General features: G+C 39.9%; 1 protein-coding gene across 2 annotated transcripts; it reads left to right on the forward strand.

The window, feature by feature from the left end:
• The first annotated feature begins 89,498 nt into the window (after nucleotides 1-89,498).
• Nucleotides 89,499-203,682, forward strand: CDH2 (cadherin 2). Of its 2 annotated transcripts, XM_084213857.1 has the most exons (16): nucleotides 89,499-90,132; nucleotides 100,522-100,633; nucleotides 165,739-165,965; nucleotides 167,799-167,945; nucleotides 168,999-169,154; nucleotides 170,524-170,668; nucleotides 171,724-171,896; nucleotides 176,773-176,910; nucleotides 177,273-177,458; nucleotides 179,362-179,618; nucleotides 180,936-181,078; nucleotides 182,273-182,506; nucleotides 182,826-183,059; nucleotides 184,297-184,436; nucleotides 195,231-195,395; nucleotides 202,468-203,682. In XM_084213857.1, the coding sequence occupies exons 1-16, from the start codon at nucleotides 90,058-90,060 to the stop codon at nucleotides 202,672-202,674; spliced, it is 2,739 nt and encodes a 912-aa protein (XP_084069983.1). In that variant the 5' UTR covers nucleotides 89,499-90,057; the 3' UTR covers nucleotides 202,675-203,682. The 2 variants fall into 2 exon arrangements, with proteins under 2 accessions (XP_084069983.1, XP_084069984.1); XM_084213858.1 differs by lacking the exons at nucleotides 89,499-90,132; nucleotides 100,522-100,633 and adding an exon at nucleotides 150,084-150,126.
• The last annotated feature ends 84,676 nt before the right edge of the window (nucleotides 203,683-288,358 follow it).

The following is a 288,358-nucleotide window of genomic DNA, read 5'->3' on the forward strand; positions in this document are numbered from 1 at the left end:
TAATATTAATGTGGAAGTTGTATGTTCTTGTCTGGGACTGTATTTTTAGCTGGCAGAGACCCATCTGAAGGCATAGTTGGCTGTCTAGGGTTAGAACAAAATGTCAAACCATCCAACATCTAAAAATATTAATGTAATTGCATGCTGAAAAATGATAACTGAGTAAGTAAATACAAATGGATGTCAGCTTCAAATTGTGAAATATGCTATTCTATTTTTTCTTGCAATTGGCATCAATCACTTTAAATTTTTAACATTCAGTATCGAAATATTTTTTCATACAACAGTGAAATATTTTGGTTTAACTTTGAATACCTTATGCAATAATGCATTTGAATACTTAACAACAACAAATAAAACCAAACAAGCCAGCATCCTAACACATTGTAATATTTGTAAATATTTACATTTTTTTTAATGATAATTGTATCTAAAAATACTAAGTTCAAAATCTCATTAAAAACTCAGGTGCTAGCATGAGGATTTGACTTACCACTATAAACATTATTAGAACATTATAACTGCACATTCTGCTTCTGTGATTGTTTAATTCCACAGTTCCTTTTAATGATACTTATTCTCAAATGATTCCTGTACTTTGAAATTTTGGGGAACCTGAATTCAGTGGAGAGCTGTTGAGATCAGAATGACCAATGATGTATCAGAACAAAAATCTAGGATAGTAAAAGGGAGGGAAAACCAACAGCGATTAAAATAAATGAACAAAAAACAAAACTCATAGATATAAATTAAATCAAATACCTTTAGGCTCCTGTGAAGTCTGAAGCATATCATTACAGTCTAATTTCAGGGAGAAAAATCAGAGGAGGAATTCTGCAGTGATTCTAAATAAAGTATACTGCGAGCACAAGGATTAACCACAGTGCACTACATGAAATATTAATCTATTTTTGTCATCTGGATTCTGGGATTCCATATTTTTCAGTTCCACTGTAGGAGCATTTGTGATATTTTTTCTCCTCTTCACTACACATACATGATTTTTCACTGAGAATTCATTTCAATAACAGATCAGAAGCAACTCTTGCATGTGTACACACACAGGACCATATGACCAGGGAGGAGTATTTTCCCTTGCAAAATTCTAAATTCTGAAATCCTCCATTATTTCCTCACATGAAGTCCATGGCTCTTACTCTCTAAGTTATGCTATGGACAGAACTCAGTGCTGAGTGGCAAAAAGAGACTGAATCTCGAGTGAGGACCTGGGTCCCTTAGCATTTGAGGGTCTGGGCTGGATGCAGCTCTGCTAAAGAAGCTGGGAGAGCTCTGTAGTCCTCGACCTTGTTATGTTCCTTACCTGCAGGGGAACTCCAAACTGGGGAAGACCCAGACTGCTCTGCAACTTTCCTACTCCTGACTTCCTCAAAAAAGGAAAATATGGTTGTGACTGAGGTGGGAACTACTGAATGTTTCAGTTTGAGTGCAGAGGGGGAAATCAAACCAGAACCCAAAGGCAGAGCCTCTGTGACAGGGCGGACATTGAACCAAATAATTAGAATTGCTTTGGGCAGAAAAATCTAGCCCTTTCCCACCTTATTTTTAAAATCTGAAATCCTCTAAAAAAAAGATTATTAACCTAAAAAGGTTAATGTATTTATAATATTTCCATTATTTGGCCTTCTGCTACGACACTCTTATTTCAAATGCACAGCCAAATCCCAGCAGGGTGTGTGATCTTAGGGCTTCTCATCTCTAGCTTGTCATTTCACAGAACTGGGCAAACAGAGCAGCAATTAATAAAATATGGGATTTATGTTTGAAAGAAGAGAAATTATCAAGGCAGACTCAAAATGCACATTTTTGTTAAACAGCAGTTTACAAAACCCTGGGTCATACACAGAGCAATGAGCTTTACTGCCAAAGGTAAAGTTCTGGGTGCATTCATCAGTTCAGACTTCATTATTTCTGAGGTACTTTGTGGGACAGAAAAAAAGCCTGTCACCATTCTGTCTGAAGAAGGCCCCCTACAAGGGTGGAACTCACGCCCAGAAGACATCAGAAACCTTAGAACCTCAGTGCTTTCAGAAACCAGTGTGGAGCTTGTCTTTTGCACTCTGTCTTTCCTCAGAAACTCACACAGAGCAATCTCATTTTTCCCACCAGCATGGAGAAAGCAGATAGTCACAGAGATCCTTTCTGTCTGTGATGAACGGCTGCAGGTCCACAGATGTTGGGTTTCATTTGGTAGAGCTCACCATTGTATCCTCTGTGTTAAAAGGTGCTGAGCTGGGGTTTGATGTGCTGTTGTTAAGTGGCATGGCTCCATTTGCACTTCTTGGAGGTCTGGACCGGTTTCTCTGTCTGGGTTTGTCCTTTTGCTAGCTGAGCTCAGTGAACTTAGGTTCATACAGAGAGCACAGGCTTTGAAGTTATCTGAGGCAGGTGTCAATGTTATCATCAATAGCACTTCTGACACATGACTTCAGCTGGGATTTTAACTGCATTTTTGCCAATACACAATCCTTTAACTTCCTCTAACTTAGCATAATTGCATTACAGGAATTTCAAGGAGTTCTTTGAACCAAGGTACAATTAACATCCTTTCAAAGAACATTCCCACCCAGCATTTACCCTAGGTAAACTTCCTTTCTGAATAAACTCTCTGTTTAAGTGTAAATCAGCTTTTTCACTTGTGGAAACAGTTTCCAGTCTCTTCTCAAATTCACTTTCACACCAAAACCAGTCTGCAAGGCTTTGCATGTTATAAGGTACATTTTTTTTTAGCTAGAAAGCAGGTAAAGAAGTCAAAGATTATTAGAAAATGAGTCTCTGACTCTAGATCACTTGCCTATGAATTCAAGAGAGAAAAACTAGAGACAATGGATTCCTAGATAAAAAGATACCAGTGGTCTTCTACTTTTAATCTAATTTTCAAATTGTCCTGAGAAATCCTTACTGCAAGCTTTGGTTGACTGGAAAACAAACAGCAGCTGTACAAGACAGATGAAAACCAACCTGAATGAAGCAAAGACAGGATTATCCTGTCTTCTGTCCACTGCTGAGCAAAGAGGAGACTTCAGCCTCCAGAGCTGTCATTTTAACACCTCTATATAGCACCAAAATATAAGTTAAGAAAAATCCAAGTGTCTTAATCACTACATGGTGTCATTTAGGATATCATCTGACATTAGCTAATCATGCACATCCTCTTCCCTTCCCTAAGTCAGGTGCTGCTACTGAATGGGAGAAGATAAGAACCCCGTTTTAAAAAGATTTTTAAATGACAATGTTCAATTTCATCATTATTTTTAGGAAAGTAAAACCTTTATAAGCCTTTTAAATAACAATCCACAGCCCTGTGGTAACAGGCTGGCAAATGTAGGTGAGGGTACTGTGCTATAAGAAGCTTTGAAATGTCATAACAAATTCTTTCCTTTCCTTTACATCTAATCATGCTGTGCTCAAGCCATGTAATTTCTAGAGGCAGCCCATTCGTGTGCTGTGAACATTTATGAGTTTATACATCATATAGTATTTATTAGAATTTGGATAGAAACCCAAGAGTTTTAATGGTGGAGTTGTATCACATTTTGCTGAACACACACACAGAAAAGCTTGAACTACTGCCTCTATTTTTTTTCTCTTGGATTATCAAGGATTAACTTAATGATTTCTGTGGGGAAAAAAATCCTCATAAAAGGAAAGAGAGGAGAGTTTTCATCATATTTAAACAAAAGAAATCATTGCTAATAGCTAAGGAGATGTGATGAAAATATAATTTCCACAACTTAGAAGTTCAAGTTGTTTTTTTCCTGAGCCAAATGTTCAACCTTAGGATGTCTTTGCATTGGAGATCTAATAAGCCTCATCTCTTTTCAGAAATACCAACAAAGGTCTTTTAGTCAGGAAAACACTGCTCAGGGATAACAGATAACCACTTCTGGATCCCTCAAAATCCCACTTACCTGTCAAGCCAGGGTCACACATTTATTCCTGGTCTGCAAGGGAAGGTGGGTACAATTGGATAATCCATACCCAGAGTTCAGGGCCTGCAATAAGAAATCTTTATGATCATTAACTTCTGAGTTTAGTGGTTTACACTACATATTATGATATTTCTTGCTCGGGTCCAAAGCAATAAAAGTGCTTATGAAGTTCATCCTACATCTGGCAAATACACGGTAGAGGAGATCTAAATCTGTGTTCCGGAACTAATTCTGTCAAAATGGAGTCAAAGGAGGATTTAGTCAAGTAGAGTTAATAAATTCACCAAGCCCTTATGATCACTGTGGTCATGCTTTTAGAAAAGATCACAAATCTCAAAGACAGCTGCTCTCAAAAAAAACCAGAAAAAAAACCAAATAAAGCGGAACAAGCTTAAGCTCCCAGAAACTTGTTTCTTGCTGTGCTAGTCCAGATTGTGTCTGGGGTGAGAAGATAAAAAGCACTGGATTCACACAGCTCCAAAATTGAAGGAGAGCAGGGGTGAATCAGGCCATTAAATTTGTAATCAGATCTGCTGATTGTCTGTAGTGCTTTTAGTTCTGCTCTGTTTTAAAATAACTGGAATTTTATTTCAAAAGAGAGCATATACCTCAAACAGGCTAGCAGTCCTGTTAAGCTGCTTGAAAAAGCTAAATTCTCAGATTGTCAGATAATTTATTAAAAATTTCTATTCAAATTATTCCATTACAAAATCCATGTCCAAACACTCCTGCGAGAGGTTTCAACTAGTGAGCATTTCATTTCCATTGAGATCAATGTCTTCCAACCTGGTGCAATCAGGAGGGTTTTGGTTGGGTTTCTGTTTGGTTTGTTTGTTTTCCATTTGCACTGACAAATCACACCTGCTGGTGCTTCCTCCCGTCCTTCCAAGGCAAAAAAAAAAAAAAATACCCTAACCTTTCTCAGAATTTATCTAGCCAAAAGTTTCAAATTTTCCAATGAAATAGAATGATTTCATGCTAAAACAAATGTGCATTCACTTACCTTTGCTCATGCTTGTTTCCCCAGTCATTTCTTCGTCAGAAAGACATTAAAATAAAATTAATATTTTAAATTACTTATAAATATACATAGATGTGTTTACATATGCAGACACACATGAGTTCAGATATGAGGTTAAAAAGTTTTTCAATTGCAGACATGGGCAAAATTGCCCAAATAAGCACCAATAACAAAGTTAGCAAGTCCTTCCTGGGAATAACCTTAAACAGCACTACTTTAATCATTTGATGGTCAACCTTGGAGCGGAGACGGAGAGCATTATGTATTTCCCCCACAGCTATGGAGTCATTTGTCGTGTACATTATGAGTATATGGAAAGGACATTCTTTAAACAAAGGCAGCAGGAAATAAAGTCATCTTCAATCACTGTCGTGAATATTGTGCTTAATTGCCGATGGCTTTTTCACTGCACTGCAATACCCAGTCTGCTGTCTTGCAGCCAGGCATCGCCACAGATCAAAAGCTACAGTGGGCTCTTACCCTTCTCCAGAGGTCCAGAAACAAGAGCAGAACCTGCCAGTTCAGACCAATAACTGCTGCGAGGCAATGACGGTGCTGCAGGAGGAAACAGATTTCTCCCTGAGAAGGCACAAGGCAAACACCCTTCCCACTCACTCTCCCGTGATTGAAATGACACATTGCTACATCTTTCTCTTACACATGACTCTTACAATCACAGCTTATTATCCTTGACCTGTCCTTAATGCTGTAGTAAGAGCTGAATAGACTTTTTGACTGCCCTGTTCCCACAGAAAACTTCTGTTTTTCCTGTCAGAAGCCATATAGTTTTTTAAGTGCCTACCTTGACAATTCCAAGAGACCTTGGCTGTTTCAGCAAAGAGTTCTGCTCTTTTAAAAGAAGTATCCTCTAGCCTTGACAAGAAGCAAATATATCACCTAAGCTACCTCTGCTTTTCTCCTGTGTTTGACATCCAAAAGGAGATCCAGAGTGTGTGGCTGGCTGGCCATGGAAGAAATGGCAATTCTATCCTAATGAGGATAACAGGCAATTCTGGAGGGAATCCAGTCTACAGGGAGAAGGAATCAAATTCAAAGACCATGCTGTTGTTGGTTGCCACATGCTATGGTCTTCCCACTTCAGAAAATTCCACATTCCTTTGAAGCACTTACAGAAACATCTGTGGATTTGTGGGTTGATCCTTGTTAAATGTTAACTACTTTATGCCACAGAGCAAGATCTCTCAGCAGAGCCCGTCATCCATTTGAACAAAATGCTGCAAAAGAAGTGGGGTAAATTTTGAAAAGCTGTCTATCCAAAACTTAGTGAACATAAATAATATATTTCTTCCTGTCCTTGGTCTGCTTTAACACAGCAGCAAAATAGCAGCCTTGCCATTGCTGCTGAGTGCAGCTAATGGTCTTTTTTGTCTAAATTACAGTTGGTCCCTCTAAAAGTGTGTTTCCTGCCAAGTGTGGTTTCACAAAACGCTGAGTCAGAGGAGCTGGGGGAGGGACCAGCAGCAGCAACAGCAGCTGGACACGGGCCCATGGCATTAATGGCACTTCTAAAAGGAGATTAAGAAACAAGAATGTTCCTGGGCAAAAGGTGCAAAACTGGAAGGCAAATAAACTGTAAGGCAGGGTAAGTTAGAGTGTATTATTTCCCAGAAGGGAATGCCATACTATAGCTGCTTGATGACATATAGACTAATGCTTTAATATTTAGGAGTTGGTCCTTTAAAATATTCATGTGCTTCCTGTTGGACTAAGGACTCAGATGCAGGTCACCATGCATCAGCACAGTGGTCTGCCCCAGGAAATTTGAAGAAATTTGCCCTAGTTCAGGGTTCTACAAGAGGGACTTAAGTAAGGCAGCTCACTTTATTTTTGCTTGAGGACACACAAGTTTGCAGCTATTGTACTCCAGCTGATAAGCTGTGGGCTGTTAATTCACACACTGTTAGTATCCAGTGAGCACGAAGCCTTGTGAGGGTGTTGGCCAGCTTTCTGTCTTCCAGCTGGGGTAAGAAGCTGGACCTCATCGACACGGACTTGCCCTCAGCACTTCCACCCAGAACCACCTCTGAAAGACAGAAGACAACAGGGACACCCAGGCAGCAATGGCAATGATGAGACAAGATGAAATATCATTTTCTTTTTGCATTTCATGTCTGAAAATGAAAATAGGAAAAAGGTGAAGTGATGTGGTGTTAAAAGTAGTTTAAGCAACTCCCAACTTCTCTGGCCCCTTGTCCTTGTTTCCTGTCACCCTCAGCTGTTGTGACTGCAAAGCATAAGTGGGAGCACAGAAAGAACAACATAAGGGATTACATGCATTTGCAAATTAACCCCCACCAAAACTCCTTGTTTTCTACCCAGAAAAGTAATTTATCTCCATGTACAAACTCCAGGGTCAGTGTAACAAATAGGGCAAGAACAAGTGACTGCAGGGCTGTTTCAATGGAAACTGCAGTGCAACAATGGAAAAATGTCCATGTAACCACAACCACCTTCTTAACTTTCAATGTCTTTTCCTGCTCCAAGCTCTAATTCTGGCAACCCGTGACCTGATCTTGTTTCCACTTAAATAAACCGTAAATTTGCCATTAACCTTGATATGGGAAAGATTGATTCTTGATATGTAAAGGATATGATTTTCCACATTTCTTCAAGGGTAGCATCAAGGAGTACATTTGCATTACTGAGTCCAGTGCCCCTCGCTGGCTGCCCTGTAGCAGATACCTGGTCCCCAAGAAATCAGAGGCCAAACTCCACAAGCCCACCCATACCCCACAGAAGGGTTCCCAACACCACAGACTGCAGGTGATCCCACAGAAGGACACTTTACTCTTCTGCAATATGACCCTTTTATTAGGGCAGGTGTGTCCCATGCACAGGGTCGGTCCCACAGCGACTGCTGCCAAATGAGGGCTGTCCTGGCCAAACCCCACCACAAAAGAAGGGCCACAGGAAGGGGAAGGGAAAGACCTCATCAGCAATCACAGAGCGAGCCTTCATTTGCAGTGAAACCACATGTGTAGGCTACCAAGTTCAAAGCAAATAAATACAAACTTGCTTCCAGCTTTGCCACAGGCAGGAAGCCATGGCCAAGAGGACTGAGCCTGGCTTAGCCCTGCAACCTAACCCAACTGCTGAGCAAATTCTTTGCCCAAAGCGATGAAGAGGCACAAGTGCCCCACATTGGTCCCTTTTATCTCCATGAAGAAAGTAATCTCAGCAAGACTTCTTTTTTACCCTGATCCCTATTGCCTCCTGGCCTGTTTCTCAACTTTGAAAGGGGTTAGAGGTTTTAGAACAACCTGCTCTTTCTGTTTCTTTTTTTTTCTCTCCCTGCTAATACTTTAAATGGATTGTTGATGCAGATAAGCAATACAAAGGGGAAAGACACTCCTTATGATCTTTTATACATCTTATGCTCTTCTCAAACACCATTTGTGGAACAGAATCAGCAGCACTAACCTGGAGGGATGGTTTGAGCAGCCACTAATAGATTGATACAGCGAAGGTTCAGCTCTGATGTTGATGGGTCTCTTTTGGAGCCAATTATAAAATGAAATAATAATGAGAACAATTTCTATAACTGTTTTCTGTATCATACCTTTTCTTTCAGAGTTGTTAGGTTTTGGGTTTTTTTCAGGAGATATATTTGTTGCATTTAGCTGACTCTTGGCCCAGATTTTCACTTGTAAAGAATGTCACAATCTAACAGCCTAAATTTATTCATGCTTGGTTTATTTATTTTCTCTAAGGAAACATTTTGCATATCAATGGAAAATACGAGGGTGTTTCCCTCAAACCATTTATTAGAGTAACTGTTAAAGAACACTGTTCACAGTGCACTGAGGAAGCAAACGATACAGACCTTTTGGGCATTCAAATGTCAGGCTGGACATTTGTGTGCTGCAGGAGCAACCTGTGGGCTTTCTGCTGATGGCTTAGCTCTATTTTACATGTACTTTTTATCACTACATTTTATTGTTGTTCATAGTAGCTCACTTATACATTCCTTTTCATTCCTTAATATTTTTCCAGATGAAAATCTGCCTGAAGCATTTTATGTACTGATAGATGTTCTCCTTTAAGTTTTATTTCACTTTTTTGTAAGAAAACTAGACAAAACTGATAAGCTGGGGTATATAAGGACAACAGACATACTAACATCTAGAGAGAGAAATGGGACTATGGCTCAGGAAGGCAATTCAAGTTTGTACAAACACCAAGCAAAGCAGCCTCGGAGGGTCCCTCCAAGATGTAACTACTTTGTCTGCGGCTGGCTCCCTTATTTCTCTTTCCTGTGCATTTCTAAGTCTTCTTCCAGATGTCTCCCTTATTTTTCCCCATATCCTATCACGACAGAAAGGTAACAAGATGCAGGGTCTCCAAAGTGAACAGACACATTTGTGCTGCTTCACAGCTGTCAATTTTGTTTGGATTGTGTTTTCCTCTTCTGCCCAATTTTCAGCCCTAGCTGCTGAAACAGTTCAGAGGAGCTGACAACTGTGCACTACTCTGTTAACAGGGTGCAAGTGCTAAGAGGAAAACACCCATTTTTCTGCCTCCAAGACTGCAAGGCACATTGATAAACACACAGCCAGCACTGCTGCTCACAGAAACCAGTTATAAATGAACTTTAAATCTCTTTGCTGTCTCACTTTTTCTAGAAGTGTTAAAGAGGTAGCAATGTAAGGCCTGGATTATGCAGAGACACTTGGAAAAGTTATGGCCTCCTAATAGCCAATTTAACATGTTAAATGAGCATAAATAAATGTAGGATTGTGTGTTTCACAAGATTTAATTTTATGCTAGTTTCTGTACTCATCGATTTTCCCCTTTTCTCTCCTTGAAGAGCACCCATAAAGGGAAACCCTATAGGCTGAACTCCACATCCTCATAAGGATGCATAAGGACAGTTAGCTGCTTAAGCCCCTACATTTTCAGCTTTAATGGAAAGCAGGACTAGAATACCAATGTAAATGGACATTATTCAAAGCAGCTGCCTCTGGTCATAGAAACTCTGCCTCTCTGCAATGAGCTCCCTCATTAGCTGGCAGGTAGGAAGGGGTGAGGCTGGGAGGAGTGGGCTGACAGGGTGACTACTGACTGCGGGGGATGTCTCCCATGGGCTCTTTTGGGAGGCTGGTGGGGCTGCTGCTGCTTCAGGGGCACTTGAACCTGGAAGTGTTAGAGTTTTGTCTCATCGCCTCTGTGGACTGGTTGGCACGTCTGGTAATTTTTAGTTAGTAAGAGCAGATAATGGAAAGGACCACAAAATATTCATTTTGAAAAATAAATGTGGCATTTTAGTTAGAAGGAAGGATCTGAGTAATCATATACTTGTAGAATTTTGAGATGGGCTTGGTGCAGGGTCAGAGATCATACTCCCTGTGGCACCCCATGATGGTTCAATATTGGCAAAAAATTGTTTGGTTTGGTTTCTTTGCTTGTTTAGGTTTGTTTTTTGTTTTTTTCTAAATAACTCAAGATTTTCCCTGGAATAACAAATATATGGGTTTGGCTTATATCTCAGTAATGCAGATTAATGATTAGTGGTGCCAGCTAAATTCATTAAGTCTAATATATTTGAAATCTGATTTTCTTTCTGATGTTGTTAAGAGGTTAGTTAAATACCATGATGCCTTCTTAATATTAGACCTTACAGTGTTTCTGCTGAAATCATAAAATCATAGAATTGTTTAGTTTGTGTAATTATGTATTTATGGCCAACTCCTAGAATTCCAAAATCTTGTTTGGATAGTGCACAGAGTTTCTTAATAGCAAACAACATTTTTTATAGCTGGCCCTGCTCTGGAGCATTCCAAAGTCTGATATTTATGGGTAGAAGAGAGTTTGATGGTGTTCCAGTAACAACCAGGACAACCTCTAGACATAAACCTTATTTCACAGACTGAGCCACCTGCATGTTATATTTTTGTGTTAACTTTGAAACCAGTAGACAATATATTTTAGGTAATGTGTCATTAAATGTAGTACCTTTTCAGATTAATGGTATTATGCATTCCTCATTTTTATGTTAGGGTTGCCCCATTGATCTTGAGCATGAAGTTAAGGTACACTAGGGCCAAACTGACTCTTGACATTGCAAGATACTTAAAAAAGCCTTGTAACAGCAGCTGAGGATTTCCACACAAGTTCTTTCATGCACTGCTCTTGTATGGTAAGAATGAGGTAAATAGAGCAACTTCCTTCAGTTTTTCAAATGGGTGGTAACTGCTCCATGAGACCACTGCAAATTGGCAGAGCAAACCAGACTTGCTCCTCCACCATTGCCCACAGGGTCTGATTTCCCTTTTGCCTCCTAAAAATGGAGCATTTTTTTCTGTGGAAATGAGCTGGCCATAAAGTGCAGCAAGGAAATAAAAGGGTGACAGGATGCATTTTTTGATTGTTGGATAGCTGCATTCATTGCTGTGTTCCAGTGTGGCTCCAAGAAGTGTCAGTCAGAAGACTGGGGCTCCAGACGTGGCACTGCCAGCTGCATTCATCAGGACTCCAAAGAGGCAGAGAAAACTTCACAAGTATTAAACAACCTTCAGACCCAGTGCCTCACTAAAATTAATGAGCCAAAGTCATCAGCATGCTCTGGCTGTTCTGCACTGCCCCAGCTATAGAAAGAAGATATAAAACTAGTCTGATAGGTCAGACAAACACCATTTGAGATTGTTTCATATTTCTAAAGAAGCACAAGAGAAGCTGGAAGACCGGACCCAGGCTATTTCTAATTCCCTCTCAAAGTCATGATGGTACTTAATTGCTAATGTTGCCAAACATATTGCAAAATGTAGTAATATGGAAACCACACAAAATAGGAGATCTAGGTTGTTCTACCTTAGCCTGCTAATATGGATTATACTTTATAAAATATGGAATTATGTTTCTGAGCACAGCAGTAAAATACACTGACAAGTTTTCGAAATCATGCATTACAGTGACACGAATATTCTTGGTTTTTGAAGGAATTTGGCCATAAAATTACCTTTTTCTCAATAAAGAGATGAAAATATTACTTGCTAGATCCACAAAAGCATTTAGGAGCCATTGCTCAATAAAAATCAATGAGAAAAAGAGTTTAAATGGCTTTGTGGATTCAGCTGGTATGTAAATGACAGAAGTTTCTACTTCTTCTAGACTCCTTATTACAGGTGGAAGACAACATTGATTGCAGAATCTGTAAAACATCAAGAGGACAAGAGGAAAACCTTCCCATGCAGAGACTTCTGGTATCCATAGCACTAGGGTTATATCTCCTAAGTAATGTGGTTGGGGTTTTGAAACAATTTCTTCTGATTTTCAAAAAGGAATGTGTGCTTTCAGAAGCAAAGCCTTCATCATCTGATTCCTCAGTTTATTCAAGGGAGCATATGGAAAATACACACATCAATATGTCAGGCAGTGGTTTGAAGAAAAAGTAGATGTTACAATTGAAATAGATGGACAATTGAAATATTTTCTGAAGTTTTCACACTTTAGGAAGAATTGATCTTCTCTCCCTGAAGTAATTCCAACCTCTGTGGATTTCAAAATGGCTTTTAGATACATGACTCCATTGTCTTCATTCTCCACACATGTACACAACTTACCAACAATTTTATTAAAATGTTATTCACATTAAAAGGAAGGAAAAAAATCTCTTTTTGTCTGTTCACCTTTTATTTCATACATAGAAAGTAGAAAACGGTGCTTACTAGGTTAGGAAAGACCTCATTAAGTCAAGGCACTGAAGTATCTACAGTTTAACCTGTTATGGAAAAGGAGGACAAAATGCATTCACAAATAATATAATCATCACATCAAAAAGAAGTTGTCAGATAAACTGTCACAATAGCAGACAGTGAGCTCTAAGTTTGAGAAAAAACTCCTGACTAAAGGATCTGTTTCTTCCCTCCTAACAATACTATAAATAAAAATAATTCTGAAAGTTCATGGAATTCCACCAGTATGGGAAAAGAAAATATCAGATTAATAAAATGCACACTACATCAGCTCAAACAAGAGATTCCAGATGGATTAGGAATAAAAGCATTTTTCAGCAGACCTCACCCAGATTGCAGGCACATTCCTGCCACTGCATCTGTAACGTGCTCTGCTCTTTTCAGAAGCCCTCCAGTGCACCGCTCCTGTTCCAGATATGAGGGCAGCATCCAGCTTTTGGCTACAGCATCAGAGCAGAAGCCAGAGCAGCTTCCTGATGAGCAGACCTGAATAAAATTATCCAGAGGACTTTGGTAAAAATTAGTGATCTTCAGTAAAATTACACAACAGACCTTGGTAAAAATTAATTGCGCAGTCTAGCCTAGAGCACAATGGAAAACAGTACCAAATGAACAGCAGCAGAATTTGGCCCACATTGGAAAGATGTGATTTTAATGCTGGTCAAAAAATAAGAAGGATGGGGGGGGGGGAGCCTGAAATTTATTTTGTTACTGATTCCAGCAGGAAATGAAAGCAGTTCTTTCTTTTAAGGCTGTTTGTTGAGTCATACTCTTCTGAAATTTTCTTCTTTGTATTTCTGGGAATTATAAGCAGTGCCAGAGTACCTTCTTGTTTAAACAATGTTTTGGATTGCCAAAGTGGTGAGGAATGTGTGCCATGTCAAACGGTTTCTGTAATTCTGCATAAAGAAGTAGATGAGGCTGGTTTGACCTCTGTAGAAGCCTCAATTATATTGAAGGTTCCTTGTGTTTTGTAGCACTGTAATCAAAAGGTTCTGTATAATTCAACATCACTGGAATAATGGCTGATTTGAGAAAGTACAGGGATACAAGTAGGAAACTGAAGAAATTAAATTCAGCAAGACTCTGTAAGACTTTAGTGGGATTATGGAAAACACAAAACTATTCAGGCAGCAGGCTGGGTTGCCTAGAAATGGGGTAATTGTTTAAGGTAGTTAAAAAAAGAAGTCATTTACGCTCCTGGGGCCTTTATTGTTAACAGACTGGTTATCTCTTAATTTTCTACCTTTCTCTAGGTGCAGGTGATCTCCACATAGAATAACCAAGTCACATCACTCTGTAAAATAATATTGTTTTGTGCAGTAGATACCCACATTTCCATGGAAAGGGATTCATTTTTCAGAGAATTATAGCCTTTGGAGAGAGAAAAGACCTATTAGGTCATAAAATCTGTCCCTCTGCCAACACAGGATTTGTTGCATCGTCTATGTATATTCATTAGTGTTTTGTTCAAGCTGTTTCTCAAAGAAGCAAGGGGACTTCAGTGCTGAACCAGGGAAACAGAAATGTGGCTGAGTTCATCTCACCAGACAGTCACCCCTTATATGCTCTCTACTTTTAAAAGTTTTATTATTAAATACACATTTTTCACTTTTGGAAATGCCTCTGTACTAGCCAAATGTTTATTACAATTCTATCTTAGTTTAAATTAAAAATTCATTTTCTTTAAGACAGCTTTGTGTCTCATATTTAGGCAGAATTGAGGTTAATGAAATTTAGGAAAAGAAAATTATTCCTTTCTGAACTTTTCCATATTCTCTGAATATGGTAACCAGGATAGAGGAGTTGACAGGTGAAAACTTTGAAGAAAAAGCCATGTACGATATATCAGCAGGATGTAACATTTCACCTGTCTGTGTCTCATCTGAATGTCAGACAAATCTGCATTATAGAAATTTATCTTCACTTTTGAAGAGGCTTCAACTTATGCTCTAGAGCAAATGAGAAATTACATATTATTAAAGTCAAGCCCAAATAGGGGCTCAAGGTCAAGCATGTATTAAACTGTTATTAAACGTGCTAAAGGAACATGAGAGTTCAAGAAAAATAGAAAGATATGTACAATTTCTTGTTCTCATTCATAAGTGCTTTTCAATATAAAAACCTACTAATTTCCTCTAAATCCAAATTTCTTCCATGGAATTCAGCTCAACTGTGCACATATAGAAGGATTTATTAAGAAGCACATAATCATAAACCTCATCAAACAAAATCACATAGAATTTCACATAATTGCATAGTAGACACAAGTCTTACTTTCTGATAGTTGAACTCAATATTATTTTGGCTTTTTTGTAAATTAAAAACAGGGTTTGTATGAATTTCCAAAGTTGTTTTGGGGGTTATTTTTCCATTTTTCCTACACTTTTGGATGATGACAAAATTAATATGGCCTCACTGATCTAGTGATAACCAAAATCCCCATGTCCACACCAGCCACTCAAATTGTGTTAGAGATTACACGGGGATAAAATTGCTAAGATAATTTCCTTGGCTCCTTGTCCACAGAACTAATAGTTTTGTAAGCCAATTTGTTGTGTGATTTGGCCACTTTGTGTTGATCAGTCCTGGTATTTTAGCACCTTTCTAAGAAAAAAAATCCTGTGCATTAGGATTGAAGAGTGTTGGTTGTTTTTTTTTTCCTGGTGAAAGAAGACCAGAACCTGCTGCCATCTTTTGCCACTACACTTTGTCATTTGGCTTTGTGAAAATAAAGCAAACATTAGCAATCTCAACCTGACCTTGCTGAGTATAATACAAACATATTCAGCTATTGAAAAACCTTTTCAGTGGTGCTTGTCAGTGGCCATCTAGAATGACAAGCAGGAAAGAGACCTCCTGTGTGTGTGCTCATGTTCAGGAGCATACCATACCTCACAGGTCTGCATGAACTTTCAGCGTGCTATTAAAAAGGTTGCAAGGTTTATAAAGCAAAGGTGCTTCTAGATGGTATCATATTGGCCAGTCACACTGGTGCTGTAATCAACAAAATTGCTCAGCCTGGAGCTCTTTCAGTATAAACAGGAAGGTGGGACTGACAAGGTTTTCACAAAACCCTCTGCTAGGGAACACATATTCCTGGTTATTGAAAAATCAGATCTGTCAAACTTTTGGCTTCCTGCATGTCTGTATCCCCCTGGGCTTCCAGGGACAGGTTTCCAGCCAAGATGATGAAGATTGAAGGTGGTTGATTGTCTTCACAATAGCTGGTGGATAGACACTCTGCTGAGGCCTGCCTGTCACATTATTTTTATAGGTTCTGACAACAGCACAGTTGAGTTTATGAAACAGATGATTCATCCTATGTATAGCTTTTTCTGTGCCTGAGATATATATGCATATGCATTAAAAACATGGTGGGAACTGTTGTTGCAGAATACGCCTGCCTAAAGAGAGACAGTAATTCTTCTTGAAGGGGAAAACCCACAGAACAGAAGCGACACGCTGGCACTCTGAAACGCTGAAATGCCATTCTAATGAGATAAGCAGCATTTAAAATTTGTGCTCCGCTGTATTTTCAACTGCATTATTTTCTGCGCATCTAAAACTTTATTAGCGGCGTAAGGGTTTGTCTGGGAGTAACGTGTGTTTATTTGTACACTTTTTACAGAAAGAAACATGTTCAAAAGCCCCGGCAGTCTGTTCTTTGCTTGAATGATGGTCATGCGGGATTTACAATCGAATTGTAAGGACAGGAGGACAGGAAGAATACAAGTGACAAATACAAGAGTCTCTCTGCCAGCAGGGAAGAAGAGCTGTAATGAGCAAAACTCCCGACTTGATCTAATTTAAAGCCAAGCAGAGCTTCAAGAATGTGTGGGAATTAATCTTTTTATTTATCCAGAATGAAGGAGGAGAATTAAGGGTAAGCGGAATAGCACTGAAATGGACAGATTTGTATTCCCTCCTGAAAAACATTGCATCTAAGTGCCTGACAGCTAAAGTTCATAAGTGCAACAGCAGATTTTAAAGAAACTGTAAGAAACTGTTTGTTCTTTCCAGATGGGGGATGGGAAAGAGGGTCTGGATTTGACCAATAATGTGATCATTGTTGAAAATCTACAGCAGTACAAGAAATGAATGGATAATTTAGTCTTAAGAAAAAGGAAAATAGAAAAGTAAAAAAAGAAGAAAAGAGTAATGAGTTTTCCTGACTTAGGCCCCAGCTAAGCAAAATGTCTAATCAGAGAGCTAAGGATTTGCAGTTTTTGGCCTCTCAGCTTGAAAAGATGTGATCAGCATGCTAGCATGGTTGCGGTTTCTGCTCATCTGGGTTCCTACAGCTCCCAAACAGCCATATCAAAACTCCACTTGTCTGCTCAAGCAATTCAGTTTCAGCCTAAATAAAATTAAATGTATGAATGACTCATAGAAATAATTCCATGTTGGGAATCTCATAATGTCACTACTGTTCTTTGATATAATCCAGGTCACATAGCTGGACTTAGCTTGCACATAAACTTATTCCTATAGTTCCTGGCTTTTTGCACTCACATGCATTTTTATTCCCCCTTCTCCACAAGCTTCTTTCATCTTTCCTTTTGGCAGCTTGCCAGTATAGTAGCCAGATCCCCTATTATATGCCAATTAATCCCCTCTTGATGAATTTGAGTAATTTGTATTTTATTGTACACAGTACGGAAATACATCAGGGCAAAATGTAGGATAAATAGGGCACGGGTTAGTCAAGTATAAAGGTTTTTTTGTCCTCTACTAGATGTGTATTTATCATTTCAAATTAAAATAACCAACATCCTGCTACAGTAACCTTTTCCATTATGTTTGAAAAGCTTTTTAATATTTTTCCCCATCAAAATGCTAAGAGTGCAATTTGCCATGTTTTGGCTTAGAAACATAGAGATGAGACTTAGAGTTGCTACACTGTGCAGTTCTTACAACTGGAAGTAATTGTTTAGTAGTAGTATATAATAGTCTGCAATCAATTTAAAAAGGCAATTGTCTCCAAGGAGGTTTCTGCATACCTGTGGCCTCTGCCCAGAGAAGAGCAGGTGTGCTCCTATTAGCAACACACCCGGAGAGTTGGTATGCTCGCACCAAGGAAGGGGCATGTGTGTGAACAACAGCCAGAAAACATTTTAATTGGATGCCCACAATGGATTGTCAAATCTACCTCTGCTTAAAGCACATATTAAATCCAGCTGAATTTACTGACACTGCTTCTGTGAGGTAAACAGGGTGCTCAAGCAAAGCTGAGCTGAAGACTTTGGCCTCCTCAGAGCACAGTCCCACACTGGGACTGAAGTGACAAATGGTCCACAATGCCTGAAAGACAGATTTTTCCCTATCTTTTCTTTTTCTTCCTTCCATCTCTTCCCCTTCACTCTACTTCACTAGATATTTACCCTCTCCCCTCCATCTCATCAGTGATTGGCTGACCCCTAGGAAAATTCCTTCCGTTTGCTTTACAAACAGAAAAATTCCATATACACTTTTTCCCCAGATTATGTTCTGCCATTTTATTTTGTTGGTGCTGTGCTGAGCTCCATCACCAAAGCCAGTACAAAAGAGGTGGGTAACCAGGAGCAAGAGCAGAAGAGAACTTGGAGGAAAGGCAGGGTCTTCACCCTCATAGCAGCTGCCCTTCATATCAGGTTGCATTAGGTACTCTTTAAAAAAGTAATGTGACTTCTGAAATTGCAACATAGTGCCACTCTTTAAATGCATTTGTGTTCAAAAGAGCATTGGATGAACTGATCTTGTTAAGTTCAGTTCCAGTTATAAAACCCTGCAAAGGCATTTCCTTGCATAATATTATTATGATGCCTAGATGCTTTGCTCAAAAGTCAAAAGGAACTAAAGCTCTGTTACACAGCAAAACTGTGTACCCAATTAGAATACATAAATTGTTCAGACAGAAGTGCCTGTATGTTTAAGAATAAGAGGGATTTAACTTTTAACCAACCTTAGAACACATCCTTGTATGTATCCTTTACTTGTTAATCTGATTTTATTTAGTTCTAAAAAGGGGCTTTGCATGCTAATTCAGATTAATCAGGTCTGACTGCATGTAATTAAAAATTAGTAAAACAAAGGCAGACCCTAAATCAGTTCTTAAAGAACATCTTCCTTCAACTACAAAAGATTAGACTCTATGCATGAGTAGCTCTGAAAGGAAAAACTGTTATTATTGAAGAGTATGCTAACATTTTATCATTAAAAAATGAAGCACGTTTGCCTAACAAAATTAAATGATCCAGACAATAAAGCACATTTGCTGAGATCAAGAATGATAAAACCAACAGTAGAGTAAAATCCAATGCAAAAAATATTAAAGCCCATTACTGCAATGAGCTTTTGGCAAAGGACCTCTGTGCAATAGAGGTCATATAACATTTCAGTGTTTGCACTGGATATAACCCAGGGAATTAATTCCAAGCTTACAGTGGAAAAAGTCTTGGTATTTTTGTGTGCTTCATAAACAATGCAACCTGCACCTTAATTTGGATTAAAATTATGAAGTTTTCCTTAATTACCCAGTCTTCTTTTTGAATCCAATGAATTTAATTAATTAATTGAATTTTTTTAATCCATTTTGAATTTGAGAAACCTTTTTTACCCAGTTTAGTTTTTACTGCAGTTGGATACTAATATCACAGCAAAATATTAGAATTTCCAAAGCTTCTTTATAATTTTTGTAGATTTATTTTTACAAAAGAGAATATTTATAATTCTTAACAAAAGAAAAAAAAATTTGCAAATCTCTGTTAAGCAAAAAGCTTCATTACAGGGACAATAAAATTACCAGAGCAGACATGCAACAGTTTCTTTCACAGCTAAAGTCACGTCCTTGATTATTTTATGTAAAAGGAGAAAAGGAATGTTAAAATGCAACTGTCTCCACAAACAGGCCTTCTGCCCTTTGCAAGTCCCATTTGTGTTACTAAACATCTTTCAAAGGAGTCTTCAGCCTGCTCTTGTATGCAAACAAGAATTCCCCTGCTCCCCCTATCTCCGCACAAGTATCAGGGCCAGAAACATCAGCCCTGGCAGCTGCTCTTACAGCTACAGTGAGGTTAAGATCATATTGCCAAGGGAAGTGCTCCTCTGGGACCTGAATATAAACCACTGTGGATATTATGGCCCATCTAAGATACTCTCCAGGAGCGGAGAACCTGCATGGCTGGCTTGCAGGGCTGTCTCCTCAGCAAATGAAGAAGCTCTCTGGTGAAGGGTGGTGGAGCACTCGGCAGTCGACTCCAGCAGCTGGCATTTATTTGCCACAGCTGGGAAGGATGCTGCCCACCAACTCAGAGGGCAAATAGCTCCAGAGGTGCAAGTAAGGAAGAGAGGCAGTTACTAAATCATCCTTTGAGATCAGCCACAGAGTGTAGGCTTTTTCCCATAATAGGTATCTATCGATGCTAAAAGTCCCATGTTTTCACAAAAAGAATGGAATTCAATATATTGAAATCATCTCTTCATGAGACCATCCAGTCTGGAAAAGTATTATTTACTTTTTTGAGGTCAGTATTTTAAGATGAACACTGTCTTGTCCATGTTACTTTCCAATTATTAATGGCTGCTGCAAGCATTTGTCTAACAAGGGATTTCAGAATGCGACACAGTTACAGTTGCACATATGTTAAAATATAGAGCTTAAATTTATCTCAGGACACATAAGACATCCTCTGGGAAAGCTGCACAATGCAACCATGCATTCTATTTTTGGCAATAATTAAACTGTACTATGAAGAGTTATTAGACTAAATGACACTGTAAACCCCAAAAGCAAAATATCCAACATCACAATATGATGTTCTTAGTCCTGTCTCATACCTCATTCTTTTCAGCTCTACTGCAAATGAAAATTAGAGCCAATGGAAACTAAAAAGGTATTTTATGCATGGAATAACATATCAACTCAGTGAGAAAATAAATACTGTTTACCTTTTTCTGTTTAAAAATGTAAATTCTTCCTGCTGCACAAATTTGTAAAGTAAAATTGCTCAGTACTTATACATCTCTCATGCTTATCATCTAAATCAACTGTGATAAAACCAGAATTTTGAAAGTAATAGAGTATATAATGGGAAATTCCCTTTGTCACTTGCATTAACACAGTGCAATGAAGTCCAAAATATAAAAATATAAACTATGATTCTGACAATAGTTACTTGGAAGATGAACTTATCATGGATTATATATCTTCTTTTAAATAATGCATCACACATTTTTCTGAACCACTGCAGTTCCTTCTCAAGGTGTTGTAAAAGCTGAACAACCTGAAGCATATTTATACAGATTAAGTGGTTTCTAATACTCCAAAGAGCACTTAATCTGCATGAATGTGCTTCGTGTTGCTATGTGCTTCTAAAGCCTGAACAAGGAGCCTAAGTGATTCTGAAAGTCTGCAGCACATTCGTGTTTTGACAAGTCAAACAAAGGCAAAAATGGAAGAAATATGTTAATTGGCCCTGGCAAGAAAGACAAGCAATTGGCAATCTGAGGCTTTCCAGCCTGAGCTTCTTATTCTCCAGCCATGTCCTTAAAATGTCTCAAATTATACTAATAATGCAAGTTATTATGCTAATATAGACTCAAAAATGGGATAATGCTGGAAATGATGTATCCTTGATAAAAATGTTCCATAATCACCATGACTAATGTTTATTAAAATGCTGCCCTAGAAACTGAAGCAAAGGCCAGCTGGTTTACCTTAAGGGTTCTGCTGTGGCATTTTTCAAATATTCTGTGTTTATCGCTTTTTCTAGCAGACCATCTAAATGAGAAAACCGTGGTAAAACACTCGGCAAAAAAACCTTCAGATTCTGACACCTTCCTCTGGCAGAGCCATGAAATGGTTATTCAATAGACAGCTAACATATCTATAAGGAATGCTGAAAGTGAAACACACAGAAAGAGAATTTCAACATAAACCCAACTGATTCGTATACCAGTTCCACATTTTGCCCAGTGTTGACTAGAATAAGGGGAAGAAATTACAACAGCAGAATCAGTACAAAACTGATTGCTCTTCCTGACTAATGTGGGGGGACAGAGTCAGTGGTGTGTTTTGTTGCAGATGTCCTTCCTCTACCACTGTTTGAGTTAAGGACACAAGAAATGCCTTGTGGCGAGCAGAAGGAAGATATTCTCCTACTCTATTTGCTTGTGGGAGATGAAGAAACTTGGTGGTAGGTAGGTTCTGAAGGCACTGTAGCATACAGGAAAATTTTTAGTCATGGAATTCAGGCTGTTACAGAGGCTAACTTTGAAAGAGGTTCACTGTTCAAGTTTCATCCAAAATAAATGCAAAGGCATCAGCACTTTTTTTTGTTGTTGTTTTACTCTATGCAAAGTAATAGTGTGTGGGATCTTGTAGAACATGTAACAAATATTCAGTACAAACTACTTTTCCAGCAACTGGGTCCCAGAGCTGTATAAATATCTCCAGAAAGCAGTGCCCAAGGCTTTAAGAGTATGTGAAATGAAAAGGATACATCTGTCAGCTGGTGTGTAGCACAGGAGGCAAACTGCTGAGTGAATTGGCAAGGGAGAACAGAAGATGATAATGAAGACAGCACTAAAGTCACTGGAAGAGATGGAAGGTAACATTTGCTGGTCTTCAGTTCAGCGTGGTTCAGAGCGTTGTATCCTTTGGAACAGTTCATTGATTCCTAAGGCAAAAAGGTACTTTCTTCACAGAGTATTTGTCCCAGATATCTTCTACTGACACCTGTCCTGAGAGACAGAAACATTTTTCCAAGCTAATAAACAATTCACAAAGTGCTTGCCACAGTAGAGGAAGGAGTCTTTGGGGTTCATAAAGGACTAAAGTAATAGCTGTAGGTGAAAGAAAAAGGGAAGGAAAAATTATGTGTGGCTCAGAGTTGCCATTTCTTTTTCTTGTTTATGTTTTCTGTAAGCTTATTTACTATAATCCTAAAACAGCACAATAAGCTGACCCCAGACTCAGGGGGAAAGGGAGGTCTGCCATAATATCTTTGGAAGGGAAAGCTACAAGTCAAGAAAAATACAGGCAAATAAATGGATGCTTCAACCCAAACAGGCTACAATACTGAATAATTTACACAAATACATTTGTGTGGGATGTGCCCTAATCCCAACTGTTCAGAAACTGCCATATTGAACAAGTCCTTTGTATGCACAGGGACAGGATGTTTTCTACCCTGACACCTTAAAATGTTAGAGGTAATAAAATCAGCGCAATGTGCAAAGCATGACACATACCAAACTGCTTCTTCCTCGCATTTGTCACTTTAATGAAGCCATAAAACTTGGGCATGCAGTGAGGATGAAGGAATCAGTGGTGTTTGGGGTTTTTTTAAATACTTGGGTGGAATGTGGTATTTTGTCATGAGGCTGGATAGGTTTATAGGTGGAGCAGAACAGACAGATCTCCACCCTTTTAGGTTATTCAAGAGTTGGATGTTAGGATAAAATTCAGAGCTGTAAAAGAGTTTTCCCTGCAACCATTAGTACCCTCTTACTATTGTTGCTTGAAAGTTTTAGTATGTCCCAGAAATTTAAGCCTGCAGGACAGCCAATTCCTAGTAAAACCTTTGGCTTTTGAAAAAGCAAGCCTAAAAGGTCCAGTGCCATAGCACTGCATTTTATTTGCATGCTGTAGGACGGTTTCTTCTGCATTTCACCACACACTGGTTCCAAAATAAATTAGACCATATGGTGAGCAATTTGCCCATGTGTGCAGTTTACCAACTTTGCCCCTAACAGGTGTGGATATTGCAGCAGGAATGGACTAATGGGATTTTTGTCACTCAGCTGTTTGCCTGCTGTAAAAGGGCACCCTCCCTCACTCCCAGTCTCCATCCCTCCGTCCTCCAGACAGCTGAATGGCTAAGTGCAGCATGTTGCCTGATGCTTGCCCATCTCTTCTATGCCACTGCTAGGTTACTTTTTGACCTTGGTCTTTTCAGACAACTGTTTGCAGCTTCCCCATTATCCCTGTCATTCCTGCCTTCAAAACATAGCAGACACAACTTCTGCAGGACCATGTTTCAGCTCCATTAACACCTCCCATCTCCATAGGCTCTGGGCCTGCCACCCTGCTTTCCTGTGGTACAAACACCATGATTTTCCTTCCAGCGAATTCCTTGTCAGGGCCAAGGGGTCCTACCAGATCCCAGCACATTCTTGAACTTTATTTTTGGGTACTGAAGATCAGCAGTGGACACAGGGAGCAGAGGGTCCTTGTACAGCAGCGAAGGATCTCATTCTCACTTCTCCTTGTGTGCTCCTCTCTTAACCCTGGGAACAGATCAGAGCACAGAAGGTGTTCAAAGCAACAAGAGTGCTGAGTTCACCAGTATTTTCATAGCATAGTTTTGTAGGTACAAATTTTTCCAAAAATTCCCCTTTCTTCTCTTACCTTGCCTTTCTGGTTGAAGCTCTGCCAAGCTAATGAATCCAACAAATGCAGGAAAAGCAACATAATAATCCAACCGAGACAAAGTAGTTATAAATTATTACAGACAGCTCCAAATTCAGTCTGCTGTTGTCCTGGTGACTGACTGGGAAGCAACAATAATTTTTTTGTTTCTTCTCAGGCTGCAAGATGTCATCCACAATAGTCTGTCTTCCCTCTCCCCCTTCCTCAGCCTTCCTTTTCTAGCCCTTGATGTTTCTCCTTTCTCCCAACCTGTTTTCTAATGGTACAGCTTTGGAGTTAAGCAATCCTTTAACTTTCAGTGCTATCTGCTACTGTACCTTTTTCTTCACTGTTTCAATTTTTTTAAGGAAAGTTCAGAGGCACTGGACCCATAGTCCTCTGAAGAGTTCCCTGCTCCCTGCAGTTCCTGCGTTTCCTTTTTTAACACGCTGTCATGCAGCCCTGTGTGACACTAACTCAGTCCAGGAGCCAGTAGGCCACTTTGTCACCCTGCTGCTTTGTGCTCCTTTGACTCCTTTCTGCCAGGCACACCAGTATTTCTCCTGCCCATCTCTGACTCAGAGCAAAGGAATAATGAAGCTGACCTCATCTCAGAAAATAAAGTAGTCTTTTACCTGGACACATGGTAGCAAAGGGGCTCAGGACTCCATTTCACCTTGGCTTCTCTATTTCACTGCTTCTTTGCTCTCTTTTTCATTTTCATTCATTCTGCGCTAAGAAGTTTTCTAATATGTATTTTTTAGAATCCAAACATTATTTTTGTGACTTTTCTTCTCTGCTATTGAAGAATTTTTTTAAGTTTTCATGTTTCCTGTAGAACACATAGAAGTGAGGCAGTTTGTATGTTCTTCAGGTGTAACAGCAATGATGGACACTAATATATCACATATTTACTTAAACTATGCCAGTACTCTGTCCTCCATCAAGAGGGAGTATAGAAATTTGCCTAAACAAAGCATATATCAAGTATGAAAAACTGCAAATAGAGAATGTGTGCACATTTGATGCCCCAATATGTTAGAGTAAGGTGTTCATAAAAGCAAATAGAGATATGTAATTCTGGTCAACCTACTTAGCTGCCTTTGTTTCCTTCAAAAATTTCCCCTTTCAAAAGTGAAAGCACTATCCAAGAGTATTAAAGCACACTACATTTAGGAATTATCTGGAGTGGTGGTGTAACACTCCTGTAAGGCAACATTTCTAAAATTTGACACAAAGAAGGCACAAAGTTCTTTATAAAAGAGGGCTGGGCAGATGTTGGTTCAAATTGTCCATTGCAATAGGACCTCAGAGCCATGTGTTAAGACCAAAAAAAAAAAAAAAAACAACAACAACAACAACAAAAAAAAAAACAACAACAACAACAAAAAAAAAAAAAAACCAAAAAAAAAAACAAGAGCAAGGGTAAGTTTCTTGGAAGTTCACAGCTGGGATTTTAAAGTGTCTGATTTAAAAAATTATTTGCACAGTTTTAGGTGATTACTCATGTTAAACAAAGGGAAAATGGCTAGAATTCAATTCAGCAGAGTAAATACTTGTGATACAGCTATATATGGAATCATTTTTTCTTTTAAATTCTCCTGAAATATGTGTTTGCCTGGACACATATCAAATTTATATCTGAGATCAGAGAAAGACCCAAGAAAGTCATGCCAGTCATATTCCTGGCAGCCATCAACAGAGTAATGCTGTCAAATATGGTATAAATTTCTTATTAACACATTGTACATTCTGCTCCTCTTGCCTCACCCACGGCCACGCAAACAGGAGTGGGTGGAGGCTGGTGGCAGCTTGGTCCCCAGGCAGGGCCAGCAGGTGGCTCTTACACACCCAACAGCATTGAATGTGTCAGAGACCCCACAACAGAGGGCTAATCACCACCAGGAAGAAACAAATGCAGGAGAGGACTCCTTCAGCTAGTATAACACACCAAGGTGTCAGAGAACAGCAGGAAGAATCCCATGGCCTTGGTGACCATAGCATGAAACACATCTGTGAGCTGAGGATCCAAAAAGAGTCTGGCAAAATGACAAAGAAGGGAAAAAAGCCAAGGAGCTGCAGCCAAGAAAGGCAGCAAAAAACTAGGTGGGGAATCAAGAAGACATTTGCTTTCATGATGTGAACAATTAATGGCACACTCTGCTAATATTGCTCTGCTAATAGCTTTTTCCTCAGCATCAGTGAGGTTTAAAATGATTTTGAGAATTCCCATCTACCTTCCTTTCCTACTGCTATTTTTCCACACCACACCCTTACTTTTCCGGGCACTGTTGCTTCTTGAACCCTGAATAGAGGAGTTGCTCCCACTTGAAAACTTAACTAGCATAAATGAAAGTGAAAAGAAAGGCTGTTGTGGAAAGAAATAAATGAAGAGGTGACAATTGCTCAAGACAGCATTGTTGGAATATGAACTTTGCCATTCTGTCCCATGTGCCTTCACAGTTATATTTCTTTCCCCAATACTGCTCTGCTCAGATCCCTTGAAAAGCTGAAATAGAAGGATATAATCAAATTACTCACCCCTCCTGCCTGCTCAAGACCCCCATACCCTCAAATGAGGGCAGACTGGGCTCCTCAGGGAGCCCAGACAGAGAGACACCCACCATTCAGGCATCTGAGACCAGCTCTGCTGGTTGCTTCCCCTCAGTCAGAAACCTGATTCAAAAGGACAAGCTGGAAAAGTCGATGGAAAGCCAGACATTCCCCTCTGCACAGACACACGGCTTCAAAAGCAGAGCAGAAAGGCAGCCTCACCTTCCTGCTTCCCTCCCCAGGAGCACCTAACCAGGGGGTTGGTTGTTAATATATTCTTTGGGAAACTGGGGTCTTTAAAAATACACATTAAAAATGAAATGGCCTGATTCACATTTTGGAAAGTGCCCTCTGCAGCTGATACAGATTGGTGTGCACCAAGAGCACTTTCAAATAGAATGCTGTAGCTGTTCCTGGTTTTGGGATTGCAGGTGGGCCAGATGCCTTAACTGGATGCCTACAAAAACAGATGCTGGAAGCTGAAAAGCAAGCAAACTTGTTCAAGAGAAATAAATGTTGAGAAAGACCACAGAAGCCACAAAGTTCACCCCATCGCCCAGCACACCTCATGGTTTAACCCCAGCTGGCAGCTAAATACCACACAGCCACTCACTCACTCCTACCCCATTCCCTGGTGGAGAGAAGAACCAGAAAGAAAAGGTAAACTTTGTGGGTTGTGATAGGAACAGTTTAAAAATTGAAACAAAATAAAATACAAACAACAGCAATAATAATAATAATAATAATAATAATAATAATAATAATAATAATACACAAAACCTACTACTACTACTAATAGCTATTAAAAGGAGACAGAGGAACAAAACCCAAAAAAAGTGATGCACAATGAAATTGCTCACCGCCTGCTGAGAGATGTCCAGCCCATCCCTGAAAAGTGATCAGTCCATTCCAGCCAACTTCCCAAATTTATATACTACGCATGGTATTTCACGATTTCACAGTGTGGCATATCCTTGGGCCAGTTCAGGGCAGCAGTCCTGGCCATGCTCCCTCACAGCTTCTTGTGCACCTGCTTTCTGGCAGAATAAGGGAAATCAAAAAGTCTAGGATTTAGAGTAAGCTCTGCTTAGCCACAAGTAAAACATCAGCATGTAATCCACATTATTCTCATACAGAACCCAAAACATAGCACTGCACCAACTCCTAGAAAGAAAATGAACTCTATCCCACCTGAAATGAAAATAGGACAGCCCCAGCACAGCTCGACATGTGCTGTGTTACCCACTAGCAGTTCTACATTGCACAGTCCACCAGTCCCATCTTAAGCACCTTCATTCATTGTTGGCCCCCAAATCTCAGTTATATCTATATATGGCTTCAGGTTTTTCCAAAAATCCAAGCTGGATGCAGCCTTTCTGAGAGGTACTCAGACTTGTGTCCACTCTGTTTCACAGGAGCTGTCCTGGGCCCTGGCCTGGTGCATAGGACAGGTATAGGACAGGTATAGGACAGGCTGTCTGTGGGTCACGCTTCCAGACAGTCCTTCAGGCCAGGAGTAGGTGGTAACAGAGAAGGGAAATGCCATTTAACACACAAATTTTGTCCATGAATTTAACAGGAATAGATTTGCTATTTGTAATAAGTATTCCTGCAATGCATTGATTAGTTCAGATATGTGCACACATATGTATTTACGTGCACGTGTCTATGCAAATATACATTTATACCCATTTTATACTATAACAATTTCTTATGTATAATGTCTTTTCTAAACAGATGGTTGCACAGAAAGATGCTACGAGTTTGTGGATAAGTACTAGTACTAGACCTGTCAGTTGACACACAACAATATTTTTTATTATGCATTCATCTTATTTTGCTGTAGGTTTGAATCCCAAACAAAAGCTAACATGAACCTGTTTGAGCAGATCCTAAATGGGAATGATTTAAGGCTACTTAGGAGAAGGATCACTCACTTTTTGTTGTGCTCCCACCTTATTTGCAATTTAATGCACACAGCAGACCTTAGGCAGCCTTAATTTAGTTTGGTCTCTTAGCTCTCAAATCTCTCATCTGTACACTGCCATTCAGCACAGCAGGGGTGTCAGGTTCTCTGACCAGAACAACTCCAGTCCCTCTAATTATTGAGTGAACTTTGTCTTTGGCTTTCACTGAGGTAATGGAGCCCACAGGGAGCAATGATCAGGTCTGAAGTATAATGAAGGTCATTCTCATCAAGATATTTATTTCTTTAAATTAATAAGAATGCAAAAAAAGCACCTATCCTGAGCTGTAAAGACACTTGTGTTGTATAAGAGAACTACAGATAAAACTGTACCGCATGAAGAAACACTAAGAACTTCTGAAATGGAAAATAAAGAAATCTGCATCATCTGCACTGCAGGTTACCCATAAGACTCTCCAAAGTCTCATTTTACCACTAGTGTATCCCTGCTGAGGTGACTGACATTCAGCCTGTGGAGTGGGATAGCTCCTTAGGGTTTCCCAGGTTTCCCAGGTACAAGCATAGATAAGCAGACAGAGAAGTTTGAAAGACAAACATGGGATAAAAAGAAAATCTTTGTGAATCACATTCACTCTGGCTTAGTCAGCTGGGGAAGATAAATCAGCTGTACAAAACCTGGCTGCATTTGTTGTCTAGACAAAGTTAAGCTGGATGAAAAGGTAGATCCTTTCTTCTTTTAGAGAAGGGATGTGTTTGTGGAAGATACTGCTGAGATAACCCTGAGGGATGAAATCTCCCCTTTGCTCACAGTGCAGCGAGCACACATGGAGTAAGTGGAATTTTTGAGGCTCCCATGCTATGGAGGGACCTCTACAGTCATGAACTCAAGGCTGTGGAATGTTAATCACAAAATCCAACAGGAATATGAGTATAGGAAATAAGACCTTTTTTTTTTTTAGGACTTGGGGAGCAATGATCGAGAATGTTATATTTCAAATAGTTAGGGTCAAGAAGCAGGTGCATGGTTAGTGGTGTAAAGGACTGATTCAATTTTAACTTTCAAAAGTCTTCAAAACGCATCAGAACACAATGCCAGTTAGGGCTGCAAATCCAAGCACTGCTTTGGGGGCTATTGCAACTGATACCAAGGTGACTTTGTGTTAAGTCAATATGCTTTAGCAGACTCCTCTAATGAAAACAAACAAACAAGCCAACAAACCAGCCGCTAAAAATCACTGCAAGTAAAATGTCATTCCAAGAAAGTCGAAAGGGTCTTTGTGAATGAAGTTTTGTTTCACAATATTGAAGACATAACCTGACTCTAAGGTCTGAATGGGGCACATGGCAGTGAAGTTGATGCTGTTGTCTTTTGTTTTGGATTTTCAGAGCTCTACTTAATTATTCTTTCCTCTTTCACAGAATAAATGAGGACAAAAAAGACCTTTGTGTTTTCTAAGTAATTGTAAGATAGACAAGGAAAACATGGCATGTAATTTCTTTCAACTCTTAAAGGCTCCTAAATAAATTACATCTTCCACAGTGAAGGATTCACAGTACCACTGAAAAACCTCTTTGAAAGACCCAGCATTCTTCCAGAGAGGTTATATCATGGTATGTTTCCATTCCTGCACCTTTGATTCAATTCGATATTATTCAGAGCATGCTGAATCTCCAAATTTTACTGTAATATTTACATATCAAGCTACCAAATCTTACATTAACTTTTAAATTCTGCCTTTGTCTTTTTAAAATTTTTTTTCCTTTTTTTTTTTTTTCTGTTACACGGGGATTACACGGAGTTTTGGTTTTGGTGGTCTTATTAACTGCCTGCCTGCTTGATTCCTAACCACAATCCTCTAACATGACTTTTGGACAAGCTGACCTTCATGTCTGGATGATTTCATAATTGCATCCTATTCTGATCCTTCAGACAATGTATGCTGACTGCGTCATGCAAGCTGGGAATGTTTTCCTCTTGCGCATCTCCTAGCCCCCTCCTCACAATCAGAATCTTCTGCTCAACAGAAGTACATCCAAGATTTGCTTCAAAATAAAACACAGTTTCAAATTCATTTTTCTGCCTGGGATTTTGAGATAATTCATTTCCTCTGTTACTCAGAAAGTTCTGAAGACTCCTTGTTGTACAGATATAAATATAGGTGGATTTCTCTCTCTCTTTCTTTTCTTTTTTTTTTTTTTTTTTTGGTAAAGCTCTTCTATTTTGTTTCCTTCTAGTGTCTCTGTTAACTATTTAAGATATTCCTTTGTAGCCTTTTTGAAATGTGACAAGCATTGTTCTCTCTTCACAGTTCAGAACTGAAAGTAAAATTTCAGTACTCTATTTTGCCACACATCTGTCACTCATAGAATGTAAGGTAGCTGAGATGAAAATAAATGCAACTCTATTGGAAAACTCTGAACACCCTCCAGTCCCACTAATTCCAAGGGAACTGTAGCCTATTAACAGCTCTGAAGACTAGTCTTGTTCATGCAGTCCTTTGCTCCCCTGCAAAGCACATATTCAATGCCACCACAGTGGCACACACTGAGTGACATGTGCTTCAGTTAGAGTGGGTTTAAAACTGTCCCTTTGAATTTACTTAGCAAAATCCTGTTCATAATATATTTTTTGCCTAAATTTCAATTACTACTTCCTGAAGTCCCTACTGTGTTTAAAGAAGGGAGGACTTTCCTCAGATTAGTGAAATGGACATTGAACTATGATTTCTCCAGGTCCAAATTATTGTTTTGTAACCCTGACAAGGCTAAAAAACATCTTCAAATCAGTTTTGAAAACAAGCTATTCTATTGAATGTTGATACACTGAATATTTTTTAATATAATTTCATGTAGCTCTTGTTTCTATCGCATTTTAAGGTTCATAACTAAATCTTCAGATGGTTTAAACTCACATTTCTGTTAATTCTAAAGAGACTTCATTACATTGCACTAATTGAGAATCTGTTGAAATCTGTTGAAAATTGAAATTTAAATACATAGCATTAAAAAGGAAATACATATCTTTTATGTTCCTCTTTTCTGAACTATCAACACTTCCTCTTAAATAACCACATAGTCTTCTTTCTACTACAAAAGATGCACACATCAAAACCAACCAACTCAGTGAAGATTTTTATTTGCCACAGTATCTTTATGCATTCAATCAGAAAGGAACTTATTAATACAATATAATTCTACACTGGAAAAAATCAGACTTGATGGTATCTAGTTTTTCAGGAGTAATGGGAGTGTCAGAGTCAAGACAGCATAAGCAACTGTTATCCTTTGACCAAGCTTTGAACTAATGCCTGCTCTATGTTCTTCCACCTTGGCTATACCAGTGGAACAAGATAAAAGGATATATTTTCAAATAAAAATGAATGTTTGCAAAATGTACCATTGGATTCAAATACTTAGCAAAACTTTTGACCTTCAGTCCAGCTGAATTCAAAACACAAAGGCAGCTTTGAAATGCTGCAAATTGGGCCCAGCTGACATTTAAACATCAATTCTGGATGTGTCCACACCAAAATATCGATGCATCAGAACTGGGGCTATTGATTCTTTTCAACATGTTTCAGCCATCTGCTTTCCTTCACTTAGTTTCACTTCTGTCAGTTCTTACAATGAATAGACTTTGATTGGGGATTCACATGCAAAGAAACCTCTTGTTTGAAATAAAAATGGACCAAATAATAGTGTTTCCCTGAAATTGTTGCCTAGACCTTGTATGACCACACTGCTAGCTCTGCCCACCCAGCCCTGCTGACAGGAATGTTCTATAAAACAGCTGTTGCTTCTGAAACTCTTGCATGGAAAGCCCTTGCCCTGAAAAACAGCAAGAGTCCAACCCATAAATTGCCGGGATCCTGGGATTCCTGCTCTTGAGTTTTGGGGCTGTTTGGAGGAATACCAGTGCATTTTTAGCCTGGGCTTTTGTCTTCAGAACTTTTGGATAGACCATTCTTCTTTACTTCTCTGCCAAGTCAAGTACCTTAAAGCACCTTGGCTCATCTTCATCTGTGGTCATAAGGGAAAGGAAAACTCTCCTGGACAGAAACATCTACAAGTTTCATCAAAATGTCCTTTTTGCCCTTACTCAGCTGTTTGATCCCTCCCTTCTCTCTCTTTAGATCTTGGCCTCTCTGTCCCATGACAAAGGAGTTCAATGCTGAGGACAGAGGCTGCTAAAACCACTCAGGATTCACTCTGAATGACCTCTGAATTAGGCAAGAGCTCAGGACCAAGTCAAATCCAAATTCACAGGGCTGGTGATATTTTTCTACCATTCACACCTAGTGCAAAATTTTTCCAAGAGTTTTTAAGCATTCTGGGAGGGATCTCTGGAAGGAAAGCTGAAAAGCAGGAGAGCAGTAAGATAGGCACCTTATGTTGTAGGTCTGAAGAGGACAACAAAAGCAGGGACGTACTGGAGTAGTACTGCAGGTACTATTACTATTCTGCTAGTACCAGCAGGTGGGGTGCTGCAAGGGAATGTTTATTTGGCCAGGCATTTCTGAAATCCATTTTGATTATTAGTGCTAAATTAAGCCTTTAATTGCTGTTTGTTCTTGGGGCTTTTGGCTTTCTTGTTGTTTTTGTTAGGTTTGGCCTTTTTATAATTTAATCTGGCTTTTTTATCTCTGAATGCTGGCAACCTGTCTGGCCATATGGCATTGGAGAACAGTTCTGTTTGGCTCCCATTGTGTCCTGCCACTTTGCAATCAGATATACCCAGGTGTTCTGAAAAGATGGAGGCAGATCATTGTCCCCATTTTATGAATGAGGAAACTGAGAAAGAGGTCACAGGGTTTGCTTGGTCCTTCTTGGGACACAGCTCCTAGAACAGAGCAGCCACCCCTTGGCACGCTCCTCGCTGGAACAGCACTGTTGCCTGGGATGGCAGCATGAATGACACAGGTGTGGGGGAGCCAAAGGTAGGCACAAGCTGTTCAGTTTAGATTATCATCACGTTTTAAGTGCACCCTCCACTTTGCATTTGAAAAACTAACTGATTGTGCTATTATGTTTCTCCTCACTTCCAGATGCATCCAGCTGCATTTCTGCTCACAGCAGAGTAAGGAACACAATCTCCACAAATCCTAAGTGTTGGTACTTGCCACAGAAAGGAAAAATACACTGACTGATTTTTTTTTTCGTTTGTTTGTTTTTTGCTTAACTGCTTTAATTGAAACAGGTAAAGAAAAGGGGGAAAAAAAAAGAAAAGGTGGACAGAAAATTTCAGGTAAATTAAATTAGGTAGAAAAACAACAAAAAAGAAAAATGAAACCTACTTTTAAATCTTTGAGACCTGGGATGGAAAGAGATGTTTGAAGCCAATGGATAGCCTGATGAGTAGGTTTCACTACCTGATCTCCATCTCCGTTTGCAATCTATTGTCCTAAAACACTTCATCTGAAATATGATTCAAAGAATAAACACATTCCTAGCTTTTGCTGTTATGGCCCAGTATATTTAGTCAAAGAAATTGGGTCAGAGTACTTTTTATTTTCTTTCCATTCTACTAACTCAACAGGATGCTGGCCACATTCCAAGCATGCTGTGTCCCATTCCAGATTTCATAGACACTGAAAAAAATAATACCAATGAAAAAATGGACTGTGGATGGCTCAGCTGACACAGCCACAGGCAGGAAATGGCTGGTTGTTGCAGCATATTATCCACAAAGCAAGTCAGACTGTAGGTTTTGTTATTTTACATTTCATCCTGCCAACCATGTCTATTGGTTGTCGCAATCAGAGCTGCTGCTGCTGCTTCTGCTGCAGGGTACAAAGTAAAAAATAAAATAACAAAGATGGAACAGCAGAAGCTTCTGCTGGTGCTATGAATATACACAGTGGAGCAGTGTATGTATAAACTGTTATTGGCTTGATTAAGTCATTGGCCTCTGATACTTATATTATTGTACCTTTTTAGGTAATAGTAATTAAAACTGGTCAATTCAAGGGAAGAAAGCTTTGTGACATAAAGTAGCTTGTGAAAGGGACATTATGAAAGTCTTTTTTGTGCGCAGTAGAGAGGCAAAGGAGCTATAGCTATATGCATGTGTGTGTGCATATATATATATATATATGTATGAGAGAATATTTGTATGCATGGACATTATGCATGTATATTCATATATATATATGTGGGACTAAAAGCTCCTGAAATCTAAAAGCATTTTCCAAATATTATCTTCTCTCCTTAGTCACTTTAATATGATTATATAACTAAGCAATTTCACTATAGAGGAGGAAGCATTGAACACCTACTCTTGGCATAATGATAATATACAGGAGGGTGTTGGAAAAAAAATTATTAACTAATTAGCTTCACAATATCCCTCCTGAATAAAAACAAAGGTGTCTTTTCATTTCTAATCCCTTAGCACAATTTATGTGAAAGGAACAGCTATTTAAAATCTTCCCTTGTTTCTCAATTGTTGGGATTTTTTGGCAATTGTATTTTTGGTGCGTATTTTTGTCAGCCTGGACAAAGAAGACAGAGAAATTGACAGTTTAAAGAGTGTGTGTGAGTGTATGTTTGTATATTTACTCATGTAGGTGGGGTGGAGGGCTAGACGAAAACAATGGGAATATTTTAAACAGATTGGAAATTTAATTAGGAAAGATTCAAAGAAGTTCAGATGCTGCAGAGAGCCTCATAAGATTCAGTTGCTCAGATTGCCACAGCATCCTCCAAAGCTCCCATTTAAACCATGGAGACAACACCCAATAGAGCTGGGACAACAGTGATACTCAGTTTATGCACAAGATTACACACCAAGACACAGGCTGTAACCTTCTGTAGAATCACAGTGTCTCCAGCTATTGCTTGAATTAGTTGAATGACTGATCTGCCCTCAGTAAGTGCAGAGCAACTTCATGTTCAGTGAAGCAGCAAACAACCCGGGGTTTTTCCTGGCACTTTTATCAAAAGGTAAGTAACGCCATTATTCGGGTAAAACTGAGGCGCTGGGAAATCCCAAAGTAAATCACAGACACAACTGGGAATAAAAGCTGGACTCCCCGGTTCCCAGGCTTGTGCAATAACCAGTAGAAAACGCATCTCCTTTTAGTCAGTGGGGAAAACCAGCTGAATTCCCATGGGGGAGCTGGGAATTACTCAGTATAATCCTACAATTAAAAGCCAATACTTTTACTAAGATAAATCCTATTGCAATACACTCAATCTGCAAAAATGAAGCCACAATGAAATAAGGAAGCCAAAGCAACCTGGTCCATTGTTAATGAACTAAGGTTGTTAATGGTTTATTCACACTTACCGGGCTGGTGTCAGACAGCAGCCCTGTTCTGGGAAAGCTTGTTAGGGACAATCTCACAATCATTAACAGGGATACACCTCCAGCCTCCCACAAGAGAAGCACTGCCTTATCAGAGGTAAAATGGATTTTAAATAATTGTAAGCTATAGCCCGTGAATGCTGCCAGGAAATATATAAAATCATTTTGGGGTTCATTTTCTGATTCTTGTTTATTCTTTTCTTCTGGAGTAAACAAATATTCTGTATAACCAAACATGTATCCAGAATGCACTGCCTGAAGTCAGGATGTTTTTGGCAGAATTTGGAATACAACCCTAATCCCCGGTTCCCGGCACTCTTTCATCAGTGAAGAATTGCAATCAGGGCCTTGTAGCAGCAATCAAACAGAAGTGATTGTCATGAGAACAGAGCACATGGAAAAGTAGGAGAAAATTGGATGGGACTTAGGACAAGTAAGAGATAAAGAGGTGTTATTGAATAAAACCAGTAACAAGAATTCCTGACCTATTTATGACAATTTGATTAAGAAGGTGAGAGGTAACTATCAAAGTGGGGAGATGATAGCTAACAACTGATTATGGGAGGGTAAGCATTGACACTGTGTGACTCAGTAGTGGAGTACACTCGGTGGAACTTTTCTCTGTTTTAAAAAGCAGAAGCTTTTTTCCCAGGTTTGGGGTTTTGTGGTTTGAGGTTTTTTTTTGTTTGTTTGTTTGGTTTGGTTTGGTTTGGTTTTGTTAGGTTTTTTTGTGTGTTTTTTTGTTTTGTTTTGTTTTGTTTTTTTGTTCATTTGCTTGGGTTATTTTTTTTACTCTTTTTCCCGTTGGACCTGTCAAAAGAGTGATTCTGCTACCTTATAAAACCAGTGACATTTGGAAGCAAACCAGGCACTGAAAGGGACTCGGTGCTTTCAGCTCAGCACCCTCAGCATAAAGGTCACAGCCTGCAGCATCACCCATGTAGAGAAGGTGATACACAAGGTCCGGGGGACTCGGTCACCTGGCTCAGAGCTTGCATGCAGCTGAACTGTCATTCACCCCTTCCCAGTGCTCCCTCCACGAGCCCAGTGTCCAGGTCAATTAGAGGGCAGTGTCGGGAGTAACACTCACCAAGCCAAGGGCTGTGTGATGACTAACCCTGAAATTCATCAGGGTCTGAGGTTTTCCTGAGTTACCAGTCATTTTAGCCTGATGCAGACAGTAATTCTTAGGAAAGAAAAGAAGGAACTGGTTGGTCTGCCCAAGCCACCTAGTTTACAAGTAATTTCAATTGGGTTTTGCACCAGCATCATAAGAGAGCTTTCCCCACTCACTTGTATAGAAACCAAGTATCGTGCAACTGTATCCAGGAGAAACAAAGCTGCTTAAGTCAAGAAGCCATGAGTAAAAATTCACGTTGCGAATTATCTGAGTGCTTAATATTATATGCTGAAATCAGTTGTCTGTAAAGAAATCAGGGCAGTCCTTCACAAGTGTGACCTGAATTTTATTTCTTAGCTTCAATATGCCATAAACCACTTCCCTTCCAAATAGAGTACATACTTAAAAAATCACACTTAATTTTGCATTTTCACAAAATCAGAAAAGGAACTACTAATGTTCAACATATTCAAAAGAAGTAACTCTTCACAGTCTGTCAATTATAGCTATAACAAGAAACTTCCAAAAATAGTTATTTGGAGGTGACTATATTTCTGTGGTGAGAAAAGTGATTTCCATTGCAGCTTTTTATTTTGCAAGAAAGTAAAATATTCCCTGGAAACACAGATTTCTCCTTCTTTTTGGGTTTGATGGGTTTTTGTACAAACACATTTATCACAAAATGTTCCTGGGTCAAGAAAATTTCAGCACCTCAGTCACAATTTCTTTTCAGTCGCCAGTAGATCATGCAAATTACAGGACAGCTTTTTGGTGCATTTTTGAGTTACAGAATAGGTTGCAGGGAATCAGACACATAATTTAACATATGTTAGATCCTGCAGACAGATTTGAGCTTAGCAGTAAGCATGTGGCTAGTCTAATTTAGAGGAATTATAAAATTAGGCAGGACTATTTCTAGGATTGGGTAAGTCATTCATTTTTAGACTCACAGCATTTGAAGAATCTGATCTCTACTTTATTTCTGAAGGATAATTCCCTTCATTTTGTGGCATTAACTAGCTTACACCAATCGGTTCCTCTATGTGAAAGATAAGTGTCTGCTCAGGACAGCAGTCTGGGCTCCTTAATTCCTCAGAGTAATGAAATAGCAGCAGATGCATTGTCAGTAGTGAGACACAGGTATTTGTAAAGCATGGATCCACGTTTTACACTGTATCCCCTGATACATCTGGCCAGACACCTCACCTGGGTGCCACTGCCTCTGACAGAACACAACTCTGTTACGCTGCTATGGCAAATAGGAGTAGCTTCTGCATTAAGCCATTGACCCCTAATAAACATCTAAATAATCAAGGGGGTCTTGCTTATCCCTTGTAGCATCTTTACTGCCTAAGTGTTTTTTCTGGCAAACCTTCTGCTGGCTTCAAAGGGATTGGTATTTTTTTCTACATATTTAAAGTCACGTATTACATACGCACTGTGTTTATCTAAGAAGCCCAGGGAAGGGTGGCACAGCATAAATCTGCCACTGTTTCATGGATAACCTTGGATTAACCTTGGATGATATTCCAATTTACACAATTTTACAGGCTGAAATTGCCAAACATGATTTTAATAAAAACCGTTATTAAATGCTTTTTTTTCCTTTTTGTCCATAAAATATACATTGAAAATAGAATCAAACCACTTTAGCTTAACCTTTTACGAGCCTATACCAAAACAGAATAAAAAGGCTTAATCACATGTGGAATTTGGCTTTTATTTATAAAATAGAGTTTAACAGTGAAGAAATCCCACACAATGTAGCATTTTGCTAGCAAGATATTTTATCACCTTCTCTTGAAGCACACAATAGAGAAATGACAAGGTGAAAGGGCAACTGATAACCATCTTTACCACAGAATTCTTCAATTACGCTTTATCTTTGATGGTTTCTTGTAAATAGAAGTATCAAAAACTACCATGCAGATTACAAACCTTAGTGTGGACTACAGTAAACTGACTGCTACCATAAATGCAAGTGTTAACAAGAGTAATTTACTATATTTTGCAGAAAAAGTCTGTGCTTTTCTGATTTTTTTTTCCAGTTTAAGCTGGTTTTTCCTTAGAGGCATCACAAATAAGTTGTTGCTGGTATATGAGAAGAAATTATTTTGTTGCTGAGCTCAAGCTCCATTTCACACTGCTACAAGCATTGCCCACTCTTTCTGAATCATAAAGCACGACAACCCCAGTTTCCTAGCATGAAGTTTCTCCATGAATAAGGTTTAATTGCCAACAAGAGGTCCATAACTTTTACTCATCAAACACTTTTTCATCAATTACTGCTTCGTGGAACAAACATTGTCTAAGCTTTTAGTCTACCTTCCATTTCAAAACTGCTTCAGGAAAGTTAAAAATGCCACAAGTTAATCTATAATAAACCCACAGCTTTGTATGTGACAAGGCATGACAACTCATTGCTGTAAAAGAAACTCTGAACTAGCACGTTCAAAAAAACATGCCTGCTAAAAGAACATTAGATTTTCACCACATGCTTATACTGGTTCTATACCATTGCATAATTTTTCTTCTGCTGCTTCTTCTGTTTATATTCTCTAAATTTCTCTCCTTCTATTCTAGATCTTAATTTTCCCAGACTGGCTTCTTGAACAAACTCTCCCTAACCATAAACTTGCACTAGCATGAAGAAAGAAGAGGCACAGGCAGGGGGAAAAAATGGTCAAGGGCACTCCCCTCACAGAAATATCTGTCTAACATAGGCTGTGTGATCACCTGATAAAGAAAATATTTGCAAACATCCAGGTACAAACATCTCAGGTTTTTCAAAATGTCAGAAGTAGATGCTGGTGTCCTGCGTCAGGTAAGAGTGCATTAAAGTACAGCTATTACATTTAACACAAGTAGTGCTGATATGTCTGCTGATATTTCTAGTCAAAAGCTTGTATTTTTCCTAGTGAAGTCTAATAATTTTGGCATGAACCAATTGATCTAAATATAGCTTCTGTAATTCAATAATGTTCATGATAAGAAATTAAGTTTCCCATTGGGTTTGCTAGACTGATGAAATACAAACTTAAAGTAAATGGAGCCTGTGTGTCACTTTTGACATTGGTTTTCTCCTCTCTTACACTGGCAAACCCCACAACAAAATTGGATTATTGGGGGACTTTTTCATCCACCTGAATGGGATGGGACTGGCAAGCCAAAAGGTTTTATAAAAATGCCATAGAAAGGAATGAGGATAATGAATCCCTTATATCCTAAAAGCAACAGGTTTTTCAATATCCATCTGGGGAAGTTTGAATCTGAGGTTTTAGTGCTCAACAAACAGATGAATCACCTAAGGATACGTGACAATCAGTTTATCAGCTGGACTAAAAAGCTGAATATTCAACAAGGGCAGCACACATGGTTAAATAACTCTGCTACTGCATGAACATAGGGCCCTGTTATATGCCATGATCTGAGGTTATATAAACACAGACATGCTCAAGCATTTGTTAGGGTTTTTCATTTTTTATAGCATTACTGGAACCTTCCCGAGAGTGCAGAAACAGCATTTGTTGGAGCCTCATTAAAATAAATGACAGTGTTGCTACTTCCTCAGATAACTTTGCTCCTGTCTCAGCAAAGGTAGACTGGTTCTATTACTGGGAAACACTCTCTGTTGTCAGTTCTGTGGTAGAGGAACAGCATTCTAAATTTAAAAATCCTTTGCTATTGATCCATGTTTATCACATAATACTACACTGGCTTGCATTAAACACCAGAGATACATTTTCATCCCTATGAAGGGAATTAAATGCCCAATTCTTATTATTGTTAATAGTTGTGTGCCTAATGCCCAGCGTGGCTGCCTGCAAACATACCCCCTTAATTGCCTAATGTGCAGTCTTGAGAGAAGCAGATTATTCAGCTTTATGTTTCTGCATTTGCAAATGTACTGAGGAACTGGTAGCTGTGGCACAAAGAACAGATTTGTCAATTTGTTTATTTTCAAAACAGGACAGCACAGGGTCTTTGTTCTAGCAACTCTTGGCTACAGAGCTGTGAAATTCTAAAAAAAAAAAAAAAAAAGCATTTTAACATATGGATTTCTACAGTGTGGGAAGGCTTTGCTTTGCACTCAGGACTCTTTCCAATTAAACTGAACGTTAGCTCAGCCCATTTAAAATGCATATAAATTGTGCTTATGGGTTTCCAGTTATGCTTACCCTCCTTCTGAAAGATACCATGAAGGGCATGAGCAGAAATGCAGAAGTTTTAACCCTGAAGTTTACAGCTGAGGTTTTGTTATTGGGTTTTCTCCCTCTGGATGGAAAAATACAGATACTTAAAGATCATATTTTACACTGCTTTTTTGAAACAGTTGAGGAAGTTGTACGGTGAAAAACATATATCCTGAACAATTATTGTTATTCTGCATTACACTAGGGTTAAAACAATTTTGGCTACGTTGAGTAGTCCCCAGAGAACTTCATTAGCTTCAGTGGGACTAAACCTAATCTCACATTACTTCCCACAATGACAACATGAGAATTCAGTTATATTAGGTGAAACATGCTATTAAGAATCATATACTTGCAAATATACTCCAAGGTTAGGAATAAATCTGAAAATTTCATGCACATGACTTCATAGTGACTGCGTCTATTTTGGAATCCTAGGTTTATTGGAGTCCATAACACAATAATACACTGTATCCTTGGTAAAATCTTGTGGCTGAAGTTTTCTCTTTTAAAATAATAAAGACATTTCAAATAGGTTTCTCACAGAAACTGTCTTGAGATTCATTTAGTGCAGATCAATCTGTCCACATTATCTCTATTCCCACATTCCACACACCTCCACTGTCAGAAGGGAAAAGAACAGCCCAGAAAAACATCTAAACAAATAAATAAATATCTTTTCCTGTTCTTTGAGAAAAGCAGAATGATTTCTTCCCAGAGAAGCCTCAGAGAATTAGGTGGCTAATGGAAGAAGGATACATCAGCCAGAAGTCTCAAGGGTAACAAGGATGATGAGTTGCTTCCGCAGTGGCAGGCAGAGCTACATCCTGAAACTTTTGGTGAGTCTGAAATTAGCAACATTTCTGTTCTTTCATCTGGGGGGAGTGTTTTGCACAGGGAAGCCCCCTGGGTGCCTCAAGCCACTTCTCATCAGGCTCTGCCTAGGATATCATCTCATGGCTGTATTCTCTCCAGGCTGTTGCCCCTGGGTGTTGATCTCCATGCAAAAAGGTCCCTCCTGCAGCTCACAGCATCATAGTGTCTCTATGCTGTGATAAGGTAGGGAGGAAATCATTCTTAGATGCTCCATGTCATCAGGGCTGAGGCAGGGCAGAGGTTTACAACTCCTCATGTTTCCCATTTGCTTGAATATTTTTCTCATCTCTCAAATGGGGCAGTAGTACGCTGAGAAATAAACCTCTTTGCTCTGCCATATCCCTGTAAGTGATATATCCTCATTAGCAACTGCCTGAGCCAGTCAGTCAAGGTTTTCCCAAATGCTTCTTAGCATCAGCTAAGTCCCATAATATTAATACCACTGATGTCTGCTACATACAGATGGGATTTTAGTGAAGAGAGAATGTTATTAGAAGAGATAGTGTGGCTTTCCCTTTATTTGTTCTTACCCCATATTTGTTAAACCAGAAGCAGTTCTTCAAGTCACACCAATCAAGCACAAACATCTAGGACCTAATGTTCACCATCAGATGCAGAAATCCAGTCCACACAAAGCCAGATGGGTGCCTGGGAACGGTGTAAGGGTACCAGGAACATTAGTTGCAAACCAGCTCTCAAAACCAACCCTGTAGTTACTAAGTGAGTTGTCATTTCCTCTTCACTAACCATAGCAGAAAAATCATTATTTTTTTCTGGCACTCATTAGAGGCACTGTTACCTTCCTTGCTATGAATTCCCAGGTTGTGCAGATCCCATAAGACCCATGCAGTTCTTGGGAATGCTTCAGCTTCATTGGTTCAGCTGGAGGGGATTTATGGGTGGGAAAGGGGAAACGTAAGATGAGGCAACATATCTCCATGTGAAAATAAATTTATTCTGTTGCACAGGCAGGAGTGAAGTGACTCAAAGCTGCCTGAGCAAAAGCTGAAGACTCCTCTAAGCTCCCCATACTACTCTACCTCGACAGGATACAAAGTGATAATTTATCCAAACATTGAAGACAGAGTTCCTCGGCTAGCATAAACAGGAGTTTACCCATTGGCTCTGGCCCTCCTGAGAACAAACTCCCATTGACTGATAAGTGATCCTGAGGATAAGGCACTATTGTTGGGCTGTTTCTAAGAGCTGGCCCTCATAAACTAATCCTTTCATGGGTGCCATAGGCACCACATTCTAAAGCACTAAATTCACTGGAGAAATCCCATAATTAGAAGGCAAACTGACTCACCAACTTCGCCTGTAAAGGTCCTATTTTGCCAACCTATATTTAAGAGGGCACGAATCTTGGCATGATAAGATTAGCAGCACACAAATAGATGAAGAGGAGGCGGGGCTACCCCGATGTATTTTCAAATCAAATTTACAAAGGAATTCTGTGTGCTCAAGGGCAATTATAGTCACGCAACTGTAGGTGACGGAAACCCATGACTAATAAAAATTAAATTGGCCCAAAATTAATCATATGCAGCAGAACTGATTTGATTCAACCAGATTAGCTGCTAAAATGCCTCAAGAGGGTTGGATTAGCAAAAGATATACCCTTCTATCTCAAGGCTCAGGGAGTAATATCTTACAAAGGCAAATTAATAATAGAATACATTAGTTAGTCATCTCTTGATCTCTGCAACGAAGAAGAAAACAAGGAAAACATAACTGTATGTGTTGGGTTGTTCCTGCATTTTCAGTTCTTCCATCAAACTTACTTCAGCGGATGCTGCAGTGCATGGTTGATAGCAGACTGAGCAGAAAGCAAGAGATCATTCATTCGGTAGTAAGTACAGCACCCCAAGTTTTGCATAATTTGACAGTAAAAGTTGGTCACTCAGAACAGATTTCTAATATTCAATATAAGAATAAGATTCAGATCAAGGAGATGGGCTAAAACCAGCTGGTCTGTTCAGCTTCCCTCCAAGCTTCTCTTCCACTATCTATCTGAGCAAGCAGTGGCCAAACAGTCTTATTCATACTAGTTGAATCTACAACAGACCAGGAGACAAAATGGCAAAGCAAAACAACTTTGGATATCCCTTACTACCTTCTTCCCATCTCTAAATCTAGGATTAGGCAACCAAAGGGTCCTCTTCTGGTTTATCTCTCCATAAAGCATTAGTGGTTCAAAAATATAATAAGTATAACCAAAATGTAAAGGAAAAAAAAAGCAGTCTTCTCAGTTATCTCAGAAAAAGTAGGTACCTTAGCTCTTGTATATACAGGCTAAGGATGAGCCTGCACATACCCAACAGCACTTTCAAAGACATCCTTCTTCATCCCAGGCAAAGGTATGAAGCTGGATTTCCATCAGAATAAATAGCACTGTGCTCTTGGCTAGCTTTAAACATGGAGAAAACATAACCCTGATATCCCATGGTTTGCTCTTGATTTCTTGTGTTTATTTGTAGGGACCAGTAGTGTCTCCCTGTATCTCATAAATAAATAATTGGACAGAATAATTCCCTCCTGCAAAATACAGTTCTGATAATTTTTATAGTGGTCTGTATCCATCAGTCATGTTCGTGTAGCCAATCAGATAAAGCGGGGAAAAACCCCAACCAAATCCCCATGTTTTCTAAAATGCTGCCAAGATGGAAATATTGAAATATGCATTTAGTTTTCTCATCAGCTGGATCTAGCACTGTGTAGGAATTTTTCCTTCAGCTGATATAGACTAGAACACCATCCCAAATTCCTGCTCACGAAAATCTTTTAGTCCATGCACTTATACAGGAATGACACCAGTTCCATAACTCTTTCACTTTCTCTTCTAGAGCATATAAAAATAATTCCTGCAGGTTTCAAGTGCTAGTTAGGACCTGTAACTCTAATGAAACTTTTTTGTAATGTAGCTGGCTAGGTTGCACAGTGTCTGGTCACTACTGGAAGCTGTTTTTAAATTTGAACCTAAAATGAATTGACTGAATTCCAATGCCTCATTTATCTGAACTCTGATTTATAGTAAATAGAAAGATTCAGTTTGCATTTACATAACTCCCTGAAGATGCATATTCTACATAAATTTACTCACCTGTTCTTGTTCCTTTTCATAAACCTAGGAAAAGACAATCTCTCCAAGAATATCTATTGGAAAGCCTAGGAAAGAAAATAGAATTGATATGTCTAGATGATTGTTTAATGTTTGGGAGGCATTTAGTTCAAGCAGTAAACACTTTTATTTTTATGAATAGTATTATTTAGGAGATTTCATTATATTAAGAAAGCTTCATTATTATAGCTTTCCTTGAATTCACTATTGAGTCAAATATAGCTGCAAAACCTTCAGTGTCTTTGGTACTTATGCTTGAATCATCTTTTACATTTTTTATAAGTCTCAATCCAAAGGAAGTGAAAAAAGATTAAGTCTCCATAAAAATTGTGTCAATTAAAGTAATCTTTTTTTAATCATCTTCCTATGAAGATCAAAATATGTCCAATGTGAGCATGAGCTCTGTCTTCTCCCCTTACAGCAATTTTTAGAGAAGTTTATAAGCCTTTAGTCACCCATTGAAATATATGTACACTGCTTATGGTACACAACACTAACTGCAGAGGATTATAGAGAAATCTAATTTGGAAGAGGGCTCTGGGCATGGCCTAGTCCAAACCCACAGAGAACAAGGGTACTTTTGGGTGGGGTTGTGTCATGGTTTGACGCCGGCGCAGTGCCAATGCCCCCATGAAAATACATTCTCCCTAGTGTCTACTGTGGGATGTGACCAGGAGCAAAACAGGCTCCGGCTTAGGAACGAAAGGAAAAAAACAAATACAAATACAACTACAATATACAAAAGAAACACACAGAACTCAGGATGAAAACCTTCCAAATATTCCTCCTCCCCCCACCAAATTTCCAATACATCACAGAAAGACAAAACCTTGGATTCTCAATTCAGTTACCGCCCCTCAGATCACTAACTCTCAGTCTATCTCCACCCTTCAGATAATCAATTCTCAGTTCATCAAGAAGAGAGGAGTCCCTCTTGTACCATAGGCTTCTCCTGGAAACACAGTTGAAACCTCGTGTGTTTCCATGTCACACGTGGTGCTGCCTGGAGATCATTTGCCAGCGTGACCTCTTCCTTCCATGCCCAGTGCTCTCACCACTGTGCATGGACCACAGCTGCTTCTAGGGTTTTTCCTTTTAAGGTTGCTTTGCCCCGTTCCAAAAAGAGCACAGTCTCTCACTTTTGGGACACCTGTCCCCCCCAAATTTCATCCCCTGGGGCCGAGGGGCCTCGAGAACAGAGATCTTCTTCTCCTTCACTGAAGATCGAGGGCACCACCACCACCCTCCTCACCCATCGTCTCTGTTCACACACTCCTTTACATCACATCACTGCACTCTCTTGGCTCCAAGCCATTGCCTCCCCCTAAATGCAGTCTCTGTGTCACAGGAAAAATGGTTCTGTCCATGGCCATACAAGAAAAGTCCAGCCAAAGGCCACTCCATCATCTCCTCCCACCTAGGATTCTTCTCAACTTCTCTTGGACATCTTTCACTTGCACAAACTTGCATCATACTTGCCCATTTCCTGCTATTCCATCTCTATCTCTCTCCTCATTCAGCTCCAGGAGGATCAGCATTTCCACCATCCAAGAAAAGGGTTAAAACTACCACGCTTCCCTGCCGGCACCTTCTCGCCGCCCCCCTTCTCCTTCCCGGCCGGCCATGCTGCCAGCACATGTTGCCAAATTTCAAGGTGGCACAAGTTCTCTCTCTCCCTCTCTCTGGGGGGCTGCCTGATGTCTCTCAGGGTTCCTCCACCCTTCAATCCTGCAGGGCCTTCCCCTCCCTTCTCTGTCCAGGCCCTGCCCTACCTCACCCAGGCCTCATGGCCTCCCCTTCCCCGCCCAGCCCGCAGCCGGGCAGGGGAGCTCTGACTTCTTCCATGAACGGAACCCAAGGGAGCTTTTCCTGGGAGTTCTCTGCTTTTAACCTCCTGTGTTCTCAGAGGGGTATCCATATCCTCAGTGGCCACACCAGGTGCCAATATTCAAATCTGAGCACCTATCAGTTTGACCACAGCATCCCAAAAACTCACTTCCTCTCAAACCAGGACAGGTTGCTCAGGACCTTGTCCAGTCAAGCTTTGGGTGTCCGTGGGGAGTGAGATTTCCCAGCCTCTCTGGGATCCTGTCCCAGTGCCTTTACACTCTCTCAGTGAAGGATTCTCCCTTTAAGCCTTGCTGCACAGTTCCATAGACGCCTTAGCCTGTTGGCTTGCAAAAGGCCTTCTGCCTACAATGTTGTAGACCTCCTTTTCTCCTTTTTCATGCCCAGCTCCACTCCTCTTCACACCAGCTGCCAGGGCAGGGCCTTCCAGAGCCTCTGCCATGGTGCCTTTCTTTTGTTGCAGCAAGCTGCTTCGTGCTGTTTCTCTGAAGCACCTGCAAACAGTGAGAGTGTTGTTGTGGCACGAAGGTGGTTTCTGCTGGTGTGACAGTCACCTCTTCTTTCTCCCTTTCTCCCCTTTTCCCTCCAGCTGTAGCATTTTGATTGCATTAGAGAACCAACAGAGTACATCCACAAAGCTCAGCTACCATTGCACCTGCCAATCATCAAAGCGCTCTCCAGGCAGTGCTAATGTTCCTCAGCAGGAGCCACCAGCCAGGAGTTTGAGCAAGGTGGAAACTACAGAGTTACTGTGGAAAAACTGCTGTAAGGGAACCCTGCTGCCTAGGGGGCAGGAAGGTGTTCCTCTGGGGACCCTCATCACTTCTCTTCTCAGCCAGCCCATAAGCAGTTTATCCACCACCTTCTTTCCATCTGTCTGTTTCTCCTTCTCTTACCCTCTTCTTTTCCCCTAGAAATTATTCTGTACACCATTAGCCACAGATGGACCTTGCTGATACACCTCCATATATGTGAATCTGTCTCAACACACTTTATGTTGAGACTATTTTAGTCAGAATTTCCCTTTCTGCAACTCATTGCTGTCATCTCTCATCCCCTTCTTGTGCATGAAGAAGAGTCGGGCTCTGTGCTTCCTCTAATGCTTCCTCAGGTAATGAAAGACTGTAATTAGATACACACACAAAAATGTAGACTTTCCTTGTATGTCACATCCTCCAATCTCCTCAATGTCTTAGCAGCCCTCCTCTGGACTCTTTCTAGTTTGTCAACAACTCTTTGGAGGTGGCCCTAAACTGGACCCAGCACTCCAAGTGTGGTTTGTCAGTACTGAACAGAAGGGAAAATCACTTTGTTTTGCCTGTTGAATATATTCTTGCTAATGTAGCCCAGCATGTGTTTAGCTTCTTCCCCTTAAAGACACAGTGTTGACACATTTAACACTACCAGGGACTACAACCTCCATTTCTGGAGAACTGCTGCTGCCCCAATAAACTCCAGCTGGTGTCCATTCATGGATTTATTCCATCCCAGGCACAGGAATTTACCTTTGCTTTTGTTGACCCTCACAATGTTCCTTACTACCCACTCAACCAGCTTGTGGAGGTTCCTCCCTGGCAAGCCCTGCCCTGCAGCATGCCAGCTGCATCCCCCAGATGGGGGATGGATTGTACCATCCATAACTTGCAGAGGATTCATCCATGCCAGCCCATCACCCAGGCTTTTAATGAAGATGATGAACAGGATCAACACCAAGGTCAGATTCCCAGGAACATCAGACTGCTGCCAATTCAACTTCCTGTCATTAACTACTACTGCACGTCCAGACCTTATCTCCTCAGTGAAGTTATGTGGATGTTTTTCCAGGGTATGTCAAAAGGTTTGCTAAATTTGAGGCAAACATCCACTGCTCTCCACTTATCCACAGAGCCTTCCATTTCACCACAGAAAGAACTGAGGCTATTCAAGCACAAATTGCTTTCAGTAAACCCTTCCTGGCTTCAGAGCTCTCTCAGGATTTCCCAGCTGCTTTAGCACGGTGTCCTTAGCTTAACCACACATTGAAAAAAACAGCTGAGATTCCTCATTTTCTATAGTTAATATTCTAGTCTGAGCAATTTTAATGGTATTGTGAAAGCACATAAAGATCATAAAACTTAATGACTTAACATTTCTTAAATTTTCTACCACGACTTTTTAGGAGGATGTACAGCACAGCACTTTCAAAGGGACATCCTCTTTTACAACAGTGGGCTTGTAGTCTGCAAAGCACAGATGCTTTTATTTTAGCGGCTAAGACTATGAAATAAGTGAAATCTTAAGGGCCATATCTTTACTTATTTACATCAACTCATGCATTTTAGCTGCAGTGTAACTGTACTAGTTTATGCAGTTTATGCCAAAGGAGTATCTGGGCTCCAGTTTCTATTTCCAGCTCTGTTTTGCTCATGTGAATGCAGCAGTTAATTCAGAACATATGGAAGAGGTGGGGGAGGGAGCTCCTGCTCTCACAGCTCATGCAGCTAGATTGATTTTTGCTAAAACTTAAAAAAAACCCACAGCACATATCACGTGTGACAAGTCACCATCCTGCATTTCTGATGTGAATTATACTGTATAACAAAATGTGAGTGTAAAATTTAGTAGCACGGCAGTTATGCCACGCAACACTTCACCTGCCTGGGAGTACAGATATTTCCATTTTCATAGTAATGGGCCATTGTATCCCAAAATGTGCTGAGAGAAAACACACTAATAGGATTTTATGTGAACACTTGGAGAACAAATTTATACAATGGAACTGGACCGGAATTATTTGATTAAATGCAAACCATTAATGTTGTAAACAATACAAAAAGACAGTAAACCTAAACTGAATGTGAAATAATGAGAGAAAAATGGACTTTATATTGATTAAAATGCACAGGTCAGATCATGCAGCTTCCACAATATCTGCTAAGGCAATTTTACAGTAAAAATGAGAGTTTTCTGGTACAGCAAAAACAGCTCCATTTGATTGACTGGGAGAGATGTATTGCAATACTGAGCATGGGCTCTAGGTTGACAAAAGTATTTATAACTCTTATTTACCTCCTTCATTTCCCACTGAAATCAACTGAAAGTATGAATAATGTACAATTTTCAGATCCAAACTATGCGACTTAAATCCCTTTAAAAAATGGTCTTGAGTTGGAAGTTTTCTTTTTCCCAGAAAGGAAAAGAAAGAGTATATCACAAGAGGAAAGGACAGCCTATATTTCACAATCCTTGCTTGGATGCAGCCCGTTCCCCTGCTTCCACAGATAAGAGAGAGTGTTTAAACAAGCAAGATGGCAAAAGCTAGAAGAGACTGGAGAGCCTACAGCACAGGCAAAAATACTGCAAATTAGGAACAAACACAATGAGGCCAGCAGTTAAGTGCTTATAAATACCCATTTCCTATGGCAAAGCTATAATCCAGATTCAAAACTGCTCGTTTGTGTCTTTTACTGAATTTTCATTGCATCTCCAGAGGCAGGAAGGCAGGGAGGAGAGATGCCAAAGCAACACTGTGCCCTGAAGTTTCACTACAGCTCTGTGCTGGGTTGTTTCAAGTGGAGTGCTTGAACTGTAAAGGTGCAAAACACAGTTCCCCTCAGGTACTGCTCGCATTTGTGAGAACTGCAGAAATGTGACTACCTTAGGAAAGATTCCTTTTTTCTTTTTTCTTTTTTTTTTTTTTTAAGCACTCTCATTCTAGATTCGAGATTTAGATGCCTGACTTTGGACACTAAACGAGTTTTAAGATGTCAGCTTTCATGCCCAGCTTGAATGGGCTTTTTTTGCAATAATATATTTAGCTGGGTCAAACGTATCCCTGAAGTAATTTGGTCTATTGTGCTTACAGTCTGCTTAACTTCTATTTTTTGTTTATTTGTTTTTTAGTTTACCTTTGTTTTTCTACCCTGTGGCAAATAAACAATCCTTTCATTGAAGACAGCTGGAATTGAATGTGAAGACTCATATGTATTACTCACTGAGGGTGCCTTAGAGCAAAGGGAACTACCTTACTTTTTCTATTCCCTCACCAACCTCTCTTGTAATAGCACAGAGTATTGTTACTATCATGGCATGACTCAGAGAAACAGCCAAAGAGACATTTTAACAGACAGGATAAACAGCTTCTGAGGAACTGGGGCCCTATTTCTGTCTTTTATGCATCCTTTTAAACCCCTTTCTGAGCTTTCACCAGATGCTCTTTTCAAATCTCATGAGTTATGGGGCTTCCCTACATAAGAGGCAATGCACTTCTATCTTTTTTCTCCAGGAGACCCTGGAACACATAAGATTCAAAGACAACATTCAGCCAGACACAAATTAGTTCGGGGTCATTTTGAGATTTGGCTTGATGACTGAATGAATTTTTACTGCATCCCCTGCTAAGCCAGGTTCTTCATCTCTCATTTTAAACTCCAGGTGCTTTCAGTAGTGTAGTATGTGCAATGCTTCCTGTCAAGCTGATATGAAAAGACTTTCATATGTGAAAAACATTTAGATACAAAATTACCAGGAAATTTGGAAGATGGAAAAATTCCTGCTTTACAATATCCTCCCAGAAGGATTTGCTGCTAAATTGAGATCTATTTGTTTATTGCTTTTTAACTCTCTGTGGGAGACCCAGCACTGGGACAATGAGACATACAGATAATGAGCTGGGCAGAAGAAATGCTGTAAGAAATATTCCCAGCTTCAGGGGTTATAATCTCTTACCTTTTTTATTTTTTAACTTATTTTTCCTGTAACTTAAAGAATACTGAATTTCCAACCCTTAGGAGATGACTAGTACTACTACTATTACTGTTGCTGCTGCTACTACTACTGATTATTATTATTATTATTATTATTATTATTATTATTATTATTATTATTATTATTATTGTTGTTGTTTTGTTGTTGTTGTTGTTGTTATTGTTGCTGTTACGTTTTATTCCATAAGAGGAAGAATTTCTGAAAGAAGATTTTCTATGAGTCTCTTCTTTTGCCCTCATGTCCATCTCACTGCAGGTGTCCCCAAGCAATCTCTTGATGGATACTTCTAACTTGGAAAGGATGATACATGCCACAGTCACTTTGGAACTAAGGTCAATCAAATAAGTTTAGTACATCCATAAGTAAATAAACACAGAAACATGCATAATACATTGAAAAAGGCTTGAAAGAAAAGAAGAGCCTGGAGCAATTTACCCCATTGAGGTAAATCCTATCATTCACCAGCAGGACCTGTCATACCAGCAGGAAGAAAAATCTGCCTAGGAGATAGAGTAATAAAGGTAGGTTTTGAAAATCTAGATCTGCTTTGATCAAGGACTGTTGTATTTAAAACACTGTCAGCTACTAAGACTTAAATAATTGCCAGAGAAACTAAAGTAATGTCAGAGCAGTTGCACAGGAAAAGGGCTAATTTAGGAAGTCAAGACCACATGAAATGGAGCAGCTTCACTTGCAAAGGGAAAAACCTCCATTCTTGTCAGCCTCAGAGTATAACCTCAGTCCCACCAGGACCAACTCCCTTAATGCCTTTAATTTAGCAGAAAACATCAGTGTTTAGCTGAGACAATGAAAAAGACACCTGTATAAATTCTATAGAGCTGATATAAATTCCCACCTGCTTAGAATTTACAGCCCTAGTATTAGCATGGATATGCAGTATTTTTATGAATCAGAATTTTGCCATGGTTTAATCATGGAAGACAGGGTTAGTCCATGGTTAAAAGTCACTGAGATCCACTAGCAATTAGAAAAGTCAATGTGGAAGGTTAATAGTGCCCTACTTGGATCTCTAAATTATTTCAAAACTTAAACATAGGCTTCTCTGTCCTCCTCAAAAACACACATCAAACAGATTTCCTAAACTTGTTACAGGGCTGGGAAAATCCCTATTCCCTATTCAAATTCCTTTTGGAAGTACTTTAATTTCTGTTTAGCTTCCAGTATCAGAATCTTGTGAAAGCACCCTGCAATATGCATATCTGTAATTCTCTTTTGACTCTAATATTTGTATTAAACCTCAAGTTCTTTACAAATTCAACACTAGTAATCCTAAAATACATCTGAAGTTACAGAGGACAGCAGCTAGCTTAGAAATACAGTGGTATTTTAAGTGGCATTATGACTGCCTTGCGGAGTGAAACCTTTGTTCTTTTTGGACTCAGCAATCTTTTACCTAACTTATCTAATTTCTTATCTAACTTATCTCTCTCTAACTGAGACGCCAGTGGGGGGTGTATGGTCATCTTATGGCATTCTTTGTACACTTAAAGTTACATGGGAGTATTTGGATGATCACTCAAGTTTCTTTTTAAAGTGCTGATGTCATACTTCTCTGCCATGTGACAGCATGTATAATACCGAAACAGTAATCAGGACCTAACAAGTTATTACAAAACCAATCCCTTTCTCTTTTATCATTTTATGAGAAATTGCTTCAACATGCGGTTGTGAAAGACTTTTCCCAGACCTTTATAGATCTGTTCCTTAGGCTGCAGCCTTTTGCTGTGTGTTAAAACATTTTCCCAGCATGTCTGAATGAGAAACTCTTCTCTTTTCAGCCATCATAGAAAAAAAATAGCAAGTTTCATTGATGTAAAACTTGGAAAGGGTTAGCAGAAAAGCAGTGCTATGAGTGATTTTTTTTTCTCTTTTGTCAGATGATAAAACAGAAATACCTCAAATGACAGAGAGTCCAAGATCAGACTTCTGATTGTGGCAGTTTCCTCTGAAGAGTCCAGTATAAAAATAATGTCATGTTCTTCGTGGACCTGCTGTCCCACAATCATGGCAGTCCTTGCAATTGAAATGTCTTTGTTCAGTCAACATTCCAGATGAAGTTGGTGAAAGAAAGTGCAACTGTTCCTAAGTAACCATTTACATACTCCAGAGTGTGCATTTGTCAGCCAACATATACATATCATGTGTAGCTGAAGAGCTTTCAGGCTAGGTAGGCTTTTGAGTGCTTATGGATAAAACTACACAACTGTACATGCCAGGGTAAGCCCAGATGTGGGTCAGCTGCACCAGACACAGCAGGGCTCAAGCAAGCATCACCTCTGTGATGTATGAAATCATTGCATGTTCATGGGTTCACACACATGTAACTGCATCCATACAATTACATTCCAATCAGCATTTCTGAATCACATATGCACTGTGATGTTTCATCTGTCTTTGGGAAACACTGCTTTCTCTGGGACATTAAGATATTTGGTCTTTCAGACATTATGTGAATACTAATATTAGTATCACATCTTTGACTCATTCCTCAATTTACTTTCTCCCTAACCCACCTAAAAATTGATAACTTATAAGTATATGCCTATACTGATTTGTTCCCTTCAACTCACTCACCCCTGCATGAGGTGCCATTAGCATCTGCAGCAGCAAACATCTCTTTAACAGTTTTTATCAGAGGAGGGCAGACTTCTTATTTACTTTATGCACAGCAGTGCTGTCTGTCCTAATGCTCCCACTTTTATTACTAACAAGAAAAGCTTAGGCTTGACATTGAAGGTAATGACTGACAGAACAAGCCAAGTTAATACCAATAACTTAGAAGCAGGATATAAGCAGGCTGGCAGACAACTCCTGCTTCGAATGGTAATACTCTTTCCTACTCAAGGGAGCCACACCCATCATTCTTGCATTATGTTTTTCTTGGTTTCTAATTGTACTGGCATTATATGGCATTATTCCTTCGCTCCAAAAGCTATATTTTAGATTCTTTGTCCAGAAGGAACCAGTTGACAGGTGAATATTCTGGTATTGTCTTTCACGGCCTCCATGACTTCACAAGAGATGTCGTGTCAAAGCCACAAACAAGCTGTCTTCCAGTCCCAGTTGCCTCCATCATTCCATCCCCTTTCTAAAGTCTGTAGTTGTAGCAAGACTGAAAAGTCTTGGGTGGCAGAATATCTCTTCCTATGTGCTTGTGCAACAAAGAGAAATGGGCTCCTATCCCAGCTGAAATCTCTGGATGCTGTTTTAGACCACAAAATGCTTTTGGCTCTTGGCCCAAAACAGATAGCAGCAGACACAGGGCTATAATAGCGCAGCTCTGCCTTGTTGTTTTTCACACGTAGCAGTTTCCTTGACACTAGACCTGATAATTATTGAATGAATGGCCTCTTCCACTCTCAGCCCCCAGCAACCATTATCCTAATTACAGTCAAGCTGAAATCAGGAAAAAAAAAATCCCACAAAATCAACATCATCAAGGTATACCTTCAGCACACAAAGCTGCAACCACTTAATTCGAGTCTGGGGTGCTGTGTAAATCACCTCAGTGTATTCCACCTGTGCTTTGGGTAAAGCCCACTCCACTTTTGTAAAAGCTTGAAATGTATAAAACATATTCATTAGAATGAGGTTATTAGCATGGCAAAATCACAGTTTACTGGTGAGAGGGGTATTTTAAATCATGGTCAGGCAGAGTTTTTTCTTTCAGCACACAGTAAGTAACTGAGAATCCATTAACTTCTGAGGACTTGCATCTTAAAAGAAAGTTACACATGAAAAGTGAAGAGTACTATAGTCTGACAGATTTGGATTCATATGGATATTTTAATTTTCCAGCAAGCCTAAGAAAATGGTTAGCAGGTTGCACACTTACGCTTCCATATTCCATATTTGCAGGAGCAGTACAGACCCAGATACAGCACTATTACATGGTTTATTCTGACAACACAATATGTAATGAATGAAAGAACTTGTTACCAAGGAGATAATTGGACTTGAACAGTGAGAATGTCTCAATGTGCCAATTTTCAACATCAGTTTTTCCTTTGCTGGGGCTGTGAATTGTTGCTGGCCATATTTTTATAATAGCAAACTACTGTCTTTATCTTCTTTTTTGTATGGCAGATTCCATAGTCTAATATGCTGCTCTAACAGGGATTTTTGCTAAGCTTGACATGCTATGTATTAGTAATCTTAAAAAAAAAAAAAAAAAAAACCCACAATTAAAATAAATTGAGCTTCAGTAAGGAAGGAGAATTTGCAGATACATAAAAAACCCCAAAGTAATATTAGTCCAGATATCCTCACAAGAAAAATTGAGAATGTATAGACAATATTTTGCAGGAAGCGGGAATGGTATAGGATGATGCCATACACTTAAAGAAATCCTGCCTACCTGTCTGGCTAAACTTCATTACCATGCTATTCTCTAGTCCTATGACTTTAAATTATATTACCATCTACATACAAATATATTTTTCTAGGCCTCTCTGATACTGACTTTTAGCATATTATCTGTAAATGAAATCTCTTTGACTTTTTTTCTTTTTCTTTTTCAAAACCAGCTTCAAAACAACAAACTTCTGAGACATGCATATCACACAGAGTATAACAAATTGATTAAATTGCCTTCTTCTCAGTCTATATCAAAGCACAAATACTAAGCATATATGACAATTATTTTTAATCTTTACTGATGTTTTATATTCGGCTGCTCACCATGCAGAGGGGTGTCCCCATTTGCCTTATTGTTCCCTGTCCTACTTGTTGAAGGTGAAGCAATCAATACCACTGTTTTTTTCATTATCAACAATGCCTGTATCCTACATCTCAGTGTTCCTAAGTTTGGCTATCAATAATTCCTCCCAGACATGCAGCGTTTGGGAATAACTGAAGGGACCAACCCAAAGGTTTGTCTTTAGTTACTGCCTTAAAAATCTTCTTGCACCTTGCTAGGGTTTCTAGCAGTGAATTTTTAAACAGTCATTGCAATTAAGTCTATGCATGATCATCTTCCAATACTAGCACTGCCACCATTTCCTTCCTCAAAGGCTCCAACTGCCCCCTTGAAGACTGACAGTCCTTCAGATCCAGGGGACAAAATGTTCCTGCAAGTCTTCCTTAACCAGCTGCAGTCTGAATATGCCATGCTGGTAAATCCTGGTGAAATGAGCAAGATATCCCATCTCCTTCTGGCTGCAGAGGGTAAGCAGTGCTTCCAGGAACAGCTGCCAGATGGTCTGTGACAAAGCAGCCCCTAGAGTAACTTGGAACTCAGGAGCAGCCATCAGAAGGAGGAGCAGAGGAGGGAAGTCTCAGCCAGTGCACCCCCTTTCACAGTTTGCACTGTGCTGCTTCTCCTCATGCTAGAGTCATTCATTCACATGCTTCATTCACATCCAGCCTCTAGGAAGTTTTTCTAAGTTTCTAAAGTCCAATGCCTTTTTATTCTCTTTTTCTGAGGAGGCACTGGCAGAACTAGATGCAGAACTAGATGCTAGAACTAAAGAAGCCTGTCTCCTCTGTTCAGAGAAGAAACATCCATACCTTCTTCAAAGTGCCTCCATGCCAGAAAAACACATGGAATGCCCAATCTTCTTGAGTACTTGCTTCTCATCTGGTTTTTCCCCCCTCCCATAGTTTTAACCAGTTTCTTTTCCTTACCATAGTTTCACAGATTTCCTCTCTGTTTCCAGTTTCCTCTAATAAACCAGTGATACCAAAGGATCATTTTCGAACTGCAAGTACATGTTTAATTATAGGAAACAAGGAGATTTACTTTGCAAGCGATAGAAAATCAGTAAATAGCTGTGGTTTTCAACACAGGGACTGCTCTGTCCTCTCAACAAAGAAAAATCAAGAATAAGTAGGGAGCACCATTAGGTTCACTCATGACAAAATCCCCATGTGGTGAAAGAACAGCATGTAGGGAGAGCATATATAGGTTTACAGCAGGCAGAACACCTCTGTGTGCTCTGTGCCCCATGTTTGAGAGTTTGTCCTGTTTGACAAGCAGTGGGTATAAAGGTGCTTAACCCTTTGGTTTAGTTTGGCTTGATATCCTATGTTGTGTCAGTTAGTGGTGGGATGTCCTTGGTGTAGTCTGCAATATAGAAACCAGAGCTAAGCAGAGACCTCCAACTTTTTTCCTGAGCCTCCTCAGCTCTGTGAAACTGCCCTACTAACACTCAAAAGTGATGCCCACATCTCCCTAGACCTTGTCAGCTTCTCTTTATTTTACTTTTAAACTCGTTAAGGCAGATGGGACTAAGTTCCTTGTCAAGATAAAAACTGTTAACTGGGGTCATTCTATCACTGCTTTAGTGTCTTGGCTACCCACTAACCTTCAAGCAGCTTCACAAATGTGCCCTGCTTCATAGCTATTGAAATTTAACCAGTGAGTCTTTGAGTGATACAGATGGGCAAGACAAAAACAATTATATTACTTCTTTATTTTTCTCTCTCCAGATTCATGATAGTGAAACTGAGACAAGAATTTAACTCAGTGTAGTCACTTTATTTTTATATTTTTCTAATGCAGGAACTTTTCATCAGGCCAAGAGAAATACATTGTTGATGTACTTATGAGAGCGCTGCACACAAAGTGTATTCTGATATCATCTTTCAGATTCACCAAAGAACATTTGTCATCACTTCTGATGGAATTAACTTGTGGTTGCATCCAAGGCATCGGTCGAGGAATAAAAATGTGGAAATTCATGCAGAAAATACTAGTATCAACATTAGCATGCTGAAGAATGTAATGATGCAGAGACTTTGTACAGACAGAAATACAATATAATCTCTGCAGATGACTCTCATTGTCCCCATGCAAATTAAAGGGAGATCAGAGGATTTTATGGAAGTAACAGTAAAATAAGGGTAGCATAATAAATCTAAATCCAAAATGAAATTTGGGAAAACTTGGGTACTAGTAAATTTAAATGTTTTACTTCATGAAATTAATTTATTCTGATTTTGGCAAATATTTAGGTTTTGTGATCAATAAGGAAAAACAAGCCTTGAAATGGAATTGTGCTCAATTCCTCTCTGATTTCCAGTTCCTGGTCAAACTGCACTATTAAAATTTTGGCCAATCAACAAGTTTCTCTTCTCCCCTCCCTTTCTGGCCTCCTTTTTCCCCAAACGAGTAATTATGCTGTCAGTTGCCTCCCATTTCTCTCCTAGGTATTTTCTCAAGGCTTGTCCACAGTACAGAAATTTATGATACAAAGAGCTGTGCTAGGCTCCTAAGGATGCTTGTAAAACACTTCACATCCATACGCCAAAGTGCTCCAAGTGGTTTGTATTTCTGCCAAAAAACACTTGGACTTTTCTTGCGTTCAGCAAGGGCTAAACTTGGCTTGAGGCCAGTAGGGACAGCACTAAAGGAGATAGGATGCAGCACTGATGCTGCAGCCCTACAGAGGCACTCTGTACATTCCCAGAATCCATCCCCTGTCAGAACTACACTGGGAGCTGGGAGATGGCTGCCCAAAGGGCTCTGCAGCTGAAGAGCCTTGGGGATGTAAGCAGAAATGCTCCTATTCAGAGCAGCAGTCAGCAGGATACCTCTGGATATTACAAATAGTTAGCATTTAAATCAAGGAACCGAGATAAGCTTAATAAGAACCCTTCTAATTATCAGGGTATTAGTAAGGAAGTGAGAAAATGACACAAGTAATAGAAGGGATTGCCGCTGCTCACCCCCTGCCCTGCCTGTCGTCCTTAGCCGTGCATGCAGTGCTCTCCCTACTCTCCTTTCAGTCAGGATCTAGAGAAGCAACATGAAGAAAGGAGGGAGGAAGGGGGAAAACTCACATTCAAAATAGCAGCAAAGAGCTCTTCTGCAAAGTGTGTCTGGAGGTACAAAAGACACAGCTGGCAGCTTGCACTGCTTTACTGAAATAATGAGAGTAGAGTTGTACAAACAGCTACCTAAAATGGGCATTATTAGTTTTTTTATTAGGGATTGGGTGGGAGAGCAAGGACAAGTAGCACTTCCTTGTGCTTTGTTCTTGTCACTTGACAGCTTTTTTTGTCCTTGAGATATTCTCTCAGGGGCAAGGAGTACACATGACTCCAAGTCACTCCAGGACTGGGAGAAGAGGCTGAAGCTCAGCATATCAAGGGGCATGTGCCTGCAGCAAATTTAATTGTTTAAAATAGTCTAGAATAATTTTGCCAAGAAAGCAAGATTTAATTGTAGAGAAGAATTAAAACTAAAATTGGAAGGGATTTTAAGTGTCATTACTTAATTCCCCACATAACACATTAGGCACAGGACAGGGAATCCTGATTTAACCTAATGATGAGCAGACGGACCAGATCTTCAAAGTGAAATAATGGGATTCCTGTGGGGGAAGGAGCTGTGTTCAGTCCTAGAGATTCAGAGTAAAAAGCAGTGCAAAAAAGGAAGACAGCCAGCTTCCCTTCTCCCATGCTGTACTGCTCTACCTTTCCTCGACTCCATTTGTGACCAGCACAGATTCCCCACTGGACAAGCCCCATGACAGCAAGTAACAAACAATGTTGATGGGGATAGGCAGCAATGCTGGGTTTGTTGTGCTGATGAGATTAACTGGAGAGCAGGAAGAGCTGAGCAAGGATCCAGTTTGCCCATCCAAGAACTCCCTGTCCAAGAGCTGATGGCTGCATTAAGGGGGACAAGACACACTGGTCAATACCTTTACATTCACACACGTCCACAGTGTACTCACACAGAGTCAGACCCACCTCCTCACTGCGTTGTGCAGGTCACTCCACCATAAAAGCCTTATTTCACTCTCTAAAGGATTAATCATATTCTTTCAGTGATAACTATCAGAAAGTCTCCATCTTGTGTGTGCTGACATCTCATGTCAATCTCAACCACCGTGAGATTTTTGAAAAAGCAAAACTGTTGGGTTTTGGCCAGCCCTCTGACTCAGCATCGTTGCCTGAGGGCACAGGACATTTTCACCTTAACAGCAGCTGGGATGTAGTGAGGGGCTCTTCAGCTCTCAGTTCTTTCATTTGAACCAAGGCCTGCTGACCTAGCAGGTTGTGTGCTAGCTTAATGAATCATCCTTCAAAGGAAACTTTCTTATTTCTCTTCCCTGCGCTCCCTTTCTCAGATGAGCCTCTCTTCCCAGGTTCTCAATTACCATAGACATTCTCATTTTCTCCAAAATCACTGCCCCTAGTTCTGCCCAGGAGACACCTGTCAAAGTCCTGGACTGGTGGTGGTAAACACCTCCACATGCTTTACAGACCTTATGCTGTCACTTGAGCTGTTGCGTAGGATATTTGTACATGTTGGATGATAAGCTTTTCCCAAGCAGTAATGAAATTTTTATGTGTTGTTTTTTTCCTCCTCTAGAATCCCTCTTTTGCACATAAACAATAAAATACTAAAGCCTCTGCACTGAACTGGAGCAATTTAATATCTAAAAAAGAATAGGGCCAGGCTTGAAATAGGACTTTCAGTTTCTATAACAGATGTAAAACACATGGGGGACTGATGGGACAAGCTGGAAATATGCAATGATGGTGAGCTCACAAGTAGGTAGCACCTCTGAGACTCATTTGGTATACAATAACACACTAATGCCATCCTAGAAAAATGCTGCTGGGGTATTCAAAAAGTACTTAGGCACTACATTTTGCTGGTTTGTTTTGCTTCGTCTTTGTAAAATCCAGATCTTGCTGCTCTGTTCCTCACAAACATAGTACTTGGTCTCTTTGTTCAAGACTTAATTACTGCAACCATACCTTTTCTGATCTCACTAAAGTCCATGTTACTGCTTTTTGCTTACAAGGATATTACTGCTGAAATCATACTTGTTTACACCAGTGGTGTAAAACACTGGTGCTCACACCAGCATCGTAAACATTCCCATTTGAATGCATTTGCCTCCCATTTCTTTGCTATACTGACTCCCAAGTCTGCTCCCTACTGCTCTATCTGACTTCAATATTTAGCCACCATTTACTCTGAGTACTTCATAGAAGATTTGGAAATCCAGAACTCACATTATTTTTACTGTGCTTGCTGTGATGCTCCAAACACAGACCAGGTCCAGGCAGAGCTTTCTCAGAGACCACCTCTTTCATTTAAGTTCTGCCAGATGTTCTTTCAGGTGAAAACATGGACTTGGCTTGCTCAACCTGGGGAAGGGAAGGCTCTGGGGAGACCACAGAGCAGCCTTCCAGTACCTAAAGGGGACCTGCTGGAGAGCTGGAGTGGCATATAGTGGGCATGTAGTGATAGAACAAGGGGGAATGACTTCACACTGAAAGAAGGTAGGTAGGTTTAGATTAGATGGTAGGAAGAATTCTTTTACTGGGAGGTTGGTGAGACACTGGTTTTCCAGAGAAATTGTGAAAGCCCCACGCCTGGAAGCGTTCAAAGCCGGGTTGGATGGGCCTTTGAGCAGCCTGCTCTAGTGGAAATTGTCCCTGCCCTGGGCAGGGAGGGTGGAACTGGATGATCTTTACAGTTTCTTCCAACACAAACCATTCTATGGTTCTATGAAAAATGTTGTTCTGCTTCAACAAGAGGAAATGAAAAGCAAAAAGAAAAGACCAATGTTTTAGCCTGCACCAGCGGCTCCCTGACAGCAGAAAAGAGTCACCCAAATAAGCTGCTGATTTCTCCCACACTTTCAAAGGCAAAATGCCTTAATGAAAAATGCCAATGAAGACCAAGCCTGTATTATTTCTCATCCAATTAATCACTGTCACAGAATGGTGCCTAATGGATACAGAAGGGGTAAGCAGGAAGAAGTCTGTATTTTAAGCTGCATTTTGAATATCACTTGTCATTATAAAAGTTGAAACATTTGCAGTAAACATTTCTTCCCATTTATCTGGAGATCTAGATGAAAGAGAAGGAAACATAATCAGGACACAGGACATTTCAATGTTCACAGAATTCAGCCATGTGAGTCTGAGCCAGGGATGTGAAAGCATGAGGTTAGAAGAGAAATTAGACCAATCTTTCTGTGATGCGCTGTAAAATGTCCAACATTAACAATTTCGCAGCACTTCTTGAAATGAAAAAGTTTAGATTCAGAATTCAGGCAAAAACACTTTTCTCACTGTGAATAACAAGGGTATCAGTGTTAGCATGCCATATGTTCTTACACCAGAAATGCCTCAGAGACGATGATAATTTTGAAAATTCTTCCTAATAGACCATTAGAGTAACAACAGCTTACCTTAGCTAAATACAAACTTGTCTGCTTCTTTTTACAAGGGAAACAATATGTTTCTCAGAAAACATTATGCTGTTAGTATAGTTTCCCTGAAGACACTCTGAGGGTCACCATGAAGGATGTTATACTGATACAACGGTCTCTGTAAATGTTTTTGAATCTCTAAGTGTCCTAGGCAAATTCAATATTTGATTAAGAGAGAGATACTCAGTTATTTGCGACGTTTACTACTGCTTGAGTAAAACAAAATGCCACAACAGCATTGCTGCAAGTACTGGAGGACTGCAGAAATGCCTTCCAAGGACACAAGAAAGATCAGCGGTCCTCAGAGAAGCTACAGGCATAGTTCTCATTTTACCATCTATTTTTCAAAAATTTCTCCCACTTTTACTGCTGAAATTAGAAAAAAATTAAAAGGCTGTTTCTTGTAAACTGAAACATTTTGTCTGACTTTAAAAGATATCTTTCACTTTGGTTTGGATGTTCTCATTAGCACATTTTGCATTGCTATTTTTTACTTATGTTTTAAAATAAAATGCTTAAGGCAAAACCAAATAAACATTTACCAAATACTAAACTATTTTACCATTAATCAAACAAAATAATAAGTCAAATTCAGCAGAACTTTCTGCAAGCATTTAGCCATTCTCAGAAAAACATTTTCCAGGAAAATTTGACAAGCATTCTCAACTCAACATATCTCCATTACTGCTTTCTGAGCTAGCAACACTGAGAACACCAATTCACACATTATCAGATATTATGAAACCAGAGATGCCCAAAATATCAAGAGATTTGGTCAGTCTCCCTTACTCTTCAGCTGGCAGCAGAGGGAATCCAGCCACAATGCAGTTGGGATAACAATAGATTTTCAGCAAATTGGGCTGCTGTGCCAAAGCCCTGGAGATCTTCCTGACCACTGCTGTCACTCCTGCTGCTGAGCGGGCGCCAGTGGGAGGTCAGGGGTGAAGAACACAGCTTGTCCCCTCATCCATTGCAGCAGTGAGCCTCCCTCCCCATGGCCACCCTTTGTCCCATCTCTGCCCAGCCCAGGGACAGGAGAGGACGTTGGCCTGGCCCCATTTTCCACTCTCTGGAAGCATAACTCTGTTTTTGCTATGCAGCTGAGAAGCTGCGAGCTGGCGCTGCGCCAGGTGTGCTGTATTGCTATGCTTTGGAGGTTTTCACAAGGATGAAAGAAAGCATTTAGGGAGGTTCCAGAAACGATGCTGATGGCTGCCATGCTAATGCTTGTAATGAATTCTAAATTGGTAATGGGACCACTTATGGATAACTAAAGGCTTATTCACTCCTCTGGATATCTGTTTTTTTTTTTTTCCTTTACTACTCTTTGCTGAATTTAGTGCCACTATTCACTTGGCACTTTCTCTTCTCCATTTATTTCCAGTTCTTTTACTTTTCTACTGTCATTTCTCATGCTGTGCTGTTCCTCTAAAATTATAATCTGTCAGGCTCTGCACTTATTCTAGTGGCCTCACGTCAGCAAATCTGTGCCCTACTAATCTCTAGGTACCATTGCTAGTTCTCTTTTCCCATATGGGACTTAACACTCAAGTTGCATGATTTTGAAAAAATGCAGTATAGATAATAACATTTCTAGGACAACAAAATTTCATTTTATTTCTACTGAAAAAAAAGCAAACTTCATTCATTTCACCTGGGGATGGGTGGTATAATGACAAGTGGTAAAATAATAGGTGGTACAATAACAAAGGATTGCATTAATGGGCAGAAATCATAACTGACACAGACCTGTAGTTTCTGGCTGATGTAGTTTTAAATGATGTTAGTGTTGATTGTGGTGTGTCTTTTTGCCGTAGGAGATATGTGTTAAGTATAAAGGTTTGCAGTTAAAATTCTGTGAGGCGCAAGACTCCTCTGGAACATCTATCATGTCAGCAGAACTGCTAAAGTGTAACTCTGGTCAAAAAAAAATGACACTATAAAAATTACATCTATCATGTACCCTATTTATTTTCCCTTTGTGATTTCCAGATTAAATCTGCTCAGTTTAAAAATAAAAGAGACTTTTTTAAACTTCTTTTTTATCCAACCATCTATGTTGCCTGTTCAGCTTCTGCCTAAAAAGAAATGTGAAACCATGTTCCTTCTATTCCGTACATCATTTTCCATCCACTCACAACAAAAATTCTCCAACTAAAATACACGTTATGTTTACACAGATATGAAATGAATCGCAACAAACCATCTATCACTCACCTTTCAGATTAAAGTAAAATCTGGGTTTTTTTTCCTAACCAGTAAGCCAAAAATATGTATAAATGACATGGAGTGATCAAGCTTGTCATTTTCACAACAGCAAACTGTAAAATGTTTCACACTCAATATACACCTAACTCAGGCTACCCATTTATGCCTCTCTCTATATATACAGACACACGGGTATGTGTGTGTATGTATGTATGTATGTATGTATGTATGTATGTATGTATGTATGTATGCATGCAATACAGACCTGTATATTTCTACACATACATATTTGGATATGCTTTCAAGCATTATCCTAATCATAAGCTGTCAATGCTATTTTATGTCACCCTGGGTTTTTGAGATTTCTAGAAAGGCCTTCTGATATTGACATTTTTGTAAAGAACTTTCCCACACACTTTTCTGTAAACAACTTCTAGTTTACATTCTTGTGGAAACGGACACTGTTGATAGACTGTTGGTTAAGCCAGTGTCTGTGGAGAGGTAGCACTATCACCCTCCAATCCACTGTCACCTTTGTAAAACTATAAATTATAGAGTCAGAGAATAAACGCCCTCTTTTCCTTCTCACCTAGAGAGCAGTGTGTGCGTGCGTTCTTTCGTGTCCTACAGCAACAATTTTATATCTCTTAAATACTTATGCTGATACCTCCCTAAAATGTACTTCTACAGAAAAATCTGGGAAAAGGACAGTACCAGCCTTTACCAGCACCAAATGACAGCAGCCTTCACTACTTTGTCTGTGTTGAAAAGCATTAGGATTATTTGTATCATTTCCTACCCCTTCCCTATGTCTCCTATTTACTCACTTAAATTTCATTAACTCTCTGTTTTGATAAGCTGAATTGTGTCAAACTGTGTATCTTTTCTATTTATAAGAGATAATACAGTTAGCTAGTTCTTGTTATCTCTCCATAGAATATGAATAATCATGTTAAAAAAGGTACTATACCACCAAATGGATTTGGCTCATTAGCAGGTATTTTTTTCCCCAAAAAAAGGAAAGGAATATTATTTGAAAAACAAAATAAAACTAAACAAAAAACTGCTATAAAGAATGCTGCATTTAAAATACTAGGATTACGGAGAAAGCAAGAAATGCAGGGTAAAAGATGGTATTTCAAGAAAAAAATTAACTCTACTTCATCTTCAGCATTAATGGCTAGAATGGCAATCAGATCATCTCATTTCCTAAATGAAGTATAGCCAAATACAGGTGAATCAAAGCAAGGCAAAGGTCATGCAGGTAAACAGAATATACTTTGTGGAGTGTGCTTCACCGTGCTTGAGCTCATTTTGGCCAAAAGTATGTGTGAGCAGTTGGTCAACCTGACTCAGTGTTTTGGATGTACCAGGATTCTCCACAACTTTATTTGTGAAATTTGTGAATATTTGTGTATTTTCTATCAATGCTATTTAATGACGCAAATCTGGTGGTGGTTCATCCCTCCATCACAACCTAGAGGAAAATTACATCATCATCCATTGTCCTGTCCCATCACAACATTCTTGCAGGAAGTTATCTGGCCAGGAAATTATCAGTCCTTAGGAAATAACAATAATAATAAGAAATCTTAAGCACATATTCTCAATATTGTAACCTACCATATGTACATTTGATCTGCTTTTCACTCCTTGTGCTGGGTTACAGTCTTTATTTTCCAGACAAGATTTGGGGTGGAGCCAAGCTAACTGAAAAATCACCCAAAGCTCTCAAATGATGACTAATGGGTGGTAGAATTATTCTTCAGACACAAGGGCAGTTTTATGACAGAGGTAAAGCTTGTCTGTGCAGGAGACACAACTCTTTAGGGGTGTCTGCAAGACTATCAATTAAGCTACCACATGAAATAATGGCCTTTACAAATCTTTCCACTTTCTTCTACAACTGCATGTGATCAATGTTAATCATTTCATTTAATGTAGTGCTGGAAGGTGAAGGAGAGAACAGGAGCTGAGATAGAATTTAAGCCTCAATTTGTCTATATCAGTGGCTGGCTTACAATATGGTCTTAATGTATTTGTGTCAGTTAATAAATTGCTATAAAAATTTACAATAAAATTGAGTTAACGTTGACGGCATATATCTGAAATCTATACTAAGACATATTCTTACACTGTTAAAAATTAAAACTGTATAGGAAATAGTTTAATCATCATTAAAAAGGTCAAGATTTTATAATCTCTTCCCATACCAAATCAAGAAAAAAATTAAGATCTCAAGAATATTCAATACAATCCAGCTCAATTTAAACAATTAATCCAACAGTGTAATAAATTTCAACAGTGAACTTATTTAAAAGGTTTAACTGAAACATTAAATTGAAAAATTATTGACTCATGAAATTATTGATTCTATTGTTTTATAGACAGAACTTTGTTTTGCAATTTTTTAAACTGTCAATTTCTTGCCAAAACAGAATCTTCCACAGGAAGTGGTTCCGCTTGAACATCATGCTCAACAAAGAGCTCTATGTTTTTCTGCCCAAAACTATCATACACAATATAGTCAAAATAGAGCTTAGACGTTCAACATGTACAAAAATAAAAAGTGCTAAACATTTGTTCTAAAACCCAAGCAGCTATGCACAACAGAGGAACCAAATCAACTAATTACTGGTCTACGATGTCCAGTGAAATCATGAAGTAACTCCAGGTCATGACTGAGGCATTTGTCTGGCTCTTCACCTTCAGTGGATTATTTATTAAAAGAAATTACTTCCCAGAACACATGAAAGTGCCTTTTTCTTCCTCTTTCTGGTGAAACAGGAGCCCATGTGGCTGAAGTGTCCATGCCAGACTTCCTCACCACTCTGTACCCTGTCGGCATATCCCCAACACACGCTCTCTTCTGCCACATTCTCTCGTAGTTCTTCTCAGCACTCCCTGTTTAAATGCACACCTGCACGGCCATTCTTCCTTCCCCTGTGCTTCTTACCCCTGCTATTATTTGAACTATCAATAAAAACACAGCTTTCATTAAAAGCAGGTGCTTTTTCCTAGGGAAAAAAAGAATTATTCCCTTTCAAAATGGCTGCTGCTTCCGACTGCCTCCAGCAATACTGGTGCTAAAGCATGTATGAAGACAGAGGCTTCCTACCCTGAAAGAGGAAAGGGTTTTTGGAATGATGTTCCTAAAAAGGAATTAGATGTTGAAACGTGTATCTGCTCAGATAAGTGTAGTCATAGATTTATCCTGGCTGTACTCCAAGCTAGGAAGTTGTGTGTGTGTGCTTTGGCTTGGCAGCCAGAGAGGCAAATTGGAAGAGTGTTAATACACTCTGCTTTTCAGCTTTCTGCTCCAGGTACAGCTCTAGACCAGGCTGACTCATGTTTGGGAAATTCAGAAAGAAAGATGGGAGAATAGTAGGAATATATGGTACAGTTGACCCTCAGCTACGAACAAAAAGAAACAAGTTCCAGAATTAAAAAAAGCCCCTGATCTGGTAGGAAATGTATGGCAAACCTCACTGAAATGCACTTATTCATAAGTAGCAGCATATTAGCATTCATAAGTAGTATCATGTTAATATTCATAAACAGCATCATGTCATCTTAAAGTAATTAAAGGAATTTAAGTGGTGAAATTCTTAGAGTTTTAACATGTTAGCTGTTAGACAACTTAATGATAGCAAGATCTGTGGCCCAGCTTTGATTGTCAAGTTGTATGATAGTGAAGATCTCACTGCATGTGCAAGTGGAATGTGACTTCAGAGATGACCAACAGCAGCCTCAGAGTGACCAGTCCCCTTAATAACCTCCAAGGTAACCCCACAGAGACCCATCTAACACCTAAATTACCTGGGGGGCCCTTAGCTTGGTCATCCTCTCCTCTTCCAGTGCTTACTATGAGACATGGAGATCTGGGAGCCCTTAGATCCCTATTCCTCACCCATTCCTTGCACATCCTCTTATCCTCTGCTACATTAGTTTCCATGGACATAGAGAATAACAAGCAACTCTTTACATATTTGAAGTTTGTAATCATGTTCTTCCCCTGTCTCTTTTCCTTATGGAAAATATCTCATGATGCAGTCTTGCCTGGAACTTGAGGTGTTTCAAAATCTGGATTACATTTATTCTGCTTTTACGCCTAGAACTGAACTCAGTCCACTATCTAATACCCTATTTTCATTAAAAATACTGCAATTTTCCTGCATACCAAGTATGTACAGCAAGATTTCAGTTCCCCCACACACACCTTTTTTTCTTCCTTTGCACAATACACTTAGAGTTCATGGTGTTTAAAAAGAAAAGGACTAATTCTGTGCAATGGAACTCCAAATACAACTTTCCCTGATTCAAAACTCAGGCTTGGGTTCTCTAGGAGTGATGTCCTCCTGTGTTGTTGCTAGATGGGATGCTTAACCTACCTCCTACTTCTAAGATTAAGAGGCAGCCAAAGGTACACCCACTACCTGGATGAAACAGTATGATGAGCAGCTGTAAGCATTGCTCAGTTTAATCCTCTTGACCTAAGCCTGTCACTATATCACTGCAGTTACACCTAGCTAAATAAAGCACATTGCAGAAGCTTAGTTTATTTTTCCCAGACCAGAACTGGGTGCAAGTGGGTTTACCAAGCATTGAAAGTAAAGACTAAGAGATAATTAAGAGGAAATGTGGGTATATGCCTCACCTTCTATCTTTTTCCTGCTTTTCTGTGTTTGTGAATGAATGCATGAATGCATGAATGAATGAATAAATGAATGAATGCCTACAGTTGAGTAATTTTTACCAAGTGTCCTGATGATAAGCTCTTTGACAGGGAAGATTTTGCTTTTGTTGTGTATAAGTAGATCCGTAATGCCAACACTGTTTATGGGACTCAAAGGCTTCATCTTCTGTGATGGGTGAGGGAAAACAAGCCTGTCACTTAATGGATATCCTAGCAGGATCTAAAGCACAGTTTGTGATGCAACCATACCAACACTTGGATTTTCTGTGCCAGACACTTAAAAGAAACCTGGACTAGTTTGTACATAGTTCATAAATACCAGATTTCACGGGAAATTGATAAACACCTTTCTTAGAGCTACTTACCAGTGTGGTTTTTAATAATACAAACAACTCAGGTTAAGCACATCAGATGCAAAAACCTTCATGGTGTGATTTGAGAGCAGTCTCAGTGCTGATTCAGAGCTGCATGCAGTATACAGCCTCACTGGGTAGGCCACAAAGCAGATTAGTAGAGGCACCATGCTCCCCTCTCTGGATAACACACACAACTGAGACTCTAATGCAAGAAATTGAGCCCTTCCATCCTCTCAGCAACCTTCCCTAGAGATTGGACATCTTATGTTGCCCACTGACAACAGATTACCTCCTCAAGTCCCCTTCCTTCATGTAATATTAGAACTTTTCAGGGCATGTCAACATATAAATGCATCGTTAGAAAGAAAAAGAAGATAAATAGAAAAAGTTATTATGCACACCTACCTGATCTCCAAACACTAGCAGTTTTAGTTTTGCAGTTTTCTTTTCCCAGAAAAACACAAAATTCAGTTTTTACAGTTGCTTCTGTGGGTGGAAGGATGCAAAAACATGAGTAAAACTGGCTTTCTAACAAATGTTCTTGAGATTGGATGTACTTTAATCTCTTTTAGGAGTTAGAAATACTCCTAAATTTTACTTTGTTGTTGAGCAATTCATATTTTCTTCAGTACAAGATTAAATGATGGTAAAGTCTAAAAGCAAAAGCAATGTACAGAAAAAATAGTCTTTAGAGCTGAGTTTGACAGCCTCAGCCATCTTGAGGGATGCTGTTTTATTTGCTTTTTTAATATATTAAATCTTAAAGGGTTATTATTTCTAGTAGCATTATAAACATGACAATTTCTCTGTACTGCAGTTTTATTAGTAGAAAATGTGAAGATGGTTTTGGCAATGGTTGAGCAGCATGGGACTGGACAGCCAGTACAGAGAAGTCTATGATATACTGGCAGCAGCCAGAACAGCAAAATGGCCACTGAAGCATCAATGATAAAAAATGTCTAAGCAAATAGGTCATCCAGGAATGACTGATCATTAAGTTCAGGCATTAAAAAAATTAACAATTCAAGAAAAATGTCTGGATTTGATATTTTTCAAGGGAAATCTTATTGCTGCTCTGTTTAGAATTTAATTTCTGCATTGAAAAACAGGACTTGTGAATCTTGAAGAGAGAGGACTTCTTCTGATCACATTATGGACCATGTGAGAATATACTGGAAGTAGAAAGGAGAATAATTTTGCTGTTCATCCTGCCTCAAGTTAAGAAGGAAAGAGTATCTATTTTTGATCCAGTTGTTTGCTGTTTACAACAAATATCTTTTTTGTAAAGTTGTACTGCATAACAGAAAACGAGAAGAGATGTGAGACTGTGTGCTTGTACAGAGGCAATACTGGCTCATTTTTTTAAGACAAATCCTGTGCCTTAGTTACCTTTACAACTTTAAAAAGTAACACAAATTGACAGGAGTTTCTAGACTCTACATCTCTCTCCTTCAGACCATGCTTTCCATGCCATAGCTCCAGCTTAAACATTTACATTTGTTGCATGCATGCCAACAAAATCCCTGACAAGTCTGGTGATGAAATGGGAAGAATGATTCAAAGGGAAACTTCAGGGTTTTAAGTTGCTAGTATTTACCGTTAGCTTCTCAATTAGAAAAAGACATATTTCAGTCAAATTGTGAAAATCCATTTAATTGTTTTGTCATTAAAAAACTTGTTTCTCCTCCATGATGGAAACCTGCCCTCCATTCCAGCCTTGTAAACAAAGGGAAACAGGAATTTTACAATCTTTTACACTTGCATTAAATAGCAGGTATGTGGAGTGAAGTTGGAAGAGATACTGAAGATCTAACGGGCTCACATGTAACTTAAAGAACTGAGATTAAAGTGGCCTATTTAACATAAATTTTACAACAAAGTAATACAAAATTGTAGCAGAGGTTTTCAAGATTCTTTATGAGTGTTCTTTTCTTCTGTATTTATTCACTTAGCCACCAAAAGCTTTTTATACTATTTATATGTAAGTTATTTTTTTAAATAAAACTTTTTATGGCAGTTCCAAGTTGTCTGGTTTTATTTAAACCTCATCAGAGTGTTCCAAAAATAACTGTAATGTAAGCACTTATCAGAACTCCTACAACATAAGTCAATATTTATTTCAAGTACTATGTAATAGTGGACTAGTGGAAAGGCCCATATTCGGTCTTATTATTACTCTAACTTTTCTAAAATTTGGGATTTATGAAATTTGAGAATACACAGGACATCAACTACTCAATTTACCGAGCCTCCTTTTCTTGGTTGTCTTAACAGGTTCATTCAACCATAACATCTGATACTGATACTGTAGTATCAGTCTTAAGAGGTCAAATCTTATCAGTCCAGAGATACTCTTGAAAATAGAATCAATATAGTCCCTGTTCACTATCCTTCTTGAAGATGAAGAATAACTTCCTACCTTCACTCCCCCTGTGCAGTATAAAGATTTCTCTTTGTTTACACAGTGCTCAGAACAAAAAGGCCCTAAACTCAGCAGGGGCCTCATAAGCAATGTCAGTAATAAAGGCATGTCAAAATGCATTTTGGAAAGTTCATTATTAAGCTGCACTTATGTTCCACCTTCCATGGAAATCTTGTATAGTCTTTTATAACTTTTGGATATAAGGAAGAGCTGGAGGAGGGGAAATCAGCCCACAATTTTATTTGTTGTTTTATCTAATACTGAGTTATTTTGGTTTAAGTGTCTTGAGATTTCACTGCATTACAAATACAGAGTAGGAAACAGAGAAAGATGGAGAAAAAACTGTGCAGAGAAGAAAATGAAGAAAGAGAGTGAACACAGAACATTTACTGAACATGAGCTTTTTTTTCTTTTAAATTGTGACCAATTTTCAGACTTGAATCAGACTGAAGAACTAATTTTGCTGTAAACACATAGATACACAGACAGCATAAAGTGAGGCAATGGCTTCTTTCCTTGAAGTATGCTCAGACTAAATAAAGTTCAGTTTGGTAACACTAGAACAGTACAAGAAAGCTTATACTTTTCCCTTGAAGAATTAAGCAGTTCAAAAAAAACACTCCAGGAGGCCTGAAGAGCCCCCAAGTCTACACACTAAAATAAAAATCTCCATTAACGTTTTCATTTCTAGTTCTTAATCCAAGAGGCAAGGTTGGAGGAAAGGCTGGAGGCTAGATATTATGCCTCATTCAGGTTTACAGCATCTACAACAAGAAAATACCATCTTTGGAAATGCACAAAAAAGGATAGGTTTTTCCCTGGTTTTTTTTTTTAACCTGTTAATGAAAAGGTGTTACAGTTTGAGACAAATCTGGGAAGAAACTGATTTTTTTTTTTCTCCTGGAATGAGATCGCAGATTTGCATCCCTGCAAATTATTGTTTGAATGTGAATAAGACCTCTTGAAAAAAAACCCAACATTTTAGCTAAGCAGCTTGTTCACTTTTGGTCCACACCTTGCTTGTAACACTACTTAACCTCGGTTTTAATGCAAAGCTAGAATATATTTCCTACTTTTATCAAAAGCCAAAAATAACACAGTACTCTGTATTTTTCTGTGCAAATATTGTTAAAGCTGGGGGATGAAGGGAAATAAAACTGACCTGAGCAGAATGAAAAATTGTGCTGCAATTAAAAAGACTCTGCTGTGGTAGAGAGAGAAAATAAGAAAAGGAAAAAATACAGCCACATGTAAGAAATAAACAGCAATTAGTGAATGAGACTATTGCTGCTTAAAATTGGTATTTAAAACTTGGAAGAAGATCAAGCAACTTTCTTGTAGCATTCCTACATTAACAAGTACAATGAAACTTCATATCAGCAAATTGCAGCATAAAGACGTTAACGTGTTATGCTACCATAAAATAGCATGAAAAAGTCTTAGAGGGGAAAAGAAAGGAATCTGGGGGAGAAAGGTTTCTACAGTTGCACAAAATTATTTATTTCGTCTCATGTGTATTTGGCAATGAAGATTTAAAACTTAACAATGACAAGGACTGTTAGTATTGCAGCTAATGTTCTAAGCAGAGGTACTTATATTACTTAGGTTTCTTCTTATTAATGTTAGAACTCTGTTATTACACAGAAAGAGACAGACAAATCCTGTAGAATAACAATATGTTTGCTTAAAAAGCATATTTCTGGTAAAACAGGAATGCTCCTCTAAGTGTACTTTTTTGACTTTTAAAATGTTAAAAGTGTTCTCCGTTTCAGAGGTAGAAGTCATATTAATATTAATCTAAAATCTTCCTAATATTTTTTTGCTTAAAACAACAAACACTGGAAGAGTTTGGTTACTGTAATGCATAATAATGCACCTGTCTTCAAAACATCTTTCAAAAATGTTATTCTTTGAGCTGGCAAAGCCCCCGCTCTCTCTGGAAATTGTTTCAAACCCCATCCTATGTGAAGGCCTGCTGTAACTGACATTTATGTGATTTCCTCCATGGACATTGTAGGGAGGTCACAGACCAAAATCCAAGTGTTTGTTTTTCATTCCTAAGAGCAGAAAGATTTTAAACATGAAGCAATCACTCTCTTCTTCAAGAAAGGTAATTTATCTCTTCCCTTAGCACAGTTAGATCCTGGAGACTTGCCACTTCAATTCTCTGAGATTTTATAACCCACACTACTATATTCAAATAAAATTTTATTGTATTGTGAAAAAGGGAGGGAAGAAGAAAAACTGTGTTAGCACTGATTGAAGTTGAAACTTCAATATGTGAAGGTCAGGGAATTCAAAATAGCTTCTTATATTATCTTTATCCAGCTTCAGTGTGTAAACATGTAAAAGTTTATTTTCAGACATCTCTGTGTTGATGGAACAAAATACCATTTAAAATAGTTTGAAAATAAACTAATTTCAAGGTGATTGGGATCTAACTTTCAAACAAAATGTGTAAAATGTGATTGACTTCTCCTTATAGACCATTATGGTAAAGCTGTGTGTTCCTTGCCCACGTTGTTTGACAGGGTGCCCAAAATAACTGACTCAAGAAAACTTAGACTTGTTACCAAAGGTATTAACAGTATAAATTCCACTAAAGGCTGTAGGAGCCAAGATTGTGAAATCCAGACAACTGATTTAAAATGCACTCTTTTCAACTCTCAGCCATCAATTTAAAAGGTAGTAAACTGTCTATTAAGTCATCAAAGCAAATCAAATGCCTACTGTCTTAGCATTTCCACTGTTTTCCCTAAAATTAAACTTCTGTACGTTCTTTAAAGACAACAGTAATCATGTCATTGCTTTTGGACATAACGTCCAAAGCTGAACATGTTTTAAAAATTAATCCTATTATTCTGTCAGACATCTCTCTCCTTTCATCAGTTGAAGAAATAGCCTCCCGTAGAGAGTCAAATCTTTTTTTTTTTATCATTTCAGTGCTAGCTACAATTAACTTTGTTATTTTAAAGAACTTACCCTCTTACTGAAGAGACCTGAAGAAAAGAAGTCTTCAGTTAAAAGGACACCTACTGCTAGCATTGTTAGTCCTTTATGAAAATTGCCTCATGTTGGGCCTTTTCAATTTAATTTTTTTTTTGTGAATACAGAATGTAATTCATACACACACATGTGAGTGGCTGGATCACTGAATAATAAATATTAGACTTTATTTTCTGCTGTAAACAAATTGATTGCCTATAGCAACATGTCGCTTCTAGACTGATTAAGGAAAAAATAACTACAGGAATCTTTAACACAGAAATTTCAACACCAGTCAGATGTCCAAGTCTAATCACCTTGGCTGCATTTGTTCAATAATGTAGGAGAGAGTTCCTCATGCTCCATTTGCTTAGAATGTAAGAGATACTTTCAAAGGAGTTGAATGAAAATTAGGCTGAATTTAAGGAATTAGGATAAATCCTGGCCATAGAGGATTAAGGCAAGTGAAGGAGCATCTAAAGGGTAACTAAAGTGCAGTACAGTAGAGGGCATGCTGTTCATTCCCTGCAGCTGGGGCCAGAGAAATGGCAGAGTCTCAGGTTGTGACCAATTTAAGAAAGAAATTTAATAGAAGTCCATGGACCCACTCCGAGCAGTAAATGTTACTTGAGCTTCACCAAGGAGAAGCAGAGTTCAAATGTGACCATTTGAGTATATGCTCAAAATATTCACCTCTCCTTTTTTTGTGGTGACCTGTGGATTTTATTAGCCAGTTCATCCTAACAGTAGGCTTCTTATGTGAGTCAAAGAAACTGCTATCTCAGTGCCTAATTTCCAGGGCATTTAAAATTTCTGATTTTTTTATCTCTATACAGTGCCTTACTTAGCACTGTAGCTTTAAGGAAACTTAATGCTTATATAATAGGGTATTACCAACTGAAAAAATTTGGTCATAAAGGTAATAATGTAATGGAGGTGAAGATTCCCTTATCCAAGCCTGAGACCTTCCCATCTTCATGGTTATTAATTTTTATGGCGATTACAGGAGTAGTTTTGTTATTTCCATGTTTGAACTGTTGGCAAGACACTTAAAAAGACATTGCTTAATGCCTTTAGTGTAACACAATTTTTTTTTTTTTTTTTTTTTTTTGCTTTGCTTTTTGGGAATTTATTTTAAAATTTATTTGCTCTATAAGGACTAATATCTTTTCCATGCACTTCTCCACCAATAAAGGGTAACAGAACTGATTGTTACATGGCTAGAGATCTATAAAACTATTACAGTTGTGTAGATAGATGACTGTATTGGCTGGACAGAGTTCTATTTCTTATTCTTCCATCCAACACAAACAGAGAGTAAATGGGTTTGCTTTCTTTTTTTTTTAAAGTGAGCTCTTATTTTTTGGGGGGGGGGGGGGGGGGAAGAAATGTTTGGTTTTGGTCTTTTTTTGTCTTATTTTGGATTTAGATGAATCATTACCTGGGTGGAGTGCCTCATAGTAATAGTATTATTATTTCATTTCCGTTTGGTTTGAAGCAAACAAAATCCTTCATTTCCTTCATTGATATCATATTCAATATTTTGCATTAGGTGTTTTCTTCAGACCCAGCATGACATCAAGAAAATGAATGCTGTCCTTCAGTTGACACTGGCAATATTTAAATTTTTTGCTAGGATTGTGCAAAGCGTTCTTAAACTGTATTGGCACCACACTCCATCATGACTTCATATAGCTAGGATAATGTACATTATTTTGCACTAAACACTGACATAATTCTAGTCAATGGGATTTTGCCTCGTAACAGTACTTAATTGGTGTAAAACCACACTGACTCCAACTGCTTAAATGATCTCACTAAGTGGCATTGAGGTTAATTTTAATCTTGATTCTGCACTTCTGTGGTTCATGGGGCTGTGCCCAGTTTTTAGAAAAGAATGAGCCAGGGGAGAGCCACAGCAGTCAATAAAATAAACTTTCTCAGTACTACGATAATACTTCCTGGTAAAGGTCTTAGCTAACTATAGTGGGTAAAAATCATCAGAAGAAATGCTTCACATACACCTTTCTGAGGCTGCACCTGTAATTGACCATACACAAGATGGTAAATTAAAAACCATAAATCAGTTTCAGCACAGCAATTTAGCAATATCAAACCCAAGTGGGTCTGTGTCGCTTTAGGCACCAGCTTAGAGTAGTCTCACTGTAATGAGACTATTTAATGTTAACATTTTTTTCAAATGTGCCCCTCTGTAGTCTGAGAAAATACACCATGGTACAATGTTCCACCACATAACTCTATCCTGCATGTTTGGGTTCTCAGTGCAGGATAATCCCTGAAGAAAAGAATTTCAAACTTTGACTCAAACTTACATTCTCCTTGGTTTTTTTTGATATCCATTACTTTTGCCATTCCTTTTTGAATTGCTTTCAGGACACTTGACAAAATCTTGGATAATGCTATGAATATAAATCTTATTTATACAAATAGGCTGTGCCTTTGCAACAAGAATTTTATAGCACATGGATACCACAGTGCAGTATTGTGCACCTTCAGATGTCATGGTCATCTGGCTCATGGAAGAGAAGCAACAGGGTCCCTATGAATTGCATTGTATACTTGCATTCCCAATACCATTACAACTCATAGAGGGATGTATATTACTAACCTTAACAAGGTTTCAAGCCTTCATCTTTCAAAATCTTCATATACCGGGCAAAATATTTTTTTATGTTGCCACAGGGCCTCATCAGTTAAGGAAGGTCCCCTAATATTAACGTGGAAACATCAACATAGCCAGGAACTGGGGTTCATCTTCAACAGTGTTCAAAGGAAAATCTGTTCTCTGGATAATCTAGATATTAATGTCGCTGAGAATTCACACCTCACTAGGGAATATCTGATTTATTTTCAGTTCCCCAACATATGGTGCTTTCTCTGTGTTCCACAGATAGCAAAAAAATAATAGTTTGGCTTAATTTTGCTTAGTTTAAAATTGGAAAATGTTTTTGGCCCACTTATGGTTAAAAGCTGTATTTTTCCCAAGGATATGTGGAAAGGACTGTTTTATTCAGAAGGAAGGAAAGGAGGATTAGGTGATTGCTGTGGGAAGGTCCTATAGCCAGTGCTTGAAAAGGTGCTCCCCACAGTGACAGCAGCACAGCTTGGGGCCATCCTGCCCAGCCTTTTGCTGAAGATTTCCATTGGCATAATTTTCCACTCATTCTGTTTATTTTGACCCTTCCTGACTCTTTTTAACCAGTTTGATCCCTTGGTACTAGCATAGGAATCTATTTGCTTCTCAGTTGTCTCTTTATGGCTTTCTTAGAGCAAATATAATAAAACACCAAACAGATCTTTTCCTCTTTCTTTTCCTGTAGAGATGCCTTCTTCTCAATGGAGAAAAGGTATCCCCTTTATGAAAGCAGCAGCATGAAAGAAACATCCCAGGGACTTGGAGACCCCTCTCCCTAATATCAGCACCAACAACATAAAACAATCCTTTTCCCCTTTCCCACTTCCTCCACAGTTTTTGGGGAGCCATTCCCAGCTATTATTCTACTTTAGCCTTTCATTTGACATCCCTTGAGAGCCTGAACTATGTTGGAAATCATTTACTTCTTCCTAAAGATTCTGTGACAGCAGCTGGTTGTTAACCAGGAATGTGTTAAACTGGGGGCTAGGCAAAAAAAACCCCACAAAAAACAGCTCTCAAATTGAGGGTTGCTACTACCCTTAAAGCTGTTTTTACTTTTTAGGATGCTACCCAGAGACAAGAGTTTCCTGACAGATAGAAGGATATTACTCAAAACCGACAATAGATAAACTGGAAAGATGAACAAGGGCGTTCTTCATCATGATCTTTTCCTCATCTTACTCTCAACCATAGATACACTCTAGCTGCTGGAAGAGTAAAGGCAAATACCAAATACCTGAGCAAGCACAGGAGATTTTTTTCTTTGTTGGAGTCTTTGCCCTTAGTTTTCAGTTCTTTTTTATGATACCTGCAAATAATTAGCAAATACACTGTAAAATTAATAGCATTTTGCAAGAGCTGTTTAAGGTCAAGCAGTTTTCAATGTCCTACGGGTCTGAATTTTCTCTGTAATGTGATTTTGGCTGTTTATATTATGGAGCAGATCACCTTGAGTGCCACCATGCAGCACATACAGGACAACCAGGAGATCAGACCCAGCCAGCCTGAGTCCGTGAAAGCCAGGTGCTGTTTGACTGGCCTGATCTCCTGTGATGACAGTGTGACCCACTTCATGGATGAGTGGAAGGCTGCAGATGCTGTCCACTGACACTTCAGAAAAGCCTGACACCCATTACCACAGTATTCTCCTGGAGAAACTGCCGGCTCATGGCTCGGGTGGGTGCAGTGTTCACTAGGTGAAAAAACCAAAACTGTTTGGATGGCCAGTCCCAGGGAGTGGTGGTGAATGGAGTTACATCCAGCTGGCAGCTGGACTCAGAGTTGGGGCCAGTCCAGTTTAATATCTTTATCGGGACTGAGTGAACCCTCAGTCAGACTTAAACAATTTTATGATTCGATTAAAATACTGTCTCCAGCAGCAAAAGTATTGCCAGACTTTTGTTTCCCTACCACTCCAACTTCCCTAGCACTGAGAAGAGACAGTACTGTGAGTAGAGGTGTTGAGTCATTATATAGATGTGTATGGAAAGTGGGGGAAAAGCCACTGAAAGAATTCACCATTTCCAAAAGTTCTATGTTGCTCCAGTCCAGGCTGAAGTTTATGGTGTTTACGCAGTGCCCTGACTCTAGGGAAGTAACAGCACTGAGAAGGAACAGATGTAAAGCAAAGTTATATGCACAAACAAATCTCCAAGACAACCCAAGGCCTGTAATTTTGTGCATACAGTGCAAAGTTACAGCCAAGGATCATATCAGTTGTGGTTTTGATGGATAACTAAACAGTACATAATTCTTTGGTTTGACACAACTAAGATCCAGACTCCTCACAACTGGGGTACATGCATTATCATAAGTCCTCTTCTGTTTTTCTCATCCTTCTGTTCTTTTGTTGCCATTCTTAGCCATTGACACAAGGACTCATATTTGGAGGGATTTTGTCACTAGTTCTGAATGCCTTGTATATGTTTACAATTTACTGACTCATCTCCAGGTGGGATTAGACATTCTTCACTTCGGAAGCTTGATACGTTCAAGCAGAATCAAAAGGGACATGGCTGCTTTAATGGATATGGAAACTCAACATTATTTATCAGCACTCCTGGCTTCCCAAGGATATTTATTTGCAAAGGCAATCTGGTGATGACTCCAAATCAGTGTCAGGAGAGAATACGGAGAGATATAAAGTGATGAGCGTGGGATGGAAGTGGAAGACTGCCAGGAATGGAACTGCAAAGAATGTATTTACAAAAGCTTCAGTGCAAAGGAAAATGAGGGTTCTTCCTGGCCCAAGAGCAAATACTGAAGGGTGTGTTTCTCAGCAAAGGATATTATTCTGGGAAACTGGTTCTGATGGGGGGTCATCTGGTAACCAAAGCAAGGGTGTGATGCAAGGGTTAATGTGATCGCTGTATCTGCTAACATGGGCGCACTGAGTAGGAGTCTGGTACATGTATTACTTCTGTTTTTCAAATTACTACAGCTGGTGGTAAAATACAGCATGCAGTTCTAGTATCAGCATTTCAAGCAGCATGTTAAAAATTAGAGGGTCAGGGGAGAACTGGAACATTTATCAAATTATTGGGAACTATTTATTTAATGAAATACTCAAAGACTTTGATTTAGTTTGCTAATGAGGAAAGGCTTCATCTTATCAAAGGTAACTGGTCTGTTCCAATACAGTGAAAAAGACACATGAAAAAGTTAACTCTTTGTGTGCTGAATAAAGTAACAAGAGTGAATGCCGAGAAATTACACAAGTTACATAAACATAGCTTACTCATTACTTCCCTGGAAGGGTTTTAAGGCCAGGCTGGATGGAGCTCTGAGCAATCTGGTCTAGTGAAAGGCATCCCTGACCACTGCAATGGCGCTGAAACTAGATGACCTTTAATGTCCCTTCCAACCTAAAGCATTCTATGATTCTATGACATTAACCTGCAACATTTTTAAAGAGAAGGGTAACTATCCACTTAGTACAGGCAACATTAGATTTTCCAACACCAGCAATTTTTAAATGAAAATCGGAATTTGTTGTAGAAAATAATAAATGTCTAATTAGGCAGTAACTTCTGCTTTGTTTCCAAAGTAACAATTTTAAGGCAAATCACAAGCAGGCACAAAGAATGCCTGACAACAAACCCCGTAAGGCATTTTCACTATTTATTTTTCTCCAAAAACTATTCTTGGCTATGCAATAGCCATAGCACAACGTAGGTACCAGGGCAGTAGCACAAAGCTCAGGGCTGGATGCAAAATCCTTCTGCAAATCAAAGTGAACACTTGGGTGTTTAGCCCGTGCTGAGCTCCCTGCTGTTGCTGGCAGCTCAGGAACTGTGAGCAGACGAGGCTGCAGCAGCAGCTCACAGCGCACCCTTTCCACAGTGGTTCAAAGAAAGGCCTAGGTGGAAAAAGCGTCCATCCTGACTTGTGAAGTAAGACTTCTCACAGAAGAACCACATTTCACTAGGAAAATACAGCTAGCAAGGACTTGCCACTCTAAATCAAGCTTCTATGTCTGCCTCAAAAACATCCCCTTGCTCTGCACAAGTTCTTGGCCTTGTTAGGAAAACTACTAGGTAATATTTTTAAGCCTGTGCTTTGATGAAGTCAAAATAAATTATTAAAATGGCCCCTTCTGACTTCAGAAAATATAAAAAAACAATGAATATGATCCATTAGCAGCAGAGAAAAAGAGAATTTATTTTAAAGCCAACGAACTAAAGTCATAGATTTTTTTCATTAGCTAGTTAGTTGTTTTCAGAATCTGCACGTGCACTGAATTGTGATCTTTAACACAACAAAATAAATTAGGGCTACAGTTAAAAAAAAAACCAATCCTTAACTTCAACTCCTAAATACGTTTTTAAGACTCTGGGGAAAAAACCGGACCCACTTTCAAACTTCAGGAGGGAACTCCCACTGATCCTGAGGTGAGAAGCAGCAGAGGGGCGTTTGTAAGCAGGAAGAACACAGATTTAGGGTTTTGACAAAGGAGCCCTGTCCCATCTTGCCATGACAGTTGTTAACCCCTCAATCCACACAACCCTTGCACCCTGCAGCCTCAGAGTCACCGTGCCATTTCCTAACCCACTGCCTGGCTGCTGCCGGGGGCACCGCTCAGCGCTGCAGCTCGGGGCACTGTTGAAGCATCTGAACCACAAACTGGGGAAGAGGGGGACAAGCACAAGCTCCCCGCAGCTCTGAGGATGGAGACCTCTCAGGAAGAGACAAGGTGGGCAGCTGTCAACAGCAGCAAACCACGGTGCCACAGGAAAAAGCCCTTTTTTTGTCTTTTTGTTTGGTTTTGTTTTGCTTGGAGTTGCAGACACAGCTGTGCCTGCAGAGATCAGGCTTTTCACAGCACATACCTGGCACTGAGGACAAAAACCCAAATCTCCAGGCTGCCAGGGGTCTAATGTAACCAAGGGAGAATATTCTTCCCCTATGAATAAATCTTTAGAGACTTCCTAAAGTTCAGGTTAATGATCCGGTCTTGTAAATTCAGATAGCATTTGGGATGATTTAGGCTTGCATTACTGCAAAATATATAGAAGATCTGCAAAATTTCATTTTAAAGATGAAAGCCATTTTTGAGTCTTACTAATGTAAAAATGATTCAAAAAGTAGGAGGATTTTTTTAAAATCATCAGATTTTTCTGCAAGTATGTAAAATACTTCTCCATGGCTACTTCACTGCATGTCTAATTTTAAACTGGACTGAATTTTTGCAGACAAATTGTAAATGCTCTTAATAAGAAAACTACTATTAATATACTTGTTGATAAAAACAATTTTTCAGATGCTTGAATCCACAATTCCCTAACCTTCTAACTGTTCTAAACTTCTGAATCCTTCTGCAATTTTTGGGAACATTGTCTGAAAGGGGAGCAACAAACTCATGAATATAGACAGCCCCTATTCTCTCTCTCATTCTTAATCCAACTGGAAGTATTGGAAATCTCAGAGCATCTCTTCCATACCCAAAATAAGGCACACTGACTTGTTCTATGAAGATGGCTTGTTTGCAGAATTTTTGCAAAACAGCAGTTGTTGGGGGAATAGGAGGTATATTGGATGCAGATGGGTCTGTCAGGGGATATGGCTGTGCAACTCTTCTGAACTATAACAACATAATTTTCAGATCTGTAAAAATGCCAGATTTTGGCCCACTTTAACAGCAATTGAAAGAGGCACAACCTCAATGTAAGGATCACACTCCTCCCGAAGTTAAGCTCTCTGCTTCAGGGCCTGGAGTAAAAAGGCAGCAAGAATTTTTCAACAAAAAAAAAATTACATATTTTCCCTGATCTCACACTTCTAAAAGGACAAAGAATTTTTCTGAAGTTTTCAAAAAGCACTTGGCTTGAAACAGAGAATTAAAACTTATTAACTAAAATAAAGGAAATACTACAGTAAATGAAAATCAGACTTGGTGGAAAATATTAGACATATCTAAACATAGGTGTTAAAAATTCTATTTAATAATGAAAGTGACAATCCACATGACTGCTCTTACAATTTTATTACAGCAAATTGTTAAGATTTTGTTAAATTAAATTATTATCTGTCTATGCTGGTTTACTACAAACAACTAAGGTTACACTTTCTTAATTTTTATTACCAAGAAGTCAGGGATAGTAAGATTTATCTTTTGGAAATTTCTTTGTTTCTTTTTGTAGGTGTTACATACATACCTCTTCACAGAAGTCAACAGCTTCATTCACACTAGTGAATTCTGGTTATGGCCAAAGAGGGAGTCTGGGACTCTGCAGACAGCATAAATCAGAAAAAAAGTCAAGACTTCTGATCCCAAGACAGTAAAATTATTACTTTATATTGTTGGAAAGCCAACCAAGAAAAAGGAAATACTTTAAATCATAAATAATTTTAAGAACTATTTACTGAAGCTAGCTTTTTAAGAAGCAAGTTCACCTCTTCCTACTGGCCTGATCAATATGAAGCAGCTCTGTGAAACTCTAAAACTTTCTTTTGTAGAGATTAGAAATCATCATATGCCCTTGTTAGAAGTCATCATCCTTTCAGTCGATCATCAGTTACAGGTCGATCATCCTTTCTCACACCATATGATTAAAGCCTTGTTCTGGAAAATATTTTTTTCTTTTTTTAAGATATCCCACTGAATAGAGATGCTATGCTGATTCAAAGGTCTCTGACTTGATTTTCAATAGAAACTCTTCATGCCAAACAGCTTGAAGGCAGTGGGCAGTGATGCTGAATGAGATTCCTGGAAGAATGAAGCACAAGCAATCAGCTTGAATATGTTGATCCCAGATCTTCACACTAAGGGTATAAACATGAAGCCAATTACACAATATGCAAATATATTGTATCACATCTGGATTACATATGCTCAGTTTCTTCTCTGTAGAGAAATCCTTTACAAAATTCATTAGCAATTAACAGAAATATAACTATGGTGACAGATACAATTTAGCTACCAGAAAAGGGAAAACAAAATCCTTTTCTACAAATCATATATATGTACGTGTATGTGTATACACACACACTCACTTATGTATATCTCAATAAAAAGCAATTAATGCTGCTGAGGCTTGCTAAAGCAGAAACAGATCTGCTGTATGCTACGTTTTTCTCTCCTAACCCAGCTGATTTTCAAATGTGAGCATAACAGCACACTAATGCTGCAGCTGTAGTCACCTTTCCATGTCTTTCATTGCCTTGATTTAAGAAAAAAATGGAAAAATATGTAGAGCTATGCCTCCTAAGTAATGATAGGGCCAGAAAAGCCCACCAGGAAAAACTGTTCAAGTTCTGTAAGGAATTACAAGATACAGTCAAATAAATATTACTTTCTTACTGCTAAGACCACCTTTTTCCCCTTCTTTCTGAGAATATGTCCCTAATTAAAATGCCAATTAGAACTTTTTGGGGTTTTAGTTCACATAGGTGATCAATATGAAAATGCATATTAAAAAACCTGAACATTCAGACCGAATACTTCAGTGTCATACTTATTTTACTGAAGTTAGAGAAAGACAGCAGCACTAACAATAGGATTTAAAGTATTCTAATTTTTAAAATTAAGCTATTTTAGTTTCTGTGCCACTCAGTTTTTCTTACCCACTTGATGCTATCTATATAAAACTTCATTCTTCTTGGCCATACATGATTATTTACTTCCTAAAGCAATAAATCATTTTCATGTGGTGCCAACAACTAACAATCTTACTATTCAGAAAAATCTCCCTCCCCTTAGGAATTTCACATGTGTGAAGTTGCTACAGAGAATATACAAATATGCTTTTCCCCCATTGCCTGTCACAGACTACTCAAAATAAATCTGGAGTCTTAGGATGACAACAGAATCCAAGTTTAAAACCACTGTTTTAAAAACTTGGATTTTTGTTTTTCTTAGTACTTCTTTCTATTCTGTTAGGAGAATTTATCTGGATTAGCTGATGGTGTATGCAGCCTTTGTGTCATAGTAAAAAACATTCACTGCATTTTCCTCCATTGTGATAAAACTCATTAATAAGCACTGAACGTCCTCAGACCCACTAATTGTGTGGTTTGGTATTGTTTTTTCTTTTTAAACAAATAAAAGTATTTCTTCATATGCCATGAAGAATACAAGAAAACTGGACAAAAACTAACACGGTACTGGACAAAACCTAACATAGTACTTTTGCTCAATGCACTTACACATCCATGTTATAAATACTTAGACATAGGAACAGGAGTATGCATGTGTGCAGTGTAACTCACTAAAATCACATGCATAAATGTCAGATGAGGGCTTAAACTGTCAGTAAAGTACTCAATTTGCATAATTTGAATTGAGGAGAGGAGTAGTGGTGGCAGTACCTGGCAGATTAAATGTAAGAATAGATCCACAAGAGAAAGGGTCTCTTTTTCCAAAATATTTGAAGCCATGAGCAATCTAGTATGTTCCAAATTGAAAGCATTCTTTTTTTTACAGAATTTTTATGAACCTTAGGAATGAAAATTAATTTGGACAAGTTGAAAGAGAAATTCAACTCCATGACTAACATGGGAATTACCCTAATCCTCTCTTCAACTCAATCATGGAATTTTAACAAGGTTTTTCTGGAAGCCCTTGAGATCTCCTAACTTGAACATTAACTTGTGTCCAGTATTTTCATACTAGTTAAAACACATAAATGCAATCTGAGGCTGAATTAGGAGATCAACCCTTAGAGTTCTAAATCACTTGTTTGAATCTCAGCCAGAAATTGCCAGCTTGCTGGCTTTTGCATGATACACATGAAAAAAGTTGACGATCTCATCTTAGCAGCAGTATCAACTCTGAATTTCCAGCTATGCCTACTTAATGCTAGATTATTTCTGTTTGGAAAAAAAAAATAAAAAAGGTGTTCTCTTGGGCTTATGGTGCAATTAAGGATTCCCTGAGGAGTCATTCACGTTTGCAGGCAGCATACAAGTTTCTCTTCTGCTCTGCTCTCCCAAACAAATGCCTCTCACCATAAAGAGATGTGGTGCAGAGATTATACCTCAAAAGGTACCACCCAGCCCTGCTCTCTTACCCCTTACAATACCCAGAAGTAGGGAACTATGAGCCAGAAGAAACTTGGGGTTTTAGATAAATGAGGGAAGCCCACTGCTGTATGCAAACTTGTTCAAGGCTAGAAGATTCAGTAAAAGGATGTTGGTGAGAGCAATTTTTCTGCCACTCTTACTAATCCTGCCAAGTAAATTTAAAGGCAGCAGTAGAACCATAAGAAGCATCAGCCAGAGCTCAGATCTGGTAACTTTCCAGATATGCTGCAGAGCCTTTAGTTTTTCAGGCCTTTAGGGATGGATGGATTGAAGAATGTGAGGGGCCAGGCTCATTTAGGTGACTGTAATTATTCTCATCGGACAGCTGGTTTATGGAGTAGTTTATAATGTGCGCTTTGCATTCTGTAAAACACTTGTAAAAGTGAATAAATGCTCAAATACAGCCATTAGCAAACGCTAATATTTTGCCTACCTATCAGAAAATACAAACAGGAATCCGTTACTTAGGCAAAGTTACTGTTTCATAAGCAAATCTAATCATTTCTCCTTAGAATTGCCAAAAAGACTGAACACGTGCTCCGTCAGGTGCAAAACCGGGAAACTCGTCCTTGTTACATATATAAACATCAGCTGTGCCCTGCTTGCTTACTTTCCCTCAGGCTTTGGCTAAATTTTAATCCAGAAACTCATGACCAGCCGTAGTTTCCTCCTCTCATTGTTCTTCACGACTCTTGGGATCGGTACAATTGCACGGGCTACAACTTTAAAGAGGGCGCGGGGAGGGAGGGAGGTGGCGGCGGGGGGTGGCTGTTTTGCTAGTTGAGGCCGCCTCTGCTCGGCTGAGTCTCATTTGGTGTTTCAGCCTTGCAGGTGGCGTCTGGCTCGCCCGGTGCCCGGGCTCTGCGCTGCCCCGCGGAGGCGGCGGGCGGCGCGGCGGCGGCGGCTCCGCTGCAGGCACGGGCGGACGCGCATCCCCGCCGCGCCTCCGGGGCCTTCTCTGCCTCTCCCCTGCCTTGGGTGCGCAGCTGCATCGCAGCTCACCAGTGACCGCTACTTTCAATTCCCAGGCTAATGAAATCAGCATCGCAAAAGCACGTACTTACCCCGCCTTTCCCCGACAAAAATACAAAGGCAAATCCGCTGTTTCCTTTCAAAACACTGAGCACGACGGTTTGCATTATTTTCTAAAGGAGGGGGGGATGTTGGGAAGAGTATTTTTCTTGCAACTTCGGGTGTAAAGATGCTTTAAAATAAATAATGCACCATTTTGAATGAGCGCTTCATGAGATTGCCTAGGGGCCAGTGCCTACGAATCCTCCCCTACTATGTCCCAGGGTGAAAGCTCTGATGCATAGATACAAAACAACTTTGCCGACTGTGGGCGAGCGAAAATCCGTGCCAGCTCGGCAAATGACCCAGCACTTGGTACTTGCTCCTGTAACTGTTCGCTCAGCAGCACTCCCAGCTCCGTTCCGCACGCTGACATTTTTGGACCCGCGGACTGCGGACCCAGCCAAGCTTTTGAAAACGTGTGCTAATAAAATTCAGCAGATAGTTTAGAAAAAGAAATACGGAATGAGGGGGACGGAATGTGGCTAAAGGAAAAAAATAAAAAAAAAAAAAAAGAAAAAAAAGGAAATAAAAAAGAGAACAGCTAAGCAGTAACAGCTATGGGGAACTTGCCGAGTCCCAGCACCGGGCAGCAGGCAGGGCCGTCCCGCGGCCCCCGGGCTGGGCACCAGCGGCACCCCTGCAGCTTCTCATTGCACCGACTGTACCCAACCGGGCACGGCGGGGAAGAGTCCTTCCTTCCCCAGAAAGTTCTCGCCCCCCCAAACCACTGCAGTACACCAAGCATGTGAGTTGGAATTTATTTGGTCCACCGCTCTGTAGCTGTTGGCGTTGCAGGGTCAACGGGCGCTGCCGCCTGCCCCGCTGCCCCCAGCGCCCGCTCTCCGGGGACCGAGGAGGGGCAGCACTATTCGCAGGCACAGCGGCGAATTTCCCCGGCGCTCACTGTGCCGTGCCGTTCCCATTGGCCGTGCGGCCGGCAGGGAGCGACGGGAGGCGGAGAGGGAGCTGCCAGCAGCAGACAGGCAGGCAGGCACCGGGCGAGCGCGTAGACAGGCGCACGGCAGGCAGAGGCTGCTGGGGTATTGTTATCATTGTGCTTCGGCGGAGAGCTTTGCCTGCAGGGGGAGGGGTGGAGGGAGGAGAAGAAAGAGGGAGAGAGAAAGTGCGGGGTGAGCATGCAGCAGGGCTGGGGCCGGCGAAGCGGCGGTGCTGGCGTGCCTGGGCTGAGGCGCTGAGAGGAGCCGCCTGCCCGAGCTCGCTGGGGGGCACCGGCGGGAGGAGCGAGGCGGGCACGATCCAGGCGTGGGGAAGGCTGCCAGCCGAAGGGAGCCGCCGCCGCACCGGCCTCGCAGCAGCAGCAGCGACTACTTCTTTCTTATCTCCCAGCCTTTTGTTTGCCCATCCTCCTCCTCCTCCTCTTCCCTGCCCACCCTCTGCACCGCGGAGGGGACTCGGCCGAGAGACAAGCAGGCTGACCCAGAGCTGAGTTTCACCCATCCTCCGCCCCCCGCTCTCTCTCTCTCCGCTGCATCGCTGCCCATGAGCTAGAGCGGCAGCCGGCTCCGGCAGGCGGGGGCAGACGCCGACCGCAGCTCCCGGCAGCTGCCGCTGCCCGACCCTCCCCGCCGCTCCCCTCGCCCCGCTCCGCGGGCTCCAGCCGCGCTCCGGAACTGCTGGGGGCCGCCCTGCTGCCGCCCCTCCTCGCCTCCATGTGCCGGGTAGCGGGAGCGCCGCCGCGGATCCTGCCGCCGCTGGCGCTGATGCTGCTGGCGGCCCTGCAGCAGGTAAGCACCGCCGGCGGGGAGCGGGCCGGGCTGCGGCTCTTTGTTCCCCTGCGGGCGGCGATGCCCGGGTAAGGCGGGAGAGCCGGGGGTAGGGGGGGGGGGGGGGAAGAAGGGGGAGAGCAGGCAGACTGCGCTTGGTGGTGTGGGTCTCGGGGAGGGGGTAGGGGGGGTGCCCCGGGCTGTCTTGTGGCCGCTCGTGCAGAGCCACCTGCTCGGGGCAGCCCCGCCACCGGGCTCCGCGCCGCGGGGAGGGAGAGAGAGGAGGGAGCCCCTGCCCGGGGCCGGCTGAGAGGGAGAGGGTGGTCCCGAGACGCGAGAGGTGATGGGGGCACCGATCCCCCCTGCTTCCCGGGAGAGCAGGTGCCGCGGGACGTGGCGGGGAGCTGCCCGGTACCCGCGCGCCTGGCAGAAGCACGGGAGCGCGGCCCCGCCGCGGGCGCGGGGGATAAACTACCGGAGTGGGGGACGGAGCGAACATTCCCCGCTCCGTCCCGCGTGACGAAGGGCGGGCTGTGATGCCAGAGAGGTGCGGGGCAGAGAACAACCCCCGCGCCTCGGCTACCTCCAGCTCCCTCGCCCGCTAATCCTTTCTCCGGGAAGAATTTAATCAGTCTCCGCCTGGGTGCTGGGCTTCCCCACCCCCTGCCGCTAACGGGAATTTCCACTGGGACGGGCTCGGGCCCCGAAGTGTTTAATTTATTATTATGAAAGTCCTGCTGCTGCCTCCCCCCGGCGGCCTTGCCGGGGCGCTCCGGGCGGGTGACTGACGGGGTCCCGGGCAGGTGGTCGCGGGGCAGCGCCGCGCACCGCTAGCCGCGGTGTGCTCCCAGTGGGGTGCAGAAAGTGCAGGTCTGGGGCGAGATGGGAGTCACTAGGAGGGTATGGAGAGGACGGGGAAACGACAAAATGGATCCCGTTGGGGCACCAGGGGCAGTAATCGCGGGGTAATGGTTGGGCTCCCCTCCGGCGGCGAGGAGTGTGCGGAGCGGCAGCGGAGCCGGGGCACCCGGTGGGTTCCCCGTTTGTTCTGTGCTCGCTGAGCTCGTATCCGGCGCGGCGCCGGGGGCGGAGAGGGCCGTAAGTCCGAGGGACAGATGGCGCAGATCATCGCCTCTTAATGGTATTTGCGATTGGGGCATTTCTGTCGGGCCGGGGGAGCGGGTTGAGGCGAGGCCGGCGGCGGGGCCGGGGTGCCGCGGCGGGCAGGGCGCCCTCCCGCCGCGCCCGCAGCGGCTGGCGCAGGGCAGGGGGAGGCGGCGGGCGCAGCCACTGTCCATGGTGCGGCCCCGCTGCCTCCGCCGCACCGGGGGCGGGAGGAGCCCGCCCGGCCTCCTGTCTCCTCTTCACTTCTCCGTCTCTCTGACACTCCTGTCCCCTTACGGGGTCCCCGGGCAGTTGAGTCCTTCGCGCAGTTTGTGAGGCGCTCCCAGGGGCTGATGACTTGCGCCAGGCGGGCGAGGTGCTGAAACGCTGCTCCACGGCAGCCGGGGATTTTCCCTTGAGTCCTAGGAGGACGCGCGGCGGGGTGGCTGGCGTGACACGGGAGTGTCCGGCTGAGCGTGAGCGGCTGCATGTGATAGCAGACACCCTGCTCAGAAACTTGTGTGTGCCACTTACCGGCTGTTGGTGTGTCGGATTGGTTTTTTCGTGTGTTTTTTTTTAAGTCCTTATGTGCTGTTTACTGTATGTGCTTTCAGTTCTGTTTAGTCTTCCTATCTCAATAAATCTTTAAAGCACAAAATCTGCAGTAAGCTTTTATTCCATCTTTTTTTTTTTCCTCCTTACCCAAGGCAGGTTTGAAGTTGAAGCACAGGCTTTGAATTAAGGACAGGAACTAGCCGCGTTGCTTTTATATATCACTCAGTGTCGCTGGCACGTTATGGTTGGGGAATCCAATTTCCCCTTTGTTTGGGTATACATTAAATCAGGTTAGGGTTGATTTTTAAAAGCGTGTAACAAAATTGGAACTTGAGTATGAAATCAGATTTACAGACCTATGTCTGTACAACACTTTCATTTTAAGAGCTCTCTTTTCCTACCCTCTTCTTCCATCATGCCTACTGCAAGAACCTTCACCAGCTAGGTGCATTGCTAACTTTTTCCCCTGTTGTCACACCTACTACTTTTGGTTTGTAGGAGGTTATTTGCATCAGGTTCTTCTGAAATGTTGAGTCTTTTCACTCAGTTTTTCCTCTCTGCAACACAGCATCTATCTACCTTGATATTCTAGAGCATTAATCAGTTTGTTATTCGTTACTGGTGTAGAAAAGCTGTCGTTATGGAATTACTTGAAAGATTGTAACAGGAGCCAGATTTTAAGGGCAGGTCTGTGGATGTTGTTTATGTACAGGAAATACGGCTTTAGAGTTTTAGCAGTGTGTAACCTGCACAAGAAATAAGGGAATGAAAACTGCACTCTGTTTTGCTGGTTAGCATATCAACTGAGTCTGGGAGTATTACATGAAAAGAATCCTGACAGAAGATAGGATGAAAGGAGCAAGTCTTGTTTTTCTGGCTAAAGCAACAATTCCAATCCAGCGAAGGAATGCCAGTATGAATTTACAGGAATGAAACTACTATAAGAAATAAACTGGAACACAACTTAGAAATAAACTGCTCAAAAAGGAAATATATTTCTTTAAATACCAGCTGATTGAATCACTACGTGGATGTTGACTGTTTCTAAATCAAAAGCAAGTAAACAATAAAGCAGTTTTTGAGGCTTTTGAGCTCAGGTGACTGGTTTGAATTTGAATTATGATGACAGAGGATGTAAGTTATTGTCTTCTGCAGGCAGTTTTGGTCTTATTCCAGGTCTTAGTGAATGTATCCAGGTGATAAAGCTACTACCCTAAATGACACTCCTGTTAAACTGCCTCAGCTGTGAATCTGGCAATGGCATTTCTTGCCAGCTCTACCCCTCAAGTAATTACCCCCAGCAGCAGTAGTCCTTTGGCAGAATTGGGGTGAGGAATATTAACGTAGTTTTGTGTAGAAACAAGCAAGATCTCCTATTGTGGGTCAATCTTCTGTTTCTCACAATATATCTGTGTCTTAGATTTTTTTTTTTAATCTGTATAAGCATTAGTTTTACAGTGTCTCTGATAAATTACTGCATCAACAGACACCAACACCATTCAAAGTACACTGAATGTAGTGAATTGAATGCTTTTTGTAACACATTCATAAGCCCCTGACCAGAGTAGTTATGTGGAGTATCTCAGGTTTTTCAATGTAGATCTTTGTGTTCTGGTTTTGTTTTGTCTTCAAAGATTCCACTGGAAAAGTTAAATGTGGCAGGGTATTGCAGCAGAAAGCTCTCCAATCCTTATCTGTCTTGTCTAAGTGGTAGTAATAACACTGACACATCCTCAAAATTCAGATAATTGCAGAGCTGAATTTCCTTGGATATTAAACTGAATATATTATTTAAATATATTTTCTTAAAATCCTTTTTAAAAAAACTCCTTTTTACATGTATTATAGGACAGATAAGGTTGTGTAATTCAATGCGTTTTTTGAATTTAAGTAATTGGTTGACAGAACAGGATATTATCAGAATTTTTTTGATACACAAAATTATCTGGGCAGATATTCTGGCAAGCTCAGAAATACATACTCTGCTTGTGTACTGGAGGGCATATATTCTTATGTTGTCAATCTATGTATTTTTAATAGATGTGTGTTTTCTAGAGAGCCTTCTACTGCTCTCTCTCTTCCTGGGTAGTACTGCTACCTAGGCATGCAGCTCAGTGTGCTGGAAAGATGAATGTATAGTTTTGATACCAGTTTTTAAAATATTTCCCAAAATTACCGTATTTTTGAGCTACATCTAGTCGAGAGTGTGTAATTCAAAAACTTTCTGTTGTTTCCCTTTCTGTTTCTAGAAGTTGAAGTACCTCCCAGAAACATCATTGGAAGAACCCTGTCATGTTCTATCTTACTTGGTTTCATTGATGCTTTTATATCAATAATGTATTTTCTTACTTCATTTAATAATTGAGTACTAACACATGAGACAGTTTAGTTGTGAAAGAATTGCATGTTTATATTTAAAAATAGCTTGAGGAAACTGTGAGTAGAGTTATTTTTACTCAATACAGACAGTATTGTGTAAGGGACATGTGGTAAGGAAGAGGAATTTTTGAATGGCTTTTCCTGCTTAGCAAAATCATTTAGCAGTTAAACTCTCTTTCTGTTTTTCATGGGTTTTGCAAGTGCTTTTTTTAGGGTAACAAAAAAAGTTCAGAAAGCTTGCAGTAGTTTCGGTAGTTACCAGCATTCCTATTAGGATGAGAGTGTAACTTACTTCAAACAGTCTACACACAAAAAGCACAACAAGTCTATTCCCAAAGGCTGTGCAATCTCTAATGTTCCCTGGATTTTTTTTGTTTTTAAACTCTTGTTCTAAAGGGTAGGAGGAGCACATAGCAGCCTTACGGAGTAGCCTGTGTTCTTCTATTAACCCAGTAGCGCCAGTTGTGCGTAAGGTTCAGTGAGACAGATTACAGAATAAGCTGATGATCCGATAAGGATCATCGAGTCCAGCTCCTGGCCATGCACAGCACCATCCCCAAGAGTCTCACCGTGTGCCTGAGAGCATTGTCCAAACTTTGGGTGGAGAATAATGAAGGCAAAAAGAATACTTGACATCCTTTGCAGGAGTAGTGGTAAAGCATTCTCACCTCCCACTGACTGAGACTCTCTCCTTGGCCAACAATGAGGTGAAACCTGAGAAGAAAGACATATGAACATTATTGCAGGATGAGTTTAAGGAAGATCTGTATTTTCCTCAAGTGCATTTGTAGTCTGTGAGCGAGCTGAGAGGGACCTTTTTTCACCTGGGTGTTGGACCATGTTGCTGTTCACCTTGAGAGGTATATAATCCAAGTGTGCATGATTCATCATTTGATTTGATCCTGCACTTCTTGCTGAAAGATCATGGGAGCTCTGTCTGAATAAAGAAGGGAAATTAGGCTTTCTATTTTTAAATGACTTATGAAAACAGATACAGTATCAGCAGCTTCCAAGATGGAAGGTGATTCACTGCCAAATCTTTTCAGCATTTCACTTAAAGTATTTGGTTTTAGTCAGTATTCGTATATTTAATTAAATACCATCTTTCCAAAAAGTGTGTTTATACTCTCCTCTAGGCACTCCTTGACATATTTAAAAAATATATTTTTACCAACAGACTCCTCTAGGGACTCTCCCATTACTTATAATTAGCATATAATTATCACCCAGCAGCTGAAGACATAGTTAAAATTTTGTGATCCCCCCAAAGAGGCCTTTCAAGGCCTTGCCCAAAGGTCAGGAAAATGCAGCATTCTCCTGTATGGAATAGCAGCGGTTTATGGGCTGATACGTTCAGTGTGAGCAATACAATGGCTATTACCAAATCAGAGAGATGTCCTTTCTTGTAGAGAAATTAGAATGTGTGGTCAAATACATGATCATTTTTTAAAAAGTTATTATTAAAATAATTATTAAAACTTAGACATACAGAAATTTTAAGATATTATTCTCTGAGCTGTGGCTTACCTGAAGAACCATGTGTTTTGGAAGATGCAGCCACTCCCATGTTCTCCTAGTTAAGGGAGGGGGAAAACTTGGATCGTGGGTTTGAGCTATGTGGGGTATACTAAATAATTATCTTAATATTTAGTAGAGCAATTGAATATTGTCTGTCATTAGGGGTTAACAGGATTGGCTGTGAGCATGGTTTGTAAAACTGGGGGATGAACAGATGCAGAGCAGGGGTTGTTGGTACTGTTGGATGAGGGGCTGGACATGACCAGAGAGAAAGACTTTTTACATGGGTATGTAGAGGTAGGATAAGTAGGAATGGCTACAAACTGAAAAACAGTAGGTTGAGATTAGTTACTCCTCACTGGGAGGGTGGCAAGGCAGTGGAACCAGTTGTGCAGAGAAGTTGTAGATGCCCCATCCCTGGAAGTGTTCAAGGCCAGGTTAGATGGGGCTTTGAGAAAGTCTCACTCGTTTAGTTGAAGGTCTCCCTGCCCATGGGTAGGAAGGGTGGAAATAGATGACTTGTACAGCTCCTTCCAACTCAAGGCATATTATAATTCTGTGAACCTTTGGTGGTTTAAGGCAAGTTACTTTAAACCAGATAGTAGCATAAAAGTTTTGGGTTCTCTTACTTGGGGAAGGTACTTGAGAGCTCTAAGTGTTTGTTTAAGAAATTGGATTTTCTGATCTAAAATCTTGTGATTCACAAAGTAGAGCACTGATTAGAAGTGAAGATGGTGTAACGAAAGCCCTTTCTGCTGTAACTGAATGACCTCTGGGAGGATGTGGCCTGGCACCCACTTTGGAAGCTTCTGGCTTCCAGAACAGTTTGAATGAAAGGCACTTTTCTCTAGTTGCACTCACTCGATGGTTGAAAACAAATTGTACTTGACTACTTTTGCTGAAGTACCGAGTACTGTGAGAGTATAAACTGTTGGCAGCTTTGTTTGCAGCAAGTTGGGGATTTAAGAGAGTTGCTGAACACTCTGAATTCAGTATCTAAAGATTTTCAGAGATGTTTTTGTCATCCAGGGTATCTTTCTTATGCCTTACGACAGTAAGTAGAAACTCGTTACTAAATATTACCACCTTGTACAGCATATCCCCTTGTGTCACATAATGTCTGTACACAAAACTAAAAATGGACAGAACAATCTCTAATTTTTAGAGTTCTCTAGAACCTAAGTTGCAAGGGTATCATCTTGGCTTTTAAATTAATGAAGAAACACCCAGTCTTTAAACACAGTCACAAATGTTTCTGTGATCTGTGCTTAAGTTGAATATTACTGTGGTAGTTGTAAATGAATGTTGGTTATTAAGGAGGAAGAGCTCAAATACTCCATTCTTGCTTCATCATACATATAATTATGTCAGACATGTTTTGAACTTCCCACAATAATGTCCTGTGAATTGGCTAGACTTGGCAATTGGTAACTGTACTGTGTTCAATTATACTCTGTACTGTGATACTTTCTTTGATACATACCCCTCTTGGTTTCTCATTTTACTGCCTAGGCTTCTTTTCCTATGGGACTAAGTTACAATTATACACTTGAGATTGTAAACAGGTTGTTAATGGTATTTTTGGTTTTGGGGTTTTTTGGTGGGTTGGGGTTTTTTGGTTGTTTTTTTAGTTTTTTTCTTTTTTTAATCAAACTGGAATACAGCTTTGGAATTAAACCACAGTTTTCATATCTAGAGATGAAAGTAAAGTAACAGAGGAGCAGGATGTCAAAACTGCAGGCTTAACTGCCTAACTATATCAAAATGGTGAATTCTTTTAATTGATTGAATAACAGTTTTGACAGAAGACTTCTAATTTACATCATGTTGCTTCATAATTGCCGTTTTCCTGTTGCATTTATATTTGAGATCTACAGTACTGAGCTTATATGCATGATCTGATACCATGTGTGACTATCTCTCTAGCATCTGGAGATGGTAATGCTTATCACTCATTTAGCAGTTAAAAATGGCTGAACAAGTCATAAAGGATGAGGAAAGCAGAATAGTTTTTTAGAAGTAATTTTATTTTGCTGTCACAACGTCTGGTAGTACTTGAGAGGAGAATTTCCCAAGTGCTGAGCTTGTTGAAAGCTTTGTGACTCCACTGAGCAGGTTTTATGTAGGTACAAGCTAAGGTAATTGCTTTCTGTCTTAAAAAGATGGGTTTTTTTTAAAGTAGTGTCCTTCTGCAGATGAATGTACAAGTAATATTATCTTAAATTTGAAAGTGTCTTGGGAATTGTACTAATCACACAAAATCCTGTAAATTATAATAATGCGTTCCATAATCTTCACTAGCTTTCGCCTTTTGCCCCAGATAAGGGGATAAAAATATTTCAGCATCCTTCTTTTCTTAGAGTTAAAATGGTTTAAGTCTTGCAGTACTCTTAGGCTGAACTTGATGTGACCCAGTGTGTCTGAAGTTGCAACTTCTACTTAATTCAGAATGCTTAACACAGGGTGATTAAGAATTGCTGAAAATTTGAATTCTTCCTTCCCTTGTGTTTTCATTCTGAAACAATCTTTACAAAGGGCTGTTTTTGGAGAGCAGAGTACAGTCTTTTGTTTCTGGATAAAATTGATGGCTGCAAATGAAAGAATAAAGAAGGCTCTCTATTCATGTTCCCCAGCCTTTGTTTCAGTGGGCATTGTTTCAGTTTATAAGAGCTGTTTAGTACATATAGATTACTGGAAAGGCTGCAAGATTCCCAAACACATCGGTGCAGTCTTGTTAAAAATTCTGCTGTCTCCTCAGCTGCCCAGCCAGTAGCTTTTGGTTTCAAAGATACCATGGAAGACTTCTATTTCCTTTTCCACCACATTACTTTGAAGTCACCTTTTGTGCAGTAGTTTAAATGAATCTTGCTATTTTTCTTTCAAATTATGGAAACCTTATCAAACCTGTGATTTGAGTTTAAAGCTTAGGAAACTGGCTGGTTGAAATTTTATTTTTGATTTGCCATCTTGTTATCTTAAAAACTCAATGTATAAATAAACTGTTTCCACACAGCTACAGATCTTGGTTCCAGTTTTGTAGGGAACATTGTTCTGTGGTAGCTAAACTGTTGCTTTATTTGCTTTCTCTTTAGGGTCTCCATATAAACATTATAAACTACTTAAGCAATTGTACACAGGTGAAATACCCATGAAGGTCTTAAATCACAACAGTTTAAGTTAATCTGAAACTTGATAATTACAAGTTCTCTTACTGAGATATACCTGGATACTGCATACCTGGATATTGCATTAACTTGCGAGTTAGTAAATTTTTTAATTTATTTTGGTTTTGCTAGTGTCAGTGTTGAGCTGCACAGTTAGGATGCTGTTGGTGTAAATCAATGCAATGAGTTACAGATGCCTCCTTGTATTAGTGATAAAACTAAGTTCCAACAGGGCTCGACATGCCGAGTTTGGCCATGTTTGTCAGTGGAGAAATTACACTTCCACCTAGTCCTCTTTCCCTGAGTAAACCCTTGTCATTGGAGGTGCTCCTGTCCCACCTCTGCTTTAATGCTCTCTTTCCTTGAGGTTACTAGGGTGAACGGGTGTAACACCATCATCTCCTCTTTCTCCATCCCTCTTTTGTTTTTTCCTGTAGGGCTTTCTTTGCAAGATGCAGGGAAGCTTACGGGGCCTTGAGTCGGTCTGCTTGATGGAAGCCCATCTGGAAAGCAAACAGGAAAATCTAATTTAAGTCTTGGTCAGATTTAAGTATGATATAATCACACAGTTGCTTGTGCTGTCCAAGACCATATACTACATCTGGGCATGCATCTGGATAGGCCTTTGTTTGGCATGTGGAGGTGTTTGAGATTGTGTGAGAGCTGTCCCAATTTCTTGGCTATATCTCAGTCCAGGCTGCAGTGGGAGCTGACCTCCCTGCTGTCTACATTGTGAAAAGGGTTTGCCAATGTAGAGTCATGTAGCCACATGTAAGGTGGGCCATTGTCTTGTGCAGTACTAAAATGAGACAAAACCAATCCACTGAAAAGAAATCTTAGTCCTTTGCCACAGAAAATGCTTGGGTTTGGTTTTGTTTTTCTTTCCAAATAGGCAACAAGATGTCCTGGAAAATAGCTTTGCTACCAGAAGTATTTTACGAACATGGAAGACTACAGAACAAACAAGTTTCCAAATGCTGTATTATATTTCTTAATGGAAAGGCTTTTATGAAGCTCTTTTAAGAATGTGATTTGAGGGTAAACTTTTTTAATAAGTGAGAGAACAAACAGTTTCAGTGGCTCAGCTCTTCCATTGTGCAAATTTAATGAGCTGCTCTCCTTTTAACTTAATGTCCCTTTGAAATAGGAGTTGCATTGGAAGCATTTGGCTTTATATGGTATCTGTTTGAATGCTAACACAAATATAAGTTCTGTTAAGTTATTGCAAATGTAACATTTTGTCTTAGTTTACTTGTTCTGGTGCAGCCTCACATAGAAATACTCTATATAAAGCATTTTACACCAGTGGTTGAAGTGATCCCTTTCGAGCAATCGGGCTGTGAAAAAGTTGAGATGTGTTTTGTGCAACATTTATTTCCAGAGGAAGGAATGTTTTTGTTCCCTTTATCATTCCCCTTCAGTCTAGATGTCTGGTTTAGTGGAAATGCTCAGTTGTCAAAAGAATCAAGATGGTGTATTATTTAGATCTTACCAGACAAGTGGGATTTGTTCCTTCCATTCCAGTTATCAGAAAGATTAACCCTTTGCCCTTGCAGTCCTAATTGCAGTCGTTCAGAAACAGAGATTCTGCTTGTACAAGACAGCACTAAAGTGTAGTATGTGCCAACTGGAATGTTTCTCTGGTGAATGTGGGTTGCAAGTATTACATACATTTTATCTTGTGTTTCAGGCACCGATAAAAGCAACCTGTGAAGATTTGTCTTGCAAGACTGGATTTCCAGAAGATGTTCACAGTGCAGTAGTCTCAAGGAGTGTACATGGAGGACAGCCTCTTCTCAATGGTACTGTTAGAAAACATATTTTGAACTTTTTTGTTTCTTCTAGTTGTAGCCATAAGTCACTCTGGAGCATTTTCATCCTTAAATAGGACGCAAACTCTTTCAGGAGAGAACATAGGCTGCTCTGTGATTATTTCTTGATCATAGGACTTGGAAAATCAGTTGGCATTAGTGGCAGCACATGCACCTCTGATTGTAACTTGAGAACACTGAGTGTTGCAGAACTTCCCATTATTATCCTCTAATTCTTGGCACAGCATTCACAGTGATGTTTCTTACTACCATTGACAATCTGCATGCCATTAGTCTGTACTTACAGCCCATCTATGCATGAGGAGGTAAAGAAAATTTCGTTTTGCTTTTCCTCTCATAGAAGAACTGCAGTTACACCCAGTGCTAGTGCTCATGTTAGTGCAGAGGTAGTTCCCTTACTGCTTTTTCGTGGCAATCTGAGGAGAGACACCTCTAGGAAGCAAGTAGTGGGATGGGCAGCAGCGTGAAGAGTGGTTGTCTGTGAGCCCCTGGTCAGTGACCGCAGCACTGCAGGCTCTGTGAGGAGGTGTGCCAGGAGAGGCAGGACAGTGCCAGGGCTGTCCCAGGGACAGTGCACTGCTCTCTCACCCTGGCACCTACCTGCATCCAAATGGCACAGTGCCCAGGCTGGGGATGACCTGCTCGGTGAGCACAAACCCTTTCCTCCGCCAGGGATGCCCTGCAATCAGTACACCTGCCCAGGTTTGTCCAGGTTGGGAATTCAGTTCACTGTTCTTTTTGTGTCTCTATTTTGCAGGGATAGAGTGGGATTTCCCAGCCAGTTATGTTTCAGTATACAAGCTTGCAGAAGTACAACATTTTTCAAAAATCTGCATTAATTTGTCTGTTTTCTGAACCGCTAACATAATTTTTAAAATATAATTTGGAAATTGTGGAACTACGAACATCGGTTTTAGACAGTTTCAAATACAGCTTAAATAAGGACTAATTTAATTTAATTTGTTGTTTCTTTCACATATAAATTTGGCTACACAGTTCAAGACATGTAAATGAAAAAAAATTCTAATGAGTCTGCAAAACAAATGAAATAAAAGCTGTAGTCTTGATTTTACATGCTGTATGTAGCAGTCTCTCGTTAATTATATTTTACAGACCTGTTTTGTGCTTTCTTAGAAGTATAATGGAAACTTGAATGCAGGATGAATTGATTAGCTTTAGTGTATTTAAACTTGGGTTATTAAAGCTTTCTCTATTCAGTTTCAAGAAAGTATATTCTACCAGCACAGACTTTTCTTTTATTAAAAGATGGCTTAGAAATTTATGTATTGAAGTAAATGTTCTGCCAATTGAGAAAATAATAAAGAGGAAAGAGAATATTCCTCACTTTTCCACCAAATGGGAGTTAATAGATGGCTCTCCTGTATACTCCTGTAGTAGACGTCAGCACAAGAATTCCTTGGTATGTGATGAACAAACACAGGCAGGGTGCAGAAACAGGGATGCAGAGCACAGCAGCCAAATGCTTTCCAAAGGTGCTGCCTTGAAACCACCAAATGTTGCAGCTTAACTGTCATACCATCAGTTCCTCTTGAAATGGAGATCACACAAGTTTTGATATCTACCCTGTTCTGTGGAAGTTTCTCTTTTCTCTCTTTGGAATCAAGGCTGTTTCTGCAGTTTTTCCCTTTTCCCACCAGTTAGGAACCACAGTAGACTGGGCACTAATTGTCTGTTGTCATTGCTCATGCAAACCTGATGATAATGTCTGATCAGCTTTAACTGAGTCTGAACTAGTAACATAGGATGACAAACTGACTTCCTGTCTCATTATTCATCCCAGTCCCACAGTCCCTTCCCTTGCTTCTCAGAAGTGAGTGAAGCATGACTGTTGGTTTGTCCTTGAATGGTATTAAAATGCATAACATTTTAGGGAAGTAGGAATTGGAAACACTGTATGAGGCAAATGGTATGTATCACATCATATCAGCTGGTTGAAAAATGACCTGGGGGAGTCTTTTTTCCTACTACCGTTTCCTCAACTGAATTACTGCACTGGTTAATTCTTTTGAAAATTTTGACATACTTAAAAGCATATAATTTGCTGGTTACACATAAACATACAGTCCATCATTGCATAGCTTTGACTTAAATTTAATTACACTGTCATTTTGAAATACTATTGTTGTCAAAAGCCTATTTTCTGGTTATTAAACTAGATTTGGATGATGCTGGAAGTTAAGTATAGTTGCATGACATTTGCTTCGTAGGGATAATCATGTGCCTGATTCTGATCTCGGCCGCCTCGCCTATCTAAATGCATGGAATTATTTAAGTTGGAAAAGAGCTCTAAAACCATAAAGTCAGTCCATTAATCCAGCACTGCCAAGTTTACCACTAAACTACATCCCTAAGCGCTACATCTGCATGTCCTTTAAATACCTCCTGAGATGATGACTCCAACAATTTCCTGGGCAGCTTGTTCCAATGCTTGCTGACCCTTTTGCTGAAGAAATTCTTCCTAATATCCAATATAAACCTCCCTGATGGATGATGATGCCATTTACTCTTGTCCTTTCACTTGTTTCTGGAAGAAACTACCAACCCCCACCATATTACAACCTGCTTTCAGGTACTTGTAGAGAACAGTAAGGTCATACAGTTGGCCTTGGCTCACTGATCCTCTGTGTTGCCTTCCTGCCCTCCAGCAGATCAGCATTCCTGCCCAGCTGAGGTGCACTTCATCCCCTCATCCCCATCATCGATAAAGATATTGAGCAGGGCTGGCCCCAGCAGTGAGCCTTGGGGAGCACCACTGGTGGCCAGCTGGATGTAACTCCATTCACCACCACTCCCTGGGCCTGGCTGTCTGGACAATTTTGGGTTCTTATCCAGTGAACAGTGCACCCACCCGAGCCATGAGCAGGCAGTTTCTCCAGGAGAATACTGTGGTAATGGGTGTCAGGCTTTTCTGAAGTGTCAGTGGACAGCATCTGCAGCCTTCCACTCATCCGTTAAGTGGGTCACACAGTCATCACAGGAGATCAGGCCAGTCAAACAGCACCTGGCTTTCATGAACTCAGGCTGGCTGGGTCTGATCTCCTGGCTGGCCTCTGTGTGCTGCATGGTGGCACTCAGGGTGATCTGCTCCATGTCCTTCCCCAGCCCTGAAGTCAGGCTGACAGTCTTGTAGCTCTGCAGATCCTCCTTCCAGCTTCTTGGAGCTGTGCATCCAATTTACTCACCTCTGGTCAGCTGTGACCTCCCTGGTCATGCAGGATGGATAATTGATGGAAAGTGGCTCGCTGAGCACTTCTGCTGGTTCTTTCAATACCTTTGTGGGGATCCCATCTGGCTCCATAGACTTGTATGTGTCTAAGTGATGCAGCAGGTCACTGAGAATTTCACCTTGTGTTATGGGGGCTGTACTTTGCTCCCTGTTCAGTCTTCTAGCTCAGGGGCAGGGTACCCAGAGAACAACTGGCTTTTTATGGCTGGACTGTGGCAAAGAAGGCACCAAGTGCCTCAGCCTTTTCCTCATCCTTTGTCCCTATTTTACTACTCATATTTGATGGAGGTTCTTCTTAGCTCTCCTTTTTCCTAGAAAGATTGCTTTTAAAAATTGTCTTTTAATAGTAATCTGTCACCAGATTATGTTCTGTCTGGGTTGGGGCTTCTAATTTTCTACCTGTATAACCTTGCAATATCCTTGTAGATACGCTAGTTTCTGTGTGTTTTAGAGATGAAGGCTTTAATTTTATTTGGTTTTGTGCATCGATACCACCAGCACAGAGGCTTTATGAACATCTCAGTTATCTATAGAGTACTTTGATCCAAACTTGCTGATTTCTTGACAACTTGCTTCTTAAAATACTGCCCAAAAAAATGACCATATGTTCATCACGTGTCTTGCTTGTTTGCTTTTGTCTAGTACATTGGGGGACAGGCTTCTCTTAAGTTTGTTGGCTTCTGTCGCACCAAAACTTAAATAAAATTAGAATTATCATATGACTTGTTGGTCTCTGCATTCCATTTGTTGCAGTAACATAGGATATCTGGCTTTTAAAACACTATTATAAGAAATTTTCTTGCACTGCACTATACTGTATGTTTTTTGAAGAGGTTTTTTTTTCATCCTGTGTTTAAGTGGTACTTGTTTTTGATGGAGGATTGAACTTGTCCCCATTGCATTTAAGAATAATTCATAATTACTTTGTTCATTCATACCGCTAGGACATTATGACAGCATCAACTGTTTTTTCCCTTTTTGCACGAGGGCATGAGAGGCAACTACACATTCAGTTCTTGTCCAGGTGTTCAGTTGTCCCAGTATGTGAAAAATTGGTGGAGCAATATATATTTAGAATAACTTAAATTGGAAAATGGAAAAAATGCTCCACATTTATTAATGGGGGGAGGGGGAAGAGAATGAGGGCTGCCCTTGTTGCCCTTGGTTTCAGGATGAGGAAATGGAGAAGATGATTCCGGTTGAGAGGTCAGAGAAGTTGGAAACTTCTCCTTTTGTAGGCTGTGACTGAGCTGTGTTGGAGGTGACCTGCCCCATATAGGCTGTCCCCTATTGCCTCCTTCTGGCTTAGTGTCACCAGTGCCCCCTGGTCCTGTGTTCCCCTGGAACAGACTTCACTGGTCCTACCCTTGGAGACTCTTTGAAGCTGGTACCCTACAATTTGTCTTGTAAAACGTCTGGCAAGTCTGACTTCAAGGTACATGATGCTCAGGTCACTAGATATATTTAAGACAAGTCCTATAGGCCTAATATTAAATTTATTTACTATATTTGACATGTTGTTTCACTTGATACCAGTAGCTTCATTGAAATTACAGTGATTTTTACCGAGGATCTAGATGACTTCATAACTACTACCTTAATTTCTGTAAAGGGAGGAAAAAAATAATAATTCCAGAAGCAGAATTAAGAGAAACTTCATTCATTCCTAAAAATTCTCTTAGTAATAAAACCATGGAACTACTTGAGCCCCCAGCTCTTTTAAAATGTAATATACTTTGAAATTTTTTAGGACTTAAATCCTTCAACATTTAAAAAAGAAAATAAATAATATGCAAATAAGTCTCCAGTCATCAGCTAATAGAAATAGATATCTAACCCAGATTGAAGGCACAGTACTTACAACTGGTTTCTGTAAATAAAATGTGATTACTGTTGGGAGAGCCATAAATAAGATGTGGTGTTCGGGGAAGAAGAGGTTAAGTCAAGAGGGAGTTCCGTTTTATATATTAAATGCCCTTGCTTGCACTGGTTTTATCACATTTTTGTAGTTCATCCAGGGAAGAGTACTTGTGGCAGTTTGATATGTCCAGCATGTTTATCTAATCTTTGTTCTATATCCTGCAAATTTTAAGATACAAATAAAGCGTTTTCAGCTAAAATCATTCACCTCAAAAGGTTACTTGAATGGTTTGCAGAATCATTTCTTAGAGATTATTATGCTGATAATTATTGTAGCAGTTTCTTATCTCTCAGAGATGTTATTTTAACATTGTCTGTCCTGTTGCTAAATGCATGATTTTAGTTTTCTGCTAAGAAAATTCATTCCTAAACCATTGTTTTGAATGCTGTGTGGCTATGAAATATTTCTAAGGTCTTTGCGTTGCAGAATGATAAAGAAAAAAGATGTTTTGGTGTTGATCACAGAGATAAGCAGTGATTATTGATGATTAACACTGCAGTTTCTTTTAAGCCACAGTAAGCATCAGCTCTGCCAAAAAAGGCACGCTTATGCCTTCCCTCCTCTTTGAGCCTGGTACCAAGTGCTCATGAAACCATTAAATGAACGGGCTTAGCCAATTTATCTGGGGTAAACTTTCACTCCCACTCCTTCAGACTTTTTTTCTGAGTGACCTTGTAGGCTTAAACAGAGCCATGGTGTCCCTGCTGCCTTCTCTCCTCTAGCAGTTAAATGCTTAGAAAATAGAGTTTGTTTTGATGATTTCAAACTGAGTGGCAAAACTTGGTTTTTGCATTCCCACAGACTTATTTCATAGTTTACCACTGAAAATACCAATTGGTCTCAACCCAGAAACGTGGTGGTGTTGGGAGTGTGGCCCTCAGGCATGGCCTGGTGTTTAAGAGTTTCTTCATGATGTGCTGGAGGGTTACATGGACGCTGTCTGTCCCAGGTGAAGCTACTTGGCTTTGTTGCTAGTGTTGTTTTATTATTCTACATACACAAATGTCTACCATCCGCTAAGAATAAAATTCCTTTTAAAAAGTCATAATGCTTAAAACTGAAGACAGGAGCACATCTTTTAAGGTGGATTAACTAGAACCAAGGAAAGTGTCCTAAAAGAATTACATTTTCCAAGAAGGAAATTAGTCTTTACCCAGGAATAAGATTTTGGCCTTCTTTTTTTTTTTTTCTTCTATTAAAAAAATGAAAATAGTAACCACTTTGTTTGAAGTCTCCTTGCCTTAAGCAAAAAGACAAGTTGACAAGTTCCTTCCAGGCAGACAGCCAAACAATCTCAGATAGATGGGGTCTCTCTATGAGCTGCCGGCAAGCTGGGGAAAAATTGTTTCAATTCTTCCCAAATGTATTGTTTTCTGAATTTTTTTTCCTGTACTCTTCACCCTGCCCCCTCTTGCAAAAAAAAAGAAAAAAGATAGTAAAAACCACTACAACCTACCATCCCCTTCTAGTTACTCTTTTAAGCCTTAGTGGGAGTGAATTTTTTTTTTCCAGAAGCTTCTGTTGTTAAGATGTTTTTTTCCCCCTGAGTTACGCTTAAGATTTAGTGGGTTTAGTTTTGCCCTCTTCTTTGAGAAGCAGAGTGAATTCTGTTGCTGTTACTTGGTGATGCTGTGCCTTGTTGTTTTATTGTATGTTACAGTTGCATTCCAGTTCTTGGTTTCTTGCCTTTTTATTCCTTTTCATCTTCTTTTCTCAAACAGTTATCCTGTTTGTACTCTTTCCATACCCCACAGCATCCTAAATTCTCCAGTGTCAGTTTGGATCTTGCCATTTTGGATTGGAAGAGCTGCTTTTGTTTGCTTTCACTATGCTAGCACAGTACCTGTTTTGTGATACCAGTTGTGTGTTCATGTACCAAGCTCTTAATCTATTCTTAGATACTCGTCCCCTGAAAATTATAGCTTTCTTTTGCTGAAGCAAGAGACTGCTTTTCTTGAGATGTCATTTCTTTTTTCCCTTTTACCAACTGCTTAAACATGGATTATATTTTAGAGTATATATAGCATATATTCACCCTGCTGAACAATAGTAATATACTATTTGAATGGTGACTCCTTTTTGCTTTTTTAGTCTGACTTGTATGTGATACCTGATTTTATTTTTGTATATTAAACTACTGACTATAAGTTGGTATCATCTCATTTCAAGCTTCTATGATGAATATTACATACATTAAAATGGATAGTAAGCATAAATAATGAAATGCAGTGATGTTATGAATGTGTACAAAGGACTAACATTTCAGAAACATAATTCTGTTATCCCTTGGTGGACTGTAAAGCTATTGTGGAATTGTATGTAGTATGTGAATCAGTTTGTATATCCAGTATCAAAGAATTTATAACTTAAGTTCTAGGTAAGAAGGAATTCTAAAAAAAAAAAATCTTGTCAAAACGTACTAAACAAAATTTTTACTTGTCATGGAATATTTTTAATGCAGGTGAGATAGTAAAATCTTAAATAAACTACTCTGTACAGTTTTTCCAAAGAAGAAATATGATTCTCCCTTACTCCCCGGAAAAGGAGTGCTGCTTCCGTTTCTTGTGTAGATTCTTATAACTCCATCTTGATAAAGAGAAAAACAGAACTACAGAGAAATTCTAGAAATCTTGAATGGTTGCTGTGTTCTGGGATCTGTAAATTACTATCTTAGTTAATTAGTCCAGTTCAGATAGTAATTTCTGTCTGTAGTGCATTTACTTGCAATGCACTGAATTAATTAGTACTTACTCCCTTTTCCTATGTTCAGCAGGTTACTTGCGAGGGTCTCAAATGTAGCATCCTTTCTGTGTGCAGAAATCTGAATTACAACAGCAGAATTGTTAGCTGCCTCAGTAGGCTCTGAGCATGGCTCAGTGAAGGGTGGCAAAGGGGATGTTTCCTTCTGCCCTCTGAAGCTGGCTCTAGCATTATAGTCTTTCTAACACCATTTAGTGTAGCCTTAGTTCAATTTTAAGCTGTACCATCTGGCTTTGATTCCCAAGGGGCCATTATTTTCCCTGGAATCATTGTTAGAGGATTCTTCAGAGCTGACCAGGGCTCTGGGGAAGGCTGGAAGGAATGGTGGCTGCAAAGCTGTGCAGAAAACCTCCCCAACAGGCAAAGGTGCCCCTGGGTATGGGTGATTTATTTAGTTACAGAAGAAGGTTGCTGTTGCATGCAAGAGCTGCATGGAAAAAAAAAATGTTTCTTTGTGTGGTACATAAGTATATGGAATATATGGAACAGAAACTCAGGTGAAGCCTTGTGTGTTAGCATGCATAATGGGAGAAAATGGTATTTATAATTAGGAATACAATTTGTCACTTAGGACTACAGTACATCTTCTGTTGACTTGGCATTTTTCTAACAACCCAGAAGACAAATTTATGAGAGCATCCTACTGAACTGATATTGCAGGAAATATCCTTTATTGCAATACATACTACCATACTAAATACAGATAAACTCCTCTAGTATTTAAACACTTAAAAACCACATCAAATCAAATCAGGTACTGCTGTGTTGAAGACTTGGATGTCAGTCAACAAATCCCGAGTACAGTTTGAACTGCTCTGATTTTGGTTGAATGCAGTGAGACAGATTTAGTGCTTTTGGTTGAACTTGGGACACTCAATGTGAGGGCATTTTTTTTTATTCTGGAAATAATAACCTTTGGAAGAGTTCTCTTCCAAGCTTTCACAACATGTCCTAGGCATCAGAGCCAGCCTTGCTAAACTCAGGAGAAAGGAGGAGCAGAAGGAAGGTGCAAAAAAACTGAGTCAGATTTTGGATGGAAAGGAAATTTGCTGGACTTGCTATTATCTTCTAATTAGACTGTAGAAGGAGCAACTAGCCTTTGGTACCCTGTAAATCTTTCCAATTTAACACAGCACAGATGGTTTTCTACTCATTTCCATATGCCCTCCCTGGTTGATGTGTCCTCCTGAGGGTGGGGAAAGTAATGTTGGGGGATAAATGGAGGGAAACACTGGAGTGCAAAATGGAGCTGAGGCTGGGGAAAGGATGGATGCAGAAGAATCCAGGTATGAATGGATGGTGGAGTTAGGAACCCTGGTGTCATTCAAGGGGGAAGGGAAAGCAGAGGTTGTCCACAAGCCTAGAAAGAGCAGAGAAACTTCGCATTAGTTGGAAGAGGAGGCAGAAGCGACCCAAGGTAAAAAGGAAAATATCTTGGAATACTTAAAAATTTCCTCCTGGCATCCAGTTTGAGCTAGCCATGGACATCCAATACCCACCCTAAGGAAATGCTGAGGACCCTGTAGGGCTCACCAGTATGAAATAAGTGAGCACGTGGTGCTGAGAAGCTTTGCTAGGAGAAACCACCAGGCCTTCTTTACACCAAAATGACAGCACGTTGTCCCACATCTTCAATTTTTTTGAAATTTAGGCTAAAAAACATAATTATCTGAGTATTCAGCCAAGATCAGAACATGCACAAGGAAGAGCCTTTTGAAGATAAACTGATCCTATAGGCAAGACATGAGGTTAGCTAGAGTACCTACAGCTTCACATCATGACTTGTCCACTGTTTTGGAGGAAACATTAAGTTGGAGCACTAAGGGTGCATCAGTATCTGTGAGGTGTTATTAAAACCCACTGCTGCTTTTTGTTACAGGTTATTTGGTACCACAAATTTTTTTTTTCATTTTTTCTCCCCTTGTGTGTTTATATGTGCAGTTTTAAGTGCGTATGAAAACACAAGCCTTAGTTAAAGCTAGAAGAGGAAATATCCAAAATGTAAATCTTTCCTGTTGTTGCAAATGCATTGCAATGATGTGGCTGCAGGATGAGTGAGTTTCATCAGCAAGGTAATGCGTCACAAAACTGTTCCTTCTTTTTCTGGACTCATTCTCTTCTGGGTCAGGTTAGTTGTTGATTTGCTGGGATCTGCTGTGGTAAAGGAGATAAATTAATGAAAAAAGAGGTGTGTCAGTGGTGATGAGATAAAAGGAGGTCATAACTGAATTAAACTCCTTAGTGTTAGATTCTCTGGTAGGTTTTATCCCACCCTCTTTTCTCCCTGCAGTGCTTTCTTCCTGCTGCTTTAATACACTCCAGGATTGGGCAGCTGAGGATCAGTGCCCTGCCATCCCTTGCCCTTGATGGCTGCTGCATCCCAGCGCTCCCTGGGCACAGTGGTGAATTGTGCTGACGGTTCTTAGCTGGGTTGCAGATGACAGTGAGCAATCCCATTAACCTGCCAGCCTGGCTGCAGATAATCCCGGAGAACCAGGGCACCCAGTGCTGCCCACGGCTGCCAGCCCTCACCCTGCTGGCTGCAGCTCCTGCCTGCCTGTACCACTGATGCTCTGGGCACAGGAACAGCACGGCTCAGGTGTGTCTCCTCCTCCTCTGAGCTGCCTGCAGAGCTCAGAAACTGGCCCATTTAGATTTATTTTTTTCCTTCTTTTTTACCGTCTGCTGTGTTTTGGCAGACCTGTGAGCAGTGGCAAATATTATGATCGCGTCTGCTTGCCTGCAGCTCTTTCTTGTGCACTGTGCTGCCTTTTAAGAAGTAGATTTTGTTTGGTTTTGAAAGTTAATGGCATATGCCTCTCAGGTTGTAGAGAGAAGGAATTATTTAAGGCCCTCTGTGAGTTCCAGTTTAACATTCTCTTAAATAGGGAAGTCAGAATCCCTAAAAGCTCAATTTATAACATAAAAGCTATCAAAATAGCAGTGCAATCTGTTAAAGTGTTTAAAAATTTGATTCGCTGCAGTTTAAAATGTGAAATAAATGTACACTAATTGTTTTGAATGGAGATGAAGATGGTGTTTGAAGCCAGTCTTTAAAGGAATTAGTGAGATAGCACTGCAGTTAATGGTGGAGCACTATTTTCCTGTAATGGGCTAAGCAATGTTCTCTAATTAGCTTGCAAATTGATATTCAAATACAAGTAAACTGGCAATCAAATGCAAGCAAAACATCTATGTAAGTAGACTTTGACGTCTGCATTTAGCATACCTGTATCAAAATTATGTGTGGGTAAAGGGTAAGCTCGTAGTTGTTTTCAGCATGGAGCTTTTATTAGTGGTGTCTCACTGGTTACAGTAGGTCATTTTTTTAATATCAGCACATGAAAAGAGGAGAAAGACGTTCCTTTTTTTTTCCCACAAGTGAATGGCTTTTAAACATTAGTAACATAATACTAAGTGTGCATGAGGTTTTTTTCCTGTCTTCATTTCTTCTGTTTTTTGTCAACTAGTTATGCACTAAAGATTTGGTACATAGCTGAGTCAGTGGAAGTTACTCTGTTGAGTTTTCCTGGATTTGGATCCTATTCATGTTCACTGTTAAAATTATTGCTATATGGTGTAGCCATTTCATTTTCGAGCCTTGTGGCAGAAACTGGATGCATAAACTATTAGTGGTGTTTGTGTTGTAAGGTTTTCAGTGGTATGTAGTACAGGTTCCTAAATTTGAATGCCTGGCTCAAGTAGGTTTGTAGACAGGAGAATCATAGAATGGTTTGGATTGGAAGGAACTTAAGGGCCATCTAGTCCCAACCCCCCTGCCATGGGCAGGGACACCTTCTGCTGGACTGGGTAGCTCAGAGCAGCATCCATCCTGGCCTTGAACATTCTCAGGAATGGGACACCCACAGCTTCTCTGGGCAGCCTGTTCCAGTGCCTCACTGCCCTCACAGTCAATTTATTTCTTCCTAGCCATACAAAAAAACTGGTGCATAAGAACTCTTGCTGGGAAAGGTAAACAAAAAAATCACACATTTAAAATTCGGTTTTCAGGGTCTTTTTAATGTCTGTGTTTTCTACTCTATAAAACATCTCTCACTCATTGATACCTCACACACTGATTCCTTGCTAACTACCCTCTGCAAGAATATTATTTACTGACAGATGTATCAGTGGGTCAAGTATGTGGCTTTATTAACCAGCAGTACTCCTTCTGTCAGCTGTTACGGTGTTTTTTTAGCATCACCTTTTATGCTAAAAGTTCTTTGGAATGTAGTTCCCTACATCAAATTCTTCTCAGTGTGCATTCATTAAATCCAATTAATGTTTGCATAGATTTAGCTTTCAGTGCTGATTATTGTCTGAATTCTTCAAGGGGGGAAAAACTCAACCAAAAGCAAAACAAAACCCCCCCTTATGTGAAGTGTTTTCTGTAAAGCAGTAAGTAGGCATTTTATACCGTAGAAATAATACATCAGTGAAAGTCTTTGACTTTCCAGTTCACTCTGTGCTTTTCTGTTCAGATAACCCCAATTTTCCCTTTGCAGTGCTTTAGTGCACGTATGTGCTTTTATAAAAAATTGATCAACGTGGTTCTCGGGGGACGGTTAATGGGGGAGTGTAGGTCCCTCAGAGGTCACAGGTTCAGATCAGTCTGTCATCTGCATCCAGTAGCCAGTAACTTATAACTGCTTGGTAGGTTATGCAAAAGGAGTTTTGGTTGATTTGGTTTCTTCTGAAGGAGTCTCTGTTGAAAAGGTACTTATTACACATGAGCAGAAATACTGCTGAAATTAGTGGAAACTGGGTCAGCACCATGTGGGCAGGGAGTGCTCATGTGTATGAAGGTAGCTGGAGAAGGTCAATATCACAGTGCTTTCCTGACTGGAAGACAGAAGCAGTGAAACAGATGGGAATTTTAACCTCTTGAAGTGCATTTATGCAGAGCTGTGATATGTTAGGGCAGTAGTTTTAACAGCTTGGGGCAAATAGCACATCTAGTGTTATAGGTGCTGCAGGTGGCTTTGCCTACATGTAATTGATTCAGTATGTTTACCAGGACTGGAATGAAGTCTGTATTACACTGAAACTTCAAATACAAATTAACAGCAAAAGAAATCCCTCTCATCCTTATCCTGTGTGTCACTACCTGCGCTTCTGTCCATGCCAAGTCTCATTTAATTAAAAGCTTGTTATTATGCCTGTGTGCCACTTAATTATTTAAGAATGATATGTGTCATTATTTATAAAAACTGATCTTTTTTTTCCTCAGAGAAAGTGACTGTATCAGTTGTTACAGCTGCAAATGATCTGGAAGTTATTTTCTCCTTCCAGTTTTTGAAGCAAAGCGTCTGTAATTTACAAATGCATGCCAAAAAGCCAACATAGTGTGGCTAAAATGGAAAATTTTTGTTAGCCTTCTGTGAGTTTGCTGTTTAAAGGAAACAAAGCCTACAAAAGCACAGGTGCACCTGGCTTTAGGAAGCAATTTTGCAAGAGACATCCCAGCAGAAACATGGCTGTTCCAGTCTGCTGAGCAGGTTATGGTGCAGTGATGAAGCCTGGCTTAAGGTGGCCACTGTCCCAGTGTCTGTGGGTTTTATATTGGAGCTGATTTAAACCAAAAAGAAAAGTTATTGAGTCCTAACAGTATTGAGTTGTGTGTTCATCACAAAACCCAACAATAATATACAAAAATTCTTCATTTTTTAAGCCACATCTATCATGCAGGACATAGATAAAAAACAGAAGAAGCTCTCTCCAAACATTTGCTCCTGTGAGTGACTATCAGCTTTGAAAAGGTACCTAAAGTTTTTGTAGGGTAACCAAATAAGGTCTTGGAAATGGCTGCTTTTAAAGACTACTTGCTGTCTGCTTTAAGATGATAGTGTGACTTCTGTTGCAGACAATTAGAAAATTGTGCATGTGAGCCTAGCAGATCAGCAAAGTCTGAAGGGCTATATATGTATTTTTTAGTATCAATAACTTCTTGTCAAGCATTTACACCTTTGTAGAAGGGGTAGAGATAGATAAATAGTTTGGTAAGCTGTTACATCAGTGTTTTAATAATGTCTGTCAACCATGTGTATTTATGATGTAGAGAATTTTCCAGATAATGGGCAGTGTCAGAATGTCACTGCAGGTCAAAACATGGGGTTTTTTGTTTGTAGGTCTTTAGTTTTATTTGGCATTAGAGTTCTAAAGTCTCTGTATTATTGTTTTAGTAAGAATCTTGCTGTCTTACATTTTAAAATTTCTGCAAGCCATACACAGGTCTGCATGCACAAGATAAATTAAGTTCTGAGTGTATGATCCCATGAACCGAAAGAATGTCGCCTTTATTCCATAAATGCAAAATGTGTCAATAACGTGGCTCATTTTGTGTTGCATACTTTATGTAAATTTGCTTATTTTGCCAACAACAAGAAGTAAATTTAAAAAAATACTTTATTATATAATAATTGTTTATTAACAGAATGATAATATTAGAGAAGTCTTTAGAAATACCTGGAGTTGCCAGGGGGACAGTGGGTCTGTAATACTCAATATGGGACAGACAGATGGTTTTAGGTTGTTTCAGAATGTGCCCAGTTAATTCTGATAATGTGATTGGGGGATTAATTCTCATTTATGCACAGTCTGTTTGCTGCCTTTCTGAATGCATGTGGATGAACATGGTATATCTCATCTTTTTAACTGATGCCCCTACTAAACATTCCAAATACGTTTTCCCCACTATAGGGAATATTAAAATTAAAGTTTATCCTCTAAAAAATTTTTGCTACAGGCTGCAGAATTTGTAGTGGTTCTATGATTTGAACCATCAGGTGCTCAGAGCCCTCCGAGGTGGATGTTGCAGGTTCCAGGCACTATCTGTGGCTCTTAAAAAAAAGTTAAATCTCCGTTATTGAAGGACTTAAAGAGTGCTGTCATGGGGGATATTGAAAATGGCTGGGAAGGTTGGAAGGCCAATTTGGAAGACTGATAGCTCCAAGTTCCCTTGTTTCAAGAGTAACAGTTCCCCTTATTTAGAGGGTACAAGAATTGCAGAGCAGCATTGCCAGCTCCCAAAAAGAGAAGCATATCTTGCTAGTGAGAGACAAACATAAAACAGATGCACATTAAAATAGGGTTTGCTGATAACAGTCCTACTTGCGGATAACAGTCCTACTGTGTAACAGTCCCTACTCTGGGACAGTGTCTTGCTCTCCCAGACCCAAATGCATTTCATGGAGAAGCATTTGCATTGCTGTGGATAAGGAGGCTAAATTAAAGTTTGGTCTCTGTTTTTGGTTCTGTACAAGGTAGTAGGACCAAAGAGGAGTGGGCTGAAAGAGGTGTTTTGATGAGGGACTGAATGGTCCAATTTTCCTGATGTGAGTTACACCGTGAGTTACACTACATCTTCCCTGTTGCCAGAGGAGCTCAGGTAGATGTTACTTCTCAAGTCTAAGGCCTAAATCCTGTATTGGAACAAAGTGATCTAAATTACCGTGGGAGAGGGCAGTTCCACATCTCTTCCTAGCCCACCCCAGAGGTCCAGGTGCATGTTTTGTCCTAGTTTGAGAGGTCCTGCAGCCTCAGTATGAGTCAGTGCGTTGGTCTGGTCCCATGGCAGGCTTACACTGAAGTGGCAGAGAAGTGATATTCCTGTGGATCAGCAGGATGAGTGCACTTGTCCCGTAGCTGCACTGCAGTGTCTTCTGGGAGAAGAGGGATATAGGACCATGGGCTGCAAGACCACATCTTCCAGCTGGATCTTGTGCCTAAATCATTTTAATTGCCATGCCAGAAGTGCATGCTAGCTGTGTTTGTAAATAGTGCTCATTTTTTACTGAGATCTTCATCTCTCACTGGCCAGCCATACTGCTTTGCTGTCCTTTTAGATCTGCAGAACCAGGGTGGTTGATTTGAGCATCAAGTATGCAAATCAGATGACCTTTTCACTGTGATTACTTTTTTTTTTAATGAATGTATAAATCATGGATATTTTCACCGTTAGCTCAAGCTCTTCTGTGAAATATGAGAATGATGTGCAGCATTTTAATCTGCAGTCTGTCCAGTCTCTCTCCCTTCCCACACCTCCACACTAACAATCCAGCATTAAACCTCTCTGTAAGTGGCAGTGTCTTCAGACAACAAGAGTCACAGGCTTATTGCAAAGACAAAATGAAGCAAACAAAGCCGACTGCCACAGTTTTAAGTCGTTTTTGCACGCGATCCCTGTTGAGCTCTTTTGTCACCTGGGGTGATGTAAAACATGACAGTCTTCCAGGGCTGCTTCAGGGGCTTCAGTGGCATTCTCAGCTCCTCAGACTCTTCCACGTGTAGGGATTTGAGGGCCAGCTCTGCTGGAGTCTCCTGCTGTACCAGAGGATGCTGCTGGCTCGGTGTAGGCGTGCTGGCTCTCTGCTGGAGGCTGCCGTCCTGCTGCTGGGCTGGTGACGCAGGCTGCCTGTCTGCGCTTCCGAGGGTCAGAGCCTCCCGTGAGTTATCGGCGATAAAGATGTGCTGGCACCAGGGCAGCAGCAGAGGAACCAGAGCGGCACAAGGATGTGCGTGGCCTTCTGTCAGGCCTTGCTCATCACTGTCCTTAGCAGAGTCAAGATCTGGGGTTGGGTGTGTTTTGTGCTGGGAAGGCAGAAGACCCCAGGGCTCTTGGTCCCGCGGACCTTTGAAGCTGTCTTCAGAAAATGGTCTGCAGTGCTGTTTGCAGTGAATTCCTCTGGTTGCCAGGCTTGCTGCCCTCCTGCTAAGGCTGAAGTCTTGTCCATGTACTGTGGCAGTTGGGGTTAAAAATGGGAGCATTCTCCATGACTTAAAATAGTTTGATTAAGTTTGGGGTGAAAACAACAGGAATGTTTTCTTTTAAGCTGAAGGCTGTGACTTGTTTTGGACAACTCTTGTAAAGCTTCCCATTAAGGGAGGGAAAAAAAAGCAAACCCGGCAGCCTTGTAAGCTATCTACTGTGGAGTTCTTTAAATAGCACAATCTATCTCTCCTCTTAAATTAGTGGTCAGCTTAAAAGTAATTCATCAAAACCAGTGGATTTACATAAGTATGGGGTATAAGAAAGATGAAAACTAAGTCTGGAGTTTCTGAGAATACTTGAAATTCAAGGCAAATCTGGCTAGTCTAAAATCAACCACAAGCTTTGTAAGCTTCTAGTATTTAGGGGTTTAGGCTTTTCATTGTTTTTTTATTTTGGAATATCTCAGCCAGAAAAGGGAAATTCTGTAGATCTGCTATGGATCTTGCATTCTAGAAAAGATTTCTGGGTTACTTTTATGTATCTTAATGTTACAGGCAATGACAGAGATGCCAGTTTTCTGTTCAGGGATGAATAAGAGTAAAGGTGTATCTCGAGACTGTTGTGTGATGAAGAGAATGTATTGGATGGCATCAGTGTGTTTCTTCAGATAAAGATTTTTTGATACATGATTTTATTATAATCTGACCCAGTGATCAGGACTTTTTTGGTTTTATTTACAACTTACATGTTTTCCTGTAAAGTTGGATGTTTGTTAGTACCTTTTCTTTTTAATTAGAATATTGATGTGCAGTTGTGTAATCTAAGCATCCAAAGTTATATTAGTATTTCCTACTGGTTTACATGGATTATTTTTTTATTTGCCCTTGACTTGTAATGAGCCTATGAGCTACAAGCTATCTGTGTGCCCATGGGCAGATCCTGATTCTAAAAGTAAAAACTGACAGCTGTGGCCAGAGGGGGCTTTTCAATGCAATACATTGTGTCTTTGCCAATAATTTTTATTTTTCTTACCAGACTTTATGGGGTGGAGGCTTTCATTGTTGAGTCAAAAATTTAATTAAGACATTTCTTTTTTATTATTTTTTGTACATCTGAACAATTTTGTGCTCTTATGAGAACATTGTAAAAATAAATCTCCAGTATTTAGACAGATGTAGTACAGAACAACTTCCTCATCTGAATTCAATGACTGCCTGCCTTGCATGGGTGAATACTTGTCATGGTGCAGAACTTTAGAAGTAGCCTGTAATACTGAAAAAATAGAGCAATTTTAAGGAGTATTAGGAACTTGGAAATGTTCAGCTTTTCTGGAATGCTGTGCAAGGTACTGAATATGAATATTACATTTTAAAAGAAGCAATTTTAATACACTTGCAACAGTGCACATATTAAGCAGAGATCAGTAAATAGCTTGTGATAATTAATGTGCATCGCAGGTTTACTGCAAGTGTTCCCTGTGAGGAAGGAGGAGAACACAAGAAGATAGAAAATTATTTAATTAATTTCACCATGGGCTTTTCTTTTATTCCAAGTTACAAATTTGGGAAATCTGTGACATGATAAAGCATGGAAATCTGTAGTTCCTGCATACTTGCCATTAAGATTGGTAGTGAGATGTTATTTCTGTAACCTTTTTGTACTTCTGTCAAACTGCAGTAGACGCGAAAACAAGGGACATCTGTTTTTCTTAAATGGTAAATACAGTACCTCAATATTAATTAAATTATAAGTAATATTAAGTAAGGCTCAGCTCTTACTAGGTGAATTGTTGTTTTTTTTCTCCTTTACATTATTGAAGCAGCAGAAAATAGTGAAATTTCATCATTTACTGTCAGTACAGAAGCTGTGTTCAAAGCTTGAAGTGAAGTTTGCTTTCTAGAAACCGGTGGTTAATACCAGAGATGATTTGTGCTATGCGGTGCTGGACGGTGTCTCGTGAGCTGATTCTAGTGTAGGAACTGCCTGGAACTACCTGGAACATCACATTTGCTTTTGGGAATCCTTTCACTTTCTAGTCACTGACGCAGTAGGGAGCAAGAGCCCACATTCAGCTGTGTGTCACCAGAAACTCCAAAGGTTTATAGGTGATTTGGAGGTAGAGTACTCGCTTGTAGGGGAGTTTGGCTGGAAGACTGCACTGGCCAAAATGGTCTGTTTTGCTCAGCCACCCTGCTCCCTTGGAGCATTTACTGAGTGTTTTAGCCATCTCTCTGTCCTTATGCTTAAAATCTCTCATCCATAAATTTCAAAAGTTGTAGTTTTGGGTATTTGGAAACACTTCTAAAGCGGTATGACATTGACTTAGGCAGGAAGCACAACCTTGGAGGGACAGGTTTTTTAGAGCAGGATGCCAAGAGTGGTTTAAAAAATGCAGGGCAGTGTTCATAGTTCAGAGCAATTAAGCATGAAAACTTCCCAGTAAAAATGTTGAGATTGGAAGGGGCTTTTCAATAATGCATTAACTCTGCCATCTACTAAAGCCTTTGATTAAAAAAAAAACAAAAAAAAAAACCCAACCAAACAAAAATACCCCCTGGTTTTATGTAATGTGTTTACAGCCTTTGTCTTATGTTTCATGCTATTGGAAAGCCTGGTAAGCAATACCAGTTTTTGACACCTAGTCCGGTTTTTCATCTCCCGTCGTGATCCTTTGCTTCTGAAAGGATGTCATCATTGCATACAGGGGAAGAGTAGCACATGGGTTAAAAACTATCTCACTAAAGTAAGTGTAAGGCTTGTTGGAGTACACCAGGTTGCCGTTACTGAAATATTTTCTCCTTAAATCTCATAAATCATCACTTTTTGTCATACTGCTTGGCTTTGCATCATTGGTTGAGATAGCTTGTGTCCCGTGAGTCTGAATGGCTGATCTAGAAACCTTTTGTGTACTGTGCACGTGGGAAGGAAAGCTTTGGGGTCAGACAGCCCTGAATGGAACCACATTGCTTCCCACCCATGGGCATGGTGGCATTTGTGTGCCACAGGGGAGGGAGGACAGTGGGTTTGCTGAGGTACAGCGTACCACCAGTTCTACCAAGCAAGGCTAATCTCTGTCCAAGGAGATCAGAGCTGTGCTCCACCCTTGCAGTGGGAATGAAGGCACAATAGCAGTCTTCAAAGTCTTGGGAGACTTGAGATGCATTTTTTAAAGGTGCATTTAAAAAAGAATAAAAAGCAAGTATCAAAGGTGATCTCTGTATTTAAGAAGGGTCTAGTCATAGGATAAGCTTTCAGAGACCATCTGAAGTAGAACAGCCTTTAAAGAAAAGTCTTTTCAAAGAGCAACTCTCTGTTTCACCCAGAATAGACAGTGTAAAGAACCCTCTCAATAAAGTTTTCTTAAATATTTGGGTGAAATAGTCTTTTGTAAAGATAAGTAAGAAAGATGGGGAAATCCTCCTCTCCTCAGCAGAGGCTGGAGTTGAAATACTCATTGAAGACAGATTTTGGTAACAGCTAATCTTTTGCTGGCAGTGTTTTCATCGTGAGGAAAACTGAGGGTGGTGGTTTAACCTTTTACTTCCTTTTTCTTCTTCTTCCCCTCTGTTTTTTTTTATCCTTTCTTAATCAGTGTTAGGTTTTGGAGAATGAACATATTTGTTCCTACCAGGTACTGTCCGTTCTTTGATACAGTTCTTACATTTTTGTCTTTATTTCCTGCAACTTAAAAAAAAAATAAATCTAATGAGTGAATTCAGAGAGAGACCAGAACGTGCCCATGCATCAAACTTCTCTTTGAATGCCACAGATACCGAGGCTATTTCAGGCACATGACTTCAGAGGTGTGGCAGTGAGCTGATGGCCCTTATCTCTGGCTCACCTCTGTGTCAGATCCGGTGGGACCTGGGCATGCAGAATGTGTGCTGCATTCCCAGATGCTGCCCTGCCACAGCTGCAGGGAGGTCAGATGCTGGAGGCACCTCTGCTCACCTCCAGGCAGCTCCCAGGATGGTAATAGCAGAAGGTGTCTGTGGTTTATTTTGGTCCACTGACTTTGTCTCTGGCCACAAAGCAGAGATAGGAAAATCAAAGAACTGCATGCCTCCAGGAGCCTGTAGTGGGTGTGATTTGAGTTATCTGCAGGGGACATGGTGTTCCATGAGCTTTCATCATATGGATTCTGGCTGTACTCTCTGCTAGATCTATAATTAGTTGGTAGTCATTATTGCTTCATGCATTAAGTGAAGTTAAGATGGAAAAGTGAAATTTTCAGTCAAAAGTGAAGCAAAAGTTAAGACATTAAGGGAAACAAGCAGTGCAGATTTAAATGCTGAATACTTCTAATAGCAGTGAGTAGCTGAGCATGTTTCTGTGGGCATCCTTTACAGCTAAAAGAGGAAGAATTGGGGTCAAATCCTGCCATGCTTGATGAACTTACTTGTTTCTCCACTGCCAGAGTCTGTAAGATAGAGCAATCAAACATGCAAAGGTGACACAAAAAATACTGTTAAAAGAAATTGGAAAACCTTAATTAAAAATCATAACAATGTGAGTAAAAGTCTCATGTTTCCCCTTTGTTTGTCCATCTATGTAAAATAATGTAGGTCTAGTAATTTAAAATTACCAGACACTAATACAAGAATCTTTGTCCTTAGAGGGTTGGACTTGACATGCAAGCTGTCAGTATTCTTTGACTAGTAAATTAACACAGCTTTTTAATATGCCTAAAGAAAATATTTAAGGGGAGGAGAATACTACACTGAGGGTACAGCAGCCTTAAGTTGTTGCTTTTTAATGTACTAAAACTAGAAATTGGGGCAGTTCTGGCAGTGGGATGGAACTTTGACAACAGAAATTTTTTGTTGGTGTTAAGGGGTTTTTTGTCTTTTATGGATGCAGGTTGCTGCTCAAATATATTGCCTGGGAGGGTGAGAGTGGATGGCCTTAGAATGTTATTTCTTATACCAGCTGAACACTGCTAATTCTGCAGAGCCTTCTTTGCTGTTCCATTCCCTAAAAGAAGGCAGTGCTCTCCATTTCTCATTGCTAGACCTGTGAACTGCTGGCAAGTATGGTTCAGAGGTCTCATATAGAATTAATACATGAGGCAGTTCATGTTCCACTGCATTAAAGCAAAGCTGGTCTTCTGTCAACTTTTACACTCCCCAAGAGCAAAGAGGCTCAAGTTGGCACACTCACTTTGCCATCTGAAGCCTAAACAGGGATGTGGTCAAGAAGGAAAGTTGAGAGGAATAAGTCAGGCGTTTAAAGTTCTTTGATATTTTTCCAGATGGAATTTTGTTAGGAAGGATCTTTGTGGTGATGCTTTTTTTGTTTGCAAAGCTCTCTTACAATGACAAGCCCTGGGTAGTGCAGGCTGTCATTATTGCTGTCCGTGGTCTAACCATTGCACAGTATGCATATTTTGTGATGTCTATAATCTTCTGACAGGCCAGTGCTGTTGAAATGCCATGTAAAGTTCATTCCATCCTTTTTACTAGTTAGCTGAATTTTCCTCAGAAAAATGGTTTTGCTTCGTGGCAAACCTTGGAAGACATTCTCTGGTGTTTTCTGTGTGTAAGAACTAATGACAGTGTTACAAAAATAGCCCCAACCTTCTGTGTCATCTTGCTCCACTCTTCATTTGTTTTCAGAGTAGTTGCACGTAGGCTGAATTGACCTTTTTGACTTAAGTTTGCTCCATGCAACAAGAGGCTCTGGAGTTACTTGACAGGCTCTCAAATCTGTCTTCCCAATACTTCCCCTATAGCCATACCTCACTGAAAGCAGGATCCAGCTCTACTTCTCTGTATGTTTTCATCCTGCTTTCCTGAGTGCAGACCCCAACATTGCTTTTGCCACAGTTCCTGCTGTTGTCCTCTTCTGTATCCCTGACCTCCTGAACCAGAAGGGCCTCATCTTTCAAGTGTGTACCTCAAATGCACCTTTGCTTCAGCTTTGTCAGACAGGTTTGAGCAGGTTGCCATTGTCACAAAGCAGCTGACAACCTCCTTGTGCATATGCTCAAGTGGTGGCACGTCCAGAAGGTGGCAAACTGAATGCTGCCATTCATTGCTAGTTTATGCCAAAAAATTTGTAGGTGTAAGGTGTGTATCTGAGTGCTGTTTCTTTTGACTAGATCACTCAGCAGATAGACCTTTCCATTCTTGCAGAGCCTTCCCATCTTTTGAACCCTGAGAGCTGTGGATAGTGGGATCCAGCTGTGGGAGTTGGGATATCAAACCCATGTGAGTTTTGTGCGCTGGTTACTGATCATCTCGTTAGACAGCGGAGCAGGGATTGGTTTAAGGTTTTCCTCAAGAGTTATATGTAAATGCTGTTGAAGACTAAAATTATTCTTAACAAGACATGGTGTGCATTCTTGAGAGTGTAATGAAAGACCAGAAGTTCAGGAATTACATAGCAGAGAGGCATAAATGGTTCTGCAGGGATAATGAGAAGTTATGCCACAGTTTTCTCCTGCTCTCTTGGGATGTGGTGCAAGACCAAAGTTAACTCATTTTCTCATAAGCTCTGTAATTTATCAAGTTACATAGATGTTTGTGGTTTTCCTTTGTAGGATGCCATTCTATGAGATGGCAGTCCTCAAAGGGCTGTGCTCATTCCTAAAGTGAGATTACAGGGTGGGGAGAAGTGGCATCAGTTTAAACACAGAGAGGGAAATTCTGTCTCCACTGTTAACTTTGCAACAATGATAAGGCTCACTAGACTGAAGTCAGCCTACATTTTAGGCTGGTGATATGATGGGAGAGGACACTCTTGACTGGTTGATTATATGCCAAAGATATCCAACATGACCAAGATAATACAAATTTTGAAAAGTTTTTAGATAAATACTTACAGAACAAACACAGCACGAAGGTCCAATCACGGCTGTGCTCAGTGCAAACCTGATTTTTTTAGAAAATCTGTGTTTAGCTTTGCTTTTGGAATCTCTCCTAATGGACTAAAAGAGTTGGGCAGCAACTGGGGTGGTGAGGGCCTGAGCACCAGCCCACTTGGGTGCCCTGGCACTGGCAGAGCCCCAGGCATGGCCAGTTGCATTTTGGCTGCTGCTGTTGCAGCAGCTGGACCTGTTTCGCTGAATACTCTGCCTCTGTCTTTCTTTAAAAAAAAAAAGAAAAGAAAAAAAATCCCCTCACTTAGACTGCAATTAGGAAAAAAGTTCATGAGCTCATATGTTAGGAATGAATAAATGTCCAGAAGAAGTTTATACTTACAGATGTTTTGAGTGTCAGTAGCTTGCAGGGCTGCTTGCCAGGAAGGGACCTCTTGGTCAAACGCCAAGACTGAAGTGTTAGAAAATGAGTCGGTTTATCTCTTCACCATTTGTCATGCTCATTGGACATATATAGGTTTATTTTTTTTTAATTAATTGTCTAGCAAGACCCCTCTCCTCTCATATTTTTTTCTTCCCAAACAGCCTGACCCCTTCCCATCAGCTGTGGGTTATTGTCTTGTTTGCAGACTGAAATAGTGGTAAAGAATTTTGAATTAGCTTCAGTTAAAAAAAAATCTGGATAATTTCATTTAATTAACAGCAGGATAATATGTATACTTTAAACAAAAAGTTCTTTCAAGATAAATCTTGTCAGTAGCTACAAAAATGATACTGAAGGAAAACCACTCTAGCTACAGAAGATGTTAAGTTTGTCTTGGTCTCCTTTCTAGTTTGCAAGCTGGCCAACCAAAATACACAGAAAATTTTATCTTTACCTTTCCACCAAAGTATTGCCTCAGAATGAGGCATCTGTAAACAGTAATGTTTGCCTTTGTGCAAGGGGGCTAAAGACATAGGTTATATGCAGTTTTGGAAACATGCATTGATCAATGTACATATATAATTGTCTATGGCATGTTTTCATTGCATAAGAACTAGAAATTTATAAACAAGCACAATTTTTAATACAATAAGATAATTTTCTTAAAACTAATTTTTAATTGGTAGCAAAAAACAAGGATTCTTGGTGAGTTTCTTTTGCAAACTATTTTTCACAGCTGTATTAACTTCAGAAAAGATAGAAGGTTGCATTTCTTTAATGGTTTGTGTTTACAAAACTGTTGCTTTCACGAGCTGTTGGCTTTCAGTTTTTTTTTTTTTAATTAAACTTTATAAAGATTCTATGATGGTCATTTTGACACAAAATCATGCTTTCCTCATCTACATCAGCTATTTGGACATAGGTTAAAACTTCTTGGTATTTGAGAGTTGATTGTTGCAAGGCACTGTCTTAGTATCCATGAAGGAGGTGGCATGCTGTGTGGCATTGCAATAACTTTTTTTTTTTTTTTTTTTTTTTATTTCCCAAAAAGCAACCTTGAAATGCATAATGTTAGCTCAGGAAAGCAGGGATTTATTTGACTGAAGACCTTTCCTCCACGTTTTCTTCCCTTTCCTGTTGTGAATCAGATAATCTCATTTCTGATGCTGCTCAGAGTTCCGTAACATAAATCTGAGTAGACTAAATGTTCAGCTGCATCTAATGACTTCTGTGTACTTTTGAACTGACTGCATAAATTATATAGTAGAAGATTCATGCACAAAATATACAAATACTGAGTAGCAGTAAATGGGGTTTGTGGATGAAATTCACTCCATGCAGATGGTCCATTTAAGATGCTTCTACTTGACAACCTCTGCCAGAGGTATGTTTATGGGAGGAGGGAGGGCAGTAAAGGATGAAATGTAATTTTGGCACTGTCTAAAAGGACAGTAAGTAAGCATCTTACTTGACAGCCTGTCTAGGATTTGTGGATCAGATAACCTGGGTGCATATCTTTCTCCTGGTTTTGCATTTGTATTGGAGGCTGCAAATAAACATTACTTAATAGAAGGAAAAGTAAAATAATGTGAGTTTGTGAGTTTACTTTAAGAACTTGGTTGTTAAAGGGGGCAGTAGTCTTACTGAGGGGTGATCACAAGGTACTGAGTGCCATCCCTCAAACAGGGTAAAATATCTGGTGTGTGGAGCCAAGGGATGCTATATTGAATAAAGATTTAAAGTTAGACTTCAAGAAAGCAAGTGTAAATTCTGTGAACTGTGCCTAAATTAAGAAAAAAATCAGAGGGGATGGTCAGAGCAGGTTGATGGCAGGGCTGTGGGGGAGCTCTTTGGGGCAGCAGGCAGAAATGATTACATTACTTGTTTAAATAAAATTGACCTTAGAAATAATTTCTTTTTATTGAGGAAAAAGCATCATATAAATCTGACATTATTTGGGCCCTTATTTCTATTTACAGCTATTAAGAGATAACTATCACATTTAGAGGAAAGTAATGATGTTTTCTCCTTCTAGACATAATTACTGTAAGCAGCAAACATCAAAGGTCAGTGTTACCAGAGCGTTCTTTAGGATATTCAAACAAGCCATTATTGGTTAGGAAGCTATATACTGAGTTGAAAGCTGTGGTATGTGTAGGACTGAGACAGAGAAATTACAAAAAGTCAACAGAGGATGCTCCATTCTGGTGTCACCCTAAAGTCACTGTCTGTGTGCATGTATTCTGTAAAGCATGTCTGTAAAAACGGCTTTGTACTTCCTGCTGTATTGTTCAGCAGTGAGATGTACATCAAATATGCTTACTGTGCAAGTTTAATTATGTTCCCTCTAACTGCTAGTCTTGCATTTTCAGTCTGGAACCTAAGTTTAAAGTGCATTTTGCTTTATCATCTTCAATATTAAATGTTGTGTGGATTCATCTAAGCCTTTATTTTTGCAGCTCTAGTCCTGGCAGGTTTGCCCAGTGGAGCTGTTGAGGCTGTACTGGAAAAGATGTGCTGTATACTTATAAATAAAAGAAACTGTTTTCTCTTGGTACATACACCAACCATCCCATCATCCTTCAAAAATAATATTGCTTAGCATTCCCACAGGTGTATTGGCTTCTTGTATTTGGCTCACAGTTTATATTAAATGCATAATTTGTTCAAGAAAAGTTTTTTCAAGCTAGGATGCTATAATGCCATTCTTCACCTTTTCCTTTTGTATACACAAAGGTGTCTTCTTCATCCTTACAAAGTGTGTATCCAGTGGTGCATTTGTATATTTGTTTTTTGGGGCTATTTTGTTGTTTTATTTGGGGTTTTTTCCTGGGTGATTAGGTAACTTTTCTTATTTTTAATAGATTTATTTTTGTATCTCCCTCTCTAGTTTAGTGAAGCTGAGAACCATAGGCCCTTTCAAAGACTAGATTTGCTTCAGAGACTAAATTTGCTCTCTCAGAGTGTTGATGTTGCTAACCTTGAACCTTAGCAGATACTTCATCCTTGATCCTGTGGAGCTTTCATGAGTGAAACGTAGCCAAAAACCTGATCTTTTTCTTTCCCCTGATAGTTTTTTGAAACCGATGCGAGTTAGAAAGATGATCTGAGGAAATTCCTACATAGAAGTACAGGAACTTCTGGGATTTAAACCTTTCTGTCATCTGCTCTATCTTACACTTGTTTGGCACATGCCTGAATATGCAGGTTCAGCAGCCTTGCTGTTTTGTCTCTGCCCTGTTCAGTGCAATCTCTGGAAAGTGATTCATAAAATGGTTTTATGGATTCTTTTCAGATGCTGATGTAACTCTTACTTACCACTTAGAAAAAGCAAAAAATTACTGTAGTCTTACCCCTCTCACATATTTGTCTGTGGTAAGGTGTTTGTTCATCCCCAGAGCTTGTCAGAGTATTGCCTCCAGATTCTTCTGGGGAAGTAGGTGGGGTGTTTGCTGTTGTTTCATGGGTTTATTGTGTGCTTTTTATTCAGGCGTTTTGGTTTTTTCATGTTTAGAAGGATTTTCCAAAGGATTTCTTACTTTGCTATTCATGTTTATTGATTCTATTTTTAAAAAAACAAAACATCATCTCTTGTGTGGCCAGTGTCCTGGTTCAATACAAAATTTAAGAGGAAACGCCTAACATCACCCTGGACTGCCAGTGATAAGGCTTTCTAAATCCATGTTTTATAATTCCTGCCATACCATCAAAGCCCGTGTGGAAAAGCACCAGTATTGCAGAGAAGAAAGGAAATCTGCAGGTGAACACCTCAGACTGGCTCCTGTCACATAGGTTGCAAAGAGCCTTATAAGAGCTGTTCCAGCATGAAAGGCTGGTTTTTTTCCGGAGGTGGTGCAAGGTATTGGAAGCTACCAGAGTCAGGGGAAGTGTTCCTCTTTCAAACATAACTGCATGTTAAGTGACTCTTACTAAAGACCCTTGCTATATTGTGCTTCCATTGTTCCTTTCTTCACAGGCTGGTGCACTCTTGGCACCCTCACGGGTCATACAGGCTTACAGAATTCCTCATCCTCCTCCGTGTTATGTGTCCTTCAAATACTTTGCAGAGGATATCATGCCTCCCTCAGTTGTTGCTTCACTAAGATACGTGAGCCATTATGTTCAGCTCCTTAATCATCCAATATTAGTTGCTCTTGCCAGGCTGCTTCTTATGTTTGTTGCTTAACTTCCTTTTGGTTTGTCTTTATCCTTCTCTTTTTTAGACTTGGACAGACAACAGATTTGGAATACTGTTAGGGAGGATAATGGAATATGGCTAATAATCACTAATTCTCCTACCTCCAGTCGTTCTGGATGATGTGGCTGTATGTTCTTTTTTCTTACTTTATGCCATTAGAAGAGGAAAGTCAAGATATCTTTATTATTGCATTGACTTAAAAAGTAGCACCTGCATTCATTGGTTGCAGTAAGTTTTTGTTTTTGATTTTTGTGGGTTTTTTGTTTGTTTGTTTGTTTGTTTTTTTGATGGAGGGGAAATTGATGTAAAGAACTGTAGCAACTTAGCCATTAGTCCAGTTATCAGAGAGGTGGTAGATTTGTAGTCCTTTTGTAACTCTGTTTTCTTGATCTGGTAACCAGTAGTCACTTTGTATGTTTGAATGGTGTTTTTAAAACAAAGATCAAGGAGCAGTTGACAGACAGAATGAAAGAAAGAAGTTATTACAAATATGTAAATAATGACAACTCATATTCCAGTGAGAACTGGTAAAATTTTTACACCAAGTTATAGAAGAAATATGCATGATTTACTGCCAGACATTTTATGTCAGACAATTAAAATTATTTAGGAAAGCCTGGTATCTGAAACAGGATTGGAAAGCAGATCAGTCTGGGGAATTGTCCCATCTGGCAGATGTCTGCAAGAAATCACTGCAAGCAAGGATAATTTATTTTTCTTCTTTTCCCCAAATTATATATGCTATTCCAAATCTAACAGCAGCCCTCTAAGAAATATGTGGTTTGAGTTTCATTGTTCCCACTGTGAGTGCCTGTAAGCACCATTGAGGAAAGACAGATTTCCAGAGCGAAGCAAATAAAAGGATTATTGCCCTTCAGAATTGTTATTTGATAGGTTAAATCTTGCAGTCCCAGCTTTGGTTTTTTCCTGGTTGAGCAGAATTATTGAGCAACCATGACTTCCTTGTCTCTACAGCCAGATGCCTTGTATCAGTTCTATATCTCAGTTGCAATGAGGATAGCTATTCAATTACTATGATTTTTGCTTCTTGTTTTTATGGTTTGATAGGTCTCCTGCAGATGTTTTAAGAAGCTCTCTTACCAGGAAACTGAAGTTTGTTGGAGAGGTACATGTCCAGTGGAAAATGTTTTAGGCCTCCTCATAAAGGAGAAAAAAAACAAACCAACAACTGCCTGTTTTTGTGTGTCCCTGGCTCTTTTCAGATATCTTCATGCCCATTTTTCCCCTCCTCTGAAAACTGACTTTTGGACTGTGAAGGAGAAGAAAACAAGTTGAAAAAGTTGTCATTATGTGTATTCTTTTTGAAATTTTAGTTTCTTTTCTGGAATTAGTGCCCCTTTCCAAATCCTGTGTTTCCTTTTTTGTGACTTGCCATTGGAATATGAGAACATATAATCACTGACTGGTAGTTTGCCCTCTTACCAGCTTCAGTGAGTGAAGTAATACTTTACAACCCTGTTGGAAATACAATTCTAAATGTTTTGTTCATCTTTAAAGATTTATTGGTTTGGGTTTTTTTTAATGTAAATCACCAGGTACCACAGTTTATCTGAAATATTTTTCCGTATACTTGAAACAGACTTGATCAGATGTTAGATGCTGGATATTTATTTATTACTGCAATTATGATGTTTAACAAAGTGTATTCAGGATAGCAAATGGTTTTTTGCAAGCATACCCATTTTTTTTGCATGGGAATTTTTTTTTTTTTTGGTTTTCCTACAGCATGATTATTTCCTCTTTTAAGTCATTAATACTGTGTTGTATCTACTACCACATGGAGAGTAGAACAGTCCCTTACAGAAAAATGATGACTGGTTATATGTAAAATTATTTAATCCATAAATTTTGGCTTCTTTATAATTTTTCATACTTGGAAGAATAAATGCTTAGAGAACTAATTTATATGAGGCAAAAAAAAAAAAAACCTTGCTAATGTGGGCCATGTGAATGAGAATAGTTTCTCTGGAAGTTTGTTTAAGTTCAATATTTACAAGACGAGAGTTTTTCTTTATTATTTTTTAACAATCACAGGCACATCACACTAGCTCTGCACAGAGGGGAGAGAACTGAAGAACTAAAAAAATAAAAACCCTTCAGCAAAAGTTTGGAGTAGTTTCTGTGTTACAAAGACTAAATTCCATTAAATATAACTGGTCCACCTAATAGTGAGGCAGTTGCTTACCTAATGTAATAAAGACTCTGTTATGGTTTAAAAAAACCCTAATCAAATAATACTTAAGCTGGAGAAGAACCTTCCTGGGATGCCATTTTTTTTTTCCCCTATAAAGCAGCAGTGCAATTTTAGAATTAGCTTATTGTGTTCTGTTCTTGTTCCCATGCTGGTGGAAGTCATGCTTCATTTTGGCCAAAATGAAATACTGCCTTTATTTGTCTGCATGTTTTTGCTTCTGAAATGAGCCCCAGAGAGAGCCATGTATTATGCAGTATATTTCTCTGCCTCAGTCATAAACAATGTTTCTTGCCCTCACAGTCTCTTCAGGACATACCAGCGCTGAACTTGGTCACATGAGGAATTTTAGCTGGTGATGGAGCTATGGGACACTTTAATTGTGACCCAGGATTTATACTGTGCTCTGCAGCACGGTGAAAACGTTACTCACTTGAGTCCTATCCTCATCAAATGTGTACTGTGATGTGGATTCTGCTGTGGAGGCAACAACGCAGTCCCTTTCTGAAAAGAGGTTTTGCATGTCTCTGTTAGTATAATTATTCAGAAATTTCACAAAAGAACAAAAAAGCCTTTGTTTCACCACGTCCCAAAGTGTTGAAATAATGTATTTTTAAATGTGTTTAGTGTTACGTTTCAGATTTTTTCCAATTTTAAGTTGGATCTCTTAGAAAGCAGAGAAGATTGGATGTTGCAGTGGTCAACAGTATCTCCATAACAAAAGTCTAAACGAGCACCCAAAAAGCAGTATTTGGATTGGATACTGGCAAAAAAGTTCATATTTATTTAATTTTTAATGTTATTGTGATGCTAAACTTCTTTGCACAAAATTTATTACAATTTAACTATGATTGAAAGGAGAGGTAATGTTTAAAAGGTGGATCTGGTATCCAGCTGTTGGATCTTGGCTCTTTACTTAGTATGACTGTAAATACCTGCAAGACACCTCTTGCTCTGCATACGAAAAGAACATATTTCCTTTTTCTCAGACATGGAAAAATGCATTGGCCACAGTTTTGATCTTCAGAGCATTTTCACATTTTATGATGAAACCATATTATGTAAAGATAAACTAATACCACAAAAAAAACCCAAAAAAACAACCCAGCAACATGGCCCGACTGATGCCTTTGTAAAACACTTAATTTAATCTATTTGAAATTCATTTTGTTTCCTAAAGAGAAGCCTTATAAAGCAAAGACTTAAGGATATGGAAAACAACACTGATTTTAAATGGAAACTTCTGTCCTCATGTAATGCAGTGGTAGTAGTGATGCACACATTTTGCTCTGCTGTGAAATGCTGCATCCATTATTTTGTGAGTTTGGCTTTGGTGCAGCTGCATTGGGGCACAAATGCAAGAGAAAGGAATCTGACTGAGCAATTTAAAAAACTCTTTTGTAGAGATGAGGCCTAAAACTGGTTCTCTCCAGCCTGAATTTTTGTTGCTGTTACTGTTCCTGTTGGTCATTCACTAAGTAGTGGAACGAAAGGGTTTTTATACCCGAGTTAAGAATACAGTTTCTAACAAGGTGGAACCAATAACTGAGAATTAAGAACTTGGTGTTTTGAAGAGCCAGCAGAAGGCCTTCTTCCCATTTGGAGACATCTGTTAACAAAACAAAGCACACAGTCTTTTTCACAGTGTTCCTTCCATCTTTATCCTTGTTTATAAATAAAATCTTCCATAGATTTGCAAGTTCTGCTTTGCTAGACTGTTAAATAGTAGACTACGTTGCTACATAAATAAAGAGACTTGAGATTTAAATTGCAGAAATGAATCCTATCTGGCATGTTTGTCTACCATTAAAATTTCATTCACCACCACTCTTAAATTTTAGCAGTAGATCCTTCTTATACACAATTAAACTTTTAGCTACATGAGAGTGCAGGCTTTTATATTCAGTTCTTATAGTGGTCTAGTACAGCATGCATTGAAGCAATCTGAGTTTAGCACAATAATGCCATGCATTGACATGTTGTCAGTCTGTCAGGGCTTTCTTCATAATTCAGTTTACTTATATAAATAATGTGTAAAAAATGTTGAATTATGGAGCAGAAAATAATGTGGATGAAATAAATGTTAAATCAAATTTGTAATTATGAAGTTATTTGCAAATATTGAAGTAGTAAATTATGTGGAGCTTTGTTGGTCAAACTTATTTTTTCTTTCAGGTATCAAGTCATGCAGTCTGTCATGCACCTTACACTGTGCTTTTTTGTAGAAATACAGTGTATACTATTTCAAAAATACCTCTTTCTGGACATCTGTGCACTGGGAATTTCTGAGAAAACATGGTACACTTTAGCCTGAACCGTGTGGTTTTAGCAAGCTGAGTGGTCTCATCAGCAATTTCCATTTCTGTGCTATAACTGTGTGCTCATATTGGGGGAGAACAATTCTGGAAACAATTTTTCATGTTTGGTGTATGTTTTTATTAGCAATTTCCCTCCCCCCTTGTGTTTTTATCTGCCATGTGTACTTCTCCAGTAAAAATGCATTTTACATGCAAATGATAAAGGTTGATGATAATCAACCTTTGCAAATCCATTTGACTCAGTTTGAAAGGAGCAGAACTGCAATGACTGAGAAAAGAGGAATGGGATCCTTGACAAACTCATAATATGTGGTTCTTGATATATTGTCTTTTTTTCTATATTAATGTATAAAGAAAAATAATGTGGGGAAAAGGAAAACTTCATCTCTTGCTTTTGGTGGTTAGGGTTAAAGAGACTGCAGTAGTTTTGCTAAGATACTCATGTTTGATTAATCATATCTTTTATTGATTGGGAACTTGAATTGCTTCTGAATGCAATTCCACTTACTAACTTAGCTCATTACCAGCATTTATTCAATGAAGATTAGTTTTAATATACTGGGATATGCTTAAATTGTTTTCCTTATATGTTAAATTTCTTTGAAAAGTACATTTAGTAAGCCATTAACATGGAAGAATAGAATAGAACATTAACAAAATGAATGTTTGACAAGCATGATTCTTTAAACGTACATTTTTTTTCATTTCATATGGCTATAAAATTAAAAGTGCTCTTAATGTTCAGTTTCAACAAATGGTGCTTTTATCCAATTGAAAAATAATCACCTTTTCTTTTTCTTCAGCAAATTAAATATTTTTACCAAGTAACTAGATTATTAACTTAATGTCCCTCAGTTATTTTGACTGACATAAGAGGAAAAAAACCTGTGTAGGTTTTGCTTAATATATTCAATCTGTTAAAACCAAAAAACCCTTAAAGTTTATGCAATAAATCATAATTGCATTAATTCCATAGTATGAAGACTATGAGCTTTGGATTTTGTCTTACTAGCACAAGTTTGTGCAAAAAGAGTGATGTTGTTCATGACATTTTTAGAGAGGCTGAGTTTTAAGATAGTGGCAACAATATATATGGAAGTGTAAGTTGCTGTGGGCAAGGTGACAATACTGATGCAAAGGTTAATCTGTGAAACAAACTGGATTTCAGTATTAGTAACTTCAGTCTAAAATTTTGTTTTCACTACTTTGCACTTTAGGGGAACTACAGATAAAAATGTGTGGGTGGATTTATAACTATTTTTGTATCACTTGACATCAGGCATAGTAGTCAAACATTGAAGATTCTTATCCTAAACTTAGTTTGAAAAAAAGAGTTTTTAAATCTAATGTTACAACAAGCAAATCGAATTGCTTTAATACAGAGATAATTCTCAGTCTTTATTGCATCTAGTAGCCCACAAAAGAGTCTGTATTTGTAATTTTCTGTAAAATTAAGCAGGAAGACCCAAGACCATAAAGTAGAATGGAAACATTTTTTTTCATGTATCCATTTGTAATTGAGTGTGTGTGCAGGTGGAAGCGTCTATTTGACCACACTTCCAAAGTTAGGGTGTCTCATATGGACGTGGAAGAACAAAGTTGTGTAAGACTGTAGGTTGTTCATCTACCTGGTCCTTCTTAGGCTGTTTTCTTGTCTTTCAGCTATAGTAACAAATTAGTATTTGCATACTCTGTGCATGGTCGTCACTGTCTATATAACTTTTAAAACATGATGGTGAAAAACATGATAGAAGAGCTTGCCTTGTCTTTTGAGATCGATGATACGTTGGTATCTTTATACATTTTGGTTTTTTTGTGTTATTATGGTTCAGTTCACTGGGTCGGCAGCAGTTACTGCTTTCATGGAGTGAGAAGCTCAGTTTCTTTTCTTATGTTTTCGTGCATGCTTTTGTTCCTACATAGTTGGTTTCTTTGATAGCCTTGGTTTACCTCGTGACGTCTTGGTGGTTCATCTTCGATCAGCAGCAGAACTGCTTTATCACGCTCTTCTTTGGGCAGATGTGCAGCTCTTTGTGCGCCTGCCTTCCAACTTTCATACTGCCTTTTGTCCCTCTGGCGTGGAAATTGATCCCTCCTAAAGGGCGCTGTCAAATTCACTCAGGGAGAAAAGGCTACCCTCCCAAAGCTGGAGGAGAAAATCAGCGGGTCCCTAAGGATAAGCCTGTTTCAGCATGGCTGCATAGCTGAAATATTGAAGCTGGTGGCTCTGTGTGTGCCATCTTAAGAATTTGTCAGTGTGAATAACCCCCGACCCTCCGACTGTATGCAAAGCAAGGCCTGAATAACAGCTTTGTGCTGCAGGAACTTAACACATGGAGCAGGACTAAAAGCAGGGTTTCATTGGTTATTTCGGACATTTAACATTCAAGTCTCGTTAGAGAAAGAAGCTCGTTATGACTCAGTTCCGTTAATTAGACGTAAATTACTGTCTTCAGTGCCTTAACACAAGGGAAGGTAAGGGGGAGTTCTGCGGGACCAGAGGATACAGAAACTGCAATTAGATGGGGGCTTGGGCTGGGAAAGGATGGGTGAGCACAAGCTCCCATTGAGCTGGGGGCTCACGCTGAATAGTGTGTGCGAGGACTGAAGTCAGAATAATCACTTTTTAGCCTCCACCCGGATTCCTTGTGTTTCCTTCCAAGATGAGTGGTGTGGCTGACTCTGAATGATGTGGTGAACAGATGTAGTTCATCTAGTAAAGGTTTTATCTTCTGTGGAAAGCTCTAAGCAATCTCCGTTTTAAAAAGGCGATTAGCCTTTAATTCTTAAAAGTTCAAAGGGACATCCAGAGTATTCCCTGACTTCTCATGGTCCTGGGCATAGCCATGGGCTTCTCATAGTATTTATCATCTCTTTATCGTGGACAGGCTAAAAATATTATGCCTATTACATATTGTCTAGCATACCCTGTCCTGGAAATTTTTGGGTGTGAAGCAGAATTGTAGAATCATTAAACAGATAAATGAATTTACATGTGTCTCCGTTCAAGAAGAGGTAGTGATTTGTTTTGAAGCTAACAATTCTTATATTGGATTTGGTGAGTTTTGTTCCATTGCTTGCAAAATTAACCATTTGTAAAATGTATGACTTAAAAGATGCTTTAATCCACTAAAAGGGATTTCTAAAAAGCATTTTGCAGTTGGTTGATTCAAATTCAGAGATGAAAGGATTGCTTTCCATAGTGTAAACATGGAAATGTGTATTCTCCACCCTGATAGTAAATAGCAATAGCCACATTCTTTCCTCTCCACTAAGATTTTGTCCACTGGTAGCATTAAACAAGCATCTGACTCAACAGTAATTGTAGTTTTGTTCCCCTCTCTGGAGTTAAATTCAGAAGTAACACATTAACATAACATCCACAATAGAGTAGTTGATTTTTTTGAGAGACTGATAGAAATAGAAGTACCTAAACCATAATTTCATTTCTCTTTGAATGTTAGTATCTAATGAGCAAAAATTAGCTGTAGGGACTTAGTGACAGGACAGGCTCACGGCTGTAAGATTAACACAGTGAATAATTTTTTGTTCCTGCATTGTTATGTGTCCAACTGTTCCATGAATACCTTTTTGAGCTGAGCAGTAAATCTGCCTGTAACTTTTACAGTGTTTCTCTAAGAACAATTTTCTGTTCTTGTGCTAATAGTGTTGGTAAGTAACTAGGCTGGTTATATGTAGAGAAGCTGGGATTTGTGGTCTTGCCTCCTGATGATTAGGCTTTCTTTGTTCCTCAAAAAGCCATTGAAGTATTAATAAAGGCTAAAAACAGCAGGTTGCTCAGCATCACTCAGAAGCCAACACAGCAAGGAGCAAGGGGCAGGCAGGGGGAGGACACAGATGGACTTGTATGTAAATACCAAAATGTAACTTCAGGCCTTTCTTGCAAAGAGAATAGTATATTAAAACCTATAATGAAATGGTCAGTTTGGGCAACTGACACCTAGTGTAATACAGAATACATTGGAATATCACAGTTTGAAATGCAGGAAACACAAATGTTACATTTCTGTTAAGGCTGTTGGTAAAGAAAAACTATGACCTACTCCACTCCCAGTAATTCTTTTGAGTTTGTTTTTAATTGGTTTTCTAACCCTTGAACTACCTTTAAAGTAACAAACTAAAAAAGACAAAAACAGTTTCATAAACATTAATATTCCAGAGGCAAATCTGACCCTTAGGCTCATACTTATCTGCAGGCGTGTTTGCTTCTGTGAGTGCTCAGAGTGACTCTTACAGCTATGCTGTTGTAGACTTCTTAAACCTAAACTTGTGAGGTGTCCTAGAAAAGCACACAAAGTGTTTTCTTTGAACAAAGTGAATTGTTTTGTTCTTATCTGAAACTGTTTGGCTTGTAAATCCCATTTTAGCCTTTTCAGTTACTTCACCAAGTTGATAGGGAGAAACATTGTGTTCTTCACTATGCAGTCTTACTCATTAACTGTGGTCACTGTAAATCATTGTCAGAGTGACAATCTGTTTGTGACAGGATGGAAGATACCATGTTGGCCCATGCAGCTGGAAGGGCATAACTGTTACCAATGAAGGTCATTTCAGAATGCAAAAGAAATAGCAGATATTTGTTTTAGATGATTTTTGCATGACCAGTGTTAAATGTGTCATATATTCAGATTGTAAGAATTTTGTCTGCAGATAAGAAATGCTTTCTTTTTCTCACTGAAGTACTGCCTTATAGATGTTATTGGTGTGATTCTTGTTTGAGGCAGGATAGAATTCTCTGCTGATTCTTTCTGCTCAATCAGTTTACCATGTACACCATTTATGAACTATATAAATAATTAGATAACCAAATCCTCTAGCAGACCTAGGAGTCTTGCTGGAGCACCCTATATGTCCTTCATATCCTACCTTCTGCAGTATCTGATTTTAATACAGGGAAGTAGATAAACTTAGTTAAAGTCTTACATAAGCTTAGTTAAAGTCTGTAGTTAAGAGATTTCTCTCTGTCACCCTGGTACTCCTGTGTCCTGGTACATGTTTCTCTCCTTACTGTTAGTAAGATAAATAAAGACTTCTGAAGAGGTTGAATCAAAGGAATTAAAAACATTAATAGAATAAATTAATTTAATAAAGAAATCTTGTATGTAAAAGACTTTTTTCTTAGTCTCAAAGCACAAATAGCGGGGACGCTTCTCTCATACATATTTGGATGGACCACCTTCCAAGCAATAGATCTTCTGCAGTTAGATGTTCTTCTGTAGTGTGTGTGATTTATTCCATCAGCTTCTCTAAAGGGCTCAGCTTCCAGCTAATTTTGCTCCCTTGGTTCTGTGTGCTTACCTTACCTCAAATCTCAGAACTTTTTAAAAAGAATAAATCCTCCTTCTCTAAAGAAAGAAATGTCTTCATTTAAGACTGGCTTTTATAAGACTCACAGTGCAAGATGATGTATTTTTGTTAGCTAGTACTGAGCAGCTGGTACTTTTTGGCCTCAAGTGGTGCCAGAGGAGGTTTTGATTGGATTTTAAGAAAAGATTCTTCACTGAAATTGTTGTCAAGCATTGGAACAGGCTGCCCAGGGTAGCGGTTGAGTCAGCATCCCTGGAGGTGTTTAAAAGACATGTAGATGTGGCACCTAGGGACATGGTTCAGTGGTGCATTTGACAGTGTCATGTTAATGGTTGGACTCAATGATCTTAAAGGTCTTTTCTAAATTAAACAAGTCTTTGATTTTAAACCTGGATGGGTCCTGATTGGGGAGTGCCTTGTTACAGTTGCTTAAATTCACAGATTTTTTTGGCCGCTTGGACATTTTGAGAGAAACTGTGTTTTCAGTGGGGAAAAAAAACCAACCAGCCCTTAATGGCGTCTCCTCCCCATTGACTTCTTTTTGCAATCCTTTTTTTTTCTGTAAGCATATGAATTACAAACTTCCCACCATCTTCTAACTGATGTTTGTTCATTCTGCTTTAGTGTTAATAGCTTCCCTGCCACTGCAACACTGTGAGGTTGTACCAAGAGAGAAGCAGAGCCTCCATGAAGTGCAGCCAGTGCTCCTTGGAGAGTGGTGTGCAGTGCTTAGCGACACAATGTCCAATCCTTAAATTTCAGACTTATATTTGAAAGGTGTATCTTTCACAGGTCGTGGGAAGCAGAGGAGAAGATAAAGCAATCATCAGTGTGTTTCTATTTGAGCATCTTCAGATTTGGATGTGGGTTTGTTGGGTGCTTTGTTGGGACAACAGCAGGAGCTGGTGGCACAGTTTGCTGACAACTGCTGAGAGCCAGTCAGGGAGCACAGTCAAATTGCAAAGCAGTGTATGCAGTGAAACTAAATGCATCACAGGCTAATGGCAAGAGGAAGCTTACATTTTTTATCTGATTCGTTATTCTAAGAATTTCATTGTAATCTCTTCTTTCCATTGTTAGTTCCTGTCTGCTTCCATCTGGCACATCTTCTCATATTAGGCCTTGCACCCTTGTTTTTCAATCTTCCACTGTTATTTCTATTGCTGTTTCATACTTGGCTCATCACGGTTTTCTTCAATGGCCTATTAAAGCTTCCCTCTGGATTCTTCCTGCTCTGTTGGGCACTGCTGAACAATTTATGGGAAGCTTCTTGTTTGTGCCTGCCAACTGCAGCACAAACTAGAGAAGGCATTGCTCCTCGTCGAGTGGTAGTGCTAATTGTGCCCCACACTGGCTGTATCATCAGGGCTATTTCAGATCCAGGGTGGGAGCCTTTGCCAGGCCAGCTGGTATCCATTCGAGGTCAGGTCTGGTGTCTGAGTCCCCAAGGGGCAAGTACACAGATATCTATCTATAGCTCAGTGGAAAAAATTATATCAGATCAGAGACTTTTTAAAGGCTGGGTCACCCTCAGATGCTAATTTTCATCTAGACTATTTACCTGTAGGCAGTCTCAACCTCAGAACTGTAAACAAATATTTCAGTAATTTTTCCCTCTGGATATACTTATCTATGAACCACTTCTGATATGTTCTGACTCTCCCTCTCTCTCTCTCTCCTTTTCAGAAACACTGCCTAAAAACAGGCTCTTGTTTTAGTCCAGTTAATCTTATTTAGAACAAATCTGTTTCAGTATAACATTATAATTTTTAATCAAAAAAACCCAAACACCAAACAACCACAAGTGCAACAAAAAAAAACATTCTTCCTCTTTGTAGGTGGCTGGCTGTTCTTTGACTTTGTGGAAATACTTGTATAGATGGATTAGACATTTAAAAAATAGAAAGTGTTGGTGGGGTATGGAGTTTTCTTGTGTCTTCAACTGATACCATTTATCATCAGCAGTGAGTATGTTTGCCGGGTAGGTGACACAAAAATACTTTTATCATTTGAATACGCCCTGCAAAAACACATTTAAGGCATTTTCACAAGTCTCTCTTTGTTCACTGCAAGGTCTCCAGAAGTATCAGGAGAAGTGATGTAAGCTGGGAAAGGAGCCCACTCCAAATGTACATCTAGAACCACTTGATCTTTGATCTTAGTTTGGTGGTGGTTTGCACGTAGCCCAGGGCAGATCTTTCGACTTTGTATGCGCGCCTTTCTTTGGCTCCAAAATAAGAATACTTGCCCAGCTGAGAATAACATTGGAAAGATTTTAAAACAAAAAAGGCTTTGTCTGCCCCAAGTCTTGTGTCATTTTTAAAAACTACACGAGTTGGCCAAATGAAAGATACTTCTTCATCTTAAACTTATCATTCGTTGTTAATCCTCTAGTCTGTGTTGTCTGGGCTCTGGCTTCTGCAGTGAAGAGGGAGTTATTTTTAGATGGCAGGTTTCCCAGTTTGTTTTAACCCTTTAGAAAAGCAATTTGTCTTTCAATTGAGTACAGAAAGTGTCCAGATTATGAGACACATTTGAATTTGCTACAGTTGGTTGCAAGGAATTCCACCATCTTCAGCTAGTTGTTCTTGTCTTTAAATGTTTACATTTATTTGATAAATTGAGTAGAAAATGGGGTAAAAACATGCCAGATAATTTCTGGAAGTCTGCTTCTGAGGATCCCCTGAAGACAGAAGCCATTATATGAATACTACATCAGCAGCATCCTCTTGTCAAGGACTTAAATTCGCAGTTAACTTAGGGCAGAGATAAATAGTACTCGGTGTCCTAAGGCATTGTTATGAATCCATATATATTTAATAGTATATGTGTGTAGGGCATCCGTGTATGTATGAACAACACAAATGTCTTAAGATGCAGGAAGACCTCTTAGTTTACATTCTGAATACAGTCTACATTTTTCTGTATCCCCTAACAGTAATCAGTCTTGTTAAGGGTAAGCTGAAATTCTGAAAATAGACTTGCTGATGGTCCTTTTACAATATATGTGAAGTTCTATTATGTATCTAGTCCTTGTCTTTGGATAAAGGCCAAAGAAAACATTTTTAATGCGACAAGTTAATACAGAAAGTTTCAGTTCTCTGTCTCCTATTCTTCTGTTCTCAAAATGGAAATTGAACTTGTAATATCAATTACTGATACAATCTTTGAAAACTCAAAGTTGTTACGCAGTGTTACTGGCAAATTTTGACTCTCTATCTAAGAATTTCTAAGGGAGGAATGTGACCGCTTTTGAGTAAGTGTAGCAATAGCCTATATATTTTGAAGTCTTAGATGTTGAAATAATTCCTAGCCATCAGAAACTTGAATGACTTTCCTATGAGAACTGAAGTGGTTCTGAGTCTCTTGAATAACTTCACAGGAAACTAGATCTCTCCTGTGAAGTGTGTTTAGTTGTGATTTCAGCTGAAAAGGAACTTTTCAGACTTTGTGTTATGAATGTTGCATTTAGAGGGAGGGAGAAACATTTAATTGTTAATGTATAGTTTATTTGACATCACTGAGTTTAAGCAGTGATTTACCCCCAACTTCATGAGTTACACACACCTATAATTTGGAATCAGATTGGAAGACTGTTGATTATAGAACTAGAATCCCTGTTGCTTCTGCTTAGCAATCTGTTATGCACACAGTCAGCATCCATAATATTTATTATACACCAGGATTCCCAATTTGTTTTTCTCCCTCCCATACATATTTGCTATATGCTGGAGCTTTGCCCCTCTGTTCCTTCCTCTACAGTAAGATGTCTGTGAGCATCAGTGGGAGTAGAACAGAGCTGGCAGTATATAATTCTAGTGAACTTCTCTCTGCTTTGGTGACACAATCCCACAGCAGGAATACAGGCTTGTTTTGTATTTCTTTTTGCATCTGCACAATAGTGAAGGGATTTAGCTGAAGAAAATAGGGAAAGGATATAATGCGCAGATTTTAAAAAGTAAGGGGAAAATGAGCTAGAGGAAGTAATGTTCAAGTATAGTATTAAGAGCCTACTCTGATGGGTTTGCAGTGATTTTGCTCCTTTGGAAGCAGATGACTAAATAAAACAAGCAGTCATAGATACCTTCTTAAGTGTCTTCAACCAGATTTTTTTATCCTGACATTTTCCACCATAGGAATGGCATGGATGTAAATACCAGCTAGAGCTAGGGAAGTGGTGTTAGCAGCAGGAGTGTAAAACCTCACTTTTTCAGCTGCTGTGAAAATATACTGTGATGTGTATATTAACAGTCCAGGACTGCATCTCCACAAGGATTTATACATATGTCCAGTTCAAAGCATATGAGTATTTGTAATAATGCAAATTATTTTAGTGGTTCAGGCTTTGTTTTCCAGTCAGGCAAATCCTACAATTGACCTCATGGTGTTTTGTATTAGCTAAGGCTGCAAAATATATTTTTTGATTGTGTAGTATATTTTGTTTGTTTACATTACAATTGTCATTCTTCCATGATCATGCTTTGTTCCTGTAATTCTGACTTTATCTGTTACAATGAAGGTTTGGCTTTGGAAAATTGGAGACAGACTTGTGGTTATAATTGTATCCATAAACCATGCAGCCTTTAGTGCCCAAGTCTAAATAAAGAACAGAATTCTCATAAAACAGAGTAATGGAAGAAAGTAGCTTGTGCTAGGAAAAAATTAGAAAACCTGTTCTACTTAGTAATAAAAGTTTCAGTATGTTAGTTTGCAAGTATTTATTGTGGTCATTGATCTTGTGAAAACTTAATCTATTGGCTGATTATTGCAAATACAGAAAACATGCAGAGATTTATTGTCCAAATGTGAATAGGTTCACAGAGTTTCACACTCATTTATGACAGAAGGAAGGAAGAAAATATTCTAGGTTCTGGTTTTTACAGCTGTGTTCCTTCTTGCTGCTTTTAGGTTTTGTTGTATCAGGACATAATAGGCAGGTCAGTGATAACTCTGAAATTTGACGGTCTTTGTAAATAAACTACATAAAGTGCAGGCCCTTAAAAAAGTCCTGGTAAACTGAACTGCAGTGGTTTTGAGCTGGGACAGAGAGGAATGTGCTTTGAAGGACAAACCTCTAATTTACTGTTTCCCAGATTTGTTATGGTGAAATTATTTTAATAGACATCCAGTATGGCATGCCCACGACGGTACAATTCAGCTATCAGTAAAAGCATATTATCTATTCATTTTCCCTTGCCTGTAAATAAATATGGTAGATCTTAATTACAGTTTGCCTTAAAAGTAGAATTAGAACTTCTAATTTTTGATTTGTTTTTTTGGTCTGGGAGTCAAGGAGATTTTTTTGTGTGGTTTTGAGGTTTTTGAACAGGATCTAGGGAAAAAATTCTTGCTAGAAATTTCCTTACCACAAACATACATTGTGGTCATTCCCTGTTTTCCTAAATCCCTGTGGATTCATCATGTAAAAACATCTTATGCCCCAGTTCTGAGCAGCATTTGAGAGCCTCCTCTAACAGAATGAGGTAGGCTGCAGATAGACATCCACCTGGAAAGTGATTTTGGTGCAGAAGCATACACAAGTGCCTTCTTTGTTCATCCTCTGGTTGTTTTTCCTGCCTGTTAGGATGTGTTTCTAGTGTGACATGACAAAATGGATATGGTTGTTTGTTAATCTCATGCAATATTTCTCTTATTTTAAAAATCAAAGTAGATGGAGAAAGGATATTGTGTATTGTGCTCTGCTTTGCTCATCATCATCAAAACCACATGGTTGGTGTTTTCTGAGCCTAGTCTTTATTGGTGGCATCAATGTCTGAAATGGTGATAGCACAACTTGACTGTTTAGTTCCTATAAACTTCACAGAAGAAGTCATGTTTCCATAAGTGCAAAATTCACCTGTATCCATATTGGAGAACCCTTCTGTGGTAGGAAGGGTTTTCATTTTACTAACTGAGTAAAATTAATTTTTCCTCGTGCTGTATTGTACTGTCACAGATGCTTCAGGTACATGAAGTAGCTACACCAAGGAATAGGCACTCAGATGAGAGGTATTGTGTCTTGATGTTTGTCCTGGTGTGGACATGCCTCAGCTGTGTGATGCCTGAAATGAGATTCAAAAATCCATATTGTGGTATTTATAAATAGTTTGATTTTTAGCGGTCCCAAAAACCTGCAGCTGCTGTCAGCAATTCAGTCAGTTCAGTACACTGTTTTGCATTTAGTGACAAAACAAATGAGCCAGAATTAACAGAGTTGGTTGTTTTAGCACTACTTCATTTTGTAGGCACCTCTGATGTGGAAGTACACCAGTAGCAATTGCTCCCATCAGGCTGAGTGTCTTTTGCATCATTTGACCCAGGTTTTCTGCTGTTGTCAGTCAGACTTATGAGAGGGTAGCAATTATTCACTAGAGATACATGGTTTTACATAAAGACATTGAGAGAATCTCTAAGACAGTGTTGCTGCTGATTATATCAATATCCCTTTGTCAGGTACCTATTTCCTATCTTATTTTATAGCTCTTCTGAAGAGACTGCAAAGGCAAGGAGTTATCACCTATCTGTATAGCATCACTGCTTTCCTCCTCTTCAATCCCCCATACAGACAAAAGAGAGGAGCAACATGAAAGAAGAGGAGGTTATGATGTGGAAAACTACCAATTTTTTCCTGCTTCGCCCATCCTGCTGTCAGAACTAAATGTTGATATATCATGCACAATTTTCAGTGTACTCACAGAATTTGAAAGTGGGCATATAAAACTCAGCAGGCTATGAAATCAGGGAATTTATAGACTTTCATGGAAGCAGGGAGGCCTGTGGCAGGGTGAGACCTTCCATCTCTTCTTGTGAGAAGCAGTTACAGCCCCTGCACTCTATTTGCAGGTAAGAAGTCAGTATCATGCTTGTCCTGCAGGAAAATAAGATGTGGAGAGAGGGAGGCAGACCCCTTGCAGCAAATATTGCATTATCAGCTAAATAGTCACACTATGCAGCTAGACCTCAGTGTTACAGTGCTTAATTCAAGGCTTGGTAGATGCATGTGGCTCTGTACCTAAAGCCAGTATTTACTATTATTGTCATGGCATCCTCTGATGTAGTCTAAATTACATTATCAGTGAGGAGTATTACAAATTGAGAAGATTCTTATGCATAGTGTACATATTACAGTGCAATATACTGACCAAGCGTTACCTTCTTTCAAAGCCAGAAACTGACAGCCTAGTATGGGTGTTACATTTCAGCATTAGAAGATTTACCCACTAATTGGAATAAGAAGCATTCACTGCTCATGGTCTCTTTTAAAAAATAAACTTCTGTCAAATTTCTTTCCCATGCTTACCTCAGTTGCACTGAGATAGAACTTGGAGTTTTCACAGTTACAGCCTAAATGTCACTAGCCATTTCTCTCCTAGTTACCTCAAGGTACTTTGCTGGATTTCTGCTTCAAAGTTTGGAAGGAGCCTAGCAGAAGAGCACTTGAATAATTGGAGAGTGCCCCCAGAGCAGCTCCAGGGCCCTTGCACAAACCAGGAGAGACTGCTTGCTTTATTTCTCTTAAAGACCCTTAGGTGGAAGGGTTTGATGCTTGTGCAGGGCTGTACTTGCTTCAAAGTGAGCAAACGTGAGTCTCGTTTGCTAGAGTTTGATGTGGAAGGCTCCTGTTTCCTGGGATAAAGGGTGCTCTGAGGCTGCATGAAACTCCTAAGCAAGTGCAGATTTCTACCTCAATAAGCTGGTCCTGCTGCCAGCATTCCCCGCATACCCATCCCAGGGAGGCCCTCCTCCGTAAACTCCACATGAAAGAGAGCAGACTAAAAGCCTTAGAAAGTGCATCCAGCTTTTTGTTTCCTTTGTCATCAATACAGTGTGTTCTGGTGTCTCCAAGACAACCATGTCTAAAAGGCTGACTGCATCTTTCACTGCTGCTCTATAGCGAGCTTGCTGAGATCGGCTCTGAGGGCCAACCTCTAGCCAGTTTTTATCCATGTGTTTTCTGGGCAGTGCCTAAGTTATTTTATGTGCTTGCTTTGGTTGCAGTTTTATTGCGAGAATTAAGCTCTGGTCTATCAGATACTGATTTTAAAAATACTGTTTTGGGGTTGTCCCAGCTCATCTTTCTTTGAATAGTTGTAAGGAGCAGCTAGGATGTTCCCAGTAACGCGTGCAACAATGCTGGCTTTCTTTGCATTTCAGTCCATTCTGCATCTGATAATAGATGCCTTCCTGCCCCTGAATAGAGATGTACTGAGTCCTGCGTCCTGCCTGCTCTTTTGTTACCCATGTGTGCTGCCTTCTTGAATGATTACTGGTTTCAAATTTAAGTTGAGAGAGTCAAAATACCTGGTTTTCTGATTTCTGTGTAGCTGTCTTGTCAGTTTGCAGATTTGCAAACCCGCACACGTGGGGGGAGGAGGTGAGTGCTCACTCACGGTATGTGTTCTCTGAGCAGCATCATCACAATCCTCTCCCAGTGTTCAGCTGCCCCAGATCTGTGGCCTCTGTGTCCCGTTCTGTGTAATGTACTTCTCTGCCACTTGCTTAGTGAAAACTGGGTAATGAAATACGGTTCTGTGAGGTCAGGGCCTTTGGGAATTACCATTGTTCTGTTTCCTTACAGTTGTCTAGGAGAAGCAGAACCCTAGGCATGTTTCTTCCAGCTGAAGTGAAGAGTAGTTAAAGATAATGTAATTATTTGTGGTTTACAGCTGCCACAGTCAAGAACACCTCCCCTTCCCCGCCATGGCCTTTGTCAAGGTAGTTAGCATGGTTAAGCATATGCTTAACTCTTAGAGAGCAACCAACTGTTTCTATCACTTTCCAGAATGTCTGAGACCCACATGCTTAGACAAAAGAAAAAGAAAAAAAATTCTCTGATAGCAAATTCCAGCCTGAGTAGTGGCAATTCTGTTCTCTTGGCAGCCTCAATGTACTGCAAAAAATATATAGATAATGTACTGTAGATATATGGAGATAAATATCTAGATAGATAGCATTTATATATGTTGGGAAATCTTTAAGTGGATGCATCATCTTTAATAGTGTTTGTTGTAGCCTATTATTTCATTTGTATGTCTGAATCCAGTATCTTAGAGGTAAAATTGATTTCTGCAAGCACTGTATTGGTGTACCTGAAAAGGATAACCAAAGACTTGCCTGTAGACAGTAAGAAAGGACTCTGTGAATAAGACAGTATTGGTGGAGGCATAGTCTGCAGTATGAGAGCAAGCTGTGGTGCCTGTGACCAGAGCCATGTCTAACTTGGCAGAAGCATTCTCCCTTGCCTGCATGCAGTTGGTGAGACCAGTCATGTGTTCCCTTAGCATTGTGCTTAGAAACATTTCCTCTGGTTTTTTTAACTGGGTCTCAGCAGAGCAGTCAAATTGAGAGGCAATAAGATATGGTATAAAGGAGGAGGAGACTGGGATGCTCTTCATGCTTTGGCAGCCTTGATTTCCCCCCCACACACACACACAACCTCCTCCTCCTCCTCTTTTTCTGTTAGTCATCAGAAATTTTAGGAGAAGCCACAGGAGCAAATCCTCCATTGGGTGGTAAGATTCCAGACATCAGAAAATGTGTTGGAGCTACTTTTCGTTCCCTAGGATGCTGTCTTGCAGTTTTCCTGCAGACCAAACCCCCCCAAATCAATGCCAGTGTGTAGTACGGAGAGTTTTCTGGTATCTACTTGTTTCCCTTTAGCACTTTGCAAATGCAGTGACTACTCTGGAAAAGCTGGGCTTTGATTGTTGATATTTTATTTATTTATTATCAATTTGAGATGCATGTTCAGAAAGGTTTTGTGTTCAACTTTAAAATGAAATCAGAAGTGAAGAATCGTGCATTTTTCTGTAGCAGTCTGTTCAATTTTTCCTTTCTTGCCTCATTTAAGGCAAGAACAAACAATACCAAAATTACTTTAATGCTTTCAATCTTTGAGGTGGTTTTTTTGTTGTTGTTGTTTTGGTTTGTGTGGGGGTTTTTTTTGCTTTTGGAGTTTCTTTTCAAAACAGCATGAAATTACATTTCCAGGAGACACCATCCAAGAGTTCTAACTGAGCAGTAGAGTAAATAATTCCTAAAATTTGGAGAGGGTGGGAGGACACGTGACTTTTAAAATATTTTTGTGCAGACTTAAATTTTATAAAGACTTGCAAGAACTTAAAGTTGATATGATTGGTCTTACAATATTAACAGGCTGTGGCTGGTTGTTCAGGCTATTCAGGTCTTGCTTAAAGTCACTAAATTCCCATTCATTAATAATATGGCTGCCATCCTTTAGTTGTCAGTTGCACCATAAATAATTTGTTTCATGCATGTGTAATGTTTTCAGTAAATTGACTGATGTGGGTGGGCATTGAGTTATGTAATAATGAAGAACTTGAAACTATAATTAGTTTTGATCTACTGTGCTATCAAAATAATCTGTAAGTCAACGCACTTTGAGTTACTGTTCTAAGTTGCCTTTAATAATCACAATTCATAATCTGTTAAAATTTTGATCATTTCAGTGTTTCGTGTTCAGTGTTTTCATTTGAAAGGTGGATTGTTTCTCTGTAAGTGGACCAGTATTAGCTGAAGTCATCTTCTTCTATGAATGTAATAATTAACAATTGACTTCAGTTTTAGGAGTTTTGATAAAAAATGCACCTTTTCCTAGATAAAGTTTGCGGGGAAAGATAACTGATTATTTCAGGTTAGTATGAAATTATTCCCTGTTGTCATCAACTGTGTTATAATTTCTTATTTTGCATGTGCTAGTGTTGCAGCATAAGCTACATAATGGCCCACAAATAAACTTTACAAATCATGCTTCTATTTTTATCATCAGTAATGCCTGTAGTGGGCTCGGTCATTTAACTTGTGCCTTGCTGTAAATAAAACTATATTTCAGCTATATATAACTTTCTTAAACTTACCATGAAAATCTTTAGCCTGGGAGAGATTTTTCTCATGAGGAATCTCTGTGGCATTGTGGCTTGCTGTGAAGGCGAGGGCAGATTCTTGCTCCATTTGTAAACCTTTGCAAAAACAGCTTGCTAAGTGGTTTTGGAGGAATTTGTTTGCCTGCCTTCTGTTTGCTTTTGAACTGGCTTGCTTTGCATTCTTGCTGGACGTGTTATGTAGAATAATTGGGGAGGGAGGAAGTAGAGAGGAAAAAAAACGTGCCACAGGTGGTGGCATAGAATTTGGCAGACTTGATAAAGAAACAGACCTAAGACTGCCGATTTCCCTGCACACCCGTCAAGTACAAACATTTTTCTAACTTTCACTGCCCAAGGCAAGCTGGAAAGAATTGCCACCCCTCCTAGTCAAAAGCCACTTGCACAGCAAACTAAATAGTCACTAAACAATTTGCTGCCCGTGATATTTTGCTGACCTGTGTGACCCCTTGTCCCGCCTGTACGGCACAGCTGTGCCTGCAGCAGCACCCCCACCAAACTCAGGGCTGCAGCATTTGGGGGGCGTTTGGCATCGTATTCCTGAGCTCTGTATTCCTAGGTCAGAGCCTGAATTCCTTGTCTGAGCAGAGGCTGAGATGGCTTCTCTTGCCTGGGAAGACAGAGGTTTGTATCAGTTACAGGAGGAGCAGAAACTGCTTAGATGGTGCTTTCCCTGTGCAGTGTGAAACCGCCCAGCCCAGCTGGGGCACCAGGAGCAGTGGATCCTCATCACCCCTTACCTCCACCTCCATCTGCAGGGAAACTCCTCCTGTTTGACCAGGGAGTGATGTTCCTTGGGCTTACCCAAGCAGCAGCATTAATAGGGGCAGGGATAGGCTCATTCCCTGCCTCCTTTACTGAATGGTTTTATTTACCTTAGATCATGTTTCATAGTCGCTGCATTTGAAGTCCTTAAAAAGTTTGGGCTGGATTTGTTTGTTTGTTTGTTTGCTTTTATTTTTTGTTTTGTTTGGTTGGTTGGTTTGTTTTTTTTTTTTTAATTTATTATCTATTGTAAGAAAAGGAAATAGTCAAACCATTACTCTATGCGCATGATGTTTATGAGCAGATGAGAAATGCAGATTTGGTCCAGTAAATGTAGTAAAGTACTGTATCAGGAAACTTAAATGCACCTTTTAAAAACTTGGTAAATTTAATTTTGGGAAACAGTGATAATTAAAAACACAGCAATAAACAGTATCAAAACTGTTTAGTTCTGATGAGCCAGTTCTCTAATTCTCAAAGTTATATATGTTTGTTGTCCAGGCCTTCTAAATGTTTTTCAGACTCAAATGAAAACAGGAAAGGACAAAGCTACCTTTTTTTACTTTAATAAAAGAACTCTCAAATCTCAGCCTTCTGCAGCTGATGACCGCAGTGAAGAAAAGTATCAAATATTAGCAAATATTTAAAAAATAAAATATGCTACATGACTGAGAAGGCATTCTTAGGAAAAGATGCACCCTGTCCATTTTCATCTTGAGAAATTAGATAGCTTTTTTTATGTTAAACATCCAGTTTTTCCTTCAGATGAATGAAAATCACAAGCTCACCTGTGCTTTTGACCTGATGAAACTACAAAGAAAGAATGGTTCTCTAACAAGAGAGGAAACGTTGACACAGATCATATTAATTTATTTTTTTATAAATAAAACAACAAAGATTTCAGTGCATAGTTTAAGTGGTGACAGATTTTCAGGACAGTGTTTTGAGAGTAATGTTGTGTTCCCTCACGCATTTCTTAATTACTTCAGTATGACTTTCAAATTTTTCTTTACAGACCTTGGTGCTGATTTCTGATTCCTTTGTGGAAGGTTTCTGAACTTAGGTCTTGCCTGCTTTTTAGAAGTAATTTAAGAATAGTTTCTGATTTTTTTGTAAACACAGCATGAATTGTGTTTGCTCTTCATCCATCCTTAGATAGCAGCTTCTCTAGTTGTGATGGGGAGAATGCATTTGATTGAATAGGGGAAAGAAGTGATGTGTCCAATGATGTTGTGATGTAAAATACTGTGAGTTAAGCTTTCTCAGGTGAGGAAGATGTTTTTGTTTAAGACATTGCTGTTGGTCTTGGTTCTGCCACCCTGCATCAAGATTTTGGGAAGACTATGGAGTCTTCTACCTTTAGAGACTTTTCTTACTCTCTTTCCATCTTTCCCATTTGGGAGAATGATGGAACAAGTGCCTACTTGGCAACAGTACTGCCCTGATAAACATGGACACATTTTATGGCAAACACCTCTCAAAGACTTGTAGTTGAAAAATGTGAAGGCAGAGACTAGGGTTGTGTCATGTGTGAGAAGGTAGGCTAAGAAAAGACATAGTGGAGTCAAGCTGTATCAAGGATATTAATTAATACCAAAATAAGTTGACATTGCAACACTTGGCGAAAGTGCAGAAATCTGCTGGATCTGGATGTAAACTACTGCAAAAACAGAGTTGTGTAGTGTGGAGAGACATGAATCAGTTGAATGTGATTTAAAGACAGAACTGAATGCAATTACTGATTTTTGTCATGGGGGCTTGTTGAGGGTAGGGCAGTTAAATCACAGCTCGATGACTAAAACTTCACATCTCAGGTTCCTCTTGTTACCTTGATCCTCAAAGAAAAATTTGAATTGTATATTGGAGACATCCAGCCGTAAAAGAGTTAAGGAAAAACCATGTAGATTGGTTATACCATTTGTTTTTAAAATCTGTATGTTATAATGTACGAAATGCCAACAGATGTACATTAAAAATGACATATCTGCATTTATAAAACAAAAAAAAAAATTCCACACTGTAGTGAATTTTATAAATTTTTAACTTCTAATAAGGAACAGCAGCCATGTTGTGTGCTTGTGAGCCAAAAATCTGATTAATTTTCCCCAAATGCCTTTCTCCATACCTAGGGTACCGTATGTATTTCATTTGTGGCATCATGTGTATGTTCCTTGATTTTTTTTTTTTTTTGATTTATGACACTACTAAGCCTGAATCTGTTAAGAGCTTCACATGAATATTATTATTTTATGACATCATAGTATGTTGCTTTTTGTAACATCCTTAAGTTATGTACACAGTACCACAAGGATTATTGAAAAATGGACTGGACCGCAAAATGAAGTTCAATTTTCAGTGGCTCTTTGCTTTGCCTTGGCAGCATATCAAAGCAAAGTAATAACATTGCAGTGCCAGTATTTTAAAATGTTGCTCAGATGTTTATTGTAAGGTCAGATCTGTTCCGTTTCACTTGCTGCTTCCTCCTGCTGTGGGAGAGGCTGCTTTTAGTTTGCAGAAATCCATTTCTCATGGGAAGGTAAGCTTTAGATACCATGATCTTGAGCCCTGAGAGGCAAATCAAAATAACACATCACTCATTTGCTGTAGGCATTGCCTAACTTAATAAGAGTTGTTCTGGACTCCGAGTGCTCAGCTGAGATGGGCAGATCAAATTTATTATATTGCTTGCTAACCTGTCTGATTACCTCATCAAAGTGGTGCACCAGCCATGTAGAATCTCTCCACTGGCAGGAAGGTCTTCAGGACAAAGACTGTGAGCAGCCTGTCCAAACAAAGCTGAAAACATGATTCCATGTGTTCTGGATAGTGCTTTTTGGACAGCTACTGAGCCTGTGTTTGCAGGCTCTCAGGCTGTGTTCCTTGAGGGCCTGAGGGTATCTGAATTCCTCACCTTTACTGTAAAATGGGGTAGGGTGATGTGAATATGGAGCTATGTTCCAGTTAGAATGTGCACCTTTTGATAGAAAGTACAAAGTAGTGGAGAATGCCTGCACTAAAATTACTTTAAATGAATAGAATGAATTTAGCTTTGGGGGTTATTTTTTTTTATTTTCAAGGTGTGCATGTGTGAGGGGACGGTTTGTTTTGTAGCTTTTTGTGATGGATTAGTTTGTGGGGTTCAGGGTGGGTTTTTGTTTTAGTGGGTTTTTTTTGTTGTTTTTTGGGGGTTTTTTTTGTTTTGTTTTTGTTGTTTTTTTTTTAAACTTCCTAGAACAGAGCACTAAACCCTAGTGACATAGATCCCAAATATTGCTGCAGAGACTCCAGTCTTTGCCTATGGATGCAGACTGGTGACACCTGCATGCAGATGTCAGTTCTCTCAGACAGAGGGGAGAGGAGAGAGCAGTTTTTTATCTACTACTCATGAACGTCAGACTCCCAATATCTGATGGCAGGTTGCTATTTCATGCTCTGCAGTTTTGTTTCAGCAGAAACTCGGTATGCTGTTTCACTCAGTGACGTGTGTTCTCCCTGTTGGTGACACTATTGCATTTATGGACCAAAAGCATATTCACATTCACACAAAGACACATCTGGAGCATAGTATTAGAGAGGAACTGTGCATCATGCACCAAGAAAGGAAAGAATTTTACCATGAGTAACTTTAACAGTCTCTTAGCTAGATCATGAATCTGCTTATATTAGCCATCAAAGTAGAGCATTTCAGTGATTTTTGCACAAAATGTTCATGGTATTGCTTATCCTAAGGAGAAGTATCTGTGGATCAGCAGTCATTACTGTAAAACACATTGGATAGTATTTGCTGAAGTACACAGCAAGCGTAGCGTGGCTTTCTTTATTCCCTTTGCAAACTGGCATTGTTTTTGGGAAGAGGAAGTGAAAAGAGATGCTTGTTCTCGTGAGTGAATGCCACAGGTGTCTTTTTGAGGAATTCAGACATTGGAGGAAAATTGAGAAGAATACAGATGGCAGTTGAAATAGCCATTGAAATGTTAAAATGTTTATTACAATGGGGCTTTTCCATTCAGATTCCTTTTGGAAATGAATATTTAGTATTCTGGTAAGCAAAGCAAGAAGTGCCTTCTATTGGAATAACACAGTACATGGGGTTTCTAAATGAGATTTAGTTCCATTTTTGTGATGGATTGATTCTGCAAGTGACTGAGTGTTTCCATTGTTCAGGTATTTGTTATGATGTTCAATTCATGTAAATGTTAGAAGTTACCCAATTTTCACCTTGTACCTAGGACTCCCAGTCAGGGAGCAGTCCTGTTATAACAGTTGCTGTAGAAATAATCCCCAGACACTTGGCATGCAGTCTGGGCATTTGGAGGGTGTTGGTGTGTAATCTTTACTAAAAAACTTAGAATGTTGTGACTAATAATTGAAAAATCAAGACTGCATAGAGTGCAATAGCTCAGTGCTTCTCAGCAAAATTGTCTTGACTCAGACAGTAATAGGTTAATTGCCACATCCAGAAACGAATCCTACTGATTCCCTCTGGGAGCCATTATCACATGTGGGGTTTTCATTGAGATATTTATAACTGTAATCTTTGGTCTCAAAGCTCATGTAACTGTTCAATCCAGCAAAGGGGTTCAGAAAGGTAATACCCTGCTCTCATCCTTAGGCTTTGCTAAAAGTAGAATTTTCAGTTCTAGTTCAATCAGTCAAGCCCCTGCTATTTTCAGGCATTATTGCAATCTAACACAATTTGAATGTCAAGTGTCTTGTGTTTTGTGCTCACAAGGCCCACAGGAAAGTCTAGACACACACACCAAAAAAAAAAAAAAAAAAAAAGGAAAAAGGCTACATTTATCATAGGAAGAGGATCTTTGAATATATCAGAAGATCCCTTCTTTTTCTTCTCTGCTCTTCTGTGACTAGACTGAATCATGATTGTAAAACAAGAGTCTGTTCAGCCAGGTCTGTCTCTTCTCTTTCCACCTGGAATAAATTGCATAAATTTGCACAGCATTGCTTTGGCATAGAAGCCTGAAGTATGTCTTAATTTTGCAGTACTGAAAGTTCCCTCTTGAGTGAAATCTGTCGGTATTTCTCTCATTTGTCTGCAAATTGTATCCAAGGATTTATTTACTTTTTCCCCTTCCTATATTAATCCTGGTACCATGTTGTGCTGCTGTCATGCTTGTTTGCATTTTGCTAAGAAAATGTTTTTTTAATCTGTTTTTTTCCTGGTGTAACGCTTCTTTTATTTCTGTCAATTCTGTTACTGTCAATCTGAATTTGAGGGGATTGTCTGAGCCTCGTAATTTTGTAATCCCTAGACAAGATACTCAAAAAAACAGTCAAAGATCTTGACAGAAAGTAGCATTTTGACTTACACTGTGTCACATGTACACAAGTAACCTCACATTGGTCATTTTAATGAGTTTGTAATGGTACAGTCAAACATGAAGCAGCAGTGCTGCTTCTGCTTGCAGCCAGTGTTTGTCTAATTTACCTAAAGTCAGGTGGGCCTTACATGAACTTAAAAAATCATCTGAAAAGACTCAAGTCTGAGGTCCTTACTCTGCAGCATAGACACAAAAAGTCCAAGTTTCTCCTCCTCTTTTATTTTTCCTTTTGTGCTGTTGATACTTGGTGACTTTGCAAGGATGGGTGGTTTTCATCTCATTCAGAATATGGTTTAGATAGTCAGCCAAGAAGATAAAAATAATTAATAATTGTTTGAGAGCATTCACCAAGTGCCGGTGACTAGAAACTATTCCAGCGCTGGATTTTGTTTTTCTGATCATTGGACTTATTTTAGCTCTTGAGGAAAAAACACGTAATGTATGTACTAATTGCTCTTTGCTCCCTTTTGTGGACTGATGACAACATTAAGGTTTACCTATGATGTTGCACTGTTTTAGCTGGGCTTCCATAGTCAGCAGTGTCAAGGAATTTCCTACATATTTCTAATTAAATTTAATTCTAATACTAGTGATTCTTCATTTATTTTTAAGGCATCTGCACACATATATTGGATTGAGGGGGAATGTGAGGCATATTTGGAGACATGCTCTAACAAGCTCTATGAACAACCCAAATAATAATCTCAAAATATGTGAAAACAGGCATTTTCCTCATCGTTCCCTTGATATTTCCTCCTCTTTTATGGTAATCAGTTAATTAGCACATCACCTTAGCTATTTTAAATGTTGAAAGCAATACTCAGAGGGAGTGAATACCTATTTAAGGGTTACTTTCACCCACAGGTACTCTCTCATAATATAATAAGCATACAGCTTTCTTGAGTTCTCTGCTTTGTTATGGGCAGCACTACTGTGGCCTGGCTGTGAAATACTCTGTACTAGCCTGCATCAGTCACCAGGAGCTTTTTTCTGAATTTTAAGGTCAGATATCTCTGTTTAAGAATAATAATAATGATGAAAACCTGAGGTCTGACTAGATACTATTAAGCTGCCATGCCAGCTAGTTTTCTGCCCGAGGCCTACTGGACATGATCCAGTGATACTATAATCCTTGGGATTTATGGTTTTTATTGCTATCTAACCACATCAGTGTAAATACTGCTGGGCTGTCTCTGCTGTCTCTTCCACTCCCTTTGGCAACTGGCAGGTTTCTTCCCCTTGTTGAATACAAAAGCACAGTGTTCAAGCAGGCTGTGTTTTCACTGTTACCCATTTGCTAAGGAAATGAGCATCCCTGTGGTACAGGGTGGTTCTGCTTTGGGATCAGCCACGCTGTGGGGATGCTGCTGCAGTTGTGTCCATGGCCTTGGCTGGAAGGTTCTGCAGGTTCCCCCCAGAGGATAACAGCTTTTGTCTTTTAGCAAAGAAGTGGTGCACAGAGCTGTTGCAGTAACTAGAGTTTGACTAAGGACCTTTTAAAAGTCATAAAGAATAATTGCAGCTTTGGAAAATCAGACCCTAGTATGCCCAGAGGAGTGACAGGTGGGAGAGTGACAAAAGCCACCAGTGTTGGGCAGAGCAGACAGAGGAAGGAAGAAGCAGAGGAAAATCTGTGTAGGTGCTTGTGGAGAGTCATTGCATTCAAATGTGTGTTGGTTTGTGAAGCTGAAAGGCAGGTGTAGGGAGAGTTGTCCCCTTTCCCCTTGGAGCATCCATAGCCAATGGGAGGGACTGCCAAATGTGACCTCAAGAAACAGGTGGTGTCCTGGGGTATGCTGCACAATACAAAACATAAAGCATTCCCCACTGCTTCAAGACATTTTTTTTAATGGGTTGTTGAGAGGAGTGCTGCCATTTTGTCAGTGCTGGGAATTTTTGTTTGGTGCAATGCAATTCAGATACGACACTCACTTCTGCCTGAGCAGTCCTGTAATTTAATGAGAAAAATCCCTAATTTTATTTTGTTGTATTTCTATTCATGGTAAGAAGTGACACATTGCCTAAAAGTGATATATGCTTCTCTCCTATGTTCTGTTGTTGTTCCTAAACCCCTTTTAGTGCGGGGGCTTAAGCCACTGTTTAAAGCTGCTGACTGATTGAATTCATAAAATAGATCATCAGCTCATTTGTAAGTATGCGCCCATTTGATACTTCAGCAAGTTCCGGCTTTTTGCAGAAACTGTAGGTGCCTGGATATTTAGTTTGTTAGTTAATTTGTTTATTTTTTAAAGACAGCCTCCCGTGATCTTTCTGCCTAGGTGTGCTCCAAGCCTAAGCTGCAGCCTGAAATTAGCAGTGCTTTGACGCCTAGGTACCTCTGTCAGGAGCACAGCTGAAAGAGGGGACAGGAAGAATGAGAGCATCAGGGAATAAAGTAAGGCTCTTTAAACTAGAAAACAGAACACCTGGAAAGGCAGGGAGAAGGAACAATGAAGAAGAAAGAGAAGAGAGCTAGAAAAAAAACCCTTGAAACCTGAAGCCTAAAAGGACTTCAGGCCAAGAACAGTTAGCATAGAGAACATATAAAAGCATCTATTCTCTGTTCTCACTTTCCTTATTGCTAGTGAGGGAAAAAGAAAAAAAAACAAGAGCTAACTTTTTTGGCATTTTCTAAAGATAGAATAAAAGGAAAAGCAGATTATCCAGTTTTTTACTAGATATTTAAGTCATTACTGTAGCACAAAAACTGCCCTTTAATTGCTGCACTGTAATTGTAGGTATTTGTTTCTTACGCTGCTTAAGGTCACATAAAAACGAATAGAGGTAAAAATAGGTTTGTGTTAAGTGCCTCAATTTTGAAACCATTTTCTGCTAGCTATCTGCAGAGACAGTACTTTCCCTTTAGTCTCCTGGTTTGACTGTTCAGTAGATACATTTTTTAATTACCAAATTGGATTTTAGCAGGTGTAGTCAGTTGATGCATTATGGGTATAAGAGATTAGTGTTTAATCCTTCTTTTTATTACTGTGTAGAATGGTGTGCTTGGGAAAGTATTAAAGGTGCATTGCGTACTCCAGAGTACAGAAATGACATTTATTACTGAGTTTTCTTTCAGCTAGCATCATTTAGAAAAAAGCTAGTGCAGAACTCTGCAGGGGCCTATGGGCTCATCTATAGTGAAGCTGCCTTAAACAATACAGAGTAGAGGAAAATGGAAAGAAACCTTTTTGTGTTTTAAAACAAAAGCAGTTGTTGAAATACAAGTACTTTCCCTCTTGAAGATGATTATTCTCTTTTTCTGCATTTTACTTTTTCTAAAATAAAGACAAAAGGGATGTGAAAAGCGCAGATCTTTGTGCCAGTGAGTGGTAGAGGCAAAGACTGAAAAGGGTCAGTGAATCAGATATAATTTGGACTCTGTTTGAGATACCAGTCCTGTGTTTTGCTGATGGCTGGTATTCCCGTACTGAAAAGCTGCAGAGGATTTCTATCGAATAGAAAGAACATTATCCCCATTTTCATTCTGGCATGCCTGTTACGACTTTGTTCTGTAAACAAAGAGGATTATGGGAACTGGAAACTAGATGGCATTTTATTAAAGAACTGTGTGAGTCTTTCCCTGTGAATGCAAGAATTAGGCAGTCTGGTGATAGCTACCTGTGAAAGAAAATACTTTAAAAATAGACCTTAATGTTTGAATTGTTAGGGCTCATAAGGAGGCATTAGGGTTCATAAGGCCTCATGAATGTAGGAAGGAGCTTTAATATTTCCCAGTTGTACCTTGCAACAAAATACTTTGAAAGAAAAACTTTCACAGTAATTGTACAAATTAAGAATGAAAAAGAATATGTTGCAGAAATAGGGAGAGGGAGATTTATGTCCAGTGTGCTTCAGTCATGTAGGCTGCTGGATTGCTTTGAAAGTATGCTTTTTTAGGAAAAGTACATACTTCTCTATTCAGAACGAGCAGTCTCAGGACTGGGGCAGGAGAGAGAATTGCACTGAGTCATAGTTGTGGTAACCAGTACAAATTGCTTTTACCAACATAACACACAACTTTTATAAAAACTTCGGGTTTTTGTACAATAGACTACTTAACATGCTGTTTCCCCAAAATAAAGTCTTATATCAGTACTAGGTTTTACCTAATTCCTGCTGCAGATCACTTGAACTGCTTTCAATTAATGAAAAAAGTGTACAGTATGAATTAAACCTAATTCTTGCAAATCACCTTTCCTTTTAATTATTGTTTTCCTACTGAATAGACAATTAAGCAAACAGTTCAGTGTGGAAATGTGGGAAGTTGAGCTGCTATTAGTCAGATCATGAAGCACCTAAAGTTGGTAAATAGCTTGAATAGGACCTCAGTTTCACCTCAGTTGAGACCTTCTGATTTGACACTTCTTCAGGCTTGAGAGCCTCATAACCAGGCTTACCCATGGAAGCAGGCTTTAAAAATGTTGAAGAAAAGTGTAAATAGGATTTAGAAGCAAATGGGCTGTATTTGGCCCTCAGTAAGTGGCAAAACTCCAGTTGGGCTTGCGTGACCTGCTGAAGCAGCCCTCTACTCCAGTTGGGCTGGGGTGGCAGAACACAGTGCTCAGCACAAGGCACAGGTTCTCAAAAGCAATTATTGAATTAGCAGGCTTTGGTAAGTAGCTGTCTTTTGACAGCCAGCTTTCTTTTCAAGTGTCACAGCTCGGTTACTCCAGCAAGGCTCAAAATGAGTAGCGCTTTGAGATTTTTGGATGGTCTGGAGGATGGGATAAACTACAGGTAATACATAAAAAAAGCAGAGAAGAAAAAGGGATTAGGAAAAAAGACTAGAAGAAACTTTTAGAAGCAACGCTGGTGTATGGAAATATCTCTAAAGGATGTAATGACAAATGGAATTACAATACAGGTAGGGAAATGCCATTGCCTAAAATAACCTGATTATATTTCATATTTATTTTGACTCAGTAATTTCCGTAGCTAATATTCTCAGTTTGCAGATGCAAACAACATTTTTCTGGCTGATGTAGACAACCCATATATCAGAAAAGCAGATATTAAATAATGTTTAATAAGATTTCAAGATGGTTCCAGGAAATTCTACAATCAGACCAAATTTTAAGGGTGGTGATAGAAAAGGCAAATTAGAATGTATTTTAGTTCTTTGTGATTATAACAGTTTGCCAGGATGTCAAAACCCCAGTTCTTTTGAAGGTCATCTATAATTATAGTAAAGGATGTCTCATGGGCATTACACATGCCACTCCAACAAGCCATGAGCTGAAATATGAGCATGTGCACTATGCCAGTAGGACTAACAGATCATCTTACAGATACAGAAGGAACCAGTATGAATAAATTACTAATTTATAAAGTAAGGGGGGGGGCATTATATGGGGTTTCTCATGTAGTTTTTTCCTGCTTCTCTCTCTGAGAAGTAAAGACTTGTTTAATACAGAGCGTTCTTGGAGAGTGTTCAGATATTAAATATGCAGATGGCTAGACAGTTCAAGCAGAATGTTTCCATATAGTTTCTCCATCTGTCAGAGGTAAAAGTGGTATCTAGAAGGTAGTTGTACCTAAGATACTTTCTTACTCTCTTTATTTTGTCTGTTGGAAAAGGATCCCAAGTGGATTAAATAGCCATAGGTTTTCTGTTTTATGATGCATGCTGTGAACTGTATTGCTGAAGTACATGTGTTGTTAGCACTTGGCATTTGTTGCAGTTTTCCATGATGTCTACTAAGTGAGCCTTTGCCTTGAGGTTGCTGCTTAGGCATTGAGAAGAGCATTCAAGAGGAGCAGCGTTCCAACAAATTTACAGAAGGAAGCACACTCGTGTGCTTGTATGCATGTGGATGTTATCTAGATGTGAACTGAATTATTTTCTAAGTGCAGAAAATCCAGATGGCAAACTCAGTCTCACGATCCAAACGAGTAATGAAAATTCCATATTAATATTCTATGTTGCACATTAATATATATTAATATATATGTTCATTAAATTTTGTACAGTGGGCTGTATTATTAACAGCAATTTTCTTGCTCAGTCCTTGTTTGGATCAAGTAATTCTGATACTATTTTCCTAGAACAAAAAGAGCAGAAGCAGGTTGGCAAAGAGCGCAAACCAACAGGAGTAGTTGTATTTTATAGATACTATGAATCATTCATCTCATTAGACCTGAGCAGGAGTGGTTGTGATCTCTAGTGCACTTTAAATGAATTTGCATGTCTAGTTCTTAACGTTCTGTACACTACACATGTATGCTTATGTTGTAATTACTACCATGCAAGAGTGTTAAACTGAAAGCTTCCTTTAATATAATGGAGCTGTAGACTTTCATTTTACAATGTTGTAGTCTCAGAGGTCCTCTTTTATTCTTTATTTAATAGAATATACTTGCCTTGGTTTCAAGATTAAAAAAGACTCAAAATAGGATATTAATGGTCTTTTGTCTTAGGGTATAATATTTAATAATAATTATATGCTAATGCTAAATACAATTTTTCTTCTGTTTAAAGACCCTACATTTATAAACCCTTGTGCATAGCCCTATTTTGAGCCTGTGAACTGAGTGCATTTACTCCCATCTTGCATTTTACTGCTTTTAGATGACCAAAAGTATTCTCTGAAACTGAAGCAGTTATCTTTGAGTTTGATTGAATACTTCCCAGGGCTTTCAAATAATATACTTCTAAAAAGCAAATACTTTCCAAAGATGCAGAGGATACTCAAAAATACTTAAAAATCTATGAGTTATTTTTACAGATTATTATACTCTTATCTGATCATTTATGCAGAATGTTACTAAAAAGCAATAAAATCAGATACTTGATTACTCTTTCTATTGCATATAAAGTAACTAAGATTCTGCAGATTATATCTAGTTAACCTTTTTTTAAATGGAAAAAAAATCTGTGATTGATCTGTCAACATAAAGTGACTTGTGGAAAGTATGCCTCCCTTTCCTGTGGTTTTTAGAAAAGAACATGGTTGCATAAGCAGTCATTATTCACAGTAAAAAAAAATATTTCCTGTAGCATTTTTGAAAAAAAAAAAAAAAAAGTCTTTGCCTGAAAACCTACTGTCAGAAATCACTCTTTGTTCATTCTAGTTGAACACTAAAAAATGAAGCAAAGTGATCTAAATCGAATTTACAAGACTGATAACCATGTGGTTGGGGGGAGAGTAGCTACTGCACAACCTGTACTCCGTCAAGGGAATTTAATTATAGATGGTTATACTTGACTGTAATTCGTTAATGTGTGCTCCTTGCAAAGGGAGAATAATTCTCACATTGACAATTTTATATGTTTTTACCAGGGTACTGTCAGAGGAAGGGATTTTCATTGAATTTCATAATACACAGTCGCCTGGGGGAAGAATATCAATGAAGTGGCTAGCAGGGTGGGTTTTTTATTTTATTTTTGTGCTGCTGGAGTCTGTATGTAAGGAGATGAGGGAAAAGAAATCTTCTTTATGAATTTGAATATCTAAAATAGGAATATATTCTGCTACTGTGCAATAGTTAGGAAATATTTTTTCATAAAATATTGTTGTGGTGTTTCAGAACATAATGACAAATATTCATTTTAGCTTTCACCTTTTCGAAAAACAGTAATGATCAAAATTTAGATTAATCTTCATTCTTTTTCCTACTCTTGTACTTTCCGGAAGTAAGTCTGAGAGGAGCCAAAAATAGAGCTGGCTTGTCTTTTTGGTCAAGGCACTTTTTTGAAAAGTAGATTTTGAGAGCAGTTGTAGCTGAGATGAAATGAGAGGTTAGCAGAGGCACAGAGCTATGGGTCATGTTGCTGGCTGGTGGCTTTTTGTTGTTTTTTTGTTTGGGAACAGTGGTGGCATTTTAAGGATGCCCAACTTCTTCCATGCTTGGGGTCTGGATCGCCTGTGCCTCTGTAACCAAGTACAAATAGCACTGTTTAATAGTCCACTCATTAAATTCTTTTATCGTTAAATGTAGTGACTTTGGACTAAGCTCTTCTTGGACACCTTTTTATTTCTGTGCTGGGCAACCATTACAGAATTAGCACTGTGGTAATTTCTACATACTGGAGTAGTTGCTTTAAGTAGCCTTGCATTCTTGGCTTAGAGTCATGCATGTTCTCATTTGGCTGTAGCATTTCAACCAAGTGCTGCAGTGATCTGACTCAAGCTGCAAGGCCCATGCTGAAAAAAGCAGGAGGTCAGTGGGATGGTTAACATCTGGGAACTGGAACTTCTGCCTGCCAATTTTCTCTTCCCATGCGACCAGCAAAACAGAGGATCTGACATCTCCAAATTCTGCAGACCCGTGTCCTATAGATTATAGGGAAGGAAGTCATTGTGCCTAAAAAGGTACAATACAGGTAGGATGGACTTGAGGATCCATAGGCATGGCTTAAATGTATGAAAGCTTACATGAGAGGCTGAGTATTTACTAGAGTTTTAGAAAACCACTCTCTCTGCTTCTGAGGAAGAGCAGAGGCAGCCTGTCCAAGGAGGATCACAGGAGCAGCCCTGCTGGTGAGGCTTCAGCCTTTTACCCAGGGAGGTTTGTTCTTTCAGGGTCAGTGCTTTGTGGACATGGCATGCTCTTCTCCTCAAGGTGAGGCTGGCCTTTCAAACTCTGGGATCTGTCTGGAAAGAGCAGTATCCCTGCCCAGTTCTGCAAGACAAAAAGTAAGAAGGTTGATGCTGTATAATTTATTTAGAGTAGTGCTGTGCTATGTCTCCTTTTTGTATCTTATGGACCCTTTTAAAATACAGTCTTTTCTGTCAGGAGAATGCAAATAGGGGATTCTGGATAAGTGAAAGGGTGCAATAAAGGAAGACATTTAGTCTGTCATCTGAACATCAGCTTGGTCCTTGAAGTTCAAATACAGAAAAGTAAGATTCTTCTTTGTACCTTCCTGAAAACAGTGCATCACTGAAGAAAGCATATGATGCATGACATTTAGTAGTGATTTTTCTTGAGAAGGACCTTTAGGTTTTGAAGCTAAATAGTTTTTGCATGGTTTAGCACAATATAAAAAGTGCAATAACTGAAATGAGGCATAAAGCCTCATTTCATCTTCATCTTCACTATGTGGATTTCAGCACAACCTTCATAATGGTATTTTGCACTTCTATTGCCCATGCAATCAAAATATTTCATAATGCTTTGGAAACATTAAAGAGTGATCATTGGTTATAAAAGCATACTTTCATATTTTTACTTACTATTATTTGTAGTAACCCAGAAGATAACCGGTGGTGAATAGAATTGGATAGAGAAGGCAGTAACCTGTTACCAGTTCTGTTCTGTGGACAACACATCATTATCTCTACATTTGGTTTTACTGACTTCTTGTTCCAATGTGTGTCTTTTAGACACAACAAAAGAAAGGAAGGAGGAGGGAATTAAACAAGAATAGGTAATCCCTAAGTAGATAAAGGGACATGTGTGGTACAGAATATAGCTAAAAAAAAAACAAAACCAAAAAGAAACAAAATCCCCAAGCAAACAAACACAAAAACCCAAACCAAAAGAAAAACTCAAGGTCATTAACTTAGGTTTTCTCTGTGAGGCATTTACTGCCTCCTCCATCTTGTCAATGAGGGACAAGGAAACTCAGTCCCAGAGCTCACAAATAATCTTCCTGAGATGGCACAGCTGAATCACAGGCTGATGTGGGCACAGAATTTAATATTTTTAACATATTTCAGGGTTTTTGCCTTACCCCCATTGGCAGAGAGAGTGTGCTGGAAAAACAGTTATGTTTGCAGCTATGGTTGCAGTTTAATGAAATTTTTTGAGTGTTTTTAATGAATCAGCTTGAGTGGATCTTTGCAAAGCATGAGATGCAAACCCAACTAGCAACTGATTGAGATGTACTATAGGACATGGAAGGGGAATGGTTTTCTTGCTGGTGGTGGGGTAAATTTGTAGGTGGGAGGCTGTTCCTGTCTAGGGTTAACATCTCAGCCTAGCAGTCCACAGAAGAATATCATTGTTATGTGACAGGGACTGAATGGTAAAGTACAAGTCCTGACTTGTAACTGCATGTGATAATAGCAAAAACAAGTTAAGTGACTCTGCTTTTGAGTTTGTTCTTAGTGCATTTGATGTCACAGTGAATTAAATTGGGCCGCTTTTTCAATTTTGTTTTGTTTGCCATTTGATGTCTGTTTTACAGTGAGGTTTCGAAGCTGTGATGGAAACAAAAAAATACACTTTGGTAGCAGTGAGCCAGAAGATTTCAGAGTAGGTGAGGATGGTGTGGTCTATGCAGAGCGAAGCTTTCAACTTTCAGCCGAGCCCACGGAGTTTGTTGTGTCTGCTCAAGACAAGGAAACCCAGCAAGAATGGCAAATGAGGGTGAAGCTAACCCCTGAACCAGCTTTCACAGGGGCTTCAGAAAAGGTAAAACAAGAGCTTAATGCAGCCTGTATAAATGTATCTCCACAAAGAGGCCTAGAAATAGAGGTTTAATTTTGCCTGTCATGCACCTCTCCATGAACCAGCTTATTACTGGACACCTAGTGCAGGCAAAGCTGGAGCTTTAGAAGGAACTTTGATCATCTTTTATTCTGTGGTTTTGCTAAGGCATGAAAAGACATGCCTATTTAACTACATAGGATTCTTTGTGTTTGAGCTTTTTGTTTGTATAGCTTAAGATTTATACCTGAATTTAAGTCTCACACAGCCATTTCTTTATTTTAAATTGCTTGAAAGTATTATAGTATTTATTCAAGCAGTTAAATATAACCACAAAATAAACAAATCTGTGATAGAATGCATCAGTCACATTTATTAGATGGGAACTGTAGATTTACAGCAGTGAGTAGGAAAGCACTTCTGGCAGGGAATATTGGCTTTGTCTTGTCCCGTCATAATCAAATTGGAGATTGTAAATTATTCATGATTCCAGGACTACTTGGTAAGGAAGATAGTCTCCCTCTGCTGGAAGCTGCCCTATGATAAACCATGTACTGTAACAAAAATCAGACCTAGCAATATGCAATTAGCAATGTATTTACTTTAGAAAAGCATATTAGGTTGTTTACCTTTTTCTGTTATATTACCTGTTGCCTGCTGTTTCTTGCCTTCTCCTTAGTGAAGGAGAAGTGTTTAGTTTACAGATAAAGAACAAAATTCATTCATAGATTAACATACCTATAATAGGTACACATTTAAGATTTAAGCATCATGTTCAAAGTAGGTAATGTGGTTATGCAATACGTTTTTCCTGAGAGCACACTGGAGACCACTGCTGTGTAATCCTCAGTTATTTGTTTGCTTACTTGGTGATCGTGTTAAATTTGCTAAGGCATGATTTTAACAATGGAAATTCTGTCATTTTGTTCATGGAAGTGCTGTAAAAGAGCAGATGCTTAGATCTGCCAGTGCATGCCCTGTTTATTCCAAAGACACTATTCGGGTGTCCTTACCATCAACAGAATGTAGAGGAGTAGAACCTGGCCTTCAGCTGGGTGTCTGTTCATACTCTGCAATGTAGTTGGTTAGATTAAAATAAAGTTCTTCTTTTAAAAGATTAGGAAGATGTTTTTGTCCCCCTGTTTCCAACGTCAAGCAAGCTAGCTGTGAATGCTGTCATCCAAAGGATGAAATGACTGCAGGTATAGAAGGGAATAGGAAGGGAATGTTGACACCCAGCAGAGATTAATGCCCAGCATGTAAAGTGGGTCATCTACTGCATCCATCATGGCTGACATAGGTTTAAAATAATTACAGCATTAATTCTATGGGATTTAATAGGGTCATAAATATTTGAGACATTCCTTACCAGCATGTATTAAACTTCTCTTGGAACTCAAATTACATTATAGCACACCCAGATCTAAATTTAGAGTACAGTAGCACATTACCTGAACTGAAGCTCTAGCTAATGAGAAATACATAAAGGCATACTATTAAATTCTGCAAAATATTAACTGCTTCTCAGAAAGTGCCAGATAGTTTACACAGTAGTGCCATGTTATAAATGGTTTATAATTCCCTTTCTCTTCCTAGTTAAATAAGGAAAAAAAAAGTTCTTACAATTTTGCAGTGAAGTTGTAAATGATACTGGTTTTTTTTTCAAACTGCACTGTGAATGCAAATAAAACAGTTCGATGAACACAGAGGAAGGACAGTCTTTCAGTCAATTATGTAACTGTACCTGAGTTACTTTATAATGTCTGCTAGTAATTCTCCTTCTAACATGTGCTTCATTTTATCTTGTACCTGGGAAAGGACCAAAGGAAAATTGAAGAAATCATATTTCCATGGCAACAATACAAGCACAGCAGCCCTCTGAAGAGGCAGAAGAGAGACTGGGTTATTCCTCCAATCAACCTACCAGAAAATTCCAAAGGACCTTTTCCTCAGGAATTAGTTAGGGTAAGGAAGTTAATAGAAGTGTGGTTTCAGTGTCCCTCAGAGAGCTCTTGAAGAGATTTTGTGTAAGTGATGTCTTGTTCATCATCCAGACATGTATCAGACTCTTCTGGGTTGGTTTCTTGTTGCTTTGATGCATCTAGTTTCCTGGGGTTTAACTTGTTCCTGTGCATCTCTACTGGTGGAAGATGACCTTGTTTTAGGTGGTAAGTGTGTTAAGGGGTATCTCTTCTGGTTCAGGAGTTTTCCAGTCTCCTGCCTGGAGTTCTCTGCCTGGGCAATGGTGTGGGAGTGAGCAGGAAGCACAATACACCAGGAGACTAAAGGAAATTGTATCTGATGGGGTGAGGACAGCAGCTCTTCCACAGGATTCTGCTTCTCAGAAGTGGCCACTGCAAGGAGCCACTCAGGAGCCAACCTCCTCTGGGCTGGCTTCCAACCATGGTACTGGCTGGTCATGATCAATTTGTTGGAACTTGGCAGAACATTAGCCCAAGTTGATAGGACACAGTTTCACTCTGTTCTGTTTTATGTGTGCACTGGTGAATTCAGCTGCTCCTCACAGATGCACTGCCCTGCAGTTGTTTCCTTGGAATATGAAACAAGTTCAATGTTTAAGCAAAAATGTTGAGTTTTTGAAGAGCTGGCCTGTCATGGAAGAGAGCCTGTAGCTTTGGGCTGAGAAGCCATAGGAGAAGGGGAAAAACACCAACCAGTCTTTTAATTTCATGTGTAATTTCATGATACTATATGTTTTCTCTAATATCTAAACAATTCTGCCTAAAGTATTTGCTTGTTTTTGCTTAACACAAATAATTTTTATCTTGAGAAATAAACAGGGATAATGTTACATTTCTGAATATCCTTTGACCAGCTTCTAACGAAGAGTGCTGTTCAGACTTTATACCAACTCTGTACCATTTCCAGAATAATTGTTTTTGCATGTACATCTTAAGGAGCAAGGAGAAGATAAATAGAGCTGCTGCTTGCCTCAGCAGCAGTCCCATCCTGCACTTGTTTGTAGCTAATGTAAACTTCATCTTTTTTGACACACAGATTAGGTCGGATCGTGATAAAAGCCTTTCCCTGCGGTACAGCGTGACTGGCCCAGGAGCTGACCAGCCTCCAACAGGCATCTTCATCATCAACCCCATCTCAGGACAGCTGTCTGTGACAAAACCTTTAGACCGGGAGCAGATTGCTTCTTTTCATGTAAGAGTTTAATTTACCGCAAATCAGATTATCAAATTTGAAGATGAACATCTGCTTCAAACATGACTTGAGCAGCCAGCATTTAGTTTTGTATGAGATATGATTTGAGGAGTTTGTAGCAGATTTGTATTTATTTTACTTAATAAGGCTAACTGTTACTATATTTAAGCAGCTTAAATACATTAACATATGTAAACAGTGATTAAATGTATTTAGGTAAAGTAATTTTAAAAGATGGAAATATGGGTACTGTGGCTTATATTTCAAGTACAGGCCATTGATCACAGTCTCCACATAATTGTATACTTTCCAGAAGTTTATTTTTAATTCAGCAACTTAAATTAGGATGTGACTGCTATTAGAATTGCAGCAGCTGTGATTGGAGAAATGGATGGGAAGAATAACGTACCAATTTTTATTTTAGGGGCAAATCTAAGCATTTTAATAGAATTGTAAATTAGGCCTGTCAGCTTATGAAAATGATATTCTTTGCTCTAAAGAAATTGACAAAGTAGACCACAGATTCCAGTACCAGTGGAAAAGGAAAATTGCAAGGAGCATGGGGAAAGCAGGCTGTGATCTAAAGTTTCCTGTGCTTTTGGGAAACCATATTGAAATCACCCAGCTCCTGGAGAGCGTTTTCCAGCATGTTTGGATAAAACACTCCTTACCTTATGCTCTGGGGAGCCCTTTGAGTGCTGCTCCCAAACAGATGACACAGCAGGAGGCATCTGGGGGGGAGGTGTGGGTGAAAGGCTCTCAGACAGCAGCTCTAGCATCCATAAGATTTTAACTGAGAATTTGACATTGGCAATTCACGATTTACTGACTTAGGAATTTACATTTATATGAGTCATTTCAGAGTGGTGAGCTAATAATGCCATCCTGCTGCCTCCTAGTAGCTTTGTAGCCATAACATATATGTGTGTGTATATACATGATGGGCATCAGCAGGACTGCTATAGGAGGAAGTTGCTCTATTCCCTAGCAATGGCCACGCTCTGGTCTAAATACACAGATTTACATTAAAATCTCCATCGTTTTGGAGAATGCTTTCTAATAGCCATTATTAAAACCAGAATTCTATATGACATATAGAATATGTCATGTAATAGTAATCAAAATTACATGATCTAAAATAATTTTCATCAAATCAAAGAAGGAAGTCTGCAACTTAGAATAGTTTGGAAGTCTGAACATCAGTTCCATTAGCAGCTTGGAAATTTAAAAGGTCGATATGAGGGAGCAGCGGCAGATAAGAAAATACACTGAGCTAAAAATGTCTGGCCTGAAACTTCCTGTCACTGTTATTATATCTATTTGCACCTGCACGTTGTGCAAATTCTAATACTTCTAATGATTTTTGCAGCTGAGAGCGCACGCAGTGGATGTAAATGGAAACCAGGTGGAAAATCCTATTGACATTGTTATTAATGTAATTGACATGAATGACAATAGACCTGAATTCTTACACCAGGTTTGGAATGGGACAGTCCCTGAGGGATCAAAGCCAGGTAATATATGGGCTTTTGGGAGGCAGAGGTATTATTTTGAAGTATCATATTTACAGTATCATTTTGAAGGTGTGATGAAGGGAATGCCTTCAGACCCTGTAATACTTTGAAAGGTGTCTTTAGTGCGATGAGCAAAATCTCAGATCCTCTATCTTCTTATTTCACCCTATTTTTAATGCACTTCTTAGCATGCTGGGACTCATTTCCAAAAGGCAAAATTGCTATGTGCATGAACTAAAACCAGGGGAGGCTTTAAGTGTATGGCTTCTGGTTTGTGGTTTTCAAAATCCTAATTATAACATCACAGTTCTTACACTTATTTTTATGATGGACATTGATGTTCATTTAGTTGACAGGTCAGGGTATAAGAGACTTCTGAAATGTCACTAGATACAGTTCTAGTTCTGATTCCCAGAGGCTTTGCAAATACTGGGATTTGAAATCAGTGTCATTTGAATTCTTGAGAAAACCTAAGTGTTGTTCAGATCTCATTAAAATTCTAATCAGCTCAGACTAAAGTTTGCACTATGGCTGAAACTACTTCCTTAATTTGTCAGAAGTGCAAAATGAAAGGTTAGCGCCAGAAATGTGTTTTCTAACTTTGCAGTGTTTACTTGGCATTTGAGATCTATCTCAAAGACTTTGAAAGAGTATTATTTATATTGATTTTCAGTCACTATCAGTATGTCCACCAATTCTGAACAATAAGTATATTTCCTTTGGCCCAATTAATAACATAAGTATCTAAACATGAGATGTTCTTTTGTTACAGAAATGTTATTTGTGGCAGAACTGTAGAAGCTACATTGTTTATGTAGCTTCTTCGGTTATAAGCAAATCTAGTCTTTTATAAACATAGAGTATTTTTATCTCCTCTTATGTATTTTAATTACTCTGTTGGTGAGTCTTGATTTTAGCCAGTTTGTTTTAAGTAAAGAAGGAATGTGCAGATTTTACCAAAAGAAATATGTGCTTTGACCACTGCTTGTAAAGTGATCTTGTATAATCAGAGTATAAACTGTTTGTATAACATCAGTTATTTATCCTGCTGCTAGGAACCTACGTGATGACTGTTACTGCCATCGATGCTGATGATCCCAACGCCCAGAATGGGATGCTGAGATACAGAATCGTGTCGCAGGCCCCGAGCAGCCCCTCTCCAAACATGTTTACAATCAACAATGAAACTGGTGACATTATCACTGTAGCAGCTGGGCTTGACAGAGAGGTAGGGCAGCTCTTAATCCTGTGGGCTGGGTTGCACCTAATATTGTAAAGAGGCATGGCTTGGAGTGGTGGGTGGCTGGGCATGAGCTGACAATGTGCACCTGCAGGCAGTCATATCCAGGGCTGCATCAGAAGCAGCATGACCAGCAGATCAAGGAAGGTAATTCTCCTCCTCTGTTCTGCTCCTGTGACACCCCACCTGGGTGCTGCATCCAGATCTGGGGTTCTCAGCACAGGAAGTAAGTGAACCTGCCTGGAGCAAGTCCAGAGGAGGGATGTGAAGATTATCAGAAGGTTGGAGCACCTCTCCTGTGAAGATAGGCTGAGAGAGCTGGGGCTGTTTAACCTGGAGGAGAGAAGGCTCTGGGGAAACCTTACTGTTGCTTTCCAGTACCTAAATGGGGCCTAGAGGAGAGCCTGGAGAGGGGTTTTTAATAAGGGCATATAGAGATAAGAGGAGGGGAGATGACTCTAAAGTGAAAACAAGTGCATTTAGATCAGATAAAAGGAAGAAATTCTTCACTGTCCGGGAGGTAAGATGAAGGAACAAGTTGCCCAGAGAAGTTGTGTATGCTCCATCCCTGGAAGTGTTCAAGGCCAGGTTGGATGGCATTCTGAGCAACCTGGTGTAGTTGGAGGTGTCCCTACCCGGGGCTGGGTGTCTGCAGCTAGATGATCTTTAAGGTCTCTTCTTGTCCATACAATTTCATGATGCTGTGAAATATTTCTCCTCCTCCTTAGTCTTAACTTACTCCCTTTCTTCACCCTGTTGACACCAGTTGTTTTCCTAGTCCCAGAGTACAAAAACTCAAAGGAGAGAAAGAAAAATTACATTAGGGATGAAAATTGGACCTATGTATTCCATACATGTAGTTTCTCTTGGCTGTCTGGGGTCATGGAAAGGATCTTGTCCCATAAGCCTCTTTGCTCTTAAGAAACAGATACACTCTAATGATACACACTAAAGCAGAGCAATGCCATAATAATAATAATAATAAAAAGAAATAATCTGTCAGTAATTCATTTGCTACGTTCTGAGCAAGGTCCATCCTGTCTAGACAGTTCTTCACTGTGCCCACCGCTGGAGAAGGAGCGTGCCAGATCCTCTGCTCTGATTCACCCATCTGTGAGCTTGGGAATAAAAATATTTCCCTCCCAACTCCAAATCTGTCACACTAACTGTGCTTTTAAACCACTTGAAAACTTCACAAGAGATAAGCATTATTTTATAAACAAGCTATAAAATCCTAACAAACCTCTTTTGACTACATCTTGTTTCAACTTCTGTATTACTAACCTCATTTTAGCTCATTAAATCCGAAGTACTGGATTTGCTGTTCATCTTTTAGCTGCTTGTTTATAGTTATTTAAAATGGAGAATAAAAATGCTTTCTGAAGTTCTGTGTTTGCTGTTAATATTCTGATGCATTTCAGTTTGAAAGGGGCAATCAGAAGATTTGAAAAGCTAAACAGACTGTTAGATATTGCAATTAATTTTTGAGGTTTTATTAACATTCATTCTATTTAAGTTGGTTTTGAAGAGAAGGGATTTGAGCAAAGGAAAACCCTGAACTTTACAGTATTGCCCTATTAAATTAAAAGAATGATGGGCAGCTTTGCCCTTGTTTTTAAAATCCCCTGGTCATCTTTGACAGATGAACTTTCAGAAGGACATAGCGATAATTCTTGAGGTTTTATCACTCGGTGACTAGCTATACTGGAGGGATTTAACTCGGAAGAAACCAGCTGCCTGTGGAGCTCAGACCCTCACATTAACAGTTGGAAAAGCCTTGTCATTCACCATCAGTTTTCCTGATGGATCACTCTGCTGACACACAGATGGGTATATATAAACATTTCTTGAACATATTGGATATTAATTATTAACGTTAAATCATTCCAATATTAAATTAGACTAATATGAAATAAAATGGTTTCCTTCCCAAGCTTTGCTTCCTCCATTTCCTGAGTCATTTTGTGGAAGTCAATTAAATTAAAATGACTGGGAGCCTAGAGGGCCAAAGCTGAATCGTCTTCTGACCGTGGGCCGGGGAGTGCCTTGTTGTCCATGTACCCCAGCTGGTCTGCCCACTTCTGCCTTTCCACTCTTTTCTATAAGTCTTGTCTCTCTTGATAAAGCTCTAATTAAATCCATAAAATGCTAGGCAGAATTTTAAATTCTTAAATAATGTGACACATTTTTTATGGGAGCATAAGTGTTGTAGGCATTAAAAAAAAAAAGTGGTTCCTCTGATAGCATTCCTCATCTGCTGGTATTTTGGATTAACATGCACAATGCATTATCTGTGCTAACATGCACAGGAGGAGATTTGCTTAGGTAAGGAAACTCAGCTTAAGGCAGAAGAAATCTTTCATTTGTTATCTCAAAAGATGCTGTTTCATGAGATCCAGCTGCTCTTATTTCTTCCGTTACTGCTGTGGAATTCACTTCAGCATTAAAACATCTGCCTTACTGCTGGAGGTGCTGAAGAAGTCAGGCAGGGTACTTGAATTTACACACTGACATTCCTGCCTCACGTGAGGTTAATTCAGTGAAGTGCTCTTTTATTTGGCCTGTGTTGAAGTGGAAAGATGTGAACTGATGAGGTCTGCGTTCTTTCTTGAAGCTGCCAGTTTGCTTTTAGATGTGTTGCTGCTAAGTGTCTGTGCAGGCTGCTGACACATGCTGCACAGCTCATTCCTGGCTGCTTCTCAAACCACAGTAAAAAGAGACCCACCTCCCCCAATTTCCCCGTGCCTGGAAAGTTGTGTGCTTGTTGATTTCTGAAATTTCACTCTCAGCAGTTGATCTGCTTTATGTGAGTGCTGGGAAGAGGGGGGAAAAAAACAAGGAACCAAACAGAAACACTGATTTGCTGTCTTTTGGGGCACTTTCTGGGGAAGTTTGTAGTGTGCTGGTTCTGTTGGAATTAAGTAAGACGATTGTAAGGAAACTGAGTCTCCGTGTAATAATAATGGAGTTTTCCTTAATGAAATTTGCTTCTTGGGATCAATGTATTAAGACCCAGATGAATCAGAAGCACCTGCTGTTTCAATAACATAGAATCATATGGCAGTGAGATTTGCTTCAGTACTGCTTTAGATTTTATTGCTTCACAGTAAGTATGATTTTTTTTCCTGGATGAAGGTGGTAAAAGCATTTCTTTGATTCCCTCATGACTGCTACTCTTATTGGTGTCATGAAGGAAACCTTTAAGATGTTTAAAGCCTATTGAAGGTCAGTTTGCAAGTATATTTTTCAAGCCAGAATTCATATACATCTGTGTATATACATTTATGCATTATTAAACATGTATACTGCAGTTTTGTAGACTTAATACTAGTTTTGCTTTTTTGAAAGAATTGTGGGATGCATATGTAGCAGTACACATTTGGGGTGTCTTGTAGGGGTTTCTGTGTGAAAGAGGGCATGAGCATAAATCATTATCTTCAGTGGGAGATAAAGATCCATAGAGCTTATTTTTAAAACTTTCTATTCCGTGAGTCACTGTTGCTGCTTGGAAATGTGCAAACCGTTAAACCTCTCATGTCTGTCGTACTGTCTGGCCAAAGTTTGAAAGAAAGCTAAATACTACCAGTGGAATTATCCTTGCTTATTTTTTGTATCAACACCTGTAATTCCTTTTTGTAAATGGTGTGATTCTAGGGGCATCCTGCTTAGGGTCAGGAGATAGACCCTCTGATCCTGATGGGTCCGTACCAACTCAGCATGTTTCCTGATTCTGTTAATGGTTTCCATGAGAAATAATCTATCATATACTCCACTCTTTAGACAGTAGAAGGAAATAACATACCAAGTGGGGGGGGGAAAAAAAAAAAACCAAAACATAAAAATAGGCTCTTTTTGAATTATTTTTATTTTGCCAAAAGGTTTTTGTTAACAAACCATTTGTGAAAGTGTTGTTTCAAAGTAATAGCAGCTCCTTATGTTGCTGTCCTTTCTTTTGGGAAGAACTGAATGGTAACACTTCTCTCCAAGGAAGGACGATGAACTGCAAAAACGAAAGAGCACGCACAATATTTGAGAGCAATGAGTTAAAATAAACTTTTCAGCAATTCTATACAGGAAATGTCTTTATGATTTTTTTTTTTTAATAGAACCTTGTTGATGTTTTAAGCAGCTCACCAGGCTGAGGTCAGGTCTCTGCAGGCATTTCTGGTGCTTAGGGACCCTGGCCCCAGTCCAGCTGTGCGGGGGGAGCGAGTGCCCGGCTCAGGGGCCGTTAGCAGCAGTGGGGGAAGCGGGGCCCACGGCTGCCATACTGGGCCAGGGTGTTTAACATTTATGGAAATAGCCCGTTTGGTGCTTCCCTCCCCCGTTCTCCCAGTGCCCGTACTCGTCTCTGTTGGCCTCGACATCTTTGGTTTCCATAGAGATCACAAGAAGTTGCAGCAGCAGTTTTATACTTGGGCTTGGCTGAAACAAAACCTTGGCACTCGTGGCCGTTTGGCCGACAAACCTACCTTGGCTCAGTGCTCTCAAATGCTTTTGAGGACTTTCCCTGTTTTAGTATAAAATGCGCTCTGGCTCTCCCTTCGCCGTTTGAAAAGCACTGTTAAACCTGTGATCATGCATTAACTGTCTAAAGTGGTTTGATTTATTAGAGTAGGAAGCAGTCAGCCTGTCCTTACCTTGATGGTCTTGAAGAAAGTCAAGCAGTAGTTCAGTGTAAGCAACCTGCTGCTGTATTCCTGTGGCACAAACTTCGCTCGCTCCTGTCATTTTGGGTGATGCTAACTAGAATAAACTCTCTGACAGGCTCCATTGCTTAGCAAAGTGCAATTTTTGGGAACACCTGCTGTCCTATGGTAATGTTAGTTTTGTCTAAAACTTATGTTGTCATTTTGTGTTTTAGAAAGTACAACAATATACATTAATAATTCAAGCTACGGACATGGAAGGAAACCCAACATATGGTCTTTCAAACACAGCAACTGCTGTCATCGCTGTGACAGATGTCAATGACAATCCTCCAGAGTTCACTGCCATGACTGTAAGTACAGGATAGGAGTCACTGAAGGATGTGCATATTTATAACCCTTCTCTGTTTCTCTCATTATATTCACAGACAGTAAATATTTATTACTTATTAAATACCATACTGGCAGGCAGAATCAAAATATGTGCAGAATATATATCCCAAAACATGCTGTGTTCTGCTTTTGACCAGAAGGCAAAAGCTGACACGGGAATCAAGCCGTTGGTTCTCTGGGTGGCCTCAGGTAAACTTCATTAGACAAATTGTCAGAGCTCCAGTGGAGAGAGATGGGCTGTCCGACTTGGATGAACGTTCAGCCTGGTGTGGCCCTTGCACGCTCCCCCAGATGAGGTGAAGTGTTTCCATGGGTTTTGCAGTTCTACGGGGAGGTGCCGGAGAACAGGATAGACGTGATCGTGGCGAACCTGACGGTGACAGACAAGGACCAGCCGCACACGCCGGCCTGGAACGCCATGTACCGCATGACCGGGGGCGACCCGACCGGCCGCTTCACCATCCTCACCGACCCCAACAGCAACGACGGGCTGGTGACTGTCGTGAAGGTAAGGCCTGCTTGCCCTCCAGAGAGCTCAGCGGAGGTGGAAGAGGTGGGAGAATACTGAAATGGGGGAAATGTGAAAACCTGAGGCCAGCATCAATCTGGAATCAAATGGATGCTCCCTTTCTTGTGGAATCTAGCCTGTCTCTTCAGTTGTTACCTTGCTTATGCTATCAATAGTATTCCGCCTGTTCAGTTTTTAAAATCAGGCTAGGTTATCAGAAATTACGAATCTTGAATCTTTATTTGCCAAAAGTTAGAAATTACTCTGTGGAAAAGTGTCTGCTTAGTATTTTTTGCTAGTCTAAACAACTTCCTACCTCCTCAATTAGTAGTCATGCGTGTCGTCTGCACATTTTATGTCAAGATGTTCCATTAAGGAAGAGATACAGGCAGTCAAAGCACAATCAGAGAGGAAAAAATGATAGGTGGGAGGGTACTTCTACAAGAGACATTTAAAGACTGGCTATTTTTAAAACCTCATTTAAATACCTTTTATGGAATAACCTGTCTGTCTTCATTCTCTAGCCAACACAGCTCTGTGTTGAGGGATGACTTTATTTCAAGTGATAATAACAATGTGATTCTATAATTAAACCTGCCAGGCAGTAGTCACCTTTCCTCATGACCCACTGATAAATGTCTCATCTCTGAGTTGGCCTTCTCTGGTTTTGGCTGATCCATTTCAAAGTCAAATGTGTGATGCCAGTAATCCCATTTGAAAATTAAAAAATTCACTTTTCCTTTTCTCTCTTTTTTATTTCTTTTGTTTCATTTCATTTTGTTTCATTTTATTTAATTTTGTTTTGTTTGATTTTAATCCTCCCAGTATCTAGGTGACAAAAAGACACAACCTACATGCAGCATTAATAGTAATTCACATTGGGTTTTTTTAAGAACTGTCTCTGGTTTATAACTGCTCTTCCCCAGAGGTACCAATTGTTGCATTGCAGTCTTCCAGGAAGAATTATGTGAGTGTCTGTGCTTTTTAGCACTCCTTTAAGTGCCCAGGCACAGGAAGAGTTGGAAACCTGCCCACAGTTTTTATTGGCAGTGCAATGAGTTGATCTGTCAACCTGTAATGAAGATTAGATTGTCTCTTGTCACTTACTTCATACTGTCACATTCCAACTGCCCCAGTAAGGTACAGGGTTTTCTTCCAATCTGGGATCTGTGTGAGTAGTACAGTGCAGAGTACAAAGGGAAATCCTGTCTCCAGGAATGCCTCAACCCTGTGCAGCATGACAGAGGAACTCTAGATTCACACTGTTTTCACTTCTTCTTAAGTTGGCCTTCTGGCTCAGTGAGGAAATCTCCAAATGGAAGGTTGTCTTCACTGGGAAGGTGGAAGCTGTAGGTATATCAGAAATCAGGTTGACTGGGATTACTAAGAGTCTTTCTAGTGAGATGTTGAGGACATGAGAATCTCTGATCTATGGTAATAACTATAGTCGTGAACTTGTTTGAAGGAAACTTCCATCCTTCTAACAGAAAGAGGCAGCTTTCTGTCCCCAGGAGAGATCATCAGGAGGTGCATGTGAGTGCCTGGCACAAAGCTGGGAGCTTCTTCATCATTTTGTGATTAAACTATTCGTTTCCTCATTTTTCTCTAATGGCAGTACCAGAGTAGGTTAAATCCCAGAACGATTTCTAAAGGTTTGTAGCTCTTCTGACTTCAAAACTGCTGCTGCTGTGTGCAGAACTGAAACCACCACATGCTGCCAAGCAAAACCCCCAGCGCATGGGCTTGTGTTGAGGTGATGATATTGTGCTCTCTTCAAACTCCACGCTCATTTTTCAGAAAAGTACAAGTGATCTTCAAAAACGTGCTTAAATTTAAAATGTTACTGTGTGTCCATTGCTCCTGTGAGTAAACATTAACACTTCCTGCTCTTTGCTCTTCCCAGCCTATTGACTTTGAGACCAACAGGATGTTTGTACTTACCGTAGCTGCGGAAAATCAAGTGCCTTTGGCTAAGGGGATCCAGCATCCTCCTCAGTCAACAGCAACCGTGTCCATTACGGTCATTGATGTGAATGAGAGCCCGTATTTTGTTCCAAACCCCAAGCTCGTGCGTCAGGAAGAAGGGCTGATGGCTGGCAGCATGCTGACAACTTTCACTGCTCAGGACCCGGATCGTTACATGCAGCAAACATCTCTAAGGTCTGTATAAGCCTTTTGCAATGTCTGTGATATGGAATGGGTGGGGAAAAAAGAGGTGACGTGGGAAATGACTGAATATACTGTAGCACACAGCTACCCCAACATGTTGTGAGGGTTTTGTGCAGCTCTCTCCAAAGGGATTTTTGGCTGTAGAGAAAGTGAGCTGACCAGTATTCATAGGTGTGTAAACTGGGTCGTTTTCTCATCCTAAGTCCCATTCCATCTAGATAGAATGCAGTTATGCATCTGTGGTAAAGTATATGTTCTATCCCAGCAAATTCAGTCAGAGCAGACATGTGCTTCTGTGAGCTAAGAACATTTGCAATTAAAATTCAGTAATTTTCCCATGGCAGCAAAATCGGATTGTTGATGAAATCTGAAGGTGGTTTTTTTTTCCTTTTTTCTCCAGTAAAGCAAAGCAGTGGTGTGGTCTGTCTGTGAATTCTTGTACTATGATCATAATTTTATCATAATTTTTCTTATGTCTAAAACCCTTGTACACGAGCATGCCTCATGTAAGACATGGTCATTATTTGCAAAGCTAAGGCTGTGACTGCCCATGGATCAGGACTCACTTTATCCAGCTTTTTTTTTTTTAATTCATGTAGAAGAAACTCCAGCAGAATTTATGTTCTGACTTTCCTTCCAAAATCCAAGATGATTGCAATTTTATTTTCTCTTGATTTTTGGTTAGCTCTTTGTAATACTTTGCTCATTTCTGGACATAACCATCATAGAAATGACAGCATGAGGACTTGAATACTAAGATAGCTTGCACTTGATTAATGTCAGAGAGAAAATTTATCAGATAGAAGGATGGTTTTGTAAGACACTTCTCTTTCAAACTAAGATCAGAAACATGCGGTAAAACCAGGGCCACTGAAAATGAAGTGATACTGAAGTGCTAGAACAATGTGAGTTACTGCAACTAACACTATCCATTTTTACCTCTCTCCTGCTCTCAGCACTCTGACAATATGAAAATTAATATGAATAGCTCTGTAGGTGTAGAAAAACCAAGGAGGACCCTGACTGAATATTTTAATTGAGTCTGAGTATTACTGTTATATAGTTTATGGTAATTATATGATTTCCTCCAGTTACATGATAAGTTACGAGGCAAGGCACTTAAAGAATTGAAATGCAGGACTGGTTTTAATATGTATTTCCAAGAAATTTACTGACAGAGCTTGATAAATGAAAATTTGTAAAATGCTATCTTCAAATTCCGAAAACATGTTCAGAATACCGATACTGTCTTTGTTGTCAATATTTATGTTGGCAGATAAATAACACAACTTATGATTAAATACACAGGTACTCAAAACTTTCAGATCCTGCAAACTGGCTGAAAATTGACCCTGTTAATGGACAAATAACTACTACAGCTGTTTTGGACAGAGAGTCAATATATGTGCAAAACAATATGTATAATGCAACATTTCTTGCTTCTGATAATGGTATGTATCAATACTGTGTATTTTTTTCAAAAAGCTTTTCATCTTTGTGATTGAATGGCATTCAGTTTTACTGGGGCAGAAAACAGGATTTGCTTAGAATACATCCTGTTGGAAATCTGTATTACTATCAGACTCTGTATAATTTCCCAGCTACTTGGGAAATGGCTGAAGAATAATTCTCTGAGTTTATACAAAAATGCTGTCTTGGTTACATTAGTTGAGTTGACAGAAAATTGAAAAAGCCCTGCCATGGGAGTGTGGTAGGTTGAGTGAATGCACAGCATGAGGGGGCTTTATGGGAAGTAATGTGTCATTGGAGGGGCTTTGTATTTTCCCACATTCAGGCTGCAGCAGTGCAGAGGGAAAAGTATCTTTTTGTTGTCAGTTTGTTAATGACAATTAACACTGCTCAGAAATGAGTCCTTTGATTTCAGCTGGAGGGCTGTACTGTTCATAACTGATAGCAGAAAGATGGACAGGCACAGTTAGGGACATTCTCACATTATAAGGGAAAACTGAAACACTGGGGCTATTTGCCTTGGAAAGAAGACATGGTAAAAATTTCTGAACTAGAAGCTATATCAACTGTTTCTATACTTTGGCTCTGTTCTGGAGAAAAGACATAAATGGAACTGGAAGATTATGGGAGGTGGAATGAGAACCATTGCTAGCTATACTGAAAAATTCAGTGCCAAGTGATCACATCAGTGTGTGATTCCGGCAAGATTTATGGAAGCATCACACATTCGATATGGATGGCAGGAATGTCCAGAAATAGCATGGTGAAACTCGGTATTAGAAAGAATTTAAATAGCACAGTTATGGTAAGGGGTGATCTTAAGCCTTCAAAGTTAGAAATCATTTTTCCAGAGGACAAACCATCCCAATTTTGCACCTTTTTTGAAGCCTTTGATGTGGACCATCTCTGGAGATTAACTATCTGTCTGATCAGTGAAGTGGATGAGTCCGTGATCTATGGATCTGCAGTTATTTTGCTGAATTTTGCTGAGTAGGGCCATTTTTCTGAGCACAGACTACGTAAGAATTACTGTGTTAGCAGAGCCAGTGACAGTGTTAGATTGGTTTTGTAGAAGAATCCCAAAACTGAGGTAAACATGTAAGTGTGTTGGTACAGCTTTGTTTAAATAACTTTGCAACTGGCAACAGGCTTAATGCTATTTCGTTTTCTTTTAGGAATACCCCCAATGAGTGGAACTGGCACACTCCAGATATACCTGCTGGACATCAATGATAATGCCCCCCAAGTGCATCCAAAAGAAGCCACAACTTGTGAAACACTGCAGCCTAATGCTATTAACATCACTGCTGTAGACCCTGACATAGACCCAAATGCAGGGCCGTTTGCTTTTGAGCTGCCTGACACACCTGCTAGTATTAAGAGGAATTGGACCATTGTTCGAATTAGTGGTAATTAATATTATGGAAATCTTCATAGTTTTAAAGAAACTTCTGCAAATATTTTCTCTTTGGTATTATTTCACAACATACATGAGTTGGGTTGATATGAACAAGAAATCACCTTAGTGTAAGTTCCCCGGCGGACAAGAAGTTTTAAGAAAGAAAAGATGGTCACAGCAGTCAGGAAGTCTGTTACCCTGAGTGTCACAGAGCAGTTTGAGCAAGAAGTTAACACTGAGCTCAAACATGAGCTATTTTTGCCAATTCTGTTTTAATCCCATGTGAGCAATATATTACTTTCTAACCAGCACCTCATTTTCACACACAGGTGATCACGCCCAGCTCTCCCTAAGAATCCGGTTCCTGGAGGCTGGTATCTACGACGTGCCCATAGTAATCACAGATTCTGGAAATCCACATGCATCCAGCACTTCCTTGCTGAAGGTGAAAGTTTGCCAGTGTGACTTAAATGGAGACTGCACAGATGTTGACCGGATTGTTGGTGCAGGGCTGGGAACTGGTGCCATCATTGCAATTCTGCTTTGTATCATCATCTTGCTCAGTGAGTAGATGGCTCTCTTAATTTTAACTCCTTTACTCTTGTTTTGCAAGTACAATATTACTTATTTTAGTATCAGGTACCTTGACAAGGACAGGGGAGTTATTAAAGGCTCAGGTCCAGGAATTGTTGCTGCGTGTTTCGGTGTTTTGGACAAGTACGAAAACTTCCTGATAGTACAGGGTTTAGAGTTGGACAGAGTACAGCTGGCACCTGTTTGGCAGTCAAGCCCTGCAGTGGGTTTGTGCAAGAGTTTTTCCATTTATACTCATGGACACTTGTGGTGTTAGGTCAGTGAGTGGCCAGGTTGAAGATGTGATTAGGTCCAAGGCTTCTAATCTGTCTTGTGCTGCCAGTACCGTGCAATTTGGTGCCACCCATAGCAGGTAGCAATGCTTTTAAGGAGTGCTCTGATGTTACTACCTCTGTGCTTCAGATTAATGCAGGTAGGAATTACTGTTGGAAAGTAATACATCACAGCCCTTCACATAAGGCCTGAAAAGAAAGGCAGGTGTTGCAGTGATGTGTACGTTTAAGTACTGCATAAAGCTGTACTAGTATTTTATTTTCTGTGAAGTGCATTGAGGAAGGGAAAAGACTAAAAATCATGAGTAAGTGTCTGTCCAGTGTAGTAAATTAGATAATTAGATTAGCTAGCTCTCCTACACGTTGTAGTTAACTGATTGCCTATTGTGGTGGAACACAAGGGAGAGATTAGCCTGCTCATAGTACACTATGCAGCCATCTAGAACATAGAAAATTATGGAAAGGAATAATTAAAAAACAAAAAGCCTGGATAAGCACATGATTCTACACAAGCATGCAGTGCATTTACTTTCTTGATAGAAGATACTTTTTAAATGCTAGGTATGAAACTAACAGAGTCTTACTGAAGGAGAGATTTCTTTCTGAATATAGTGGTTTATGAAGTATAGTCTTAGTTCTTTACATGGCAAGTTTATTTTGCAGATGTGGAATGGATTTGTTACTTACAACCTTGAATATGTGATTGATTTCTAAACTGAATTGCCTATAGTGGTCTGAGTTGAAACATCTCTTACTTAAGCTGCCTTCTGTCAAATTAATAATTTTTAAAAAGCCTCTAAAACAGTCAAATCCAACTTCATTGCTTTTTTTCTTTTTTTTTCTTCTTTTAAATCTTCACATTAAATTTCTACAGTTTTTATGGCGTAGTTCAGAATTAAGGTGTGGTTTTGTCTCTTCCATTTTTGCATTGCAGTTTTAGTTTTAATGTTTGTGGTATGGATGAAACGCCGTGATAAAGAGCGTCAGGCAAAGCAGCTCTTGATTGATCCTGAAGATGATGTGAGGGACAACATTCTGAAATACGATGAAGAAGGGGGTGGAGAAGAAGATCAGGTGAGGAAAGGTTAATGGGTTTTATGCATACATTTACACTTCTCACTGCACTTTATTTTGTTTACATTGAATCACTCTGGTAGGTAGCTAATTTTTACATAAGTACTGAAGGCAATAACTTGAAATAAAACATTGCAGTATCTTTTTTTTTTTTCTTTTTTCGCCATTACAGATATACCAATTGCTTGTCATTTAGATAAGATATAAAAACAGTACCTTGTCCTCTTGCAGTAAAAGCATTCTGACCAGATTCCAGCTAAGGCTGTTATATTTAAATGAAAGTTAACATCTGCTGTCATTGCTGTCTGTAAACTTTCCTCACTCCTTGTGTGGGAACTTGTACAGCAACACGAGTGCAGGGTGCCTAATATCATCTAAACCAAATACAACCCTTTCTTGGTGGTGGGTGAATGCCTTTCTAGATAAATAGTAATGTTGGCTATTGACAGATCTGCCACCACTGGGATTTCAAGCTTGGAAAGCATTTAGGTTTCAAGTAGCTGTCAGGGCACATCTGTGTTTATTCAAATACTTTCCCAGGCAGGTGCCATATGCATTTACTCTCATGTCACCTCTGGTTGAACCACTGCTGATATGTCAGAGGACTAGGAGTGATGTGTATATGCTAAGAATAGTGTCTTCCCCCCCCCCCCCCCCGCTCCAAGTTGGTGGATTCTCAAGCAGTGTGATTTCCTTCATTCAGAGGACGTTTATTAAGTGCTTTATGAACATGGACAAACAGCAGATTTATGCACATTATCAATGGTAGAAGTGAGTGTAGTAATTACAAAGAGAACAGTGCATATAATAGAGTCTAAGAAATTTTCCAGTTAAAAGCCTTGAAAAATTAAATGCAATTCTTCCTCACATCCCCAGTCTCAGTCATCTGGCACTTGAGTTATCTGAAAAGTGTCTCCCTTCGCTGGTACAGACTTCTATAGTTTCCTTCTGCTCATTTGTTTGTTTATCTGAAATTTGTGTTCCCCTTAGTAATTTCCATGCTTCCTGCATTTCCCCAAGTACTGTTCCTACTTCCTGGCTTTTCTGCATAATGTTCTTCTTAGGCAGTTTTCAAAGGAAACTTCAGTTTATGCAGTTTTGGAAAAATGCTTATGTTAAATAAAGTGAGAACAGCCCTTTGAGTCTATGCATGTATTCCAGTTATTTGTATATAGTTTCAGTACAAGAACTGCATCCTGTTCATGCATCTGTTGTTGTACAGGAAAGTTACAATCTTAAAAGAAAATTAGGAAAACTCATTCCTGTGAGAAGTAATTTTTCAGCTCACATATTGCCAGCTTCTGTTCATCCCGAATTCTCTGGAGGATCTTGTCATGCAATTGTCATGGATCTTTGATTTTTAATTGCTGTCCCCACAACCCTCAGGACAGAAGTGAGTTGGGTTCTCTGAGTATGGTCCATTGGGACACCATCGGTGATGGTGGGGTAGCGTTGGGAGGGATTGCGCTGCAGGTCAGAAACATTGAACACAGTGACAGTGTACAATGAGAGAGAGCAAAAGGGGCATGGTTCTGAAGTCACTCCTCTGCCCATCTTGTGCTGTGCTCCTCTGCAGCTGGCAGTGCTGTCTTTGTGAGGGGTATGGGTAGGGTGGTGTGGCAGGAGTGAGTGAGACACCCCGTGAGTGCCGCGGAGATTGGCGCGATGCAAACCGTCCGTAGTTGCAGCCTGCCGCCGGCAGCGAGTGAATGTGCTGCACGCAGGGAAAGGAGAGCTGCCAGCAGATGGGCTGGCAGGGAGACAGTGAGGAATGGGAAATTAGCACCATTTCCTCTCACAGTGGACACAGAAAGCATCTAAACCTAGAGAATTTTAAGGGCTTTACAAGAGATTGAATGATTTTTAGTCACAAACCCCCTTCTTGTTTTCTGAAGATGAATTTTAAAACCACTACTGCAATTTAGTTATTGTCACTGCAGCCACTTTCTTCAGGTACAGGGGTCCCCTTTTTGATCCCTTGACAATAGGCCAGTCTCTGGGGGTCTAAAACACCCTTGCACAGCAGGCAGAATGGGAGTAGGTTCTCCCATAGCTTCAAAGCTAGGAATTTGTTCCTATGCAGAATGGCTAAAAAGAGAGAGCACAAACTTTTCAACTTATTTTCTCGGCTGCAGTAGGTGACATAAATATGTTCTGTCTTGCTTTTCAGAGAGATTATTTTACTTTATTTTGATTAGACATTTTTTTAAATCTACACTCTGCCTGTACATAACTATATGGTAATAATTGATAGGTTTGTTTCTTCTTGGTTCCCTCCTGGCCCCCCTCATCTCCTGTGCCCAGAGGAAAGAGGGAGAGTTATATTTTGTTGGGGTTTATTTGGTTTCGCACACATTTTATGTGAGATTTTAGAACTTAGAATGCACAGCTTTTCAAATGTCCCAACAAGTTCTCTGCAAACAGTAATCTCATTTTTGCAAACCATGGCTTAGCAAAATACTGCATAAGCAAAGCTGCATACAGCATTGTGGGCAAAAGATATTGGCTAGAAAGATCTTTGTGTTTTTGTCAATGTTAATGAAAGTATTCAAGTGTCAAAGCGCTCTAAAGAAGTATGGAACTAACATCAAAAATGTATTTTCAGAATGAGGCCTCACAGGGTAAAACTGCCACTGTTCTATTGAAATCAAGGAAAATTGCTTTGTGTCAATCTTGGATCCATAAGTCACCAGAAAATTACAGGAAAATGCTCTGCATCAATATTAACTTTTTTTATGGTGCACCATCCCTAAAATCTTGAGGACTGATTAAACAAGCAGCTTCATTTGAAGGGGGTAAACAAGGTGACTCAAACACAGAGCCATCCAGCCCTGGGTGCATCTCATGTGGTGAAATAAAAGGGAATTTTAAAGCCTCGTGTGCTTCTCAGTGAAAACAGTATTTTAAAAGCTTCAGACATTTTCATTAAAGGTAAAGTTACTTTTATTTATAGCCAGCAAATTACTTTTTAAAATCACGTGCCTCTCTAGAAGGACAGCTTGAAGATTTACTTGTGTGGCCTGATATTTCCCAGATCTTTAGGTTATTTGAAGACTGTTAGGGCTTGAAGGTAAGTGGTAGAACTTATATCTCTCTTTGTTCTAAAACAAATTAAACTTGGGATGTTTTTATCTTAAATACTTTATTTATTTGAGAGGTTTAATTTATTTATTTTGAAACTGTGCGAGTTGGGTTTCTTAGCTGTCATGGCAGACCCAGAAACTCCTAAAACAGTTCAGAAGGTTTGTTTCAAACTCTCTGTATGTTGTATCAGAGTGATGTCTCCTGTAAGAAATTAGATGAGTTCAAATTCCAGCTAGATCCTCTCAGTCATAGCAACTGCCAGAAACAAGTTGGAATTCCTGTTTGGTTTTGTTGGTGTGTTTGTTTTTTTTTCTCCTGTGCCAGCAATTCCAAGGAATTATGAAGTGAAATCTGTAATAAAAGAGCAGTTTAGTCCTTCGTGAAGGTCTTCTGTTAATCCCATCTGAGGCCATCTTGGCCTGCTTTGTTCAGTCTGACAGACTGAATGCTTGTCAAGAAAATTGAGGATCTTGAATGATTCATAGTTTTCTTCTACCCTGGCATGATGTACACGGGGTCGTGTGATCTCCGCAGCAGCTGAGAAAAATGCTATTAATTCTGTAAGCCAGAAAAGCTTTTGATCTGTGGGTCATAACTGAAGTCAGCCTGCTCTGAAGAGCATTGTCAACACTGGAAGTGTTTTGGACTTTTTTCACCTAGAAAAAGCAGGCTGAAAAACAGGCTCCAAAAATGTTTACAGCACTCCTGTCGTTCCAGGCAGCAACTGTCTGGGTTTTTGAGCAATGAATGTTCTAGTAGAAGTTGGGGATAAGAGAGGAATGAGAGAAAGCAGAAGTGTTCCAGATAGAAAACTTCAGATTCTTCTCAGGTTTCTGTTTACTATTTTCTACTTTCCACAGTTGAGCTACCTGACTTAGAGGAGATGGGCCATGAGAGGGTTTGAGTCAGCATCATTCCACAGAAGTCAAGTGCCACTGGTTTGGGAAGGGGAGAAGTGTTGGGCTTGGGGGTTTTTTTAGTGTTGGTTTGTTTGGTTTTGTTTTGTTTGTTAAACCCTAGTATTTTGTCTTGTTTTTCCTAAAATTGAATCTGAATCTTAAACTCTTGTGGATGGGGGACAGTATAGTTTGTTACATTCTGAAACAGAAAGCTCAAGTTAGGAAACATAGTGAGTGCCTCTCTTGATTATTAATGACCCTCATGATCCGTAGCTTGTAGTTGTTCAGCAGATGGGGAGGTGTGAGGTGCAAATGGTGAATATTCTTTCCTGATATAATGTGCTGTGAACTTGTAACACCAGTCTCAGTTCCAGAGAACCCAAACCTGCTGCTGACTGGGTGTTGAAGCACTCAGCGTGTATCTGCAGCGCAGTTTGCTCACACAGCACATCACATCCCATAACCATCACTAACTCGTTTTTGTCACTTATCTCAGGCCATTTGTGGGACTTACATCAAGGTGCTGGGTGCTTGACTGGGATATGTGCAGCATATGTCAGCCTGATAACTGTGATACATTTTTTTTATGTAATTGCTATTGTATATGTCTCATTGCACAAGATGATTCTCTCCTTTGACTTCCCTTCTGTAATGTTTTCTGAATTTTAGCAGTACTTGCTCATGCAGGTAGCCCTGTTGAAGCAGGTTGTCTGAGCAAGTGGGTGGTATGCTTTTAAAGTATTGCAGATGAGCTGTTTTGAACATGTAGGATAATCTAGCCCTCAGATCTTTTCAGCACAAGAATTTCAATGCAATGATTTTACTATTATTCAAAGTAGTTTACTTGCTGAGGAGTCTTCATTGTCCTTCCTACATCAGGTTTCTTTAACATTTATCAATAGCTTGCTTTTTGTCATATTTTTTACTTATTTACGTAAAGAGAGAAAATAGTAGCATTTATTTTAATGGTGTTAATTGCATTAAAAATATAAGATGAATGGTTTATTGTTATGTGTGCAGGATCTAAATTCTGAACAGAAATTGCTCTTTTATGAAAGGGTAGCTGTGTTCCAGCATTTATGTGTCATAGATAAAAGCAAAATTAGGTAATCTTTCTGAATTTTTGTGTGTGAGTTTTGGGGTTCTTTTTCATATTGTCATAACTTTCTGTATGCCCATATTTTGAGATAACATTAGTCTTCTGTGCTGGGTCTTTTTACCACTTGTTGTAAACATGATAATGGTCCTTACCTACTCCATGAACTTTATGAATCCATGTGATTAGATTTTCTTTTTCACCCACCCTGAGTGTTAATGAGATCATTTACTCTGAGTTTTTAACCTTCATTTTGCATTGCATTAAGATTAGAACATGTTTTATGTTCTGAAATTTCAAACATAATGAATGAAATAAAGGTTGCTATGATATTCCCCATGAATATACAATACTATAATTAAAAGGTAGTTACTTAGGGATTGTGTTTGCTTACTAAGACATTAGCTTCACTTTTTTGAATAAGTGACTCATACAGTGTTCCTGTGGAGGAATTACTGTCATTCCTTGGTGAATCTTTATCTCGTGATATGAAAAGTAATGTTTTCATAATTCCATTACAAAATTGTTTTGTTTTATTTTATCATATCTAGAACCTCTGCCTGTTACTGCATTGTATCTGCAGCTGGAGCTTCACTTTCACCTTTTTTATTATGAAAAAGATAAGCTAGCTTCTTTGTTATCTTAAAAATTATTAACTTGTAGTACTCCAGATACATCTATAATAAAAACAAATGGGAAAAGCAGTATGGCAGAAAGTAATCTAAAAGCAAGTGACAAAGAGCAACTGTTGGTATAGGCATTTTAACTATCCTCCCACCTGCAGCCTACATCTAGTTAGTTCTCCATCTTTGCTTTTTTTGAAGTCTCATAGTTTCAGGAAATGTAAGATTTAGGGGGGTTGTAGTATTTTGCAGAACTCAGGCAGTATTTTATGTGAAAATTTCTGATAGCCTTTTAGGGTGATGTTTGCAGGGTTTTGGGGGTAGGATATATAGCAGGATTGGTTTTCACTTCTTTTTTTTTTTTTATTTTTCTTTTTAAGATTTCAGTGGGAACATGCAGGAGTAAAATATTTCTTTCCTTACGTCCCCATCCCATTTCTCTGTTGGAGTAGACAGTAATTGCCTGTGGGACAAAAAGACAAAGCAGAACACATGTTTTATCCATAGGTACTTCAGAATCATTATTAGTTCTGTTCTCTTCAGAAAATAAAAAAACCCTGAGTTTATACTAAGGCTCCATCCTCTAAAAGGGGCAGGTAAAATTCAAATTTCTGCTACTCTTGCTTTATATGCACCTAAACCACTGCAGCTGATTGTGTTCAGTGAAAGACACAGGTCTCACCATCAAATTAAATCAAAGTGATCTGGTGACAGTTGAGTTGATTATTTCTTGTATGGGGATAGAGCTGAACTTCCATATTTCTTTGCAAAGGGTGCATCCCTTGAAAATGAGAAACAGGTGTAGTGGTTTTGTTACATTATTCATGTGTCCAATTCTGTGTTGGTGCCTAGCCAAAGCTTTCATTCTGTAGAAGGTGAAAACCCAAGTCATCCCTAGAAGTGTATCACAAACAGTCTCATGAACAGCCAGGAAATAAACCAAGAGCTCCGAGACAGCAGAAAAGCCAGAGTCATAAATCATTAATGAATGTCAGTCACATTCCAGGCACTAGGCTGTGGTAGTGCAAAGCTCAATTCAGATGTAATGTATTAAAATACTTTCTGAGTTTTCCTTTCTCAAAAGCAAGTCCATCCTGTCTCTGCATAGCATTTTATAGTTTTAGTTCATTGTCGTTTCATTCTGTTGTTTCCAGTTCTGCATCATAATGTTCCAGGATACATTCATATAAGCAGTTGCCCTTTACTGTAAACATTTTTTACTTTGTTAGGGTTTTTTCCAAGAACTGAAGTAAATATTCTAATTTAGAACAACTAATGAGGATGAAAAAATTCGTTTAAAACATCTCCTGCTGTTTGTAACCGATCACTGCTCTATGAGGGATTATTACCCAGGTGCTGTTCAGTGAATAGCTGCCTTGCCCAAGAGGAAGTTATTTAAAGAGGAGATTTTTGAAGGCTGCATTACCCTGTTTTTTAGAGGTTATTGGGGAATGTCAAATGGCCTTTTCTTCTATTCAGGTTGACATACTTGAACTGTGCTTTGGACTACTGTGTGGATGTTCTTAAAGAAGTGCTCTGGGGGGTTTTAGAGCCCTCTGCATACATTTCTGGTAATTTGTAGGGCTTGGCTACCTGATTTTGACATTTAGAATTCTTCACTGGGATTGCATGTTTCAGAAATGTAAGGTCTGAACTAATAATGGTTAAAGTATTTTCTTAAAGCTGTTAGAACTAAGTGAAGAGCTAATGTCAATACTGCAATCAGCTTGGAGGGGAGAGGGGGTTAGTGAGGTTTGGAGGGGAGGTGGGCGGTGAGATGGATTGATTTCACAAGAGGAAACTTCTGATAAAATGCCCTTCTAGCACTTCAAGGTTGTCATCTCTTTAACCAGCAGAAAAGGCAACTATAGTTTCTCCAGTGATAACAGATCCCTTCATAAACAAGCAGAAAAACAAAAAATCATTCAGCTTGCTTCACTTACATCCCTGTTGTAGAATGTGAGGCTTCTGTTTCCCTGTGATGGTAGGTTTGGACTATCAGACTAGTCCAGGTTTCTGGTTTCCAAAGGCCTGAGTTTTTCTAGACACAAAATGGGAGCAAACTTACCTATCTTAGCAGTGTTACAATTGAGAAAAACGAAGTAGATTCTCTCTTTCATCAACAATTTTGTCCAGAAGTTTGACAAGGAGAAAACTTGAACTAAACATTAGTTTGAGCGTGCTCAAGTCCAAACTGAAGGAAGGGATTTTTTTCTAGAATTGCTGGAGTTAAGGCTAAACAGCCCTAACTGAATAAATACTGTGACAAAAATTGGCAGCCATGTGAATTAGGTGCTCACAACTCTCACTGAAGTACATTTCCAATGGAGGGCCGAGACTTTCTCCCCAATGAACCGCCAGTAATCCGTAAGCAGATTTTAACTATCAACAGATTATATGGGAAAAGACTGGAGCAAAACCAAAGCACTGTAGAATTGTGGTCCTGAAATTTAAGAGTTAAAATGATGACCCAGAATACTGATCAAAGCTGTCTGTCCCACCCTATCCCACCATGTTTTGTTCTCTCTTTGATGTGCCAGTTTTCCATTCAGCTGTCACTTCTACAGTTAGCTATCTTAACAAACTCTGTTTGAGGCTAACCTTTAAGTCCATTCAGGAGCTTTAGGTAGTGTGTGAAAAGCTTTCCTGTCTGTGAAAGCAGCACTGAGTGGAGATAGGACCTCAGCACCTCTAAACAGCTTATGACCTGGAATTTTTAAAACATTTTTCCATTTATTACTTTGCAATAATTGAGTAGAGTTGACTTCAGACAGAATGTTGAAACGCTGGAGTGGTTGCATGGTGTCTGGCACTGAGCAGGTTTGGGGAGGTGGTTCATGGGTTGGCCATGCCCCACTGGTGTTCAGTTAGTACTGGTTTTAGTGATAGGAGGGGTTTGAGAGTCCGAGGTAATGCGTACGGTGGATCGTCTTTTCCCATCCAGACGCTATGAGACCTGCAAGATAAATTTCCTCTGATGGAAGGCTAAAGGCCAGTGTCATAAATTACCCTAGAAAAGAAAACCAAAGTAGGATTCCACATAAGGACACATTCTGCACTGCTGTTACCACACAGATGGCTATCTTTGCTGACTTTCTATCTGTTAGAGTCTGCATCTGTTTCATACTGTCAAATACATACAAAAGGTTGCCTTAGATGTGGACATAATAGACTGACAAGCTTGATTTATATTTCTGTATTGCCACTAACCAGTAAAAGAATTGTATACAAATGTGTGTGGGTGGGGAAAAAAAATTATAGAATTGAAAAGAATAGAGATGCTCTTCTGGTTTTAATACATTTTTTTTTAACTATACCAGTTAAAAAACAATTGAATTCCTCCACAATGAAATGCTTAGATTAAAAAAAAATATATATATATATATATTTCATTTCTCCCTGTTGATGTTTTCCACCTTTATCTTTTGGGTGGGTATGAAAAGCACTCGTGTTACATATTTATAAATTCTAAAAAGTGCATTCTTCTCTGTTTGATAGGATTTTCTGATAGCATGTCTCTAAACTATTTTGATTTATTTTACGTAATAAAAAGGGAAGGGATAAAAAGTTCTGTTCTGTTTACTTTTCTCTGATTCATACTGCTACCCGGAGATCACTTATTATTCTGTTTGGTACATGAAGTACTGAAGGGTAGGAGTTAAAGCTCTGCCCCAAGGAACTTGTAATCTAATTAAAGCATATGAAACTGCATTCTCAGATCTCAGTGGAGCTGTTCCACCTTTTTTGACTATATATTTGTGTGCAGTCATCTGAGAACCCAAGTAACAAATCAGAAGGTGTAGTGGATTTGATAATCAGTTACAGTTCTCCCCACAAACTACCATCACTGCTGTCAAAAAGAATTCTTCTCCCGTTGAAAAGTTGGGTTTGGGGTCACAGGAGGTCATAGTCTCAGAAAGGATCTACATCCCATGAGATAACAGCAGCAGTAAAAGCTTGCACTCCTTCCCTTAGGAGCCAGTAAGGAACTAATGAAAAATAGTCTGAGCAGGCAACTTCCAGCAAGTTGAGATTATAAATAAGATTTTTACCAGGAGAGCACTGTTGAAAAATTGATATTTTTGATGGGTAGAGTAGCTTATTTAGGATGTTTATAACTGCTTGGATTATTTGTGGGGCAGAGTATCTGGCGTAGAGCAGAGTTGGCATGAGCCCTCATCTGCTGATAGTTCTTGAATGGCTTTTGTTTAAGCCTTGAAGTCCAGTTCTGCATTCTCACATTCATGTTTTGCATTCTCACCATTGCCCTGTGTAAAGGCATCCTAGAGCCTGACTTTCTTCTAGACATGGCAGCAGTGAGGAGAATGGCAATGATGAAATGCATCACACTGTGTGGAGAGAATTCAGGAATATCTATGTTCTATGCATAAACATTGATCTAATTAAATTTTTCACATACATCCATACTGCTTATTGGAATTCATACTGCTGTGCTAACTTCATCAGTCTGCCACAGTTTGAAACTGCAGCATCAAGTACTTAATGAACAGATTCATGAGTAATCTCTAGAAAGTGCTTAGAATTAAGGCCAAATCTGAGGAGCTTTGTACTTCTTATGACATTTTCCCCCCTTTGGCTTTCATATTATGGAAGCCACATAAAATCAGCAAGGAGTCTTAAATTCATTCTTTGAAGGTATTAGAAAATACTGGAGAACACTGTGCTTGCTTTTTTCTCTCAGAATGTATGGAATTTATTTTCTTAGAAAAATAAGAGTTGGATTTGGCATCTTTGCTCTATGCTGTAAATCATCATTACTAGGTAAAGTGTTTAGTCCCTTAATAGTACTACTCAAATCCCTGCTTCTCAAGGGAAAACTTATGAGAAGCTCTACAAATCTGATGGAATAGAATCAAACCCAGAGATTCAGGGAGTATAAATCAAATAACAGCCTGTTGGTATGCAAATAACAGTGTTATTGACTTATCCTCAGTAAGCATTACAATCCTGGAAACAGGACTTCTGGTGAAATGATACTTTGCATTTTCCTTTTTTTTCCTTCTCATGTTTCCCCCTGACAGATATTGTTTGAAATTCTGCTAACGTACTGTGTCTGTTTCATATTTTGCAGGATTATGACTTGAGCCAGCTCCAGCAGCCTGACACTCTGGAACCAGATGCCATCAAACCTGTTGGAATCAGACGTCTTGATGAAAGGCCAATCCATGCAGAACCTCAGTATCCAGTCAGATCAGCTGCTCCTCATCCTGGGGACATTGGGGACTTCATTAATGAGGTAAAGAAGCGAAAAAGGGTTTCCTCTTAAGATCTGATCAGCTTTTATATTTTGTTTATTCTACTTTGCATGAGTAGCTGTTATGTTAGAACATAATAACTTTTTAAAACTTCCTTAGACAATTAAAATTCTCTCATTAGACAGAAATAAATACAGTCTTTTAAAGTGCAGACAAATTTAATTAACTCATTCAAACAGAAAGGGAAGATATATCAATTAACTTCTGTGCATCCGTATTAATTACATTCATAGTACGTTATCAGCAGCAACCACAATATCTCCAAGCAGGATTATGCAATGGGTTGCAAGTAATAAACAGAATAACAAAATCGTAGTGTAGCCTAAACTCATTTATTAATTCACAGTAATTTAATAATGGAAGAAGTTCATTTTCATTCTCCTCATACAGTACCCTTTGAATCCAGTTAATAGTGGAAATTCAGTACCTTCAATGAGACCAAAAGAATTCCGTCAAATACGATTAGTGAGCAGGGCAGCTAAATTAAATGTTATGTAAGTGCTTTTAATACTTGTCTTGTCATAGAGCTTTCAAAGATTTTGCATTATCTTTGATTTTTCAATCTAATAAATGTAATTGAGATTCAGACTATACCAGAGTACTGATAGCTCTGAAAGAAATGATCCTCATTATTTCTATCACTGGTCAATCTTAAATCATTGGTATTGTGGTACTTATGATAGAATGTGTTTCTTGTGTTTGATGGTTAGAGGGCAAAAAAAAAATGTAGCTAACCCAGGATTTACTGCTATATTTACTTTATTCTGTACAAATTGTAGTAGTTAGTTATTTTCTCTGTTTTTTTCATATCTTCCTTGTCAGCTGGAGCTGGACACATATTGCAGAGTATTGCAGAAAGTTTCTGCAAATGTGTTTATTCTTGTTTGCCTTGAAGAAAAGTCATGCTAATATACTAAATTCTTTTGTGTTAGAAAGCTGCAGAAAATTGAATTTACTCTTTTTAAGGTATACGGTGATACAATTGTCAAAAAATTAGAGGGGAGTTGACTAGCAGGAAATGTACAAATATTCTTGTAAGACATTGTATTTCAAGGGATTCCAGTTTTTGCTTGCCTTACACTTCTAAATATTACAGTTATAATTGGCTTCTGGAAAATAGTGGTGACAGGGGACAATAAAAGGCCCGCATTGTTGGCCAAGGCAGTGTACACGTAAGAACTTCCTTGTGCTTCCATACAGTCAGAGATTCCCATCCTGTTCTCACCCAGCTGAGGCCAGACAGTGCCCACCTGGCAGGCAGTAGTGCAGAACCCTGGTTTTTGTGGTTCCCAAAGCAGCTCAGAGGCTGTTATGGAGCAAAGGCAGGGAATGGGTCTGATTGTGCTGCCAGGCCAGAAAGGGGCCAGAGGTTGTCCAGCCTCCTGCAATTTTTTAATGACTTAGCAAGCTGTTCTTGCAATATTATTTTTCAGTAAGTTATCACTCTTGAAGATGATAGCATCAGTGTGTACACATGGGGCAGAAGAAACAGTATGTGCTGCCTTGATTTAACAAACCCCATAAGTTTATAATGCACTACAGACGAACATGGAGTCGTTCTCTTCCTGCTGTCTACTGTACTATATCAGTACCTCCCTTTATGCCTCCCCTTGCCATCCACCAAGAAAGAAAGCTTCTCCCAGCTATTCATACACAGTAAAATAATGTCATTGATTAAGAAAATATATGGAAATATATATGAAGTTAAAGAAAACACAGCAATTTTCTTGTCTGCAAGTTAGCTCAGAATTAATTATATCCTCTGATTGAAAAGGACTGTGTGAAGTAGTTTCTGTGTTTTAAGGATTATATATTTAGCTTGTCTTCTTCATAAGTTTTTTTTTTTCCCTGAGGCTTTTACAGAAGTGTATTGTTTTACTGTGGGCATTCCATCTAGCCCTCTCTCTAGCAGACAGTAGGCACCCAAAGATTTTCTCTGTTTTTCCAGAAGACTGAGAAAAATGGGCATTTTATTTCTCTAAAATACTGTCATCTTAATTTGTGTTTTCTGTAAAAAATTTCCCATGACAGATGTGATTCTAAATTGTCTGCTGGGTGTGGGGGAAAATGGGTCTGTCTTTCATAGGAGTATTCCTATGGAGGTTGTTACAGTTAAATTTCAAAATTACCAGTGTCTAGAGTATAAATTTTCAGGCTGCACAGGTTTTCAGACTCTCCAGAAAATTGCACCTGCAGTCCTGGTGTGATTAAACCAAAGAAAGTTGGTAAGTTTCTCTCAGTTTTACTTGAGGTAAATTGAAAAAATATCTTGAGTAAAGCCTGTACCAGACGTTTCTTAAGGCAGTTCCTACAGAAGATAAGCTGAGCTGTGGAAACAACATAGCAAGATAAGAAAGAGCAAAGTTCATATCTCTCTGCATCCAACTTCAATATTATTAGACGTAATTCTTCCCTTGGGCATCTCTAACCCAAACCACCCACCAAACTAGCCCAGTCCCTAGCTGAGCAGGGAGAGGCTCCTTTTGAATTGTCAGCACTTCAGTAGAAAAGTCTGCATTCGCCCCTTGGTTTGAAAAGATGCAACACTTTCGGCAATCAGCCCAATCTTTTGGAGGACCTGACCCTATTCCAGGAGATGTGGGTCAGTATGGTCTTTTGGGATGCTGATCCACATGAGGAAATTAATTTAATCTGTTGAATGCTCACCAGCACCTCAGACACACTGTTCAGATTAGCTTCTGAATTACTTTAGCTTTTGACAAAAAATTGATTTCAGATACTGGAGGGTTTAGCTCCCATTTCCAAGCAAGCCATGGGGGTTTTCTTCTTATTTTCCTTACAGAGTCATAGAAACAAAAAGCAGAAAAAATCTAGTGGGTCATTTATGGCTTTTTTTTCCTTTTAGCAGTACTCTGTTTCTTCTGGTATATTATTTTCTACCTGTCATCCCTTGTATTAAACCTACTTAACTCAATGAGACATACATAAGTGAGACTATTTTGTAGTGTTCTGGTGACTTCTCAGTTGAAAAGCAAGTTAGAATTACAATAAAAAGTCATGCATTTTTTAACACAAAGTTGAGATAACACTTACAAAGCTATGAACTGTTTAAAACAGGAAGGTTCCAGAGGTGTCTGATAGTCAAAATAGGTTTTGTAGGCATAAGCTAAATGACCTCAGGGACTTTCTTGTTTTGACTGTTTCAATGGATAGATGAATCTGTAATTTAAGAGGGGAAGGGAAAAACCTCCTTTTCTTCCAGTCCAGTGTACAAACAAGTCAGTGAAATAAGTCATGTGTTATTAAGAATCCTCTGTAGACTTTGTTTTCCATTTTGAGCCTTTCAAAGCCTAACCTGCAGAGTGTGGAGCATAATAAACACTTAGAATAGTCCAGATTTGTAGGACAGTATAAATTAGACCTTTTTGAAGTAGTTTTTTTAATCCTGTTTTCAAGACCCACCCATATTGTCCCTAGAAATCTCAAGCAAGTTATATTGTGATGGAGAATTTATGGCTAAGAATATATTTATAATCAATAGTGGATATAGCCTGAGGTAAACTAAATTTAAATTGCAAACTAAAGGTCTCATCCCATGGGGACATGGAGGACCCTCAATTCATTCTTAGTAAATTGTTATTGATACAGTGCACCTCCATGCAGAATGGACTGCCTCAGTAGTTCCAGATATAAACCAATTTTTTTTTTTTTATTTAGCTGAATTTTTTTTCTTCCTTCTCATCAAAAGTCTGCTGAATCTGATTAAGTAGTAGGATTAATGAAAAGTGAACCATTAGATTTTGTAATGTTCCATGTTCAAGATTTGAGAGAGTTGCTTTCCTTTAACTTGAGAGAAGTGGAGAATGCTGCCTGTATTAAGGCACCTTTACTGTCCTTCCTCAGCCAAGGCACTGTAGTTTCTCCAGTTCTGCCCCTTATCACCTCCCTAGTGAAAACTCTGGGATGTATATAAAAGAGGAAGAGGAAATAAGTGAGTCTGTCCAAGGTCTCAAGCTGGCCTCTCTATTGCTGTGGCTCTTCTGGGGCTGCTTGTTGTGCACTGGTGGTGTAGCACATGGAAAGTGGCATTTCACTCTCCCAGCAGGTTCCCCTGCTCCTGAGGATGTGCCCCAGAAATTCTGTTGTTGAATGAGCTTCTCAGTCTAATGAAAACTTTGGGGTTTCAGATCAGGAAACTGTAAACCAAGTAACAGCTCTGTTGCTCTGAGGTTCTTGAACACATCTGGTAAAAACTGAGATCTTTTTTAAGAAGTGACTGACAATGAATGCCTTGGCAACAAAATCAGTAGAAGCCACTCCTGGCAGCCATTTGTTGTCTTTTTGGTTGTGCAGATGCAGCAGGCCATGTAACCATACCACCTCCCCCCATGGAAAGGGACAGCATAATAAAAGGAAAAAGGTGGCAGTGCTGAAACCAAAGGGAGCTCCTAAGCTGATGGCGCTGCCAGGGCTGCCTGGCATGCTGTAGAACCCAACAGCAAAGAGCAGCAGTGCACTGGGTATGCTCAAAGAATCAGCTAGGCAGAGGGAAAGAGGAAACATTGCAGTACTGCTTTCTCATTTTAGTATGTAACTTGTGACACAAATATAGCAGAAATCTTGTCATTTGAAGAGTTAGACACTAAGTTCAGTCATTACACCGTGAACCAGAAGATAGGTGAAAATGTCAGTGTAACTTGTGCTGTGCAGTTGAATCAATACTTCCAAAACATGACCCGTAGCTACGTTCTCTGAATGAAATGGATTACACCGGCAGCACAACCTTTGAGAAAGTGAATTTGTTAGTGAGATCCTATCTTGTAAGTCTGTAACTCAAAACCAGTTTCCTTTTCTGAAATGCTATCATGATAGCAGCAGCAAATTGAAAAAAAAATTACAACTTCCCCTTTGGAAAAACAGATGGAAAGAGGCTGCCTTCTGCCTTGTCATGGATGACTGATAGGTATCAGAATTTTTGCAGTGATGTAGGAAACTGTTTTGTTCACTGATTTCTTAAAATAAATTGGTATCCCATGGTTGGCTGGCTATTAGTAGGCAGAACTGCAGGGAAATAACATTTTGTCTCCCAACTTTCTAAATGACTTTCACACATGGATACCTGGCGTTTGTACCTCAGCACTCCTTAACCTCAGCTGGTATTTATTCTCCTTCCCTGTCACCTGTGTTCCAAACACATGGGTGTCTGTCACCCCAAGCAGGCTTAGGGAGAGATCTGAATGCCATAAGGCCAGTTACTGCCTAAGAAGTAAAGTTGTCTTTGTGCTTCAGCAACAGAAAGTAAGAGAAAGCCTTAGAACTTTTCCCTTGGAAGCTGGATAAGGGATGTCTTCCAACACTTGCCGTTGCCTTTTCAAAATCTCACATCTTTTTTGCTTATTATGGCCATCAGGTTTGAAAATGCCAGAGAGAGATAACAAGCATCACCAATTATTCTTATCTCATAATTCAAAATTGCACTTTTAATGCAGGCTATTAATAACCTGCTTGATGTTGTACCACATGAAACGATCATTTCAAGGCCAAAATGTGTTCTTGATTAGAGGTCACTGGGTTGGTAAATATGCTGGGCTTTTCCACTACTGATTTGGAAATTATTTTAGATAAATTTTGCACAATTCTGAATTATTTAAATAGGTAATAAAGAACCAGGATTCACTTCTACCTTATCAATGCCAAATGCTTTAATTAATGGGTTTAATATGTATGTACTCCATAATACATATTTCTGGAAGAAAAATCAGCTTCTGGTTCCATTTTGTCATATTTGGACAAAACACAATTGAGAGTGAAACGTACTTTTCTAAAACCAGAATATATTAGATAATTTGAAGGAGGCACACTCATTCCTTCAAATAAGTAGGAGTATAATAATGCCATTCTTTAAATAAATAAACATTAAAAATTAAAAGTAAAACCAGCACAAATAGCTCTGGTAAAAATTTATAGTGAGCAATTTAAAATCCTAGCACAGCCTTATGGAATTCTGGAAGATACATTTTCCCCTGTCAGTGGCTGCCAGCGTAGATCCTTTTCAAAATGGAAGATCTTGAAAAAGTGTTGTTAATCCCATGGAGAAACTGTGAGGTTAAAAAAGTACAAATCATAAGAGGTCTTTTTGGCTTCAGGCTTTTGTATTCAGCTTGTAAATCTTCCCCAGATATGCACAGAGAAATGGTCTCATATTCTAAAGTTAGTTACTCATATAAGTGTTTAGGTTTGGACTTATGTAACAAAACAGAGAATGTAGAGGCTTTTCTCAGGAAGAAGTGTGGTTCTTTCCTGGCTTTTCCTCTTCAATTCCCCAGCATTTCCTCCAATTCAATTTGTGTTACTTTTAATTTTGTCTATTCAACTCTATAGACTGGAAATGTAAAAATGCTGATGGCCCACTATTCGTGTGCTGGTAACTTCGGTGCTTTGAAATGAGGAAACAAAAACAGTCATCATCTTGTATTCAGCTTTGATGTCACTGCGTATTTTCTGAAGAGCAGGTGGATTTCATGGGTGGATGTGGCAAAACATAAAAGGCTTAAGACAACGTACCATATATTTTTCTCACAGCAGCCTGCAGAGGCACATGAGTTTACAGGACTAACTAAATATGGATTTTGGCACATGCAGTTGGACTGCAGGCCAGAAAAGTCAATGGATATGCTATTGACCATATGAGATGACTGTTGAAGTGAATCTCTGCCAGCATGCTTATTTCTCCTTCCTCATTTGTCTAACCATTCCCACATTGCCCATGGCACAGGTTGTGAGCTGTATATCCTTGAAACTGTTTATTTACTAGCTTCATTCCCAGTGCCATGACTTTCTCTTAAGGTTTTGTTAGGGCTGTGATTGTAGCTACATTCAAAATGTCCAGTGCTGCAATGTTGGAAAGCTGGCCATACTAAAAGGAGTTACAAAAATGTGAATCCTGTTTTGCACTGAATGGCAGGAGAGGAAGAGCTTTGTTTTCTCAAGTGGTGCTCAATAGATAACTGCGCTGCAAATATTCCGGTTATGCTTTTGGTTCACTCTCAGATACAGAACTTTGTCTTCTTTTTTCCCTTCTCCTTCTTGCAGGGACTTAAAGCAGCTGACAATGACCCTACAGCCCCACCATACGACTCCCTCTTAGTCTTTGACTACGAAGGAAGCGGCTCCACTGCTGGATCCTTGAGCTCTCTTAACTCCTCAAGTAGTGGCGGTGAGCAAGACTATGACTACCTAAATGACTGGGGCCCACGTTTCAAGAAACTTGCTGATATGTATGGTGGAGGTGATGACTGAACTTCAAAGTGAACTTTGGTTTTGGACAAGTACAAACATTTCAACTGATATTCCCCAAAAGCATACAGAAGCTAGGCTTTAACTTTGTAGTCTACTAGCACAAGTGCTTGCTGAAGGCTTTGGCTTAGGCTGCAAACCAATTTGGGCTCCGTGGAATATCAGTGATCCAATGCTGTTTGGAAAAAAATATTGAGCTCAGTTACACTTGAATTTTACAGTACAGAAGCACTGGGATTTTATGTGCCTTTTTGTACCTTTTTCAGATCGGAATTAGTTTTATGTTTAAGGCTTTAATGGTACTGATTTGTGAAATGAGCATTAAAGAGACAAAATATGTTGGGGTGGGGAGGAGTAAGGTGAAACACAATATACTTCACAATGCTTTTGTTACATCGCATTGCTTTTATTAAAATAAGGAGATTAAAAATAAAAAAATCCTCATGGAACAATTTTATTATCTGGGAGAGAGGACCATGAGGTGGAACAATGTACATTACTTCTAGTTTTAGATGTTAGGGGACTTTTTTCACTAAAATTCTAAAAATTATGCAGCTGGTTGCAAATAAAGGGAGTTTTCATATCACCAGTTTGTAGCAGAATTGATTTTTTTTTCTTATGCTAGAATGTTAGACACATTTTGGTCTTAATCCATGTACACGTTTTGGTTTTTGTTGGGTTTTTTTTTTTTTAATTTCTAGTATTTTTTTCCCACTTCACTGTAAAAAATGGTATGTGTACATAATGTTTTATTGGCATAGTCTGTGGAGAAGTGCAGAAACTTCAGAACACGTGTATGTATTATTTGGACTATGGATTCAGGTTTTTGCATGTTTATATCTTTCGTTTATGGATAAAGTATTTACAAAACAGGTTGCAAACAAGTGACATTGATTCAATTGTTGAACTGTAGTTAGAGTACTCAATATTTTTTTTATTTTTATTTTTATTATTTTTTTGGTTTGGGGAGGGAAAAAAGTTCTTAGCACAAAAAAGTTTTACATAATTTGTACCAAAAAAAGGGGGGGAGGGGAGTTGGCCTGATACTGGTGGCACGAGAAAATATACAGTATGTTTGGGGGGGGGGGAGGGGGGAAGGAGCTTTCAAACTGGAGAGACTTCTGAGAACAGCTTTGCCTCTGTATTGTGTACCAGAATATGAATGATACACCTCTGACCCCAACGTTCTGAATAAAATGCTAATTTTGGATCTGGTGCTTGGTTTGGCATTTTTTTCTTCCACCTGGGCAGCCCTGACTACAGTAAATAAAAAATACCCAAAATGTGTTTGAGTTCTGTGAGAGGTTGTGTGTGCTTCTTTGGCATTTCGTACTGCCAGACTGAAAACAAGCTGCATGTAGAAGAAAGCCCAGCACAAATTTGGAAGGCAAGTTCCCAGGTAAAAGCAAAGTGGTATATGCTGGGATTTCTGGGAATTCACAATTTTCAGTTCCCCAGTGATGGGTAGCTCTTTGGTTTAATGTGCATTATCTAAATAAGAACTTGCATAGTTTTTGGCTCATTTCTAGACTGACAGTTTAATGGATGTGTGATTATGCTGCAGGTTGCATAAATAGATTGCAGATTGTGCCAGTCCTCTGCTGCCTGGACTTTCTTGTGCTGAAGTGAAGACAAGCCCCTGCTAACCTGAGTGCACATCAAATCATGTCCTTCAAGGAGATGCTTATGTTCATGGAGCTTTATCAAAAAGCCCCATTAGGAGATTTGTCATTAGTAAACATGTTTCTGACCTGCTCCCGTGATTCACTTGCAAACAAAGCGAGCTTAGTAGGTACAGTTCTGTCTTTGTTCTCTTGCAGCAGTCTGCTCTGGTTTAATGCCTACATTTACAGACATTAAGGACCTAATTGTGAACGGTGTGAGCCTCAAACGAAATGAAATGCCATCAGTGGACAGGGAGGGGAACCAGGCTCTGGCAGCAAGTTAATGTGGGGGGAAAGCTCGTCACTGGTGCTGCTTCAGTGCTTCCTCAGCACTCGCACCATAATTTACATAATTTGATTTTGGGACGTAAATCCCAAGATCTGATTTGGGGGGTGTTAACACTGCATGGGGAATGTCTCCTTTTCTTGCTCCTGATGAAAGGTAGCAATCCTCTCAGGTTGAGATATACTATTTCAGCTTCTGCTCACCTGGCTATTATTTATATCACGCATTTGCAACTATAACTTAATGCTGTAATATAGCCTTGATTTTTGAGTAATGTGTCAAAGTTACCAACAAGCCCCAATAAGCTATTTCCAAGTTCAATTTGTAGTACACAGAACAAAGGATGTAGATCAGGATGTGGAAATAAAGTCTGACCATGCATAGTTAAGTAAGAAAAACTTTCATAAAGGGCAGATTTTAAACTGTCAATGCATGTTAAATAAGCAGAAGACAGCTTTTAGCACAAAAAAATTATGCAAAAATGTATTTCAGGCATAATCTATTGTTACTTTGAACCAACAAACTGGAAATGCTAAATGAATTTTATTCATTGACATTGCATGCTAAAGGACACAGTGGGGGAGAAATCTGTGAAAGATTTCCAGTTTGGGCTCCAGTGCACAATTTTTCGTTAAAGGTGGACAGAGGTCATCTTTTATAAGCACTTGGCTGTTCTGTGCAGCAGTAGGAGCTTTATCTTGATCAGACAAACAGCCAGCTCTACAGTGCCTTTGAAATTGTAGCAACAGTTCTCAGACCTAGTGATAGTTCAGCATTAGGTCTGCTGAACAGAAGAAAAGGTAAATTACTTTTATGCATCTCAAATGCTTATTGAAGAAGAAAAAAGATGTTTGAACTGATCATCTTTCATCAAGTTTCAGATTCATCCTTATTCTAGAATGCACAGCCAGGTTTTGTACCCGTGATACCTGTTCCAATGCCCATCAGAGGGCTGCACTGGGAGGAAGATGGCTGAACTTTGGGCCCTGCAATATTTTTGAAAAACGGAAATTTTGGCAGCCTAATTTGTAAATGGCAATTGGTAGTGACATATATTACCTCGGCTTTGTAGGCACTGTATCCAAGGGAAGTTACTGGCAAGAAGTGAGGCTTGAGCAACTTTGACCTTTCAGCCTTTCTGCAATTTGTATTTTCTTTCAGTGATGGTCTTTCATAGCCTAAATCCTTCTCAGCTTCAGGGCTGATAAAGGTGGGGAAGAGTGGTTTCAGGAAGTAAACATTTGAAATGGATACCGATGGCCTTAGGCAGATGGGTTTACCTACTGCATTTTCTCTGGGATTGCCAAATACTGATGAATATATGCTAATACTCATCCCATAGCAGTCTAAAATTATTCACCATTCTCCCTCCAGGTAGTTGAACTCTCAAGTGGTTATTTTGGTACCAAAGCAGCAAAGTGACTAAAAGCCACATGAAGGTTGCTGCTTGGGAATTCTTTTTCTTGGTATGCAGTACTTTTTTGGACTAGACTCCTTACCTAGAACATTTACATCTACTCTGCCATGGCCCCATTCATCTTAGCACCCAAGGGAAGATATCTTCTGACAGGTGATGAGACACACAATCCCCAAAAGTGTCTCTAAAACCTTCCTGTAGGTACTAGAGATGTCTTGTGCAAGCCACTGCCAATTCTTCCTTTACACAACTACTCCCACCTTCCTAAGGAACCTTTCTGCTAGCAGTGGTAGCATTATTTTGACAGATTTACCTTTCTGATTCAGGAGTGTGAAAGCAAAGTTCCAGCTTTTACCTTAGTCAATATTTATTAGTCAAATAAAAATCAGAAAAGTCAGACAAATGTTTAAATACCTAATCCACAGTGGTATATTTTACACACAATTTTCAGCCAGGGATGATCCATATTTGTATGGTGTCCTTATTTTTTTATTTATTTTGCATTTGCTTAAATAAATTTTAATGTTTAGTCTCTCTCTAGACAAGGATCTTTCCTAGGAATTTCTTTAAAGCATAGGATAATTTCTCTTTACATAATATATGTCACAGGAATAACAAAAATATTTCCCTTTAGCAACAAAGCCCAGCTGGGAAATAGAAGTGAGGAAGAAAGGCTAAAGAAAAAAGGCCAAGTGTTCCCCACAGGGACCCAAGGTGCTTTCATCACATAGCTAGGGGAAGAGCATCCCATTTTTTAGGGACCCTTTGATGAATCAATGCCAGACACTCTTTAGCCAACCTGTGCCTCTGTACTGGACAAACATCATCTTGGGTGTAACAGGGAACTTAGAGATGTCCCTTCTCTGGAATTCTCAGTGTCAGTGCTGCTTCCTGTCCTGCTGGGTTACATTCCAGCGCTCTGCTTTCCCAGTTTTCCCCCTCAGTTTACCTAGGTACTTGAACAGTGCCAAAACTCACACCAGGTTTTGTGTAGCCTTCAGTTTACAAGCCACAAAGAATCAAGGTCTTAAGTCTTGTTTTGGTTTGGTTGTTTTGCTGCAGGCTGGAGGACGTGTTCTCCACACAGCAATAGCTGGGAAGGCTTTGTCTTCCTTTTCAAGTGTCCTGAACAGTATTTAACCCCCGAAACCTCTGTGGGTTTCTAGGACATCTAAAAATGCAGCAATTGCCAGTGATACAGTAGGCACTTACAACCAGATTTCACATTTATGTGCTCTCTTGACATTTCTGCCACAGAGGGACACATCCTGTGGTGACAACGTGACACTGCAACCCCACCCTGAGAGCTTTTTGGAAAGATTGCTCGGGGTGAGGTGGTGGACATGTGGTCCCTGAGCTGCTCTCCCGTTGCTCTGGCTGCAGAGAATGCATTCCTGTGTGTGTAACTGTTGCCTCTCAGACAATTAAAGCATAACTGCAGATCTCTTGACAGTCTTCTCTGAGCACAGAAAAAGCTGCCCATGTAGGATCCCTGGAATGCACCCACACATCATCATCTCCTGCATGCCTTGCCACCTTTATAATCATTTACTGCCTCAACAAGATGGTCATTATTTTCTATTTGCTCCCATCTTTATTCTTCTCCCCAGCTGTGTTTCAGAAAATACTTAAGAGCGTTTGTCTTTCATTAACAAAGGGAATGCACTCTGGTTTATGAATTATTCTTGTTGCTTGTTGCATCCCGCATCTAGTATGTAGTTTTTAAACCCTTTTGCCTTCCATAAGCAAATTCTGCTTTCTTAGTTCTCTTGGCTAGGCTGAGAAAATGCTTCCACTTTTGTTTCCGTTTCTACTTACCCATTTTCAGTTTTTGTAAGAATCTCTTTTGCTCTTGTTTTCAGACCTTAAATCAATATTCTGTGAAAAAGCAGTGACCAACCTCTTCATCTTTAAATTGGCTATTTTCCCCTCCTAATAGAGAACATGCTTGTAGAGTTCCTATTTTTCTGTGTTGCACCCGGGAAAAAAGATTTTTCTAACTTCACAATGGATTTTATTTATGACTATTTCTTAACATATATTCATTTTGAGAGGCTTTTTTTTCAAGCACTAATGCATTTTTAAACCTCCTGGTGGTACACATTTATGCAATTTAATGAAACCACCTTCAGGTGGTTCACTCCCTCCCAAAGAGCCTAAATACTGATTCTCAAAGAAACATATTTTGCTCTGGGTATGAATAAGGAATAGTAGCATTGTGCAAATTACTTTTATACTTCTGCTTCTGAAGATAAAATGTGTTGATATGGTATGGGTATATACAGACAGATCCATGGGCCCACCCATTCTGGGTTCCAAATTGCAGAAGTTTGATTATTACATTACATTTGTTATCTGCAGTACTGCAGAGTGAGCTTATAAAAACCCAGCTGTCTCTGTGCACCATAAATCAAAAGTAATGGCCAGATAATCAAAATTATGTTCCAATTCTAGAACATTCATTACTGGTGGCATTGTGTGAAGCAGTTATAAAAACAAGCAGTGTGCTAGGATGATTAGAGGGAATTACACTAAAAATGTAGAATCATTGCTGGTATGTTTTGACTTGAAGTTAACAAAGAGCAGTTTGCTCAGTAAGGATATTTCCAGATAAACTGAGAAATAAACAAAAACTTGTCTTTTAGCCTGACCTAGTCAGGAAGCAATATTCAGAGCCCTATCTTTCTGAGAACTGATTTTTCCTCATTTAGACAAAATTAAACTAAACAAGAAAAACTACCAAAAATAGTCAGCCCAACCCTTAAAAACTCTTCATGGAATGGGAGAGGCAACTTCAAAGACCTGCTCTGCTGTCATGTTTCATAACAAAGAATTCCAGGCTATTGCCAAGTTTTTTGATCTTCCCATTTTTTTGTGTGGCAAAAGTTCGCAGTGACAAGGGACCAAATTATCTGACTGCAGAATGTCTAAATCCAAACTCTAACTTAGAGTTAGTTACTTTGGTGTTTCCCGTTGTTCCTTCTTGGTATGACTAATTAAATACTTGTACCTCAGAAAATACTGTAACACCTGAACTATTGTTTGGGATGTAAAAAAGCCCCAGCCCATGCTCAGGAACTATGCCTTGGTGTTTTATATGCAGAGTGAATGCCATTATTTTGAAACTAGTGAGTTTTTCCATTAAAGTCTTGTGGAAATCTCTAGATTTTATTGTGAAGGAAACAGTTCATAAATCCTTTGCATTTATTCACCAAATGAATTGTTTTCTGGACATTCCCACTCACCCTTCAGCTATTTGAAGGCAAGACTTAAATGGCAATAAGATTTTCATATGGGTTGATGACCACAAGGAAACCTTTTGAGCCCTAGCCTTCAGGCTTGACCTTCAGAGGCTGGGAAGCAATCCTTCTTGCTGAATAGCTGTCCATCAGGTCAAGGTCTCATGAAAAATGTTTTCCCTTTGAAATTGAGCTGTGTCAACATATATACTGGAGCAGTGTGTTACAGAAGGTAAGTGAGAGTGGCAGAACACAGCCCTTCCAAAATGGGTTCAGACCCAAAGCTCCTGAGTCAACCGAGATGCTCCCACTGGGAATGCCCCCCAAGCATTCAGCTCAGGGAAACATTTCCATCTACATTATTTCTGCAGCCATATTTGATAGTGTTTGAAAATAAACAACCTTGAATCACCAGTAATGTATGCAGGAACACATTTCTTCCAGAAAATACAGACTGACATAACAATTCCAAGCTGTTATCAATTATCAATCGACTTCCTTTTGAAAAATGTCATTTAATGACTTCATGTTTTGTAATAACTCACTGTATTCACTAAGGTGCTGTGTTTGCTGAACTCTGGACTGTGTTGTGATGACAGGTGACCCTGTTTAAATGAGCTTTTACAGAAATCTATTTCAGAACTGAGTATTTGGAAGAGAATTCTGATGGCAATTTTGTTGGCTGATGATCTCAAAGACCGCTACTAGACCCTCAGACTTTTAGTAGCTGCCACAGGAATATCAGATCAGCTGCCATTCCAGAGCAGAGGGAGAAGATGATGCTGTGAAATTAGATTTTAACACTGCTCCACTCATAAGTACAGTAGGAAAAAACATAAAGTAAAATGCTGGGTCATGAGCTAGATGCTGTGTAAGTATTTATTGTAGGTCTGTGGGCCACCTGCACAGTGATGGTGATTTTGCAAGGATAGGATTCATATTAAGTCTCAAATAAAATACCAGGCTTCTCTGAAGATCGTCACAAGGTTAATTGTCCTTTCAATTCACATGAACATGTTTTACTTCTGCATATTTATGCATCTTATTGCAGGGGAGATTTTCTCCACTACTTGAAAATCCTCAGGGAGTCTTAAGTGTAAATTTTGTTAATTGATTATAACAATATTCAATTTGTTTGCCGAATATTGTGGGATCCCTGACAAAAAGAAAATGTTTGTGAATGTCCACTTAACAGAGATTATAATGAAAGTAGATAGAAAGAGCAGATTATCCTAGCACCCCATCAACAACACTGTATAAATTTGCCCATTGCAGACAATTGAAGAGGTTTTTCATAGTAGCAGCATGGTATTGTGACTTTTTTTTTTAATTCTAAAAAGAGTCAAAATGGATATAATTTTAGAACTGGAGAAGTAGGGATGGAATGAGCACTTATTCTGTGATCTTGAAGATCTGGGACTTGTGACCCCCCTCAGTGAAAATAAAATTGCTAATGTCAACCCATCTTTGGCAGACAGCACCTCGCATTGATTTTATACATAATTCAGCACAATTGACAGCCTTTTCAGGACAAGCGGGAGACTGATATGTTATGGAGGCTAAATTGCTTCTCCATTCTGTAAAAGGGGATCTCCAGAGGCCATGATTTGTGTTTAATGGTGTAAAGAGTTGGAACTGTGAAGAAGTTGGACTGTGTTACGGCTGATGTGAAGATTCTCGCTGTAAAGCAGTGGCACGGTAAAAAACTGCCTCCACTGAATTTCTTATTCTCGTAAGATACAAAAAGAAACCCTTTTCTCCCCTCTGTCCTGCCCCAAAAAGAAGTGAGGGTCCAGTACCCATGTTTAGTTTTGCATGTGCAGTACCAGATATATTATCTGTGCAATCAGGTGACCCGGCCATGGTGGGACTAACCAGCAGAACAGCCGTGGGAAACAGTGCAACATCCTTGCTGATGCTCTTCTGCTTGTCATCTGTTGAATTGCTCAGAGAAATGAACAGCTCTGGGGTAAACCTGGGCATAAAACTGAAATTGATTCATTTTCCCTAACTGTCTTGTCTGAGTTTCCACCAGGGAATTGTATGTTTTTCTTGAGATCTTTCCAGGGTAAGAGCAAGTGGACAAGAACTTCTTCATGAAGTAGCTGCTAATCCCCATTCTCCTTCACACCACAGGAACATTATTATTACACCCAACCACCCTCCAAAGGGCTCCTTGAACAGTGGCAGGGGCGGGCATATGTGGTATAGTAAGACTAAGGCTGCATTTTTTTAAACTTCATTGTCTCTTAGAAAAATCTTTAGAAGCCATGGAGCGCCTCCATTTGTCAAACAGCTGGGGCACAAATCTCACCTTGGTGGCCACCCAGACTGCCCAGTCTCTGGCAAACGTGCACCTTGTACAGGGCCAAAACCAGAACAGAAGAAACTTCTATTCCTGAGCTGGATGTCCCCAGAATCCCCACTGTTAATTTGATGTACTAGCAAAGCTGTCTCGCAGATTAGGAACAATAGTAGCAGAGACACATTGTCCTATCTTATTTTCTTTTTTTGTTGTTGTGTTTATGTGAATCACTGGCGCACACATTCTGTGTTCGTTGATGGTATGCAAAATTCAGTGCATGCAAGAAACTATTCTTGCAGTGTAATCAGATAATTAGATGTTTTGTCGCTGTCTTGTGCTGTTTAATATAAAGTACTTTGAATGACAATATGGCAGCTCTTTTCCAGCAAACTTTACAGGCTGCTTGTTGCAAACTGCAAGTTAACCTTTAATTGGGTGTCCTGAGATTTGCTACTTGGAAGGTAATAACTTCAGCACAATAACACAAAGCTGCATCTTTTCACAGTTGTCAGTGTTGTAAATAAAGGCTAATTTTCCAACAGACTCGCTCTTTCTTCAGCAATCAGGTTTACCAGAAGAGGTAGAACCTTATTCCATAATTTCTGCAGACTGTAATATGCAAGGACATGAGCAACCCAAGTGGCGTTGTGTGTGAATGAGCATATGGGGGTGGGAAATGACAAAGGAGAACTGTATTTTGAAATAACAACATGAATTTTATTGAAAAAGCATTGAGTTGTTTGCCCTTTTATTTAGCCTTTATGATAGCAAATAGAAATAATTTGGCTTGCCAGCCAGTCTTAAAAATGTGGAGGTAGGAAAAAAGGCAGCCCAAAACCTCAGTGTAATTTTGAGTCAAATGAGGTTTGGATCAAACTCAATGCAATTTATTTTTATATACTGTCTTCCATGCAGAGTATTACAAAGCAGTTTACAGGGAGAGTTAATCATCAGAAGCTAAGGGGAAAAGTAAGGTTTTAAAAGCCAAAAATAATTTGGTAGCTGGGAGGAATCATGGGGGCTTTTATTTGCGTTCTGAGAGAAATGAGAAAAGTTCCAGGTAGAGCAGGTAGAGCACTTTTTTTTTCTGGTTTTTGGAAGGCAAAGTCCTGCATTCAGTTGTGTCAGAAAATGGCACATTCTCTTTAATGACACTACTTTTGTGTGGCTCATCTTGTCAGAGAAGCATGTCAGTGTCACCCAACCTGAGACCTGTTCCAGTTCTGCTCTGAAGAGCTGCCACATAGACTACTTGCCGTAAATAGGAGAGAGTATTACTGAGATAGAGCTTCATACACTGCAAAAAATGCTCCTTTATTTTTTTTTTCTGAATAAAACCTGGTATCCTCAAAATATCATCAACTTTATCCATTTTGAGGTTGAATTTAAAAAACATAAAACCAGAATGCTGCTATTGTATTATGGTCTTATAATACACATACCCTTACATGTATTTAATATTTACTAATTAATTAATTAATTATTACTATATAATATTTTGTGTATTGGGAAAGATTTTCTGATCTCCTGTTTCAATTTTGCATAACTGCTAAAACCATTCAGGCTAAGCTAATTTACACTAGCTAAGAATTTTATTTATTTCACTTGCTTTGTGTTTACAGAAATCAGTTATCTGTACCATTCAATTGGTGTCTCTCACGGTGAGGTTTTAGTGATGCAGGATGTAGAAGGAGCAACACAGTAACCAGGTCTAGCCCCAAAATGATGTCTACCCTTGGAGTCACCACTCCCTAGCTGACTTTCCCTCCAGACTCTCATGGGCTCTCCAATACACAAAGTGTTTTCCAGACCTTCAAAACTCCTCAGGCAAAACAGAATTTTCACCTGCTTGGTCTTCTTTAGCTGGGAATGTCCTTCCTTGAAAGATCAAAATAGTTTTTACTGCTCTCTGTTTATGTTCGCTGGTTGGTTTTTGTCTTACGCTGACAGCTCAGCCTGGAACATGCCTCAGAAAACAAGAGGAAAACAGGTGTGCATGCTTTCAGTTTGATTTGGTTAGCTTAAAATTTTGACCAAGCCAAACATTTGTTGCTTATCAAATTCTCCAAATTCTTCCAACATTTGTATTCATAAAGTGGCCTGTCAAAGGATTTGATGTATGAGTGTCAGCTTGAGGGGATGACAGGGTCCTACCAGAGCCTGGAAGCTCTTCAGCCACTTCTCAGGAAGAGAAAGGAGGTGTGAGATAGTCGGGATCAATTACAGTCCCACCATAAACAGAGGGAAGGAAAGGGCAGAGGTGCAAAGCTGCAGGACACACAGTGATGGGCACACAGCAAGGCAGGGTGCTGCCTCTTAGATGGCCCTTGCCAGGAGAGCCAGCAGCCCTCCGTGCTGCACCCTGCTCAGCTGCTTTGTTCCCACTGTGAGCTGGGGTGTGCTTCATTCTCACTGACCAGAAGCATGGGGCAGGGCATTGCAATAGAAAACTATTAGCCTACCCCACAGAACAGGTAAAAAGATGCAAAATGCTTTTTTTTTTGAGTGCTTTTTTCAGTCATTCATTAAGGGGGTCATTTCAGGAAGCACTGATTATAGCAGATGCTGTGCCTCAGCCTTCCTTCAAGAACACTTTTAAAGAATATTGCGATTCCATTCATCATTTTTCTGTGACAACCTCCAAGGACACAGTTTTTACACACATGTAACTTCACAGACCTCGATATTCATGTTTATCACCAGGAGGCAAACGTTGCACCCACGACCATCCATGCAGGAGAATGATGATGGCATTAGATGGTGTGTGATATTGTGTTACAACACTCGTGGGTTATTATAACAGCAGCCTCTGGATGTTAAATCTCTCCCTAGTTCAAACTTTTTTTTCTGCCAAAAGCAATTTTTGCCTCACCACCCAAAGCCTGAAGGTGCTAAGATTCTTTTTCATTCACACATTTTCACTTAAAAATAGGGGTGCCTATTACAAAAGTTTGCAGCAGTTGAGAAACAAGAAAGTTTGGCTGTAAAATTCAAATAAGGGAATGCTTACAATGAATTTTCTAGTTCAGAAACTTCAGAAAACTACTGCTGCCTCATATTTACTCTGTGATCACACAGGTCATGTGAGGTCAAAATTGTACAAAATGCCTCCATTTACTTCTATATATATGTTTTTCTGATATTTCAGCCATTACATCCCTGTCCCCTATGTTTCCTTTGCTTTTCAAACTCATGAGCTTCCAGCTTTATCTGTATCTAGTACAAACAGATCTTTAGAAAACTGTGAATCACCTATTCAGGAGGACAATCCTACTTGGTTTAACAAGAAAACAAGACACTTGTATTAGCTTTTGTTCTTAACCTTCCACTTTTCTCTTAAGATCTCTTAAGATCAAAATACTCACAGTATTTTGATATCAGTGGCAAAAAAATCAGATTTCCAAGATTTTCAAAAGTGTCCTTGATGATCACCACATTCCAAGCCAAATACTCTTTTGAAGTCTTAATAAAAAAAGCATCTTGTTTATGCTGCATGATTTTCGTAGCAGAGAGGGCAACAGGAGTGGTCTCTCTCAGAAGAAACCAGGAGTTGTCCCCATGTGGGAGACATCTCCAGCTGGCTCCAAAAAGGATCTGCTGCTGCTCAAACCTGAGCCCCTCAGCAATGCTGGTGGTGTCTCTGTGATAACATATTTATGGAGAGTGAAAAAGCACGGTGCAGCAGCTGCGTAAGAAAGGGGAGGTCGAAACATTTGCAAAACCAGCCCTGTAGACACCAAGGTGAGGGAGGAAGGAGAGGGAAGAGGTGCTCCAGCTGCTGGAGCAGAGCTTCTCCTGCAGCCTCTGGAGAAGAATGTAATGGAGCAGGTTGTCCTCCTGCAGCCCATGGAAGACCACAGGGGAGCAGGTGAACGTGCCCTGAAGGAATCTGCAGTCAATGGAAAGGAGCCCTTGCCAGGAGCATGCTGTCTGGAAGGAGCTGCTGCCCATGGGGCACCCATGCTGGAGCTGCTCTGGAAAATCTGTACATCATGGGAGAGACCCCGTGACAAAGCAAGGAAGGAGCAGCAGAGATGAAATGTTATGGACTTACCACAAGCCCCATCCCCCCTTCCCCCCTCCCTGCTTCCTCCAATAAAAGAGTCAGGAGTGAGGGAGTGAAACTGAACCTAGCAAGAAGGAGGGATGGGGGAATTTGTTTTAGTTTTGTCTGTTTTTCTCACTATCCTACTCTAATTGGCAATAAATTAAATTCATTTTCCCCAGGTTGAATCTGTTTTGCCCCAGACTGTAATTGGTGAGTGATCTCCCTGTCTGTATCGTGACCTTGTCTTATTTTCTCACCCATCTGTTGAGGAGGAATAGCAAAAGTGCATCTGGGTAGGCACCTGGTGGCCAGTCAAGGTCAGCCCACCACAAAAACATATCACCAGTAATATTTGAGTGCCAGTATCGCAGCATCATTAGATTTTTCAAACATATATAGAAAGAAACACACACACACTTATCCCTTAGTTCTCTCAGTTCTGCAGCATGAATAGAATAGTGAAATATCCCAGGAATTTTGCAGCTTTAAGGATTTGAGAGAGGAGAGGCCAAGAAAAAACAACCCTGAAGGGAAACTGATGAAACATAACCAGGAGATTGAATAGGCTTAAAAAAACAGCAAGTGGTTTAGAACTCTAATGAGGAAAACAACCCTTTGGTTCAAAAGAAACTGCTTTCTTGTCCATTTGCAGGATAATCAATATCTTATCCTAAAACATCTGTGAGCAAATATAAAAAAGAAAGAATACTGTCTTCTGGAAAAGATTTGCTGACCAAGCCCAAGTTCCATCAGAAATGGAAGCATAAAAAACTTCAAAATATTGATAATGATTCTTAGGGAAAAAGAGCTGAATAAACAGCACTGAATAAAATGTAAAATTGCATTTTATCTTTCTGTTTTCTTGTAAAACTCTGTGCTAGCAGACCTGGACTGTGTCTGCCTCTAGCATTTGATCAGAATTCTATCTCAGTCAGCCTTTTTTATTTCCCTGCCTTATTTTAAGCATAATTATCAGATTGATAAATATGTGCATGAAGCATAGCATTAGCAGAGCCTGTGTTCTGAATTACTGTGGCATTGTTGCTTCTAGGGAGCAGAGACAGTTTAGAACCAGAAAATGAGCATGTTTCACTGAACAGATTATCTTTTTCAGCTAATAATAGTTCATATCAAATACCATTTTGTGAAAGATAGAGACCAACTTGCACACTCTCTGTAAAAAAGAAAAAAAGTGGAAAATGTTCCCTACAGAACTCACATATTACAAAATCAATTTTGCCTTAAAGGACAATTTTCAGAGTAGTTTCAATCCTAAAGTAGGTCTGGGCTCCTTATATATTTATATCATAGTGAGCAGTACAAGGACCCAACAGCGGTCCCATTTCAGGCCCTGTGTAAAATTCAGTTTAAACCCACAGTAATGAAAATGGAGACTGGATTGTTCACATCCTGAGAATTTTTTGTCTTGGAAGTCCCAGTTAGGTCTTACAATACATGCACCAGCTTGAACTAAACATCTAACTCTTCCAGGACATCAAGATGCTTGATCTTGGTAGTTCCTTTATAAATTGTTGTTGAATCTGATTTCTTCTCCACAAACCAAGGTTCACTTTCTACAGTAGTACTCCTAAAAAATATCTTACTCTCCTTGGTAGCAGAGACTTTCCTTGAGGCAATCTTACCTTTGCCACTTTTAGGAATAGTTCAGCCTTTTTCTTGTAGAGGGCAACAACTTTACTGCCAAGAGAAAAGAATGAGCTGTCTGAAACAACAAGCTACATCCAACAAGCTCAAATCCTGCACACACTCTGGCATTGGACACCTTAATGGGATAGGAGGGTGATTTTTAGCAAAGCATCAACTAACTTCATGTTTCCCATGGCGTGCTCATTCCCTGTTGTTTCTATCATGTCAGATGGGCAGTGATGACAGCTGCTCGATAGCTGTCCTCCAGCCCTCTCTGCCTGCAGCACTGAGCTGGCTGAGGGGGCTGGGTGCTGTCTGAGAGCTGCTGGCTGCCCAAAAAACCTGAGAAAAAGAAGTTTCTGAAGGAGACCTGTGTGGGCCAATCCCTTTTTAGTCTCAAAAAAGTGTTTTAAGCTGCTTAGTCTAACAAGTGCAACATTTCCAACCTAAGCCTTTCACAGGGCCAGTATGTTTACATATTCATAGGATCATGGAATCATGGAATCATAGAATGGCTGGAGCTGGAAGGGACCTTAAGGAACATTTGTTTTCAGTGTTCCTTGTTGGCAGAGACACCTCCCACAAGAACAAGTTGCTCAGACCCCCATCCAACCTGGCTTCGAACAGTTCCAGGGATGGGGCATCTACAACTTCTCTGGGCAACCTGTACCAGCATCTCACCAACCTCACAGTAAATAATTTCTTCCACATGTACAGTCTAAACGTACCCTCTTTCAATTTAAAGCCATTCCCCTTTGCCCTACAACTATCTGCCATGTAAGAAGTCCCTCTCCAGCTCTCCTGTAGCCCCTTTGGGTACTGGAAGGCCAAAGAATTGTATCTGGAGGCTTTAAATTGTCCAGCTGCAAGGCCTTGGACAGGTGTGAGCTGCAAGATTGGGGGAAAAAGATTTTTGGATGTACTGCAGTCACATACAGACTATCTTTTGGAAAGTTTCAGCTCCTCCCTTCACTGGGTAAGGAGAATGAGGTATTTTAACAAAGAGATACTGAGCATTCTCAGCCACTGGGAAACTGTTCACAAGCTTGTGTCCCTGACTTAAAGCACTGTTGTGTGTTACAGGAAAAAGGAGAATATCCAACAATATTCCTGTTCCAACAGAATATCCCTGTTCCTGCTCCAAAAGGGCTTTCCATTCTGTGTTGGCTACATTCAGAAGCTGCACAGACTTTGGTTGCCTGAGCAGCCCTACAGACTCTATTACTGCACATGTTTTCCAATTATCCAACTTCTGTGAGAACAGAAGGTCAGAAGACCATTCTAGATAAATATTTTTGTCACCTTGCATTTGATAACTAAGCTTTCCAAAGGGTAAACAGCCATGATTTCCTCATCAATCTTGGAATGACAAGGTTCTGAAGTGCATGGAGTGCATGACATGTTGCTGCAATATCAGGGGCAGAAGATGAGTATTGACAAATGGGGCAGAGGGTAATATTTTGATTGATTGTTTGCATAGGAACTTATTGGTGAGGCCTGAGAGCTTTGACAAGATGCAAAGATTAAGATATAGAATTTAAACTCAAGAAATTATATTTCTGTTGCAGGTCTGGCAGAAAATGTGGATGGAAGAGAGTATTGAACAGTACAAAACGACAAAATTCTCTAAAAAAGTAATTCCAAATGCAATAATAAACTAATTAAACACTGTTAGAAATATAATGAAACTAGCACTGTCTCCCACAGGCAACCCACTGCCTTGAATAAGCATTTTAATAATCCTCCTGGGGATTTTGGTACAATTTTGTCTGACCTTTAAATAAAGACCACCAACACAGCAATTAAATATGATTGGCCAACCTTTGTGAATTGTCTTCGACCTAGAGTCAGTTCTCTTTACTTTGTTTCCTGCTTCCTTCATCTTTACTTTTAAATACAGCTGTCTTTTCAGGGAACTTTTTTTCTTCATCAAAATCTGCTGCATTTTTCTGTCTTCCTGTGGCTATTGGTCTCTTGTTTTGTTCTCCCTAAAGCTTTTGTAGTCAGCTCCCGATATTTAGAATTTTTTTCCTTTGTTAGAATCAGCTTTTAAAAGCAAAATATTTTTAGCACTCTTGGAAATTAATTTAATACCTATTAAGAAAATAGAGGATTGAATTCACTCCCTGTGTAGCCACAATCACATTCAATGTACCTTGTGGGAGGAAATTTTTTGATACTGCAAGTGTTGTCCCCTGGCACTGCTGCTGTATCTGGACCAAGAGTTGAGTCTCCATGTTAAGACTGATGGAGATAGGGGTTCCATTCTTGAGAACACCCTTGAACAAGTGCAGTTGTTGCAAGATTAGTTGAGCCAAACTGAAAATGCATGCACAGCTGTGTATGGACAGTCATCCTCCTCCTGGATTTCTTCTTCTTTATAAGAAAAAATGTGGTCCTTCCCTCCAATACCAAATACTGTTCCAGCTTGACAAACTGCAGCTGACAACCACAGCCACCACAAACAAAAATGATCTGTCAAAAGGTAAGAGATTTTGGAGTAGTAGTTCCTCAGCCCTAATTCATCCTTCTAAAGAACAGCTGCTTTTCTGTCAAAGACATGAAGATTTGGAAGGTGCCTTTTTATCCTCCCACATTTAGCATATGTTTTAGCCATGCACAAGACTTTTCCAGAGTGGAAGAAGCCTAAGAGGAGGAGGAGGGGCAGGGAGGAGGCAAAATTTTCTTCCTTTCCAAGATGCAATCTGAAGTGATTCTAGAAATACTCACTTTAGCTGTATATATTTTTGAAGATAAGACTTGTTCATATCAATCAAACCAGAGTGGCAGCAGCCGAGTGAATTGCTTCAAGTGGTTCTGCTTTCCACAATCTGATGCAGCCCTTTGATATGTTTGTTCAGTTGTAGAGGGGCTCTAATGTCACAGGCACAGCTGGTTTCCCACTCTGCTATCACACTTAACAGTGGGGGGCTCTCCTCCACTGCAGCTGCCTCTAACATCAGCACCACAGGTATTCCAAAGGCCCCAGGTTTTCTGTGGGCCCCTTGCCACTCCCATTTCACCTCCATCTCACTCACCTGATAAATGAACTGTTCATGAGGTTTCTTTTTTAAGGACTTAATAACTCAATTCCAGCCACTGGTGATTCCAAATGGGAGCCAGCATGGAGATATTGCAAATCTATTGATGGTAGAGGTAAGCAAAGAAAGGTGGTGGAGCCAGGAGAGACCTGGACAAAAAAGGGAAAGCACTGATGACATGCAGGTAGAAAGAAATGCAGAGTTAGTCATCTGAAGAAGCAGAGGGTGAGAGTGGCATGTGAAATTCCAATTTTCTGCTTTCTGAGCTCATTTTAACCTGTTATACACAAGTGCTGCAATTGTTAGACCTGCTAAACCCTTTCCACTGATGGCAATGCCAACCATTCCATTGCTTCCATGAGAATACAGCTAGGCTGATATAAAATAACTCTACCCTAGAAAACAACATTTTTAAGTACTTAATTTACATTTTTTAAAGATTGTTTTGTGGATGAGCGGTCTTTGTTGACATCTCTTTGGGTTTCAAGTAAAACTGAAGCACACCTAGTTTTCTGTTAAGATTAGTTAAATTCTAGAACATTTTTAAATTAGAGAATTAAAGAATTTTAGAATAATTTTTCTGCCTTGAGTAATACAGAAAACATAGAAATTAATATTGTAATAGTTGCCCTTTTTATTTTAAATTGCTGACTAGTGAAAGTTCGGTGGGGTTTGGCAAGTTCTGAATTGTCTTGTAACTCCTTCCATAGCATAAGGCAAATTAAGAGATGGCTATGTATAGTTTTTATCTATACCTGTTGAGAGTGGACAGTCAGTAGTTGTCACAGAGAATGGTTTGGTTGTATTTATGTGTCAACTGTTTACTCTTCTGGAAGCAATGTCTCTGTATCCACCATAAGCAGTGCTGGTCATTCTTCAGGATCTGAATATTGAACAGGTCAGTCCAGGGACTGGTGCAGAACTGCTCTATCCTGGACTGACTTCAGTAGGCTTCAGCCTTGCAATGCAGGATCCACCCTCTGGTGAGTACTGCTGAAATTCCACAAGGAAGGAATCAGGACCTCTGTCCCTTGTGATGGGGAGTGCCAAACTCGGGTGGCCAGGTAAGGGCAGCCTACAGAAATAATGGCACAGAGAGTCTTTCAGCTGGATAGGGAGATCTGAAGCAAATTAGCCCCTAACCACGAAAAGGCTGAAATCAAGGACTAACCTTGGAGAGAGCCTGGGGCTTGCACAAGGCAGGACTTTCAGACATAGGAAGAAAAATAAGGCCTCTTTTCTGAAAAGCATTGTAAATTCTCTACAGTATGATGTCATCATCAAGTAGGTAAATCTATGAGCGTGTTCAACGGCAAATTTAGCAAGAGAAACTTGTGCATGCCATGCAGCCACACTCTCACAGGCTGCTTATACCTTCCCACCTGAAAGCTGCTCTTTGCAAAGTTGTTTTATCACTTCTTCCCAGCAGCTGTGTAAATCCTACAGTCTGATATTCTGGCACGGGAGAAAGGACTTGAAGAAGAGGAGGTGTAGACTACACTAGTCATTCAGTGGATAAATGTGTCAGCAGTGAAGTGGATTGAAAATTTCTTAGCACTGGGAAGAGTGCTAAGAAAAATAGATACACTCTGGTGGTCTGTAGCTCCTCAAGGAGCTTTTTCAGTCCCCCCCATCAAGATAGTGCAAAAATAAGAATTTGCATCTTTGGGACAGGGAACCTAGGAGCATGGTGTGGTCATGAGAAGGTGTTACAGAAGCCAGTGCAGTAATTCCCAGCTTCCACATGGTTTTAGCAGGCAGACAGACACAGCTAGTTTATAATTGGCCTCCCTTGGAACTCAGAGGCAGGTCCCAGATTGTGACTGCCATTCAAAAGTGCAGCAACAAATAATAAAGGGAGTATGGAAAAACTGCAGCAATCTACATTACTTGTGACATCCATACAGTGGCCATTTACAGAGCCAGAGAAAATAAAGTAAATATAAGAGGCCAAGTTGTTCAGAATGAATGCACACATATTCTCAAGTGTTAGAAACAGACAAAAACATTATGTATGGCAAAAAACAAATAGATTGCACTAAAAAGTGGTCATCAGCCTCTCTAGGAGCAATTTAGGCTAAATTCAAGATGCATATGGTATAATCTCTACTGTGATCTTCTGGAAATTTTTGACAGAGGTGGGTGCTTTGTTGACTGTTCTTGCACAAGGTCACAGAGCTGACCATATGCTGTTATCATCATTGTGAAAAGGAAAAGGAAAAAAAGACACATCAGAAGGAAAGGCAGGCTTTACATGACTCCCTCAGTCACCTATCCAATTAAAATTGTGCTTGTTGAAAAAATCATCAAGCATTCACTATCACGGCTGTAGATGCTTGGAAAAAACCCAGTGGGATCCTAGTGCTTTAATCATACTATTGATCTCCTTTTACCTATATCATTATGATATTCTGGTTTTTATTTTTTTTTTAAATCTGTGTGGGGTTTTTTTCTTTTTTACATAACCTGCTAAGATTTTTCATTCAGTTTCTGCATAAAACACAGAGGACCAAATCTGTGATCTTTTGTACAGCTACACACAGCCCACACAGCATTAAAATGACCATCATTTTGCTAGTCATGTCATGTGTGGGTGGCAATATGTAGAATTATCCTTTAAAGGCTAGGCTCCCTAAGTTAACCCAGGATGGAATAGTAGACCAAAATAAATAGCTGTGTTCTATTTAACATTTCTCAGGAAAAAACCCTATGATAAATTACAGAAATGACATCATGACCATGGAGATGGCAAGTGAATAACTGAAATGCGCTGATTTAGTGCACCTGGTTTATGTTTCTAGCTAAGAACTAGTTCACTATTTCATATTTCTGACACACAGAAGTCTCTGTTAAACATCCAGACCACCTATCTCTTCAATTAAGATGTGAGAGCTAGCAGTACATATTTTGTGGCATTTTAAATAAGCCCTTTAGCAGGCCGCAAAAGATCAAAAACCAAGCAGTAATATAGTTTTACTAGCAGGTTGTTCTGGCATCTTTACATGATGTTGAGTACATCAGAAAACAAAGCCCGTTTAAGAACAGTTCTGTTCCTCCTAATGCACCAAACAGGGCCTGAAATTATTCACTTTAAATTCAGTGAAAAAGCCCCATTACGTTTAATGTGTTGCATCAAATGTTGTTGACTAAAATGTCAATATTTACAGTTGCCACCAGGAAACATCAAACTGTCACAGCACTTGCCTTTTGACAGCAGAAAACTAGCTCTCCTTGGTTAACACCACATGGAAAGTACTGGGAATAGCAGTCACAGTAGGGATAACAAAACGCTTGATGAAATCCAGGCACTGAAATCCACAGTGCTTTTCTCTACAGAGGCACTCCTAATGCAATAGGTCTACAGAGGCACAGTAAGTAACTCCCACATCAACCTCTATTACATAAAATAATTAAGTCTACATCAATGATTTGGAATAAGAGAGCATTGCCACAGGATCAATGTGGTGCACTTTGAAGAAGAACAAACCTGAGCTGCACCATGCCATTTATTTTCCATAAATGCTTTGGCTTTGCCTGGCTGTTCTTGCATCTGCAGGAGCCCATTATCCTGGATAATATTCTGTTCCATTGACAATTATATCTTATTTCTGTCCTTTAAGTAGCCACTGCTTTGAGGATCTCTCATTATGTGATGCAATTTTCATCACTGAACTTCCTTTAACTTTTACTGCCAAGAGTACATTTTTATATTAACCCCTGCAAGTATCCAGAAACACCAGCTTGGAGTCAGCAGTCTAGTAGAAATTTGATGGCTGCAGCAGGATGATCACTGCAGAGCTTGGGAACCAACTGATTTGTATTTAAGTGGTCTGCAGGGACAATAGAAATCCCAGCACTCAGAAGAAAATGAGTATATTTAGGCTTTTCCCACATGCTGTGTTCTCAATAATACAAGCTTTCACTAAGAAAAAAAAGGAACCAACTTCTAGCCCTTCCAATTGCAAAAATAGTCTTCACTAAGTAAATCCCATCGCTGCTGTTTTGTTGAGTCTGCAGCTAGCCAGACTGAAACAATAGCACCCAAAGAGCCCACAACTCCCTGGTTGCATCTTAATGGGCTGTTTGTTAACTTCAAAGCTGACCATTTAAATGCTAACATTATTAGGCAAGTAATACAAAACATAAGCACCCAGCTTGAATCATTAGCATTTAATTGCCTAACATTTTCTCTTGTTTAATCTACAGCACTGTGCAAACTGGTCTTAATTTTGGTTCTGAACAGTGGAGCACTCAGGGTTATGCTGCCCTGTGTGGAGGCAACCATGAAGAAAAAGCAAAATATTTGAGCTTGCAAAAACCTCTGTCTTTTAATGCCACAAACAATGCAGCTTTACTCTAAAGTTTTCTCAGCTCTCATTTTTTTATTTTATTTAGGTTATTTTCCTTGACTGGGATGCTTGTTAGCTACTCTGGGCAAGGATTGTTGTTAAGAAGTGAAGATTCAACTGCTAATGAAAGAGTTCAGAGTGGTTTCCTTTATTCTTTGCTTGAGCAAATGGGAAAAAAAGCCCTTTCTACTGCTTTTTCAAGGTGGTATAAAGGTCACTGACAATAGCTCCCCTATAGATGCCAATGTGTGACATTTTGCCTGAATAAGACAGAAACATGATAAGCGATGGAAAAATTCAAATTCTTTTCTAGATAAAGCTGTTTCTAAAACATGTCTTGTTCCTTAAAATAAAGTACAGAATTTGACTCCTATCTTCAAATCTTATCTGAAGCTTAAGGGTTGTCCCCTGAATGTAAAAAACTTCCAAAAATAAAGTGAAGTAGCAAAATAATGTAAAATATATACAATGAAATCTGGAGAAAGACTAATAGACTAATGTCTAAACTGATGATTAAAGTGATGATTTGAAGTTTCAGTTTTTAGCAGCTGAGTTCAAGACTGGAGTGTGAGGATGGAAATTCCATCAAAACCACCCTCACCAAAAAATAATCCCCTAACTCCTTTTTTATTACTGAGAGAAACCTTATTAATTTCACAAGTAATAAGAAAGATGACAAAACCAAGCAATTGTGGTGTATTTTTGACATTTTGTCCTCTGAGATTTCCATTTCTCTGTTCATTTTTTTTCATGCTTCTCTGGTGTCTGGTCTTCATTGTTAAAAAAACAGGCTTCTTTTCCAGAACGAGAGAAAACAAAAACAAACAAAAAAGCATAATGAAATAAACATTCCAGTTTCTCACCTTGACCAACACCTTTTCCCCCATGAAGTTAAGACTTCAGTAAATTTACCTGGCAGAAAATGCTACCCAACTGATCCTCATTGGGTGCCCTGTCACCTCCCTGCAGTTCAAAATGCAACAATTTTGGTTTGAAAAGAAGCCCTGAGATACATGGACATATCAAACCCATGCATTCAGGAGAACTAATCTGTCAAGTGACAGGTTTAAGTACTTTTCTTACATGATATTTTCACTCAAAGATTAATTTATGGAAGATTATTTTATATTAAACCTGCAAAATTCCCTGGATTCACCATTACACAATGTTAGCCTGTAAGCATTACACTGATCCATTTGAGGAATTTTTTCTCTGGACAAACAAAGCATTACTAGGCAGATTTACCAACAGATTTACCAAGAGAGTTACAAGGTGCCGATTCCAGCCATCCTTCAAAAGAAGCCAAAGAAGATTGTTGTAAAAAAAATTGAAATTAGTGACTGCAGGATTGGAGTTTGCATGAGAACTCAGACAGATGTAAGCAAAAAGGATGGAAATGTAAAAGAAAGGCTAGAAAGGCAAAGGGTCCTAGCAACTGGACAGAAAACTGATTAAAGTGTTTCCTCATCCCTGGCTGCCTGTGGACCTTCTCCTTTCTCTCATCCATAACAAGCAATCAAACAAATCCCTCTATCAGTCTGTAGCAAGTTACACTGCATGGCAATCCCTTTTCCCATTCTCAACCACGGCTTTATAAAACCCCTTGTTCTCCTGGAGAAAATATGTGCTGAACTTTTGCAAACTAATCTCAGGCTCTGGTGGTTTCACCCCAGTTTGGCCATTTTCATTACACTGACATCTTCAATCCACTCTTTTCTAAACACAGTCATTGGAATTTTATGAATCATCTTCTTGTAGAGTAGCATAATATTGAGATGCAGTAATGGAGGGTGCCAGCAGATGGTGACATATGTAAATTTCTATAAAGATTAAGTGTAACAAAAGAGTCTTTAGAGAAGGTGCAGATACTTTATGTGTTTCTGCTTCCATTTCTTGTAATGCTCAGGGAAAAAGAAAATCTTCCTTTCATTATTTCTATCTTGGCCTGCTACAGTTGGTGGCAGCTGTTTGGGGACCTATTTCTACCACTCAGATAATTTTGTTTGGCATTGATGCCTGGGTAGCTGCTGCAAACCATCTTGGAAACTCTTACAGAGTGTGTCTACTTTATGCTTTTTTGCCGAGGGTTGTTTGTTGTTTGTTTTTTGTTTGTTCTTTTTCCTTCTGAGAAGTTATTACCAAGTGCACTGTTTACTGTTTATTGTCAATATCACAGGGGAGCCAGAATGCAAAATAGACGGCTGTAATAGCCACAGGGTAGCATACTGGGGGGCAACAGAGGAGAAATGCTAATCACATTGCCATTTCCTGGCCCATATGGTCAGGGCTTCAGTACACGATGGTTTGCAATGCTATTATGAGTACGAGTTAATATCGATTCTACAGAGAAGACTTTGGCAAATCTATTACCAGCTCTCTTAAACTGCACCTCACTAACAATTTAGGGTAGCCATTCATCCAGAGAAAAGAAATACGGCTGTGGGCTTGATGAACTCAGAGAAGAGTTGACCTTATCGGAGGGAAAAAAGTTTAAAAAGTCACATTAGTGGTTTTTCTTGGCAAGAATTAACTGCATATCTCTTCTGAGGGAATGACTTGCTCAAACTGCAACCCTGTTCTTGTATCTCAAACAGGTCTATCTCACTCATGTGAAAACCCTTTTGGCCACAGAAAGCATTTCTGCCTCAGCTGTTATTGTCTCCCATCCTCCAGAGGCTCTCACCCCAAAATAGAAAGGGCCATGTGTTGCCGCACCGGTCCTCTCCAGCAATCTTTCCAAACTTCCCTCTCTGGTGGATCAGACGAACATGTGGGACTGTGAAGTGGGTACCACTGAGGGACAGGAATGTTCTCTGAGGCGTTGGGGTGGACAACAGGAGGGCAGAGCAGGCAAGCAGAGGCACCAGTTTGCCATCCCGTGCCAAAATTAGTCCCAGCTCATCCGCTAGGGCTTTGCAAGGCTATGGTGGTGCTGCCCACAGGGCTGTTCTTCTGTGTTCTTCTTCACAAACAGTGAAGAAAGTAAAGCAAGTAGCCTGTGGTAGCTGAGAAACCGATACATTCTGCTGAACCAAAGAAAGGTTTGTGTTCCCACCAAGCACTATCCCACATATTCATACCAGGGAGAGGAAGAACTTGAGGACAATCAGTAAACAATGGAAATGAACTATGGCAGTATCCAACATTAAAGCGACCAGAATGGAGACTATTTTATTTTCAGGCATGGTCAGAGTCAGCAGTGCACACGACCTGTGCACAGACCTATTTGGAATCAGGCTGTTTTGAATTCACTTTTCCCTAGTCAGCTACCCTTCCTTGCCCTAAAAGGGGGTCCTTTTTGTACTAAGCTCTACTGACCCCACAGCGACCAGATATGAGCAAGAGGTATCCTCAAAAAGTATTTTCTGTTCAGGTTCCTAAGCCATGCAGTCTCCTTTGGGCTACACTTCATTTGGTCAGACGATGGGAACAGAAAGCCCTCTCCATTTCTAGGCAGCCCTAGGAGATGCAGGTCTCTCTCCATTTGAGAGCACAGAGGAGCCAGCCACTGCTGCCACTTTAGCATAGTGGTAACAGCAACCCTTTAGAAGAGATTTGCTTTGAAAACCGGGCCTCAAATGCTAATAAGGTGTGAGGAAAGTCAAATTTAGAAGAAAAGCATGGTGATCTAAGTCCGTCCCTATTACTTGGGAGTGAGTAATTTTCAGTCTTTGGGATTAAGTTTTCCTTCATAATACAAAGTGTATGCTTTCAACTATGGGATTATTCTGTCTGGAATGATGCTTTCGTGTTTCCTGCGCAGTCACTTTTTACAGTCTTTTGTATTTCTAGTTTGACTGTCCCTAAATGGCATTTTCTCACAAAGCCATTGCTACATAGCATGTGTTCTTCTGCCTAGCAAGCTGCATGTCCATTATCACTGATATTTTTGTACCACTCATCATGACCTGAGCAGCTGTAGATTATCCTGAGATTTTGCCTCAATGTATAAATTTTCCTGCATCAAAAAATTGTGGCTTTCCATTTGTGGTCCTTGTAGTGCATTTTGGGGTTGGCTCTTTATGCTGCATAGTCTTGGGAATCAAAAACACACACACACAACGTTGTTTTTCTGTAACAGGCAGGTTACAGAAAAACATATGAAGAAAAACATGCGAAGAAAGACATATCCTGATATGCAGTTACAGTGCACTGCACTGAAGTCATCATGTTGCTCCATTCAGAATAATTCTGAGAGGAAAGTGTATAATTAGGAGCACTGTGTATATTTGGGAATGAGGACATCATCAGTGAGGACATTGATGATGGAAAACCTAGCATAATTTGTAGGGTGAGTAGGTGTGTGCTTTCCTCTTCAGGTTTACACTTCTTGGTGGGAATAGATTTGGTAGCAGGGCTGGCTTTGGGGAAAAATAAAGCCGACGACTGCCTGTAATGGGCACCAGAGCAAGCCCCTCAGAAAGGGCTGATCACTGTCCTGTTGTGTGAGAGCAGGGTCATTGGCTGAGCTAGGAGGTGTGAAAATAAATCTGCCTCTGGGGAGAAGAAATAGACAATGAAAAGAAGACTGACTTTGCTAGTTGGGCCTGGCAGGAACGATGGCAGCAGAGGAGAGGTGGCAGTGGTAGCTGCCTTAGCTTCCCTGTGCCAGCACCTTCCTGCTCCACACAGCCTCACGGTCTGTTCTGCGCTGCCCCAGTATTTCAGTTTGCCTCTGCTGCTGACAGAATGTGAGCCAGCTCTGTCTTGGAGGCACAGTGGAGTCCTTTCCTTGGTAGAAAGCTGTGGCTCTCCTCCATCCTGACTCATAACACTATGTCTGTGTTGTAAAGCATCAAGCCCTCCAGACCAGGTATTTTCTACCATTCTCATTTTCCCAACTTTACTTTCACCATGTTGCAGTGCCATCATACAGCACACAAGAGCAACAGCTTTTTCTGTTCTGTGTCATTGTCACCACTACTTAATTCTTGAGTTTGGAGTTCTACTGAGGTTTAAAGGCCCCTACTCACTGAAAACAACATCTTGATAGGATATGGGAGAGTGGGATAATTTTGAGATGAATTGTAGATCTAAATTAACTATGTCTTTTAGGATACATTTTCACAATATGGCCAAGCTGATGTACAAACTCACCAGTGACTAAAGGGGGAAACTGTGGTAACTTTTCTTCTGACTCCTCTTTTCTCCACCCTCCCCCTTTCCCCTCCCCATCTCTCACCACAGCAATCAACTTTCCCTCCTGATTCCATTACAATGGCTCATCTGATCTCAAATGAAACTGCTTTGTCTCATCCTTTTTTGCCATCTGATTTGGCTGCTGTGTCTTGCTGTGTGACTTACATGAGTGTGAAAGTCACCTCAAAGTGAGCAGTAGGAGAGCATGGGAGCAGGAAGGATGGGAGCAGGAAGGATGGAGATATTCAGGAATGAAGCTGAACCTGCTCCTTACACAGTGGTACACTATTTGTCTCAGATCATATCATAAGATCAGACTCTAAGTGTGCCATGCCAGAAATCTTGTCATTAATTTGGACATTTCACAGTACAATAGTCACTGGATCAGTTGGGCTGGAATGGGCCTTGGGATGTCTTTCAGTCTGCTCACAGCAAGGTCAAAGCGACCATTAGAGGTCTCTTTGGTTAAATGTGTGCCAATGGACTTCAAGAAACCACATTTTGGTTGCAAGATTTGCCTGCTGACAATCTGTAGAGCATCAAATACCTAGACTGACATGAAAGGAAGTGAGTGGATTCAGCCTCCCTCCCTGCAATTTCATGAAAGACATCCTCTGTGTAAGTGGTATTCATGGCCTCATATTCTCCTTCTGAATCTGCAGGTTTTCAGAACGGTTCTCTTGGTACACACTTTCTTCCATAAGGGGTCCCTTGAATGCTGTTTTCCACAGTAAATCCTGAGGTTTCGCTGAGAGAGAATGCAAAGCTGTTCTTGCCTCATAAATACATAAGGCAAAGGATGTCAGGGAAGGGAAATATTCTCTCCATTCTATAAAGGAAAGCTTTGCTGAATCTTTTTTCTCCTCCAGAGTCCCAGTGAACGTGTGCAGCAGCGTAGCAATGGGGACACCAACCTCCTGAGGCTCAGCCCAGTACCTTTCCTGTAAAACTATTTTTCTTCAAAGCTGCCATCTAGGAGGATTTTGTTAGCTGCTCACAGCTCTGAGATTTGTTGGGGACTTTTGCCTAAGCTCATTCTCTTTCTTGAATACAAGTGTGCATTTGTTTCCTTGATCTGCTATCACACAATTTCCTTTTAAACAGAGCTTACTGTGCAATCTTATGTCAGCCTTTGCATTTGTTCTTGTGCCATGAACAGATTTTTCTTTGCCTTGTGTGACTCCACGCACTTTATGGAGATTACAGCTGCTCTAGTTTGTGCTATCACTGCCTTACTCACCTCCTTTTTCAAATAATTTGTAAATCCATTAGAAATTATTCTTTCTGCAGGATGTTCCAACATTAATATGAAAGATATTTGAAAGTCTGTTGCAAAGTAATCAGATGCCTTGCCTTCTTTTGCCAGCTGTTGGGAACACATGATGACCAAGTGCAGAGTTTTCATCTGGGTGCAACAATCTTCTAATATTTTGATTGGAACATTCATTTTATTCACTCTGTAAGTTCAAAGGTGAATGAATTTATTTGATCCTATTCTCCTTCACAGTGTGAGTTGAGATTTTCAGTTTTTCTCCACTGGAGACTTTTTTTCTCTTGTGCTGATATGCATTGAAATATTCTGCCTGGCTTGTTCAATATTTCCCTAGGAATCTCTCTAGTCTTAGCTGCTTGGGTGGATAATTTCACCCATTCACTGGTACTGCTCTCACTTACCATTCGATATCTGACATCCTTTGCCCATCCTCATTTGTGTCCTCTTTGCAGCTGGTATAGGAAGAGACTCTTTTAACTTCTCATGTTTGCCAAAGTTCATGAGCCTCAGAGCTCTGTGTTAGGAGCAGAAATGAATGAGAGAGCTGGGTATCTCTTAGGTAATACCTTTCTGCTCCTATGGCTCCTAATGCTGAAAGAATGAAACACTGGGAGGCAAGGCATTTGCTCGCAGTTCAAAATAAGTTTCGGTCAATATTTAGCTTCAAGCTCTTGATTTTTTTCTTTTCCAGGCCAGTGTTTCCAGGAAAAAAAGAAAGGAATGTGGGTTTCTCCTTGTATTGTTTCACAGTTGCGCCCACTCAAAACCAGCTATACCCAATCATGAAAAATTTCCTAGTGACTTCATCGTGTTGTTTCTGTAGGGTAGCAGAGATCTATGTAATGGTTGGAAAGAAAGATGTTTTTTGTGGGAGAAAGATTTGGCTTTTTTACCACAAAGGAAGAGCTGCAACTGAATTCATGGGAGTCTATGATATTTTCCTACCCTTTAGCTATACTCCTGGTGCACCAAGAGTGCCCCTTTTGGGAAACATTTACAGTGCCCATTCTAAAACACTACATTTTTGACTATATTCTAGCAGTTTGTTCAAAAAGGCAGACAGATTCTCCAGCATTTCACTATGATGGAGCAGCCCAACTTTCTGCAGCCTTAATTAACAGTAATATAAAATACAGAAGCAATAACACAAGTGCATCACCAGTAGAGACAGTGACATGCTCTGGCTTTTCATGCTCTAGCAGTGACCTGAATGCTTTTCCTGTTCATCTTTCCCGACGCTTATTCCCCAAATTAACTTTGCAATGAACATTTACCACTCTGGTAATATGGCTGCATCTGCACTCCCAATTATCAGAAGGTGTGGCCAGAACATTTCCTGAATCATCGCCTGATCTCTGTGCTAAGGATGTGTGAAAGGATTTTGGAAGGTCAGACACTTTCTGTGTAAACAACACTGAATGTCCTAAAATATGCTGTCTCCACTGTGAATTCAAAAACTTTTATTCAGCACTTATGTTAGCAAAATTTACTTGCTTAGAGGCATGTGAAAGACAAAGGCAAAGTGGGTTAGAACATGGCCAGACCTAATTCAATTTTGTATTTAAGTGATTGTCCTCAGGAAATTTTTACTTATTACTACTAATTTTAAAATTAATTTATAAGGAAAGAGATAGGTGAAAAAATTAATTTATATATAACTCAAGAACTACTGTGGCACTGGGATAAAGTGCAGCACAAAGATGTCTGAGCATCTTGTTTAGTGCTTGTAAATAGACTGAATCCTAACTCATGCTTCTGTTTAAATGGGCTATTCCACAGGTTGTATTTCTCATTTTCTGCAGCCAACTTGTCACCTGGTTATATTGCAAAGATTTACACTACATTCACAAATGCCAGTTTAAAGTGTCAAGGCTCCTTTAAAAGAAAAATAAAGTTAACCTGGGCAAAATGAATAATACATATTTTATAGCCAAAAAGTGGATTTCTTTTAAGTTTCAGAAGAACTGTGAGCTCCTGCAGCCTGTGATTGCAACAATATTTTTTCCTAAGGAACAGAAAGCGTTTATACCTTGATATCCAATTCCTTAAGGTATGCCTATACTTATAAATTTTAGTCTATTTCTTCTCCATTCATTGTGTACTCTGGCAGAAGCTGGGAACTATGTAAATTTTTACTTTATAGCTGCTGAAACACAAGCAAGCAGCATCACCCCTAATACCTCCTGTGAAGCAACAGTGCTTGATTTTTGTCCAAAATTAAACAAAAATAAAACACTTATAAATCGGTGCCCCAAATTCTGATAGTTTCTTTCCACAAGACGCTAGTGTAGTGTCTCACCACTGTGGTTCCTAATGGCCATGCTGGTTTACAAACATTGTCACACATGGCAATACTTGTAGGCTGAAGATCCTGTAATGTAATGTAAATCTCATTTTTAGATTTTAATTAACAAATAAAGATTGTAGGAATGGTAAAGATGACTGCAAATTGCAGTTCAGTTGTTTTCAGTTGATGAAAGATAGGTAGAAGCTCTTATCAAAACAGGTTGTACAATGCCACTCATGGGCTGAAATTGAAATTTTCAGTGATTTGGAAGATAGGCAATCCTGTTGTTCTGGATATTCATGACCATGATTCACTGCCTCAAAAGCAATCACAGATCAGCAGCTCCTTTCTGCCCCCAGCCACTCTATCCCATGTCAGAGTGAAGGTCACAACAATGCGCAGCAGGCTGGTGAATGCCTGGGGATTTTGTGGCTTGTGTTTGTCAGGAGTATGTGAACACAAGTTTGTCATCTAGTCTGCAAGTGCACAGGGCTTACAGCTGTAGCTATTATAGGGTAAAAGTAGTTAGGGAAAGCTGTGTCATGGAGCATAAGAGTGCACCCCCTCTCTTTGTCCAAATATAGTTGCACTTGTAGACTGAAGGTCCCATGGGCAGAGCGAATTTAGAGGGCATCCGGACAAAGCAGACTCAGGTGAGAAAATTTTATTTAATTCATTGACCAAACCAAAAAATTACAGTTGAAAGTAGAAAAGAATTTGAGGGCTTACAAACACATAGGCAAATCACCCATTTACAGCCTTTGCTGAGCTTGTGAGGCAACGGGCAGCACTGGAGGTGGAGAAGCAAAGAGTAATGCTCTTCCACTGCCCTTTGTCACCCACTCATTTTCCTGCCAGCTTGCTTCTGAGTGTCCCTGTTCCAGGGTGGGTCCCTCATGGGTACACCTAATTAACTTCTGCCCTTCACAGAGAGGAGGACTTCAAAGGGAAGAGGGTAAATAAAGAAGCTGTGAAGATCTTTGGAAGGAGAATACACTTTCCAGACTCTGAGAGCTGTATCAGCACCGACAAAGCAAATCAAAGGCCAGAATGACTCCATAAAACCATGCCAAGGAGGGACACTCAGCGAGGGCGAGGAGAAGAACGGTGTGAAAGAGCTGAGAAGGGGAAGGTATAGAGCAGCAGAGTGGAGGTGCAGAAGGACCATGAGAAGATTATTTAGCTGCTGATGTGCTTCTTGAGGAGAGGGATGGCCCTGGTGCTGCTGAGGGAAGACCACCAGCTGTTTGGGGAACCAGGTTTAGCTCTGGTTCTGTGTGTTTGTGTTAGGCTGTGGGTGTAAATACCCACGTGTCACTGGTCTCCCTGCAGGTTGTGCCCCCTCATCCTGTAGGGATTCATCAGCTAATCCGGAGTGTTTGAAACAGCAATCTATTCCCACCTGTTCTTGGAGGCCATGGAACACTGACCTCAGTGGATACCACATCCTCTAACACCTTGAGACACACTGATGCTCTCACTTAACCTGCTCTGAAATTTCTAGTTTTATTAGTCAAGTTTTCTTTTTTTTTAAATTTCCTCTGCTCTCCAAGAAGTGCAGTGTAATATTACTGCTTCAGTGAGAAAATCAGTGGGTATCCTGGGTCTGGAGCCATCTGTACATGACCGAGCTCAGGGAACTCATGCTGAGGAAATCTCTTTGAACTTAATTTTGAACTTAATGTCCCCAAAATTCAACTAAACTACAAAATTTCTTTACTTCTTTCAAGAAGTAGTTGGAAACTTTCCCAGAACTTTGTCAAAATTATATTGGTCTCCCATTTCTGGTTCTTTCCTGAAAAAAAAAAAAAGAAAAAATAAAGAAAAAGATTTTTTCCCCGTATTCTGGCTTCCTTTTTTTTTTTTTTTTTTTTTTTTTTTTGGCAGAACATACATCCATGCACATCCTTTGGCATAAATATAAATATTTAAAATTTTTCCTTTGATGGTTTTGAAGTAAATGCTAATATGTACACTTGCCACCCTCATGAATGTCATCATGCTCTAGGAACCATATTTTTATGTTTATTGCTACCATGTGAAGTAAAAGTCATGCAAAAGATATAAAAGAAGAAGGTTCTAATAAAAAAAAGTCAAAAGCAGAAGGGAAGCGGTAGGAATGACCAGCTACCAACTCTGAATGGAGGGAAGTTCCAGAGAAGCTGACTACAGAAGCAGTGGAAAGGGAAGCAGAAAGGGGATCCCATTTTATCCCCCAAATGCTCTGCAAAGATGTTAGAGGAAGGAGGCAGAGAGGCCTCCCATCAGACAATAAACACAACATCCGTGTTTTCTGCAATGCCATCTGTTTCTACATCTTGCAGTGCATTGCTACATACAGCTGCTGCCACCAAATGCCCAGCTAATTTTAGGGTACTTATCTGTGCCTGAGCTTGGGTAAGTAGTCTCTCAGCCTCCATTTGTAGGAGATGACACATGAGCTCTCCCACCTGCTGTAGATTTCCTTACAATTTCCCTTGGGAGACCATAAAGGAAGCTATGCAGTTGTGGGATAAGAAAGAAGGGTTATACAATTAATTAGAAATTGTGAAGTTGTCAGCAGCATAAGCTGTAGTAAGCAGTTTGTTTTCAGTCCAGAGAGGGGTTGGCCTGCAAAATAAATTAAAAAACCTCATCTCTTTGACTGGAAGAGTGCAGCAAATTCATCAATGTTTGTGTAAAGAAGCAAAGGAGGATGAAGCAAAGCTTGTGAACAATGCTAAATAGCATAGTTGCAGGAAAAAAAAGAATGACCTGTCTTAGGAACACAGACTGTGCCAATCTCTGGACAGCGGAGCCCCCCACTTCTGGGTAGAGGAACTTGCTGCTGAGACAAGAAGTTGCATCCTGGCAGCGTGGAGATCTGTATGTGTGGGACTTCTGCTGGTTTTCTTGCTTATTCATAGGCATTGGTAGGCATGGAAGGGGAAGAGGTGTTGCCTACCTATACATTCAATGGACTGTCACCTTAGCTGGATGGCTGTGTGGAGGATGCCCTAAACTCTACTGGGGAACAGTTGAAGGAAGGATAAACTAAATGGGGATTGAGCCATGATTTGGTGTGTGGATGAGCACCATTGTTTCTCCGCGTTTGAACTTTGGACTGAGAAGGGCCTGAGAAAGAGACGTTTAAATCCAAGACAAAATGTTAGTAGTCAAGGAATTTGAATGGAAGCAAATTGACAGCAAAACACTGAACTACAGGATGGCTTATGAGTTCCATGTGGCAGAAAAAATATAAAGAAGCCTTCATCATAGTCTCCTTGATAAAAACCACCTGTTGATGGAAGCCAAGATTCAAATAAAATAAACAAGTCTATCTTAGGAAAGTAAAGGAATGCCACTAAGAATGTCTCATGATGTAAACTGAGAGTTTACATTCACCTTGAATACTGCTTACAATTCTAGGCACAGCACTTCAAAAAGGGTAAAGCAAATGGATCCAGAGAAGGACAAGAAAAAAGAGGAATAGCAAGATGTCTCCTGTGTGCATGGTGATTATAAAGGTGAATGCTTTAGAAAGGAGCAAATAACCTATGACATAGCATAAATATATCCAGTACTGACTAGAACAAAGAAGGTTAGACAGAGGCACCTGTTTGCTTTCATACTAGAAAAAAAATTACAGAGACACCATGAATGATAAAAAAAACCCCAATTTAAACCTTTTAAAAGGATAGTTCTGGAAGCATGAATAGTATGCAGATGTGTATATACTGCAGTAAAACACGACTGAGAAGAAGGGATCAGTAGGAGTCCGAAGAGTCCTTAAGACCAGATCTCCAATGGTATTCAGGTGACTAACTCCTACTGAAACAAATGCAGTGACTTCAATTAGCTATGAGCTCAGTATTGGGAAGTTCTGAGCATGCTGGCTGTAATCCAGTGAGACCCATGCTTTGCTCTCAGCAGGCAAATATTGTCCCTGATGAGTGCAGCAGAAATTATACCCCTGAGGTTAAGCACACACTTAAATTATTTGCTGGACCTGCATGAGCATGTTGAGTACAGAGCTTTTCATAAATAAAATGCCCACAATTATTTATCCTAGGGGAAAAAATTGCTTCATCGAGGAACAAACACCCAGTGATCTGTATACATTTAACTGTAACAATAGAACTCATGTAATAATGTACAAGAGCTGACTGAAATATGAGGAAGAATTGAGCACCAACTGGAAATACATGCTGGTTGTTTATTTCACTGGCAAGAAAGATGTTATATAAAAGAAAAAATTCCTTAGCTTAAAGCTGCATTTCACTGTCTGACACTCTATTTTGGAAGAAATGAACAGTCTCTTGTCAGTACGCTTTAGTGAAAAAACAAGAGAGAATATTTTTTTAAAAAATATACCCCTACACCTAGATTATTTAAAGAGTCAAATACATGAATCAAATATAGTAATAGTTTAGAAGGTCTGAAGTTCTGATTCACTGTTGCTGAGAACTGCTGGGATTAGTTACACGGTATGTGCTCCTTGGTGGCAAAATGAGCTGCCCTTCCTCCACCGCCCTTCAGCCCTTTGTGCCTGCTCCCACACTCATTGAGATGTGCCAGCACAACTGCTTGTGGGATCATTTCATGGACCAGATTAGGGAGATCTGTACTGAAAAGCAAGCAAACAAACAAAAAACAAGAACAAAAGCCTTTTTCTCCTGGTGTTTTTCTTTTTGCCCTGGATTGTATCAAGGGTCTGAGACACAGAGTGTTCGACAAACAATTGCATTGCCTCCGTCAAGGAGACAGCAAACTGCAGCAGAGGGGCAGCAGTTAGGTCAGGGCAATGGTGAGGAACTTCCCAAGGCAGTTTTGTCAGCAAAAAAAATATTTAATTGCCCCAAAGTCTCTCTCTAGAATAAATTACATCAGAATTTAATTCCAAAATTGATATTCATCCCATTTCTCTGTAATTGTGCTTTTATACATATGTATATATGCATAGAAATCTACATTAAAATATTATATATGTCTGCATGTGTAACTCTAAATTTCGAAAATATTCACTAAGCTGTGAGATTTGTCTTCCTTGAGGCAAAACCCCCTAGAAACAAAACCACACAGGCAACCTGTGTGTTTAGAGACAGCTAAAAATGCCTGGGAAAACACAGTGCAATGTTTGTAAAGACCTATACAATAGAGTCCTAGCTGCCTGCCACACAAACATTCCTCTCTTGTGAATGGATGCTTAACTATGGAGCAACAGACCATAAGCGTGGGCAGAGCAGCAGATGGCAGGTCACTCTATTAATATGGAGAATTCAAGCGATTCCAAACATTTTGCTGTGCTTTTACCCCCATGATGTGAAACTGTATGACAATGGAGTGAAGTTCCAATGGCTCCATTTTAGGGATAAGGAATGTGGAGATAGACCTAATTAGATATTACCCATTTACCGCCAGCTCCTATTTACTGTAACCAAACCCCACATTCTTCCCTGCCCGCTGAAGTGTGCTTTGTGTCTGTCAGCAAGGTACTTTGTAGAGCCTATGCATGCTGAGATGCAGAATCAGTCTGTGTGCAGACATTTTCCCTGTCCCTGGGACAAATGGCAGAACATGCCCAGGAAAATGAAACAACTGATGGATCTAGAGAGACGACTTTGGTCTCCAGGCTTCAAGACAGCTTACTGTGTGCTGGCCTGTGGCTGCCACTGGAAGGCCTCATGACTTAAAGTTTTCTTAAGACACAATGAGAATTGCATCTTCCTTTAAACTGTTGGATGACCTGCACTTTAATGTGGTTACCCTTAACCACATTAAGTGGTTTTCCACATTCTAAATCTTCTTAATATTTTGTTACCCGGGGAGGTTTATTAGCATTTACCTGTCTGAAAATGACTGGGGAACAGAAATGCAAATTACTCCCAGATAATGCAAATACATGGCATTTTGCAAATGAACCTTGAAAAGCTTATGCACACGTTAGACCATATTCCTGATGCAGCTTCTGTCCTCAATTAAGCTGGTGATGACCATAATATATTATATTGTATGTCAGAGGTTAATTGTTCTCACCCTTTTTTGTCTTTGTCTCATCACCTTCTCCGTTCTTCCCTCCTGACCAGTGACAACAGCAGTTGGAAGCAGCTGTCTGAGTTTGCTATCTTGTGTCAGATGTGTTAAATGCAGGGCTGCTGAAGCTGCAGTTCACATCACTCCGGGGGAATATGTTGAATATCCAGGGCCTGAGTTTGGGTGCAGGATTTCTGCTTTTTCTTACTTCTCCATGGAAGTAAAAGCAGACTTGGAGGGGTATTCTGTGAACTTTATGATGTAGGAGCTGCCCCAACGTTTTCTGCCTTCTGATTGTCTTTTGTTCTGCCCCCACTTCTCTGAATTAATATTGTGTTTGTTCAGTGCTTCAGATATGATAGGCATTCCACGGTGAAAGGAGTGAGCAACTCTTCCCTGGAAAAACTTCAGAAAAACAAATAGGTACTAAGCCCTCACTGAAGGGCCAATCTTCAGATATAATTCTACACTGGAACATTTTTATCTGCCAACACAATTTATTTCAATATAGAATATTTATAGGCACAGCTCTACCTGACCACTGTTAGATACACTCGTATTCCACACTGTACAGCAGAAATGGGATCTTGGAAATAATGCATGTAAATACCACTTTGTAGTATTTAATTTCTGCTTCTGAAACAATACAATTCTCAACAAACTCTTGAAACCTTTCCAAACACTAATGCTTACTAAATGGACCCAAATCTTTCAGGTTGGTATAATGAATGCATCAAGAATGTCCCCATAAGTAGACCCTTAAAGTATTTTGATTTTACATATACTCTTCCTAGAAAATTATATAAAGGAAAAAAATTATTTGAAAGTCAGCCATTACTGTCATTTAAAAATTGAATAATGTGTGTAGAAGCAAGAACTTTTGTAGATAGTCAATAAAGGGCAAAAATCTTTAATTCAGTTTTTTTTACAAAGCATCTCTGGCTGCTCAGTAGCATTCCTCAAGGGAGACCTACAAATCCCTTCAAATAATAGGTATATATTACAATTTGTAACTCCCTTGGTTACTCAAAAGGACAATAATGAATATATTGCATTATGTGCTATTCCAGTCAGCCATCTGACCCTATTTTCATGGACATGAATGGTTTCTTTCTTGTGTCTGTTCCATAGGATCTGTCAACTCTCTTCCTGCTGATGTGTGTCACATCTCTATCACTACTTTCCTCTCAAGTGATCTAGTCAATTAGCAAAATTAGATTAAGCTATGAGCAAATATATCAAAATTGTTTTTAGCTTTCTTTTCAAGGTGATGTTTCTTACCAGAGTTTATAAAAGGACTCAAAAATCTGTATTTTTTCCCTCCTAGTTGTTTTGTAAATCTAATAAAAGTTTTTGCAACCCTAGATATTAACAAAAGGCAGGAGAAAAGAGTAAGTCTTAACACTTATATTCTGGAGATCATCAGTGTGAAGATGTAGGAAATGGAGCAAAACTTTTTTTAGATTACAGTGATGTGGAATATTTGATGATGCATCTGCATCAAGAAAATACCGTGTTTGGCTTTTTTGTAAGAGTAGGAAGATGACTTCTGCCTGCTGATTTGTTATCTCTGCTGGTACTGACAGGTGCATTGATCCTCATACTCATCTCTCCATTTGCACAAGAAATTCAGTTAAAGGCTACTACAAATGCATGTTAACCAAAAAGAAGTTAAGAGGCATTTGTAAATATTGCCTATGCTACAATGTAGAACAGGAAAGAAAATATTTTCAAGTGTATTTTCTGCTTCCATTGCTGTTTTGTAGATAAGGTTTCTGTGACTTAAAATTTAGAACTCCAAGTGATGGATAAGATCGTCAGGGTGTTGAAAAACATTTTTTGACCTTTTGACTTCATTAAGCTTTGCATTTTGTTTGGTGATCATTTAAGAAATAACCCCCCATATTTTAGATACATATATGTATGAACTGGTTTGGTAACTGCCACTGTTTCTTATTCTGTCATCTGAAAAAACAGAATAAGCTGGGGGAAATATAGGAGGTTTTTTTACACCACAGAAATATCTTCCACTGCTTCTCAGATCCCTCTAACTAGTATGTGCAATATGGGATGATATTTCATTATTAAAAAGGTCACAGAACACTGCTTTTAAGTGAAAGACCTTCCTTGAAAATATATTAGGCATATTTCACTACAACGAGTTTCTAAGGAATCTCTTTAAGGAGTGATGAAAACAGTCTTTGCTCTTGCCCAAGTCGTGGAGGAAATTGCTTTGGGGAAGAGAATGGTAAAGAGGGAGGGGAGGAAGAGGCAAAAAACCCACTACACAAACAACCTAATGTCATTATCTCTTTCTTTTTTCTCATTGTACTTTTGCACATACACTTTGAAAGTGTACTTGGTGGACTTTCCTGGCTTTGCCTGAACTGAATATCACATCAAGCACCCCAGCCCAGCAGTGGTTTCGCAGCCCTGTCTGATATTCCCTTTGTGCGTCAGGCGGAGGTAGATTTTGTTTCATGCATCATTCATAAACTCACTGCTGAGATTCCACAAGTTGCTACATCTCCCAGTCCTATTTCAGAGGCTTAAAACAGAAAGAGATGACTGTACTTCTGTGGAAAATGGTCACATGTGCCACATCATAAGATGTTGCTGATGTCAAAGATGACACTTATTTTGAATACATGGTAAAAAAAGTAGCTCTTTACTGTGGCACCCATGTCTTGAAAGATTTCTTGAGTCTTATTGTGTGCTGTATTATTTCACATGCTGACAGAGGAGACACCTGTATTCCCAGCAGAAAGAACAGGATAAATAGAAACCTCTCTTTATGTGGAAAGCTGAGAATGTTGGCAAATCACTTAATCATCCAGTCAATCATAACCTTTTCTCTTACCCAACTATGTCACAGTAAGACCACCTTCCCTTGAATTCAGCCTATTCTCTGCACCTATTTTGCTTCTTTCCTCTCTTTTCTTCTTTTTATGTCTCCACAGTGTGTGGTAGATCCTTTCCTCCTGTTTTTTCCATCTTCTGGAACAGCCATTATATGACTGATTGAGCTGGGCTCATTTCATATTTGGTGACCTTGGACATCTATTGTCACTGGCCTATGCTTCCTTTCTCAGCTAGAAAAAAAAACTAAGGAAAAAAAAAGAAAACCAAAAAAACCCCACCACAATACCACCACCACCAATAATACTAAAGGCAATAGAACTTTCATTCCTGAGCTTCTTTACAATCCCAGTATGAAAGCCTCTAAAAACCCAAGAGGCTGCAGCAATCACCCTTACTTCTACCTAGACTGGGTATAAGATCCATTTTAACAAAGAATATCTGTATTTGTGCTGATAAATGTAGCCCACGGAGACATGTTCTCAGATGTTTTTGGTAATGGCATATATAATCCATCACAGTGAATTTTGAAGCGGGGCCTCAGGAAGGGTGATGAATCCCTGGACTGAATTAATTTATAGCAAGGCAAATGTGTACTCCTGCCTGTAGCCCAGAAACTGTTCCCTACAGATGGCTAGTCACATCTTTCACTGTGTTTTCCCCTGATTAGGCAGAAGCATAGGACGTCCCTGGTGGGGATCCCATTCAATCAAGTGAAACAGAACAGGAATTTGATGGTGCCCAGGAGAAAAAGCCCATGTTCACATTTCTGACTTCACATTCCTCAAAGCTCCCCAAGGATGAGAGGACATCAGCTTTGATCTTGCAATGGGCCTTGCTACTCTCGCTATGACCACCCCCTCATCTCAGACACCTGATTGCTCCTGTTTATCAACCACAATTTCTGCATAAATGCTAACAGCACCAGAGGAGAACCCTGAAACATGTCAGTGGTATGATTTTCATACCACTCTTCAAATTTTTTTTTCATAAAAAATTTTTTTTCATAAAAAAGTCTTCCTCTGCTGACCTTATAGAACTTGAAATAAATGCACTTTTCAGTACACTAAATTACAGAATTACAAGGAGCATTGGAAGGAAGATCTGGGGAGCTACACTCTGATCTCAGTGCTGGAAAAGGTCATGGAGCAGATCATCTTGAGTGCCACGACAGAGCACACACAGAACAATCAGTGGATCAGGCCCATTTGGCGTGAGTTTATGAGAGTCTTGCTTGACCCACTGTGCCTCCTCCTGTGAGGCATCACTTAGTGGATGAAGGAAAAGCTGTGGATGGTGTCTACCTGTGTATTTACATACCTGGACTTTAGTAAGGCCTTTGACAACATTTCCAACAGCATTGTCCTGGAGAAACTGGTTGCTCATGGATTTTTTGAGCGGTCTTCACTGGGTATAAAACTGTTTGGATGGCCAGGCCCAGAGAGGTGAGGAACGGAATTACATCCAGCTGGCAGCTGGTCATCAGTGATGTTCCCCAGGCTCAGCTGGGACCAGTCCTGTTTATTATCTTTATCAATGACCTGGCCAGGAGGATCAAGTGTACCTGCAATCAGTTTGCAGATGACACTGAAATGGACAGGAGACTCCTCCTGCTGAGGAGCAGGAAGGGTCCACAGAGGGATCTGGACAGGACAGATCCACAACCTGAGGCTCAACAAGGTCCTGCCCTGGGGTCACAACAACCCCATGCAGCACTAGATGCTGGGGGCAGTGCCTAGAAACCTGCTTGGTGAAAAAGGAGTTCAGGGGCAGGGTCAGGAGAGATCTCACCACTCTCTACATCAACCTGAAAGGAATTTGTACTGAGAGAGAGGTTGCTCTGCTCCTGGGGAACAAGAAATAGGACGAGAAAAATGGCCTCAAGTTGCACCAGGGCAGATTTAGGTTAAGTATTAGGAAAAATTCCTTCACCAAAAATGTTATCAAACATTGGAACAGGCTGCCTAGGGAAGTGGTTGAGTCACCATCCCTGGTGATATGTAAAAAGTGTATAACTTGTCACTTGGGGACATGGTTTTGTGGTGGACTGGGCAGCAGCAGGTTAAAAGTTGTACTTCATGATCTTAAATGTCTTTTCCAAACTAAACAATTCTGTGGTCCCGTGATAACACACAGTTCATCCCAAAAGTCAGCAGAAGAATATTGGTGTCTAGTGTAGCATAACTAAACGAGCCTTCTGAAATAAACCAAGATTATGAATGTATCATGGAAGACAAGCTCAGAAAGATACCCTGCTCCTCTCTTGCTCTTCACTGAGATGGAGCTTGCAGTTTCTTCCTGTTAGGGAGCTAATAAAGACAAAAGCAGTAATAAAACCAGTATTACTTTTGTGCTACCCTGACCTTTCTGCACTTTCTGCTTAGTGACCACTCAAGGAATTTAAACAAACATGTTCACAGATGTCACATTACCAAGAAACCTGGCCAGACACTCAAGAGCACAATTGCATAGGCTTTATCTTTTTTTTTCCTAGCTCACTTTTATCTCAAGTCTGTTTAGGGAGGGAATAGCAATGGTCCAGCTGAACCTTCAGGGAGGTTTTCAAGTCAGGTTGAGGAATTCCATGACTGAATAGTATTTATACAGTGCTGAAAATTATGTTTTGAAAAGCTTTTTTAAAGTATTTTTCTAATTAGTCTTCTGCTAAATTTTTGGATAGATATTACTTGGATGCTGTTTGTCTATACTATCAGGCAGCTTCTGAACTTAATTCTGCTTACTTTATATGCAAAAATCCCTCTTAAACAATGGATGAATTCATGTTTTTTTGACAAAACTTACAAAAATAAAATAGGATGGGGGCATGCATAGAGGGGTTGTGTTATTGTGACTGATACCAGGTTTCCCAACAGGCAGCAGAACTTGCTGTGTTTTAGTTTGTGTACAACATGCTTTTCATTGCTGTCACAATGAACCAAGGCTGATAACACTGCAGGTATTCAGTGCTGAAGAATTAATACCTATCATTTGGAGACATCTCCATTCATTTTATATTAAAGGTGTGAGAATTTTTTTGTGTGGTGGTAGGATGATACTTTCTGCTATAGGTCTTTCATAGCAAGTGCCTGTGCAATGTCCTTAAAGGTTCATGTGAAGTCTGTGTTTTGCTCTAAGTGGTTGCCTCGTTCCTGAGTGTTTCTCCACATGCTGCAAAATGAAGACATTTGGCCCTTGGCCCTAGGAATGAACAGCAGCCTTTCACTCAGCTCACATTTAATTTCTGTGCAAGTCTTTTTCTGTGGGTCTTAGGACCACATTGTGTGCTGGCATTACCCCGTGTGGAGCAATTTGCATAACACAAAGTATCAGAAAGTGTCATTTTGATTTAGTCTGCTCCTGTTGAAGCGTAAACAGCCACTCAAGATGTAAGGCAGGGGTATTCTCTGCTCCTTCCTTGCCTTGATTCAGAACCTCAATGGCTCTTCAGGCAGACAGGTCAAAGTTTTCTAATAGGAAAATGGAAGGGCAAGAAACACTACAAATCCCTCCTTAAAGCTTGTGTGGTATGTGAGGTAACTGGAGTTTTTCACAAAGCAGTAGTCAAAATGAAGCACGCACTTGGTGCAAGTAAAATTACTGCGTTAGAAATTTAGCCCAAACTATTTTCTCTATGTTATTTGTTACTATAATTTGCCACATCCAAAACAGTTAATTGTTGGTGAGGTTTTGGTGCAAAACTCATTTTCTTTGTGAAAGGACTGTGTATATTTAATTAATTTTAGGTCTGCTCCTATTAGTTGTCATGGGGGTAGAATAAACCCTTTTAAATTTTGTGAAGGACAAAGAGAGAAAGGAATGACTGGGAAGGACTCGGTTTCTGTCATCATTGCTCAATTGACTTGCTTTCTCTGGTAGCTATGCTGCATCAGCTCCTTGCCAAAGACCCTGTCTTCCCTTCATTACAATTTTCTAAATCTGCTCCTTGCCTCCTGAACTGTCTGGCATTTTATCTGGAGGACATTTCAGTTCAAGGAAAGGGACAAGACTATAGAGATTTCTCTCCCTGAAGAAATTTAACCTTTGTGCTGGATTGACATGTCTGTGCACTTAAAACCATTTTATACCTAAATCATGTACAAGTCAAATCCCTCAAGCCCCAGTGTTTCAGTCTTGAGGGATGGGGGTAAATTTACATCTAATTTTGAGGGGCTGGTGAGAGGAACTGTGCCAAGAAAGACGCCAATTATGAACAGGACAAGCTGGTTTTCACCTGCTTGTTAAGGTATATGCATAAGCAAATCCTTAGCTGCTGTAAATTAGTGCAATTCCACTCACATCCAAAGACTCTCCATGTTCATTATCTGGATCTTTATTTTCAGGTACTGTGTGTGCTACACAATTTCCTCTGTGAGGCAATTTGCATTCAGGCATGCTCCAGCTGCATGATTATATAATATTTATATGCCTGTCATTATAAAATGCTGAGTGAACAATAACAGGGACTAAACAGGAGCATATGAAGAGCAGAAAAGACTTGGGATGAAGTGCATGTCTTGCACAACTATTCAATGTGTTAACTGCTTTATTATTATTTTCCATTATTTCTAAGCTAGACATAGGCAGTCTGCTGTAGTGCAAAAAAGATAGTCTGTCCAACAATTAGAAGAAATTTAAAAACTAAAGCTACGGCACAGCTGCCTTTTTTTTTTCCTCCCGCTGCAAGCGCTGAGAGAAAAATGCACTTTGAGGCTAAGCTTTTCAGTGCAGAGAAAGCAAAAAAAAAAGAAAAAAAAAAACCTAAGAACAATACAGGAAAACTTCAGTGTGTGCAATAAGGTTAACCCTGAAGGAAAAAGATATTCACTGCAGTGCACAAAACATCTCCTTCCTACCTGGTCTCTGTGTTTTACTCTAAAAACCAGAAAAACTGATGAGAGAGGAACTGGGAGGCAAGAGTGCAGCAGTCAGAAGGACTAAAGGAAAGTAACCCTCAATATGAGAGCAGGAAAGAAACAAAGGAAGAGAGAAGCAGCACCAGGAAATCTTCTGTTCCTTTATGCAGTTGTTCGCAGTCTCCCTTTCTGCCAGGGTCTGAGGCATGCTGAATTCTGGCTGTCAAAGCAGCCCAACAAAAACCTTTGAGAGACAGCAGATGATCTATCCTGCTGGCCATTGGCCTTCAGTGGGATTTTGTGATGCTGTCATTTGAGAGCCACTGCTGATGACACATAATGAGTTAAGAGTCATCATTGGTAGCTTCAAGTGGTTGTAACATCTGGGTTATGAAGTTTACAAGGGAAAAGTAAAGTTGAATTTCAGACATAAAACATTAGGCAGCTCACAATCACACTTTGCTAAAAAGTGTTAACCTTGAAAAATAAATCAATCCTCTGGGGTGTTGGGTACTCAAGCAAAGAAAATGCCGGGTATCCAAAGAGCTCTCTTGCTCCTTACTGTCTAAATTGCAGCACTTCTGTCCTCCAAGAGAGGGAGCAGAAACATTCTCTACCGTTCAGTTAACCAGTCACAAAGCTCAAATAGCCAAGAGCACATTGCTTAAGAACAGCCCACATTTTGGGACAGGATGTTTAATGGATATTTATGGACAAATACTGCAAAGCAAAACTAGATTACTAAATTAAAATACATTAAACTATGCAAGAAAATAAATATGTATGATGAAAGAAATTTAAAATGGTTGAGCATTATTGAATTCCAAGTTTGAATTATTACCACTGAGAATAAAACTAAGAAAATTCAAGGAAGAAAAATATTTTAAAGAGAACACAGATACTTTAAATACGCATTTAAGGCCCAGCTCCATCTGACCCCAGGCAGCTTTCCTTCCAGCAAAGTGGGTGCAGCAGAGTCAACCAAATAGACATTGAACATTAATAGGCATAACATGTTCTTGAGGGACCAAGAATGGGGAGATGAACAAAATGTATCCAAGTAAATGGATTATACAGCTTAGTAGGTGTGCATCTGAACCCAGGGATGTTAGGTTCAGGCTTGCTTCCAGATAGCACTAGAACTATAAGCAATATTTCTGTATCTGGACCAATAATTTTCCTCTCTAAAGGAAAGAAAGTGGAAACAAAATTCTCTTCAGTGAAAGACATAGTGAAGTCCCAGTTGGGATACACTTTAGTCTTCCTTCATTTTTAACCATTTAAATGTATCTCAAGGTTTTGAGATCAAGAGAGGATAACATTTTTATCTGTATTGGGTTTGAATGACCAGTTTTTGGTGGTGGGAGGTCTACAAGGACGGCTTCTCTGAGAAGCTGCTGGGAATTTCCCCATGTGCAATAGAGCTGATGTAAGCTGGCTCCAAGATAAACCCACTGCTGGCTGAGGCTGAGCTCATCAGTGACCCTGGTAGTGACTCTTGGTGTTTTAAGATTTGGTTTTACCTCTCATTATTCTCCCCTGCTTTAATTGCTAGTAAATTACCTTAATTTCTCCAAGTTGAATCTCTCTTACCAGTGACAGTAATTGGTGAGTGATCTCTCCCTGTTCTTATCTTGAACCACGAGCCTCTCATTATATTTTCTCTTCCTCTCTCAGCTGAGGAGGGGAGTGATAGAGTGGTCTTGGTGGGCACCTGACATCCAGCCAGGGTCAACCAATCACATTATCTAAAATGGGGTCTTTCACAATTAGATGATTCTACTCTAGTCATTTTATTTTTAAAGATATGAGAATTGACCAGAAAAACAGAAACCTCAATCCAAATCACTCCAAGAACGCTTTATGTTGTAAAGGGGGAAATAATGTTTGAAACCCTAAACTCACAATTGCCCTAATTTCTAATGAACCAACCCAAAACCTGAGACCTTCCAGATGTTCCAAGAGTCTGGGATTCAGATTCCACATATCAAACCGCTTTTAAAAATAAAAATGAAATGTGGTACAGATTTAGACAATTTAATCCACTGAGTTCCACTCATATCCTGTATAGACAAATTGTTTTTGCTATTCCCATCAGTGATGACTTTTGTAATTGGATGGGCTGTGAATTTCAGTTCTTCTTCAAAGCTCCATCTATTACCAGTTTCTATGTTCTCTTTTTGATGCCCAAATTATCTCATATTCATCTGGACTTTGTCAATGCAAAGCTGTTCTTATTACTAGCCTTTGTTGTTTCCTGACTTGATTTTGAGTCAAAGTCCTTTCTTGTAAATATGTATCATTAACATACTTGATTAACTTATTAAACATTGCAGCACAAGCTCATTATGTGTTTGTCTGATGTGATTTAACTTTCATTTGGAGTGAGTTCATTGCAACAGAAAGGCTGTATGATGCAGAGGGAATGCTGGGTACTGCATAATGCTCTCTCCTGTCAAGCAGTGGTTCAAATCCAATCTCTTCAAAAGCAGCTTTAATTATCACTGTCTAACAGTTTTGAAGAAGAATTTTTTGGTAGTTGCCTCATAAAACTAGGAGTTGTTTGTACACAGACTTTGTTGCAAAAAGTGAAGAATGACAGAAAATGTGCTTTCTTCTAATACTGAATAAAGGGCTTTATTCTAATAAAGTGTTATTCCCCTTTGCTTCCCTTGTTTCTTCTCTTTTCACTGCACTATAGAATTTCTGCTGTGAACTCTTCCCCATCCTCCCTGAGCTGGTATTCTGCCTATTAACTAAAGCAACTGTAAATCTCTTTATGCTACAGTATGACCCTGGGCAAGTCACTGTGTGAGCACGCATCCTTTTTCCAGCTGCAGCAGCAGCGCCAGCTGCAGAGGTTATCAGCCCAACCCTGCCTCCTAGCTACCCATACTTGCCAGAGGCAAAACAGCCTGAGCTGCTCTCAGGAAAGTACCTGAATCCAGATGGGGTAGCAGAGATTTACTCATCACCCTCTCAAACAGGGCCACTTGTCTGAGCTGGAATGGGTTGGGGAGCTTTTCCATGAGGAGCTGAAGGAGCCTGAAGGAGCAGTAGGTTCTGCTGTGAGAGCAGTGATTTGCAAGGGCACTGGGACAGCTGTAGCAGCTCCTGTCACCTTAGGTGTAGGTAAAAGGTGCCACGTGTCCACACACTCTTGATCAGGGTGCTCAGTCTGTAACATGGGCTTGATGCCATCCTCTGAATTTCTTGCAAGGTAGAATTCATCAGCTGTGCCAACCCCTCCAAGAACAAGGATGGAAAGCAAAAAGAAAAGCCAAAGCGTGATTAAGAATTGCTATGTCAGATTCTAACAGAGTGATGGCAGGCATAGCTGCTTCATTTTAGCCATGAAACAAAGTAAATGGTTTCCATGCTAACTATTCATGGCAGATAAGAATTCCATCTCCCAGTCTCCCTGGAGGAAAGGCTTCATGTGTCTGTCCAGCACTGTGTGAAAAGTGCATGCCAGACTATAGGTCACAGCAACCCCCTCCACCCCCAGCCCTAGACTAGGGAGGAGATAGGTCATTTTTGCCTTCTAGGCTCTTCTATTTTCTTGTCCATGCAAGCTCAGTTGAGCTTGCTACTATATCAGGGACAAGAGGAATGGCCCCCCTCTCTGCCTGTTTACAGCACAAGACATAGATTGCTGGTCTCCTGTAACAAGAAAAATCCCTGAGGCAATAAGAGATTTCTCTACCTCCTCACCATGCTTCTCTACATGGATGGACAGGCCAGGTCAAAACGTGATACTTCATGATTGCCACATCTTTCTGCTGGTGCCTCATCAGCAGAGAAGCCCCAGGGCTCCTGAATGCACTTGGCCATCACACTGCCCTGCAGACAGGCAGCATCAATGCACAATTCCTGGCATATCACTTGTCTTCTGCCTGCATTTGTAAAACAGTTTTGTTGCAACCCAGGGATGCCCTTCCAGCAGAGTAAAGCAAGCCTGTTCTGTCAGGTTTCTGATGTGGGAATTTGCAATTAAGTCAAAAGTGTAATTTCTCTGCAGTGCATGTGTACTGAGAAAATCACTAATATTCCTGGGAATAAATCCACTCACTCACTGTGGTATTCTCAGGAAGACAGTAGGAAAGCTATGTCTGTGTTTGGAGGGCTGGGACACACTGTCTATATAAATTAAGAAGTGAAATTGATACTCTTCAGTAGACATACCTGTTTCAAGATTTACTCAGCTCTGGTTCACATGATCCATAAAGAATCTAAGAATTACTAAGGAACTATTCAGATGTTGTTTTGTAAAAAAATGGGGTGACGTGGCACAAGGTGACACCATCCCTTTGCTGTCTAAGAGATAAAATAGCTCTTATGCTCCAGGAAGAAATATTGTCTCCTTTGGAAGAAATAGTGAGAGAATGTAGATGGTCTGTATTGTGTGAGAGATCAGTCTTGATGATTACCACTGTCTCTACTGGCTTCAAGCTTGTCAGTCTCTGCAGCTGATAGTCTGGGATCCTGCACAAGAGCTAAACTAGTCTTTAGGAAGTGCAGAGCCGTAATTTATGATATAAACCACAGGACAACCTGACTGTGTGATGGCAGCTTTTCAATTTGCAATATGTCCTTCATAAAGAATCACACTTCCTTTTAGAACACACAGGGAAAAATATATTCTTGTGTTCATCGAACTGTTGGAGCTACATGACAACAAGCAAGAAGTCTGGAAACCATGGAAAGGAGGGCATCATAATCCATAACACTGCATAATTAATAATTTTTGCAAAAACACAATCTTAAAAGCCTTGAAGTGTTTATAAGCTTGCAGTGGCCTATTAATAAAGCACAGTCAAAATGGAAATTAACTCTTTAAAATATGATGGTGGCTAAAATGAAAATTTCCACAGAATAACGTTAGTTAGAGGGCATTCATGTTTTTGTTTCCTGCTCTTTTAGAAAGAATCACTGAATAAATCTAACTTTTGCTTTAAACTCAAGGTATTTGCAATAGTGTATGGGATGGTAATTAGTTCTACAGAACAAGAAAAATGTTAGCAGAGGAGCCATATAATCTAAAAATAAAATCGTTCCAATGGTTTAGCTGAATGACTAAACAACACAGTTTCTGATGGCAGGAACTATCAAGAAATTCAAGCATTTCTCAGTGCTTCATTTTTTCCATAGCCTATCGCAGTTTCTTTTTAAAATAAAGCCTAATTGGTTTACAATACACACTCATCATTTCATATGCCAAAAATACTGTCTATTAGAGGAACATTGAGGTGATAAAATAATCCCACAGAAACAAGAAAGACTAGTTGCAGATTAGACTTCTATGGTGTAATATAAAGGGCACCACAGGAAGACATTAATGTGGAACCTAATTTTGGAAACATAATGATAATTATTATTTTCCAACAGGTAATAAGAATAGTCAGCATTTATGCTGGTGTCTTGTCCCCTGTAGGATCTGGATGCCTTCAGTATGGCTGAGGGGAAGGTACCTTTTGGGCAAATGAAGGAAGTGGGAAGCAGATCTGTGACCTGCTGTAGAGAAGGGCTGTTAGGAAGGTCTCACACAGCTGCCCTCCAATTGCCATGAAAAGGCCAGGGATGTTTATGTGGACAGGTGCTGAACTTGGGGAATTGAGCTAAAACAGTACTGAGTGCCTTAGAGAAGCTCAGGCTAATGTTTACATAAAGTGAGAGCAGCTGGGAGTATGGAATTTTTAGTCTTTTAATTCCATTTGTGCTCGGGGAATGTTTTTCATTTCACTTTTTTAGGTAATTTCCCAGCTTTTATTATGCTAAGTAAATACTGAAAAAAGATTATATTGTTGATTTGGTAGTCACATAATAACAGTAAAACTAATGTAAATTTAGATACAATTTTGTAAAAAGGACATAAAATCTCTTATTAAGCTTCAAAGAAAGAAGCTGAAGTTGAACCACATCAAAGGTTCATGAAGTCAATCAAATCCTACACTATTATGCTTTGGTCATAGCCTGAGTCAAAAACTGAGTTCTCAAACAAACATAGCAGATTACAGAGTGATGCTGGTCATCACTACCCCATCACACCTGAATTTTTGAGCCGCAAATCCCTGTACACATTAAGTTACCTTCAGCCAGCAGTGCTGTTGCAGCAGATTACTCTGCACTCTCCTCTGCTTTGCTCTCCCACTGGACCAGCATCAGATCTTACTCGTGGATGAGGCCATAAGTGTTGATGCAGCCAGAAGTGAATAAGATTGGGAAACCAATATTGGGAAACCAACTGGGAGGATGTTTCTGTCCATTTTTTCCCCCCTCACCTCTAGGTTGGTTTTACCAAGGATCCATTCTTCACTGCATACCACTGTGTGTCTCCACTAGCACTGATGCTCTCTCCTCAGAGAGGGAAGGGCTGTTAAGCCCCAGGCTGAGCTGGGGAAAGAAGTTGTGTTTGATTGGATGGAAGTGTTGGAAGCGTGTCCGACATTGTGTGTGTCACCCAAGGCATTTGCTCTTCCCTTGGGAGCAAAGCTGACTGCAGGTGGAACATTCACGGCTGTGACCTAGTTAGCCAGGAACTTGACCCAGATACAAGCTCATTTTTCTGTCCCTAGGGTGCCTGGTTTCAACATCAGACAGGTAAAAATGGAAATTGGGTTGCATTTCTCAATGTAACCATTCCAACAGGTCGTGAGCCACTGTTTGACCCAGGAAGCATTTTCTCCTCAGTTGCTATCTACACAATCACATGGAGATGGCCACAAACTAGCTTCTCCTGTGCTCTGCCTTAATCAGATGTGAGCAGGAAAATGCTGGTTGCATGGTTGTGCTGGGTTATACTGAGGAGAGCTTTGCAGTAAGTGCTAACACAGCCAAATGGTGCACACTCCATCACGGGGAGCACAGCAGAGTTGGGTTGTAAATAATGACATCTGTCTGGCCAGCACATGCTCAGAGGAGTAAGGCAGGTTATGAATCAAGTTTGATAGACACTGGCACCAGCAAACCCCTCCAGTACCTGCTGACTAAATGCTGGGCCCTAAGCTGTCAAATGCCATGGGAATGGGATTGAGTTATTGTATTTGCAAGCATTAATCTTGAGTTCAGATGAGTTGTGCAAGATCATAACTGAGAGCTTAGAAACTTCTAGTTTAGTCTTTGCCTTTCTCAGCTATAAAATGGCTGAACGATTTTTTGAAATTAAAAACAAAACAAACAAAAAGCACTGCTGTGCTAAAATCTGTTCCAGATTATAGTACAGAGCATATTTTTATGGCAGAGTTTAAACTAGAAATGTGGGTGGAATCTTAATTAACAAATTGCTATAGGACTCACATTATCCGTTGCCAATAACTATCATACTGTTTATGGTTAAATATCACCTTACAAGTCTGCATTTAGAAATATCCCTGACATTTAATATTTCTTTTTTCCATAAGTGCAACAAAACCTGCAACACATAAGCTGTGTGGAACCTTATTAACATGTTTACCATGATATTCTGATTCAGTTTCTCTCATTCCTCAATTAAGGTCTGTGAAGAAAAAGGAGATGAACCCAGGGTACTTTAAATACACACATTGCTATAAACAAGGAATCAGAGAGCACACAGCCACCCAAGATTTTTTTAAAAATATTGTCTGCATGTGAAATGAGAATCACGTGTGTGGATATGAAATTACCCAAAGGTGGGGTTCTGATATTTAAAAAAAAAAAACCATAAAAATTGGGAGAATTCAAAGCATGACCCTGCTGAGTTTTATTCTACTGCACTGCCACATGTTTAAGAAGATGTAGTTGGGTGAACAGATCACAGTCTGTAATGGGAATATATTGGTTAATGAAAGCTCACAGCACATGGGGCCAACCTCATCACAGGCCTAATTGGACACAACAGCCCCAATCTCAGTGGTGTTGTACCCACATAAGCTGGCAGCAAATCTGGCCCCATGCCTGTAAGCAATGAGCAGAAATGTTAGAGCAAATATGAAAAAGAACAACTCCACTAATGATTTTGAACTGAGATCACTGGTGACACAGTTCAATTACAGCATTAGTTCCTGGTGTCAGAGAGGGGTTAAAATGGAATGTAATGACTCTTTAGCAGATAGATTTGGAGCAATTAGAAGTCTGAAAATGTCTCTCTGTGTAACTAAAAATATAATTGCTTTTGAATAGCTAGGCTATAGAATCTTTTTTCTACTTTTTCTTTCTCTTTTTTTCTGCTCTGAAAACTGTGATTTTTACTCCTATTACTCATCCGCATGGACTTAATTGACTGAGGTTCTAAACCCCAACCCTCTAGTGAGTACTGATGAGGTTTTAAATTACTCTGAATTGAAGCACTTTAAAATACAGGCAAGGAAGTGTGCTAAGGCAATACAACATATGGAGTGAAATGTGGGTTTAGATTATCTTGGTTTCACATCTCTGCATGGAACTTCACTTAGGCCACCTTGGAAAAGGCAGCATTGCTCACTGGTAATCACTGGGTACTGTTCCTGTGCTTCTGTCTGCAGCAGTTTCCAAACAGTCACCAGAAGTGTGTATTATCCCTGGTTGCAGCATTATGATGACTGAGGCTGAAATATTTTCACTGGAGGACAACCCTGCTGTCCCTTCTACATTTTAGTTGAAAACATGTAGGTAGGGAAGAAATGGGTGGGAGTGGGAGAGGACCAGTTTCATGTCTGACACTGCCCACCCATTTTCTTCCCTTTTCCTGGCTGCCTTCTGCATCAAGGTCCAGACCAAAACAGCACACCCCACAGCAACCCTTTGGGTAACTTTCTGTTTTCATGACTTCATTTCTGGGCCTTCTGGGAGCAAGAGTTTCTGGGATCTTTTGATCACAAAAGGTGCAGGTTTTGATGATCATAGCGCCTGCAGCAGGAGTCTTGAATGTTGAACAGATTCATGTGCACTGCACTGAAACAAACAGGAGTGCTAACAGGATACAAAGCAGTCATACTGCGTGGCTGGGCTGTACTGAACATGTATTTCAGGCAGCTTTTCAGCCCAGCACCACTCTTTTGCAGTGCTACCCTGCCTTTAAGGGAGGAAAAGCTCTTCTAAATTCCATACTAAGATACTCTGAGCATCAGTGTTTCCACATGACAAGGAGTTGTAGAGACAGATCTTACACTTCCCTCCTTCCACACCTCAGACGTGTCAGACTTAAGGAAAAATGCAAAAAGCCAGAGAGAAATGTCTTTCAGCTGTCAGTATGTGACGATAACCTATGGATACAAAATAGATCCAGAAGTATTTTTATGAGGATGGGAGTCAGGCAAAGAAACAAGGAGCTCTGTTAATGACAGCTGTGCACCTCAGATGAGCTAAGGAGGGGTGCTCCTGCAGGAACAGGTGAGATGCTGCTGCTCTTCCACACCCTCCAAAGAATCTGAAAGCAAAGCCACTGGGGAAGAAACTCATCTGAGGGCAGTAAGAGAGAAGCTCAGAAACTCTAGTGCTGCAAAGCCATCCTCTTTTTTTCCAGGTTTGTTACTCATTTTCATGATGGTGAGCAAACCTTGCTGATGGACACAGTGACAGGGGATTGCCAATGGCTCTCCAATAAAGAGCTACCTCGTAGGTGTCAGGTGTGTGAGACAAAATCCATACCAGATTGCCTGGGCCATCTCTGCCTGAAATCTGATAGTGCTGCCAAGCAGCAAGAGATGATAATTTCAGTATCCCTGTGGTTTTGTTTTGGACATAAGGACCAAGAAACCATTTGAGCTTAAACACTGAGACTAGAAACTTTTCAGAACCTGACCCAAAATTAAAGCACAGGCTCAATGTCAACATGAGGAGCTAAAGCAAATACGAATACATTTCTATCTTTATTGTGGCACTACCAGATGTTCTGCCTCGTCTTCTACAGTGCTAATGTGGGTAATGAGGCTGCCTGGAAACATCAGATCACTTGACCTTGAGTGGAATTTTCCTCATTCCTTTGAGCAGCCAGGTTGCATTTGTTAGCTAAGGAGGCAATGAATGTTTATGCCCAATTTAAGCAATTGCAGACAGCACCTATTATGTTTGGAGTAGTGGTCTTTAACTGCAAATTTGAACTGAAAAAAAGAAAGTATAACTGCTGTTTTATTAAGACATAAATCTATGGAGGTTTAATTGGAAGGAGACAAGTAAAGGAGAGCAGTACTCTGCCTTGGTCCAGAATTTCTCCCACACAACATTCCCAGCAGAGCAGTAAGTGCCAACATATTCCACCATGGAAACAAAAGGAAGAAAGTTTTTATTACAAGCACAGTCTTCAGCGGATGTTCAGTGATCTACAAGTAAGATATTATTACAGAAGCTTGCCACTTCTGAGACTTGATTAATTGTTCTGAGGGTGTCAGATATGTCTTATCAGAATCCAGCCTGTTTGTTTAAGAAGTGATCAGTGCTGGAAGCTTGTTAATGATTCCCAATAACTCAATTTTTTTCTCCTGACCACATTTTTAATTTCCACCTATGCGACACTTATATCAATTTTTAAGTGATGTTATAGCACTTCGGAGTTCCAGGAGACAACACAGTCGATTGCAGAAAAAGTCTAATAACTAGAAGTTCCTGGATTCAAACTGTGATTAGCCATTAACCTATTGTGTGACCTCAGACATGTCCCTTAATTCTCTTTTCCCTCAGCTTAGCTATCTAATATTTTTTCAGAGTTACAGCACCTTGCCAAAAGATTAAGAGCCTCCTGTGAATCAGCTATCATGAGAAAATGGAATTAGAAAACAATGACAAAAGGAGCACAAAATGGAAGCAAAGGAGGTAATGGGTGCTAAAATAGTTACCAAAAAGGAAGTAAAAAGTTCATCTCCACTTGTGTAAGTGCCTTGTACTATACAAAACAACTAAGTAATCTTATCAGCATTTGCTTCTGAGGGATTTCTTTTACTTCCAGATTTGTTAACTAATAAATTGGGCATCCAGGCTCCTTTTAGAACTAAGGTAGTCTTATGACTAGAGCAGATGAGAACAAGTAAATTCCCATGTCTGGAAAAATCAGGTAGCTCCCCAACAGCTTCATTGGGAACTTCAACTGTTCTCATCAGAGATTCCCCTCCCCCACCCCCATGTAAAGTTAATCTGCGTAGGAATTAAAAATGTGGGTGATGTTGTTTTGCAAATGAAGTGAGCTCAGCTCTGAAATCCTTTTACCCCATTCCAAAGACAAAAAGGGATTTTTGACACAAGGAATTTCAAACATAACTGCATGCAACACCTGTTTGCACTGATTTAAGTATGGCCTGAGATACAGGTGCTCACAAATTCAGTTGTTCTGCTCATTTTGGTAGAGCAGAGAGTGATCCAAGGACATCACAAGTGGCCAGAAAAGAACTAACTTCAAGGATGGATGCGCTCTAATACCACGCTCCAGAAGAGTCCTGGTTGCTTCAGTTTCACCACATCCATAGCTAAACTCATAGTCTTGGTAGAGTAGGGATTACACCATATCAACCATAATGCTTGGATCATTATTTCCTTAGACATCTTTCTTGCAGAGTCCCTTTTGCATTGTGTGGCCTCAATGCTGTCTCTACTTCATCCTCTGCACTTTGCTGTCGTGGCAGACCAGGAGCCACAGACCTGCCTTTGTGCACACTTTAATGCCTGTTGCCAGATGCAAATTCACCTCCAGTGGAAAAAGAAACACAAGCTCAGAGTTCAATATCTGGATTGGTTGCATCTTCTCCCTTTGCTGCTACTCTGCTCTCATTTCCTGTGGCTGAGCTCCCTGGAGGGGGGTGTTTGCTGGTGGCACACACATTCCTGTGCTCTACAAGCCATATGCCGAGCTGGTATTTCATCCTTCCACCTGCTAGTCCATGGCTCTGACACTCCTCCACCATCACCACTTGAGTCTTGCTAGTGCCTTCCAGCACTCCTTGCTGAGGCTCTGCTGAATCACAGTGCTGCATTTTCTCCTGTTCCTCCTTGGCAGAAAGGAATTCTTACATGTATATTTTTGTTTCCTTAATGTGAATTTTCTTTTTCCAGAACCTGAAGGGAGAGAGCTTGCCTGTGACCGTCTAAGGCCACAGACAGAGCAAAATTTGTTGGTGCTGGCATTTAACAATGCCATTAGTACATTGTAACACACAAGCTCTTGGGCATAGAAGTTCTTCTCTAGGACATCTCATCTATAAAGCTTTTCACTGTCAGGCCTCAAAGATCTTGACAAATGAAAGCATTGTCATTTTGCAGATGGGCAAAAGAGGTGTGGAACAGGAGCCTAGCACAAGAAGGGCACGTTCTCACGGCTTTTAGGAAGCACTGAGATGTAAATAATGAAGAGAAAGGCAAAAGGCTGCATACCTAACCCCTTCACCTCGGCATTAGCACTAGGCTCTCCCCTGCCTGACACTGCCAACACAGCATTATCTTCCATGAGCCAGTTGGTAATTCAAGATATACTGTTTTAATTATTAATAAAAGACGCTTGGAGACATCGTGACCTGTTAGAGACACCTCTTAGAGTGAAACTCTGCAGATGGAGCAGAATATAGTCTTAAACAGTACGATTAATATTTATGCAGCTTGATAAGCTAGTTTAGATCCTGACCCTCACTGGATTTCTGTGGAGATGTGTCTCTGCTTGCTTCCCTACCCTCCCTCTTCTTCCTCCTCCTGCCCTCATCCTGGTAATAATTGTGTGGCTGCTGCTATACCTCTCAGACTTCAAGGTCAAGTTTTGAAGTTAAAAGGGCTCTGAATACTATTGAGCCTCAAATTGGAGCTCCTGACCACTTCTGCTTCCCCTTTTTCTGCATCTCTTTGCAAGGAAGAAGTGGGGGATCTGCTGGCATCTATTTAAGTGCAAAACAGGCACAAAGATCAGGCATTAAAGCACAAAGATCAGGCATTCAATCTTGGATTAGGATCACAGTTTTTAAGTTTCAATAGGGTTTTAGGTGATGCAGAGGGAGAACAGTAAGAAACTCAGTGCAGGGAAGCTCCTGAAAAAGATTAAGTGATCCTGTGAAAGGGTTCTGCAAGATATAATAGACCGCAGAGCATCATTTCTACATGCTCTAAAATTTAAAGACACAGGAACCTGACATTTCTATCAAGATTTTGTAAAAGGATGGTTCCCCTATTTTTTCAGTTGTGTTGAGTTGCCTTATTTTACCTCTCAGTGACATTATGAGCCTAGGGCCTATCAATACATCACAGTGGGACAATTCACTCATGGCACACTCTAAATGAAATATCCACAAATTGGATTACAGCCCCAAAGCACTCCATAATTCACAATTTCACTGCATAATATGTGCAAGTGTGCTTGCATAGGAAAAGCCCTGTTTTTCCAATTTTATGTGATGAGAGCAGACGCAAAAACAGTGGCTTGCTTATTAAGCAATGCTAACCTCAAACCTCTCCATCCACGAGTGAATGCAAGGCTGTGAGCATTAGAGGGCAGCACAGTAACACTTTCCTGCCTTCAAGGGAAAGGATTTTAGGATGCCATCATTTCCAAGTGGTCCAGTTCAGATAGTTTTGTCAAACCTCTGGGAGTTTCATGTATCCCCCATTAAGAGATCTCTTTTCTTAAAGAGCTGCAGAACAGAGGATGTATCAGTCCAAGGAACAGGTGAAAAAACTGTACTTTTCACATTTTGGCTGCTGATAAAGCTTCTGACCTTACAATCTCTCTATTGGCAAAGACTTATTTGTCCACTTGCACCTTGCTTTCTTAGCTCACACTTTATGTAGCTTTTAAGGCTATTTTCTGGGCAAGGGCAGAATCAATGCAGTACAATGACCAACAGACCAGCTGGGCCTTAAATGAAGCATTTTTTTATCTTCCAGCCACCCAAAAGAAGTCTGTCTTTGGAAAGGGCAAGTTTAAACATAAAAGGACTAATGATCTGTAATAATGACAAATCCCCCTCTTTGTTATCTAATTTACTAGTGCAGACAGCTTCACAATTTCTATGTTATGAGTAGAAGACTGGATCTTGGTAAATAATCCATAATTGTGCTAATGTCAAATTAGGATTGATTGAAGAAGGCCATTTTTATCCAGCAGGTTGATAGATTTGTTCTTTTTCTGCTTTTTTTACATGACTATGTCACTTCAGTTGTGACAAAACAAGTCCTTACAAGACAAGTCCGTGCAGTATTGGATATTCACACAAGTGTTACAAAACTCCTCCATTGTCCAGACAAGCCAGAAGACTGATCCAATTATAACAGGATGAGACAGCCCCAGCTCTCAACGAGGTGTCATGACAAGCCCAGCTGGAGATCCAGACCAACAAGTGACCCCCAGACTGTCATTCTGCAGACCAGTGGGCTGGAAACAAGATCAAGGAGGAGCTCGATGGCGTAATTTCCAAGCAGCCGGAGTTCCCATCCCGGCCTCCTGCCCACCCCATCCTCCTCATGGCACAGCAGCTGGCTCACAGAGGACCAGCACTGATCAGAGGAAAATGCTGAGCATCTCACAGGTTGCTGTGCTAGGCTGTGAGTGTCCTGAGGTGATATAGCTGGGGGAGGTTTAGGAGGCATGAGTGACACAAAAAAAGGCATGCCCAGAACCAAAAGGAGGCAAGAAAATTCTTTCACAACTAATGAGAGTGGTGTGGTGTCCTAACTCCATCTTTCAGACAGGTGAGAAGATTTTTCTCCACAGTAAGGAAAAGAAAGCCTGTGAACAGATGCCTGAGGCCTGCAACACACATTGAAAAGACAAGGAGGAAAAAAAGAAGTAAAGAAAAAAGTCTGCCCGCATACTTTGAACAAACCAGCTGAGTGAAGGCTTGTATCATTGAATTAGCTTTTAAATCAACCAGACCTTCCATAGTCAAGGCCAATGCATTCATTCTTGTACTCAGTTTGACATCCTTTACCCACTCATTCAAACACTACCCGCTATCACTGAACTGTGCTGCAGGGTGCTTGACAAAACAGTGAAAAAACAAAAACATACATAAATGAAACTTGGCATGGTATGTCTTTCTGCCTATGTAGATCAACAGCTTTGCCTTTATTGTGAATTTCTTCAAAGCAGCTTTCCTTTTCAGAAGAGAGTAATTTAGTATTGTCCAGGGAAAGCTCTTTTATTTCATGCATTTAATTGTACTACAGATGACTGGAATCTGAGTGAGGAAACAGACACTTATGTGAATAAACTGATTATGAACAGTCTCCTAAAACTTGATTTGAAGAAAAAAATGATACAATGCCTGATTCTTGATTGCCTCTTGGAGCCAGCTCTGGCTCCTGTTGGCCTCACATGTGACCTCTCTGTATATGTGGAGGCTGGGTTATCTGGAAGGAAAGACTGTGTCAGGCTGGTTGTCACTTTATGTGGACAGGGGATTTAATTAAATATGTGTATGGATCGTGCATGTGTCTGTATTTAGATATATATTACATACATCACATACTGAGCAACCTGATCTAGTGGAAGGTGCTCCTGCCCATGGCAGGCAAGTAGGATCTACACCATCATTAAGGGCTCTTTCAACCCAAATCACTCTATGATTTATGATGATTACACATATACATGATTGAACTTCCCTTATACAGGTGACTTCTTGCACCTACAGACCAGTGGTTCCCAGATAATACCAGCACCATCCACTGTATAGGGCTTTCTCCAACAGGATTTACCCCTTTGTGGTAAAGCCTTTGGAAATGCCAACAGAAAACTAAGTGAAGCCCAAGCATGAATGTCAATTACTGTAAGATAAATAAAAAAGAAATTAAAAAGTGGCAGCTGGGGCAAAAGGAAGAAATTTTGTCATTATAGGCTGTAACAAGGTCCTTCACTCTTGGTCAAAAATGCAGTGGGAATGTATCTTATCTGATTTTTCCTCTCCACCTACCCTGTTTCACTCATCCCACAATTTGTTTTGGTTCTCCATGGAGTCCTTCAGTTTCCTATAAGATTTTCAAGAGCAAGTGTTGAAACAGTGTAGGCAATGAAGAAGCTATGGTCCACAGGGGATTTAAATGAAGCTACCCTGCACTTTCTACCTATGATGAGAGCAATTAACTGGTGTGACAGCATAATATTTGAAGCCAGGAAATGTCTTATTCCCAGTCTCAGCCAGTAAGGATTACCATCTAAAGCCTTGAAGGGCATTTATTAAGCCCAAACCATGGCTGTTGGTCAAATTTCTAAGATTGTGGCACAGGCCACTTTTCGGATGATTTCAGCTCAACCCATCAAGTGTACAAAAATCAAATCAGGAGCCTACACTATGATCTGATAGAACTATGGATCCATTCCCACCTTATGCCGTGGAACTGGTTTGCTGAACACGGCCCATTTCCAGCACATAGGAGTGGGAATTCCAGCAGTTTCCTTTTCATTTAGGTCCACAAAAAACCCTTTAAAGTACAAAAGAGAACAGAGAAACTAGCGCCAGTAAATGGGCTGTCAGCTATTAAAAGTCTACTGCTTCTTTTCAGAAGGTGAAGACCCAGCTGCCTGCACCTCCCAACCAGGTGGGCTTGGCTGACCATATGCAAGGTAATCATTCATATGGATCCTTTCTAAGGCACTTAAAGATATGAAGGAATCTTTTATATGGGACCAGAAAACTAAATGACAGCAATCCAAGCCCACAAAAGGATTTCTGTTTCTAAGACTAGGAAAAAAATCATGCCTAAGGCCTGTCTTATTCTGCATCTGAAAAACTGTAGTCAATTTTGTTTTCTTGCGCAAAATTCTCCACTGTTGCATCCAAATTTAACATCATTGCCTTAGGAGACAGTTCCCTGATTGTCCAGACAAATAATTTTTTTTGCAGCTGTTTGCTGGTGCTTTTCTGTGGTTGGAAGGAACTCTGGGCCTGTGGTTGGAAGGCTCCCTGACCTGGAATTTGAGAACTCAAATGCATCTTCAGTGATGAAACTCCCAGACCTTCTGCTGTACTAACAACTCCACTTTAGGAGCTGTCTCCTACCTAAACCTCATCATAAGCCTCATCAAAAATGTGGAAGTTTTGTGGTCAGCTTCCCCGGCTTTTCACATTTATCAGAAGCATTGTGTTAAACACAGGGACTCTGGCAAATCTTTCTAAAAAGCCTTGAAGATTTGAATCCTGCCTCCATTTAACAGAGGAAGCATATCTGTGATAGCATTCACCCAGGAGATCAGACGCCTGTCAGAAGTACATTTTGAAGAGTTAGCAATTTCAAATGCTTGCCCTCTACAGGATTACCTCAACAAACAGATTGTTTTGGGGGTAGTATTCTTCCTCTCTTGTTGAAGAATGGAAGATTTCTTGGAAAAGAAATTTCCAAGGTTTCTCTTACACAGAGAACAAGGCACAAGACTGGGAAAGGAGCTTAGTGCATCCTGATTATAAGAATACAGTAGATATGCTTTAGGCAATGATTTAATAACACAGATAGTACTGACACTGCTTTTCTTCTCAGCATGGACATAAATAATTGTAACAGTCATTTTCTTGGTGATCTCTTAATTTCTAAGTTTAACCTGACTTGGAGAGGGTTCATGCTTTTGGAAGAGACAGCAGAAGACAGGCTTACTCTCTTTTGGTGTCTCATTGTGGTCTTCATGGCTTGCCTGATGATGAGTTTGTACAGCAGTACTCAGGCTTTTCCTTTGGAGTTGCTTGGAAGAATGTATGGATGCATGATCTGATGTGGCCTCTTCCTCTGTAGATCTCAATAGCTTTGTATGTCAATCTTGCCATCTGCATGGAGCACCTTACAAGCCTGGGGCCAACTTGTGGATGAGTTTTCCTCTTATGTGAGATGTAGCTGAGGTGGGTGCTATTGTTTATATAGGTTTTCAAACAGGTAATATTTGTCCTTGTTTATCTTGTAATATACTTTTCCCCCACCTTGAGTCAGCATCCAGTTGTGGAGGTGTTAAAAACAGGTGTAGTTGCCCCACTGAAGTTAGTGAGTAGAAGAGCATGTCTTCACTGGTTTTTGGTTTTGTTTTTTTTTTTTTGGTAAAATCACACACAGTGCTTGTCTAAGACGTGTGGGATTCCTGTATACTGGAGACCCACAAACCTTTTCTACTCCACTGAAAGTGCATGTTCCACATAAAGCATTTGTGTACTACAGACTGAGAGAAAGGCCTGACACTTTTTCTTCTCTTGAGCTTGACACACATATATGTCATTCATAATTACAGAAGCAGAAAACAACTGGTAAAGACATACCACAATGAACTCTGCTGCAGAACCACAATATATGGTTTTGGGGAAAGATATGCAGCATTTATGCTGCTTCACTTTTAAGGTGAATCTTCCCTCTGGAGTATTGGATTTATTTTTTCCTTGAGAACATGTCTGAAAATATCTCCAGCATAGTATAATCTATCTCGTTAGGAAGGCAAAGAGAGCTCATCGGAAGTATATTTTATGATCTCCAAGTATAAAAGCTGCCTCAGATAGGGACAATATGACAGCTGGCAGACAAGCAGCAGACTCTGTCAGAGATGAAGAGAGCTACTCAACTGTTCTTTAAATTGAGTAGTAGGACTTTTAACAAGCAGGGCCTGCAATCCCCACGACAATACATTTAGCGCACGTAGCTCTGCCATCACCTTTGTTTGAATGGTACAGTGCTTCGATCAGCCCTGCTTTGGATGAACACACAGCCCTCTTCTAATCACTCCCTTGCAGAATACCATGTGTAATTCCTGGATTTCACGGTTCCACGTGATCCACGTGGGGGTCGCTCTGTAGGAAGGCGACCGCTGTGCGTGCGAAGTGTTTGAGTGATTGGGGTGGCAGGGCATAGCTGTGCCAGCTGCAGGAGATGGGCAAGGGTGTGAATGCAGCATCAGCCCAGGGACCCACTGCTCAGGAAGGGTGAAGCCAATCGCTTGGAGCATGATATTTAAGGGATAGAGAGAAAAGGCTTGGAGTGACTGAGGAGAAAAAGCCACATCGGGACAGAAAGTGAGTCCCTGTGGGGAAAAAAAAAACCTTAGAAACATGTCCTTGCATGGCAGAACTACAGTGACATTAGACATGATGGAATGAAGCAACAATGAAGGAATTTCTTTTAATTAATCATAATTCATAAATATACTTAAATATTTCTGTTTTGATCTGTTCTCCACTAATCACTTTTAAGGCAAATTCCTGACCTTTCAACTACTCAATCAAGACCTGAATACAATTATGATGGAATTCTCTTATTCCCTGGACAATGGTAAAAAAGGGGAAAAAAAAAAGGGGAAAAAAGGAGGGAAAAAAAGGAGGTAAAAAATAAAAGAATGTGCTTTTTGCAGTACAGCAATTCAAAGTCTTACAGTTGTTTAATATCTGTCTTTATTTTCTCTCTATCAGTCCTTTTTGCCGCTCCTTTACTCACTGTAAGGAAGATGGCCAGCTGCCTAATTAGGGCACAGCCGCTTGAAATGCAGTTGCTTTGTGCCAGGGATCTACCTGAAGTCTCAGCCCCTGCAGAGCATTCAAAGAGAAGTTGTTCCCTTGGAAGCTGCTAGCCTTCTCCCTACAGGTTTCTCGTGAGGAGGTGAGGATGCTCCAGGCTCCCCTGCTTTGTCTTGCTTCACTGTTTCTATTAGTGTTATGATCCTTACACTCTCCTTATCATTTTTTTCCCTCCATTGTGGCTGTTTGTTTTCTAGGCCTGTGGCAGTTTCTCAGTGAGGAGACGGGCTGTTTATTTCACATGGACCATCTCTAGTGTATGAATCTGGCCTGGGGACTTTTGATACTGGCTAGAAATAAACCAGCATGGGAATCTCGATTGCACAAGGCCAGGCTGTCCTTTATCTTACTTTTCAGATTTCTGGTCTCTTTCCCTTTGCTAGTTCTCATACAAGTTTTTCTCTTTCTCTTTCTCTCCCTCTTTCTCTCTTTCTCTCTCTCTTTCTCTTTGTAAAGGAAGACCTTACCTAGGAATCCCACTAGGAAGATGGGGAGGGAGAACAACAGCATGAAAGGATCGAGTGCTTCAGCAAACAGATATCATGCAGGGAACATTGCATATAAAACCTGCAGGAATATGGCTTAGGAGCCTCTTGGCCAGTGAGGTCAAGCTGCAGGAGGGCAAAGCAGGTTAGGTCAGAGGTTTTTATTGCATTCCTTGTGTCAAAGACCTTGGCATCTACATTCTTCTTTGTCAACATTTCAGTGAAAGCCATCTCTATTGCCTCAAGAAGCTAAATTGCATTTGCTGTGCTGCAAGCAAGGTGGTAGTTTTGAGGAAAGATTGCTATCATCTTTTACATGGAGACTCATTAATTTCTGTGATGTGCTAAATCTGCTCACTTGCTTGATGGTTAGTGCAAGCATTTTCTAATTGCTACCCATAATGCACTTCTAACCCCAGAGAAGCTAATTTAGCAGCCTTTATTTTCATCCCCTTCCATTTTTTTAAAGTGGTATTATGTTGATATCATGTAAATTTATAAAAGAAAATTATTTCTGCTCTGCAAAGGTACTGTCTGAACGTCCACAGCAGAGGAAAATGCTTCAAATGCTTATGAATGGCAGTAAAGTCAGTATTACAAATTTAGCAGAAAGTGTTCTTCCTCTTCGATATTGAAAATATATTGCCTTCTTTCAGATGCTATTCTTTCTTTGTGCTGTCCAACAAAGATACAGGTCTAGGCTAAATATATATCTCAGGACTTTTCAAAAGTGACTGGTTTTCCCTTCTCAGTGTTTTAAGTTTTGAGGTAACTACCCAGAGATAATTTTTTTTTTTTTTAGAGAGATGAATCATCTTTCCTTGCCAATGAAAAAGCAAAAATAAGATAGGAAACAATGTCCACATCTGGGACAATTGGCTTTGCACATGGCTCTTAGCGTGGGTGCAAGAAGCCTGAATCTTCCAGATTGCATTTGCTTTGAAGAGCCAAATCTCTGATTTGAGTCAAAAATGAATGGAGCCTCCAGCCTAAACTAAGCTTGCATTAGTGAGCTGCTGTCTATACTGATGAAGAGCTTCCTGATATATTTTCCCTTCTTGCAGCATTCTGCCGTGGGGTCGGATGAACAGCCAGGGCCGATGTAAGGGAAGAGTTTGCAAAAAGGCTGGGAAAACCAGGGATTGAATTTTCAGTATCTGTTTGATCAATTTGCTGGTAAAATGCAGATTCATTTTTTACCCATCTCACTGAGCTGCTAAACTGCAGCCAGACCACTCCAATGGCATGATATGTTCAAGATCTGAAGGGCCTCCCATTTTCATGTGTCCTGTAACACACAAGTTCATTGCTGTTAGGCTTGCGGGCAGAAAGTTATTCTTCCAAAAAATGCAGTGTATTGCCTCAGTTATGGTCCAAAAAAAGGAACAATGAATCAGAACCCAGAAGAAAACTCAAGCACCAGGTATAAGAAAATAGTAAAGTTTGAAAATGGACCTCCAAAGATATTGGCCTGCACTGCAGTTTTTGGTGAAGGATTGGTCAGAAAACAGTGGACACAAGTTTACGGTATCATTTGGGCACAATAGGACAATTAGCTTTGGAAGAGAAAAAATAACAGAGATGTTGGGTCTCCTCACCTGGTTTTTAGGGCTGCAGGCAATTTTATGCACCTCTGGCTGCATCCTGCCCTACCATAAATCCAAATAAATGGGATGGTCAGTGGAAAAGAACAGGACATGACATGGGAAATTGCTAGATGTAACAGACAACCATGTGAGGAGCTGGCAGAAGTTAGAGGTAGCACCAAGAGGGATGGATGGATGGATGGATGGATGGATGGATGGATGGATGGATGGATGGATGGATGGGTGGGTGGGTTTTGCAGGTGGCTAAAGAGTATATACACAAGGGACAGTCAGCTTTCACAGATAACCGAGCTGAAGAGTGCTGGGACCTTCCTGCCCAAAGTCCTGCAAGTGCCTAAGTAACCACATCAGTAACACTTTATTTGGGTGTAGATGCAACAAAACTGGCAGCCATGGGAAAATAAAAAGGCTGCTGTTTATTTGGGAAGAGGCTGCAGTAGGCAAGGGGAGTTGTGAGCGTGGCAGAAAGGAGGGAAAAGGGATAAAATGGTGCACAGACACTGTGAGCTGTCTGGGGGACACTTGATGGCCAGCCCTGCTCCAGTAAGATAAACCCGTTCTTCTGACTGTATCACAGGGGCCAAAGCTGTGGCTGTGAGTTCCAGGCTGGGGGATGGTGTGCTCTTCTGATCCCACAAGGGGATGGCTGGGTGACCCAGAGTGGCATCCCAATGTCCCTGTGCCCATGCCCGTTCCAGTCTCTAGAGCACTGGCAGCTGTCACTTCAGACAGCTAACACTGTCAGGGACAGTCCTTGGGGACCTTACCTGGGACAGTAACAGATGAACCTGCTGGCCCCAAATTGCCAACTGACATTTTGTCCCAAGAATATCTATGAATAAAAAGATAGTAATCTTATTTCAAGTGAAAACATTGAGATTGTTCTGCAAAACTAACAACAGTGTATCAGAAAAGAAAACCCATAAAAAGTTTGTTGGGAAAAGAGCATTTATTATTTTAGTGGGGTGCAGGGGGTTACTTAGGGACAGGAGTGCAGCGGGTTAATTTCTCAGTCTTCTTACACTGATCAAGAGGGAATGCTTGGAGGACTAATCATAAATAATCATAATCATATCCTGCCTAGATAGATATGGATTTAAACATAGATGCAGTTGCTTGAAAATTATTCTATAAAGATACTGAAGGCAAAGAGGGGATATGTGAAATTAACAGCAGAAGGGGCTAATTAAGATCTTCAGATAGGTGCTTAAAACTGGGTTATTATGTAGAATGTTTCTTACTTGAATGTGCCTTTTAAAAATACTGTTTTCTTGAGTATTTTTGTTGTTGTTTTCTTTAACTTAACAGCACTCCCAACCCTGTTTTGACCTCTCAGGGCGTACACAGAGGTGTAGGGGCAGTTCTGAGCTAGTGAGCAGTGGTTTCTGTAGCGGGAGAATGCTCAGCCCACACTGCAGTTTCTTGGTCCTGCTGCCTCTGTGGTACTTTACTGAGGAAGCCTCTGGGAACACATTGGCACTGAATAACATTGAGAAGAAAAAAATACTTTTTGAAAGTCGCTTGTTGTTGTCTTAAGGGTCTTTGGGAGAGTCTCAGTCCATGCATTCTGAACATTGCCTCCTGAGTGAGCCTGAGTTAAAAGCTTGATTGCTTAAATACTCCTTACAATTTTTCCTAAAAATATGCTGTCTCTCTTGTAGTTTCCCATTTCACCCAAGGGTCTCTTGGCTAGCTCATGAATTTTTTTAATAGAAGCCACAGGAAAGCTGGAAGGAAGTGGACAAGAAAGAGCTGAAAAAAAAGCATTGGCTGTGGCAAAGGAAAGGAAATGCTGTGTCTCCACATCAGCATTTCCTCATGGAAGGATAAAAGGTACAGAGCTAATCAGAATTCATCAGCGACCCCTTTTCCATAAATAATTTAAATTGTTCTAATTTTTTTTTCAGAAAAGAGCAATTTTCTTAAGATCTAAAAGGGTTCTGCACTCATGCCAAAATTGTTGAATCTTCCCAGACTTTCTAGGAGATCAGCAGCAGTTTCATTTCCTAGGTAATTGCAGGTACCATGTTGGCACAATTATTTCAAAACTACTTGTCTGGGACAGTACTCTGGAAAGCAAATGTTCGCATCTTTCCATATGTGAGGGTTCAAGTCTGAGCTCCAAAGGGCAGCCAGCAGCATTAGAGGGAATGTATCTCCCAGCTGCTTTACTACCACTGCTTTTAATGTGGAAACATTTTGCAACGCTCCCAAAACACAAGTTAAACACAAGCACATAAATTCACATGATGCTTTCAGAGCAGATGCTTTTTTTCTATTTTTTTTTTTTTCTGTCAGCTGTGCCCCTCACAAGAATTGATGGTTCAGGTTGAATGCATGTTGTTATGCTATTTTTATGTGTGGTTATTGGGATTGCTTCTTGTTTGCATGTCAGTAGCTGCCTGCCAGCTGGTGGCTACATTCTGCTGGACAATTAGCAATTTCCCCCATCTGGTGAATAGATTTACTCCACGTGCACCTTGCATGTGATAACATCTGAGGTTCAAACAGAGATGTTTTGGTGAAAGTCTGCTCTTCCCTATCTACAGTAGGGCTTTCTGCTCTATGCTGCTCATGTTTTCAGAGAAGCATGGCTGTTAAGAGTGATGGAAGTGTGGTTTAAGTGGTTTGTGTGCTCCAGTTAGACCCTGGTGTTTTCAATTCTCCCAAAAATAAAGCAGAACTACAGAAATTATGTTCCTAATTTGATGAATAATAAATATGAAGGATTTTTTCCTTTCCACACAAACTTTCTTCATGATGGGATATTTTTTTGGTGATCTGCTTTGTTTCCACCTCCTGCACAGCTCCAAATTAACAGATAATGTGTAAAACCTATCACTGCAGGACTGAATTGTTTCAGAGTCCACTTCACTACATCTCATCCTACCAGATTCTAACTGATCATAAGAGTCATGCTGTGCACCCATTTAAATTGAAAAGCTTACAGGGTTGGCTGGGCCATTTCAAAGTTTGCAGAGATTTAGCTTTAATCCTCTTAAAATATAAGGCCACGTGACCTTGCATACCATATTGTCAGTGGGATAAAGATCCCTTTGATTTTTATTTACACTTCCTCACATGGGAGGAGGCAGGTTAATTCATTTCATCTCAGTGCCACCTTTGGTTCCCTCCCTAGGTCACTCATGTGGATGCAGGAATGCTTTGGCAAGTAGAGTTTGCATTTTTCTGCAGCTCAGTGCTCCAGTTTGTTCTTCAGAGGCACGCTTATGAGATGTCAGCTTTGCAGGCAGATAAATTGTTTTATTTCTGCATAAAAGATGTCCTTCCATCTATCTTTCTGAAATGGAGTTTTTCACAATAAATGTTTCATGCAGACAATTTCTACAACTCATGTACTTGCTTTTACTTTATAACTTTTCAATTAAACAATGGTTTCTGAAAGCTGGCAGTTGTTCCAACCTGCTGTTGTTATGAATTTTTCCTTCAAGTTTTGGGATTTTTTTTTAATGTTTACTGTGTAGCAAAAAGAAGGGATAAGGACTAAAGAGACAAAAAACCCCAGTGTAACCATGGAGGATAATGGATTTGAAAAAAAACCCGAGTACATGGAAATCCCACAGCCCCTTTCTTCATCACTTTGCATAGCTATTTACATACATGCAAAAGCAGTAAAAAATATTGATTTACTAGTGTCCTTGGCTAGAAAACTAGCTTCCATGGAAGGAAAAGTATAGGTCTTTCTGTCTAGAAGAAGGAAGGGCAAGGAAGAGTTTTCAGACATAGATTGAGAGAGCTCTGGTACTATCCAAACATTTAGTTATTTTGACAATGACAAAAAAATTGCAAGAGGAGGACTACTTTCTGCAAAAACATCCCTTCAGCCTAAAGCTCATTTTTTCCATCTAGTACTGCACTTATAATTTGGTTAAGATTGCTTCCCTGTGGTCTTCCAAAGTCCAGGGAAGGGTGGTAAAGCAGCGAAGATTTCAGGGCTAGTGTTAAAATTATACATTTTGTTCATAAAATTAATGAGTTCAAATTCAAAATATTAACCTGTCTTGCCATCTGCTAGTAGCCAAGCTATTCTAACACCATACCAATATTACAGACTTTGTGCATTTTTTCTTCCTACATGCCCCTCCTTATGGAAGAAGTAGCTCCTGTAATTTCAGTGGCTCAGTACTTGCCAGTGCTTCATGAAGCAACAGCACAGTTTGTAAATCATTTGAGCACATACAAGCCCATTAAACAAAGAAAACTTACCAGGTGATCTAATTTACCAGACAACACTAGTCCAAACTTTTTCTCTCTAGCTACATTTCCAAATGACAATGACCATTTCCACAAAAAAACTGTATATTCACAGCCTTTCCCAGAGGTGACAATCCATGAGGATTTCTGTGGGATTTAACACCCTGTCAAATGTGCAAAACTCTCTGCTAAAGAAGGACGTCTTCCAATTTAAATATCACCTTAATCTAAAAATTTTCTAGCTTTCATTACTGCAAGTAGTATCTACATGCTCAGACCAGCAAAGGTAAAACAACCCTGTTTGTAAATTTTGTTGTTTATTTTACACATTCAAACATTTCTTCTTTTTTCAGGTGAGTTTAGCATACATAAATCTTTAGAAGAAATACTTTCATTTTGGGGGTCAGGGGCAACAGAATGAAGCTAGGCAGATAGTTATAGCAATTTGGAGCCTCAGCTCAATCTCTGACTGAAAAGAAAGAGATCACATTTAAACCACTGGGAAAAGTCTAAAGGCTTTGGTTCACTTTTCCTTTCATATAGCTGCAGCTAAACTGATTACCTTCTCCCCACCACATCCACCCCCAAAAGCAGGAGTGAGGGTTGTAACAAGGGCAGCTAAATCCAAGATAGATGATGAGTCAGAGGCTTCAGCTGTGATTTGTGCAGCCTGGCATATTAATGTAAACTGATAGCAGCTTATAATGAGCATCTGCTATTGCCTCCTGTTAAAGATGAGGTATTGGACTTGCTGGACCTTTGATGTGACCCAAGTACAGCTGCTCTGGTGTTTGTAAGGGCTCAAACCATTAGTGCAGCCACTCAGGAGAAGGAAAAATAAAAACCACAAGGGGTGACTGTCACAAGTTTCTCAGACATCTCTGTAAATTGACAGAGTTTGGGAGTCCAGTTCCAGAAAAGTTGGAATTAGGGATTAGTTTCTGGGGGAGGAGGGGAGGGCATATTCACAGAAAGACTTGAAGCTGCAGATGAACTGTAGCCTTGGAAAGGGGTTACATTTTTTAAGCTAAATTGAGGTTTGGTTTCTATTTGGACTCTGAAGGCTTAAAAAGTACCAGATGCAGAGAGATGAGCTCCAAGCAATACTGTGAGAATGAGTCAAAAGGAAGGCCAGCCTGCCCTAGGTATATGTGAGAATGACCCCTCACAGAGCTCCTTCCCACATAATCAGTTTTAATTTCTTATCTTGCATGTCTTATAGTCCAAGAAAGGTGATATCTGTGAGAAAGGGTGGAAAAAAGTGTCTAAAGAAAGCAGAGGTTGAAAATTTGCAAAGAGATTTGGGATTGGATGTGAAAATTGAGTCTCCTTTTAATTAATTTAAAATAGCTGAATGGTGAGGCAATGATATTTCTCTAAATGTGTAGTTATAAGCTGAAAAGATACAGAGCACACATCAGGGCATTAGATCTGTAGATCACTACTCTGGAATGGTATAAAACCTGAGCTGAAAATTAAATGTCATCCCATGTTTAGTATTTGATACAGTGAAATATGGCTTTTGAGACCTGGGTAAAGAACTGAGGACTAAGTGAATACTTTGAGATCCTTCTGCTGCCATGTGAATGAGGAAGGAAAAAGAAAGGCTCATACTGGAGCGGGTGGGGGTGCCAGAGCCTGTTCCTTGCGATGAATTGACTGGATTAGACAGTTTCCACATAAACAGATGTGGGGAAGGTTATTACTCTCTGAAAGCACTAGTGTCAGGCAGCAGCAATGTGAGAGAACAGCCAGGTTATAAGCAGAAATTTTTCTCAGGATTCAAGCTGTTTATTTCCTAGTTTTCTATCCTTTCCCCCTTCTGAGAGATATGATGAAATTATTAGTTGCTATGATAGGTGATAAGTGGAGGGAGATGGAAATGACACCATCTAGAAATTCAGAATGGGCTTTATTTTTTATTTCCTTCCAAAACTGCTTCTTGCTCTCCAACCCTTCCTCCCTTTTCCTCTGTACAGAGGTTGCTTTCTCTCCCCCTCTCCTCTCCTCTTATGCCCTCATCAGCAACACTCAGTCCTCATCTCCCTTTGCCTGCAGGCAAGCAGGGCCCTGCTGTCCCACCTGCACTGAGCTGCATTCCCAGCTGCTGGCTGCATGGCAAACCACACGCCCAGAAACGCACCACAGGTCCTGCCATGCGCTGCTGCAGCTGTCCTGGGAGCAGCTGGGCACTGGAGGGAACAGTCTGGTTTATGGGGGGCAAACAAACTGTGAGCAACAGGGAAGGTAATTTCCTCATTAGGGATTCTGGCTTATTTTGGGAAGCTCAATAGCTGCATGTTTTGGTATTTTGTGATTTATTGTGTGATGTGACGCAGCCGGGAGTCTCACTTAAGCTGTACATGAAGTGGGGTTTTTTTCATTTGGAAAAGAAAACTAATTCAAAATTGACAAATATAAAAATATGCCCCAACATTTGTGCTAGAAATACAGGAAGTTAACACAAAAAACAACACCTAAGGACAAATTCATCAGGTCCTGCACAAAATGACCTGTGGAGCACCACTTCCATGGAGAGGGAGTTGGTAGATGCCCCTTTACCCCTTTGATGTTCACAACCAAGCAAAGAGACCTGGGAACAAGGAAGTGGAAATGAGTGGAAATCTTGAGATTAGATTGCAAGCACTGAGAGCACAAAGCTCATTAGAGATGGGAGAGAAACAGTAGAAAGGAAGGAGCTGTCAGATCCCACACATTGTTGGGGTAGGAACCGGTCCAGTTGTGCAGAAATTGTGGCCAAAGAAAGATTATTAGTGAATCCTTGCTCTAGCATAAACATTACCCAACAGGCTCTCAGGAAAAGGAGCAGATCTTAGAAAAGTACTTTTTGCCTTTTGATTGAGAGTGGAAAGGGCTACAGGTATAACAAGCACAAGCTGTGCTGCTTAAGAGATGATTGCTTTAAGTATAGCAATGCCTCCCGGCTGTACAGGAGTCCCTGAAATCTCTTGAATTGGCTTGAAAATGAAAGGTGACTGTTGTTCAGTGCAAGGCATTCTCCCTAAAGTCTGTCTCTGACTGTTGCAAGGAAGCAATGTGATGGCTGAAGCAAAATGTTCCAATAAACTCAGTTACCTCGGGAGTGAATCCCTGTGGCCAGCAAAAACAGCGCCCAGACTGCTGTGTCGGAAGGTGAAAGCAGGTTAGATTATAAATGCAACAATAATTACAGTGTTGTTGAAAACAATTTCACTGAACATGAAAAATTCAGAGGATACAAAGCAGTCAGGAAGGCTGTGAGAGACTGCTCTGAGATGTGAGAGTGAAACAAAAAAGACTGTCGCCGGAAGAATACTGCATCTAGAAAAACTAATGCGACAAAGCAGCCGGTCAGCAGTTTCAGGGAGAAGATGCAAGCAGACAAAACAAAACAAAAAAAAGAATAAAAGATAATCAAAGATCTGAAAGGGAAGAAGGGTTTTCCATGTCCTTGGGGTGAATGAAGTAATCGTTGTAAAACAGGCATGCTAATGAAAGGCCTGGAAAATGTGTGAAAAAAGTTCCACTACGAGTAGCTAAACAGATGTTTTTATTTATGGCCTGCTAGAAAAAACTGACAGCACGGAGAAGGCTCAGGCTCAGACTTGGTTGGACAGGATAGCATCACAAGGGGTGAGCCCTGGAGGGCAAAGAAGGAGTGTGCATGGCTGTCAGGACACATGGGAAGGGCATCCTGGCCTGGGAGGGGATCCACAGTTCTGTGTCTCAGAGGCAAGGAAACATCTATGACTCCTCCTCCAGAGGAAGTGTGTGTTTTTTGCTGCTGATGTAGTTACAAAATGGACAAGGCATTACTGAGACCTGTTTGCTGTGAGCTGAGGTACTGGTGATAGTGGGTCTGGCTCCAGGGAAGAAATAACCTGTGCTGCTGAGGCCAGGGAGCTGCTTGAGGGGATTTACATCTTGCTGTGATGTGACTGCATGGCTCTTCTGCACAAGCTCCTTCTCCATTCTAGGAATAATGGACATATTGCTCTTAATGGCTGTGTTGTGGGCTTCAAGCCACTGAGAAGTGTCTGGTCCACTGTAAAGATCCTGTATTTTGTATGCAGACACTCCTCCATTTGGAAAAAATGCAGGACTAAATATAGCAACAGACAGGCTTGGGCTGTGCTCCGTAATTCCCCGACTGGAGATCTTGGAGATTTTACAACTCCACACCAAAATGCTGAGCTGTGGTTGTACATGAGATCAAGAGTGGTTGAATTTGATAGTGCTGAAGTAAAAATCTGAAAATCTGGAGCCTGTTTGTGTGATTCCTGAGAAACAGCTGATGCCTTTTCCAGTTCATCTCAGTGGCTAATGTATAAGCCAGGGGTGGCTGCATGTGCTGTGTGGCAGCCCCACATCAGAGGGCTGAAGTGGAGGTGCCTGACTCTCTTCTCATGCCCTCCTTTCTGGGGGCAGACACCCACTGCTGCCTGCACACCCCAAGAGAGGTGTGTGCACAAGCTGGGGGTCGTGAATGGATGAGTGGAGGAAATGGGGTGCAAGGGTACATTTTGGTGAGTTGCTGTGCTTTGTAAGTGCAGCCTCACTTCATCAGCTTCCCATCTTGAAAATGGAGGGAATATAAACTCCTCTCTAATTTAAAGATAAATTAACTTTTGCTTCTGAAGCATTCAAGTGGCATATTGAGAAGCACCACAGGAGAGTCCATGAAGAGATAAATTATTTTATGCAGAGGGAAGGGATTTGGTTACTGTACAGTTAAGCAGAGGCTGGAACTAGATGGTAGGTGAAGGAATGAAACAATACACTGCACAGCTGTGCATTGGCACCATCTATTGCACTGAGTGAGGCACAGGGTTTCATCAGAAAAAATAGTATGTGGCCTTATAATGAAGGGCTTTGTTGTAAGTGGAAGGGGACTAGAAAATCTTAAACCTCCCATTTCCTAACCTTTAAACAGTTGAATTTGCACCCACAATGTTCTTTCACTGTTGTTGGTTTTGCATGTAGCACAAAGCAGAAAGGGCTTTTATTATTAAACAGAAGTGACAACAGGACCTGTGGCACCGGGCTGCACGGGAATGTAGTGGAGTCAGCAGTTCAGTGCATGATTGTTTAATCCAGGATTTGGGCAGTCTGCAGTCTAGCACTGCACAACCTAAGTTCATCAGCTTGCAGATTGGACAGGAGCAGTCAGGACTGCATCCCTTTATTTCACCTCCTCTCCCAAATAATTGTTTTTCTCTCATTGTACCAGTTGTACCACTGCAAATCGGGTTAATACATGAAGGTGAAACATTTTGCTTGTACCTCAACACACTGTTCAAGAGGCAAGCAGAGTATAAACTGGTATAAACTGACTTCAGCTTCCACCATGTGCTCTGTGCTCTCTTGCAGCACCCTTTTTGTGTTAGACAAGGGTGAAATGTTAACATGAGGATAGTAAAGAAACAAGTTGACTTTCGGTGCTTAGAAGCAATAATAGATGCTTGCCTCACCATGAACTTTGTGTAACTCAAGTTTAACCTTTACATGCTTGTGTAGAATAAGAGATAGATTAGGTTTGCAGGAGAACTGAAGGTTGAAAAGAAAAAGAAAGACTTGAAATCCCAAAGGCATGGAGAAGAAGCCAGAGGTCTGATTGCATTGTGTCAGATGGCAGTTGTTCTCCTCTTTGAAGCAGCCCTGATACACACAAGATATTGTAGTGCTGTGGTGTTACAGCCTCTTCTATTCTGTGAACCCACAGAAAATGTTTTAGAGGAGCAAGAGATCCTTGGCAAATTTTAGCCTACAGCAATATCCCCAGTTTCTCAGTCTATTGTTTTATGTTTTCTTTCAGGCAGTGCAAGACTAGTGCCACAGCCAGATGAAGCTATGCCGTGCTCAGCCTTCTGGTCCTGCCCCTGCATTACCTTCTTTCTTGCATCCCATCAAAAGATAAAATTACATGGGGGTTGAAATGAAAAGGGGGAAAAATGGGAAGACACATCTGCTGCCCCAGTAATTCCCTGGGGGCAAGACAAGTTTATGACTTAAGCCCTAGAGTCACATTTGCTTTGTGGACAATCATTAAGTGATATAAAGCACCAGGTCTCTACAGATCATGGGATGAAAATTGCTCCAATGGATGGGTCAGAAACAGTAATGACGAGAATTTATAAATAAATTTATACATTAATGAAGTATCCCCAGGGTATTAGGTAAATGCAAGTAAGGAGAACTGCAGGATTAGGGGTGCAGAGGCTAAACCAGTGCAGTTGCCCTTCTGTATCTCCCATTACATCTCTCCTCCAGGACTGGGGGCAAAAACTAGCACAAAAGCCTACAGTCTTCTCAATGTTATCAGAAGCCTGGTTGTAGAGTCCGAGTCAGACCCTTCCTTCAAGGTGCACATTTGTTTGTTTTGGAGACACAAGGAGACACTAATATGTTGAGGTGTGAGGACTCTGATGTATGTTGAAGTCTCTCTAACCCCCAAAAACAGTGTAAGAGTAGGCCCTGAAAGAGCAAGAATGCAATGTTATGCAGCATAAAACATTCCAAAACAGAGCTGCTCTGATTCTGCCAGCTCTTCTAACTCCAGCTATACATATTCCCTCCCTTCCTTTTTTTTACTGCTGCTCGTAAGGTCATGGCACGAAATCTGAACTAACTGAATACTTCTGAAGCTTTTTTCTTTAGTTTTATCCAGTTAGTTTCATCTCCCCAAACAAGCTCTTCATGCAGCAGTGTGGACATCAATCCTGGTGAAAGGGGGTGGGCAAGATCACTGTTGGGGGCAGAGTTGTTGGATGCGATGCTGGGCTGGAGTACAGCTGACTTGGATCAACCTAATTTATTAAGGAATTACATCTTTGTTAAATATTCTGAGTGTTTAATATTGTTTCAGGCCTGGCAGAAGTGAGCTATATATAGCCCTTGATTGCAGACTATGGCTAAATAATTGTCTAGTCCAATGACATGCCGAGAAAACTCTATCACTCCCATGGATCCAGAATGAAAAAGCCCTGTAGATCTTGCCTCCAACTTCCAAAGCAGTCCTTCCAGTGTTTGTTGTTGCTTGCAAGAGTTAATGCTTACAAAAAATTTCAGCCTTTTCTACTCCTTGTGTGGGGTCCTAAGAGGCTGCAGTATAAGTGTATGGTGTGCTTGTACTACAGGGATTGTGCAAATTAAAACTAATTCCAGGGGGTTGGGAGAGTACAAGAAAAAGGAGGCAATGAAGAACTAGTGGAGGAAAGAACTCAAAAAAATTAATCCAAGCCATCTTTATAGATCAACCAGTATATTTACAGCTACTGTTGAGAGATGAGTTATTGAATGATACCTGTTTTCACCCTGGCCATAGATTTCAGGAATGCATGCAAGTACAATTATCTTCACCCAAGCGGTAAACATTTGGACAGTTTTCAAATCTAAACGTTGTTTATGAATTGATTTTTGCTTCCTTAAGTTCAGCTCAGCTATCCTTGCAGCATACCAAGTGCCATAACCAGCCTGATGGATCACACCGGGGTTATGTTTTACATCTGGAATCCTGCAGCACTCATCCTGGAGAGATGCTTTCAGACATCAGCATTTGGAGCGGGAAGAAAAAAAGCAGTCACAGGAACATGTACCCATCCTTCCTGTAAATAAAAACTAAAGGCTGTGTCCTTTAAGGGCAGTGCTTTGTTACTGTGCAGATAACTCTAGGACTGCTTCTGTGTTTTCACTGTTTGTTAGTTTCATAAGCTCTGAGGGTAAGAGGGACTCGACATTTTCTTCTAGGCCAAATCTGATGGTCAACTCTCAGCTTTAACTTTTGCAAACTGAATGTGAAAACTGCAGGGATTTTTCTGCATACAGGCTTTCACAATTCTGTTGGCTGTAAAATTGTTTATTATAAGGACTTTAGTCTCTGAAGAACCTGTGCTGGCTGCTGTCAGGAACAGAACGTGCATTAGATTGGTGGAGTAATCTGATAATGCAAATTCTTCATATTTCATCAAGGGAGCATTTACTCTTCAGTCCCAAATGCTTCTTGGCAAAACAGACTGGCAGCACTGATCTCTGACAGGATGGCAATGCTCCTATTTCTTCCACAAGGCAAAAACTAAACTACCTCCCCTCCCCTCTGGGAAAGACTATAAATAGAGGTCTGCTGGGATCCTGATCTCACATTCACAGAGGCAGCTGCCATCTGGGATTGCAGTTGACCCCCTGTCCCTTCTTCATCTTCTCTCTTCCTTCTTCGATGGTATTTGTGCGATTTTGAGGTGAGCTGGTGCAGGGAATTAAACCAACTGAAAAGCAAGGGTAGAAAGAGAAGAGACTGGTGCTTGCACATATTGCACATTGCTTCCTCCATATTTCTGGCTACCCCCAGAGAAGCTGACTACCTTCCACAAGACATTCTGAAGTGCTGGGCAACAAAATAAACAGCATGTGAGGTGACCTAGGGATTTAAGCTTAATCCACGTCTGTGGAGTAAACTGCCAAAGAAAGGCACATATTCAAACTGGAAAACATCAATCATATACTATTTACTAACTGCAGTCACAGTTACTATTTCTGCACTGGCAAACCGCAAAGAGAATGAAACCTTGTAGGTTAATTTAATGGAAACCAAGACAGACAGCAAAACAACTAGCTCAGAACTACCAAGCTGTACTTAACTCAAGAGTCACCCTGAACTCATGAGCCTTTGCCATATCCCTGCTTTCCGGAGAAAGTGCTGTGTTTCTGTGCAGGAGGGAGTGTGTCCTCAGGGAGGGACACAACCTAAATGAGAGCAGGAGCACCAGTTTGGGAAATAAGCAGCTCAACAGATGTAGACAGCTATGAAGATATATCTGTTGCATAATTTCTCCCCTAAATGTTTAACCTGTTAAGAGCTAGTGCCTAATGAAACTGCAGGAGGATATGTTTTAACTGACCACTACTGCATGTGTTGGAAGAAACCTTTACTAAAGATGCCCCTGGTGCCATGTATTTTGCTGGAGGGACCAAGTGACATCTGCTTTATCAAGATGCAGGAAATGCCATTTCCTGTCTAGTCAGGGGCATCAAGCCAAATACTGGTCTCAGTTGTCAGCCAGTCAATTATTTGATTATGGATGTACAGCCAGCTTGTGTTTGTAGATCATCTTCCAGCTAGACTGAAAAGATTACTTATATACATTTGACAGCCAATATGGTCTTATTTTCATTTTAAAACCATTACTTATTAACGTAGAAGGCTGGCCTCATGAAAATGAATTGTTCTCAACTTCCCTGCTGTTAAAAAAATTTGCTGTGCACTGATGAGTTTGCTCATTCTGTGGTTTTTGCAGAGACAAGAATCAGTTTCTTCTCAGTAAAATGAAAGAAGTAATATTTTTTCCCCTATATCCCAAAATAAATTAAGGTTTTCTGGCAGTGGTGCTCATTTCACCCCTTGGTTTTGAGAAACACTATTCCTGAGAAAACAGCTCTCTGTCTGTTGGCTTGAGGATCCAACTGCTTGTCATGTTAAACCATGTGGAGGCTGCATCTGAGTCCGTCTGTATTGCCAGGATCAGTGCCCCAGGGACTCAGCACAAAAACACTTTGATCCCTCCCAGTGACAGGGTTTTTGCTAACAAGCCTCCAGACATTTCAGTTGGTATGTCATCACCCTTGCTAAACTAGAACAGAAGGATGGAACAAAAGTATCTCCAAAGACCTTTAATAACAATCAGTCGAAGGGGAATGAGTAAAACATCCCAGGTGAGGCACTTCTATAAAACGTATTAGCATTGGCTGTATGATTGTAACGAGGACGAAGAGGCTTTTTTTCCCACCTTTTTCCTTTTTTCTTGTCCTTTTCTTCAGAGATGAAAGAGAGGATGGGAGCTATGGACTGTGAATTGCAGGGAACAAAGCACTTAACATCCTTTAAATAGCTTGATAGGGTCAAAGTAAGGCAAAAAGTCTAAAACTCGTAAAAGAGAGAATGAACCTGAAAAGTCCTAATATGTTTTATACTGAGTGGCCCCCCTGCAAATTGTACCTCTTGGTGATGGCCTGATTAGTCCAAATTTTTCACACACTTAACAGCAACTACAGTACAAACCTCCTGTACACCCTGAGAGGATTTATGCTTTTAATTCCCACCATTATAGAGCCGCAAATATACCCCATTGCTCTTACCTTTTAAAATCCAGACTGCATGTGCAGTGGGCATGTGATTTGTACAGCCAGAGTTTTCGATGAGTGCTTCAAAATAGCAATCACTTGATGCCTCTGCACTAGGGCAATAAGTAAGAAGTTACCTAATGCCTTGTGTTGATGAAGCACTCTGGTCAGTGGATAACTTGCAGGTAGAGTTGAATTTTTTGATGGACAACTGAGACGTAGAGTTTTTACAATTTAAGTGCATTACTTGAACAGAAATCAGATTGTCAACAAGGCAGTATGTGATTAGTGTCAGCAGGGCAACTTCCAATAGATCATGCAAATGAAGCAAGGAGGGCAGCAAGGCCAAAATCCTTGTCTTAATTAACAGAAAGCATACTTTGTAGATGATTTCGTTGCTTAAAGAAAAAGAGCAGTGAAGGAGAGAGAGCATGAAAATGCAAGGTCGTATCTAACATGCCCAGACACGTTCTTCCCCTTTCTGCAAAAAAATTTTGCAGAAAACAGGCAATTTGATCTGAAACCCCAACTCTGCCTCCAAAGGCATGGGAAGTTTTGTCACTTGGAGAATGGAACTTCGTGCAGACAAGTAACAATCCAGCATGACCTAGTGAAGCAGAAACATTTAAGTAGCTCATCAGTTAGGCTATGAGTCTTTAAACATATAATATTAGAAGCATCTGCTATGAGTAAAAAAGTTACCCTTTTTTTTAAAGGGTTGCAGAGTTATAAGTTAAGTTGGGAGCTAATTACTGGCCAGGGAGAGTTCTTTTGTTAGCTGCAAGTTAAGAGTCTCTTGTTAGCTCTCTCTTAAGAGTTGGTGGTTAGCTCTCCCTTGTTGAGAATTCTCCTTTTGTCAGTACCACCCTTGCCTGCTGCCAGGAGGATGGCATCCCCCCTCCCCTGAGGAGGGGAGACATTGGAGTATATGCAAAGTAACCTCGGACCCAGAATGATACAAGACAGGACCCCCACCAAATCCAGGAAAAGACGACTAAAGCAAGGAGCTGTTATAGATGTATGGTTAATTCATGCTATAAGTAAACGTGTATGTATAAAATATTATATGAATCCACCGCATGCCCTTGACCACTCTGGCTGGGAGCATAGTCCTATTTTTATTCAATCAGTTCCCAGACCATGCTAAAGATAATATCAAATCCTTAGCTTAAGAATGAAGCCTTCCTGGGCCATGAACATCGTCTTCCTTGAGATGATTAAGCCATTCAGGAGAAACGGGCGCCAGGAACAGATTACATCAGTCACCCCAAGGCACCGGCCACCCCTGTACATGTGAAAGACAGCTATACAGACATCGAGGCTCACCTTTTGCATATGAAGAACAAGGGACATCCTGTTATTCAGGCCTCAGGGAAAATATTGGGGATATAAGCAGACTGTACGAGATGGTCGGTGTGAACCACCAGGGAAACGCTGGCACTCTGTCAGTCGGATCCAGGTTCACCCAGCGCCAAATTCCGGAGTTGACGCTGTCTTGGCTGTGGCAGATTTTTGATAATTTGTAATGAACATAATAAATCTTTGTCAATTTTTTTTAATTTGGCTGCGGATTCAATCATTTATAACAGAGCCAACCCAGAATTAGGAGATCAAGGTGATGTCTGGATATCAGGGATGAGGTCCAGAGCCGGCAGAGACACTGGGGACCTTTGGTGATCCTCACCATGACCTGGGAGGATGTCGGTCAGAGCTACGGCAGGCTGATGAAATTGAACAAGGCATACCCGCCCTGCTCTCGTGAAGACAGGGTCCCCAGCTCTACCTCCTAGAGGACAGAGCTGCACTTTCCTCCTCCTCCTCGTCACTCCTGGGAGTGGTGGCAGGGGGACCACGGACCAACTCCCCCCCCACCTGAGCTGATTACTTTTAATAAAAACATTAAAAGGAGAAAGATCTCCTGCCCTGTTTATTTCACATCCATTTCTGAAAAAAAGAGCTACCTATGAGCCTAGGAAATCAAGGCACAGGTATCTTTTCAACAGTGTGATAGGGTTGATCAGTTCATCTTGTCAAGCGCCATTCAACAGTTACCCTGATTACTTATTATTAATAATGTTGTTCTACTTTGTGAACGTTAAAATATATGTAAATCAAGCTTTAGATTAATTGTCTCTAAAAAGCTGATGTTTCTAGAAATGTGCCTTTCATCTTGTTTCCAAGATTTTTATTTGAAAAATTATTTTGTTATTTTTAAACAGCAAACAAGAAACCCACCTACCTCTTTCCTCCTCATCCTCATCAAAATATTTTTTCTTCCTTAATAGCACCAAAATATTTCTATCTCCCTTTTTGCTGAAATATGGAACTGCAGAAGAAAGAAGACTTCTTGAAGCACTTACTCATGCTTGCTATGCAGGGCAAAAGGAGTCCATATTTCTCCTGACACTCACAGTTTTTGGCTCCTCTGTGGTATCATTAACATTCCTTTTTTCATCCAGAGCATCTCTGTGTTTTCAAGCTGGCTAATGTTTGCATTACAGTTAAAACAACCCAGAAAAGTTGGATTGCTAGTATCATGTATTTCTTAGTGAATGGCACCCTAAGAAACATTTTCCTGCCAGAGCTCCCAGCTGTCCTCTTGACAGAAACTCTTGTGGCAATGAGTGCAAAGCTCAGTAAGTGGTTCTAGGGTAAACGTGAAAACTCTCTCCCATGCCAAAGGGAGATTTCTCAGGAGCATTTCACAATGTCACTCTCCACAAACATCAAGCCATGCCTGATGGCAACCAGGCTGACATTGCCTCAGTATTCCTCTTCTCTTGAGAGTACTTTGACAGACTGTTTAGTTGTGGGTTGTTGTTTTTTTTCTTTTATTTAATGGCAGCTTTGCAGGGTTCATTTATGTTAGCTAAGTAGCAATGGGCCCACTAGTCTGTTAGCCAGTCTTTCCTGCATTGGCAAAGCAGGGATGCAACCAGCTCTACTACTGTGCCTATGGTACATCCTGATTAGAGTTTGCTTCCTTGTGGTTTTATTTTGTATTATTACTCAGGAATATAGGTAGGTATCAATCATGTCAAGATTCCTGAAGACATTGTACCATCCTTGCCTGTCCTTTTGAGCTGTAAAGCAAAACAGCATCATTATATACTGCCCTCCTACATAAGTCAGGTGATTCAACTTCAGGAAACATCTGAAATATATCGATCACATTGCTGAGCTGTCCAATACTGTTTTACAACTAAAGAAGAAAAAAAAAATTGCACCTGAGAAGTCAGATTAATGTCTCAAATGACCTTCAAAAAGATCCTGGTGACATGCAGTCATAAAGAAGAGAAGGATAGTTAATTTTTCCTTGCAGGTGCACCTCGTCCTTTGGCATAAGTTGAATGACACCCACTCGCTCAAAGACTCCTGAGCTCATTTTCAAAGGTTATGGATGGATTTTTTTATGCTTGTTCTATCCTAGTGTCACAACCATCAAACAGCCCTGGCACAAGTAGAAAGCAAGAGCCAAGGGGATTCCTCTCCCCTGTGCCTCTAATTTGTGTAGATTAATGGATGCCCTTTACCTTTTGATTTGTACCCTGAAGAGACATCTTGGAGTTTGCTCAGTATTAGCTGAGGAACACTTGCCTATTGTCCTGTTCTTCAAGTCGTATGGTATGCATTAGGTTTCCTTCTTTCAGTGAATGAAGCAGAACTTGCTAGCTTACTGCCTGTCTGTGAAGTCTTTTGGCAGTAAGTCACAGCTTCCTTCCCTAGATCCTGATCATGTTTCTGATCATGGTTTTGCAGGAATCAAACTTTTTTTTAAAATTGACTATTCTGGAGACTGAGCATCCTTTGGTAACAGTTGTGTTTATAGACAGTAGCTGAGTCAGCTGAAATACCAGACAATAATAACTGCAGAGAATTTGTATTTAACTAAGGAGTCCAATTTTATGTGAGCCAGAAAAGATTTTTTCTTCTTTCCCTTGAAGTACTGTGCTTGTTCTCATTCTAAGTCTATCCCTGAGAGAATCTAAATTTACTCTTTCCTGGCTTTTGAGAAATACACAGCAAGACATCAACTATTGGTGGGTAGGAAAGCTCTGAAATGAGGCAAGAGACGGAAGCTTACAGAGGAAAGTTCTGTGTCTGTATTTACTTGTTTGCAAAGCAGTCTGCAGTGTCCTGGGGGTGCACCGGCAGAGCTGAGCACAGGAAGGGCACCATGCTGGGGTAGGCTGGCTGTGAGTCAAATGTGTGATGAATTGCATGAGAGCTGTCAATTCATCCCACGTTTGTTACTCAGACTGTGCCATCATCGCACGACCGGCGCTGCTGTGTGCCTTCCCAATGGGAATGTGGCCACGGCTCCCAGGGCAAAGCTCAGCACCCCATGTGTGTGTGGGGGGCTGTGCATAGGAGGAACCAGGGTCTTGCACATTTCTTTTGCTTCCACATGGACTTTGTGAGGAACAGCAACGCCGACGTGTGCCAGCTTCTGCTTTGAGACTCCTTTCTTCTGCCGCAGTGGCGCGAGGGCTGACCTTCATTTACACAGAAACCTCTGTGAGCAGCAGGCCCCAGCTTTTATAATGGAGGTGCCTGCAGAAAAGAAGAAAGGAGTTCTGCCTTCACGCTTTTGTGTAACCTAGGCTTTACTCCTCAAAGGCCTTCTCCTGCCGATAAGAACAAAACCCTACACGCAAATGGCTATTTCTACCGCCACCCCCAGAGGTGGCATCTCCTCTGTCTGCTCCTGGCTTGGGATGCAAGACCGCTGAGAGCACGTCATCATCATGGGAAGTGCAAGAGCTTCCTCGACCTGTCAAGCTGGTTACCTGCTTGGGAGGACATGTCGATGGGGAAGCTCTTCAGAAGAGAGATTCTGAGTGTCAGACTTTTTCTTCTTTTTGGTAATGGCTCAATCTAATTGAAGAACTGTAATTATTACAGATTTTGCAAACATCACTACATTTTCCTGAACTTATGGCAAGCTGCACTTTTTTTCTTTTTCATTTTTTTTCTTTTTGATTTTTTCCCTTTACTTTTCCTTTTTCTTTCTTTTGGCCTTTCTTTCTCCTTTTGGCCTTTCTTTTTCTTTCCTTTTTTTTTTCTTCTTTTTTCTTTTATCCTTTTTGTTTGTTTTTCTTCCTTCTTTTTTCTTTTCTTCAAGGGAAAGCTGGTTGTGTTCTTCTTACTCTCAAGTTGTATTAGGACAGTGGCACAAAATTCAACACCATTCTTTTTCTTTCTTTCAGGCAGTTGTCTCCAAACAACTGACTCTAAAGCCTTATTTGTTTACTCTGCTTTAACTCTGGTGGTATAAGAACTCCCTTTTCCAAAAATGTGGACATAGATATACGAGATAAAGGTCCTACACGCTTTAAATGTATTTCTAGTGGCATTTCTAACTCCAGGTGAATCCTGTATTAAGTAGTTTGTGGTGGTAGCAGCAGAAAGGCCTAAGGGATAGGGCAAGGATATCAAGGTTGTAACTGTCCTGTTGGGATTTTACTAGCA

The sequence above is a fragment of the Fringilla coelebs genome, assembly GCF_963513975.1.
Source record: "Fringilla coelebs genome assembly, chromosome: 1".
NCBI lineage: Eukaryota > Metazoa > Chordata > Aves > Passeriformes > Fringillidae > Fringilla > Fringilla coelebs.

Coding starts and splice junctions, on each gene's coding strand:
- CDH2 (XM_084213857.1), top strand. CDS start 90,058: ATGTGCCGGGTAGCGGGAGCGCCGCCGCGGATCCTGCCGCCGCTGGCG. Junction 181,079..182,272: donor ATTTCTTGCTTCTGATAATG/GTATGTATCAAT, acceptor GTTTTCTTTTAG/GAATACCCCCAATGAGTGGA. Junction 195,396..202,467: donor TTGGGGACTTCATTAATGAG/GTAAAGAAGCGA, acceptor TCCTTCTTGCAG/GGACTTAAAGCAGCTGACAA.